Source organism: Pieris napi, chromosome 19 (assembly GCF_905475465.1).
Source record: "Pieris napi chromosome 19, ilPieNapi1.2, whole genome shotgun sequence".
NCBI classification, from domain to species: Eukaryota; Metazoa; Arthropoda; class Insecta; order Lepidoptera; family Pieridae; genus Pieris; species Pieris napi.
The window spans coordinates 4905598-5193955 of NC_062252.1; the positions used below are offsets into that span (position 1 = coordinate 4905598).

Here is a 288358-nt window from a genome sequence, read left to right on the forward strand (position 1 = left end):
TAAATAATTGTAAATTTATAATAATATATAACTTTAATCCAGTTAAAAAGATTTTTCGTTAGCATAGTAAGTCCTTCAGATTCTCACGACTGTGTACATTTTTCTTTGTGTTTTTTAAGGACAAGTAGGTGATCAGCTCAGTGCCTGACACACGCCGTTGATTTTTGCGTATTGGTGGCGATGTTTTCCGTATAAGCAAGAATTAACTGCGCAGAAAGAGAAATTCATTGCAGCGCTATGCTTTGAACCTCAGTTCAAGAGCAAAAGCCTAGTAGGCTAACATTGATCTTTATCAGTAGTTAAATGTTGTTATAGTCGTAAGCTTCTAATATCCTCAACGTAGGAGGTGGTTGATGAAGCCCCAGCGTCTTCGGACCACTAGCAGTAGACGTTTGGACGCGGTGGTATATACACGTCGGTAACCGCATGTAACCATCGTGCGTAAACTTTAGTGAAAAAGTGGCTTAGTGAAAATTAAAATCGTTATTTAGGAAGTAGGTTAATTCATATAATGTGATATATTTTTCTATACGTAATATTTTTTACAATTTCTGACAATAATAATAAAAAATTAAGAGCGTTTTCAAGTTTGGTATTCAAATTCCAATGTCGACCTAATTTTTTTTTGTGAAATCAAAAATTGTTGACAAATGGTTTTAGTAAAAATTACTAAAACCATTTGTCAACAATTTTTTGTTAAAAATGTCAATTCAATCAATCGTTCTGAGCTAGTTCGCTAACTTCGCTATTAAAAAATCGGTCTTCTTGTATAATATGATTTATATTTAAATTTAGATTAAGACTTATAGGCTTCAACGGTATCTAACGCAATCTCGGAAATAACTGGGTTAATATAATTGGCGTTTCGACATTTCAACTTCATGGGCTAACCGTTACACTTTTGAATATAACACCTATTGTTAAGGCATTGTCACAGATTAACATAAGTGCACACGCTTTGTGTATTGAAATAACTTTATTATTCTCAGAACGAATTGACACAAATTTCTTCCTATTACATATCGTTATTTAATATCTACATAGCCACCTTTTTACATAGTGAATACATACAATTTATTTGTTCGTTATTTTACGTAATAATTTTAAACATCTGCCATTAATATGATCTTAAAAATAAAAAGCTTGTTCTTTCAAAATTAAATTAGTTTAATTACCTATTAAAACAAATTCATATAAGGAAGTGAGTAAAGCGGAACGTGATTTGCCGGCATGTAATTAAAGAGTGTTTATTGTTTATGACTAGACAAATCAACTATCTTTTTTTTTAAATTAGCTCTACAAAGACTACAATAAACTATTTATCAAATATGAAATAATTTGAAATTGGAACGGCATTTTTCGAACGACGAATGTCCGCTAATATTTATGATGTGAATGAAATTTGAAAACTGACACTTTAAAATGGAGAGCTGGATTAAGGAGGGAATTTTTTTCGTGTTGGTGGTATTTTGTAAAGCCGCAGTTTTACCACCACCATGGGCAGATGTTCAAAGTAACCCTTGTGCTGCACATCCTCGGGGCTGGTTGATGTTATATTGGCCTAGTGACGGAAAATGCTATACGATTTATAAGGTAAGCCAAAGCTTTAATTATTTACACCAGATACACTTACAATTATATTTATAAAGTATAGTTTTAAAAAGTATAATAAGAATGTAATATAGACCAGATTCAGATTTAATCTTAATTAGTTATCAATTATCAGAATTGCTCTTTGTAAGATAAAATCTATATGAAGAGGATAACTAGTATAAAAAGGCGCATAATTGACTTACTCCATTTAGTCAAAACAAATGAGGAGACTATTCAACCACTATATTTGAGTGCTTTGTTTAATGTAAGTAAAACGGCGGTAGTTTTATATTGAAAAGAAATAACTTTAAGGTTCATATTCGAATTCGTGTCACAAGTCGCAAATTGGATTGACAGCTCATGAAACTAGATTTAAGTTTGGTTGATGTTCTGGATGGGCCTAAAACTTTCCGTTTGTAAACTCAAATCAATACGCAGTCGTTTAAAACGAGGCCAGGTCAGATTTGTAATTTAAATATTAATGTTGTCTACAAAATTAGTAGGATTCAATAGAAAACGATAAGCCCCAAGACCGGTTCAATTCGTTTATGAAAGACCGTGACCGTTCTGTTATGACATACGTTGACCCACTGCACTTAAGTTTAACACCATTGTGATAACTGACAGCTTGACGTGTTACAATGTTGATTTTTCCTATTGTCAATTGTCTTTTTGGAAATGCTGTTGCTTCATAAACGTACTAGGGTTGTTCAATAAAAAGTGATAATGAGTATTACCCAATTATCGTAGTCACCTTTCTCTTTTTGTATACCTAAAGCTAAAAAAAAATCAGTGGCACTACAACCTCTATAGGTCTGGGCCTCAGATTTCTGAATCTGTTTCATGATCATTTTTAAATCTAATAGGCAAGTAGGTGATCAGCCTCCAGTGCCTGACACATCGCCGCGATGAAGGATGACGATTCCTTCACCGTTCAAGCAAATGTTAAATGCGCACATATAAAGAAAGTCCATTGGTGCACAGCCGAGGATCGAACCTACGACCTCAGGTATGAGAGTCGCACGCTGAAGCCACTAGGCCAAGTCTGCTGTAAAGCCCTAAAGCTAAAATTCCCTTTAAAAAAATCTTCATGATGCCATAAAAATCGTCTACCGCGGCGACTACTTCTAATTTCTAGCTGAGATGTTCCTTTAACCGCGGAAAGCCATATTTCGACCACAGTTCGTTGTGGCATCAAGTGTTGTTAAAATAAATCCAGCTTCGCTCGTTTATTGTGCTCGTTTTTATGCGGGGTCCTCAATGGAAGTTCTTACTACCTTGAACTCATCATACACTTGCGCAACCATAGAATATGGACAAGCATGAACCCCTAAGTCTTGAGTTACCAGCTCCGTAGTAAACATTTTCAAGCAGAGATTTTATTATAGGGCGAACTTAAATTTCATCCATTTTCAAGAACACGGCACGACGCCAGAAAATGATTTAAAAAAAAAAGAGAATGGATTGCTTTTCTTATTATTATTTTATGTAATTTCTGGGCTATGCCGGCACGTATTTGTATTTTTCCCCAAGGAGAATGTATCTCGTTATCATTTTTCATTGAATCGAATTTCTATGCGTGATTCTTGACTTTTTGTCACAATTAGTAATTAAATAATTAGTTTTATTTATTTAACACTTCCTTCCATAAACACAAGTACAATCAGACATAAATGTTATTATGGCAACAGGCAGTTTAAAACTGGAATTAAAGAATTGACCAAACATTTAAGTGAAATATGTAATGTTTATTGTGCAAACAATTATTGACCATTAAAAGTAATTCGTGTGATGTCGTAAATGAAATGAAAAGTAGGTTTTATAATACAATACGATGTGCTTTTGTAGTTGCGGAAGTGGATGGTTACATGATAGGAGATCTAGGAATAATATCGCAGATAACTTACGACCTTCGAGGTACAAGGTGACTTCCTTAATAATTTTTAAAAACCTCGTATTACTTAAATTTTTCTATGAATCTATTAGCTTGCTTTAAATACGATAAATGAATGTTCTTCGTGCCATTAATCAAATTGATTTTAATACATCCAAGACGTACGACGACGACTAAAAATTAAAAATATATTCTAGACTTTATGTTGTGTGTGGGTAGTGTTGGCCTAGTGGTTTCAGCGTGTGACTCTGTGATCGTAGGTTCGATCTCCGGCTTTGCATAAATGGAGTTTCTATGTGACATTCAACATTCGCTCGTACGTTGAAGAAAAACATCGTCAACAGCCCAGACCCAGGCCCATCACAAAAGGCCCAGAAGGCTAATCACCTTATCTATTAAGAAAAATAAATGATCCCGATACAGATCCAAAAATCTAAAACCAAGAATAAAGCGCCACAGTTTTTTTTTATGGAGCTCGTAACGAAATATTTGAAATAACGAAACGATTTAAAATATTATCTATACTAGCAGGATTATTTTAACATTCACCTATATAGGACTTACAAGCTCCAGTGAAAGTTCTATTGAAATACATTCAGCGGTTTCCGCGTGACGTAATAATGATAAAACTAGACAGTACCAAGATATACAGGCTTCCTGGTGTAAGGTCATTTACAGGTCATTATGTTGTAACGACAACTGTCTCCGTAGCTCATAGGTTAATAAGAATTAGAATGTAGGGTTTGAGTATTCGCGAATCTAGTGACTACCAGTGACATAATAACTCAAAATTAGGATAAACTTAGGTAAGTAAGTGTGAAATTAATCAGAATAGTAGAATTTTATCAAATAACGAAAAATAAAAAACATGATTATAGGTATTTCATATAAAAGGTACCGGCAAACATCTTGAACAAATGTCCTTGCCTGCGCAGAAGCGATTTTTAGGTATCACTGGGAGGGGGCGCGGCGGCGGGTGTCGATCGCGTGATTACTCGTAGTAAATCAGTTGACGATTGTGTCCCGCGTTTGTGTACGATGCGCAAACTTTCCCCCACTCCCTTGTTTAATGCTCAAGAAGTTTGCCGGTATCTGTAGAAAATTTTGTTTACTCTTTAAGCAAATGCTAAATCAGTTGTTAATTAATCAGACATCGAGTTTAATGGACGAGTATGACTGTGTATCACAGGTTCCTTAACATTTGCTTCTGTTTATATTACGAACTAAAATTTTAACTTTCTGTTACCCTTTATTGATGTAGTAATGATGATGTAGTAAAAGGTATTCGTCACACGTAAAAGCAGGTTAACAGTACAAATAATATTTTTATGCATCACGCGCGCTCACGTTGATAAAATCTGGCCAAATCGCAGTCTTTATCTTCAAGTGTATAAGAGTTAAAATTGACAAGAAATTGTATTTTATTCAATTATGCTTGAGACATGGTTTCCGGGGCGTGATTTCGTTTTGTTTAAATTTTGACTTGAAAACCTTTAAATTGACATAATCCTTACGTCAGTGCTATGCATAGAAAGTGTATGAAACGCGAATTTACAATATACGTATATGTATTTACATCAGAATTCAGAAACAATTCAAAATCTCTTGTTATATGTAATTATTTGAAGCTAGCTTTTTTGGATTTTTATGCAGAGATTATGGTGGCACGTGGACTTTGGAAGGGGTTGCAGGAAGTCTTTTCCTACAAATTGTTATTTCATGGCAATTATATAAATTAAAATTAATTATAGCCTATAATAAATTTACCAGCTTTGAATAATATAAATCTTTATTCAAGTGTGTTCAAGTGGAGATTGTTTTAGATTTAGACTTAGATGATTTTTATTGAAAGTTTGAATTGTATTTAGATGTGTGTACAGGATAATATCTGCCGGGTCCGCGAGTTATACCTCAATACATATCTTGTGTCTTGAAAAATTGGAGGAGGCCTATTCCCTATCAACGGGTATCCCTATATTTAAAAACTAGAGTTAAGAATATATATTATTATAATTATTTCAAAAATTAAATAATAGAGGATAAAAGGCTTTATGTAGAAATAAAATAAAATTTTGTACCCGATTCTGCATCCAATGTACGCAAGAATAGTACAACAATTTATTTAGATTTATTTCAAATATTATTACTAAACTGATAATCTCTTTATGTTTCCAGAAAGGACACCCATGTCCCGACACTCAAGAACTAAGTCCAGGTAGACGTGGGGCAATGACAGTTGCCGAATGCAAGTGCCCCCCTGGCACTGCCCAATTGCCCCACTCTACAACTTGTCACAAGCTGTTTGAGAGGGGACCCTGTAGGACTGGCGAGTACTTTGCCCCAGTGGAGGAATCATTCAAAAAGAGAGGGTAGGTAAGCATCATCCTTCAATATACTACGTCAAGGGACTTGTTATCACCTACAGTCGTATAGGCCTTAAGTAGTTAAAGTTTTGTTTTTGTTTGTTTTAAGAGTATCATCTCTCCTAAACTGAGCTTAATAGTTTAATTTCCTGTCGGTGTTTTGTGAAATCTACGAGCAAAGTAACAAAAATATTCAAACTCAAGTACATAATTGATTTAAGCCATAAAAGGAATACAATTTCTACCTTGCTACTGCTGTTTCTGTTCTTAGAGAGCAATAAAAAATGCAAAATGCGGGTTTATGACAATGTTTAAAAATGGAACTATTTATGAAAAATGTTATATAAGAATTGTGTTATATAAAAAAGTGTTGTATCGTACATTGATGGCCGAATAAGGAAATTAGAGGATTTGTAATACTAATTTCCCCATTTCGTATTCCAGTGAACGTCAAGGCATCTGCGTAAGGCCGAAGCAATGCGCTGACGAGACCTTGGTCTACTGGCCACCGGATGACCACTGTTACTATAGGATGACTCAGGGGCCATGCTTTTTAGGCTCTATTCTACAAGTTGGGAAGGATGGCCTTGCGAACTGTACCGTGCGTGATTTTACTATTAACATTTGTATATTTACATTTATCATTTTATGTGTAATTTGTTAGCTAGTAGGTTCTGTATTCATCATTTTGGTTAACGCTTGCCAGTTGCTAGTTGGCAATAATCTCGCTGTCCCATGTACAGTAAAAAATAATGGCGCTACAACAACAAAAAACCAGTTTTTTGAAGTTATACTTTTTTTGGCGCGTTAGGGAAAAATGATGAGAGTAAATTTATACGATGTGCGCGCACACCGTCAAAAAACGAATTTAGTCTAATTACATATATTAAATATTCATATATTCTTTACCAAAAATTTGTATATAAAGTAAGTCTTTAGTTAAGTCTCTTTGAAACTCCATAAGTTTGGGAATTTAACTGGACAACATTCGCCTATCATTGATTATTTAATTCCGGAAAGTGTGGAATAATGATAATAAATATTGCATCCTAGGAAATCTTTCACTGTCTCTGGATGTTAATAAACAATTAATTATTGCTATGTAAGCTTTAAATTATATTTAAAAAAATTATCGTAATCAATTTTTTAAGCTATTGCATAGATTTTATCGCGGGCTTTGAGCGCGGCGACCAAATCAAGAAATTCCGTAACGAAAAAACCTAACACACTATGACGTTTTTATTTTCAGTGTACCAAAAACAGTTCTAATTACTGGGCCGCAGATGACAGCTGTTACGCGCACTACTCTCGCGGTCCATGCGAGACGGGACAGCTTTTTCTTCCTGGCTCGAAGTGTGGTTGCGCATCACATCTTCCACATTATCATAATGAGACTGAGGGATGTTATGAATTAGGTAAGTTAATCTTTATCTAATAATTTATCTGTTTCAATTTTCGTGTAGAGAAACGTCACTGAAACGATGTTACAAAAAATAATAATACTTAATTGTCTAAACAAAAGTTCATATAATTCACATCACAAATTATAAAATAATGTGAATTTTAATATTAAAGTTATTATCGAATTGAAAATAACTGAAGAATTTGACGCTTTAAAAATCAAAACAAAATAATCTAAAGTCTAGCGTTTTTACCAGTTTGGGCATATCTCACGCGCATTATGTAGTAACTGTAGCTGATTTATTTATATCAAATTCATTCTCAATACCTATGGTTGCTTCGTGATAACTTACTAAAATATTCCAAATTTTACTGTAAAAATAAATAAATGAATACATACATTTAGAACCCATGAAACTTTTCGTCGAACCAATTGTTGCTTAGGTACCTTCTGTTCTAATTCAATGTTTTTATTCAATATATAATTTTTTTTTTTTTTTTTTTTTATATTATGGCAACAGCTTCAACTTTATGCCAGTTTCAAGTAAAACAATATATAATTAAATATAGTCCAATACCATGTTAGTGATAATTAGTAATATTTATATTTTATTCAAACCTTTACTTTTTGTCTCAGACAATTCAGTAAAGGGAATTAATACTTAAAAGGTCGGCCTTCTAGCAACGGGCTTTTGCCCGTTTGCCCTCTAAAAATATATTAGAGCAAATATTAAATATTATTTCTTTTAAATCTTATTTTAGCGTATTTAGTACGTTCAGATGGTAACATCACATGACTTGACAAAATCTAATATTTATATACGTACTAGCAGACTGTATATTATTATACAATAATAATACACCCTATGTATATTATTTCTAGGAAACTTTTTTAGTTCAATAAAATCTATCTATATAATATTATAAAATAGGGCTTGATCGTAGACGGGTGAAAATTAGGGGTTGTATCTATTTTTGTATATCATAAAAAAATAAAACATGAAAAATAAAAAATAAATTCTAAACAATAAAAAATTTTTTTTTTGGCGTGGACACCCCTTATATAACACTTAGGGGGTTGAAAGATAGATAGTAGCCGATTCTCGGACCTACTGAATATGCATATAAAATTTGATAAAAATCGGTCAAGCCGTTGCGGAGGAGTATGGTAACTAACATTGTGACACGAGAATTTTATATATTAGATGTCTACTTTCACTTTTCAGATTCCACTGGACCATGTCCCAAAGGCCATACGTTTTCGATAACGGAAGTGTCCACTAAAGGCTCCCGTGCCGAGTGCAAATGCAAATCGTTTCATGCGCGTGCGTCGGACGGGGCCTGCTACAGGATGTACACGAGGGGACCGTGTGCTCAGGACGAGATGATTATGAGAGATGGACGCTGTACTAAGGTAAACAAGAAACTCTGATTTCCTTTAAGTTGTCTTTAAAGGTGGGAACTGACCAATGTTACGAGGTGTAATGTAACATGTAATGTAAAGGTGGGAACTGACCAACGTTACGAGGTGTAATGTAACATGTAATGTAATGTTACACAGCGAGCATTCGTGCAGTCAGTACGTCGTGTTACGTCGTGTTTCCCCGTAACACGACGTACTGACTGCACGAATGTTCGCTGTGTCACATTACATTACATGTTAAGGTGGGAACTGACCAACGTTACGAGGTGTAATGTAACATGTAATGTAATGTTACACAGCGAGCATTCGTGCAGTCAGTACGTTGTGTTACGTCGTGGTTCCCCGTAACACGACGTACTGACTGCACGAATGTTCGCTGTGTAACATTACATTACATGTTACATTACACCTCGTAACGTTGGTCAGTTCCCACCTTTACATTACATGTTACATTACACCTCGTAACGTTGGTCAGTTCCCACCTTAATGTTGTACAGCGAGCATTCGTGCAGTCAGTACGTCGTGTTACGTTGTTTTTCCCCGTAACACGACGTACTGACTGCACGAATGCTCGCTGTGTAACATTACATTACATGTTACATTACACCTCGTAACATTGGTCAGTTCCCACCTTTACATTACATGTTACATTACACCTCGTAACGTTGGTCAGTTCCCACCTTAATGCTAAAAAAATTGAATGCCTTTAAAAGTTTTCCTGATTGGTGAAGTTTTTCTATGGAAGCCCTAAGTTTGGAAAAACCACCGACGCGGTTTGAATGAGCATATTAAGCTGTCCGTCTTAAAAAAAAATAAAAAATAAATATGTTTATTATGGAACATAAGATACAGGTATCACTTATTTCATGTCATTCAATTTTAATCGGTAGACATCCCTACTCATCGGCAAAGAAGACAGAGGGTTTAGGCCGAGAGAAAAAGCCGGCGGAAAAAACTCTCGGTACTCTTTTAGAATAGCAAATCATCAAACAACACTTATTTTAAAACAAATATCGCAAATTAATTAGAGGTAGCCTGTCTAGCACTAGTCCCAGGCCCTTTCATCAACTACATAATCGTTGACTTTATAGTAAGCCTTTTTACACAGCTTTTCTTTAATACATTTCTTAAATTTATTAAAAGACAGAGTTAAAAGAGCCTCTGGGATTTTATTAAAGAAAAGTATCCCTTTTGCCAAAAAAAGAATTACTAACTTTAGATAGCGTTTCGCTTGTACGGAAATCATTTTGCAGAAATTGCCTTAGTTCTACTTTCACTATTCAAAGAAAATACCACGAAACGTGAAGCCAAAACTAAGGGTTGTAGCGCCACTGATGCAAACAGATGTTATTAAGGCTATTCAGATTATCCGTCTGTCAATCACACAAGTTACAATTTTCCAGGTGCCATGTGCCCGAGGTCGTCTTTATTCTCCAAAGCGCCGTCGCTGCTATCGGCCTGGGGCAACAGAACCGTGTCCGATAGGCGAAGTCCTGTCTTTCGACTTTGAGGCTCGACCAGCAGTAGATGGACTGAGTCATAACGGGGTCTGCGCTTGTGGACCTGGGAGTATGTGCCTTCGGAAGAAGGTGAGTTTAAACACCTGCCAGGAAAATAGGTCATGGCTTTGGTGATGTGTGTGGTAGAAAGTTGTATGAAAATTCCTTTTTTTTTCATAATTTGGCCAGTCTTTTTGTGCTTTTTCCTACTCTCAGTTTCGTCAAATTCAAAACATATAAAATTTAATTTTTACGTTAACCTTTTATAAAATCTTTTTAAGTTAATTTACATTTTATTTTAATATATTTTTTTATGATGATAAAAGTCTTGCTATAACGCTGCTAAGCTGATTAATAAATAAATAATTTAAGTTCACGTTGAGCGGGAAAACTTTATAAAATGGTTTATTTTTTTTGCTTCATGACTAAGTAGTTTTTTATCCATGTGTAGGTAAATTGGTACTGGCAACTTACCTTTGAATTTAAAAAAATAAAATAAAATGATTGCGTTCTTTTTTCATTAATTTTATTTTATTTCCTTCGTAGGTGTAATAAAAAGTATGTATCAGTCGAATGATCGTATGATTCCAAATTATCACTTTGATGACACAAATAAACTAAAAACACTTGTGTGTTTTATACATTTATATAAGCTAAGTGTAACACGCTATGCTGAATATTGCTAATATGGAATCTCAGCACCGGTACTCTGTAATTTCCAAAATTACACCTATTGTGTTCTTGTACCGCGCGAGACAAAGCTTGGAACATCATCATCAACAGCATAAATAACGTCAGAATCGCTTTCGATATCTTTATTGTAGTGCCCAAATCTTAACTTCATATATTTTTTGGAAAACAAATATCATAATATATTTTAGAATATCCCTTTTCAGGTGATAACGTGTTTATCGAAGCCCGGAGCAGCGATATTTGGAAACACTTGCCATATTTTACACACACAGGGTCCTTGTTCGGAGGGAGCTTGGCTCGTTAGAGATAACACTGGGAGTGTCAAATGTCAATGTCGCCCTGACACTTATTGCACGGAACTGTCCAGCTGACAGCAAATGCATGAAGGATTGATTTGAGTAACTGGTTATTCATATCTTCATAGTTAAATTTTAATACAGTTTTAACGAGTTGAAACGCATTCTTTATTTTACAACTGTATAAGAAAGACGGGCTTCATAATTTTCTACTTTAAATATTTTTGAAGTGAAAACTTCTTTAGCGGCGTTGTACACTTTTTTGGAATGGGTAAAAATTGTTAAACTCGCGTCAGGACACGTGACCTGATCGAAAATTCGTAAGACGGATGGAGAGTAGACAGCTGGCGCGGAGTATTTAATGTAATATAAATTGTCACGTTTGTGTACGATAGCGCAATAAGTAAAAATTGTATTCTACCACATAAATGATAGCACTTTTATACTGATAATTAAAGCAATTCGTGCAAAATTATTCCCTAACCATTCCAAAATATCAAAAATGCACAACATTAATATTCATGTTTTCACATCTGCCGGCACTCCCGGAGTGCAACCCGTCTTTTTTTTGTAAATGTAACTATTATACGCGTGATTTGTATTTATTGAAATTAGTGTGTCCGTTAATGTTTGCTTAGTTTTTTACTGCTCCGTAAGTGTAAATATATAACTGAGACAGAGGCTGATCTTACATAGTATGAGCAGAAACACAAATGTGTCCACCACTGATTTTATCTGTAGTAATGTATGAATAATATAATATTACTAAAAGTATTCCATTCCAATAGATTAAAGCTACAAAAACAATTGTGTTTAGGAGGTTATTAAACACACATATTTTTTTTTTAATTTCGCATATGTTTTACCACTCCATACAGGTTTATTGTATTTTAAATGTTGTATAAATTTCTAATTAATTTGTTTATCATTTTTTTTTAATAATGTAAATCGTATATTGAAGTCCGTTTGAACGTGTTAATTCTATTGGAATGTATGTAGTAAATAAGGTTTATAATATATTTATTGTGATCTCGATAAATTAAAAAAGTAAAATAAAGATTTTAGTTTTTTATTAACTTATAAATACTTATAATAATAATACAAAAAGTTAAAATAATAGCGTGATGTTTGGCTTAAGCTAAATATAACAATCAGTTCTTCTTATTTCACTTCTCCTTTATCTTTGTCTGTGAGTTTCCTGAAAAATAATACGAAAATTTTTATACAGCGATCTTTTTTAGTTACTCTATATTCTCGTTTATAGCAGTGATCTTATACCTCTTATATATAAAAAAGAAATTAACCTACAATTATATTTTAACTAAAGAACTCATTAGTTAAAAGACCGTTTCGTTCGGTTGAAATTTAAAGGAGACTTAGTTACGTAAACCGTAGAGTTACTATTTAGAACCTAAACATGGAATAATAATTTAATGGTTTAAAAGCCTAAACTCATATTATTTCCGGTCATCAAAGTCAGTTTAAAGAAACTTAATATTGTATATGCTTTCTTATATTAACGTCAGAAACACTCACCGAAGTATATCCTATACACTTGGTTAAAAGGCATTTCAATGGCGACGGTTGCCATTATAGATATCACCAGCACTACTGCCATCTCTGGGACCTGAATCTGTAAGAATACATAATTGTATTTATTATTATAATTTCTATAACCGATAATAAATAACATATTATACCAAAAACGCTGGTCATAGTAGAGCTGCTAATAGCAGAATAGAAAGCAAAATATTATATCGATGACGCCTAATGCAAATTGCAATTAGATTTAAAAAATATTAAATTTAACTAGTAATTTTAATACTACTAAAGGAACACATAAAACAGATTAAATTAATAATACACACAATTTGTTTGAAAAATAGAAGAAGATAATGGAATATAATCCCTACGTTTCGTGCTGTTTGCACTTCGCATTATTTTAAGCGCAATTAAAACATTAATGTGTTCTTAATTAAATTAATTTTCAAGTCTTGTTTTATGGCAAAACATTATATAAATTTAGGCTTCTTTTAATGACGCTTTTACTGATAAGTATTTTCTAAAAATAGTAATTAACTTACAAACTCTATACTGAATCAGAGAATACTAAACAATATACTGTTATATAATTTTAAAACTTAGCATAGCTTAAGACCCCGAATGATAAAAGTTTATTTTACTTTAACAGAGTGAATGGACATTCTTTTGTTTGATTCACCGGAATTTGGAAGTTTATTACGAACTTTTAATTGGGTTTACTTTTGGAAACTTGACCAGAAGAATTGAAAGAATTAAGAAAACATATTTCAAATTCTTTATTGTTGATCTTAAATTTGTGTTATTCGCGTTAGCAATATTATAATTTTAAAGCATTCGCGCGTCAATTAACTCAGAACTAGGCAATTTTATACAGTTTTCACAAACCCTATTATGAATCGTCCAGGAGAATATAGCAGTGATCTACTAGCCAATTACTAGGAATGGTATTTTTATAGATTTGTCAAGTTACTTAAATAATATAACGTTAGTAATAAAATGTGCGTTATACACAATATATTAGCTATAAAGATATAGATCAGTGTTTCCCAACCTTTAATATACCATGCGCCAACTTTGCATTTCTAGAAATCTTATGCAATATAACAAAATTTTTAATATAAAAGAATTGAATTATTCTCTTAAGAAATGTAGATTTCAGGAAGAAATCACTAGGAAATTGTTTACGAAACACAGTAACTAAATTTTCATAATTTATTTACTGTGTTTCAAATTTGTATTATCATTTGGATTGTAACAATCACATAACATATAATATAACATCACTCGTAATGTGGTGATTCCTTACCAGTAAGAAAGGAGAATAGTACTCAGCATGTCTTTGGACCCCAACATTGTAGAAGAATATGGGAAACTGAGTAAGGTAGACACTGTACGCGATCTTATTGAAGAACTTGAACACTGGCGACTCTACGAATGCTGTTCCGATACCTTGAAAAGAAAGATTTACTGAAACTATTTGTGCGTTAGTCTCCATCCTATTTTTGAATATATAAAAGTATAAATAGTTATATAGAAGTAATATACTAATCTTTCTCTATCACATCGTAAACATAATTTGAAAGAAAGAGACGAAATAATAGTCTAGTTAAAACAGACTAATTTAGATCTGACACCAATACCTTAAACGAAAATATTTAAAGTGAAAATCAACTTAGAACTCTGATTTAACTACCAATTAAATTAAATTACAATAAGTATTCTTCAAAGTTATTCGTATATGTTCTATGCAACGTCAACATTGTTTCAGTACTTTAGCCTGTCTCTTATAGTGTTATTATAATTGTACTATGTTTGTAACACTTAAAGAAATACATTAAAGAAGAGCGAGACGCATATATCGCATACACAAAAATAAAATACAGAAATGTTGTAATTACTTTAAAACTCTATCTCTCTGATATTTATAAAAAGTAAGTAGAGTACAAGTTGATAGCATACCTGCATAATCATTACAAATAGCCCAATGGGCAATACTCATAAAGAGGCCCCATAAAATCGGCGCAAACGCAGCGAACATAGCGGCCTGGAAGTGCTCATAGGTGTACCCTTCAAGACCCATTTTGTAAGGGCTGGCTATTGTGAAGGCCGCTACTGACCAGCAAACGAACCATACTAATCTGGATTGAGTCTAGAAAACAAAAACAAATCTTTAGAATCTAATATTACTGCCATGGCTCTAAGTCGGCCTTAACTGTGATGCATCACTAATTCATATCATGACATCGAATAAGTTTCCATGTGTCTTTGTCAATGAAAATTTGTTTGAAATTCATAAATTAATTTTAAAATTTGTAAATAATAATATTAACAATATACTTTAAAAAAGGAAGAAAAATATGATAGAACGGCCTTATCGCTACTAAGACATATCTTCCAGACAATGTACCATATTTAATGAAACTAAAGAGACAACAGTAAAAAAATGAAGTGAATGTTAAGAAGTGCAAAACCTATTTTATAATAAAAAATAATATGACAAATAAAATAATGAAATTTTAATATTAGAACAAAGACAGATACACCATGTTACACAGAGGAATACGATACTGATAGGAAATGCTTATATAAGACGATAGTGAAGAAGCCGAACGTACATAATCAGGAAGGGAAGTCCAAAGCTTTGGTTGGTTGGTATTGTGTTGTTATAAAACCAACACAATGATTGATTTGCCCACAAAGTTTGTGTTATGTCGGTCGGTACCTCAAGTATAGTATTTTTATGTTCTTAATCAAATAATAATGGAATTAGTAAGTTAATATAATTGTTCATTTAAAAATAACAAGTAATCAATTGCATGTAGTTAAATTTGTAAACTTACATCACTGAGATTGACGCGAGATTTTTTGGATTTGATGAAATACGCCATCAAGACGCCGATGAGGTAAATGGTGGCTCGGTGTGTTGGTAGAATGTAGGAATACCTCGCTGCGTCTAGTAACTTTGATACTCTGCCGAATATTAGGATAATATTAGTGATAATTAAGAGTAAATAACAGGGATAATTGGTTTTTGTTTAGAACTAAAACGAGAAATGTATTTTGATATACGTTAGTATTCCAAAGTAGAAGCATTTTTGGACATAAACTGCCTAAGACGATCTAAAAAATTAAAAAATACGTGTGGTACTCACTAAACTTATGCAATATAATTATTTATTTATTTTTTGCAGTATTTCTTTTCTTTGATATTAATTCAAGTTTTTTCTTTGATATTAATTCAATCTACCACTCTACCAGACTCAGACTAACACACCTATCCGATCACGCTAAACCGATGTGAGACGCAGTATGCGTTCTGTCCCGCTCTAACGCGTATTGGCCGCACCTATATTACGTCATCGTGTGTTACGTTTATTTCGTTACGGAATTTCTTGATTCGGTCGCCGCGCTCAAAGCCCGTGATAAAATCTATGCAATAGCTAAAAAATATTTTTTATAAACTATATTATTTGTATTAAACCAACAATATTTTATACCAGGTTTAAATAAAAGGCTATTTATAATATCATCTAATCGCGTCTCGGAATTTCGTTTTTAAGTTGATAAAAAGGGCTTGTACAAAAAAATATTACACTCTGCATATGTCTGTCTAATAGTCTAATATTGGAACACAAACTATGGTTAAACTACATTTTATATATTCTATACTTACGATATTCCATAGTAGACGAACATGCTGATGTCATACCAGTGTATGGCCAGATACCTCAGTGCCGTAGAACCTGCTGCAATGGCCACGATTAGCGCAAGACCAGTTCGTCGGAACCGCCACAGAATGAGCATCAGAGGGAACGTTGCCACGTACAATTGCATGTCAATGCCTATTTGATGGGTGTGAGTGAGACACTGAAATATTAACAAAAATCTTATAAACGGTTCTCAACTAAGAGTTATGTATATATATATATATATTCTACAACCTTGGTCTAGACCTGAGAGACAAAGAAAGCAGATTTCTGTCATGTTCATTAGTAATTCAAACAACCGCTAGATGGCGCTTAAATAAATGCTTTTAAAATGATTTGTAGACGGAGATATTTTGACCTTATTGACTTACAGTGTGTTCATAGGTTTATATATTACATATTGGTTGTTGTTTGCGAACAAGAAAACCAGATAGAGGCTCTTATTTTCGCATTTGTTTTAATAATATTTTTCGAGCTTTCTGTGCCTGACACTCGGTATCGATATTTGGTCTAAAACATGCCATTATTTATTTTACTGTACGAACAAGAGTTAATTGCTCATAAACAAAATTCATTAGTGCACAAGCGGAGTTCGATTACACGACTACAGAGTTAAGAATCGCGCGCTAACTAAAAAAGCTTAATACTGCTTTAACATGAGCTTTGTCTTGAAACTAATTAATAGGAAAACATTAAAAAAAAAAAAAAAAATTAACTCCAAAAAATATTTCCAAAGCCTGCTTTTAACTTTAATCACGACGAAGCAATTATCATGTTTTTTAAGAATTCGCAACCTTAGCCTATTGAAAGTTAATTTTGGCCGACCTTACTTGAAGGATAAAATTTAAAGTTGCAATTAGCCAGTAGACCATTTACACCGAAGGTCTTGTGTACATCTATTTTGTTAAAAACATCGTCGAATAAGGTCAAACATCACTAATGGTATTCAAACACTCATTACATTTGACTTAACAAAACATTTTTATTCAAATATCTTTTTCAAACGAATTTTGAATCAATCTTAGTTACCACCGTTTCCGAGCTACCGAGAGGAGCAAGGAACGTGGGAAAACGCATTGATATGCCCATATCATACGCCCTCCATGACCATCCATCATCAGGCCATCGCCATGGCGTGACTTCTCGGTGCTGTTGTTCATCACCCACTTCATGGAGTCAACGCCACCAACAAATTTGCCTGTTCTTAGAAAACCTTGTTCTTCAAGATGGACACGACAGTAACCGTATATAGTGTTGTGAGGGAAATGAGCAAGAATTTAAAAATGAAATAAGTGCAGCTACAAAAAAAAATTCTAGCACGTGCAATTAGCATCTGCAAGTAAGCAACAGATTTGGTTGGGTTTTATTAAATGTGGTGAGGAATGATGTGGCGACCTTTGATGACTCCCTGTCACCAGTCATACAACCGACTAGCTGGTTCAGGGTTAGACAAAGTGCTGCCTGTCCTTGTAATACAGCTAAAGAGACGGTGTTACATGTTCTGACCGACTGTACAATGTTTGGATACGACAGGTATAACACTGAACAAGCTATGGGAATAAAAGTAACAGAGACAAATTTAAAGGAAATAATTTTCAACATTAGGTTAAGAGGCATCTTTTTGGAATTAGCTGTAAAGATCCTACAAAAAGTTGTTAAAAGAAATTGGTAGTAGTGTTTAATCATCCGGGTTACCAATACCATTTACGAAGTTATTTAATACCTCCGACGACAACATAGTCGGGAATATATATAGAAAAGATTTAAAAAAATATCCGACTAGCTGGAAGGCCCCAGTGGCTAACGTTGAGAAGTTGTAAATATTCTTAGCGGTCGGAATAAGTTTATTAGAGCGTTACAGGGTTCCTCATCGTACTAGTTTGTATCCGATTTAGGTATCGCTACAGATGCTTGATGTTAGTCGCTGACTTAATAGTCAACAAATTTTATTAAGAAACGTTTAAAGAAGCTACGTTCATTAGCATTCTTGAAATTAAGAATTTTTTTTGCTAAAATGTAAATTTGTATGTTTTATGATACAGTGTTCAAATGAAATGTGTTAATCTTAATTAACACTTATCTTAAACCAGACTTGCAACTCTGTCTCAAATATTATTTAACGTAAAAACTAATTATTTGAATATTAGAAAAAAACACTACTAAAGGATTTTATAATAATAAATAATCAACAGTGTTTTCAATCGTGGATGGAAAAATTCTTGGTGAATGAATTTCTCATTGCAAATTTCAATTATCAGGCGTTATTAACAATGCTTTGCAATATGCACCAGTTCCCAGCCTCTTATATAAGTTATTGGTGTCACCCACTTATCTATTGCGAATCTTTGATCTCGATTCTGCATTGGTTTTTCATTAATTTTCCTATTTAATTTATAAAATATCTGTTAAAATTTTTATTTTTCCTGTTGCGGTAAATATAGTTTTTAGCGGTGCATAAAAACAATGTTAGCTAATTGGCTTTCCGTTTTTTAACAATGAAACGCTCTAACACTTCCTCTTGCTATTAATGTTTAAACACATTATTGTTCGTATTTAACACCGGGAACATCGTAAGGCTAAGCATGCTTTAGACCCAAATCGGAGCACGTCAGGCAGAGTACGCTGATCACCCTTCCCTATTAGAAAAATGGTCTCGAAATAGATACAAACAAAATACAAATACAAAAACATATTGTAGTAATCTGTCTAACAAAAAGCGAGGCTGATATGATCTTCTTTTCTTTTCTTTCTTGCTTGAGCAGTGTTGCCTAGTGGCTTCAGCGTGCGACTCTCATCCCTGAGGTCGTAGGTTCGAACCACGGCGAATGGACTGTTAATGTGCGAATTTAACACTCAAACGAAAAACAAATGATTACGAAAGATACAGAAATCTTTGAGCCCCTAACCTAAAAAGTTGTAGCGCCATTGTGTTTTCTATGTAAGAAGTAATAGTTACCATTTCCTCAAATCCAAAGTAGTTGTGTATGAAAAGGAAACTCTTCCACATATTCTTTTCGCAAACTCGGCCATGTTCTTCCACCACCAGGTTCCACTGGGGTCCGTTGTTGAGGTCAGGCAGGATGTAGGTGCAGAACAACATCAGACTCAAGAATAGTGGAAACAGTCTGAAAACAGGGGGTACTTATTAGTATTAATTATACAAGATTAGGTGGATTAAGAAATCGGTAAATCTGCCTATAACTTATTTACCGCTTATAATAAAGAAATAAAACCTTATTGTACATAATAAAAAGGATGTTTTGTTAAAAAGAAAGTGCACTAGCCCTCACACTAGGATTCCATGTGTCGTGGGCAGCTAGTCTCTTCCATTTGATATGTTAACGGTACTTGATATACGATAATAATTTCTACATAACACTTACATTTTATAATTAAACTTTTTGCAGAATAAGAATATTTTCCGTTTCAGCGGACAGGTTAAAAGATATTGTTTAAGATTGTTAGTGAATGTATACAGTTTTGAATCGTTAGTGAAAATTTTGTTTTTAAGAAAGTGGTTAAATATAAGTGCGTTTTGTGTGTATGATGTGGTGTTGTCGGTATTTGTTTCCATAAAAGTCTGCATATTGCTATTAAGTGTAGTTTAACCGGTAAAATATTTGTTTCATTGTACAATTTTGAAGTTGAGTAGTGAAAAGGTTTCATATCGGATCTTAAGAATGGCGCGTTGGGCATGTTTAATTTTCAGCAATCAAACGGAACTCAAAATCGTTACGTCTTTCCTTTCATTATATATATTTTCGCTTCCTCAGAGAAGCCAAACCTGAGTCATTAGTTTAAAAATAGAAAAGTTGAAATAAGACTCGACTTAGAAGGTGACTACTGAGGTCTTAGCATCAATTTCACGGTCGTTAAAATGCACACTCCACTGGCGCTGACATTGAGCTGGCATATGTTTGACCTGAACAAGCAGAACCTAGCCACTAAAATAGAATTCTACAATACATGTTTATTGTTTACTAGTAGACTCGGCCTAGCGTTGCTGTGGCTAAGATTTTTGTTATATTACCTAGTAGTAAACTATTCAAGAGAAACGGCAGGAGAACACCAATACACCATGCTTTTTTGGTGGTTATGCCATTAAATTGTAGCTTATGTGTGAAACGTTGGTATTTATTTTGATAAGGATATACCTATGTACGAATAAAGAGCCTTTTCTAGCGGTGGTATTTTAATAAAAATAATAATAATAAAAGGACGCTTATTGTGACGTAATTATAAAAGATAGAGACATGCTGTCGCGACATTTTTTATAGATAGTAATGTGTCCTGAAAAATTGAAATACATAATCGTTTTCGCACGATTGAAGGAACTTTTTTGTTTATTTTTTTACACCTTGGGTTAGATTATTATTCAAGTTATAGTAAGCATCCCTAACTTTTTTGAAAATGAAACATAGCCTATGTCATTCGGGAATAGTGTAGCTTGCCAACGGTGAAAGAATTTTTGAAATCGGTCCAGTAGTTTCGGAGCCTATTCATTTCAAACAAACAAAAAATCAAATCTTTCCTCTTTATAATATTAGTATAGATACTTACACTGTTTTATTTTGTTGCCAAAACGGGTTATTCAAAGTAAGAAATATTTTTTATTTTCTAGCCCGTCTAAATGGAGAAAAGCTTAAACGTTTATTTTCTAGACTTCATCTCAATCGTGTATAACATCTTTTAGGGTTAATGAAAATGCAATTGTTCTGTTAGTGTTACACAAGTGGCTAAGTGCAGTAAGCCGGAGATTTTAAATCTCGACCAATTTTTCTATATGCCAGATTAACACTAGGAACAAACGTATGTCGCAAAAGCCTAATCACCCATTTGCTTTTAGAGAATATGAAAAAAAGTTGCAAAATGTTTCTATCTATTGAATCTTCCGAGCAGATTATACGTAGATAAAATGTTGTTCGCTGTAATTGCAAAGTAATCCCATATTACTAATGTGTTAAAATCGGTTTATTGGATTTAACGCACACGTGTTAAATACTAATGACGTAACAAATTTAGTTTTGATCGGATTTCAATGTGTAAGCGAATTAATATTTCATAATTGTTAGTGCAACATTGGATTTGATGTTTAATAAGCAAAATAACTCTGAAATCTTATTAATTAAAACCTCATTAAATGTGCTGTTTTGTTATCTGCAACTTATAACATTTTATAAAAAAAATGTTTTTTTTTTATAATGTACTAGATGCTCCCTTGAGCAGTGTTGGCCTAGTGGCTTTAGTGTACGACTCTCATCCCTGAGGTCGTAGGTTCGATCTCCAGCTGTGCACCAATGGACTTTCTTTCAATGTGTGCACTTAACATTCGCTCGTACGGTGAAGGAAAACATCGTGAGGAAACCCATATATCTTAGACCCAAAAAGTCAACGGTGTGTGTCAAGTGAAGCTGATCACCTATTTGCCTATTAGATTTAAAAATGATCATGAAACATATTCAGAAATCTGTGGCCCAGACCTAAAGAGTTACAACCTGTGCCACAGATTTTTTTTACTAGATGCTCCCGCGAACTTCGTTTCGCCTTAATTTTACTTTTCACTTAGCCTACCTTTTAAGTACACACCACTATATTATGGGACATTTCTATGCTATCCCATAGAGACTGTTTGCTTTTACGGAAAAAACCTGAGCACTTAATAAAACTATATTTATCAATTTTTTCTCTCCATAAAAACCTTCATTAGAGTTCAAGGAATACATAAATATATAAAGCACTTAGGTAAGGATACGTAGTTTGTATTATGAAATGAATAGATATATATCGATTCTAGTATATAGCCCAACAAATATGTGGAAATGAGAAATTAACTCGTTGAGCTACAGGTTTTTTTCCACAAAAGTTCCACAGATTTTTTCTTCATAATATTCTTATAAGTATCTGTGTGTGTATGCAATATTCTAATAATCCATACCTGAACCATCTAGATAGGAGCCTGCTCTTAAAGTCAATAGTTCCTCTTTTCTCTAGATCTTGCAATAGGTTGTGGGCATTCAAAAACCCGCTGAGGTAGAGAAAACTGTCGGTGTACACGATCGCCGATCTACCAATCACAGCCCAAGGCATTCCGAATACCTGAAAAAATGTGTTACTTTATTGAAGAGTATTTAGTTATAGATATTCTATAGTTTATGTATATAGTTACGTATACTACAAGTTATACAAGCACGCATAACTGGCCATCAGTGTAATCACCTTGTGAAGTACCAATTCGGCTTCAATATTTGGTTTTTCCCAATTTCGATGTGGTCCTTTAAATATCATTAATGCACAAAGCATAATATTGAAGTTGGCATCGATTTAGGGAGTTACAGAGTACCAGTTTTAGACACGTGATCTACGAAGATGGTGCTATTACGCAGTCTTATTAAAAATGATGACTAATATAAACGTTTCCTTCAGAACGCCCTTGCTGGCGTTAAAGATGCAATTAAAACAAATCAATGATTCAGGGTGATGATTGAAGGGTATTCACGTGTCTTGACACACCTATTTATGACACAGCAATTTTTCCGCGTTATGTTCTTAATTGAAGTACGAAATAGGTGTAATTAATTAGTGATTTTTGACGTGATAACGTCTTTAAAATCGTTTTAGTCGGGTGACATGTTCAGATACTTGTGTCATACCAAAACCTCACGAGCGCGATCGCAGGTATAACGAGATAGAGACGGACCGATCTCCCGTCTCATCTCGAGCGCTGCCAGTCATTCCGTGAATGTATGAAGAAAAATGTATATCATAGTCGAATAAGTAAACTTGTCATTTTACACCCGAAATTTATCATCAAAAGTGTGAATAAAACGATAGGTGTAATTTAAAATTTGAAAAAATTGTTATCTTCATTAATTCCTTACTTCCCAAAAACTTATATCACCATAAGACGTTATCACGTAAACATCTCGATCGTAAACCTACTTTACAAACAACCAATATTTTAATTAAATACGAACTTTAAGTTTATAAATTTTAAGACAATTTAAAAAAAAGTGTAGTTATTATGATTTGATATACAGATATTGTATCTCAACGCCCTTTTTAATGAAATTTTTTTTATTGATTATATTTAGTAATATTTGACACGTGGTGGTAGACATAAAAACCATTTTTTTTTTAAATTCATGTCTTATATTATGCCTCCTTAATTTAAAATATAATATATGTAGCTGGGTCTAATGCTGTTGATGGTAATTGTTCCGGGTTAAAAGGCACAGATCACTTGATTATGAATAAATAAACGGAGCATAGTTACGCAATCATGGCTGCTGCATGGTTTAGGGAGATTACAAACTTTATTGGAGATTTAATAAGAAGTAATTAAATTTTCTAAATTTTTTCGAAGTATAAAAATTATCTCTAATAAACTATTAAAATTTTACTAAGTGTTTTTCCTTACTTATAAAGTTATTTCTAAAATATTGAAAATTATTTTCTGAGATATAGATTTCTTTTTATTGACATAAAAATCATTTCAAGGGTTCTGTTTCAAACCATTATGAAATGGTTTTTCCGTAAAAAGTAACCTCAGTAAGGACGATTTGTACTTGAAGGAAATCAATGTTAAAACCTTAGATCACGCAACATTTAGCTAAGTTATGCGGCATATTGTGTCATTGTTATTATTACAGTCAGATCGCAAAAAAACTATAACTTTTTCATAAGCGCCCTTTAACGGTATTCAATAAAACATGTTTTATAATCAATGTTGTCAAAAATATATTTAGCTAATAAAGTATATTCAGATATACACATTTCTCTTAAATCAAAGTCAGTCCCTAATATTTTATTATTTTATTTTTACATACTGTTGTTTACTAAAGATTCTCTTTGTTACGACAATTCGTCGTATATATGGTGTTATTCCTTTACATTTTTAATGTTAAAATTATAAATAAAACCTTTTTTAAACAACTTATATCAATGAACAAAAATCATGATTTAATTTCTTTATGTAATTACTATTCATAGGATGGAAGAAGACTGTTCACCAAAATTACTGACAGTCCCCAAATATATCAATATAATTTTACTAAATATATCATAAAAATACAAAGAATCCTACCTCTGCATAACTAGCTTTGTTGACATAAGGGCTATGCGCCATTGCCATAGACTTATGAGCAACGAGTAGCGCAAATGCGTTCATGCCTCTAAATACATCCACCCCCTTGACTCGTGTAGGTGAATCCGAAAGATCGAAGACCTTGCGAAGGTTGCGTTTCAAAGAAAACGCGTTTAGTAACTTTTCAAAATTCGTTGCACCCTCCTTGCCATCGTCGAAAATAGTTCCCAAGGTAAGGAGAAGTAGGACTCCGAGGAAAAATGCTCTGTAATATTGAGAATAACGTTTAATATGGGGATGATATTTCTGTTAATGTTCTGGTGATGTTTAAAATCAACGATAAATGTTTGAGTCAACGATGAATGAGATTTTTGGCTATATTTTGATGGTAGTTACTACAAACAGTTATCATAAAATTAAAAAAAAAACAAAAAATAATCTTTGCAAATATTTGCTAAACCTTAAATGTTATATAAATAGAACAGCTATTATTTCTAAAATCAATTTTAGTTATATTATTTACTTTATGCAATTCATTTATGATTAATGCCCATAGCGTACAAACAGCCCTTAGGGACCTTTAAGAAAAGAGCGTATCAATTCTTAAACGTGAGCCTCTTGTCCCTATGCCCTTTGTTATATAAAAAAAAACATCACGGGTTTGGAAAGGATAAAAACAATACTTCGGGCTGGATAGATAAAGATTTGCATTATTAAATTACTTTGATAGACACATGGGTATGTCTATCTCGTGCCCACTTAAGGGAACAATATACCCAAATACAGTATCAAAGCTTTATTAGGCAAACAGATAACGAAATTTTTAATACTGTCATGGTCAGCTGTTATATAGAAAATCATTTTGTATTTCATATCTCTAACAATAGCTGTAACAAGCGATCCTAAGGCGAACACCGGGCGGGTCCTATAGCCTCTTAACAATCACAGATTTTGTAACAGAAACAACTACATAACGCAAGAGGAAAAAACCGAACAAATTTCGTAATTTTTGTTATTAATGCAAGTATTTATTGTAAATTAATTGCAAATGGTTTATAATGTTTCGACGTGTTAATGCATAGGCACCAAGGTTAGATATTAAGTTGTTTTTTAGAACTATAAGAAAAGGCCTGTAGAATTCATAAGTGTACCGTTTTCCTTTGTTTTAAATTTTGATTTAGCGTTTACTTGAGTAAAAACAGTGATTTATAATATTAGTAATTTAGGATTACCGGACAATAATATTTTTTCTATTCGTATGGACAGGGCTAATATGCAGCAGGGCTATTCTACCGTCGTATCTGGTAATACAGATTTCCAATGATTAACTAATTTGGCCCAATTTTAATAAAGTTTTTGGAATACCCGTATCAAGGGCGGATCCAGCTTTAGCGCCAGGAGGGGGTCACATAGTCGTGGTCAAGTCAAGAACTTATAATTTAATTTTGATAACAATAGATAGAAGTAAAAAGTAGGTATTTTATTAATGTACGTAAGTATTGCACTTATATTTATTCTTTATTGTACACTTGAAAAACTTAACACATAATATTGTGTACATACAGGTTGGTCCAACTAGTGACGTCAATAATTTTTTTTAGATTCCTCACACCTAGGGGCATACGAAAATACCCCAAGTAGGTTCCGCGATTTTTTGTAGTTTTCGAGTTATAATTTTTTTTTGTGTTTTTTTTAAGTTTTCTCCCAGAGGTTTCAAAAATTCCTATCTTTTTTTTATTGTAGATATTTTGCAGTTTTTTTTCTGTGAAATATTTGTCTTAAATGTTGTTCAAATAAAAAAATCTCAGCTTCCTACAATTAGTTAAAGCTAGGTACTCAAAAAAGGTTTTAAAGTTAGAAGTTTAGTTTTTAGATGGATTTGTCCAAACATTCGACTTCAATTTAAAAATACAAAAAGAAGTTTCCATAGGTTCTGGCTAAATTTAGAAACTCCGCAGGGCTTGGGGATTTTTGAAAGAGCTGGTTTACCCGAAGGAAAGCTACTTTTTTTTACGGGTATTAAAATCACATTATAAAGTTTAATTTACCATAAGAATAATAAAAGTAGAAAAAAACAATTTTTAGCCTATCCACCAAAAAAAAAATCCACCGATTACAACAAAAAAAGACCAATTAAGTACCATTTTTTTTCTATGATTTTGGTAGCTTAGAACCCTGTGGATTTTTTAAACTTAGCCAGAAGCTATGGAAACTTCTTTTTGTATTTTTAAATTGAAGTCGAATGTTTGGGCGAATCCAGCTAAAAACTAAACTTCTAACTTTAAACCCTTTTTTGAGTAGCTTTAACTAATTTGAAGAAGCTGGGATTTTTTTTATTTGAACAACATTTAAGACAATCATTTAACTGAAAAAAAACTGCAAAATACCTACAACAAAAAAAGATATGAAGTTTTGAAACCTCGCTGGCAGAAAACATTAAAAAAACACAAAAAAATGTATAACTCGAAAACTACAAAAAATTGCGGAACATACAATATGGGGTATTTTCGTATGCCCCTAGGTGTGAGGAATCTAAAAATTTTTTATTGCTGTCACTAGTTAGACGTCAACGGGTACGTTTTTATGAACGTGGAGAAGTGCCAGTCCGGTTAGGCGATCTTCAACCATTGAAGATCTTAGCCACGATTTAATTCTGCGCAACGTAGAGAAAGACCTTTCTGCTGTCGCTTCGCTGACAGGGTAGTGAATCCAATTTTCCTATATTAGGATACATATTGATGTCACAATTTAAAAAAAGACTATGTTATGATATGTTGAAGTTAAGTCGTTCCGATTCTGATTGAGGTAAGGTCTAGCTAGACGTTTCATAGTCGACAAGCGCGCGCAAGTGTGGCGCGGAAAATTCATTTTTCGATGCGTTCGTTCCCAAACGTTTGCCATCATACAAATTTATTATATTATATTAAATTAATTAAATATTGAAGGTATGTAGTTACATATAATCTGTATGGTGACAAATGTATATATAAAATCATTATGTTCAATTAGTGGTCCAGCTAAGTCCTGCTCAGGGGGGGGTCATGACCCCCATGACCCCCCCCCTGGATCCGCCGTTGACCCGTATGATGTCGTAAACGTATGAAATCGAAATCACTTTTACAGGGTAAGCCTGCTAGACTTATGTCAATAAACATGTCTTATAGTTAGATAGAGAGTTGTATAACTTACATTGCTAGAGATTTTCCAAAGGAGTACGGCCGCTTAAAGTGTTTAACAGTACACATAGTGTTTTGTACTTTGGCAGTCACTCCAAGATGTGACAGTTTGTGTGAAAGCTCCTCTTCCAAGTCGAAGCTACTGCAAGAACTTGGTATACAGACACCCCATAGCAGACTGGAGTATCTGGGTACTCGGTGACCCATCTGAAATCAAGAACATTTACGGAATTTAAGAACAACATAATTGCACAAAACTTTGGAATATTTTGCTATTGGAATTTACGAAGTACCGGCGCTGATTAAGAATTTGACAAACAACAACGACTGAAGCTCAAAGTTGATTGACAATGTTTGATGGGTAGTAATAAATAAAGATAGTAATAAAAAATATTACTATACAAAAACTAGACCACTAAAAAATAAATCTAACTTAAATTTTTAAAACTCATACTAACTTAACTAATACTAATATTAAGGAATGTAAACTAACCAATTGTTGTATGGATTAATAAAGCTTTAATAATAATAATAACAAGGATGTTGATAGTAAGGACTAGTTAATTCGTAACATACACATGAAATCAAAGCTCAATAAAAACAATATATTAGATCAATATATGTGAAATGTAAATATAGTAATTTGTAAATAGTAAATAGTAGATAGTTATATAATCCCGTGTGTCACCACCATAGGATAATTATATTTTATATAAACAAAAACCATTGCAACATAGTAGTACAAAGATCCTTTATATTTCAATAGCCGAAGTGCTGTTACATGATTTACGAACCACTCTTACATGATTTACGAACCACTCTTAGTTTTTACTAAGTAACGTTTCCTTGTAGAGCGTGAGAACAATGTGTCAGCACAACGGTCACGTAGGCCTTTAAGAATAGGATATAAATATAATAGAATACTTGTAATATTTAGTACTAAACGGACCTCAAATCGGACCGGTTGTATTCATTTTAACTTTAAGTTTTTAAAAACCCTTTTTCGCGGACACACTACTTGACTGGCGCTGAGGACAGGATAGTCGCTCTAGCTGCACGTACTTCTCAATTATCGGTTCGAGCATCAAATTCTGCTTACCTAAAAAGGGGAAACTACGTCGCGATTGCTAAAAACGGCTATTCAAAAGAACAAATAAATTTGTCAAGAACGCAAATCCAAAAGCGTTAAGGGTATTTTGTGCGAGTGTTGAGGCAGCGATGTACTGGTAAGTCACCTTTTCACCTTTCAAATCCAGCCCTCTCCACTTTTCTTTTGTTATTTTGAGATCGACATCTCTCATCTTAACGATAGTTTTAAGACTTTGTTAGAGTTAAATTGATATAAACGTAAATTGTAATAAGTTAATTAAAGAAACATAGAAGTAAGTAGGTTAGTGCATGAAATTCTGCAACCCCTAAAGTAAGTGTACCTAATTATAAGTTTAGATTCACATCAAATTCTGTGAACCATAATTATTGGGTAATTGTGTAATTGTTTAAAAAAAAAAATGACGGAAATTAAGATACTGCCACGTGAATTCTCATGTGTTATCCCGCTCTTTAATGGAGACGGAAAATTACTTAACACCTTTATCGACAAATGTGAATATGTTATTACCGTTTACAATAGCGTTAACAACCCGGAGCAGGAATTATACCTGTATCATTTATTAACTAGCAAGTTAGTAGGCAAGGCTGCAGTGTTAGTTAGTGAGAGACGGGACATTAAAACATGGCTAGAATTAAAATCATTATTGATTCAACATTTTGGCGATCCTCGCTCGGAGGAATGCATTGCTATTGAATTGGAAACTATGAGATTACAAAACAATGAAGACTACATCGATTTCTGTAATCGAATTCAACATGTTAAAAGTTCGTTAATTGCGAAAGTAAACTTACTTACAGACCAACATTTAAAAGCAAGTAAAATCACAATCTACTCAAACCTTGCGAAGAATGTATTCTTATACAATCTTCCCGAGGACTTAATTAGAATCGTACGATTAAAAGGATGTGATAGCCTTGAAGCTGCCCTCTCCATCGTATTAGAAGAGGTCAACTTCAAATACCAGTACCAAGCCCATAGCACTATGTTAAGGTCTAATATACAAAAACCATCCATATTGATGTCATCCCCAGAGCAATTAAATAACCAACATCTACGAAATAATTCATTTGTGAATCCATCCCAATTTAAACCGCAGATGCAACAAGCCCCACAAAGTAATTTTAAGTTTGGCATTCCCCAAAATACAGCATTAAAATCTAACTTTCAGCCCACTGGTTATAGACCACCATTTCAACCCTCAGGATACAAGCCAAATTTTCAACCTATAGGATATAAACCCAACTTTCAGCCCACAGGTTGGCATAGGCCACAATTTCAACCGACTGGATATAGGCCTAATTTCCAACAGAATCAATTCAATTATGGAATCCCCAACCAAAACTTTCAGCGATTTCAAAATCCACCAAATCAATTTAAATTTGGCATTCAACCAACACAACAACCATATAGACTAAATAGTGCGTTAAAAACTGATGTTTCTATGAGGACAGCTCCTCCTCAAAGACCCACTAATATGAATCAACTATTTTATAATCAACTGCAGGACGATTATGTAAACTTCCCCGAATCAGAATACTACCCTGAAAACTACGATGATACCGAGTACCCTGAATATTACCCCGAGGTCGAATATATACCCACAGAGGAAACCCCTGATACTTCACAGGAAACTGAAACCGAAAATTTTCAGACAGAAGCCTCGTCCATAAACCCGACATAGTTCAAATTAATACGGAAAAGGTAAATAAATTACCACATATTTATATCCCCGAAATTGACGCAAAATTTATGATAGATACTGGCTCTACTAGATCATTTATGAGCCCTGATATGGCAAACTTTTATTTTTCTGATTTTAAGTACGAAGAACCGTTCGAGGTGATAAGCACTCACTCACGAAGTAAACATAATGAAGTCATACACATTCCCTTACTGAAAACGTTTCAGAGTCCGCTCAAACATAAATTTTATTTATATTCTATTGATAAAAATTATGACGGCTTAATTGGTTCCGACTTACTGACAGAATTACAGGCAAGTGTAGACATGAAAAATCAATTGTTAATAACACCTAACACAGTAATACCTATTATTTATAGCCCCTCTCGTCAAATCGTACTTGAACCACGTTCAGAAACCCGTGTTAAAATTCCAACTAATTTACAAAACGGTGAAGCCCTAATTGAATATACAGAATTCGGTGAAGGCATCCGCATGCCTTCAGCTCTTGTGAAAGTCATAGATCATCAAGCTTCCACAGTTATTCAAAATCTAACTGACCAAACTGTCACAATTACATTTCAAAAACCATTTAATGTCCAGCCCTTTCAACAAAACGATATCATGTGTTACTCCAACACAGTTACAGACGACATTCAGGTTGACGAAATCCTAAAAGAAAATCTTAATAAAGTCCGCCTTGATCATATGAATGATGAAGAGCGAAAAGCCATATCACATTTATGTTACGAGTTTCGAGACATATTTTATACTGAAAAATTACCGTTGTCATTTACAAACCAAGTTAAACACGAGATACGTACGACAAATGAAGATCCGATATATGTAAAACCCTATAGATTACCCCCGATTTTAAACGACGAAATTAATCGACAAGTAGAAAAATTACTGCAGGATAACATAATACAGGAATCACACTCTCCCTGGAGTGCACCAGTTCACCTGGTTCCCAAGAAGTTAGATGCCTCTGGTGAGAGAAAGTATCGCATGGTAATCGACTATCGCCGCCTAAACGAGATCACTATCGATGACAAATTCCCCCTGCCAAACATAACAGATTTATTAGACAAACTAGGAAAAGCTATATATTTCAGTACAATTGATTTAGCTTCAGGTTACCATCAAATAGAAGTTTTAGAAAGAGACAGAAAGAAAACCGCGTTCAGTACACAGAGCGGCCATTACGAATTTACGCGTATGCCGTTTGGTTTAAAAACTGCGCCTGCAACTTTTCAGCGCGCAATGAACAACGTTCTCAGAGGTCTCCACAACATTCATTGTATGGTGTATCTTGATGACGTCATCATATTTTCAGCCAGTTTACAGGAACACATACATAAATTAAGAACAGTTTTTCAGCGACTTAGAGACTCAAACTTAAAAGTACAATTGGACAAAACCGAATTTTTATGTAAAGAAGTTCTCTACCTTGGCCACAAGATTACAGAAAATGGCTTGCAACCAAATGATGATAAAATTCAAGCAGTCCTGAAATATCCTTTACCGAAAACCACAACTGAAATCAAGAGTTTTCTTGGCCTTATCGGTTATTATCGCCGATTCATAAAAGACTTCGCTAAAATCACAAAGCCGCTGACAAATTGCTTAAAAAAACGTAATAAAATTGTAATAGATCAACAATATATTGACGCCTTTCAAAAGTGTAAGGAACTATTAACAAATGCACCTCTTCTACAATACCCAGATACAGAAAAAACCTTTATCCTAACGACCGATGCTTCACAAATAGCCTTAGGTGCTGTACTTTCTCAAGGCATAGTAGGCAACGACTTACCCGTTGCTTACGCGAGCAGAACCCTCACTGAAACTGAATCTAAATATAGCACGATTGAACGTGAGCTTTTAGCCATTGTGTGGGCTATCAAACATTTCCGCCCCTATCTTTATGGGAAGAAGTTCATTATTTACACAGATCACCGCCCTTTAGCGTGGCTGCATTCTCTTAAGGAACCCAGTAGTAAACTCACCCGTTGGCGGTTAAATCTCCTGGACTACGACTTCGAAGTAGTCTACAAAAAAGGGAAACAAAACTGTAATGCTGATGCTTTATCTCGTATTAAAATTAACGCATTATCCGATAAAGAATCCATGAAAGTAAACTGTGATAATAAGGAGATACAAAAACGATTGCGTCGCGATTCACAAGACTCAAGAACAATTTCAATTACTGACTCTGAACATACAATCACTATTTCAGACATAGATTCGCAAAAATCCAATGAATCTTTCGAAAAAGTTACAAACCCGATTCCATCTCTTTCGAGTAAATCTGAAACTATACATTCAGCACAAGACCTTGAGTCACACGGTATTCCTATTTTAAACGAAGCAATTGATTCGAAGCCTAACCAAATATTAGTTTTCCAATGGTATAAAAACAGCATTCAAGTTCGTGACGTGTCCCGTGAAAAACAAAGAATCTTAGAAGTTTTTCTACCCATAGATAACGAAAATTTAATCAAACAATTCCTGAAAGAATACATAAAACCCAAAAAGAAATATTTTATATATTTCGAAAATACGGAACATCGCAAACAATTCAGCAACATGGTAATTAGGCTTTTTAAAGGTGGATCAATTCAATTTTATGAGTGTACGGAAAGAATCGTTTTTATTGACGATGAAAATGAACAGAAAGCCGTTATTCTGAAATTTCATCTCGGAAAAACCTGTCACAGAGGTATTCAAGAAACTTTTACACACATCAGGCGACACTTCTTTTGGAATAACATGAAAGAAACTATATCAGCAGTAATTAATTCTTGTGAAGCCTGTAAACAAATGAAATATGACCGAAAGCCTTTGAAACCATATTTACAGTTAACTCAAACGCAAGATGCCCCATTCCAGGAATTATTTATAGATATATTTAGTATCGAAGGAAAAACATACCTCACCTTAGTTGACGCTTTTAGCAAACTAGGACAGGCGATTGAAATTCCTAGTAAAGGCACACCTGACGTTATCCGCGCACTAATAAAATACTTTTCATTTTACGGTATACCTAAGAAAATAAGCTGCGACCCTGGTACTGAATTCAACAACGATCTATTGAAAGAAATGATGTCACTCTATAAAATCCAAATACATATCGGCACGCCTAGGAACCCTAATTCAATGGGAATAGTTGAACGTTTTCATTCCACCTTAATCGAAATTTACAGACTGGCAAAATACGAACAACAATGTACCGACGCCGCATCTATTATGACCTACTCTATCATGGCATATAATAATGCGATTCATACTGTAACAACTTTAACACCGTTTGAAGTAGTGTTTGGCCATGTAGATTCTGAAAACCCATTCAATATAGACTTCGAGAAACAATACTTGCAAAAATTAATTAAAGACCACGCCAAAAGAATAAAAGTTTTATACAAATACATATCTGATAAAATGTTAACGTTTAAGGAAAACTCTAGAGAAAAACGCGGTGGCGAATCCGACGTCCCGTTACCAGAAGGGAAAACCATTTTCACAAAATTAATAAACACTCGCAGAAGTAAGGACAAACCTTGTTTTGAAAAGGCCAAAGTTACAGGAAAACCTGAAAGAAACACCATCCCTATTACAATTAGAGGTAAACACAAAAAGGTACCAATTAAAAACATAAAACGACCTTCAAAGGTGGTGCTTAGTGATCATGATGACACTCACGAGCCCCAGTTTGGGCCTTCAACTTCAAAAGGTTGAAAACAATTCAGGGATCCGTAAGACAGGGAACAGCCTTCATCCAACAGGATAACTGGCTTATTTTTAAGGTATTAGATTTAAATGGCCTACTGATGGAATTAGGATATAACAATAGGAAATATAGTAATTTTAGTAAGATAGTAAGTGATGATAAGCCTTAGTTTAAAGAATTTTTAGGAATTAGGGAACAAGTAGAGTATTTGCAAAGAATAACTACTGAAAAGATTAGGCAAATAATCCCTTCACACCGAGTACGAAGAGGAATATTGAACCCTCTAGGCTCTATTATTAAAATGATAACTGGAAACTTAGATCAGGAAGATGCTCAACGATATGAACAGTTAATAAATCAATTAGGAAATCAACAAAATTTCCACAAACAAGCGTTTAACAGTTGTTTTCAAAATGTTAGATGGACTCATTAATTCATCAGAAATATTACACAATAACTCAAAAAAATTATGGACGAAAAACTAAAACGTGTAAAAAAAAAATGTTAATAGACATAAGTACTAAAGAAAATAATGCAGTATACTCTACATATGTTTTAAGTTTATATAATCTTTTTGTAAGTAATTTTAGAACGCTTTATATAAAAATAAGCGAATTAGAAAGATACGATTAATATTAAATCATACATATTATTAGATAGACAGGAAAATAACTTTGTATTAGAGGTAGCTTTAATAGCCAATTCAACTTATAGTTATAATAGAATGTATCCCTTACCTATCTTTCATGACCCTAAAAACCTAACCTTAATAATCATTCCTAAATATCCCTATATCCTGGTGAAAGGTGTAACATACTTACCGCTTATACAGCCTTGCAAACAAGCCTCTGAGGAAAATTATCTCTGCACACAAGAAAACAGGGGCACCGTATCCTGAAACGACAACCATTGAGGAGTTGATGACCTTCAAGGAAAACCCATCCAACTGTTACCAGAATATAGTAATTATAGAAGAGGTAAAGGTACAAAAAAATATCAACTAATAGATGAATATTATACACCCGTAATCAAATCATTATTCAAAAGAATTGCAAAAATGAGATAAGCCGAAACTCTATAAAGGGAACATATATAATTACTATAGATTAACCCTGCGATCTCAACATCAATTACATCAACAGTGTTCATACAGAAAATATGTCATCAGAACGTATCCCATCCATTAAGCTGCTGGAGTTACAGCCACCAGTGAACTCTAAGGAAAATCAGAATCCAGTAAACTTACAAGGAATGGACCTTAGTGACCTGCAACACATGTCTTACATGCTGAAACAACTTAACATAGATAGTGATAGTGAAATGGGCAATTCAGTGAAAGTGAAAAGCATTAGTTAAGGCACTCTTTTATTGTATTTTGCTAATTGTTGTGTTTTTTATAAAAAATAAGATTATTAATATGTTGCAGTGGCGAAATAATCAGAATTTGCATGTGCAATCCCCTGATAATTTCGCTCTTAAGGAGGGAGGAGTTATATAATCCCGTGTGTCACCACCATAGGATAATTATATTTTATATAAACAAAAACCATTGCAACATAGTAGTACAAAGATCCTTTATATTTCAATAGCCGAAGTGCTGTTACATGATTTACGAACCACTCTTACATGATTTACGAACCACTCTTAGTTTTTACTAAGTAACGTTTCCTTGTAGAGCGTGAGAACAATGTGTCAGCACAACGGTCACGTAGGCCTTTAAGAATAGGATATAAATATAATAGAATACTTGTAATATTTAGTACTAAACGGACCTCAAATCGGACCGGTTGTATTCATTTTAACTTTAAGTTTTTAAAAACCCTTTTTCGCGGACACACTACTTGACTAGATACATCTTAAAAATAAATATATCGTATATATAGCATAAAGCTCTTTTTACATATATTAGACATGAAAAGATATAAACGCATCGTTCAAGGAACATTTAAAATTCTAATACAATGAACATTTAAAATTTGTTTACAGTTGCATTGTTTAATTGTTGTGTCTTGATTTTGTATTAGTCAAGGAATTGTATTGCTCAACACAATAGAGACCAAATTAGTTGACAATGTGTCTGATAGCTTGTCGGAATATTAAAGATGGGCCTTGGTATTTGCGTGATCGCGATACACGTACGATATGAGAATTAAATCAATAAATTATTACACCTTTAAGATACTTCTAGAACATTTTGGCTGTCTTTTGTAAAGAAATATAGTAATACAAATCGCCTCCGTGGAGTAAATGCATGTAAAGCCACCTTACGTTTGGGGTCGGATACCCCCCCCGGCAGCACTTATTTATTAAACACTTGGTACAGAATTCTGTGTTTGCCCATACTGCAATTCTAAGAATATCCATCGCTGTGAATAGAATACTAAATGGTGTCAATGGAAGTGTATAGGATTTTTGTTTCATTATTTTTTTCTTAACTCTTTTGTATGTAAGTAAAGGAAGTTTTACTGTGGTGTAGCCCTTCAGGCACCAAAGTGCTTTTGAACTCTTAGTTTATTAATCATGCTTAAGCAATAATATTGAAAAAAAAAGGTAAAAAAAATTATGATTTTGAATCGACATAAATAGATATAGAAATATAGTATAAAATCGTTATGAGTAAGCAATGAACTGGTTTCATTTGAAATTTGAGCTCGTAATGGGCATATTTTAAGGTATTTGCAGAGTTTTAGTTTTAATTAGTAATAATAAAACGTTTTCTATGTATTTGACTCGACAAATATTTGTTATAGCTAAGGTTCTATATATTTAATTACGTAATTATACATAGAAAAGGCCCAAGAACAAAAGGCATAAAAAGATGATGGTATAAGGTCGTAGCATAATATGCAGCATTGAATGAAGCTAAAAGAAGACAAAGAACGGATATGTCAAAAAAATTAAAATTACCCAAAAGTGATATAAACTATATATGAAAAACAGGTGTTTATTTAATAAAGTAATACTAAAATGTCTGAATGTTTTATTATAAGAACAAAACGGAACATTAATTATGCTTTATCCTGTTATTTATGACAAGCATTTAGGTTCTAAAAAAGTTATAAATAATACAAAGTTTAAGTTATAAGTTCAATCTATATATAAACAATTATTTGACTTATAATATTATTTTCTCACGTGTGAGATAAAAAAATCCACTCATGATAATTGAGCGAATATGATTTGCATAAATCACGCGAATGTTGAGATAAATAAATATCGGTACCCAGTCAGTCGGTCAGAGGGTTGTCTTGAATAATAACTATATTTCATGTGCATATAACAAAGGAATATATGAATTCTGGTTGTATTTAACGCTACATACAGTGTTGTCAACTGCTGCTTAAGATATCCTGAATCCGATATCGTAGCACAGCTTACAAAACTTAGAAAACCCCTAATGGGCTGAATGTTCTGAATCGAGACTTAGCGGTATGTCGTATGTTACCTCTATGTTAAATTGCAAGGTAAATAATGCGTCATTTGAGTAAGACCCTTTGACTTATGATTTTTTTCAATATTTAAAACTGTGTTCCTGTTTTTTAAAATCTATCCAAAAATTCATTAGTCTTATTAGCGTTTGGTAACTTGATTTGACATTAATGTTAGCAGTATTGTTATTTGGTCCACACATTAACACTGGAAACAGGTGTAAATACGGAAGGTCCGTGAAGGATAAAACATTATTATTATGTCAACTTTGTCTAATACATTAAAATTTCTGTGATGCCTACAAGAAGAAAAAAACAACGACAAAGAACCCAAGGGCCCGATGCGCTAGTGTGGTCCACCTTTAATGATTGTAATACATTTTCTGTAGAACTCTTGATCTGTCTTGGTTAGTCCGAAAGACCGAGTGTAGATTTGATTCTCGGTGAAATAATAATTTTCTCGCAGTAGATCTGATATTGTTAACTATTTTACCATGTCTTAATAATTTTCGAACTATTCGAAATTTTCAAAAAAAAATAATTCAAAATTTATAACACAGTAGTGAGACTGAATTCAGTATCTACAGTCACGTAGTTAAATCAAGATAGTTAATATGTTCTTAGGTTTGTTTGTTAAGGAGTGGCTCAGAGCGGCAAATTGTCTTGCACGTCAGATGCTCTGTCAAGGTTAGTGTAGTCCTTTGTGACTTCCTTAGAAGAAATAAGCGAGATTAATCGTGTAATACGTTCAGATTTTTATCCGAAAATTCTTTCGATATAATATGTTTATTGGTGACCTGTGGGACCCTTGGTCTTGGCCTCAGATTTGTGTGTTTGTTTCGTGATTATTTTCCTTCTAATAGACAAACAGTCACTCTTTTATGCCTCACACACGACGTCGACTTTTTGGGTCTAACGCAAACCGGTTTCCTTCACCGTACGAGCAAGTGTTACGTGCGAATGAAAAGCCCACGGGTGCACAACCGGGTTTTAAACCTACGGCCAAAGATGAGGGTCGCACCTTCAAGCCACTACACAACACTGCTCTGTATTAATTGAATTGAGTATGAAATCCTCTTCTAGAGAATTTGTAGTGTTGTATTTACTACGAGTCTCTCCGACTGCGGCTTTGAAAGCTAGTACATATGATTAAATTATTGTTTGATTTTCATTTCCAGGGAAATAATTGTATAAAATATCGAATAAAAAGCAGTTAAGCATTTTCCTCTAAATACCCGACCGCAGCATGTAGGCATGTCAAACGTCAGTGTCCTGCCAATTTGCCATTTTGGCCCATTTAAATTCCACTCACGTAACGATCGCATCTCTAGTGACTCGATTCCACTCCAAGAATTGCCAGTTCTGCTAATAAAGCACGTAGGGATGTAAAAAACTATCTTCAAATATAATACGCAATAAAGAAACTCTTTTTAAATTAATTAACTAAGTTTGTTAAATACAATGTGAGGTAGACCATATCAAAAATTCTAAATTAAATCAACGCTTTCGCAACGAGTGACAGACTAACATTTGTTTCTCAAAGCCACTTTTAATTTAATTTGTGTAATAGCAGACAAATATACCCACAAAAGCCACATTTTAATTTAAAATAACGCTATGATATTGGGAGATATTTGAACAAGTTCATAATGTTCATACATTTTTAGATCTTGGTAGGATCAAACTATGTATATAGAAACAAAGACGTCGCAATTTTATATAAAACGGCAAGATTATATAAAATGTTGCTTTTTATGTACCTAGATACCAATACAAATACAAAACCATAAATATTAAGTTATTTAGAAGAAACAGTCCTTAAGCCTAATGTTATTCACGATAATCAACATGCGTCGATCTTTTTTATTAAAAACCCTCAACATTTTATAATATAAATCAATAATTATAGACCATCTAAAGACACCACAGATCGTCACAATGTAAATTTGTTAGTGTTATAGATATGCAATTAAGTTTATTGCATAAAGCTTAAACTACTTATTTAAAAGTGGAGTCAACTTTTAAACAACAATACAAGTGACCAACATTGAATCGTCGTCATTTTATCATGTACAATTGTTTATGATGTCTAAACTATTATTCTAATTTATGACGCGCTTAAGATTTAAAAGTGAAGTCATGACATTGAAGTGTCTGAATGACATATGTCAACACCAAATCGGATATCTTTGATGTTATCCTTATGTAATATGTTGAAATGCAAATATTTCCTCTATAAAAAGGTTGATAACCTCAGAGCAAATCTGCATAAATATTTTAATAATATTCTTTTACATTATTTGTGTGACCGATTTTCGTGTTCAAAAATAATTTGAATGATTTTCGGTACTGTGACTACGAAGTCTACTTTTTTGATGTACCTTGCGTTGGTTTATTAATCTTTTTAATGCTAGGTTTTCGACAGAGTACAAACCTAGGATCTTACTTACTTTTCGCCTCATGTCCTAAATTAACATAAATTAAAATACTATTTTTTGTAATTTATGTTAATAATAATAATGTGTTTAAGTCCACTTAATTATTAAATTATTAAATAATAAATTCATAAACTTCTAACTGTTCACGATTTAGTGATTATATTTTGTATATCAAAATTAATCGAAATCGATTCAACGAATTAAATTCTCACTATACTACCTAAAACATTCATGTTGCATTACTCTATATTCTTTATTTCAGCAAAATATAATTTATTTATGCCCTGTTATGCATAAATTATCGAAATATGATAATTTTACAAAAACATTAACAAGGAGAGAGTTCATACATCAATTATTATATAATTTGTATTCGCGTCAACTGTTTAATAAAAACATTATTCATGAACACGGCAAGTGTCAAATATGGCTGTGTTAATAAAAACCTACATTTTTAAATTTGTATTTAATGATGAACCGTTTATTTCCCGTGCCTTCTTTAAATATGCCTAGTCATTATTAGTACTAATTGGATGTTAGATTCATATACTTCAAAATTTGATGTGAAAATGCATTTTGGTAATGTGCAATAATTAACTGCTTTGTGTTGAACATATGATGCGGTGAGTATTATGTAAGTAATGGCGTCTTTGCGTCGGGTTGTCTCAGCTGCTTACAACCATTAAAAAAAAACTTTTGCGATTTAAAAGAGTGACGAAGAGTATAATTATTCTACGCCCTTGATTTGAGAACTGACAGTAAATGTAAATTTAGAAGTTTTAAATTATAATTTGATTTTAAATAGATATTATTCTTTATAAAGATATTTCATTCCTATTTATGTTCCTTTTATTTTAAACATGGACGAAATATCTGTAATTGGTCACCCACAAAACACCATAGTTTGGGGACTAGCGTTAGATTAATTTTGTTACAACCATATTCATAACAATATGAATAAAGTTTATTTTTTATTTTTATATGTGTATGACTTTCTTTGCTAAACTTGTTAGCTTCTTTGCTACAAAATGCACTATTTTGGTTAAATAAACAAATCTCTAAATTATCGCGCTTTCGCCTTAGCTTACAGAAGCTTAAACTTGTTTACCGTTCCATACGATGAGCGTGCTATGAACGTGTTGGGAACGATAATGAGCACAAACCCGCGAGAATATTTCAGCATTGTGTTACGCCATTCGTTTTATTTTTACGTATTACAAACGGGCTGGAGGCTTACCGGATGTTAAGTGATACCGCCACCCATGGACACTTACATTGCCAGAAAGCTCGCAAGTGCGTTCCCGGCCTTTCAAGAATTGGTACGCTCTTTTCTGGATGGACCCTAAGTCGAATTAGGGTAACAGCCACCACGGCAACATGTATTGACAATATCTATAGTAATATAGTTCCTCTCAACGCCTGTATTATCAACAAACTTACATCTGACCACTCTGGTCAATTGTTTGAATTTGAAATACTAAAATGTAAAGATCAAAAAAAGAAAATATGTACAATTCCTATAACAGAGGATCGGTTAGATAGATTTAGGAAAAATTTGATATTTAAAATGCCATTTTTGCGTAGTAACCAATGCCCTAATAATTTATATAGCACATTCTTTGATTCATTTATTGGTGAATTCAAAAATGTGTTCACTCCAAAGACTTTTTTGGTCTCGGAGAAACCTACCTTTTGTGACTGGGCAACTCCGGAGCTACACAAAAAAAGGCTAAAATTGTATGAGTTGTATGATGAAAAACAGTATAATGACAGTGAAGAATTTAAAACTTATGTTAGGATATTCTCAAAAAGTTTTAGGCAAGAGTGTAGAATCGCTAAGGCGAAACACTTAAGTCTTAGGATAAACAACAGCTCTGATAAGATAAAGGCTACTTGGAAAATTATAAACGAGGAGACTGGAAGAACCTCCAGAAAGGATACTGAATTCAAAGTGAACATAAACGGCAAAGTAATTAGTTCCGACCTCGAAGTAGCCTCTGCATTTGAAGAGTTTTTTACTAACATTCCTTTAAATACAACCAGCGTTTTAAATTCTTCACCATCAGCCGCCCTTTTATTATTGAAAAAGAATGTTCCTGTATGCAATCATAAGTTTGTATTTAGCCGCATTAGCTACAATGACATTATAAAAACATTTAAACAGCTAAAAATAAAAAAAACTAAAGATCTTTGGGGTGTATCTGTTTTCATTTTACAATCAGTAATCAATACTATCAGTTCAGAGTTGGCTATAATATTTAATGAATGTATAGATTGTGGAGTCTTTCCAGACCAGATGAAGATAAGTAAAATCACACCGTTATTCAAAACGGGCAGCACTTCGGACCCCACAAATTTTAGACCCATATCTGTGCTGCCGGCTTTGAGTAAAATCTTTGAAAAAATCATTCTTGAACAATTATTGACACATTTTAATAATAATAAAATTATGCATAGCCAGCAGTTTGGTTTTACAAGAGGTCGCTCCACAGCAGATGCTGGCATTCAATTAATTTCCGAGATTTTAAATGCTTGGGAAAATTCTCATGATGCCATTGGAGTTTTTTTGCGACTTATCAAAGGCTTTTGACTGTGTCCATCACGAAATCCTAATCAAGAAACTTCAACACTATGGCATTGGCGAAAGGGCGCTAAATCTTGTGGAATCATACCTGAGCGATAGAATTCAAAAGGTAAATGTAAATGGAGCTATATCACAGGGATCCTCTGTTACTATGGGAGTACCGCAGGGCTCCATACTTGGTCCCTTCTTATTCCTTGTCTATATAAATGACCTGCCATTTCTTGTAAAGGAGCTTCACGAGATAGTACTGTTTGCTGATGACACTTCGCTTTTATTTAAAGTGAAACGACAAAATCCATCACTTGATAACGTAAACAGTGCCATCTCCAGTGTAGTTCACTGGTTTAATACAAATAATCTTAAGTTAAACGAAAAGAAGACAAAATGTGTTAAATTTGTAACTACAAATGTAAAAAGTAGTCATTCTCAAATAATAATTAAAGACGAGGAAATAGACTTTGTTGATAATGCGGTGTTCTTGGGAATTACTTTAGATAGTAAACTCCAGTGGGGCCGACACATAGAAGGTCTTTCGAATAGGCTAAGTTCCGCAGCGTTCGCAGTTAAAAAGATACGCGATCTTACGGATGAGAACACAGCAAAGCTTGTTTATTTCAGCTATTTTCGTAGTATAATGTCATATGGTGTTATTTTGTGGGGTAATGCAGCTGACATTAAATCGATATTTGTAGTGCAAAAGCGGGCTATAAGAGCGATCTGTGGGTTGTCCCCACGGGAGTCGGTCCGAAGCAAATTTAAGGAATTACATATTTTGACTCTGGCAAGTCAATACATTTATGAGAATATTTTGTATGTGCGGAAAAATATAGATATCTTTAAAAAGAATAGTAGCTTCCATAATTATAGTACTCGTAATAAAGACAAAATTTGCGCACCAACCAGAAGGCTGCATAAAACGAGTAATTCTTTCCAAGGCAATTGTATACGTTTTTTCAACAAAATCCCTAGTGAGATACAAGCGTTGTCAATAAATAAATTTAAATCGTACATTAAAGTAAAACTGCTTACTAAGGCTTATTATAATATAAATGAATATTTAAACGATCCTAGTGCTTGGATATGAGTTGCTCCAGTATATATTATAGGTAACACGACTGAATCTCTCGGCTGCATTTCCAGACTCTGGGGCGATCGTCAACATCCACGACTGTTTTAATGTAAAGTGGGAACAAACCGTGATCCATGTGGTATCCAATTATTTCAGTATTATTATTATTTTCTTATGTAGCCAAGTCCACATTTCAAGGATCGTCATGCTCGCTTAAATGTCATTGCTTGTGGCGGCGTCCATGCGTCGGGTTGTCTCTCTCCCTAAAATATGGCGAGGGGGCCGATGGCTGGCCATGCGTCATACTCGTGAACGGGTGCTGCTTGTGGTGACTGGTCGTACTTGAATTCGTGTATGCGGTGATGTTAATTATTTCGACTATGTGTTTGCGTGTTGTTCCCACGAGAATGTAAGTGCGTGCTCCTATTTCACTATGCCTCCTGCTGATAGGGGACAAGTCTTTGTTTTTATTTATGTTCTTATTATTAATTACTTAAAATGTCATGTGGAACATGGTGTAATGGTTGCAGCTCCTTACAACCGTTGTGTAAAAAAAAAAAAAACATGGCGATTAAAAAGAGTGGCGGAGAGTTTATTGCCAGTTCTTCTCTTCCGTTCTACGCCCTTGATTTGAGAACTGGCAGTAAATGTAAAATTAGAAGCATTAATATTTATATCTTTAATGACGAATCACAAGTGTACATTGTGTTACCTACGTGAATAAATGATTTTTGAATTTGAATTTGAATTTGAATTTGAATTGGTATCATCTTTATATCTTCCACATGTCAACTCAGTCTAGATTATCTTTTGATAGAGAAGTAGGAGATTCGCTTAAAACGTTCATCGTTCTGCATGGCACGCGTCGGTGTTAGGTGGTGCGGGACTGTTCTAGAACATTATTTTATTTACGCCTTTTTCCTGAAGTGGTTAGCAGAGATCACGGATCTCCGCTTGCTACGGTCCTGACATACCTCTCTCTTCTTCATTCACTTTCATAACATTCATGCATGCTCGTGAGTTATGGGAACTAGAAAATTATATCTGTTAGTTTTTTAGGTCAGGCAGTCCTAGCAGTGAACTGTAGTAAACACAATGTAGGGCAGGTGTACGTAGATTTTAAATATTTTAAACTACGGTCTCTACTGCCGTGCGATTCTGTAACTCACTTTTCGAACTCACACAGCGCTATTCGCAGCGGCGGTCGCGCTGAAATCAGTCGTGAAGCAGTCATTTTTTTAGTTTAATTTAATTGATATGATATATGTATATTGATGATTCACTGTTATGTGAAGGAGCTTCATAAATATAGGTTGGACGTGAAATTGCCAGGAATGCAGATAAGCCATTATTAGTATGGAGCATCGATCTTAATTTAAGTGCAGGGAGATAGTGTCGACACACGTTTTGCAATGCAAATGTAATTTGTTAAGAGGCTGCATAGATCATGGAATATTTAGATTATGGTATGCTGTATGATTAAGACAGTTTTCAAACAACGAAAATTTGGTTTATATGGCTATTTACTATGAGAAACTGTATGATAAAATCTATATGTAAAATATATGTATCTTTAATTAGAGTTACTGTAATTTTTTTCACATTTAGACACAACTCGCTAAGCAATTCATTGCTATGGATAAATTAAACATTTAATAATATAGTTATTGACGTAAAATTATATTATGTATGAATATTGGCGTCCATGCATGGGGTTGTGTCTACAATATGGCGAGGGGGCCGATGGCTGGCCATGCGTCGTACTCGTGAACGGGTGCTACTTTTGTGACTGGTTGGACTTGGATCTGTGTATATGTCATGTGGGGCATGATGTTATGTTTGTAGGTGTTTACGAATATTTAGTAAAAAAGCCTTGGCGATTACGGAGATTGACGGAGCGTTTATTGCCAGTTCTTCTTGTCCGTTATATACCCTTGAGAACAGCAGTAAATGTAAATTTAGAAGCATTCATTTTCTGACGTTCATAAGTGTATACATAATTTGATTTATCCTTGTAAGATTAGAATTTTATCTATATAAAAATCTAAATAGGTACTTGAAAAAATTATATTTGATTTTATATTTAATATCAAAACTACACTAAGACTCTTCAACACACTTCCTAGTGTGGGCATTAGCGATACATGAATTTTGTCACAACCGTATTTCTATCACGAATAAATTTTTTTAAGTTTTAGAATTTTGTTTTTTTTAAATATTATTATAACTCTGTCTATAGTTATAATTTCCATGCATAGCAGCGTTAGTTAATAATTTACATATTTTGTACACGTTATATGTATCAATATATCGTAGTAGTCACTTCAAAAACAATTAGTGTGACAAAGTATTAGAAGTTAACGAAAATATCACTATTTCATCCGTGCAAATATATAACACTACTTTTACTTTATTACCGATAAATAATACACATACCATGTAATATTGTGTCATGTAGCCGTGAACCTACACCCTTGGGTCGCGTGGCCCGGATTTTATTGTTGTCGATTGTCTTTACGACTCCGTAATGAATGTGATTTCATAACAATCGTGCTTGTATGTAATTTTGATGCATTTATTGAATTAATAAAACATGTTGCTTTAGGGTCAGACGGATTCAATATGAAACGATGGTTTCTCCGAAACGAGCAATAAATAAAAATACTACGTAGGTTATTTCGGAGTTTATTGGTAAATATTCGTTCAGGCGGAAGTATTCTTATGAAAATAGATTTAGACTGTTTGTAATCCTACTCTACGGTTTTTAAGGTCACAAAATTACAACTTTACTAGTATTAAGACACGATTATTATCACAAAATTGCCGCCAAAACAACGATTAATTTTCGATTGTAATAAGACATGCCAGTAGCATCTTTTCATAATGAAATCATTCAATATTCGCAACGCGGTGTTGGCTTGTGGGTTCGTCTCTCAAACCAGCGTGTTCGAATTATTGCTGTGCACCAATGCACTTTACTATGTGTGCATTTAACACAGGAATCATACAGAAGGCTGATCACCTACTTGGCTTTCAAAAATGATCACGAAAGAGCTACAGAAATCTAAGACCAAGAAGGTTTTTATTCAATGTTCGCGAAGAGGTTTTTACCCACTTAAATCATAGAAATCTCATAAAAAAAGTAAAAAGAAAAAAAATATACTCACATCAGTAATATTACTCCTAATGTAATGGCCACTGTGCACCAAATAGTCCAACTTCCTATGACCAATGTCCGCTAAGTTAACTTGCAGCGAAGCCAGGCAGTACTTTCCACGTACTGCGCTATCAATGCTAAGGCATTCGTCGAAGTCGCCATATTGGTTCCCATTTCCACTTAGGATGCCTGATGGAAGCTTGGCTGTTGCGTCCAGCACTGAAAGAAACATTCAAGAATATATTGTTTTTCCAAAGCTGAAGGGCAGTTGGCATGGTGGTTTAGGCGTGAGACTTTCAACCCCAGATGCGTTCTAATCACAGCTGTTTTTGAATCGTCTGTGAAAGAAAAATGATAAAAGATGCGGACGCAATCTGCAGCCAACGCAGAGTTGTAGCGCCACTTGATTATTATTGTTTTTCTAAAGTTTCGTTAAAGATTCGTAAATAATAGTTTGAAGTCTTTTATTTTGAATAATTATGTACCACGGTATGGCTCGGCGGTGATCGTGGGGATTTCTTTAAATAAAATATTGGAAAAACGTCTTCAACATTCGTTACTTTTTTACCGATATGCATTATAAATATAATCATAAGAAGGGTCATTTCGTCGTTTGACTTGACATGAACGCATCTTAATTTGTATGAAAATATAGAAACTAAGATTCAGAAACGAGACTTAAAATAAAATAAATCAGTGGCGCTACAACCTCTTTAGGTCTTGGCCTCAGATTTCTGAATCTATTTCATGATCATTTTAAAATCTAATAGGCAAGTAGGCGATCAGCCTCCAGTGCCTGACACACGCCGTCGACTTTTTGGGTCTAAGACATGTCGTTTTCCTTCACCGTTCGAGCAAATGTTAAATGCGCACATAGAAAGAAATTCCATTGGTGCACAGCCGGGGATCGAACCTACGACCTCAGGTATGAGTGTCGCACGTTGAAGCCTCTAGACCAACACTGCTCACGAAACAAGACTTAGCAAAGTTTAATTTCCCTCTCTCTTATAGGCTATAGCTAATTAGTTGAAGAGAACGAAAGAAGAACAGAAGTACAGAAGAAGTAGAAAATCAAACTGTTCTTTGATTTTCATTTGATTTTAACATAATATTCAAATTGGAACGTAAATTGCTTGATTGATTTTATTTGGAGGTGAACAAAATATTTATAAATTATTAAAGATTATTGGCCCGTGTTGAACTTACAAAAATATTACTTTGCGGGCACGTATGACTTATATGAAAAGGATCTCGTAAAGATCACGAAAGATGTCATCCTCGCTATATCTAATCTTTCTTGGTATAATTTAAGGTATATATCATATATATTGGATTTTAGACTTTATAGAAATATTTACGTATTGTAAATATTGTTTTATAGATATAATGACATCAAAAATAAACTTTTCATAAATATCTTGTCTATTATGGAAACTACTTGCTACACCGCTCAATTTTTTTCGCATAGCCGACACAATCGACAGGAAGCCACTCTGCAGATTTACTAAGTACCGACTATTTAAGCTAAATAAATACGTATTACATACAATGAATTTAAATAGACGTCAACGTTTAATATTTTATATAAAGCATTGGTGCTATTTGATTATACGAATAGATTCCGAATTCCGTGCTTCGCCAAACGTCGGTTTTGCAAACTTTGGGTCAACTTTACTCCAATGTTCCGCTTCAACAAAGCGCTTTTAGCTGATTATAGGTCAACTTTGTTTGCAGCTTTGCCACGGTTAGGTCTCGAAAACATTAGACGCTAATGTCTTGGAAAATTACATGTGAAACTTTACGCGGTGAAATTTTGTTCATTCTGTATATGCTCAACATTAATAATTGTTTTGAATAGGTTAAAAGGGCATCAAAGAGACTTGTAAGAATGAGAATTTAAGGACATAATAATATTTCTTATAAGGACACGGCAGCTTATCTTTTGAGGCTGGTGTTCTACGCTTGAGGAGCAGTGTTAGCCTAGTGGCTTCAGCGTGCGACTCTCATACCTGAGGTTGTAGGTTCGATCCCCGGCTGTGCACCAATGGACTTTCTTTCTATGTGCGCATTTAACATTTACTCGAACGGCGAAGGAAAACATCGTGAGAAAACCGACATGACTTAGACGTAAAAAGTCGACGGCGTGTGTCAGGCACTGGAGGCTGATGACTATTTGCCTATTAGATTTAAAAAAATGACAGTTTCAGAAATCTGAGAACAAGACTTAAAGAGGTTGTAACGCCACTGATTTATTTTTATTTTCTACGCTTGAACATAGGTATGTGCGCGAACACGGGTGCCTTCTAGTCCACAACTCTCATAGATGGAGACTTATCCCCCCTTTCGAGATCAGGCGTAGGGCCTGTAGGCGTATCAAAAATTCAAATTACGGTATTCAATCATCTTTTCAAATACAATGAAACATGGCATATGTTTCCCTCTACCGGGGTTGAAGCCTGAAATTTCATAATAAGGTTTTTTTTAATAAAAATTGGTTAAACCTTAGGTTAAGTAATTTGCGGCCTATTTGATAACACGCGTGTCGACGAAGTATCTCTCAATCTAATCACTAAACTAATGAGGTAGTTAAGTTAAATAGCCATTTGACATTGTGGATGTAGCTAGGCGAGCCTTCTGTGCCTTTGCTCATACAAAATGTCTGCTATTTTATTACTTTGTTTGTCTATTAAAAGATAGTTCAAATAAAACTCACTTGCTTAGTTGTACATGTCTAAAATTATAAGCTCTTTCGAGGTAAAATTTATCAGCGACAAAGTCAAGCATTAATGGGACTTTTTTGAAAATCGAATACAAACAGCAAAACCTAATCAATCAAAAATATGGAGTACATGAGGGTCATGTTATGTCATACAGAGCCACTACGAATCATTGAACTGTCGTCAATGACAGTGCACGCTGACATTGGCGTGAGTTGAATTTAGAACCAGTGTGAATTCGATAAGAGCTTCGTTAGGCTCATTATTTAATCAGCATCCAGAATTGCCGCACAATGACGTATTTTAGATTTATTGCCTGATGCTCTCTCATTTCGCGATTTATGTGTGGAAGCCAGATAATATGGTTTCAACTAGGTTAATTTTACTGTTAAGTTGACTCATTTTGTAAGTTTCTTTAGTTAGCATGGAGATATTTGGATACCATATCCCTTTTGCATGATTGTTATTTCGTTTCAACAGTATCTTAGTGTTATATACATACTAGCTGACCCGGCAAACGTTTGTTTTGATAATAAAAATAATTATCTACAATAATAAAAAATAGGGGGTTGATCGTAGAGGGGTGAAAATTATGGGTTGTATGTATTTTTGTATGCTGTATCAAAGTTTTGTCAAAAAAATAAAAATTTAGGATAGAGACTACCCTTAACATTTAGGGGGATGAAAAATAGATGTTATCCGATTCTCAGACTTATATGCATAAAAAAATTAATAAGAATCGATCGAGCCGTTTCGGAGGAGTATGGGAACGAACATTGTGACACGAGAATTTTATATATTACATTATAATAACTATTAAAGTAAAATCAAGAAAATTGCTTTAATACAAAGATAGCTAGCTAAGACTGAATCATCCTATTTATTGATATTACTTTAAACACTTGTCTTCGGCTGCTTTAAAGTTATTCTATTACTCACTGTAAAACCCGTGTATTTGGATAATGTGATAAGAATAGCCAAATGATGGACGTAGACGTATTTTAGAATGTAGCCTTGATGTTAAATTTGTATGCAAAAACCTCAAGCGAGTTGCGATACTAACTACCTAACAGTGAGTGGACTAACATTAAATTAATCAAAATTAGCATCTAGATTTGTGGTAAGCACTGGTAATCTACAACTACGCAAATAATAATTATTTAGCTAATCAAAAAAAGTAACTAGGTGATTCTCGATTATATATCAAAGTATGTTTGTGTCTAACCGTCCCGTTTTGGCTAATTTAATTATTTTTTAAATGCATACTTTTTAATTTTTTAACCCCGAAAAAGTAGGTCAAAGACAACACAGGTTTACAATTTGACGTGAATTGTTAATGTATGCTAACGCATTCTCATTTCATTGGTAGACAGAAAGTCTCGTTATCGCATCAGCTAGTTGGTATTTATTTATCTTTTAATTATATATTTAAAGAATTTACACATTTATTGTTGGTTCTGACTCATTGCGTGGCCTGTGTTATTAAATAAAAATATAAATAAAATCTAATAAATATAATTATTCTAGCATTTAATTTATTTTTAATATAAGAACTTCCTTATCTTATGCACGATTAATGTTATTTATTTATGTAAATCAGTTATTCGTTACAACTGACTTAGGCAATTGCAGGATTGTCAGATTTTGAATAAAATTTTCCTGTATTATATCATACTGTACTTTATATTATTACTTAATACAATTACCAGTTACCGGAAGAAAATAATAATAATAAGATTACATTATGATTATAATCGATAATCGACTTTCGCAACCAACCTTGATGAGCTATAACGGCACGGAGAAATATTGAATATCGTTCTCACAACTTCTCACACAAAGATAGTATAAACTTAAGACGCAACTACCGAATCTGATGTTAAGTTAGATGCGGTACTATTCAGCAAATTTTTTTGTTTTTGTTTTTTGGCCATAAATTATAAATATTTGCAATTTCTGGACATATATTTATTCACGTAAGTGATCGTTTATAAAACATGTATTATCGGACGAGTATATTTTATATAATTTTACTATTACATAAATGTGCTGATTAGCCAACTGTCAACGTTTAGTCTAGTCGACAAGTTGAAAATGGAACAAAATAGAGATACTACTCCTAAAATTATGTGCGATAGCTCATTGGATCCGGAATGACGTCTAGAAAAATGTGCTAAAAGCGTGTATTAGCACATAAAAAATTGCAAAAGTTATAGACCATTAAAGATAAAAAATTATGGCATTTAGTTTTTTGCCAATATTTAATAAACTATTAATATTTAAGAAATTTCAAATAAAGATACTGAAAGAGGAGGAAATTTCCAACAAAAAACTCCTGACTCCCGGAACTCTATCTCCATTATTTATAATGTTAATTTAACGCTAAAAATAGGTCTGCGGGTGACATTTTTAGGATTCGCGCGTGGCGTCAAAAGCAACTACGGCACATTAATTAATTTATTTAAGGTATTGAATATTTTTAATACTTTGCAATTTTTTATGTGCTAATACACGCTTTTAGCACATTTTTCTAGACGTCATTCCGGATCCAATGAGCTATCGCACATAATTTTAGGAGTAGTATCTCTATTTTGTTCCATTTTCAACTTGTCGACTAGACTAGTTGTCTTGAAGGAAAAATAAATTTATCCTTAAATTTTTAAATAATTACTATTGAATTAAAATTATCATGTCCTTCACTAATCAGAAACATTTATTTCATAGACAAATAGATCAGCCATCAGTCTGACACATGTCTTTGATTTTTATATTTTAGACATGCTGGTTTCCTCACTATGTTTTCCTTCACCGTACGAGCTACGTGTGTAGTACTACAATATGCGCTTTTATGTGCATAATAAATAAGAAAAGTCTATTTTGACTCTGAAGCGCAGATCAAACTGGTTTTAGCGCCACGGATTCTTTTCTGTGCGTGCTTAACATTATAATGGGACCTTAAACATATTAAGGAATAGATGTTGTGTTCAGATGAGAATTTTTTTAAATTGTATTTTGGTATGTCAAGACCATAGCAAGTGGATATCCGTGGTCTCTGCCCCTCCGGAAAAAAGGGGTTGGTGTATTTACTCCAAAACTTTACTATAATAATCTGACAAACATTCAATCAATGTCTATCAGGTCTCTATAAATTACGCGAATTTAATATACATTAAATAATTTACTATTCTAGATAACCACAAATAAATCAAAGATATCAAAGTTTAAAATAAGTTGTCTTAAAGTTGACCTAGGACTAGACAGATAACACTACTTCCTTTTAAGTTGCAAATATGCAATGTCAGCTTAGGGCCTTCATATACGAACTACCCAGCGTCTAATACGAGTTAGAACTGCCAAAACAAGTTGTCTATGAATGACTATCGTATGTAAAAAACGTATTACATTTTAAAAGCCTAAGTCTCGACCATGAATACCTAGTGTTGACATCTCTAATTATCATCTGTGAAAAAACCTTAATATGTTTATCTTTTGATTAGCGCACATCAAGAGAGTTACCAGATAACCTCACCGAGATAAAAGTACTATTTATTTGGAAAATAATTTGGGACCACGAAGCATCCACTCCTCTAAATCCGTCATTGTGGGTGGTCAATCTTTACCTGTTTTTTTCTTTGTCTCTCTTTATTACCTTTATTCATCTTTCACAAAAGTCAAAGAATTATGAATATATATTACTACGTTGATTACTGCCACTGTAAATAGTATATATGTCACCGTAAAATTGTAAAAACCGTTAGATTGTAATCTATCTCGCGAGATTGTAAACTGTCGAAAGATTGTGAACCTCAACGAACTGCTTACAAATTAACGTATTATTATTCGGTAGTTATATGAAATTGTTGGGAAGTAAAATTTATCTGTAATTGACCAAAGAAGTTTGAATGATAACTAAGTTAGTGTAGTACAATCTACCGAATACCGATAACCGATAACCGATAGATTACAATCTAACGGTGTTTACAATTTTACGTTAACATATACATGTAGTTGGAGACATGTCTAGAACTTGAGTAACCATGAGTTTTGCCTTCGGTGCGGGTCTTAAGTTAAATAAATCCTAATCTTAACTATCGATTGTGACCTTGCAAAGCTTCGGGTAAGAGTAAAACCAAACACTGTAATAACATTGGCATCAAATTAGCCATGACATATGCAAGTATGAATCAGTAACGAGGTTATAATATCTACTTTCTAGGTATCGAAAATTATAGTCATAAAGCTAATTAAAACATTTAAATCACTTTGCAGTTTAGTAATGATGGGTAATACATCTAAATCCCAAGATTTGTTAATGAGCTACCGGAAATGTTCCAAACAGGTGTATTTTAATGAGTAGGACATAAGGAAGCAAATCTTGTGGCTCAATAAATGGTTTTGGAATTAAAGGAATAAATAGTGGCGCATTAAACACTTCGAAATGCACTCTTGAATTTTTGGCCAGAAATCACTTGACGAATTTTGAGAACGGTTACTAGGTTAAGGTTCTTTTAATGTATTTAAGTAGGTATCAGTTTTTAAACAGGCTTTGCTTTTGCAATAAGAAGTTAATATTAAACATATTCTGTTACAATTATAATTATATGAGTACCGATCTTTAAAAAATATTAGATGTTTAAAAGATGCGAAATTTGGTCAAAACAAACCAAAAGGTCACAGGACAGAGAAAGCTTAAGAAATATGTCACAAGGTCGCTACCATGTCTCACATAAACAACGTTTTAATTATCTTTTGATCACTCGGGAAAAACGGGCTAGTAAGAAATAACAATAAATATTTTAATATTAAAAGGTATTAAAGAGTTCTAAGGGGATGGGCGGCTGTAATCATTTAGATATTGAGAAATTTAGATGTTTTATATTATCTATATTAGGGCATTTATTTAATGGTAAAAGATGGTAGTAACATAAAGAATTAAGCTGTACATTAAATTATAATAAAAATAAATCTATAATTAATAAAATATATATAGATTTTATTTAGTTGTGAGTAACTTAAAGCGATATAAAAAAGGATAGCTTCCTTTAAATATATATTTTTCAGTAAGCAATATATTTCATATAAATCGTTGTGGATAATAATAAATCTGTAGCTGTTCTGAATATTCTTATAAGTTTACAAGTTCAAACATCGTCTATAGTAATAGATGTTATTTTTTTAATTATAAATCTAAATTATATATATAAGTCTCTTGAGATATCGTCCATACAGTTAATACTGGCTGGAAAAAGTATATGAATTTAGTTTTTTTTATCAATACGTAAATTTGTCTCGTTTCTAGTATCTACAATATTTAAATTTAAAAGTTATTTTAATATTATTATGATTGCCGTCATAACGTATATACATCTATATAATAGATGTTTTCGAATATCCAATGAAGGTATAGTACCTAATTCACAAAGCTGTGAATGTTTGCGACTCTGTTATAATTTTATTAAAGGTATATCCATTTACTTATCAAACTAAAAAAACATTCTATCGCCAATGTCCACATATAAAATTAATAACTTCAAATTTCCTTTAAATTTAAATGTAATTTCATACGCCAGTGCTGCACATAATATTCAATTGAGCTGCGTAGTGTAATTTTAATAAATACCATTTTTAGTTGACGTTACAATATAATGCCCTATATAAAATATCTAGTCGTACACTGGTACACAATTTGGTTCGGAGTAATTCAAGTTTTCACTCGACAGACATAATACGAATTGGTCAAAATTAGACAATTCTGTGCCCGACACACTTTTGTCTCTTCATCGCCTTATGATTACTCTACTGCTGGGATCGTAACCGAGAATGGCTAAGTTTATACCGACGGATCTGGGGTCAGTTCACGGCGAACCAACCGCAAATGGCAGGTACACCTACTTAAGTAAAAAAAAAGTTAAAAAATCATTTAATCATATAGGTAACATAATGTACACTTATGACTTGTCAGTAAAGAAATTCATATTAATGCTTCTAATTTTACATTTACTGCCAATTCTCAAATCAAGGGCGTAGAACGGGAGAGAAGAACTGGCAATAAACTCTCCACCACTCTTTTTAATCGCCATTTTGTTTTGTTTTACAAAATGTTTGTAAGGAGCTGCAACCATTACACCATGTCCCATGTGACATTTTAAGTAATTAATAATAATAACATAAATTAAAAACAAAGATTTGTCCTCTATTAGCAGGAGGCATGGTGAAATAGGAGCACTCACTTACATTCTCGTGGGAAAAACACGCAAACACATAGTTACAATGTGTGGCAAAAATTTTAAGAGGTTAAAAGAAAAAAATCTAGTCTTCTTTCTAATTAAATCGATATTTTAAAGATGTCGAAATAAATTAACTAATATGGAAAATGTTTCGAAAGGAAATATCTATATTCGAAATCTGTTGTTTTATAATTTGTTGTTATATTGTTTTAAAGTCGAAGTACGAAAATTTCCCATAAACTTTTGAAGGCTGCCATATTTATCCTTCAGGCTGTTTTCAAGTACAGTACCTTAAATAAGCTAGCTTTTTCATTTACGATATGGAAAGCAGTTTTAAAACTTTAATCAAAAAGATTCAGAAATAACAAAAAACAGTGGTGCTACAACCTTTTAGGTCTGCGCCTCAGATATTCTGTATCCGTTTCATGATCATTCATGTTTTCGAATAAGTAAGCAGGTAATCAGCTAGTTTTCTCACGATGTTTTCCTTTTACGTACTAGTGAATACTAAATACGCACATAGACAGAAAGTCCATTGGTGCACAGCCGGGGATCGAACCTCAAGGATAAAACCACTAGGCCATCTAGTACTGAAGACAATAATTTTAATTGAGTTTAGTTTTTAATTTATCTATTTGTTTTCCCTGATTAGGTTTGTACCATAAATTGATATTGAACTGCTTTTTCAATTGATTTCAAATATACAACAAATATTATTATAGTATTTTAAAAAATACTTGAAATATTTTTACGCTTTTGCGTTAAATAAATAACATTTGTAAATTAGGTTAAAATCGCGAAAGAGGCTTTCTAGCAAACACACTTAAAAGTATTATTATTAAATAAACGAATATGTTTAATTCGATTAAATTTTATAAAAAATACCACGCTATTGTTACTCTGATTATAATTTTTTTCTGTAATCTAAATCAACAAGTAAATATGATTTTAATCTAAATAACAATTTACCACAATTGTTTATGGAAAATATTGATTTATAACAACGTGGGAAAAAAATCATATTAGGTAAAAATTGACAACACTAAAATAGAAATCAATCAAAAATATTCTACGCTAGCTATGCTAGCTATTTACCATTTCACGAGAATTATTTAGAATTTTTTTGGAGCAGTAGAATGTTTATATAAAGATTTTTTTATCAAATTTATAATTAAAGTTCTTTTAGCATGAAAATAATAAAAAATATTTACTTTTTAGAGCCCAGAGTTCCAGGCGATCAAGGCTGTGTAGAAAAAGTTGTCCATCTCGCCTACATTGCTCGCTTGTTCCATTCAAAGGCACCACAATTTTCGGGAACCTCTCCCACAGACCCAGAATGTCCACCTCAACACTGTTGTCAACTGATTCATTTTTCGCGGCTACTTTTAATATGGTCCCGTTAAAAAGGCTGTCGGAAAGGTGTTTGTCAGAGAGGGTGAGTTCGATACAGTCCCGTGCGCGAGCGCAGGTTGCGCAGAGCAAAAGTAGCACGCCGGCGCGCGCGAGCATGTTGCCAGTCACAATGATTCGAGGCTCGTTAGCGGGCTAGACTACTATAGCCCTTTGACAATGACATCTATAAGATGGACAATAGGCTTGAGTAATTTTTTACGATACTGAGATGTTCATTGTTCTAAGTACTCATTTGAATATTCAATGTTTTGTTACATACCGTATGGATCTATTAAATTTTTGGTGTAGACCTTATGTTTTCGCAGCTTTTTTAAGATAATACGGATAATGTTAATGAATACAAAAGTTTTGTATCTACGAAGATATTCATAAATTATACATTTAATTTAACTGAAAAATATACAATAAAGTTTTTTTAAACGGTTCATAACGAGGTTCTATTTTATATGACATACCACTACAAACTTAAAATCTTGTGTTTTGATATGAACAAAGTCAACTGTTTTTGAAACTGCGTAAATAATTAGATTATTTTTATAAATGAGTTGGTGCAGGTCTTCTATGACCAGCCTGGGCAAACCCGGCTAGGTGCATCATTAATGCACGGCATTGCTGGTGAAAGTTTATATACAATACTGGTATATTTAAAATGCACATAATACAATATTGCAAATTTCCTTGAAAAAAAAATTATAAGAATACAACTGTAATAAATATTACTTGTATAACTTATAGGTGTATTAATAAGGCTTATGAGATTTGAGGCGCATGTCATTTGCGCAGATAACAAGTTTTTTAATACATTGTAACTTTGTCCCACAGATTCAACTGGAGATTTGGGCTATTGGGACATATGCACTTTCAATCAAATAATATAATTTTTCAGCTTTACTAATGAATATATAAATAAATATATACAAAAACTTGAATTTATAAGTGATATATAAGCCTTTTATTACTGGCAACTAACAAATAAGAAATTTGTAAAGGGACTTCTCAAACGAATGGGGCAAATTTTTTCATTTTTCTTCCATAGTCCATTTTTATGCAAAAATATTTTTAATTACTACGGTTAAAGCTATATGGGAAATATCATAAAACGTCACTCACATCAAGTAATTATTTAGTTCAATTCAAAAGTCATTTATTCATCTAGGCACAATTTGTACACTTATGCATGTCCATTTTTGCCATCTCGCTATCTTATAGCGGCATAAGTGCCCACACATATCATCTATGTATTCTTGAACTGTGTAATATCGTTTTTCTATTAGGGTTTCCTTGATGTAAAGTTTAAACTTATGTAGCGGGAAATTATCTGGAGTTTTCTCGTATCTGTATACATTTCCCCAAAAATGAGTGAACAGTTTTATGAAGTCTACGTTAAGTAAAATAGTAGGTTTTGAGCTGTAAATAAATGGATTTTTCTTTCAAAGTGCGAAATCAATACTTGCTGCAAAATAAACTAGTCCCAAAAATATCGCCGCGGGAAACCTTGCCTATAAGGAATCAATTAAAATGAAAAATGTGTCACATACATGAAGTCTTTATGGGAAGCCGTATATTTCACATCCTATTCATTATCCACGAGTTAGTAAAATTAATTAAAATGCAGTTATATCTGACTAATCAGTTAATTGAAAAATTAACCACCTCGAGCAATTATTGAATTTGGGTCGTCTTATAAGAAAACCAATTAATAGGATGCGTACGTGATGCCATTACTCAGTGTTAATAGGGGTAATTAATTAATACGATATTATATGAAATAAGATACTATACTATACTCCTACATTATCTCTGATCTCATTCTGACAGCTAAATATCATAAAGCATTTGTTAAAGCAGTTACAGGTTGCGCGGCAATGTCAAAAATTGTACGCATATTATTTGTATTTGTTGTTTTTTTATAGTAATTTGCATCTAAATGTACAATTATAATAAGTTTTTATCAAAATAAATACATTTGATGCAAGTGACGTAACACTAGTGAATTTTAATGAATTAAGTATATATAAAGTTTGTATACACAATTTCGTAATATTATTATCTAAGTTTTTGGATAGTAATATTCTTAGCATTTACAGTAATTAAATTGAAAACATCAAAACAGTGCTTGTTCAGCTCTGTTAAGTTTATCACATTTCACCAGTTGAGGAGCATTTTATTAAGGATTAGTGATCCACCCCGGCTCTGCACTACCCGTAAACCTTCCTCTACTGGGGTCTGTACCCAAACTCAAACTCAAAATATCTTTATTCATGTAGGTAAACAAGTAAACTTATGAATTGTCAGAAAGAAGTTAAATTATATTAATAAACCATCAGTCACGAAAGTGAGCGATATGGCGGTTTTTGGCATGCAAACCTCTAATACCAACGAAATAAAACATTTCTGTATTTGCAAAAAAAGTTGTATTACTGTACATAACATGTATTATTAATTTAACTTAATGAATTCCTAAATTAAGTTTAACTAAAGTTAACACGATATTATTAGACTGTTAGGTGGAATGAAGTTCGCCAGGTCATCATTAATATTTATTGAAATCCGTTGCAATGTGTGGAATAAACTTGGTAAATATGAGACGACACCTCAAGCCACAAATTCTGAATTGTGATGAGATTGATGAAGGCGATTTGATTAAACGTAATATAATCCGATTACGTAAACCTACCTAAATAAAGCGCTGAAAATACGAGACACAACAAAATATTATTATAAGTTTATTGTTTAAAATATAAATATTTGAATTTGGAAAACTTGCTAGAGACAATGTAGACAATATTTACGTATATGTATAAAACTTAAACAACTACTACAGACTAGATATAATGGTATAAACATTATTTGAATTTAGAATACCTGTATTTAAATAAGCAATTTGTTTGAGCCACTATTAAATAGGGTCATTTCTTCATAGATAAGGATAAAAATATTGTCGGTAATATTGATAGGTTTGGGTAATAAACTCATGATCACTGTTTGGTTAATATTTCGCACCTAATTATAAGTTGGTCTCAGGACTTGTCACGAATTATGTTTAACTACAATTTTGTATCAATATTTATTGTTACATTAGTATGTTCGAACTTTTTGAGTTTTCGTTAGTTTTGTGGAATATTTTGAAACATTCGTATGGTATGTACCTAAAGTTATTTCTATCAAAAACCTTTGTTTCCTATTCAGAATAATATATAACACGGTACATAATATTAACGTCTCTACATATAATACAATTTAATCTGAAGTATTGGCAATCGATTTGTTAGTTAAAATAGCAATAATAAATCGTTATAGTTAAACTACTTGCTAATTATATAAACCATATCTATTTACATTACATTTTAAAATGTGTCTCCTGGAACCGAGACCAGAATCCAGTCAACTCTGGAGTCTCCTTCGTCCAAACACACATTTAAAAACAAATAAATGACCAGCTTTACTGGACTAATAGTATAAAATCGTACATGACAGCCTTTTTATGGTAGATTGTAATCATATGCAAATATTTGAGATTTATCCAAACACGTTAATGTTATAATTGTAAATAGATACCTCAAATATTAATAATTTATGTTCAAACATATGATGTCACCTGTAATTTTTTGAGAACCAAAATACCTAAAACAGTATCATTACCAACTGATTCACATCGGTGCTGCCATCTATGTCTGCTATATGACATACTATGCTAATGAATGCAATCTAATCTCTATGTGATAAATAGTTCGCGAATATTGTTTCTAAATAAATATGCATATTTGAAAATAATAATCAAAAATTTAAAGACGTTTCGTTTATTATTTTCATACACAAACTATTTTGTTTCCACACTTCTCGTTCTCTATTTTTTAATTACACCGTTGACCGCAGCCTTCAATGTATGTTTTTCTATGAAAACAATTTAAAACAAATAATTACTTTACATTTATTGTTGACTTCCAGACACAGTTTTAATTAAACTTTATGTAAGTGCTACGAGGCGTCCGCCAATTAGTCTTTACGAATAAATTTATTGTAATTATATTTGTTACCGCTACTTAAATGTCGCATTAAACTTTTATGCACATTTACAATTAACAGACTTTTTAAAGGACTAATAAAAAATCTTACGTAATGAAGTACAACAATGAACAAAGTTGCCGCCAAAATATAGCACCACACAGCGCATGCGCTAAAGCGGACGCTGTCATAGATAAAACATAGAACAGTAAGTTTACATAAGATTGTTAATCATAGAGATGGCGCGCCACGCAGTTGGGTTTAATTTTGGTTCCACAAAAAATTCAATTGAGCAGTTTTAATACAATATACCTATTAAAAAATATTTTAAAGAAAGGCGTATAATATTTACGTTTAGATACAATATAAAGTTTATATTTGGAATTTATAGAACTATTTATTGTAAAATCTTCGTATTAACAATTTATGCGGAATACATTTTTTGTTCACTTTCGTTATGAATCATTTTTCTTCAAATTGAGATTAATCGAATTGTGTAAGTTCGCGGTTATAATATTGTGTAACAAGTTCCCTTGAATATTTTTTGTTTATGTACAATATTTAGGTGAAGGATTTGTGGAGTCAGCAAAATTTTTTTTAAAGAACTACCATTTTGTGGCTGTGTTCTGTGGATTCAAGAATCACGTTTTAAAATTCAAATTCTTTTAAAGATATCTTGGTGTAATAATATTGAATCTGAACGAAGTGCGAAATTCGTAGAAACATCACAGTCAACAACTCAGGATAAATATTATGATAACTTAAAATTTGATACCTACTAACATACGTACCTACTTACTTTAATAACGAATATCATCTTTTAGAAAATATTAGTATGGAATCAAATTATCGTATTTTATTCTTCATGGCGTCTTTCCAGCGAATTCTTCCGGTCGGTATTCCAAGATACGCTTTTTAACGGCCAAGGGTCTCTTTGCGTTACTGCACCAGCAAAGTAAGTTGTATTTTATTAAGATTAGATCATAAAATACGCATTTAAAAATATTAAATAAAAAACAAACATTTGTTATATTTTAAAACTATATAAGAAGGTAGGTGTTAAAGATCTTTTAGCAGGAGGAAACCTACAAACAACCATCAGATACTAGCCACTAGTAAATTGATACGAGAAACAAATAATCATAGAAAAAATGCGAAACTTATAAGATTTATACAATAATATATGTTCAGGTAGGTTGTTTGACGTTCCGTAAAGTAAATGGGGTATGGGGCGTAATGTTCTGCGTCTGTTTATTTTATTTTAAGCTGGTGCCTTTTTGCCCACCGACCAAAATCAAAATAATCATAAATCCAGAAAGTATACGCGACTTACGATAGTGCGGATTGTAAGCAAAAAACGCTTTATATCAATTAACCTAAATACAACTTGCGACATGAAACATCATATCTATTATTTTTACGCACCTTATGTAATGATATAGTTTGTTATATAATAAAATGACAGATTTGATGAGTTCTAGAGTGTTGGTTTTTACAAGATTTATGTTATTACTTTACGATTGGAATTGCTATTTTTCCCAACATATTAAAGATATTGTAAGTATACAGTAGTTGTTTATTTTTAATGAAATAAATTCCAACTGAGTTAATTGTTATTTATAGTCACTAGAAAAAAAAAGGGTGCGTGTACTTATGTACGCGCGTAAGAAGTTATACTTCTTTGGCATTATTAAAAATAGTTTTTGATTGCATGCAAATAATTAATTACAATTAAATAATCAAAGACTGGAAAAGGAGTCATTATAGTCAATAAAGTTCAGTTTACATTTGAAAAATTAAATAAATAAATATTTATTATTATTCTCTTACATTAAGTGTGACATAAATTCTATTATTATTCGAATGTTGTTTTTAAATTATGTCCAATGCCGTAGCATCTTCCGTGGGCAACTTCATTCTGTTAATTTTGTGTCACGGTGCGCGCGCATCGTAAAATTTCACTCTCATCAATTTTTCATAACGCGCATAATTTAAGAAGTATAACTGCAAAAAAGAATGAAAGAAAAATCTTTATTACACATAATAAAAAAGGATACTTAGTTAACTAGAAATTAATATTAAGGAGAACTACAGTAAGATTCCATGTGTCGTGGGCAGCTAGTCTCTTCCATTTGATATGTTAACAGTACTTGACATACGATAATAATTTCTACAAAACACATTTTATAATTAAATTATTCTTGCATAATAAGAATACTTTCCGTTTCAGCAAGATCTTGATTAAGATTGTTAGTGAATGTATAAAGTTTTGAATTGTTAGATAAATTTTTTAAAAGAAATAGGTGTAAGATGAAACGGCCTCTGAAGAAGAAAAAGTGTTGGACGAAGAAAGTGCGTTTTTTGGGAAGCGTATATTGGATAGAATTTAATAATGAGATTTTTTATCATTTAATTTTCTTACCATTGAGATTACATTGACACGCCATGATACTGAAGTTTTAGCAGAATATCGTTTATATTCAAAACCGAATCGAAATAAATGCCATGTCGGTGACATATCATTAGTAATTAATCAAATATTGGCATATATCGAAACAAACCGCGCGTTAAAAAAGTATTATGAACAGACGTTCTTTTCTATATTTTCGTTTAAAGTTCGTTCTGTATCTTAAGCAAAAACAATAAAACTTGTAAATTTTTATGTGATTTTTTAAATCTATTAAAATACAGAGGGCTAACGGGTAGGAGGCTCACCTGATGTTAAGTGATACAGCCGCTATGAACAGTCTCAATGCCAGAGGGGTCGAGAATGCGTTGTCTTTTAAGAATTGGTACGCGCTTTCTTGAAGGACCCTCAGTCGAATTGGTTTGGAAATACTTTAGTGGGCAGCTGGTTCCACATATTGGTGGTGCGCGGCAAAAACTGCCTTAAAACGCTGAGTTGTGTGTGTGTTAAGTAGTAGGTAAATTTATTCTGTTAGAGCTCTTTTACTAGCAATAAGGCTCCTGGTTACTACTTTTTTCTTTTTTTTTGTCTTATTTTGTTTCTTGCAATATTGATTATAATCTGTACATTGCTTTAAAACAAATTCCTAAAATAGATTATTTAAATTATCAAATACAATGGCATAGTATTGAGCAATTAAATAATTAATTAGACTTCAATGCACGAGATAATAAATGTCACAGGTAAAAGGTCACACAACATGTGTTTATTTTGTGAAATTTTGACCTTACATTAAACCTTGACCGAGCATATATCATTAAAATTATATATAGTAAGTTCTTAATTAACTTAAGTAAGTGTAGAATTTACTAAGATCAAAGCCAACGTTAACAACTTTTATTGCTCTTATACATTTTGAAAGTGACACGAATTGGACGAATCAAAACCATTTAATTAATTTATCGGGCTAGACATATAAGCGCAGCAGTATGTTCCTATGTATTGGAAAGGCAACAAAAAGCAGATAATAAGAAATGACTACCTTAGTATGCGTACATTTCGCGCGTAATTGTGTTTACTATGTTTAGTTTAACCATAAAAAAGCCTTAAAGTTCGCGCAATAAGCTTTGTTCATTCGTATAGATTGAAACCAGTGGAAAAATAGTAACAATATAATATAACAAACCAACACAGCACAACATATAAATAAAAAAGGGTGCGTGTACTTATGTAAGCGCGTAAGAAGTTATACTTCTTTGGCATTATTAAAAATAGTTTTTGATTGCATGCAAATAATTAATTACAATTAAATAATCAAAGACTGGAAAAGGAGTCATTATAGTCAATAAAGTTTACATTTCAGTTTACATTTGAAAAATTTAATAAATAAATATTTATTAATATTATATTTATATTTATTATTATTTTCTAATATTAATTAGTATTGATTTAAATATTCAATTTAAATCACTTCTGATTATAATTCAGACGCACATATAAAATTCGCACTTGTATAATGAAAACACGTGTTTTAAATGTAGAAACTCAAAGCATGTGGATAAATATTATAAATATAAATACACAGTGAACAGAGGCGGCGTGCCAACATGCGCGACTAACTTCATTATATTAATTTTGTGTCACGGTGCGCGCGCATCGTAAAATATCTCTCTCATCAATTTTTCGTAACGCGCCTAAAGAAGTATAACTTCAAAAATAAAAAGCCTTTTGTTTCTTACAGCTTATAAAACAAGAAGTAAGATTAGATTAAGTCAGTTTACTTACATACAATTATTAGTTTTGTTAGGCTTGGACAACATACCATAACATAATATAATATAGTAGGAATACTGCAGGGGTTTGTTTGTATAACTGGGCTCCAATATCTCTATTGCCATATCTTAAGGTGTAGGTACACTTGGAAAATGTGACGAATATGGTAAACAATTGTCATAAATCAGAAGGGGCACGTATGATTTGCGTAACAATACTATTAAAATGTAAATTTTTGTAACATTACACCTGATTACAGATAATAAATATTGATCTCGCTTCAACATATTTTATATGACATACATCTGTTATGCATAAGGATGAGCAGCGCCGATTTATTGAGACGAGAATGATTAAATCCTTTAGTTGATCGTAATATTAAAATTTTATGAACATAAAGAATCTATTTTATATATAGCTTTTCCGCCGTTCTCTTAAATAACTAGCGCTTTGAAATATAGTGATGAAAATAACAGCTACTACAGTATTTTATTTTTTACACAATGTTTTAAGTTTCAAATATAATGGAGTGGGTAAACAGTTAACACTAATATTGTCACGTTTAATCCCGGACTAAAAAAAAATCACTCGTTCACTACTCTTGTTCATTTGGTGTTACGAGTACTAAGTCCTACTTAAATTTGTAACAAGTTAGATAAATAAGCTTATTCACTACCATAAGCTCTAGTCTCTGGAGGAAGCAATGTTTGGCTGCATTTCTGTGATTTAAAAAAAAGTACTGTCCATAACTTGATTTCGCTTTATTTATACCCGACGTTATAAATAATACAAATTTAAAATTATTTTGGTGGTAAAAAGCCAGACCTGTTTGACTTTAAACGGTAAAGACTTTATTACCCAGCCTTGACCTTAGGCGCCATTTTTTTCAGTTTTATTGTACGTCAGAAAACGGCGCGAAATATGCGAAATGGACCAACATCTCCATTGCTTCCGTAAATTTGTCTTTTTAGGAGTTATTGACAAGTTTACAACTCGAGATCGTGTTTTATCTTTTCGATAAAGGATGTTATCTTCGGAATTGCGTCTAAAAACAGGTAGTAAATGTTTTATGTTGATATTTTACCATTGCCGTATAAATAACGCTTATTTGCGTTGTTTGCATCGGTTTGAAAGTATTTTTTTTAATTGAAATGTTCACACCATTAGCGTATTTATGTATGGTATAAGACGCCCATTTGGTCCGTTATGTCTAAAGTCCTGGCTAAATAGCCTCCTTACAGAAGCTCAGAAGTTTCCTGTGCACTTCGCAACCTTCACGGAGGGATCTCACTGCTCGACGATATCTGTTCCTTGGGAAGCCACGTATGCCAGGACCACGTGGGTGACTGATTCTTCTGCGCTGACTCAGCCTCTGCACAAGGAACTTTCTGTCAAACCAAGGATAAAGAGATGTTTATTTACCTTGGCCTTGTCACTAAAGTATGTATTTTTGCACTTTTTTTACCTTATGTAATTTAATATTTTTTTTTTCTTTTCTCACAGTGGTTGCCTGGAAGACATCGCTCGAAAGCGATAAGGCCGCCAGTTGCCTTTCCTTTACTTTATATCATAAAGCAACAAAGTGTAAATAAATAAATAAAGTCTAAAGTCGCTTTGTCACTAGCAAGTTTACTGCTGGCAGTGCCATTTTGTCAGCAGTCCGCGTTGTGACCATGTTGATGTTAGAGTTCTGTGGATCTTTGGCGAATCCAGGTTCGCACTTGCGAGAAGGGCAAGGGAAGGAGTGGGTATGGGCCATCCGGCATCATTCTGGATCCTCTCACCATTAGCGTATGTTTTATTAATAAATAGATAAAACTCTAGATAAAATTATGGTTAAATTAACTCATATACTATGTATATCTCTTCTCTCTAGAATACCTATAGTAAAATATGAATAAAACACAACTTAAAAATGTAAGTATACCAAAATATAATAAACCACAACGTTTGTCAAAACATTTTGTATGCAATATTCTTTCACTTGTATATGTATAACCAAAACACTGTTAGGTAAGTCTTAACTGTTTTGCTATCCAGACTTATAAAATAAAAAATAGCGCATCTGGCGTAAGCAAAAAAAGCTTGACCTTACAGACATTAATAAAATGCAGATACATTAAAAAGTCCCATAATAATAATTATATTTCGAGGTTCGTATATCGTCACGTACCGTATAAACGCAATTGATTGTTATAGTTAAAAACAAAAGAATCGCCTGTTCATCTTCCTTATATTGAATCGTAATGGAGATTCCATGGAATAAATCAGAAATATTTTACCTTTGCGATCGTTAAAATGTATTGATACAGTGACCTTAACACAGGTTAAATTGTAGTGATAAATTGACTCCGCTAAATCCTCTTAAATATTATATTCTGTGCAAAAAGAATCGAGCAGTGACGATTTGTTTATGGTCACAAAACAACAAACTCATTTTTTTTTAATTTTTTGTAGTTAGATTGACAACTATTTTCCACTTTGGCGCGAAGTTTGAGTTCTGTAATTTAGATTAAAAACAGTAGTTGTTTTTAGATATCTGGTGTGTATTGCAAATGCCAATAAAACATCGAATTTGTCTTAATTTTGAATCCCAATGGATTTTCGTGTTCAGTGTCCCTAAAAATGTAACAAACGCCTTACGCTGCATTGTCTTTATCAAAAACACATGCTTATGAGTAATACAAAGCGTTCAAAAGTAGTCACTGACAGAAAGTTCAGCATTTTAAATAATCACTTGGGTTTGAAACATGTTGCATGAAATACCAATAAATAAATACAATTTACTTCTTAAAGGCATATCAATAAGGACATACCAAAACGAGTCAATTCCAAATCAACGTTAATGAAGTTGGTGACGAGATGTGGTTGTACGAGTTTGACATGCAAACTAGTCAAAAGGCTTTGGATTGTTCAAACTAAACCGACACCGAAAAAACAACGCCAAAGTCGATCAAAAGTCTCTTTTCCTTTGACTATCATGGTATACCAGCAATTCTTCTTGCCGGAATGTCAAACAGTAAATAATGTATATAATAACTGTTTCGCTTTCGTAGACAGAGAAGGCTGATCAGCTATTTGTCTTAAAATTATTTGTTGTGGTTGAAAATGTAGTATTTCGTTAAATATGTCATACTTTTATAAAGCGATTTTTTATTTATTTATGATACAATTATGCACTAAAAATCTTTTTTGTTCCACACATAAAACATATTGAGGCGTACCAATATGAATCCTTGTTAAAGGCAGACAGACACAGGCAAGTCAGTGTTTTTGTCCTTCTCAATGATACAAAATATTTTTGGTTGACGTTTTTGTAGATATTAATGTCTTCTATGAAACTGTAAACCATCACTTTGCTCAATTGCCAATAGTTTTCGCAGCGTACCCGAAATATTGATGTTTTTGGTTTTTTACACTTTGGGTTACTTTATTAAAGTTTTCATACGAAATCCTAAAATATTGGAAATATCCTATGTTCGGGGATACTGTAGGATTCAAATAGTGAAATAATTTTCAGTCGGTGCAGTAACTTTGGAATCATAATAATAATAAATCGTTTATTTCCAAGGAAAGTGTAAAAGTGTAAAAAACCGCACAATCATCCATACGAAAATAGGCATGCAAATGTCGTATTAATTATGATAATGTCATAAAAATTTAGAGTTAAGTTATTTATAATTGTTGTCAAAACTTATGGTCTAAATACTCTCTCACGCTATAAAGGTAGCATTTAAATATAAAAAGAAAAAAAAGAAGCAATAAAATCTTTCCTCTTTATAATATTAGTGTAGGTGAGAAAGTAACACAGTGATATAGTTATAAATATAGTGATTAAAATGTTGCATAGAAATCGGATATCATCAAAGTTTATAGGTGTTTAATTCACCTTTAAAAATAGTAACGAGTGTTAACTAAGATACTTATTTCGAAATAAATTTATTTTAAACCTGAAAACACAACTACATAATTATGAGTCATTATTTAAACTTTCGTGCCAAATAATATTAACTTTTCTTTATAATCAAGACAATGAGGACATTTCTCGTATTTTCTACTATAACAATTCTACTTTTCAACGTCAGTCAATCAAACTATGTAAATGCTATCAATCCGACCGTCATTAATTCGGTTTGCGCACCGGACAATCGCCTTTGCAATACTATTTTTACTCTAATCTTGGACGCATGCCATAACCGTGCCCTCGTATCAGTACACTCGAATTAACCTCAGCCGGGAAACGTAACATACAAAACTGAATAACTTTTAAAAAGTAGTTAAATTTTTGTCTCCCAAGTACTTTTTACGTTATCAATGAAGCATCCGCGCTTGTTCGTTGTAAATTATTGGAGATGAAAATAGACGTCGCGGCTCGTACGCGCGGTATATTTCAGTTTCGTATATGATGGCGCCGTGAGCGTCTCACGCTCCGGCCATGGTACGCCTCAGATGGACGTTAGCTTTGATTTTTATCGGTGTGCCCATCCTTGTTACGGTTAGCGCATTTCGTGTACGACTAGCCCATGAACGTTCTGATTCTCAAAAACATTGTGCCTCGTGTGATGTGAATGAACTTAACCTTGACCAAAAACAAAGCAAATTGAGTAATAGACATCTGTATGAGGGCCTTAAAAAAGTAGTTCACGAAAAACTGAAGAGTGATGGAAAATTGAGTGCTGATGACTTATCGTACTTACATGGACTTTCAGATGACAAAAAGTTAAGTTCAAATATACAAGTAAAGACAACGAAACCAGATGCAAGCGATGGCGAGCACATTGATAAGCTCAAAGAAAATTCAAAAACATTACATAGTGATGGATTAAAGGTTATAAAGTCAACATTTAAGTCAGATAATTATATTGATCAAGACGACAATGATAACATTGTTACGCCTGCTAAAGTTAAAACGCAAATACTAAATGAAGCACTTGATACAAATGACGATGAGATAGATATCGACGATGAGGACGATAGCGATAGTGATGGAGATGTTGATAATGAAAACGACGATGAAAAAATCATCGAAAATGACGAAAGTGATGAAGATGATGATGAAATAGTTATACAAATAACAAAAGTACCTCCGAAAGTGAAATACGATCCCATACCTCCTATAAAGCATCCTTTACCAAAATCGGAACAATCTATAGATGTAAAAGATCGCAAAAAAGAAAGTGTTTTACATTCTAAGATAGAAAATCTATCGAAAGAGACCTTGGAATCCAAATTGAAAGATAAAAAGTCTATAGTGGAAATAAAAAATGAACTCCCAAAGAAAACTACAAAAGAAGCCGAAATAAAAGAAAGCATTGCTAGGAAAATCAAAGATCAGAAAACCAAGAAAGAAACAGATACTGTTTCCAAAGAAAGTACGAGTGATGAACTCGAAAAAATTAAAGTTAAATCACACCTTGAGGCTGGTAAGCTACAAAGTCATATCATTTCTAAAGCGGAAGCCGTGCTGGATATAAAAAAAGTCGATAAAGTAGTCGAAAAAAGGAGCTCTGAACCATTACAACGAGTTACTAAAGATGTTAAGGTGAAAAATAAAATAAAAACTGATCAAATAAAACCATTAACCGATGCATCACACAGAAAAATTTTACTACAAAGCGAATTTGAGGATTTTTATGGATTTTTTCCAACGTTTGCACCGAATTTTTCACGCGTTCATAATCCGGAGTGTCGACGACATGGACAAATATTACTGCGACAGTTACGTGGTACCAAACTCTGGGCTTTAAATAGTAAGTACTATGAACTATTTTTGTTTACAATTACCATAGCGTAAGCGTAAGGAATATTACAGGTTTTTAATTATTAGATTTTATTAAACCACTTTTTGAAGTTCTTCTTCAACCCCTTAATCAAAATTTTCAGCACTTATGTGGTGATTACTTTACTAGTATATTGATAACAATAAAAGTGATACTATTTTGTACTTTCACTAAACCAAACTGCTCACGTTTTAGTTCACTTGTAAACACATTAAAAATTCGTCACGCAATTGTAGTTTCGTGTTTGTAACTTAAGGGTTACGTGTGTATTTCAGTGTTGGATTCTTCAGCAAAAATTCCCTCGGGACTCCTGCAAGGCAACGGTATACAGCTTGGTGACTTTGACCAGTGTTTATCAACTCGTGCTCGAGTTCAGTTAGAAACTGGTAGTATTGTGAAGGTTCAAGGCAAATACTGTTTAGCCACAATGGATGTCAGGGCGGAGCATCAAGATTTGGAAGTGGCTATAGATCTTCTTCAAGGACGAAACCTAATTAAGGGCAGGGTTAGTGATGTGAGTATTAATTTTATTGTTTATTTTGTGATTGTACAATATCCTGTTTTAGGGGTCAAATTTCACAGGGTTTTAGGTTTCAAATCTGATGTGGGTCAGTCTAAAGTCAAAATCATTTATTCATATAGGTAACACAATGTTCACTTATGAACGTCAAAAAATAAATATATATTAAATTCTTCTAATTTTACATTTACTACCCGTTTTCAAACCAAGGGCGTAGAACGGAAGAGAAGAACTGGCAATAAACACTCCGCTACTCATTATAATCGCCAAGTTTTTTGTTTATACTTTACACAACGTTTGTAAGGAGCTGCAACCATTTCACCATGTTCCACATGACATCTTAAGCAATTAATAATAATAAAATAAATTAAAAACAAAGATTTATCCTCTAGGAGGCATGGTGAAATAGGAGCAGGCACTTACATTCTCGTAGGAATAATATCCACTTACATTCTCGTGCGAACAACGCGCAAATACTTTGTCGAAGTAACTAACATCACCGCATACACGAATTCTAGTCCGACCAGTCACCACAAGTAGCACCCGAGTATGAGTTGTTCTGCATCAAAGCCAATCGCCGCCCATGGCCATCTCCAGCAAGAGACATTTTTATAATTGTTTACGGATTTTCATAATTTTTACATAAAGCACAACCAAGAAACACTGTAATCAGTCTTGCTTTGATAGGCTTTACATGTTGCGTGGATCCACAACTGCCCCTTGCCATACCAGGGGGCCGGACTTCATACACATTGGTAATTCGTTTAATTTATTGTTCAGCCAGGTCACTTCGTACCACGATTCTCAACGTTGAGCTGGGGTGTTTGTGTACCATCGCCATGTCACCCAGATGACGTGGAAGCAATGATCAAGGACTCGACTATACGTTATGAAAAACTGGGTATCTCCTTCAATATTGAAGTAGATGAGGTAGATTGTCATATCCAGAGCAAAGGCAACTGGTGGGATGAGTGGATGGAATTACCTACTCTTTTAACTCTGTAAGTAAACTGTGTGTTAAAGTTTTTTTCTAGATTAGGTACTAGCGTTAATACCGCCGACTTCCTAACTCGCGAATAAAGCTGTAACGTAAAGAGTAATATTATGGTGATTGACGTTCGCATAAGCGTGTCTGCTTTACATTCCAACACAAAAATATAATCAGAATATATTTAAAATTATGAATCATGTTATATAATTAATAAATACTAGCATCCAGTCTCAGTATTGCCTACGTTTATTTAGTTCATTTTGGTATAATTTTGTGTGACTCCTTCCAGAATTATCGTTATATTTAGGTAAATTAACGTAAAACCTTAATAATACAGTTATTAAGTAATACAGATAATAACTCAATAAATACAGCTAGTTATTGAGTTTATTGCGTGTATACAGACACACAGACGCGGCTCAGAGGGTTCCTAAGAAAGGGCAGTCCAGTTCCTCAGGGTGTGATTGTTACCTTAGGAGGCGCCCGCCGCACCGTTACTATTTGTGCCCTCAGCTAATCCAATTTTTTTGAATAGCTAATTTTTTACACAATGCATTAAAATACTCAACGAACTGATTCATATACGAGTATTAACGGAGCTTTTTAATTGCCCTTTGAGTGAACTGACAAAAGGTTTGCTTTATGTCCGTTCCTATATCAGTAGAAAAACTTACGTATTTTGTAAATATATTAATCTTTTATTGATAAATGTCCTACTTTTTGTATTTTTTCTGAATGTAGGTGTATATTGTCATATATGTAATATGAGCGTAAATACTTGCCGTATTAGGGGGACCAGTACTGGCAACTTATTTGCTGAAATAAATAAACCATTTCTTATGAATATTTTCCAAATAAAATGTTAATAAAAATGTAATCTCAACCGGATGTTAAACTTCATTATTTGCAACTTTGTTCCATTATTAATATAAACACATAGTGTTTACAATGTTCGGATATTAAAAGCACTCAGATACATAATGAGGACAAAAACATATTTTATTCTTATTTTTTATTAAATGAAAAATGTGCACTCAGATAAGTACTAATTTGGGTAGAAACAAAAGCAAATTTGAATGTGGAATATGCTTTATTTGAATTTCAAATTGAATTTGAAAAAAAAAAATTGTTATGAAAGCACAAACGCCCGGGGTGATAAAGCCAGGTATAGTTAATAGTGAGTTTAGCCATTATGATTGCATATATTGCATATATACTAACATATATGTATATGTAAAAAAAACAAAGTAAAAGCTGCGTCGTTAACATTATTGTGTCTCAATGAATTTTACTTGCACACTGTGATGAACTGGTAAAGACCAGGCCAAGACGCTACAAAATTAATAGATTTAAGGTTGCCAGAGATCTAAAATGGTTTATTAAGTAGTATGTAAGGGGTTTATAGAATATTGGTTTATTGGTATATAGTCGATATTATCTGCTAATCTTTCTAACTATTTATTGATTTAAGACATTGTATTTGTATTGTTTTATCATCTAAAGCTTTAGTTTTAAGTACGTATTTAAATATGTACTTTGGTGTGCATTTTTTATGTAATAATTAAAAAAATGTTTTTACAGATGTTTCTATGGTGTTGTCTTATGTGTGGTAGTAATTGCTACATGCCAAGATTTACTGAGTGAAAAGAGTAATGGAGACGATACAGATGAGAATAAAGAGGATAATGTCGGTGACAAGACGAATAAACAAGGTAAATTATGTTTTAGTTGGCTTAATATAAAGCATTTAGCGTCTATGGTATAACTCGGATGTGACGTAAGCGCAGGTCGCGATTAACCTAACTTCTTATTTTTAGTATACTCCTATGCAAGAGGCCCACTTCATGTTAAGTGATACCGAAGCCCATGCGCACTCACACTGCCAGAAGGCTCGCTAGGGCGCTGCCGGCCTATTGAGCATTTTACTTTAAGAAAAGACTACCAATCTACAAAGGGTCCAATTTCCATAAAAATGGTTGTTAAGTATAAATACTCACCTTGTCTTTTAAAAATAAATCATATTCAAAAAGAAATGTCGTAAGGTTTCTTGTTCTGGCTATATTTTACGACCTTGTTGGCAAATTTGCTAACTTCACCGACAACAGCCATTATTCGACTTCAGAGTAATTCACGAATACGAGCTGCGGGATTGACATTTGTGACCGATTACAATTTAAAAGATCACCTTAACCTACTTGTATGTAACGAGAGTTCAAATCAATTGTTATTTCGTATAGATTAACTAATTAACATAATTTATACTATGTCAAGTGTACATGGACAGTCGATTCAATGTTTTGTCTGGATTGAAATCTTCACAAGATATTTTCGGAAGGTCACGCATTAAAAATTCAGTATTAGAAAGTTTTATTACTAAATCATACGTTACTAAGTTAATGTCAGATGGGACATGGTGTAATGGTTGCAGCTCCTTACAAACATTTTGTAAAACAACAAAATGGCGATTAAAAAGAGTGGCGGAGAGTTTATTGCCAGTTCTTCTCTCCCGTTCTACGCCCTTGATTTGAGAACTTAGTTAATGTAAAATTAGAAGAATTAATATGTATTTCTTTACTGACAAGTCATAAGTGTACATTATGTTACCTATATGATTAAATTATTTTTTACTTTTTTTTTTTAATAATAATAATCCAGTAGCGCTACCAACCTATATGACCTCAGATTGAATGAATTTATTTTTCTTTTATAGACAAGTAGATGGTCAGAACTCTGTACCTGACACATGTCAATTAAGCTTTCTTATGATATCGACACACGAGCCCGAGGTCATGTCTGAGAATTTTGAGTTGGTTGCTTAAACCACTACGGCCAACATAACAACCGTATGAGTTCGATTCCAAGCATAACAACGTTTTTTGTGTGGATTTAAAACTTAGATCGCTATTTGTCTTGAAAATATCTGTGATGCTGATTATTCTATAAGGATCCAATTGGGAAGTTGCGGGATATTAAACATTTATGTAGCCATCACAAAATATATTATTAAAAAGGTTAAAGTCATTTAAAATGCTGTTTAATAAATTTAAACTATCCTCCATGATTGTATTCTTATCATAAAATTATAAGATTTTTCGTTAACAAAAGATTTTTTCGTTAATTTTTATTATAAACGCCTTTGATTTTATACTTAGCATTCAATAGGATTTATCGTAAATATTCTTGTTTCTCCACATAATACAATTTATAAATAAATTCATTTATTATTTATTTTAAAACAGTTTATAGTTTATTATATTAGTTTTTTTATAGCACCCGTTACCAAGTTCGGTAATACGGCGTGGAGGAGATATTAGTGCGGCTGTCTAATTGATGTAATTTTCTTTATAGTAGGATCTTTTGCTTGACACACTTTGCTTATTTGGGTTCAAATTATACCGGCTTCTTTACGTTTCTTTTGCTGATCTTGCACATTTAGCGGATAGAAAATATCAATCTTCACTGATTACTTTGCATATATACAATCCATGGCTCAGTGGTTAACACCATGACGTATAAGCCGGATACCTCGGAAACAAAGGCAGAAATGCGTGTGCCCCATATTGCATCAGGTTACTGCAAACCATTGTCTTTATAATTAAACGTTGGCATTCAATTATTGAAAATATTTAATGAAAAAATCTTTATTTCGGTAAAGTAGAATTCAGAATGATTTACGATTTCATCGTAATTACGCTCAACTAAATGACATTACGATTGTATTTATTGCACGGTAAAGTATAATAACAGCTGAAATGCGATTTATTGATTAAAATTTCATTTTTGATATAATTTTCGTAGCGTTAATGCTGCAGTGGGCGGATTCGATTATAATTTCACACATGTCGCAGTGCAAATATTCATTAAATTTACTGAAAATTATAGTATTACTAATGAAAGAACATCTGGTACCACAGATGCTCTTTCATTAGCGTGGAAAGTTATCTTTGTTTTTTTTACAAGTTTCCCCGTCAAAGCGTTCAAATCTTTCCCTTAGGACATTATCATTATCATTAAACTGAACAGATAGAGATAAACATGTTATGAAATTTGCTGATAATTATATTACATTGTCTATAATAAAAAAGGAGAATTGATAGATACTAAATATAAAGACACGCTAGTATTTTTGTTTAAATTGTAAAGAGATTTTTTTTAAATTACTTATATAATAAACTTACTGTTGAAAAAAGAAAATTGTGGCGCTACAATCTTTTAGGTCTTGTACTCAGATCTTGTATCTGTTTCGCGATCATTTGTTTCTAATAGTAGGTGATTACTTTCCATGCCGTCGACTTTTTGGGTCTAGGGCATGCCGGTTTGCTTTTCGGTGCATAGACAGAAAGTCCATTGATGCAGCCGGGATTCGAATATATGACCTCAGGCGACATTGTTTTCGACTTACTTTTGATGTGTTTTGTATTATTTACGTAATATAGAGACGGCTGTAACTGGCTTTCAATTGAACTCTATTTTTTGCTTAGCCACCTCCATTATTTTTACACTATTCTTGTCCGCATCCCTTCTATATAATATATATAGCGTCTATATAAAAATACTATAAAAAAAATTCACTTATTCTAACGCTAGTCTAGTTGTAGGCTAGTTGTAGGTTGTGTCAATATATTATATATATCTCAAGACAATTTAGCCTTGTGCATTGACAAAATAGTTTAATAATACGGTGTTCGTTGTAAGATTACAATTTTACTGTATGGCCAAATGTTTGGTTTCAAAAACTTTAATGGTTTTCATTTAGTTACCTGAAAAGCGTAGTTCATGATACATTAAATACATATTGGTAAACAAACTTATTATAAGAATCTGTGCTTACAAATCACTACGATGACGTCATACCCTGAACCCGGCTAACGAAGTTATTCTGGCCGCTAAGGATACGATTTCTCGACATTAGCCACTGGGGCCTTCGGGCCGGCTAGTCCGTGATTAGACTAGTCGACCTCCCTTTAAGTTGGAGGAACTGAGTACCATCCTTCCTCCACAAGATTAATCTAATACATATACACAATTCTGGTGACACAATGTTCGTTCCCATACTGCTCCGAAACGGCTCGACCGATTCTTATGAATTCTTATCTTTTATTTTTTTAGAAAATTGTTTTGGTTCTTATTTTTTATGATACATATAAAAATACATACAACCCTTAATTTTCACTAATCTACAATAAACCCCTATTTTTTATTTGTATATTAAAAACTATTGACTTAAACTCTGAGGTTTATATGTAGAGAAAAATTCACTGAACAACCTAAAAAAATTCATTCCGGAAAACCGAACAGTCTCTGGGGTAGCAAAGCAAAATGTTCCATGTTGGTATGTACTAAAAAGGTAGGCTAAGTAGAATCAAATTAAGGAAAAACGATGTTCGCGGGGGCAGCTAGTAGTAACTAAAAATTTAATAACAAAAGCAATTTACAAATATTAAGGAATATCTATGTATTTCAGATGGGTTCATCAGTGCCTTCTCACTTACCCGCACTGTGAAGAAATTGATAGCGCCGGTTGGATCTGAGGAAATATCAAGTATCCACGGTCTTCGAGCAATTGCGACAATAGCACTTATTATCGCTCATAAATTCCTACCAATCGCCCATACTCCTTACGCAAATAGGGTAAAAGTTGCTGAGGTAAGAAATTTAAAAAAATTATTAATGTTTGTTTAATAATTTATTTATTGGCACTTTGTTATTCGAATAAGAATAATGTAAGTGTTATATAATTTGTTATTAGAGGTATTGATAGAGATATAAAATATATATATATATATGTATAAAATGGTTCGCAAACGGATGTGACCGTTTGTATTGATATTGTCGATAAATATACGAAATAATTAAATAGTTTGAGTAATTAAGGGCTCCTGTCTTAACAAAATTACTTTTACTTGAGATTGAGCTTAGAGGGCGAATCGACCTAGAGAAAGTTCTAGTACTTCCTCTAACTATTCCCATATATATTAATATATTTGCTGAAGCGAGAGTTAATATAATCGAACCAGACATAGTCTAGGTGACTGATGATTTCTGGACATATATTGGCATAGTTCCAAGTAAGTCAGTTGAGTGATTTGGCAACTACCGTGACATATCGAAAGTTATCGGAAATATTTGTTTACTTCGCTTATAAAATTAATCAGCGTGATGAAGCTGCTTCTAGGTAAACAGCCTATTTTCTTTGCAAGTTCTATATTCTGCAATATTCTGTAACTTTTAATTATTAATATAAGCCAGACTAAGCTATACTATACATATACTAAGCTAATTATAATAAGAGATGTAGGTACAGGCCCTTTGTTACAGGAAGACAACTACCAATAAAATCGTCTAATACCCTGAACTTGCAAACTCAAACGTAGCGTTTTTCCCGACATCGGCAATCCTTTTGTCATCGCGGATCTTTTGTTAGTTTTAAGTTTTTTAAGGAATCTAATTTATATAGTTCATTCTGGTTAAGCTATTAACTTCTATTTCACCGAAAGATATTTTATGGATAGTAAGGACAGCAATGTTGCTATAATATTTTCACCAGGCGTTCGAACTTCGACTGAATGATGATTAATAATGACTTTATGTTTACTGACACCAGAAATTTTAAACGGCGTATTAATTTGTTAAGAGTGTGATTAAGATGTTTTAGATAAAAAAAAACATAAATAATTGGGCACGGGAAATTTCTGAGTGTGATAATTATTATTAAAGAATATGCTGTTTTCTTTATTTCGTTTTATAATATGTTATTAAAAAGGTATTTTTTACAGGTTGTGTCATCAGCTGCATGGTCCTGGTGTAGAGTAGGCTGGGTGTTCACTGATTGTTTTCTATTGCTGAGTGGAGCTTTGACTGCATACCGCACATCGGAGAAGACTAGTGCCTTTAACAAACTAGGTTCTAAATATTTAAGGTCCGCAATATTAATACTATTCTTGTAAATGTTTTAGTTGTTCAATAATGTTTGCATAAAGCTCTTGTCGGTATTCATTTTGGACAATAATTAGCAAAATTGTTTGAATTGAATATTTATACAGAAGAAATAAATATAACTGAATATAATTATTAAATGATATAGCCAACTAAATGTTTGCTTATTACACATAACACTTCTATTTTTGTTTGTATGTTACTTTATTATTATGACATTTTGTTTCAATATGTCAAGTGAAGCATGGTGTAATTAAAGATGGTCTAAGATCCCGATATACAACGACCTTCACCGAGATGCTTATTTAATGAAACGTATTTTATATTTAATTTAATATGTCAATAAATATAATCCATATGGGTTGCCTAGCAAATTTCAGTCCAGAGTATTTTAATTGATATTAAAAAAAAAATTTTTTTTAAACATTTCGCCGGTATGATTATTAGATAAATTCTATACCAATCGAAAGTATGAAGCCCATAGAATATGCAAACATTAGGTTGTTTTTAATCAATTAATTATTTACGTGTATATTTTTTATGTGACACTAAAGTATATATACATCTTTAGTAAAAAAGAAATTTATAGCGATACATATATAATATGTACTACACTGATTAAAAATATTGATTCAAAAAAATTTAAAAAATTTACTACATCCAAATTATAAAAAAAAATTTTTTTTTAAATATTAATTAAACATACTCTGGACTGAAATTTTCTAGGCAACCCATATGGATTGTATTTATTGACATATTAAATTAAATATAAAATACGTTTTATTAAATAAGCATCTCAGTGAAGGTCGTTGTATATCGGGATCTTATACTAAGATAATGCATAAAATTGATAAGTGTACTTTTGATAAAAAAGATACAAAATATCTAAGGCTTTATTTAAGCTATTCCAAAATCATGAATTATTGCTTTTGATTCTCGTAAGCTGAAATGAAAACTTTATTAATTTTTAATGAAGTGTATGTGTAGAGTTTCAGTGTTTATCTAGTGGCTTCAGCGTGCATTGGTTATCCCAGAGGGTGTAGGTTCGATTCCTCCAATGGACTTTCTGTCTATGTGCGCATCTAACACTCACTCGTACGTTGAAGTAAATCTTCGTGAGGAAACTATCATGTTTCTTATCCCATGTTCAGACAGAAGGCTGATTACCTACTTGTCTATGAAACATGATCAAAAGAAATGGTCGCAATTTGGGACCAAGACCCATATAGCGTTGTAGCGCCACTTAATTATTATTCCAATTATTAATAAAGTGTATTTCATAATAGACAAACGTTATGATGAGAGTTGTAATGTGCTGATTTGATGGTCACCTTTCCAGATTAACACCGGCAATGCTAGCTGTAATTTGGTTTTACGCTTTCATCTGGGATCATGTCACCGTGGGGCCTATGTGGGGCGGACTGGTAACGAAAAATGCTGACATTTGCCGAGAAAGGTGGTGGTGGAACTTGTTCTATTTGCAGAATTACTTTGGATTAGAGAGTATGGTAAGTTGGGTAATTGTCAAAATAAATACGTAATGAATAAAAGTATTGTATAACGACAAATTGTTGGTGGTAAAGTTTATAACTTAAGAGTCTTGAATTGTCGCTAACGACAGGGGTTTGAGGAATTTTAAAATGGGCACTTTAAGCCCCGCCCCATTTTAGTATCACGGCGGTCGTCAGACTACTTAATAGCTAGTGTCTACTGTTAAATCAAGCGACATTCTTTGCCAGTGTTCTGCAGTTGGCGTTCTAAAATTCTATTCTAGGAGAATTGAATAAAACCTTTTATTTCAGTGTGCACCTCAAACACATCAGCTAGCGCTGGACATGCAACTTTCCATTATCGGAAGTTTCATAGTATGGGCGATCCACTCAAATATGGTCGGTTCGGCGCTGTTTATGCCAATCATACATCTATTTGCTGCCTATTCCCGATATACAATGTTTAGAGACCATCGCCTTACAATGATTGCTTATCATGGAGTTAGGTACGTGTTCTATGTATAAATTTAGCACCTTATTAACTAAAGAAGGTTTGAATACAATATGTAAAAATGTATGTGCAGTCGGGCTGTCTTAAGTATAAACTCTCACTGACGCATTCAAACGTCGACTTTTGTAAATTTAATTACGCATTTAGTATAAAATGACAGTCAGTAATCAGAAGTCTTAAGACATTTTTAACCGACATTAAAAACCTGAAGTATCTGGATGATCGAGGTGTATGAGTCAGAAATTGTTGTGTTATTAGCTTCTTAAATTCACGATGTTAACACTTTTTGGTGTAGATTGGAGATGTTATGTTTTTCGTTAAAAAGACATATTTTTAAAATCTTTAATAATATTTCTTATACCTCTCGTTTCTTGTTCTAGGCAAAATTAAACCTTCGTTAATATTCTCTACAGTACGATACACTGTATTATAATATAATTGTGGTGCGTTTTATGATTTAAAACAAAGATAGGTTTTCAATCTATTTAAAGTTGTACGACAAGAAACATATATGCTAATTATGTTTTATTTTAGCAATTTAATTAGCATTGTGGTTGGAAAATGTAATATTCCTATTAACGTTTAGTTACATTTTATATTACTTATATATTGAACTATACATTGTATTATTTAAAATAACAATACATCATAAAATACGTTAATATTATAGGATAATTACTAAAAAGTGACGTAATGACGCACAATGTTTGAAATTGTGGAGGAATGTCTGTGGAAGGACGTTCAAGAGTTCCTCCGACCAAAAGGGAGATTCCTCGACCAGTCTCCAGATCTGGATCCTGACCATGGACTGGCCCAAAGGCGCCAGTAGCCTAGCTCGCGAAGTCGTATATTTGTGTAGCGGAATAACATCGTTAGCACGTTTCAGGGTGTGACATTTTCGCAGTGATTTTTCATTGACGATTATAGGTGTCGCTACAAACCGAACCGACCGTTTTACAAACATTTAATTACGTAGGAGTTGAGACGGTTGCTAAATGAATTATTTACTAAAATAAATACTTAGTACATAACATTCATGAGTTAAAATCTCGATCACAACATAGAAGAAATGTCTCCTAATAGATTTTTCCTGAATTGATTTTAAAAGTTCTAGATTTTAAAATATTTGGTTCCAACACATTTATACCACAACACAGAGATCTCTGTTCTTTTACAAATTCGATAAAACGCTATGAAAATACCAATAACTAATTTAAACTATAGGTACAATTTATATGGAAAATAGATAAATTGACAGAAACTTACATAGTATTGAACCTCATTAGAATTATTCTAATGACATTGAATTTTCGTTTTTATTATTGCGAATACATTGAAAAAATATCTTTAAAAAATTACGAAGGCTAATTATATTTTGTTATCCTAAGTTGCATCAGTAAGTAAAATTAAGAATGCGGTAGTTCACCCAGCAAAACTAACAAATCTTTTAATTATATTCATTCAGTATACTTTTGTTTTACATAATATTGAGCAATCTTTATCTTTACTTACTTATGAATTTGTTTACCTGAACAATTAAAAAAGTGGTTTTACTCTTAACACTGAACACGGAATACAAAACTTCTAAAATAATAATAGTTATTTATTTCAGACCAATGTTAAGTAAAATGTCTAATCAAGTGTTCGTTGTTATATTGGTATTGGTATTGGTATCAGTACCTATGGTACCTACTCTGTGGGGCATAGACAGCGTCCCAACGCCAAACATAAATCATTCGCGCCAATTTATTAAACGCAACAACTGCAATACACTCCAATCATTTGCAGTCTGTTAATATTTCGTTAAAACTGAATATTTTGATACAGTGTAAACCTGAGTGTAAACTATGCAGATTAAAATTAAAGCATATCTCGCATGTACCGACGGTCCGAGCGTTTCCCTTACGGAAATTGAACCCCGACTCTCTGTTAGACAATCGTTTGGCAACACAGGTGGGAGAAAACAGTTAGACAATTTTAAAGATTTATATTATTATATAGTCGTGTAACAAATCTATAGAGGCCTATACAAATCATTTTAATATTAAATCTGATACTACACTATCTGTGTTTACTACTTTTAATAACATTAGTGTTGTCATTTATGGAATTATTTCCTAGTGGTATTTTTTTCTTTTTTAACTTTACTTTAAGAACTTTACTTTAAAATGTAATGTGATAGTGGTTTTTTGCTAAATATATAATACTAGTTTTTTGGTAACAGTTATTAGAGGACATTCTTAATTTATAAAGTAAGAATTTATAAATTTGACTCTTTACATTTATATACGCTAAATTCGCAATTTATTTTATAATGTAACTAAATTAATCATCTGATTAATTAAAAGGCAAGCCTTTGAGATTAAAAATAAGCTACTGTTATTTTACATTTTTGGAATCTAAAACTAAAGATGGGGCCTTCTTGTTGGAAGGTCGTGGTGCTGTCCACATATAATTGTGTATGATGCACTGTGTTTGAATTTGGATTATTTTTCTTTTATTTTTCGATGTGCGGTGTCATTTTTATTATAATGTATTCAAGAATTATTTGCATTTTAATTAATTGCTATAGCCACTAGTCCACACTATCACTTCTATGGTTTTAATATTTATATGTTATATTAATCTCACATAAATTTTATCTGTTTTTGAAGTCAGACTTCCATTAAACATAAGAGCACAGGGTCATGCTTACTGAACTTCTAAATTTGTTTAGGCAAATGTTAAGTTAAAATTCTCACAATTTCGTTTTTCAAACCGACATTATTCGTATTTTTTGGCTAGCCTTTTCAACTCAGCTGTGTAAAGTTTGGTTTAATTTTCCAGTGTAAGTCAGCTGTACCGTACAGGCCGGATGAGCTATACCTCCATTTTGCACCGCAGTACCTCCTATCTGATCGGCATCAGTTTGGGATTAGCACTACGGACCCCAGCTCAGCATAGTAAGGTAAACTGATAAATACTAGCATTTTCTGCGTTTATTACTTTATTATAAACAATATTGGAGAAACACATATAATTTGGTTGGAATATATTTAAGAAAAATCATAACACAGAAATGAGTGTCGCTAGTTACCCACGGTCCATAGGAGCAACTATTTTTCTTCCGTTTCCTTGTTTTTTTACATCATCTTATTATATTTTCGTGTCAATTGCTAAAAAAGCTCACTCATGCAATATGTAATTTATATATCAAATTATATCTATAATTTCAATACAGACAGTATTAGTACATATCAAATGTCAACTTCGAAGTTGCTAAGTTTCGTGAGATAGTTCGAGTCTATTTCTCGGTATTTTCCTTTGTCAAATGATCGATATTATTGGTTCAGTGATACGACCAAAACAGTTCCTATTTCCGCAAACGTATGCGGTATGAACAATGGCTCGAGATTTACATGACAATGTGGAGTGCATGCGAGATGACATCTGTATGTATTGATCGAATGGCTAATAGTTTGTATTAAGGATATTGTGTAATAAACTTTGATAGGATTGGAAGATAGAGATAAATTTCTATGAAATTATATTTGTGTTCTTTTGAAGGATTAGGTATTTTTGTATTTAAGTAGATACAACCACTTGATTGATTGGAATGTTCTATTTAGGTTTAAAGACATTTATTTATTCTCATAACAGACAATAGTCACTTACATGAGAACTTATATACTAAAGATACAATTTATCACGTCGTGCTTAAGCTTCAAGGATCAATTTTCGAAGTATAACTTGGGTGGACTTTCATTTACGCAGGTAACTGGGATCACTCAGGAGATGGTCTTTTAGTCTAAATTTAAATATTGCCAGGCTGTCTGCACTTTTTATATTTTGTGGAAGTCTATTATACCGCAGCACTCCCCCAACGCTCAATGTTTTTTTACCGTTATTGGTTCTAAACTTCGGTACAATAAGATTGTGAGGGCGTCGTGAAGTGCGCTTCTGAATTTGGCTTATTTTAGTGAAAGTAATGTTAGTGTGTATATGGTCATTTAGAATTTTGTAGATTAATAAGCTGGTATTGTATTGAAATAATAAATAAATCTATTTGGATTTATTAAAAAAACGATAAGGAGATAGCTGCACAATTGTATAAATGTATTAATATTTTTATAGTTTGTTATATTCATCGGATGGGTCGTTAGCACTGGTCTCTGGGGAGTAGTGTTGTGGGCGGGTTTCGACAGCGGTTACTTCAACTACCAGTATAACGTGACCTTTGCTGCTCAGTATGCGGCACTGGCTCCTATTGCAATTGGTTTAGCCTTCGCCTGGCTGCTGTACGCGGCCCATAATGGTTATAGCGGTGAGGAACAATCAATTATAAAGTCTTATAGAATTTTTAATTTTTTACGCAAGGAAACAAAATTTATAATCCCGTAGTATATATGTCTCAAAATTATTTAGTTATAAGCAAGTAGGTGATCTATCAAGGATTAGTCTGTGTCCTATACATCGTCGATTTAACACCTCGAAGACATGCAGGTTTCCTCATATTACGCAAAACACCAACGAGGACAAGCCCGATGTTTAGATCTTAAATTTGTATCCGCATTGAAATAATTTACATATGCTTTACCAGATTTGAAGTATAATTCTAGCAAAAAATGTACTTGAAACTGTTATTTATTCGTTTGATATAAGTAATTTTAACATGATGTCACGGAATATTGATTTTCTTAATATTAACTTATGTTTCCAGAAACTCTGTCAAGCCTACTTTCCAGTCGCCCCATGCTACTAATAAGTAGACTGTCATATGCTCTATATTTAACACAGTTTATTATCTTCCTCACAAATGCAGCTACGATACGAACATCCACTGAATTCACATTATTATCTGTGGTAAGTTACATTAGCTAACATTTATACGGACCAAAAATCATGGTCCTGAATTGATGAGATAAAGAATTTATTCTAACAGATACGAATAATTTGTGAGAACTGCGCTCCAAATTGGCTGAATTTAATTGCAATAGGATGTAGTTTCTTATAATAATAATAATAATTTATTGCATGAATATGGTACATAAATGTTAAGGTGGTACAGTCGTTAATCGTTCGCATATTCTACCACAGACAATGGCGCGCAAATTTGTCTTAGGTAATTTTACATTTTACATTATTAGTATAAGCGTACGGTGTCGATCTGAACCACCGCCGCTATTCTCGAAATGAAACTCGTGGAGTTATAAATGTTATGTTTATTGGCCGAACGTTAGTGATGGTGATACAATTATAATACAGCGAAGTAAGCTTACGACTAACGTCCGTCCGGCACGGCTGCTTAAATCTATCTGGTTATACAAATAATAGCTTAAAACTAATTCTAAACTATCACGCTGGTCAAAGGGACCGACCGACCCTTCCGCTACCTGCGCACCCGCCGACCGTTTCCAAGAATAACATCTGGCTTGCAGGTTCGTTCGTCGGCTTTCTAAACTGTATTGTTCGTTGTCCGTAACAGTCTCCCCTCAGCGAAACCTTCCTATGACGTGTAGCTTTCCGTAGGTAGGACAACGAAAATTCATCTGCTAATGCTTGCGCCGTCTTCGACGTTCTTTTGATAACGTGCTTCAACGCAACTATCTCAATATTATGTACATCTCTAGTACTTAGGCACGTAAAAATCGCGCCCCATGGCTTTTCATTACGGCGTTCTTTTCTGAGCGTATGACGCCCATCCAATAGAATGGGATTTCTTGTCACCTCTGTTATCTGTGTTTTTAATCGCACACGTACACGCGGTAACCGATATTGATCTATAATCGGGTCATATTTAGCCAAACGACTTTTCATGTTTGTTTCATCTTGGAAGCTTTGACCCTGCACTTCGCGTAACCATGTCTGTTCCGATTCTTTTAAATCGCTTACGCTTAATCGGCCACTGCAATCTTTACGCTTTTGTATAAATAGTTGTACGTAAGCTGTGGCTCTAATCAGCCGTATATACTGCACGAATCTTTCTATGTGTGGTAGATCGTTTCTGTTGGCTCTCTTTTCGATTACGGTCATAGTTAGCACTTGTGGCTCGCAGCTTTCTTTTGGCCATGTTTCTTCAGGCCCGTAAAGGAACGCTGGTCCCACAAACCACCGGTCATTGTCGGTTTTATGGTCCAACGTTATTCTTGTAGCAACATCCGCTACATTTTCCCTGGTTGGAACCCGACGCCATTGCCTAGCATCCGTCGTTCCGGTGATTTCAGTTAATCTATCTGCTACGAATGGTGGATGCCTCGCTTTGTCATTTCTGATCCACTGTAATACCGTCGTTGAATCCGTCCATAGCACGATCTTGTTTGGTTCCGTTCTGTGATCTTCTCTAATGGCCACAGCTAATCTCGCTCCGATAAGGGCTGCCTGTAGCTCTAGCCGCGGTGTACTCTGTGACTTAATAGGTGCCACTCGTGCTTTTGCTGTGATGAGTCCGACGTTAATTACATCGGTTCTAATTCGCCAATATGCCACGCTCGCATGTGCTTGTTTAGATGCGTCACAGAACACATGCAATTGTATCTCTCCTCCCCTCGTGTAAATATACCATCTAGGTACCACTGAAGACAGTGTTTGTACATTTTCTAACTGAGTCATCGACTTTTTAAACTCATTCGACTGATCCATTTTCCGTTCAATGCTTTTAAGCCGCTTAAATGCCATATTATAGCTTTCTGGGAATTTCGTGTTATCAGTCTTCCACGGCAATCCCAGGTAGTAACGCCTTTCCCGTTTCTCTATTGTTGTATTGAACAATTGAACTGCACGTGCGTCGGCACTTGTTAACCTTTTTTTATTATTTATACCCAAGGCATCTATTGCAAAACCTTGTTTTAATATCGCCTCTATACGCTTATCTGTTTCTTTGTAAACGTCGCTTTCTGCCGCCTTTTTTTGCAGTGCAAAACACGTTCGTTGTCTTCCATTAAACTTCGTATAGGTGCATGTAAAATCCAGCCTAATCGTGTTAAAGATGCAGCCGGTTCATTTTTCTTCCCACTGTATACTTTTATTACAAACTGGTCAAATTTAACCGCTGTATATCCCGGTCTGGGTAATCGCTTAATTTCATCTAGCGCTTTTTCAATTTTAATCTCCGGTCGGCCATAACACTGATCTAGTGCATTCATAATAAGCTCGGGATCGCAAGCAGTACTCAATAATACGGCGACTGTTTCTTTAGCGGATCCCGTAAGACATGTGCGTAATCTTGCCATGTTTTCCGCTTTAGAGTATTTGTAGACCTTCGTGGAGTCTTCATAAGCAACTTTAAAGTAAAGCCAGTCGCAGACATTCCCGTTAAACTGCGGCAGATCTTGAGCATGTAGTACAGGGGGTCTGTTTGTAGCTATTTTTTCACAGGCTCCGATGAGCCGTTCCATCCCTCGATCTTGGGATCGCGTTCTCGGCACGGAGGCCTCTTCGATAGGTGATATGGGCCGTTCTATTTCACAAGACACATTCTGTGTGCATGGCTTCACGCGTTCTGCGAGCACTGTGTCTTCTTCCCTATCACCCTGAGATAGATTATTCTCGCCGCCATGCTTTCTTAGCCGTTTATCTACCATAACAGTGGAATTGCTTCCTTTCCGCTGTTCTGGCAAGCATTTGACGATCTTCTTTTCACCGTCTGCTCTGGCTAAGTCAACGGCGATTCGCTTCTTTAACAATTTCATTTCAAGCTCCATCTCTTGTTCCATCTCCTGATATTTTAATTCGAACTTTTTTCTTAAATGTTCTTTTTCTAATGCGACCAAGCGTTTTTGGACTTCGTATTCAGCTTGCCTTACACGGGATGCTTTCGACCTCATTGTATTTCTTGAGGTCTGTGATGCTGAACCCACAGGTAACAACTTTGAATCAACGGCTTCATTCTTCCGTATTGATTCAACTGACTCGCTGTCGTGTGTAATATCGGCTAGTCTTCCTAGTAGGACTTTCGATGGTGATTCTAACGGCATGTATTCTGTCCGTACATCTTCATCGATTTCTTCTGCCCTCCTAGCTTGTCGGCTTCTTGTGTTCATTTTGAAGTCGATTGTATTCTTCGCTTCAATGAACTGGTGGATAATGCTTTCCGTCGGCGACTCACAGCAGCAATACGTCGATGCGGCGAGTCACTTTGTACAGGCGATGAAGTCTACCCTCTGCACGTACTCCTGGGATCGCAGGTAGTACTGCCGATGAAAATCTTCCTGGGATCGCAGGTAAAATCTTCCTTCTTCTCGGCGTCGATGCGTAGAGTATTATTCTTCTGGTTATCCGGCTCGAAGGACCAAACTATAAGCGTACGGTGTCGATCTGAACCACCGCCGCTATTCTCGAAATGAAACTCGTGGAGTTATAAATGTTATGTTTATTGGCCGAACGTTAGTGATGGTGATACAATTATAATACAGCGAAGTAAGCTTACGACTAACGTCCGTCCGGCACGGTTGCTTAAATCTATCTGGTTATACAAATAATAGCTTAAAACTAATTCTAAACTATCACGCTGGTCAAAGGGACCGACCGACCCTTCCGCTACCTGCGCACCCGCCGACCGTTTCCAAGAATAACATCTGGCTTGCAGGTTCGTTCGTCGGCTTTCTAAACTGTATTGTTCGTTGTCCGTAACAATTAGTCAAAGTCATTTCTTATATTATCTGTATAGTACATATCATACTTTATTAAATTTATATCTATTACAGTGTCTCACGCAAATAATCATTAATTGAATAGTACATTTTGTACAAAAGTAATATACTAAGTCGCTTTTTAAAGACTCTAGTCGGAAGATCCATTAATTCTTTTGGTATAGATAAATGAATTTAGCGGTAGACAAAAATGAATTTTTATTCTGTTATCTATGGGGACGTTCAAAATACCTACAAAAGTTTATATATTTGAACTAATGAATTTTGTTATTACAGGTCGATTTCCAAGAAATTGCTGCAATATTTTTATCGGCTGTTTTGTTAACTTTAACTCTTGTTATTCCTATGCAATCGCTTCCGAATGTACTCTTTGGGAGAAAGAAAAATAATGAAGAGAAGGAATTACATAACGGTACAAGCGATATAAATAAAGAAGAAAATGAATCGGACCTTCAAGAAAAACCGTCAATACGAAAGCCTTTGCTGGCTCATCGGGAATTACTAGAAGAGATACCAGAGGCGGAAGTCGAATACGAAACTCAGAGGGAGACTCAAAGCCTAGAAGAAATTTTGGAAGAAGACGATAACATGGACGAAGAAAGGGAAGACGAAGACTTAGAGATCATAGAAGAAGAAGAAGAACCAGAGGGTGGAGAGGAAAATTTCTGGGCTCACCAAGAAAATGGTCGTGATCGAGATCTTGATGAGTGGGAGTGGACGAATGGAAATCGCGGCGGTGCTCAACATTATCGATACAGTAGATAAAGAAATTAAATATTATCATTAATTAATTGGTTTCATTTATACTCTATCGTATTTACATTGCTGAGTCTGTAAATGCAAATATGACATTTTTGTACATTGTTAATACATTTACGCTTACAACGTTACATTTAATTATGATGTAATATTTCTGGGTGGTTTAAGGTGTTTACATATATAAGTATTATTACATTAAAATTAAATGTATTTATTAATTAATAAATATATATACACTTGCTGTTCCCTGCCACGCTAAGCTGTGATTGCATGGTTAATAAATGAGAAGCAACACAAAGAAAACATTACATATAAGTTTTTTTCATTATTTCCTTTTTAAAAAAAAGGAACAGAAATGATAAAAAAATATAGAAAAAACAATCCTTGATGCTGATTTTATATCATGCTAAAATTTCGGTGCAGAGTTTTGAGTTGTTGAAGCGTACACAAATCAACATAACATTTTATAGATCGAACAAGTTTGAAGATTAGACATAAATTATCAAAAGTGGTTGTATCTGAGTCATATTTGCAACCTTTAACCTTTTTTTCAAATACGTGATCCGCCTTTGTATCTATCAACACGGAGGAGATATTATTTAGCCAAGAATCGAATTGCCATTGAATCATCTTCCTTAACCACTAAGCCACGGAGGTGCCTTATATTTGAGGCATGTATCGTGGGGACAAATATAGTTTTTAAATTACAATATAAAATGATATTATGTAGTAATGTAAAATAATTTTTACTCCATGCAAGATTTTGTGAAAGAATGTTTAAAAAGGAAAGCATCTAACATTATTCAGAACAACGTTGACTTATTTTTCAGGAATAATACAGTTATATAGAAAATAGGAACTGGACCTCGGACGACGCAAAAGGCCATTGTTGCTTTGACCACAGTCTATGATGTAACCAATATTACTAGGTAACTAGTTTGAGAAAGTGGAGTACGGGAAATGATCTCTAAGATTATTTGACGTACTAAAGTTAAATAATATAATTTTATACAGTATATCAAAAGATGACTTCATTTAAATCTCAAGCAAATATTAATCTCGATACGTTTTTTTTTATTTTATGGTATTTTTTTATTGTATTACACAATTGACAACTTCTTTCTCGCAAAGATTCTTTGGTTTCCTAGGCTGTTACCTTTATAATAAATTAAAAAAAAATTAACATCTACCCACTATCCAAATATGAATGTAAAAAAATTGTTACTAATTGACTGAAGACGTTGAGAAACAGAAGATTTAATAACTGTTACTCTGTAACACACCCACTCCCCCACACACACTCACACACACATACGAACGCACACACACACCCAGAGAGAGAGAGACACACACACACCAAATTAATTTTTACGACTCCGTTTGCAATGTTTTATTTTAGCACTTACTTATTAGGTCTCCTGTTACAGATACCAGTCTCTCCTAATGTTATCATCTTAGTTTAATATATTTAATAACCTTGTACCTATGTATATGTGAGAGAACAATTAAAGATTATTATTATTTTTCAAAATAGTCTTTTACGAGGTTTTTATGAGGTTTACATCAAAATCAGTGCAGCTTAAGTGTAACGTGATGCAAACGAATACAAATATTTCCAATTCGTATATAATAATAAAGATTATAGGCAATTTTAAGTCATTAATTAGTAGCTGACATAAGTATTATGTCGCCCGGAATCAAACCCCATATGTAGTGTGGTAAGTACAAAGTAATTAACATGTGAAAATACTGAATCATTACTTGGTAGATTTTTACGTTTCGTATTAAATGTTACTGGAATATAAATAAAGAATGGCACGTTTTAATGGAAATCACACATATTAAATAATAATACTATTTAGAATTTTAATTAAATGATGAACATTAAATTGCCTATCAAAACTGGTTTCCTCTAGTAGTTGTGATCACTGTTTTATTGTGTGATATGTTTGTGTACCTATCTCTGTTTCAAAGGGCTGTTATATTAAAGCATGTTTAACAATATAACTTAAAAGCCACAGACGACTAATTTATATTATTAAATAATTTACGTTACTCAACATTTATTGATACATACGAGAAACCATAAACAATTAAAAGACATTACCTTAAATAATTGTTTATTAGAGAATAAAGGATAAAATTTTCTAGAATACAAAGTATTAATGAAATAATCTTCGCAATAGGCAAGGTATCTTACCTAAAACACCCGTTTATAAAACAGTTATAGTAGCACTAACTTTTTAAACTTATGTTAATAATAATAAAACAAATAAATACCCTGGCGTTGGTTCATACACCGAGAACGCTGTCTGGTAAGGTTGATCACAATTATTACAACATATACATAATACATTCTCCTTACTAACTCGACCAGACATTTAAACAATGAAACTGTATTAGGATAATGAGCGAGTCATTTCATTGATCGATCCTTGGTTGTATTCAGTACGTATCGAGACGCGCGCGCGCACGCCAGCACAATGCTTATAACCGTTTTGGTTTTGTCGTTAGCATGCGCGATCGTCGCTGAAAACGACACAAATATTGATGACAAGGTCCTTAAAAGCTTAGCCGATTTGATAGATGAGAATAAAAGCTTGGATGCCAGTGATATTTCTCGATTATACAGGGCTGCGCAAGCGCTGGGTTTAGATAGAGAATTGGTGAATAAGTTATCACAGGGGTTGAATGGATCTGAGAGAGTTATACATAAAGACGCTGGGTATAACATATATGCTGATTCGGAAAAGGGTCCTTTGGGTGAATCTCCGGATTATGCATCGTCAGTAGTTTTGGCGAGTGATCTGCTTGCTTTGACAAGTGCAGTTGGTAATGTTGGCGATAAGCTGTGTAGAGAGCAAGGATATAGGTTCCTGGATGGCTTGCTTTCCAACAAGCGATGGGCTTTGAAAAGTAAGTACTTATTTCTAACTATAGGTTTTAATATAGTTAACGGAACATCTAGATGTGTAGATTTTAGAGTATAGATTAGGTTACGTTAGGTATAAATAGTAATATCAAGGATAGAGGAAATATAAGAGCAAACTTTCGTAGAAATTTGCTAAATATTTGAAGCATGAATATAGCCAGTTAATAATGTATAGGACCGGTTTTTACTGGCGGTTTAACTGTAAATAAATTTATAACAATTAATTATTAAACACGATTACTTAGAAAGACACGAAACTGTCACGTTTATTGTCTTTTATTGAAAATTAAACAAATTTAATCATGCAAACTTGCGGGCAAAGATTTAACCGATAAGGTCTATAAACTATTGGCGTCTTCCTATCTCTCTATTTATATTATTATAAAATATTGTAATATAAAAACTTATCCGAAGAACTGGCAGCTACCTCGGACAAAGAATTAGTCTAGCTATTGAAAGGGGGAACGCTGCCAGTATCTTCGGAACCTTGCCTAAAGGGACTCCTTTTAAAAATATATTTTAAGGTTAGTCATTGATTTTAGTGAAGAAAACTGTTAAAAATAACGTTCAAGATTGTAATTTAAATAAATATTTGTAATTAAAAAAAACTCATCTTGTTTGAATTCGTCTAATACTTGTTTCACTTTATGTATATTTATTCCCGGTTGTAGTAGCAGAATTGACTTTCGTGGGGAACCCAAAATTTTGAAAATTATATAAGGTAAACTCGTTAATACTCCACTCCAGCTTGCGTGTGAGGGACAATTGTAGACCGATATTGCTGATGTGAATTACGAATTTGATAGAGCGTGGTTCGCGATTATGATCCAGTTTCGAGTGATACTAAACATGATAAGATTTGTAAATCCAAGGTATATCAACAGGTGACGGCGATACGAAATGGAATATGTCACGTCCACTATATTTTGATATATGGATAACATTTATAACGCTACTGGGGTCCTCAGCATTAGGGACGACACAATTAATTTTGTATTATACTTCTTCACCAATGTTGGGAGTCAATGCAGCAACTAGGCTCTATATATACCACGTTATGACCAACAGTGATATATTTTTTTGATATGAGCGCTACGGATAATAAGACTACATCCGAGTGAGTGTCGCACTTAGACGCAGGCGACTTTAATTTGAGGCAATAATAAAAATTGGTATTTTGGGTTCAGTAACTCATACAATTAAAGTCTTAATGCAAAAAGCTATCAATATATATTTAACTTCTTATTAACCGATTATGGCCCATTCCCTAGATGTCAAAATACGTAAATTGCTTTTTTGGAATATAAAAAGTATTGCTAAAAAAGGAAGATTGCATAATTGCATAATTAAAATGACCATACTTATGCAAAACGTGATTTTAACGTGTTCAAGATCATATTCAAGGATAATAAAAGATGACAATATCGTGTTAGATAATTTACCGGAAGTGAAATAACCTTTGCAGGAAATCGTGAACAAGGCTCCAATAGCCTTATTTTTACTGGGAAAATGTATTTTTAATTATCTTTAAAAGGTCTTTAGAAATCTCGCTTTTTCCATATTTCTATGGAAATTTGGATTCAAATTTATCGCATCTCACAATCAAATCCGGTGTTAAAATCTCATATAATTAACAACTCAACCTTTTTTGCCTTTGTTAATTAGATCTTCTTATATGTAAAGTTAATTTGATCGTTGCAAACTTCACAAATGTTATTGATCTTATCTTACTCTAATAAATATGAATGTTATGAATATGAAGGATATTGTTCTTTTATTTTATTGAGGCATATGTGTTTTTGTGGCATTTATGAAATAATGCGTGAAATAAAATCTATGGAACGATCTAAATTACCAATAAAAGTGTAAAAAAAGCACACAACTTTTTAGAACGATACACAGACTATGCTTTTATCATTTCATATTTTAATTATATAAAAACATATGAGGTTTTTACAATTGAATAAGAGATTAAGAGAACTAGTAATAACTGAGCAGCCTTGCGATTCTGTAACTCACTTTTCGAACTCACACAGCGGTTTTCACAACGGCGGTCGCGCTCAAATCAGTCGTGAAGCAGTCATTTTATGTTTTGGCATTGTGATAAGGAGGGAGCTTGTAGTTTATTGTTTATCAGAACGCCAATTCGTAAAATGACTGCTTCACTGCGAAAAGTGAGTTACAGAATCGCAAGGCTGAACGACAAAAAAAAAAAGAAAATAAACAGCCAAAAATTGTTGAATAATTTCACAAAACAGCTTATTTATGCTTTTGGGAAATACCGAATTATAAAGTGATCGAAAAATGGCATGAGGCGTACTGCGAATTCAAATTGTTGACGTCTGATGTGCGCATACGTCGTTGCAAAAGGAAACGTGACATAAACATAAACTAAACTCAGAAGCCTTGATGCATGTGTTTTGTTAAATAAAATTGATTTAATTTAAAATATTTGTTCTTACCTACAAGAAAGACGGTTTACGGTGGTTTATTATTATATTGCACACTTAATTCGGATTCGACTTAGACCTAGGTCTCTGGCAATTCTTTCCTTCAAGAAAAGAGCGTACCAATTCTTGAAAGGCCGGCAACGCACTTGCGAGCCTTCTGGCAGTGTGAGTGTCCATGAGCGGTGGTATCATTTAACATCAGGTGGCTCACCTGAACGTTTGCCTCCTATTATCTTATAAAAAAATTTATAAAGTCAGGTAGGAAAGAAAAATATTGATTTAGCTATTATTTAAGGTAGGACGATTTGTATTTTTTAAATAAAAAGCTACGTAATGTTAAAAAGTGTGGTGACCAAGGGAAACTGTCTTTATGGTTATTCCGTAGGCACGTTTGCCCAATCTTATAAAAAAGCGCTAAGCTATTGTTGATGCCTTGTTAAGGACATTTAAGGGGCATCTTATACAATAGCTTATCCTATACAAACCGAAAATATTGAATTGTATCGTACATACTTGATAAAACGTATAAATATTTAGACAATACTTATACCATACTCTGCGCCGCGTAGCGCAAACATGAACTGTTAAGCATTTTTTAGTTTTTTATGTATTACGTATCTTCACGTGGACTTTGTTAGTACTATATTTTAAAATTATTTTTTATCATATTAAATAAGGGCTCATAAGGTTGTGTTTTACTAATAAACGTAGTATAGCTTAAGCGTAATGTTACTGGTACTGGACTTACTCCAAACTCTCTGGTAATCTCTGTCCGGTGGACATAGACCCTAAGATTCTGAGTCAAGACTGTGTTAGTGTGAGCCCTGTATATCAAGAACGTATTGGATTTGACTTACTGGAGTCATAGTTCTTAAGTCTTAGCCTACATCTTGCGTGTTTTACATTTGAAGCCCAGCCTTGCGATTCTGTAACTCACTTTTCGACTCGCACAGCGGTTTTCGCAGCGGCGGTCGCGCTCAAATCAGTCGTGAAGCAGTCATTTTACGATTTGGCATTCTGATAAGGAAGCTTGTAGTTTATTGTTTATCAGAATGCTTAATCGTAAAATGACTGCTTCACTGCGAAATGTGTGTTACAGAATCGCAAGGCTGGAGGCCGTATCAAGAGGCGTGGATTAATTGATTACCGAATAATACAGTTAGGGTACATGTACATACATTATTACGTAAATATATTTAAAAAATACCGAACATATTAAATTAAGTTGCGTATGTCGAAAAAAAAGTGTGTTACGCTATGGTAACCGATCCGGCAATGGCAGTCGTAATAAAACTAATTTGGACACACAAGAAGAAACACCTAAAAATCTTAGAACAAAAGGTTAAGTTAACAATCTTCAAGTATTACGTTCGAATCCCGACCCGATTTTTAATGTGTATGATCAACCTTTGGGTATGATTCGAAGTCAAAACTTTGATGGAAAGAGTTTAGTTACTAATTTAAACAGAATGATATATATTAAATTTTGTTTGCATATGTGTGATCTTACTTATAATATAAACAACTTTGCAGCATTATGCTTCGTCTTCTGTTCTTCCACCATCAGGTTTGGCCAAGCACGCTCCGGCAAAGCAAGAGCAGTTCTTCAAGCTCTAAATATGACTTCTGTATGTCAAAAACCTACAGATATTTTTGAAGTTATACTTCTTTAGGCGCGTTATGAAAAATTGATGAGTGAAATTTTACGATGCGCGCGCACCGTGACACAAAATTAACAGAATGAAGTTGCCCACGGAAGATGCTACGGCATTGGACATAATTTAAAAACAACATTCGAAAAGTAATAGAATTTATGTTACACTTAATGTAAGAGAATAATAATAAATATTTATTTATTTAATTTTTTAAATGTAAACTGAACTTTATTGACTATAATGACTCGTCTTCCAGTCTTTGATTATTTAATTGAAATTAATTATTTTTAATAATGCCAAAGAAGTATAACTTCTTACGCGCGTACATAAGTACACGCACCCTTTTTTTTGGCATAAGACCGATTACGTACTTGCCTATAATGAAAGAGGGTCAATAAAATACAGAAATCTGTAATAAAGGTCAAAGACCTTGAAGCGCTTCTTTAAACTCTTTTATAGTAATGACTAGTGCCTGGGTGAATATTAAATAATTGTTTCCTTGCTTACAGAGCATAAAAAATCGTATACCAAAAATGAATTCGTTTTTGTCAGTGTTACCTTGCGCAATATTGGTCATATTTCGTCTTCAATATCAAGGCTATCAGCTTTATAATTATGTATAGATCGATTTAAGTCATTATATTTTATTACAATAGTCCCAGAATCAAGTTTTTAACATTCGTAACAGTATTAGAATGTATGTTCCTCCGTAGTAACTAAATAGATAATACTGATACAATAGTTAAAATCTATACTCACGTGTTTAGGGAGCTCAGTAGGTCAGTAGTACGGCTAATGAATGATTTAAACCTTAAAAATATCATATAAATCAGGAATCAGTAAAATCAGGAGTATTCTTTCTATATATACATATCATTAGTATAAAAAATAAATAGATATAAGGTCCTTAGGATTTGCTTTCCAACATGGACCCCATGCGACTTTGCTTACGCAATAGGGGAAGTCACTTCAAGCGAGAACTTTTATTAGGCTAAATTATTATTAATTTAATAATATAAGTGGAAAAAAAAATTGAAATAATATTGTTTCTCGTTTCGCATTTTTAAATGTGGACGAATAATACTTGTTTTAATAAATAACCGGTATTTCAATTTTTAAATATCAAAGTAGATTCAAATTGAAACATGTAATAAAATTATATATTAAATAAATAATATTTTTTTTTATGTGGGATTTCCGCCTTATTTTAAAAAATGCTAAAAAGTCTCAAAAATGCTTCTCTTTTGCATTATTCATATAGAGGTTAAAATTTACGGAAATAGACCCTATGGTGATAGGGGATATGGTATGGATATAGTCCTAAGGGGAATACCAATAACCCTGTATATATATTTCCTACATAGATTATACTTTTTGTTAAAAAGGTACTTAACGGTACTAAAGTTTTATTCTTATAGCAATGGAATAACTAAACTAGATATCAAAGGTCATTGGACTGATGGAGCAATACTGGTTGTAGGCTAAATTTACTAATCTAGCTTGGAAATTATAGTTACATAACAATAGTACCTTTACTTGCTTTGAATACGTATATATACTTTGCGTCCTCTTTGTTAAAGAGGATAGGTATATTAATTATATATTTAAAAATGAAAACTGTATGGTAGATTATCACTATATTGGCTTTAAATGGGTTGTCTATACTCTCCCGAACCGGCCTTTTTCGCCGGCAATCAGGCTATGCGCGAAAAAATCTGAGGCTTGAGTTGGCGATAATCTACGATCATTGAGTCAACGTTACACATATAGAAGTCAATAGTCTTGTTTGTCTCAGTATATTATTCTATGTAATTATCATTAATTACTCAAGTACCAATAGAACATACATAAAATAATAATATTTATTTGTACTATATAAAATCTAATTGACTACATCAACACCACTATTAACGTACAAACTTTAAATGGCTCTTGGAGTAATTTGATTTTATCACTCTTCTAATTGATCAAATTAACAAAAAATACGTTATTCAAAGAGTTAAAAACTGGAAGAGGATGTTTTTAATTAGTACTTTTGTGTGTTACTTATGTATGTAGCTATAAATTTTTAAATCCAATATATAAAATTCTCGTGTCGCGGTGTTTGTAGTTAAACTCCTCCTAAACGGCTTGACCGAGTCTCATGAAATGTTGAGTGCATATTGGGTATGTATAAGAATCGGACAACATCTATTTTGATGGCAAAACGACGTTTGCCGGATCAGCTAGTATATTATATAATATGAAATTTTAAAAAGATCTTTACAAAAACTTATTTTAAGTTGTTCACATCCGCATAGAAGTTATCTCTCAACCTGTTTAAAAAAACTGTTCTTAACAAATACTTTTTATGAATTCTCTTAAGGGTGATGAATACCTATTTACATACGACCGATCACCACGTTAAATTTCATTAATTTTTCCTGCTCTTAGTTAATTTCCATATTTGCCTATGTTATTTATTAATTACGACTTCAAAATTATATAATTTAGTGAGAGTTTTGTGCGTGCTTCTATTTGTGTTTATACTGAAATGCAGGGTTTATATAGTTAAACCTTTATCAGTTCCTGTATTAATTGTTATATACCCCACGACTGATAATGGCACGCCTTTTTAGTCATTAAGTCAAGAATATATCGAGGTATGAGACTCGCACTGCAAAAATGAGAAAAGACTGGAGAGCTTTAGAGGAGGCCTTTGTCGGAAGACAAGTTGTAACCAAACTACCATTTGCCGATAATCAATAGATATTAAAATTGTTAGTAATATATTAGTTAAACTCTAGTTTATAGTCAAAATGTGTTTTTTAGTCATAAGTAAATTAATTTTAGGCACACGAAACTACTCTGTGTAAAACTTGTTAACAACAATAAAGGCTTGTTTATTTTATTTTTTTTATCGAGGTATGTAGAGGGTTTAATATTTATTGTTAATAAAAATTGTGTATAAGCCAGTTCTTTATGATACAAAGATATATTTTATAAAAGCCATAAATAATTAAATAACGAAGAAAATACTTTATTAGAATTATTAACCTGTTATAGGACCAAACAACGCCTACGCATTTAAAGCAGTCAGTAAATGCAAATATTTGTCTTTGTATGCATTGGAACATCTTGTATTGTAAAATTGTATCTGATTTATAGAAATATGTGAGAAAAATATGTATTCACTAGAGAGATTAAAAAAATCTATTGTTGTGTTTTAAGTAAGAGTGGTATAAGCCTGAAAGTTAGTTTGAAACAATAAAAATAAATACATATTTATTAATATTATATTTATTATTATTTTCAAATATTAATTAGTATTGATTTAAATATTCAATTTAAATCACTTCTGATTATAATTTAGACGCACATACAAAATTCGCACTTGTATAATGAAAACAAAATGAAAACACGTGTTTTAAATGTAGAAACTCAAAGCATGTGGATAAATATTATAAATATAAATACACAGTGAACAGAGGCGGCGTGCGTGATAACATGCGCCACTTCATTCTCAACTTCATTCTGTTAATTTTGTGTCACGGTGCGCGCGCATCGTAAAATTTCGCTCTCAGCAATTATTCATAATGCGCCTAAAGAAGCATAACTTCAAAAATGTACGGTAGTAAGATGCATTAAATAAGGGAAGTAACATGATATACAATTTTTACATAAATTGATATCGAAATATTTTTATATGAATTTTGATTAAAATCTGCACAGCAATATATCCGGAGAACCGCCCGTCTTAAGACCCTCAAGAAACAATGCATTCATGTCCCCCTTCTAATTTCGAATTTCTTCTGTTTTGTTTTCTGTCGTGGAGGATTGATTTAGATATCAAAAAGATTCAAAAAGGGATACAATTAGATGTTTTTTTTATTTCTTTGTTTAATATTTAAATGAAACTCGTGACACATCCAACAATTCAACATATTACTGCAATTTTATGTATTCAGTATCTCCATTATCATATTTTTGGTTTCTCCAGAATTATATCACTTCCTGTCTAACCAATACGATTTGACTAATTGAAGTAGGTGGTTTGTTTAAAAAACATAAATTTAAGCCGACCTTGTAAACACAAATCAAATGGAATGACAAATAATTATTGTTGCGTTCAAAAACGAATATAAATGCTAATTAATATGATCGAATCGTGCATAGTTATTTAAATTTTTATACCTTTGGGTTTAATGAACGTAGATTATGCAACATTAATAACAGATCAAAAGATTTATAACAGAACAGGATATATTAAATTTTATACAAGTTCTAAAGTAACAATATTTTTTCATGTTTCGTATTCTTTAAGAGCGGGCTATATATATATAGTAGCAAGAATGTAAAATACGTAAATTTTTTAATATAAAAAGAAGATTTCATGAAATATAACATTAAACCGCGTATAACACTAAACAGGAAAATGACCAATACCTATACGCTTCATTTTGCGTGATACCTAAAAAAAAATATTTGCCGCTGTTGTGTCAATAAAAAGATAAAACAAATGAACGAATAATAACAATGGTTAACAAAAGACTAAAACACGTCGTTCTTATATAAAATAACACACCATCATTATCGAAGTAATTTATAGAATCGGTTTATTAGTAATAGAGATTACTTTTACAAATAAGCTAAAAAAGTTTTTATAATATTAATTAGTATAGACTATGTTGGGCTCTGATAATTACAAATAAATACACTTAAAGGGATTTCTAAAGAATAACGGAGCATAGTTCCTTTATTCTAATAAGTTGAATTTGACACGTCTTAGATATCATACAATTTTGGCTTTGAAAAGAAACGCGAATCAGCAGTGCCCCTTACTTATGTATACGTATTTGATTCATTTACATATTTTACTCTTAGTATATTTCTATCCATTTATCCTCATTGGCCTCAAAAATTAACCGAGTGAAACCAAACTAACACTACTAACAATCTTTTATATTTTTTGTTTTATCTTTCTAGAATAGGTATCTGCGTTACTTTAAAGTTTTGTTAATTAAAATTAATGCCTATAGTAATCTAGCGGCTCTTCAAACCTTTGCCTTGCCCTCGCATTATTCGATATTTATTTAGAGGTAAGTTGGTTATCAGCATGCTATACACGTTGACGACTAAAACTTGTCCGTTTCCTTACGTTTTCCTTCATCACACAGTGTTAATTGCGTCCTCAGTAAAAGGAGCAGCCGAGTTCAAACGCACAATCTCAGGATTAAAACCACATGTTTATTTTGGCTTACTTTGCAATATTAATAAACCTTATTAAAATAGTTATATCAATGAGATTGCATTTTTCGTTCAAAATGCGTTGACGCAATATTAAAAGTTGTACAAGATTCCATATAGTAATTTAACACGTCACATTCTAGAACATTCAGTGAACAATGACAACAGTGTACGCGTTTTGCATATAAACACGGCTGTACATATAAAATATGTAATTTGATATGGAATCTTACAGCATACGACACGACTATAATTAATGTGAACCACGGCATAGATAAAGATGACAAGCAATGTGGCACCGCAAGCGTGCAGCAAGTATGAAGCTACTTTAATAAAATCTTGAATTTGAAGACTGACTTGTACAAAACTATAAGAATACCAGCCATAAACATTTCTATTTTAAAATAACAAACGCATTAATCGCATTAAATTACGTTCCAAATATAATATTTATTTTTGTTCATTTAATTTAAAATACAACTTCATCAATATTTAAATAAAAACAGTTTTGGTGATTGTGATAAAGTAATTTTGGTGAAAATGATGGTTTTAGTGATTTTGTCTCAAGCCTTAGAAAAACGTACTAAACTAAAGCAAGTCATAGGAATTATTGGTATATATGATTACATAAAATTATATAACATTCATTTAATGATTTAAATACACATGATCAATAGTCTAATTATTTATAAATGTCTGTTATTAGGTAACTTGGTCAATCATATAGTATTTCTGTCGTATTCATAAATGGAATGTAATCTTCAAAAGGGTTTTGATTTTTAAAGCAAAAACATTCATAATACCCGCCAAAACGTTTCTCGATGCAAAATGGCGTCGCACCCTTCCGATGATACTCGTAAACAACTTTTTAGAGTTATGTAATTGATCCTTCTGTGTGCACTGTGCAGTGCCAAAATTTTCAAATAAATTTATAGATGTATACCCCGGAAAAACTATTTGTATGCCAAACGATGTCAAAGTGTTTCGAAAGTAAATACATAATTTGTATACTGTATACAAATTATTTACTTTACTTATCATATTTCTCAGCTTAAGAGCATATGAATCGAATTTTTAAAACAAAACTCGTTTTTTTTTTGCCCCGAACATAATTGCGCCATTTGTGTGAAATATACAAATACGATTAACAATTGTTTACGACGAAATCAATCTTCAAAACAGTATTAAGCATTAAGATTATAGAGGCGAAGACATACTATTTACCATGCTACGTCATCGTCGATTCGACTACCGCTGTCAGTTTGTCACGTGAAGGCATTTGATGAAACAAACAACGTTAACGTCAAATGTCAGTGACAATATGGTCTGTGGTGACAGTTTGAAAATTGAAAGAAAAGGACCGTAGTCCACAACAGAGTTTCATTATGATTATTAATATCAACCTTTACTCTTTAGTAGTCTTTTGAACAATAAGACTAAGATTTTATAAAACAACAATATGGATACCACGAATTTCCTACAAGAGAGAACTTGTACAAAACATTTTACCATATTATGCGCCAGCGACGTCTCAATAGTTATAGCATTGCAAGAAAGTGAAGTGAGGTTTGTTTCACCAATTCTACTGATTGCTTTGACTGAATAGGAATATAAATTACCATATTACTTTTTAGAGGAACAAGGCTGTCCATGAAGTATAATAATAAATGAATGTTAGATACTTTCGTATGTTATATCGCGTTACATCGTGTCATATATCGTCGCGTCTAAATGCATTCTTTGATTACCTAATAATGAGATAATGCAATTCAGCTAAATTAGTCGAACATTCAACTAATTAATATAACGTCTAAGTGGCAAATCAAATTATCGATTAAGCTGAATCTTATAAGTCCAAGATGAAAATAGATCATTGCTCTTTTTAAGACGTATATGATACAATAATGCAATTTTTGAAAACTCTAGTAGGAAAATCAAATTTAATGAAAAATGTAATGTTTTGATGTTTACTCACAATGTGCTACTATCAATTGAATTTGTATTCTTGTATTGGAAAACGCATAGTGTAATTACAATGAGAGCATGGCGTAAAATAGTAGGTATATTAATTAAAACAGTGGTGTAACCACACTGATCATTAATTAGGGAGTAAATATTATAATTTAGTTCACGACAAATGAAATATTTTTTCGTACTAATTACGATAATTCGGTAACCGCTACGGCTTGCATAATGCTTGTGCTTTGTTACAGCGGGTGGGAGCTGCCTTGCGATTCTGTAACTTACTTTTCCAACTCACACAGCGGTTTTCGCATCGGCGGTCGCTCTCAAATCAGTCGTGAAGCAGTCATTTAATGATTTGGCATTGTGATAAACAATAAACTACAAGCTCCCACCTTTTCAGAATGCCAAATCATAAAGTGACTGCTTCACGACTGATTTGAGAGCAACCGCGCGCCGATGCGAAATCCACTGTGTGAGTTATAAAAGTGAGTTACAGAATCGCAGGGCTGCTCTTCCTCCGCGCCTATGGATTTAAAATAACACTCTAGTGGTAGAACAGACTAGCAACAATTACCTCGATTGTAAAATACAGCCAAGTTTCCAAAAAATCTAAATACATAAAATAAACGCACATGCACGTAAACTTGAAAGTAACGGATTGAATCTGTAAGTGTAATTTCTGTCAAAATCTACATTCATAGTAGCAGTTTGCGTTTCGTTTCACATGTTTTGAAATACACGCTGCTTGAAATATTACAATAATTAAGAGAAAACTATAAAATATACGTTTCATTTAACGAATTTCAATACAATACGCAAAATTATTTTTTTTATACTTAGACGCAACTCCGGCAGCCAAAATTACTTGGAAGGGGACTCTAATCAAGTTCCCCCGAGATACCTACATAATCAGTATCATCAAGTTGAGGCGACGTATTTCTAAACCCAACCCGATAATTCCTTCTAATTTTTTATATTCTCTTTTTAAGTCGGTGACAAATGAACTGTGATATATATAAAAAAATAATAATTTAGTGTCATTTCTCAATTTTCGATGACCACTAAACGTTTATCTAATTTATTACCTTGTTAAAATTATATTAATACATATTTAATAAAATATTCGATGTTTGTTTCTTAACTTTTAAATTTACGTTTTTGTACAAATTTCTTTTACCACGTCGCAGCAAAAAGTTTGTTAATATTTATCTTATATCGGAGGTAATTAATGAGTGAGATAAAATATAATTTATTCATTTTTAAGATTATCTTATTAACATGGAAATGCATGATTAATAAAAAATATAAGATTTGAATTTAAAGAGCAGTTTGAGCAGTAGTGAATCACGTGGCTTTACTTTACTTTAAGATCGTGCATATAGAGTGCGAATGTTTTTCTAATTTACTCCTCAATCCATGTTTTTTTTTTATTTGGGGGACGCCAAAGGTTGTTCATAAAAAGTAACTACCTTTATATATGGACAACGATTTAGTCAGTAGATACGTTTGCCGTTCATTAAGCTGTCTATATGCGCAACACTTGCAGCCAGATACTAGACCTCAAAAATAGACCGCTTGTTCAGCACCGATGTCCCAGCAACTGTGTGTACGACGAACATAATTAAGGACATTTAATATAAATAGATAGATACAGAAATTTAAGAACAAGACACCGCCGCTAGTTTTTTTTTAATTCTGAGGTAGGTAGACTTATATTTATTCATTTCAGGCTTCAAAAATGTTGCTTTCGAGCCTACTCGTTTGAAACTAAATGATTGTGTATTGTAATGGCGTCTATTGCGCCGTGTTATATAGATGAATTTTGGTAGTAACTATGTATCAGTCGGCCTTTTGCTCAAGATTAACATAACGGACTCTGTCTTCATCTATCGTTGAGTTGATATTATTAAGCAAAAGATGATTATTAAGGTTATAGTTATTTCGACAAGAGTTGAACCTAACGCGGGTTGTATAACATCCTTGCTAATTACTAAGCCACAAAGATGTCGCAGCTTTTTTGACGAATCTAAGGAACTGTATTTTGTAAACCCGTATTCTAAATCAATTGGTTTCCTTAGCAGTCCATAACAGATTTCACTCTGAATTGTTTCACAGTTTGTTTATGTGGAAATGTTTTAATACTTTTGCATTTTACATAGTTAAACATGTATTTTATACGCGTACTATGTTACTACATAGCCAGTGTAGTTTATTTTATTCAAATAATTGTTTTCATTTATATTATTTTCTATTATAAATATTATTATTATTATATAAATAAAGAGGTTTAGCATTTATATAAGTCCGTTTAAATAAAATAATTTTAATGTGTTCCGGAGACAGTTCCTTTAACTAAAGGTAAGAAAGTCTTAACTTAATTTTAATCAAAGTTTGTTTAATGAAATCCGTTATATGGCTTTTTATCAAGCTATGGACGAGTTGAAGGCAAAATAAGAGCTGTACTGTAGTTGAAGGGTATGTCCTTTATGTTGCTTAAGCCTCTTATTCGTAAGAGGTAATAAGCCCGAAAAGGAAATTGTTGATGGGCAATTACTACTGATATAAAAATCAATGTTTTCATGTATTTTAACGTAAAAACAGCAAAACTTCATCCTCGCCGCGATATGAAAAGTGTAATACCAAAGCTCTCCGTCCTAACCGACAAGCGGATAACAATACAAAGTGTATATCTCCAACCGGGAATAGAACTACAGGCGACTCGGTGTAAGTAACCACAGATACGTACTTAATAATTCAAATATTTCTTTAACATTAGAATACGTCCATGAGTCGTCATATAGTGTTCCAAAAAATCTACTTAGATATTCGCGGTGTGCCAAGGTCACACGTACAGGGACTGCTAATCGGCATTGTGTCATCTCTGGAGACTTGAATAATCAGTTTGAAATCTGAATACTCACTTTCTCATATGGCGGTATAATGTAAAGACATTTTTTAAAATTAATCGTTTTAATTAAAAAAACTGTCCAGTATTTTTCTGTATTTTAAGGTCTGTTTATTGAAGAATAACTTATACGTTAGTTATTGTATATACGAGTAGTTTGATAATAAATATGGAGGAAAAACTTCCGTAGACAATTAGAATTTTTTTTTACATTTAAAAAATTGTTACACACGGCAGTAAAACACGAGTGACGTAACTGATGTCGTAATTGAGAATTTTCGCGCTCAATTTCCGATCTTCGTAGAACAATTAAATAATTTGGGATGACCTTTATAAATACAACTGCAAATGTCTAAAAATGCTTCATATTTGAATAGTTCTTCTATTCACAGTTCTCATTAATGAATTTATTGAAACATCGAATTGTAAACCGCCTCCTATCGATTTTAATTCGGTTAAAAGTATATTTTCTTTGCAAAGTAATAATTTCAAGTGTTTATCTTGTAGTATGTGCTTTTGTCTGACTTTTTTTATGCTAAAGGGCCGCCTCGGATATCTAATGTCAATGAACTTTGAATATAATTTTGAGTCCTGAACGAATATTTAATTAAGGAATATTTTACAAATTAACATAAACTCATTGTTATTTTATAAGTTATTATGACGAGGAAGGGTTAAGTATTCTTAATAAAGTTTCTTAAATGAAGTTTATGAACGGAAGTAAATATTTATTTATTCCATTGGGTGATTAAATTATGCAATTACTGTATAATATATAGGGTAAAATAAGGTGTATTTAATAAAGTACACCACATCATTTATAATGCATTTTATGCAGTATAAGTTATAATATATCTATTGACGATTACGAAGTAGGCTGGACATTAATTTTACAAAAATTAATAACAATATTAAAAACTTCCAACTACAAGTCTTAGTTTTTACTAGTCACTTCCTATTTAAAAATACTTATTTGCTTAACAATGCGGATTAGGTACCCGATAGGCGCTTAAGAACTTGATCAGCCCACTACCGAATATATCAAGCTGAATAAGTAGCGTTTATTCAATTAGAAAAAAGGTTTAACTTCTCGCGAGACCTCTTTGGGTTGAATTGTCTTTGGTACTATTAGCGATGTAGGCGTAATCAATTGTATTCAAGATACGGACCCTTTGCGCCTCACGAGCATATCAAATCGCTAATAATCAAAGTAATTACTTATATTAATTAATCATAAAATATAATACGATGTTATGCCTAAACTTTTTAAATGACACCGTAAATATCGTGATCTATAAAAATCGATTTGATCTATTAAGAACAGCTAAGGGAGCGTTCAAGTATTACGTCACGCAATTTTTGGACATTATTGACACCCCCCCCCCGTGTAACGAACCGTAACGTTTTTCTGTTACGTAACCAAGTATAGTAAAACGTTTCGTGACGACCTGGTTCATGGTTGGTGACTCTTGTGTAAAGTACTTGAAAGTCGATAATAATATTAACAATAACGCGTAATTTAATCCCCGCATCGTAACGTTTTACAAAAGGAACCCCCCCCCCCCCCCTCCCTCCAAAATTCGTTACGTACTACTTGAACGCTCCCTTACCGCTTTTAATTTCCTAAATATTCCTATTCCTGAACATATACTTATAAACGGGATCTATACATACTAATAACATTTTGAATAAAACAGTAAAAACGTATTTTCATTCTATATAACGCACGAATTGTGATTAATTAACGATATTATTTCAGTGTTCGACGCATCAGCGAAGTCCCCACAAGGCCTGCTTTTTGGTTCATCCTACCATTTGGGTAACTTTGACGAGTGTATGGATATAAATGAACCAGGTGATGGGTTGACTGTTGAGGGACAATACTGCCTTGCGACTATTAAATGGCGGGAAGGAGAGGAAACCAAAAAGGTATATCTCACAAACAACTTCATTTTTAATATTATAGTTAATATAATTTTAGTAGTTCAAGAGTTTTAGCTCAGTTATGATTTAACTCTTGTAAATGTCTGGCGGATTCTGTTTTCTTAATTATTACATATATTTAAACGTGACTCGGGTTTTTGACCCTATTGTTCATTTATTTATTTATTGACATGACGGACACTTCACAAATATAAGGTCTGTATAAATATATGTATATAGTAATAATTATTGTACTTGTATTGGTCTTACGTTTCACAGATAAGATTTTTTTATAAAAGTATGAGTAACACATCTAAATAAAAAAACAAAAATAGGCACGAAAATGTAAACACAGCAATATATATATTTTAATTTTTTGAAACTCAACATCTATACTAGGTAAGTTTAGAGATGGGAAAGCTGAGAAAATTGGATTAAATAAATAATCGGTCCATATTAACTTGGACATTATGTCGCGGACGGAAAGTTATTTTATTTCTTAAGATAAAGCATTGTACTTCATTTCAAGAGGTAAACTAACATAAGTTTATGAATATTATTTTAAAATGTTGCAAATGAATAAATAAATCTTATGTATGAACAAGAGGTGCAAGTTACATATTAAGGGGTCCTGTGTATTGACACTAAATGTTTGAATAGCATTGTAGATTTATATTTACGTAATTTTAACATAAATACATGTGTATATACTTGTATGTTTCGCTTTTTGTAACAATAATCATTAAAACAAGCGACTTCATTTGGTTGAATATTTATTTAGAATAACAAAATGATCGTTTAGTTATTTATAACGTTTTTGAAGTTATACTTCTTTTGGCGCGTTAGGGAAAAATGATAATAGTAAATTTTTACGAGGCGCGCTATAGTCAACATTTTCGTTTTTTTCTATTGTTAGTGTCGTTTTTTCTACAAATGTAGAATAAAATTTTTTTTAAGATTTTTATCTTGTTACGCCAAAGAATTATAACTTCTAACGCGTATACATAAGTACGCACACGTTTTAATTGGGATCGTCCATATTACTGACATAATATCTGTACGTAGCATTGTCGACAGAAACTAAGTTTTTGCCATACTATTTTCAATGATGATGTCTACATAATCGTTACACGTTCTCGTATTGTTACATAAAACCCATATTAGTATACCAGAAGATATAAAACAGTTGACAGCTGACGATGGATGCGGCTTTGTAACCTCGGAAATAAAATCTTTTGTTTATAAACTAATTCCAACGTGACCGATGTTCCTCCTATTAGGAGGAAATTATTTGTAAAACCATTGAAGATATAGATGTGCCTTTGTTTCGATAGATATTAAAGCTGTGCTATGTTTTGTTAAAAAAAAAAATTAAAGCTCCTCCTACACAAACACTGCATTTATAATTCAATATTGTGTAGATATTCTTAATTTAAAATTCTGTAAAAATACGCTTACAGTTTGAATTAGGAATTTGTAGTTGAATTTAGAATATCATGGTTTGAAATTGCAAAGTGGTTTAAAACCTCATCTATAACATGGACCCACTCGACAAGTAGGTCACGCATTCCCTCATAAAAGCCGTCAAAGCCTTTGTAGCCAACCTGTGCGGTAATAGGTTAATGATGAGTGCTGTAAACCCAAGTTTTTAATTGGATGCCTGTTTTGTGTTTCAAGTAATTATAAATGGTTACATATCAACAAATTGCTTGATATCATTGATTATATATATTGTAGTGGAGTCAATTTTATAGATTTTCCTTATAGATCGCTAAACTTAACAATTTATCGGCCAGTCTGTTCAATTATAAGTTTTCCATTGGCGTATTTTATACATAATATAATTTATAAAAGGAGACCGTCATAGTAGATGTAATTTACTGTTTGTTGTATTTTTTAAATTTTAGATAGTTTTTTTTATTTCGTCCAGACTGTTTTATTTCACAAATATCACTGAAAGCGGCGATTATTTGTTTGTGTTGATGACTAGGATAGTAAGGAGTGCACAAAAAAACCAATTGTACACTTTTAACGAGCAAACACATGCTGTATTAAATGTTTTATACTTAATAATTATTGGTAACTTACATACAATTCATTAAATTGTTACAAACTAAAATATATTGTGTAAAAGCAAGAGATGAAGTGCGACTTAAAAAGAGTGAAATGATAAGTTATTGCAAATATTTGGAAAAGATATCTCTGCGAAACTGAGTAAGAGTTGGCGGAACGGATGAAATTTCAGGGGAAAATTTATTATGCCTTTAAACTTTGAATATGTATTACAATATGGAACTATCAACACTATTTAATTAGCAATGAATACATTTTGGAAAGCACAATAAATATATAGTACAATAATATTTCAGATCCGCACTGGTCGTGGTGAGAGTCTACGTTGGGCAGTCTGTGTACCAAGTGTATGCGATGCGCGATCAGTCGAGCGATTTGTTGGCGGTGTTCTGAAACATTCCGTTGGAAATACAACTAGAGTCGAAGTCATTGATAAGGATTGCTATACACGAAGACCGTTGAGTGTTAATAAGCTCGATATTACATTTATGTAAGTTTTTTGGTTGTTCGTATTGAATACGTTGAACTCAGACCTCCAAGATGAACTCAAAAGGGACCCTTGTGCGTCATACCTTTAAAGGGTATAATTGTTCGATTATTTTTGTTTAGAGGTGATTGACCGTCTGTGCGAACGGAAAGTTTTGTACCAAAATATCTTGTTACAAACATTGTGTATTCAAAATAATTACCCCATGACGCAATTCATTCTTGATCCAAAAAGGTATTTTTATACTTATAACCGATGATTATGGCCAATTACAAATAAAAAAGCAATGGCGCTACAACCTTTTAGGTTTGGCCCTCAGATTTCCGTATCTGTTTCGTTGTATTTTTTTTTATTAATAGGCGATCAGGCTTAGGTAATTATTAAGCAAAAAAGATTGATATAGAACAGTTGAGATAGTTAAAAACTTCTAATTATTAAGTTATACTATCGTCTTTTATTTCATATTTTTTAATCTAATTAAGATTGTCTTGGCATTTCGCACGTCCATGCTTCCTTTTGCAAAATATCCTATAAAAACTGCTTGCATTTCGTGAGTTCTTTGTGTTTAATGTGTACCTATTTATTTTATGTTAATAAATAAATATGAATGGAGTTATTTAGCAGCCATTTAGTTTTGAGCTTAATCACTAATTATGTATGTTTAAAGAGTAACTTCTATGCCCTTTTGAAGTTAACCCTTTCGCACGTTCAAGAAAATTCCGACAAAAACGTGACGCATATATTTACATATATATTAATTGATTATGTCAACGACCTCATTAAAAAATCCTATATATCTAGTTTAACCCGTTTTACTTTAGTTGGTCATCATTTATTTCCTAATATATTGAAAAGATTATATATGACACTAAATTACTTATCTATCAATTTGTTTTAAAACATTAAAAGTATTAAATTTTTTGTCCAATTAACAAAATTTAATAAAACATAGTGTTAAGTCAAAGGTCGTTTGTATTTAAATATGTATGAAATTTAAAATCTTTGCGGTTCTCAACCCGTTGACATCACGGTTGTGTGACAAATGTTTTTTAATGCACAAAATATATCGTGAGAAATCCAGTACTTCAACAAAAAATGTATGACATGAGTCAAACAGAACGTGCCTATAAATTAACATTGTAAATAGTGCAGATAGAAGTCTGAGGGTTGTAGCATAATTTTTGGACGTATTTATAGATAGTGAAACCGAATGTTATTAATTATTACAGAAATTGTTTCCATTGATTGTTAATTAGTTGTCGGGAAGCTCATCCATTACTCTTGAAGCATTGAGATCGATCTATCGAAAGAATTTTACTCTAGTGAACTAAGTATACAACGAATAAGGAAAATTTTAATAATAACGTTATTTTTGTTATATATGAAAAGTTCCTAAAATGTTTTAAAAGGGGAGTCATCGTGAGATTTTATCTTATTACGTGGTTTTAACCATTATTTGTGTAGATGCAATATTTGAAAAGTTAACGGAAAATCTGAGAAGTTTTGACTAATTTCATAAAATAATTTATTATTAATTTTTAAATCTAAATTACAAAAAGTTATATTACCAAAAATCTAATACTTAATTATGACATGTACTTTTCGTAGATTTATGTTTTTACGGGATTAAGAGTCAAAACACGTTTTTTGCTGGTCTAATTTTTTTTATTTTTTTCAGTGTTATCATTATTTTTTTTGGCGTTGTACTAACGTTCACCACTATATATGAGATATATGCTATACGACACAACAAAAAGGGAGGTACGGCTCATGATCTCATTGTGTCCTTTTCACTTATTAATAATATGAAAAAAATACTTTCGACAAAGCAGAATAATAGCCTGGGATTGGAATGCGTCACTGGAATGAGGGCATTGGCAATGTTTTTTATAGTAGCAGGTCACGCCTGTCTATTTATAGGGAGTGGCCCAGTCATGGACGCCAAAGCTTGGGATAGGGTGAGTTATTTTTTTAAACTATAAGGTATTAATAACCTCCAAAAATTTATCAGTTTGATCTGTATGTATGTGATACTGTTGGTATTGATGATGTATTTGATGTTGGTCTATTTGGAAGCCTTACTTCCAACTTCCGTAAATCTATGTTTGTCCCCAAATTTCTCAGAAACTAAAAGTCATACCGAGATGGTTGTTCGACTTAAACCTAGCGTGATCAACATGAGAACAGTCGAAGTTTTATCAAAATCAGATCAATAGTTTTTGAGGTATCCACGTATTTCTTATAATTAGGATCAGGTTTTAAGTCCAGTTAATAAACAAAAGTAATTAAAAATCAAACTTTATATCGTTATTTAAAAAACAATTCGCATATCATTGTATTAAAGAAGTCATTTTTTATTTAAAGTACATATTTACAATATTCTTAATCTACATAGTAATAATAATAATGAAAAATGGATCAATAGAAAAGTTGAGTCCCTTTAGTAGTGTACCTTTAATGCTGGCAGCATATCAACAAATTCATGTTTTGTTCTGGCCCTCTAAACTCAAACATTTAGGATAGTGGTATTTGGGTCTTATAAATTTTACGAGCATTTAAAACTAATAACCACTTATATTAACATTATACGATAATTTACACAATATACACGTTTGGATAAAGATACATTCGAGGCCATTTGCAAAGCCAGTCATCGAATACTTCAAATCTATAAGGAAATAACAATTTATTAGATTAATATATCTAACTTAATCACTCAGTCGGAACCACTACGCAAAAAACATTGATTAAAGATTAAAAATTCGCCAAAAGCAAATATTTAATTTAACAGAAAATTAAAATACATTTTTTAGAAATACTTTCGACACTTGAAAATTTCAATAATTTTATTATTAATGTAGATATGTTATTTAAATTACATTTTAAAAGGTGAAATCATTTGGTTTTCAGTTAATCCAGGATCCATTAAACTCGTTTATGTTGAATAATGCGCTGTTAGTGGACACTTTCCTCTTCCTTAGTGCTTTTCTCTTTAGCCGTTTATTACTGATTGAGTTGGACAAATGCAGAGGCAGGCTAAATTTTATACCAATATTGATCTTCCGATATATAAGGTAAGACAAAGATAAGTAGAGTTCTATCTTAAGTTAATAAAATCCTAAGAAAGCTCTCGAAAGGAGATATTTTTGTAACACTCAGCCGAAAGAAAAAAAATCTAAAATCTGAATTTCGATTCTTACAAAACTGTCAAAGAATTAATAGCAAAGAAATATGATTGGTACTAAAGGTACTTATCATACTTTTTTGATTTACACGAGTATCATATAGCAAAGAAAACAGTTTTTTATAATTTCTTGCGCCTGCGTCTACCCGTCATAATGCAGACTTAAAAGACTGTACACTTAAGATCGGCAATATATGTATAATACAACTTTTTGTTTCTCCAGAATTACACCAGCGTACTTCGTCGTCATTCTGTTCTACATGACATGGCTACCGAAAATTGGCGAGGGTCCTCTCTGGGGTAACAGAATACAATTAGAGCAAGAGCGGTGCATGGATACTTGGTGGGCCAATATATTGTATATCAGTAATTACGTCATGACAGATCGTATGGTAAGCATATTCAATTTATTAATATTTAATTTTTAATTAATAATTAATTTTAATTAATAACTAATTTTAATTAATAACTAATTTTAATTAATAATTAATTTTTAATTTTTAATTAATAATAAATTTTTAATAAATAATAAATTTTTAATTAATAATTAATTTTTAATTAATAATTATTTTTTAAATTTATGACCCGAATACTCGTAGTTATGATTATTTGTAAGTCCAAATACTTGATTACTAAAGTACTCATTAGTCTCTTTCTGTCTTACTTTGGTCATCGTCACCGCCACGAACCAGATAACATGGACTGGCTGGTTGACGTCAGTAAGGTGACGTGGAGAGATATTAGTCACGCTACCTTCAGCAATGAAAAATACAACTGAGATGTCATAGTGTTATACTGTAATGGAATGGGACAGATTACTGATTTAATTAAAACAGTGTCATTCGATTTGTTATAACGGGAACAGTGTTTATTTAATGCTGATAAATAAATGTCGATAACGAAAATCTACGTGGGTAACACTGAAAATGTTTAGAACTGGCGAGTTAGAAGCATTGCTAATAAAAACTTTTTTGAATTTCAATTTTAGAACTCTTTGGTAACCTAATGTAGTATATTGCATTCATTTGTCATTGGTTGTTGTGAATTGGCGGCAAATCTAAAACTCTTGTTACACGTGAAAATAAACCTAACGCTAGAAAATTTTCGGTCAATGATTCATTATGACTGATTTATTTATTTCGTTGTGGGCTTACTCAACAACAAAGCTATGATAGGCTGCGATTAGCATTTCTTAATGAAGCCCCATCTCGTCCCACTATTTAAAATTGGTTTAACGAGTTAAAGCGTGGACGTAGCAATCTCAATGATGATCCGCGTGAGGGACGTCCTTTAACAGCGACTACTGAAGATTACACCAGTGCTGTGCGACGCATGATAGAGGAAGATAAGATATCTATCAGCAGATACGGGCAAAAATATTACACGAAAATTTAGGCGTGAGGAAGCTTTGTACCAGATGGTTTCCCCATACTTTAACCGACGACCAGAAACACCTTCGCATGGACTGGTGTCGCCAAATGTTAGATAAGTTCAACGGTCGTGACTCAAATGCTGTATTTGACATGGTCACAGGTGACGAAAGCTGGATATATTGCTACGAACCCGAAACCAAAAGATAATCAGCTCAGTGGGTGTTTCCTTTCGAGGATTGGCCAACTAAAGTAAAGAAAGGAAGAAGTCAAGGGAAAAAGATGATTGCATCATTCTTTGGTCGGAAAGGTCATTTCGCGACAGTTGTGCTTAAAGATGAAAGGACAGTTACTGCAGACTGGTATGTCAATCGCTGTTTGCCTGTTGTCTTGGAAAAAATTTGACAGCAGCGCCCTCTAAGCAGGAGCAGGATTTTCCTTCACCACGACAATGCTTCAGCGCACTCCGCAAAACGGACTGTTGAATATTTGAATATAGCAGGTGTCGAGATCATAAGTCAATTGATAAAAATGCAATACAGTCCTGACCTGGCGCCCTGCGACTTTCATTTATTCCCAAGAATTAAAGAAAAAAATCAAGGTATTCGCTTTACGAGCCCTGATTATGCGGTGAAAGCGAACGAAAATGCCATAGAAGAGACATCTCAGTGGTTCCATCGAATGCGACGATGTATAGAGAGGAACGGAGATTACTTCGAAAAACAATAAAAGTATTGGCAACTTTCTACATTAAGTCGTTTTTTCATTTTCAGTGTTACCTAGGTATTTCTGAAATTTGCAGCGTAGTCAAACCTTTAAAATAGAGTAGACAGTGAAACTTAACTTAATTTTCTGCCCCATGTGAGCCTTTCTCGTCATCTTATCCTGACACTATTAAAAGAATTTTATTATTATGTTGATTTCAGTGTATGTTCCAGTCCTGGTACTTATCAGTTGACACTCAAATGTTCTTCGTGGCGCCTATATTCATTTACAGTATGTGGCACTGGAGAAGATTTGGATCTGCCTTAATTGCGATGGCAATTATAGTATCTCTCGTTATACCATCAGCAATCACATACAAAGACCATTTGGATCCAACAATTTTGTTTTATGCGAAGTAAGTATCTATTTTAACTTTATGTTCTGATTAATGTTACTGGGCAGATCTTTTAAATAATAATCATGGTGACAATCCTGGGGTGAACTAAAGGTAATTATTTTGTTTTTAGAGAATTTACGGACTTCGACACAAACTTCTACTTTGTTGAAGCATATATCAGAACACATATGAAGATGACCCCTTACTTGATGGGACTGCTCACTGGATATATTCTCCACAGAATTCAATCAGAAAAGTAAGTTCTTCGGTTTGTAATGTAAATCTGGAGGTTACATTATTCTGCAAAGACGAAACGGTGGCATGTTTTTATTCGTAATTTCTAATACATACATTCTACTTTAGTCCAAAGACGGACTAGAGCTGAATCTGAAAAAAGGAAACTGCGCCATTGTTTTTTTTTCTCTTTTGTTTGAAAATCTTACGGATTTTTCCTACAAAGACTGCACTAATATTAACTAATCTTAATACTTAAACGGCTAAGCTAGACTTATAACAGTTGACATTTTTAGTTCTCAAAAGATATTGCAAAATAAAAAATTACCGCTTTCGTGGGTAAGTGTGAAAATAATCATGCAAACAGACGTAGAAAATGTATCTACCGTACGCCCAAATGCCGTAAAAATGCCCAAAAAACTGTGGAAACAGTTTTGACCACAAAAGAATGTAGTAAGCTAACATAAAATTCAACGTTTCAGTTATCAATTCTCAAACCTCCTCAAGACTTTCGGCTGGAGTACCAGCGTAATTTTGGGCACCGTGACCACCTTCTCCGTGAGCCTGTTCTATCAGGACTGGTACGAGTACAGCACAATAGAAGCTGCGGCATACATATCTTTACACAAATTTGCATGGAGCATCGCTAATGGCTGGCTTATTATTGCTTGCGCTACCGGAAATGGAGGTAATTTAAGGATTAATAAAGTTTCTATATTATACCAAAATTCATCAAAAGAGATATAGGGGTTTAGTTATTTTAGGATGTAAGGATTCTTTAATTATTTATAAAGGGAGTAATATTGGCCAATCAGTATCGAAGGAGACTGACCAAGATTTGAAGATGAAGTCAAAAAAAAAAGAGTGGCAGTTTATTGCCAGTTCTTCTCTTCCGTTCTACGCCGATTTGAGAACTGGTAGTAAATGTAAAATTAGAAGCATTTCATATATCTATATATATAAAAGAAAGTCGTGTTTGTTACAACACTTATAACTCGAGAACGGCTGGACCGATTGCCAGGGTTTTTGATTTGTTGGATTTGTTTCCGTCCCGAATAGCAGAATAAGCAATAAAATATCGGATAAGTTTTCGAATAACAATAAATAAATAAATTAATTTTACGAATGCAAAAACCATATGGTGCCATCTGTTGACATCATACGCATCATTTTACGTCGAATTCGTGTCAGTTCAAGAAATTCCGATCTTGAGGTGAATGAGGAGATGTTGGATATCAGAAAGTGCTTAACATGCAGTATCGCCATATTGACGCTAGAGAGAAGATGCCTAATGTGTAAAACTGCCATTCTTCTTTCGCAATGGCAAGCAATAAAACATTTCTGTATTTGCAAAAAAGTTGTATTAATGTAATACTTAACATTAATGAAATCCTAAAATAAGTTAAATTAAAGTAACAACGATATTATAAGGTTGTAGGGCGGAACGAAGTTAGCCAGGTCAGCTAGTATATATATATAAATAATCTGCCACTCTTTTTTTTGACTTCATCTTCAAATATAATTTTTTGACGTTCATAAGTGTACGTTGTGTTACCTTTATTAATGATTTTGACTATTGAGTCAAAGAACAAATATAATAAAAATATAGTCAAAGTTTATCAATATTAAAAGTAATAGATATTTTTCGTATATTTTCGCCTCTCAAAGTAAAATCAGTAAACTCGTCAGATAACAATAATGTTTTTATTCCAGGCGTTTTAGGAAAGCTTTTAGCGTGGAGATTTTTAGTGCCAATATCAAAGTTAACATTTTGCGCTTACCTAGTCAATGGCGTCGTGGAGTTGTACTACGTGGGACAGTTGCGACATCCTCTGCATATAACCTTCTTTACAATAGTAAGTACCTCAGAAATTATTATTTTCTAAATATAACTATTAAGTAGTATGAAACAAAAGTTGTTTATACTTCCTCTTCCTATCCGGTGCACTCTTGACAGAGCGGTCGTGATCGCTAGAAAGTAGTTGTAATATTAGGGCCAGATGTGATGCGCTTCACGCTGTTTATACGTAATCATATATTTCAATAGTCACTTTATAATATTTAATTTATGAAAGAAGCGCGCTGCTGTCCAGTCTACAGACTGATTAGGTCCGAAAGACCGGTGGCTAAGGACAAGAAGTTAAATATATTCTTAGCAGTAGGAATAATTTTGCTACCGCGATTCAGAGTTGAACTCACATAGTCGTTAGAAAACTATTTATCTCATTTTTTATTTCATCCACATCACGTTGGTGGCCGAAGTCTTCTTCGGTCCGTGTATACTCCCTTAAAAGCCGGCAACGCATCCACTAAAATAGCGGTCCATAGGCTGGCCATGACTGTTAATTTTGGGCGTCGCGTAGGATCCATTGTCCTCGATTCTATATAAATAAATATATAGTCAAAATTGTTATTTTTTTAAGCATTATTATTTTTTTTATAATACGTAACTTATAAATTGAGAAGCAACTAAGCCGATTTAGTTAAAACATTACCAACCAAACTAAAATTAAAACATAACAATTTAATAATCCTCCAGTTAAAAAAATATAAACATTAATTATTGTGGTATTAATTTTAATAATTTTATCATTATTTTCAGGCGGCGAATGCAATCTCTCATTTGGTATTAACATTTTTCCTTGCCCTGATTCTGTGTATAATGTTTGAGTCACCATTACACGGCATCGAGAAAATACTGTTGCGGAGATTTTGTAAGTTATAATTTCACTCCAGAATTTAACGTTAACCTATATGTGTATCGCTTGTTTACAAACTATCAAATCGCTGATTGTATCGGTTTCACAGCTAAAGCTCTTCCAAGTTTTAGATAGACCCGTGTTTAAACAAAGTAAAATCCTATAAAACAACATTTCTGATTTCGTGGCCCATATAAGGTTGACTTTTGATTGTTTAGTGAAAAATACAACAAATTGATTCAACAACTTGACTGTCGGAACAAGTTTCAATGACGGCACGTGTACTGAAAAACTATTTTTAATACAGTTGCGAAAAAATGAAGTAATTTAATGAAACTAATTTTCTCTTCTCTCCACATAATAAATTTGCCGTATCTAGATATGTAGCGACATTTTTACTTTTCCGGGAAAATGTTCTACGAAGCATTTTGTTCAATTGTACCTACTGAGTTCCGGTGGTGCTAATTAATCAAATAAATTATAATAAATAAAATATCGTCGAAATTACTCATTCCAACAAACAACTAAACTCGCAAAGAACATTTTTGGAAAATGGCGCCAACCGAAAAATAATATAAGCAGGGGTTTTTTTTCTTCACCCATTCTGGGTAGGCAAAGGGAACTATGCCCATACAGCCAAGTCTTCAGTAGAATTTTTTTATTGATATGAATTAAAAATGAAATTTAATGAGATGAAATGAAATGAAACCTAACCTAACTCATTAAATCTGATATTGAAACAAAGTAGCTGCTTTTTAGAAATATTTGCATGAATCATAAAAACTTAAATTTTATTTAGTAAAAACTTCGTGTTTGGTTTTTTCTTTTTAATAGACATTATTTTGGCAGTTGGAAAAGGTAAAGAAAAAGCACGACTATGTAATAGCCCACATCGCGAACGCTATACGTCCCTGCAATACGCCACTTTTTGAGCTACTGTATTAAAAATATCAATTGCTTTTAACATTTTGGTAGGCGTATTATTGTTTATTGCGATTTAAATGACAAGAACAACTCTTGCTTTTGATCACAGAAACATGGATCATCGTTAAGAATGAATTAATTGAACGGTTGAATGGTTTTAAAATTTTGTGCTTTTATTATTTCAGCTCGTCCAGTCCTTAGTGACAACGCAACGAGGAAGACTGAAGACGAATTCTCACGTAATACTAGTCAGAGTAGGTTAGACACGTAGCACTAATTGTATTGTTATAAGTACTTGAGTAAAAGACAAAAGAAGGGGAAAGAATATATATTCTAAGGAAAAAGTCATGATAGAATGTTGTCTGTCAAAAAAACCTTTTAATTGCAATGAAGAACTGGCCCGAACTTTTCAAAACTACATATATTTTACTTACTTTCCCAGCAAAGCTTTAGATTTTACTTTAATATAAAAGCTGGTCTTTCCATTAGTACGAGTAGCTTTTTCAAATTATCTCATGGTAGCTGACGATGTTTAGAAATAATAAAGTGTTTATAAAACGACGGTGGTAGTAGTGGTTAGTAGCTAGGATTTTTAGGAAATTATTTGTAAATTATAAACAGGATAGTAGAATAAGAATGTAATGGGAATACAATAATAGCATCAAACAGCATAATTCTTAGCATAAGTAGTTTTAATAAGTCTGACAAAAATGTTGTTATATGTGATATCGAATAGTTTCTCAGAATAATTTTGAGATAAGCATAAAGTCGAGGTATTTTACATAAATTAATTTTATGACGTAAAATAAAGTAATTGTTAATACAAAATTAAACCTCATTTATAAATGCAATGTAATCCTCAAACTTGGAATGTTTTAACTCTTATGTAAAACAATCAATTTAGGTTTAAAGTATGGTAAATAGCAGTTCACAATAGCATTCGAGATTAGTCTTACTTGGTGTATACTCTGAAATCTCTAAATATTATGAAGTATGTCATTCGTAAAATATAAGAGAATATGAGAAAGCGTGTTATTTCACCGTTATTTAAACGCTTAGAGTATTGTTAGGCATATAACGTTGTAAATATTGCTCAATTTTATACCAATTAAATATTTTTATTTTTATAACAATCTATTTTATTTTGCTTTTTATATCCTTTTATGTATATTAATTATAATTAATTAATAAATACACAAGTAATAAATACATATTATGCAGTTGTATGTATGGCCTATCTACCCATCCCTCCCAATTATTTAGACAGTCCTCGATCGACATCGAAACAATGTTTTGTAAGAGGGCACCGAAAGAAAAATAATGCAAATACCAAACCACTAATGAATAAACCAAAAGCTATGTTGGCTCCAATATGAGTTTTCTATCAGCGTAAAGATACTTACTCTACATTATAAAACAAAAAAATTAATATGCCTAAACAAAAGGAGTAAAAGTAAACAGTAAATAAAGATAAAAAGCCTTGTGGTTTCAGGTGAGATACTTGGCTCGATAAAGAAAAGTTAGACATAAGTTAATATTAATATAATTCCTATTTTAATGTAAACATATTTGAACCGTAACCTTATTACGACGGGCTAGATAAAATATGAACTAGTGAGAAGTAATGTTTTAGTTTGAAATAGGTATCAGTTTTGTGTAGCACTTCAAAACATCCGATCCCTAAAAAGGCCTCCCTCTGATCAAAATATCGCCCATAACCTCGATCGGGTGTGGTATAAAACCCTCGTCGATGACAACCCTAATGCTCCGGTCGGCCAGAAAGCTGGAGATCCTATATATCGTTGTATAATTTATCGGGAAGCCCATAGGCTTGAAGCTTCAATTCTCGAAGCATTCCGACCTTAAACCTGTGAACGAACAATAATCTCACAACTTTGTGGCCGAACCTGTTTCTTTAGCATATCAATAATGTGGTGCAACTTAGCAACAGCGGAAGGGAGCGCGGTCGGGAGCTCCCCAGTACCAGCTCCTTCCACTTAATCATATTCAACGATGAGCGGTTCGAATCGTCGAGGACCAGCCCCTTTCCGAGGGGCTTGATCCCTTGGCGTAGAGATGTGGGGCCACTCTCACATGCCGTATTTACAACGGAGAGTGTTCAGAGGAGTTGTTCGGATTTTTATCTGCAGCTGTTTCATTATCGGACGTCAAGGCAGGGTCCGAAATCTCACCCGTATCACCTCGACGTCCGTCGTTCACGAGCGTTTTTTGAACTTATTCTTCTTTGGGCGCGTTTAGCGCGCGCACCGTGACACAAAATTAACAGAATGAAGTTGCCCACGGAAGATGCTACCGCATTGGACATAATTTAAAAACAACATTCGAATAATAATAGAATTTATGTTACACTTAATGTAAGAGAACAATAATAAATATTTATTTATTTAATTTTTCAAATGTAAACTGATTATAATCAAAAACTATTTTTAATAATGCCAAAGAAGTATAACTTCTTACGCGCGTACATAAGTACACGCACCCTTTTTTTTAAGCAGTTTTTATCGCGCACCACCACTATGTGGAACCAGCTGCCTACTGCACGATCGAAATACTGCTTATGTCGGGAGGTGCTCAGTAAATGGAGAGACACAAAACGCCGGTTGAGTGCGTTCTATGTGAATGTGATATTTGAATTATCAACACATTTCTAATTTTGATCCGATTCGCCCTGTGATCCGATTCGCCTCGGTCTACTATATTTCGAAACCGATTAGACTTACGGTCCCTAATAATAGCATTGAGAGTATCCATGGTTTATAAGTATCACTTAACATAAGCCTGCTGCTTGTTTGTGCCCTGTTTTATAAAAAAAAAAACACACGATACTTCAAGATATTTCATGTCAAATGCAATAGGTCAGCATTCCTAAACTACTTATCATAGAACTTTTTTTAATAAATAGCAAGTTTCGTCGTTCACGATAAAATATTTTTGTTACTATATTATATAATATGTTAAAACTTGTTTCCTAATAACTTCGAGGACACCAAGATTCAATATAAATATAAGCGTTGCAACAGCATTCAGGATTCATTTGTTGAAGTGATTTAAGTAAATCGAAAAATGAAGGTGTTTCTTTTGTTTTTGTTGCTTGTGACCCTTCTTGCTGTCACCAGTGCAGACCGTAAGTATTTAAACTTTTGTGTATTGTGCTAATTTTTTATGATTTTTATCTAAAGAGCAGTAAAACTTTAAAATATTGGCTTGTTGCCTCAACAATTTGTAAAGCAAATAAAAGATTTGATAATAATGTATGAGACTATAAAAATCTTTTTTATTTTGTATTTGATACGGCTTTCATAAGGTCCTGCATATGCATTTTTATTTTGCGACCATCATAAAGTCTTAAAAATATCAAATGCAGATATTCAATTATTGATATATTTTCAAAGCGACGAACTTTGGGTCTAAAACATTCCACGTCATTTACCTTCAAGAGCAGTTTTTTTTAAGTTTATGTTTAACTTGATTTATAGAACGAAAAAAATACAGCGAAGGTTTGAATGTACGACTTCAATGTTGAGAGTTGCACGATCATTTCATTCAGTCAGTGTAAAACCAATAAATATTTTTTAAAATTAATATAACCTGTTAAGAGAGCAGTGTTGGCCTAGGCTTCAGCGTGCGATTCTCATCCCTGAGGTCGTAGGTTCGATCCCCAGATGTGGACCAATGGACTATCTTTCCATGTACGTATTTAACATTCGCACGGTGAAGGAAAACATCGTGAGGAAACCGACATGTCTTAGACCCAAAAAGTCGACGGCGTGTGTCAGGCACTGGAGGATGATTACCTACTTGCCTATTAGATTGAAAAATGATCATGAAACAGATTTAGAAATCTGAGGCCCAGACATAAAGATATATTAAAGATATAACTGATTTATTTTTATAATCTGTAAAGACTTTATCGTGTAATTGTAATTGGTCAAGCCTCTCAGTCACACAAACATGCAATACTAATGTGCTTTTCTTTACTTTGGCTTACCTTACGACCGGAGAATCAATATTTACAGATGGGACTGCAATAATCATTTATTTATTTAAACAATATAATCATATTAAGGGTCTGTTTCACAATCTATGGATAAAGTGCCAAATAGCTATGCAACACATAAATAATTTGGAAGATAAATTGTGCTATTTGACACTTCATCGGACTCATAACTTTTTATGGACCTTATGTGACGAATAGCGCTATCTGATAGTCGTGAAACGCAACAATAGTGTTTATCCTACCAATAAGTAATAAATAGCTAATTTGGAACTTATCCGTACATTGTGAAACAGACCCTAAGTGTTTTTTTTTGGTTTTTAGGTTCATATAAACCAGCTGTGATGGTCTCAAAAATCAAAGAGAAGCATGACGGACCCAGTGAGTTTATAAGTGTCGTTTATAATTTATATTTGTCACCGTAAAATTATAAACACCGTTAGATTGTAATCTATCTCGCGAGATTATAAACTGTCGAAAGATTGTGAACCTCAGCTTACTGCTTACAATTTAACGTATTAAGTATTATTCGGTAGATTGTACTACACTAACTTAGTTATCATTCAAACTTCTTTGGCAATTACAGATTAATTTTACTTTCCAACAATTTCATATAACTACCGAATAATAATACGTTAAATTGCAACCAGTTCGTTGAGGTTCACAATCTTTCGACAGTTTATAATCTCGCGAGATAGATTACAATCTAACGGTGTTTACAATTTTACGTTAACATATTCAGAAATGTAGACTAGTGGTAGATATCATCGTACGACTTTCTGTCTATGTTCGCATTTAACACTCGTTCGTACGGTGAAGGAGGATATCGTGAGGACACCGGCATGGCTTAGAAACAAATATTTGATGTCGTGTATTAGTCACAGGCTTGTCTATAATAAAAAAAGATGAAGATGAAGATCAGAATAAAGAGTAATATTATCTTAATATATATAATTTTGTTTTACTATACCATACCATAACCACCAAAAAAGCATGGTGGTCCCCATGACTGTTTCTCCTACCGTTTCCCTTGAATAGTTTGCTACTATGTAATATAACAAAAACCTTAGCAACAGCAACGCTTGGCCGGTCTGCTAGTAGCTATATAAAGCTCATTGAATATCATTTACAAAACTGGTATTTCAAGAATATAAACCAACTAAGTATTTATTTGTAAAAAAGCTTTGAAAATTAAAATACCAAGGGTTTTTTTTAATTAAAATATTTCCTTTTTAGTCTGTACTAAATTTTAATATTACGCTTTTACAGCCACTCCCTCTACTTCATCTTCTGGGCTTTCGAGTGTGCAACGTAAGTTTTTTTTTATCACCAACATTAACAATAAACTCAATTTCTAGGGAATGTGAGGTTTTTTATAAGCGCAAGATTAACATTATATACCTAATACAGTTATCTTCTAATAATTGAACTAAACTGTATGACAACTGGCATTAACAATGACCAATGACATCCTTATCGTTCTGGGGACTTCATAAAACATATAGTGAATCAGTTACCAACATACATTTCAACAACATACAAATTCATTCGACGGTTTAATTTTTTTTTAAATCGGGTGCAAAAAACGCTCTATTTTGCATTTCGAAAAAATATTTTCCTTATGCATCTGTGGCTACTGGGTTTATTTAATCCAGAAGAGTCATTAATTTTAAAAGAGTGTCTGAAATTTAAAAACGAATAGATTTATTCACGTCTCTACAAAAGTTTAACTAAAATATAGAAATTCTTTGTCCTGCATAGTATTTATCTGTAGGATGTATTGAACTTTACTGTAAGATTCACATAGTTTATGTATTTTCAGGTATCCCATCTGAAATTTTATTTGCGTCAACATTCGGTCGGCGATAAGGGCATGATGATGAGCGAGGTTATATACAACAAATATAGAAAACTACAACAATAAGTACAAAGTGTTTGAATGGATGTTTTTGTTTAAATATCTAGATTAAGTTGTAATAAATTCTCGCTAATATACACAAAATAGGTTTTATTTACAAAAAAGCTATAATTAAGTCTCCTTACAGCTTCCTTGAAGATCAATCAGCTATGTGATGTTTTTGTATAATCCAAACAGTTGCATTTTTTAACCTTAGGATTTAAATTCAGAATTTCGGCTCTAAATACATTGGCCAATTTGACTAAGCATTTTTTAACTGATATCAACAAGTATACCTGGCTATACAAATATATTTGTTTTTGCGCGGCAACAAAATGGTTGATGACGCATGCGCGAAAACGTTGATAGCTTGTCCGGGCAAAGACAATGTAACTTTGCGCACAGCTGTTGAAGATGCGCAACCGATCGAAATTGCGTCACTGCGCATCGTTACCAATGACATTAAGATAGGCACAGATCATATAGTATAATTATTTTGCAACGATAGTAGTAAATTGGTATTTAAAACTATGTATTTTCATAATGACCTCCACATCTGTGATGCTAATATTTGATATCCCTTCTTTGAAAACTTATAAAAATAACCTGGAACCTTTATCGGTGTCATAAATAATTTTAAATCAAACAAACATATTGATGTTTTAATACTTAGCTTTATTACTTGGTGTCACATTATTTTTATCACGACTGGGAAGACCCTAATTTAGTACTTTTTATTCAGAAAAGCAAAGCATATATAAAGCCGAGTAAAATAATTATTGCTTCACTCTCAACTTGTTTCAACATCAAGACTTATCATAATGAAATTGTTTATATTTGTTGTCACTATCTTCTTGGCCCTCTTTGCCGTTACCAACGCTGGACCAGGTAAGTTATTAAATTATTAATAAATATGAACTACATCTTTCGGAATAGAGTAACCTGGGTTCTATTTTTCTTTGTGCAACTCGCTTGAGTTAAATTAAATACGAAAATAAGAGAATTTCACGTGTGTCGCAGGATAATGTAATGTTGTATCAAAGACAATTAAAGTACTTTAAGTGATAGTATGTATACAGAACGCTCCAGGCTTGGGTGTCCACATTGGACATTTAAACAAGATAATGTTCTGAACTGCTTAGATAAAATATTAGGGTGTATTTAACTACAGTTTACTACTTTAAAAACGTTTAGAAGGATAAAAGCGCTCTTCATCGAGACAATAATGTTAAATTATAAAAGTTCATCTTTTTTAATATTAAACCTTTTCACAGTCAAGCGGACAGACAAATAATTGAACGCGCTGTTTTCCATTATTATTAATTTTAATTAGTTCTAACTAATATCCTTTAAGGTCTCTGCATTTAGGCAATGTAATTCACTTCCCGTCCCTATTCGCTTAGCTCCTTCTCTATATTCCTTCAAATTTCTTCTATACAACTGAAGTAAGACTGATCTGAAATTATCGTGATTCATGTTCTTTTATTTTTCATGTATCCTTATTATTGAGAGCGTAATTTTCGCTGTAACGATTAGGCCGTTTAAAAAAGAATACAAGTTTAATCATATCTTTAAAATACTTTGGATTATCCAAACAGTTGCATTTTTTAACCTTAGGATTTAAATTCAGAATTTCGGCTCTAAATACATTGGCCAATTTGACTAAGCATTTTTTAACTGATATCAACAAGTATACCTGGCTATACAAATATATTTGTTTTTGCGCGGCAACAAAATGGTTGATGACGCATGCGCGAAAACGTTGATAGCTTGTCCGGGCAAAGACAATGTAACTTTGCGCACAGCTGTTGAAGATGCGCAACCGATCGAAATTGCGTCACTGCGCATCGTTACCAATGACATTAAGATAGGCACAGATCATATAGTATAATTATTTTGCAACGATAGTAGTAAATTGGTATTTAAAACTATGTATTTTCATAATGACCTCCACATCTGTGATGCTAATATTTTATATCCCTTCTTTGGAAACTTATAAAAATAACCTGGAACCTTTATCGGTGTCATAAATAATTTAAAATCAAACAAACATATTGATGTTTTAATACTTATGTTTATTACTTGGTGTCACATTGTTTTTATCACGACGAGAAAGACCCTAAGTTTAGTACTTTTTATTGAGAAAAGCAAAGCATGTATAAAGCCCAGTAAAATAATTATTGCTTCACTCACAACTTGTTTATCAACAAGACTACTCGAGTAAGATCATAATGAAATTGTTTATATATGTTGTCACTATCTCCTTGGCCCTCTTTGCCGTCATCAATGCTGGACCAGGTAAGTTATAAAATAAATATGAACTACATCTTTCGGAATAGAGTAACCTTAGTTTTTTTTTCTTTGTGCAACTCGCTTGAGTTAAATTAAATACGAAAATAAGAGAATTTCACGTGTGTCGCCTGATAGTATCAAAGACAATTAAAGTACTTTATGATAGTATACAGAACGCTCCAGGCTTGGGTGTCCACATTGGACATTTAAACAAGATAATGTGCTGCTTAGGTGTATTTAACCAAAGTATACTATGTTAAAAAGGTTTAGAAGCATAAAAGCGCTCTTCATCGAGACAATAATGTTACATTATAAAAGTTCATCTTTTTTAATATTAAACCTTTTCACAGTCAAGCGGATAGACAAATAATTGAACGCGCTGTTTTCCATTTTTATTAATTTTAATTAATTCTAACTAATATCCTTTACGGTCTCTGCAGTTAGGCTATAGAATTCACTTCCCGTCCCTATTCACTTAGGTCCTTCTCTATATTCCTTTAAATTTCATCTATACAACTGAAATAAGACATCTGAAATTATCGTGATTCATGTTCTTTTATTTTTCATGTATCCTTTTTAGGTTTAGTTTTGTCTTATTACATATAGACGTAATATGTATTTTTGCACTTCTTGCCTATCTTAAGTAATTTAAAAAAATCTTACAGTGGTGGCCTGGAAGAGATCGCTCGAAAGTGATAAGGCTGCCAGTTGCCCTCTTTTTCATTTAATTATGTTCAATTACATATTATAATGCAACGAAGTGTTAATAAATAAATATAAAAAATAGGAATATTAAATCGCGTTGATTTGGAAATTGAAAGCGTAATTTTCGTTGTTAATCGTTACAACGCCATTTAAAAATTTAAAAAAGATTACATGTTTAATCATATCTTTAAAATTATTAAAAAAAATATTAAAATGTTCAACCTCAAACGCGTCTGTATATTATTATTTAAGATTAATGTTTTTGCAACGCGTAGATAGTTTATCTGGGATATATATCTGTTAAACAATAGTAAAAATATTTTATTTTTTTATAACAGTTACAGAACTGGATCAGATGAATGGCCGACTGCGCGTGCGCAGCGAGGATTGTAATCTGAGGGAGTGTAACGAGCTCCATCAAGCCGGAACCCGCTTTATAAAAAACTTGATTTTTCTAAATTTACTTTTATCTACAAACGATGCTAGTAAATGTAGTAAACTTTATTTTTTTGTAGTATCATTAATTGCGCCGAAAAAATAATTAATACCGCGCAAAGCAGGAAATATTACAAATAATTCAATAAAAAACTTTGAAACGGGTGCTAAATTGTTTGTAGTTTATTGTAGTGACAAAAAAAAATGTTTTTTACCCCACTTTATTGAAAACTACGGAATAAATGCTAAAATAACGGAACTATGCAAAAAAAAAGACACCGACTCAAAAACTATAAACGATGCTCATAAATGTAGTATACTTTATTTTTTTGTAGTATCATTAATTGCGCCGAAAAAATAATTAATACCGCGCAAAGCAGGAAATATTACAAATAATTCGATAAAAAACTTCGAAACAGGTGCTAAATTGATTGTAGTTTATTGTAGTGACCAAAAAAATTTTTTTTACCCCACTTTATTAAAAACTACGGAATAAATGCTAAAATAACGGAACTATGCAAAAAAAAAGACACCGACTCAAAAGCTATAAACGATGCTCATAAATGTAGTATACTTTATTTTTTTGTAGTATCATTAATTGCGCCGAAAAAATAATTAATACCGCGCAAAGCAGGAAATATTACAAATAATTCGATAAAAAACTTCGAAACAGGTGCTAAATTGATTGCAGTTTATTGTAGTGACAAAAAAAAATTTTTTTTACCCCACTTTATTAAAAACTACGGAATAAATGCTAAAATAACGGAACTATGCAAAAAAAAAGACACCGACTCAAAAACTATAAACGATGCTCATAAATGTAGTATACTTTATTTTTTTGTAGTATCATTAATTGCGCCGAAAAAATAATTAATACCGCGCAAAGCAGGAAATATTACAAATAATTCAATAAAAAACTTTGAAACGGGTGCTAAATTGTTTGTAGTTTATTGTAGTGACCAAAAAAAAATTTTTTTACTCCACTTTATTTAAGGACTACGGGATAAATTCTAAAATAACAGAGTTATGAAAAAAAAAAAAAAAAAAACTAACTCAGAAACTATAAAGGATGTAGATGCTTGTAGCAGTATTCGTATGCTTGTGAAGTAAAACTCTTGAGTCAAGAAGAAAAATTCTTAAATCAAGAAAATTTTCTTGAACCAAGAATTATATTTTGACTCAAGAAATTCTTTTTCTTCAAAGTGGTGTTCTTGGTTCAAGATTCGTGATCTTAAGTCAAGTTAAATTTTTTATCAGTGTATATATATATATATAATCTGAAGCATCAACTGTTGAAAATGTATCACTTTATCTAACAATTCATCTCTGTGCAGTTATAAGAAGCGTTTAACAGACTTCACAAGCATACGAATACTGCTACAAGCATCCACATCCTTTATAGTTTCTAAGTTAGTTTTTTTTTTTTTTTTCATAACTCTGTTATTTTAGAATTTATCCCGTAGTCCTTAAATAAAGTGGAGTAAAAAACATTTTTTTTGGTCACTACAATAAACTACAATCAATTTAGCACCTGTTTCGAAGTTTTTTATCGAATTATTTGTAATATTTCCTGCTTTGCGCGGTATTAATTATTTTTTCGGCGCAATTAATGATACTACAAAAAAATAAAGTATACTAAATTTATGAGCATCGTTTATAGTTTTTGAGTCGGTGTCTTTTTTTTGCATAGTTCCGTTATTTTAGCATTTATTCCGTAGTTTTTAATAAAGTGGGGTAAAAAAATTTTTTTTTGTCACTACAATAAACTACAAACAATTTAGCACCCGTTTCAAAGTTTTTTATTGAATTATTTGTAATATTTCCTGCTTTGCACGGTATTAATTATTTTTTCGGCGCAATTAATGATACTACAAAAAAATAAAGTTTACTACATTTACTAGCATCGTTTGTAGATAAAAGTAAATTTAGAAAAATCAAGTTTTTTCTAAAGCGGGTTCCGGCTTGATGGAGCTAGTGTAACGACTCATGTAAGCGCATCTTCCGGCCTGGAGGCGTCTGTGTTAGAAACAAATGCAAATGTGATATTTTGTAATTAATAAATAATGTTAATCGTATACTTTTATTGCATCCAGAATATTTTTGCAACATTCTTAAAACTTTTCTCCTAAGTTTCCAAAACATTTTTTTTGTCACTACAATAAACTACAAACAATTTAGCACCCGTTTCAAAGTTTTTTATTGAATTATTTGTAATATTTCCTGCTTTGCGCGGTATTAATTATTTTTTCGGCGCAATTAATGATACTACAAAAAAATAAAGTATACTAAATTTATGAGCATCGTTTATAGTTTTTGAGTCGGTGTCTTTTTTTTGCATAGTTCCGTTATTTTAGCATTTATTCCGTAGTTTTTAATAAAGTGGGGTAAAAAAATTTTTTTTGTCACTACAATAAACTACAAACAATTTAAAACCCGTTTCAAAGTTTTTTATTGAATTATTTGTAATATTTCCTGCTTTGCGCGGTATTAATTATTTTTTCGGCGCAATTAATGATACTACAAAAAAATAAAGTTTACTACATTTACTAGCATCGTTTGTAGATAAAAGTAAATTTAGAAAAATCAAGTTTTTTCTAAAGCGGGTTCCGGCTTGATGGAGCTAGTGTAACGACTCATGTAAGCGCATCTTCCGGCCTGGAGGCGTCTGTGTTAGAAACAAATGCAAATGTGATATTTTGTAATTAATAAATAATGTTAATCGTATACTTTTATTGCATCCAGAATATTTTTGCAACATTCTTAAAACTTTTCTCCTAAGTTTCCAAAACAGAAAAAATCCTTGTATTGTGAGACCCCTTGTAATTTTATACTCTTAGATTTCTATTTTAATGTTATTTGAGCCTTTTTTTTTGGTATTGGATCAAATTATTATTAATGGAATCTGCTGTGTAAAATAAAATTACAACTTAGAAAGAAACACACACTATGCTATTTTTAATAATAATTGATGTTCCTTATAACTAGCTGATGTTTGGTACATTTTATATACGCCTACCTGTTCCTTCCAGCCATCAGTTAGGAGGGTACCAAAATCGTGTAACGCAGGGCTATTATCGTATTTATGATATTTTTGAGCATTTAAGTGCAAAACAACTCGTGAAATTAACATGTCCAAAAAATATTTCATTATATTTTAAATAAACACAAAAGGCCCAATTCTTGTTTTAAGGATATAATTTTGCAGGAAATTATAATTATTGTATTATAAAACAAGACTTTCTTTGAATCAGAACTGTGAAGTGTTAAACGCAGCACCTAATTGTGATTTAATTACTAGATTAGGTGAGGTTTATTTTCTCTAATCTAAACGAGTTATCTGCCTCGACCCCTTATTATGTTTACGTGAGATAAAAACAAATACGAAGACTGATACAAAGGTAGTAATTTAAAATAAGGCGATTTAATTTGTTTGGAAAATGTTTTCCCTAATTTAATCATGCAATCCAAAAGCTGCGATAAACTACTTTCTCTAATATTCAAGCGTCTAGTATAGTTTACATCGTGATCTTCTTAGTCCTAAGATTTATTTAATGTAGAAGAAACATTTTTCGTATGAATTCCTACTAATAAATGTAAAACTAAGTTAGAATTATTGGATTTATTTAACTCGACATTAATGTTTAACAGTCGCAATTTATTGTCAACTGTCACATGAAGTTGACAGTTAACAATTAATTGATGTAAATGATTTGTCTCTGAAAATGTTATCTTACTATCTAATTTTCACTTAAATAATTGACTTTAAATTGTTAAGTTCCCACTATTAGGTCAGAAAGTAGTTAGCAGGTTAGAACTAAAACTTTTACTTTTTAATTCCCTCTTATTGTCGAAGTTTGAAGGCAAATTGAATATTTGCATTGTTCCCAAGTAGAAGTTGGACAGTTTTCAATTACTCTCGGCAAGTAAGCGGTGAATGCAACTATTTCACAACTATAATCTTTGTTGTCTGTAACCTATGCCTTTAGCTTTAGTATTAGTAATTAAATTAATTAGATTGAAACTCTTAATGGTTATGGTTTGTGGACTTGTATTCCGCACTTAGACGCTCACTAGGCTAACTAAGCCAGCCTAACTCCTTTCAAAAGCACAGAAGCTTCCTGGGCACTTCGCAGGCTTCACGGAGTGACCTCACTGTTCCGAGGATTTCCTTTTTTGATTTGGCATTCTGAAAAGGTGGGATTGTAGTTTATTGTTTATCAGAATGCCAAATCATAAAATGACTGCTTCACGACTGATTTCAGAGCGACCGCCGATGGGAAAACCGCTGTGTGAGTTCGAAAAGTGAGTTACAGAATCGCAGGGCTGTACGTTGTTTAGCCACAGCCTCGCATTCCAGGACTACGTGGGTGAATCCTCTGCGTTGAAACAGCCTCTGCACATGGGGCTGTCTGTCGCGCCTAGGACATAAAGGTGTTTATTAAGGAGACATTCGCCCGTAATTGTCCCTATCATTGTTTTGAGGTTAGTTCTGTTTAGGTTTAAAAGTTGCTTTGTCATTCTTGGGTTAGCCACTGGCAGAACCATTTTGGATTGAAACTCTTTAATATTGTCGTTGTTTATAACTTCCTCATAAATGATAAAACACTTCTTATTTTCTTACGTCATTACTAGTAATTCATGGCTGAAACCCACGTTCACGACCCTTATTAAATTACATCAACATCACTTAAAATATCCTAAGATCTGATATTTTGTTAGGAATAATATTCAGTATTAACAGCTTGGTTTACTAAAAACCCGTAACCTTACAATATGATTCTACTTATACCTAGATTGAATAGATGACCCCGTATAATGAATAATCGTCAACGACCTGTCACTTTCCGAGCGGCTTGATCCCTTGGCGTTGCGTAGAGATGTGGGGTGTCTGCATCTTCTAAGGCGTTTACCGATTTCAGAGTTGTTCAGAACAATACCTTCAGAGTTCAGCTTTGTCACGATTTGCATCTTCACTATACGAGCTGCAAAGCCAGAATTAAACTCATGAACTCGGGGTTGACAATTGCACGGTTAAGTCTAACATTGCTGAGCTGATGTGGTTTTATTAACTATACAACATTTCATTTCAAACATCAGGGAGAGAAGATAGAATATTTCAAATTTAAATTATTATTTGCTTTATCTAAACTGAGGATTAGGCTGTTGGACAAGATTTTAAAAACACAAATTAGTGACACACAAATTGCAATGATTTATTTTGTTAATTTAAAAATTCAAATTACCATTTATAAGTTAAACAAAATGGCGTCGCACCAGTCCCTGTCACGTGCCATACTAGTAAACAAACATTTGTGTATAGTACACAATTCGATCAAAAACCGACCAAATTAAACTACAGGACTATATTAGGATTGGAAAAGCGAATACATTAAAAGCATGTTTCGTCATCGTCGTCGACATTCGATTAATCCTTTTCTGCCACGTGACTGATAAAATAAATCATTTGATAAATTAATGTTTTATACGAGTTTTCTTCATAACGCTTATTAAAGCTATATTTTATAAATATTACTCTCACTGTATCTCCATTCAATACTTTATTTTTCATACCGTCAAATAGCCTATTACACATCTAATTCTATGAGTCGGGATTAATTATGTCTATAGTCACACTTTCTTATCGCTTTCCCACGATCTCTGATACACACGAAATCCTATGTCGTACTAAGTTAATCCAAATAGCAGCCTACACAAACAAGTATTAGTTTACCAACGTTTATTCTTGTCGTGTGGGGTCAAAGAAAATAGTTGGAACAAAGGGTCAGATCATAATCACAGATTAATGTCACCAGTAATACGAGTACTATATTAATTTATAAAGTGAAGCTACGGTGGACATACGACTTTGGTTGTTATTGTACAACACAATAGATGTTAAACGATTTTATTTGAATTATTGAAATTTTCTACTATATTAATTATTAGTATCTATTTATCTATCTGTCGGCTCCCGGTGGAGGTCTTCCCTGGAAAATAGTAAAAAATTAATAAAATAAAATAAAAATGTCCTTTATTCGAGTACTACACTACACTATAACTACACGAAGTCCATATCATTTATGTTTTACACTAGTATTCGACCGCCGAAGGAGTGAAGGCCTTCTCCAAATTCTTCCACTTGTCCCTATTCCTTTCGACAAGTTCCAATTTTGCCCCCCTATCCCTTTTATTTCATCTTCCCAAGTTTTTGGTGGGCATCAAAAAATACTCTAACTCTAACTTTAAGAAGTTGAAGTTCTTTAAGCATAAGTGCTAAAAGATATCAGTCTAATTGTAACGTTTTAACGAAAATTCTTATCTGTCTGTTTTCGTTACAGCCAGATAACAATAATTTGACAGAAAGAGATAAAAGATGCATTTGATAAAAGAGTACAATTGAAGTGATTTACTTTTTATAAATATAATTATTAAAGTTAAAATATTTTTAGTTAAGACAACACTGTTTTGTTATTATTATTCATTCTGTTACCAAATATGTGCATGTGCCACATTTTCAATTTAGATTTTTGTCTATTAATTAATTAAGCATTATAAATGATCTAAAGTAAAAGAAATAAGAGAAAAAGAAGAATAAACTACAAGAAACACAGATTTAACAAACAGGGAAAAGTAATTATTAAAACATATTAACAATAGTGTCACCCTATATTCCCAACTGTTTATAATATTCTGTGTTCTAACTACGCTAGAACAAACAGTGGTAGGTAGGGGTAAACAAGAGGGGATGAATAATATATCCTTCGCGTAATATCACTGCGACTAGATGTTCCTAAATTCTTTCGTAGGAATATTTGTTTGATACTGACTATTTTAGAGAATATTATGACACAATTATAAATGACGAGGCTATATTTTATATAACTTAATAATTTTCCCTTTTCACACAAATAAACTCAAAACATTTAGACGATTTTCTAAGTAATTTTCGTACTTTAAAGTTAACTACTTCCGTGGTATCTATGCATTCATATAATGCAGAACACGTCGATTCCCTGGAAATAAAAATATTTCGGGTAGGCATAGAAGGCTCTTCCTGAAGGGTATTAAAGGAATAATAGTATTTATTTACTTATACTTTTTTACCTTATAGAAAAACATACATATAAAAAAAAATTAAAATAAAAAGCAGATTACATAAGTTATAAGCAACGGGCGGCCTTATCGCTTACAAGCGATTTCTTCCAGGCAACCCTGTGTGAAACAATAAAAAAGAAAAACACTAACAGAGGGTAAAGTACAAGAAGCGCATACATAACTAGCAAAAAAACTCGATACATATAACACGTAAATATAACTAAAATATAAAGAAAACATAATAATAAATAAAAATATAAATTTAAACAAAAAAATTAAATGCCAATTAAAAGGTTAACTGAGTGACAATAATTAATATTTATTATTAGTAGTAGCTAATTACGAGGCAGAAAAAAATAATCAAAAAGAAGCTTTTTAATTATTTGAAGAGAGATGTTAAATACATAAGTGTCATTATACTAAGAGAGCAGTGTTCAATACTCTAGTGGCGTTATTAGTACGGTAATGGAACATTTCGTAAGGAAACCGGCATGTCTAAGACTAGAATTCGTCATGCACAGGTAGGCGTTGATCAATAGGTAGGCCTATTGATCAAAGTAAACGACCAAAAAAAGGATACAGAAATCTGAATTTAAGAAGAGTTGTAGCGACACTGGGACATTAAATTAGTTATTGAGGAACGTATACACAAATTAATTAATATTTTTTATATATCCAAATTTATATAGGCAAATAGGCTTATCTGATTTTCAGCGACATCATCACCCACGAACACTTACAATGCCAGAAGGTTCGCAAGTGCCTGGCCTTTTGAGAACTGGTACGCCCTGTTCTTGAAGAAATCTAAATAGGTTTGAAAATACTTCAGTGGATCGTTGGTTCCTGGCGGAAGTCATGAAGGCCGTATGAGCGGAATTTTGTATTCCGCTGCAGGTAATACGAACAACTTCCAGATGACGCAGAGACACCCCCCAAATAATTCACTGACCATTTTGATTTAATACATATACAATTACATGGTTTAACTGAAATATCAACATGGTACTGCGTCAGAAATAAAATTACCTGCGCTCTCCGTCGGTTACGCTTACGCACAATTATCCGGTTATAAAGAAACTTCTAGACCGACAGATAATTATATAATATACAACATACAATTATAAAATTTTATACAATTTTTCATAATGCAAATTTTCTTTTAAGGCTACAGCCTTTTGTAACGTCGTTGACCTGAGGTATTTACAGTAAGTTACTGCGGTTAGCGCTCACGTTAACCAAAGACTTAAGCCCAAAGGAGGCCTACTCTTAAAAAAAAGTTATGTATATCGGACTTATAAACAACCTCTTTGATAAGACATAAAAACTATTAATGTACCTACGTGATTATAATTTGTCAATTTGCTAAAAAAGCGTTACGAGGAATCCCACAGCATTCTCCGGGTATCAGAGTCTTAATGTGTGTTGATTGCTATTATCAAACTATAACATTTTAACATATTTTGCCAAAATTTCCAAACACAAAAAGCTCCCGTCAACTACGCTTGGGTCGTTCTATTAAATGTTAAAGCCGGTTAGTTCGAAACTAAAATAATGTTATAGTAAACTTCAGGGCTTATTACGAGTTGTCCCCTACCTCCGAGTGAAGTACACAGGAAACAACTTTTAACTAATATTTAGCGGACGTATTTTTAGTTTGGGTAAAAATGTGGAATTCGTTTGCCATTTTCATAATAACTTCGTGGAGGGTCTTGGCCGCAGATCGCGATTGTTTTTTTAATAATTTCAGAAAGAAAAATTGGTGCACGTTATTACTTAATTAAAAGTTATTAGTAAAAAGAGGTTAGAAATGGAATAATATAAGTGGATCCCATGGAAAATTTAAATAAATTCGTTTTTGAATAATACTTAAGCACCTTGTATTCAAGGCAAGGCTTTATGTATAAACTAACATATAAGTATGATTTAGGCTCTATTACAATTAAAATACATCACGCTACACCATATTAAATTTAATTATTATCAACTATACAACTATCTTAACAGTTATTACGGCGGTGTGTATCACAACAATTATTAAATAAAAATAGAATCGTTACGCATTAACTTAATTTACATAAGATACTGTTAAACAAAATAGTTAAATTGTGACACAAAATTAAAAATAATCATATTAACATTCGCACTTACGGGAAGTAAAATATTGAGAGGAAACCGACAGTTCTTCTCTTCCGTTCTACGCCCTTGATTTGAGAACTGGCAGTAAATGTAAAATTAGAAGCAGTAATATTTATTTCTTTAATGACGAATCACAAGTGTACATTGTGTTACCTACGTGAATAATGATATTTTTATATAATTCCGTGGGACAAATGCGAGTTGAGAATTTTTTCACTATACAGTATTTATTATTATTATTTTTTATGGCTCTGGCACGATTTGTGCATTAGCCAGCGTCAAGTATAGGATTTTTTATAATTCGTGCTTGTCTTTAGAAATTCCACCGTGTCCTCTATGTACGGTTTAGGCACTCGCCCGGTACCGCACAACCCTCCCAAAGGCCGAGAACAAATTTAAATTAATTTAAAACTTGCCCTCGAACCGGGAATCGAACCCGGTACCCCTCACCTAGCTGCCACTTAATAAGACCGCTAGGCTATGAGGCCTCTACTATACAGTAATTATCTTCCATCTGTTGTCTACGCGTTACAGAAACTTGTTAGTTATGGCTTTGTGTAGAACACTAAACTTGAGATGATCAATAATTAAATCCAGTGAAAGTTACGCTTCTCGAAGTGTAATGTGAACACTTTTATTCACTTAAACGACAGGCCATGATAGTTCACTTAAAACTTTCCCAGCTTATTTTATGACGTCACTCTTACCATTAATCAAATTTTGGGATAATGTGTCGAGAAGAACTCTCAAGGCCGTGCTTGAGTTTACAAGCGAAATGACTGACTCTGATATATTTACTATCTTTTTTATTTTTCCTTTATTTACATAGCACTACAATTAATATACATAATAATACCCTTGAAATATTTCTTGAATACTTCGAGAAGCATAACTGTTATTCTGTAACACACCCACTCGGAACACATATACACACACCCACGCACGCACACACACACTTAGAGAGAGAGACACATACACACACACAAAACACACACCAAATTTATTTTTAAGACTCCGTTTGCAATGTTTTCTTTTAGCACTTAATACTTATTTTCTTCTATTGTATCTTATGACAATGACATGATTGTACGTGTTCCGGTCCGGTGGTGGAGAGGCTGGCTATCTATAACTCAGGTCTCCTGTTACAGAGACCAGTCTCTCACATACACTTCCTAATGTTATCGTCTTAGTTTAATCATAAAAACCTTGTATGTATATGTGAGAGAAGAAAATAAAGATTATTATTATTATTATTTATTTAATTTTTTAAACCTTTATCCATTAATTACCCAACCGTTTCATCAAACCTACACTAGTGTTGTGATTTGCCAGATTTTTTGCATCTCGATATTGCGTTCCAACAAAAATACCATTCCGCTGCAGGCATTCGACTCTTCCCTTAATATTGCGGCATACCGGGAGTGTTTGGTAAACTTTATTATAAACATAGAACACATTTCACTCCCACTGCCAGGTATTTGGGGAATGCAATAATTTCACTTGGGACAAAGTATATAACGGAGACTTTCATTGCAGATACGTACATACCTCGATCTTATGGAGCAAATATTGTAGCGATCTATTTAACTCATTGTAATGGAGAACAATCGTGTTGTTGAAATTTGAACTCCTCTACAAGGTATTGGATTAAGAGTACGATGATACACAAAAAAAAAATATTACAATAAATACATAATTTTGTGTAATGTACTGAAATATGTAAACAAACCATAAATTTTCTACTTTTCTATTGGTTTGTAGGGATTTTGTGGTTCTATCTAGCATGCATTTGGCCTTGTCGATGGCGACAAAAAGAAATTTTGGAATGTCTTGTTTTTGGGAAGCTAAATTTTTGTTGTTCCTCGCTGAGTACACAATCCGATTTCTTTAATAGTATTATTAATGTAAGAACATTTAACAATAGTAAGAGGTATAGTACAAAGAAGTGATGAATAATATTATATCCTACAATATAATACTTTCTACGTCCTTGCCTGTCCAAAATTGAAATTGGTCACCTTGAAAGTCCGACAAACTCTTCAAAGTCTGGGAAGTTCTTATGGTCATTATTGTTAGTATAGGACTTGTAGCATATTGAAATTGTAGCGATATCAATTGTAAATTTCGTTTAGTAATGTATGTTGTAGTTTTAGACTTGCACGATTCTACAAATAGTAACAATCATTTATGACCAATATCTTGACTATCTCTAACCAATTAAATTTAGCATTTTCAAGTCGTTTGTAAAATAGGTCGCCTTGTAGTAATTTCTTCTGTTATTATTTGAATAATCGTTCAAATAGTTATCAAAATAATTAAGGTATTTATTGAGCCATTGAAAAGTAAAGTTTTCTGAATACTTTAGAGAATAAGTAACTCTTATAATTTGTCGAGTTATCATAGTACATACCTAGAAAAGGCTTAGCGGTTGCTAGTAAAAAACCTCATGAAAGTAATATCTTTATACATATCTATGATTTTTTAAATAATTCATTTTTAGGGTCAGTATCACAGTTCTATAAATAACACTCAGTTGAATAGATCTAATATCTATAGACTTAGGAGCATTTAATGACTCTACTTACTTATGACTTACTTATAAAGGGCGAGTCTAATCCTCGGCTCTTTATTGTAGCCCACAAATGATGAAAAGCTTAGGGCTGTGAATAGAATATTATGTATTTTACATTGATTATAATCGTGCCATTATAGAACAAACGCGTTACCATTATTCCTAGTAGAATGCTGTTTTTATTAGTAAGAAAGGTGGACCTAGATTAGAAATATGTGGATGGCCTATCTGGGGACAACTACATGCAAGGGCTATATGCTTATAAGCTTAGGGCTGTGAATAGAATATTATATACTTTACATTGATTATATTCGAGGCATAATAGAACAAACGCATTACGATTATTCCTAGTAGAATGCCGTTTTTATTAGTAAGAAAGAAGGTGGACCTCGATTAGAAATATGCGGATAGCCTATCTGGGGACAACTACATGCAAGGGCTATATCTGATTTCGCAGCAGTACTGGCCTAGTGGCTTCAGCGTGCGACTCTCATACTTGAGGTCGTAGGTTTAATCCCCGGCTGTGCACCAATGGACTTACTTTCTATGTGCGCATTTAACATTTGCTCGAACGGTGAAGGAAAACATTGTGAGGAAACGGACATGTCTTAGACCCAAAAAGTCGACGGCGTGTGTCAGGCACTGGAGGCTGATCACTTGCTTGCCTATCAGATTTAAAAATGATCATGAAACAGATTCAGAAACCTGAGGCCAAGACCTAAAGAGGTTGTAGTGCCACTGATTCATATCTGATTTCGCATTTTCTGCCACACAATGGCGTGCAAATTTGCCTTACATAATCTGGAAGAACTTTGAATTACGTATTACATAATTAATTATTTTTATTATTTTATAAGTACATTCAACTACATTATCAAAATAATATAAAACAACGTTTCACTCAATTAATGAATAAAAAATTATAAGTTTTTTTCCAAAAGTATTAGATTTTTAAGTATACCCAATTAATTAATAAATCAGGCCTTTTGTATGAGAGTATTTGAGTCTTTAAGAACCAAGTGCACAATCGACTATTATACGAAGCTTTAACAATCGTATTCATCATATGATAACAATCCGATAAGCTACTAAAGCTGTGTAATGTTAATATGAAAAAGACTGCATCTGATATTTCTATTAATAAAATAACCTGAGCGCGTAACTATCATGGACTGAGATTTTTCATATTATTTGACAGTACAGTCGTATTTTTCGTAAGCATCGAATACTTTGTCATACTTATACCAGCGCTGGTGCTATGTAACTTCCAAAAGCGAAATCAATCCCGACGTTTTTGAATGCAATTTCGATGTAGTTCTCGCAATATCCTGATCGCTGGTTTCGAAACATTGGGATCGTGAGGAAAAAATACCCTTTTGAGTTGAGATCACTATTAGGAGTTACAAAATATTATCGCAAAAGTTTGAAAGTATAAAATGCTAACGTCTGCTACAAATATCTGTATGAAAAAGGGTTTGATACACACATACTACAAAAAATATACTACGGTAAACATCTACGAGCTTAGTCCAGACTTATCTTTGAAGCGATCCCCTAATACTTACATAAATATTAATATATATAAATTACGTGTCACGTTGTTTCTCCGCTATGGACTCTAAAGTACCGAACCGATATCAATCAAATTTGCACACCGTGTGTAGTTTGATCCAACTTAAAAGATAGGATAGCTTACATCTCAATATTATTTTATTGCAAAATATTTGTTCATTATTTGATAGTCACAATTCTAACAGATAGCGCTGTGTTGAAAGTACCAACGTTTCACATAAGCTACAATTTAATGGCATATCCACCAAAAAAGCATGGTGGTCCCCAAGACTGGTGATCTCCTACCGTTTCCCTTGAATAGTTTGCTACTACATAATATAACAAAAACCTTAGCCACAGCAACGCTTGGCCGGTCTGCTAGTAAACATATAAATTGCGTATTTTAAGAGAGTTTTTTCCGCGCACCGCTATGTGGAACCAGCTGCCCCCTTATCCTTCAAGATAAGTGCGTCTCAATTCTAAAAAGGCCAGCAACGCACTCGCGATCCCATCTGGCATTGAGACTGTCCATATGCATGCATCAATTAACATCATGCATCCTGAATTAATATGATGATTTAAACAAAAAAATATACTAAGTACGGCCATATTTATCCCTTGCGCAAGTTGCGGACTTCACTTTTCAATGTTTTGAATCCAATATTAAAGCCGTATATGTGACGTGTAGGAATTTAGTGGCGCTAACTTTAAACTGGCTCGACGGAGTCAAACTTATAAGACTGAAGTAGTATCGCAAAAATGTTAGAAACATTTGGATACTACGATCGAGATGTACTTTGAATTTTCTTATTGTTTATCGGATGAAATGTGACGTAATTGTGTATACTAATAGTGTTATATTTGTTGAATAAACCAATTTTAAAAGTCATATTACCAAGAGTACTAATTGCTATTTTTAAACGAACAACATTTCTATTTATATTAGAAAAAGGTTGATTAAGGGAGACTCTCAGGATAAGAGGATATCACATCACCAATGCTATTTTTATAGTATAAGATTCTGGAGACATAATGGCTCGAAATTTCTCAAAAATAAAGAAGTGCTTAAGTGGATCAAATCATTAAGCTGGCAGACTATAACGCGTAGCCGTCATTTGAAAAGCGCCTCAGACATAAAATATTCGCTTATGTATATTATCTCGGGATATGTATAATTTTATGAACAGTGTTGGTCTAGTGGCTTCAGCGTGCAACTCTCATCCCTGAGGTCGTAAGTACGATCCCTGGCCAATGGACTTTCTTTCTATGTGCGCATTTAACATTGGTTCGAACGGTGAAGGAAAACATCGTGAGGAAACCAGCTTGCCTTAGACCCAAAAAGTCGACGGCGTGTGTTGGAGGAGGCTGATCACCTACTTGCCTATTAGATTGAAAAATGATAATGAAATAGATTCAGAAATCTGAGACCCAGACCTAAAGAGGTTGTAGCGCCACTGATATTTATAATTTACAATATGAATCAAAATACATTAAATAGTTTAAACGGGAACAAAGTTTTAAAACAAGATATCCCAGTCATTTGGATTTCAGCCTGTCACGTCTGAGTTGGAAACCACAGTGAAATGCAATGCATAGTGTTAAAATATTAAAATATCCAGTAATAGTGAATGGCGGGCGCGACGCCAACTACTTTCAACCCTATTCACCAATCTAAAACCTTGCCATAGATTTAAACTCTACAGATACGATGACAAACTATTTTAGTCAATTGTCATATGTCGCTTTTTTATTCTGTGCAATTTATTCATATATAATATAAATTCATTATTCAGAAATAATAAAGTAGTCTTATAACACTCTGGAATTAGTATTTAAACAGTTCCTACTTTAGTTTAAAGTGAAATTAGATTTAGATTTTATTCGAATAGGGGCTAATATCTCGTTCTAGATCGTCCTCGTTCTAATTTTGAATATTTTTTACAGGTCTATGTGCGTCTGATTGTTAAGACGTATTAGATTATCATCACATAAATATACTGACTAATCTCATTGAACAAAAAAGTATTTATATCTCCTTGAAATAGTCTAAGATCTTAAAAAAATTTGCATGTTTGCCAAATGTATAAATAAATTAAATAAAAGTATGGTAAAGTTTAGAATAAACTGAAATAATCCATTGCTTAGTGCACATGTATTCATTTCAATGAAATCTGAGTACAACACACAATAATTAAATATAAAACTGTTGCTAATTTCATTAATTAACCTGAATTCCTTGATTAATTCAGCTCGCTTTGCAAAATTTTTATTCTAATAGAAATAAAGCACCTACGTGAGATGGATAATTCTTTCTGTGAGAAAAGAGTAATATATACGTTTTAATCTTTGTCAGGTCGTCCGTTTTTAATTTCAGCGTATAATGTGGGTTCACATTAATTTAGCTAAGTGCAGTACTGATATGACTTCTAGGTCTAATTTCACTAACGTTACTACTAATTTATTATGCTTTTCATTAGTTAGAATGGTTGGTTTTTTAGGAATTCGTTGAAATAATTTGATTTTATTAGTTCTTGTGACGGCCAAACCGAATTTGTTACTGACGTTATAAATGGGTACATACGGGTTAACTGTCTGGACATGTTTGCAAATATAAATGGAAACTTTAAAAAAGGGTTTTTGCCATCCGTTAGAAGAGACTTTAAACGATAAACATGCAAAATTGTTCGGCAACAAAGTACCGTATAAACTACAATAATGTGCCCAAACGTACATTGGTATTTTGAAAAGGGCATAAAGAGTAGAGTTTTATACCTATTAAGATGTTGGTGACTCGCTAATAAGTCGTTGCCCTACGGGTGTGAAGGACGTAAAGCTTTCATGTGCTGGCATAAAATGACCAAACATGCCCGAAAATTATGATGTTATAACAAAAGAACGATCCTTAACAAAGATTAATATTGTCTAGACACAGAGACATTCCAGATACAGGTTTGGTTTTTACGTAGCCACAGATTAAATCTAGGAAAGAAAATTAAAACGTTCGAAAAAAGATAGTAGCATTTACATATGTTACCATTGAATTATTATTGATTTGTGTTTAATTCAAGTATACTAGCAAATTGGATAGCATAATAGGCTTTGCATAGCTGGACCTTTTGATATTTTGGCAATAATTATTGATAATGAAGCATATTAATGGCGAAAGAAATTGATAGTCAGTTTCAAATTTGAAATCAGTCTAGTAAAGAGAACACTTTTTTTACCGGATTGAAGTTATGTATTATTATAAATTTACAATTATTTTACATAATTTTACACCTTTTGTATTCAGTCACCGTGACCACGCACAAACATTTAAAATTATGTAAATTAATTGTAAATTCATAATAATACATAACTTCATTCCGGTAAAAAAAGTGTTCTCTTTACTAGACTGATTTCAAGTTTCTGAGTTATGTCTATCAAAGACAATACTATCAGTCTAGTAGATTTTTTCCTTATAAACATACAAAACCTCTTTATAATATTAGTAGCTACTTGCAAAAAAAAAGCAATGCTTTGAAAAGTCCGTAACATACATTTGACTTTGTGTAATTAACTAACTATATAAAAAGAGGTAATTTATTCAACTAGCTTAGTTGTCAAAATTTAGAATATAAAATATGAATTGCATTTTATACGAGAGCTTACAGATGTAAACACGAACTAATATATAAGTATAAGTAAACTAAAATCTTACAAATAAGGTTCTTTAAGTTATAATTGGACCTTAAAATTACATTTAACTCTTACACATACGAAGTATTAACTATAATTAGAAAGCGATTGAAATATATTCATTTTAAAAAGTAATAAATGAAAAACGTTTTTCGAATTACTGTTCATCATTAATCTGTATCACCTTTATTGGTCTTCGCTACATATTAATTATTTTAGAGTGTGCGAAAGCGTTGAATTTTCCTTTGGAAGTATCATAATGTCGGTTATATTTTAGTCTGAGCACAATATTAATATGTTTGTTTGACAAATTAGAAAGAGTGGCGGAGAGTTAATGCCAGTTCTTCTCGTCCGCTTCACGCCCTTGATTTGTGATCTGGTCTGGTCTTGACACAGCGTAAGGTTTTCTGCTCACCGAAAAATGTTTTGAGTTTGCACATTATACTGGTTTATGTATACATTATACTAATTTTTTAATTGAGCTAAACCAACAGAAACAAATGTTGTTTTAACCACAAAGTTGAGACTCTTGACAACAAGAGTTGTTTTTTTTTGTAACTACACGTAGCAGGGTTTTGACTTCAGACATAAGTTTGTTCCGGTACTCATCGACAACTGCCCGAGTAATACCTGCCCAGCCAGTGTAAAAAGTATCCCCAGTGCTGTCGTCCGCATAACAATGAATGTTGATAAGTTGCAAATTATCACAGATAGGTCTAGAAAGTTAGAAATATAAAAAATAATTTAGTATTACTAGACTGTCTTATGAGTCAATGCTTTTTCTATTAGAAGGTTAACAAAATTTGACAAATGATGAAACTTTTTTTATGTAATGTGCATAGAGCACTATTCAAGTCAAGTATTGATTACACACTAATTATTGATGAAAACTATTCATCAATAATGGTAAAATGTAGTAATAAAGCCTCCATTTAAAGTACCTAACAGAGATAATGCAAGTTCTTTGAAAATTCACGGCGTCGAAACTTCCCACTGGCCATTACCAAATTGGATGGCTCTTGGCACTGAATAGAAAACGACAAAAAGGGTCACTCCGTTGATCACGATATGAATAGGCTTCGATATTGCTGCAAAAACTAATACGGCCGGCTTCTTTGTGAAACGGCAAGTCATTTATATAAATGGATTTATTGTTTCTAATTTTTTTTTTTAATTTTAAAAATAGAATTTGCTTGTCGTTATGGTGTTTGATGTCCTGTGTCACGAAGAGTGATGGAGAGTACTTGTAGTTAACGTCATTATTTTAAAACAGCCAGAAAATGTAAATTTGTAGTCATTTCATATTTTTCGTTTTTTCGTTCATTACTTAACCGTATATGCGGTTTTTTTTCTTTAAAAGGTTGGCTGGAAGAGGTCGCTCGAAACCTATAAGGCCCTGCTTGTTATTAAGACATTATAGTGTGTACTGATTTTTGCAATGAAACGTCAAACCAAATAAATATATTAAATTTAATCATCAAATAAATATCAAGAGGTAACAAATAAATGACTGCGAATGTTTTATTGAAAATTTCACGACACACGACCTCATTTTTTGCGTTAAAGCTGTGAAAATAATTTAGATGTAAGGGAGTAAATATATATTTGTAAAACACTATCTCAATTATGCATGCAAGTATAATTAAGTATTGAATTTCGTTAGTGTGAGGTTAATTTAATATATAATGAAAATTGATATGCAACTCAGGTTCAGCGCACTCGCCTGGCTAATTTATTACGTAACGAGGACAGGAATTCAGATAATTATGGAATAATTTATAAGTATCGATGAGAATTAATACTGAAAGACTTGGTGAGTAAATTTATATACCTAAAAAAGATGCCTTAAAGGATATTTTAAGTCGTATAATACATTTTTGAATTAGACTTAAAATATTGGAGTTTTGTAAGCCTATAACTATATATATAGCAATAGCGTTACTAGTAATAGTAATTCTTAGTCGTTATTATTAATAAAAGTAATTTGTTAGCACCTTTACCATTTATCAGATTAGAATAATTATTTTATTATAACTAGTTTAAAAATAACTACATATTGAAAGTAATGCGCTTGTGCGCTTTCTGGCTATATTAGTGTTCAGGGGTGGCGGGCGGTATCACTTAAGTGAGCCTCTGCCCTGTTATAAAAAAAAATTACAATAAAATCAAAATTCAAATGCAATAATGTTTCACATACACTCAGGATACTTCGATTCAAAGATACTTTATTTCTCAAAGAATTAGTTATGTATGTAGGTTAGTTATGTACATTGTGTTATGTAAAATAAAAATATTAGTTTCTAACAATATGTACCATATTTGTTTCAAAAGTGCAGGTAGGTAGCATCGATGTTACAACAGGCGTTATGTGACAATGAATAGTAATAATTTCCTAGACGCTCGTTCGCAGACAAGTAAATTCTAGAATAGCCTTTTTGATGTTTTGTAAATACATTAATTATTCCATTAATTCATATTAAACTTTTTCGATCGTTACAGACACAGATATAGAATATGATTGTTTTTATTTTTGTTATTTTATAGGTATGTTGTTAATTATATGTACTTTTAAAAGTTTCTTAAATTTGTAAAAAGGTTTTATTTCTTTTAATCTGGGTGGCAATGTACTAAGGTGTACAAGAACACTAAGAAGAAGCCAATACAGTTATTTTATTTGAACAGTAATTAATATTGTTAAGCATAGTTGTCACCGTAAAGGAAACTCGCTTAAAATATAATTTAGGTCGGGTTCATTAGGGTCGTTATAAATCACAGATATTGTGTCGTTACCCTCCGGTTTCAAAACAGTTAACAACAATATTACACTCTCAGATTTTGATGATACATTTAATTACAATATTTTAATCTGTTGTGTTGTGTTATTTAACGTTTATTTTGCAATGTAATCGCTGTATTATATACGAGTAAATAAATATAGGTATTAAATGCTCAAGCTTGTGTATGTTATGTGCGCTTTAAGTTTTACATTATGATTGTATTTAAATGTTAGGTATAATTGTTTGAAATGAAATAATCTTTGTTACAATGTGAGATCCATTGTAATGAATGACATTAGTGTAACCGAACCAAAACATCATGTATTTTACTTCGTGAAGAGCAATAATTTATATATGTCACCGTAAAATTGTAAACACCGTTATATTGTAATCTATCTCGCGAGATTATGAACTGTCGAAAAATTGTGAACCTCAACGTACTGCTTACAATTTAACGTATTATTATTCGGTAGATTGTAAACTATCGAAGTGAACCGTCAAATTGTGAAACGTCTGTGCGATGACGTCATACTCTGAAACGCGCTTTCAAAATTATTCTTCTTTTAAAATTCTTAAAAAATATTAAAAAACACAGATACGAAGCGTCCTATATTACGTTACGCTATTATAACTTTTCATCTTGATATTTAATACTCATTACCGAACATTCAAGCCTATTAATAAAGCTTTTAATACCTAAGAATTTCTTGCAGTACCTATAGTCAATTGGAAATTAATCAAGACAGATTTATTGAGTACCCAGAACCAGGAAATGTGGAAAGTTCTTAAGAAGATTGTGTCAATAAATTGGAAGTTCAAATTTGTCTCAATAACAGGGTTTCAGAGTTTGTGTAATGTCGGCTGGTCGATACCAAGAAGTTTACTAAGTACCACATGTGGGACCATACGTTTGACAGTATAAAGATATCTTGAGTTCGATTAATATTATTTATTGTTGAGGAAGTATTGTTTTCCAAAATGCACGGCGTAGTTGGCGCTAGACAATCCTATCCTTTATTGGTGCATTCGATTATTTGCAAAGTCTTGCTATTCAGAGCCACGCTATACTGGACGTGTTTATAGGTATTACTTATATATGTAGGGTAAGAAATTGTGTATTTTCCAATCCTCTTTTTCATATATTATTCTTAAATTTTGCTTACCGACCAAGGTATGTGTTTTAAAGTATATAAAACAGATACTTCAAAACATGCGTTATATAGTGCTTTCTTATCGAAATGAAGTAAATTATTCATAATTTATATAAGAATTTAATCTAAGAATGAGATTATCTGAATGTCGAGGGGTCTAAAAGTACGATTGAAGCAGCAAGATATATGCTGTCTTGTAACGATAATATTAACCAAAATGCATATTCATGAAAAGCCCTTTAGGATATTTTGTATGAAAAATAGTGAGCAGCGTAAACATGATAACAAATTTTATGGAATAAAATAACTATTGATGTTATATTCCATATAATACTCTCTGGGATGCTAACTCATATCTGAGTATGGTGGTCAACGGTATAGTAAGATCTGCCGGGAATGATTTCCTCCGCCAATTTCAACCTTCACTTCTTTTAAAACGGTATATAATTTTGAGGTTGACGAGCCTTTGACTTGATTAGTCGAGGTCGAACTCCACACGATCTTTTACCTTTACCAATCACGATGAGCTTCTTTTTCTCTACGTTCTCGTCTCCCCTAGGTACGAAATAGGTAATATAGTCTAATAAATAATATGAAATAGTTTTTTTCATATGTATTATATTATTTCTTTACTGACAAGTCATAAGTGTACAATTTGTTACCTACATGATTAAATGATTTTTGAATTTAACTTTGTCATTTAGACTTTTACTCTAATTTCGTGGCAGTGACCTATTAACATAACAAATGACTGTCACCCTAACACGAAGTTTGTCAACGTATGAAACTTATAGTTGACTGTATACGTAAATGTCATTAGTCTGTTACAATACGCTCTAACTTGTGGCAATGCTTAGCTCCAATGGTTCTCTTGCTGTTTGTCACTTCGAGACTAAATTGTTAGAAGTTTTGATTAGGATTGACATTTATATATTACTGAGAACAACACAATAATCATATCCAATAGAATATAAATGAATGTCTAAATAATTATATCATTTTCTATTTATTAATTTTTAATTATTGTTATTATTATTACTATGAATGTTAAGAATATTTTAATACTGCCTTGCGGCATTCTGATAAACAATAAACTACAAGTTCCCTCCCTCCTTATCAGAATGCCAAATCATAAAATGACTGCTTCACGACTGATTTGAGCGCGACCGCCGCTGCGAAAACCGCTGTGTGAGTTCGAAAAGTGAGTGACAGAATCGCAAGGGTGTACTTAAAATATTGTCCTGTAAAAAACGTAATAATTATTAATAGAGTTAGTATAGCAGGCTTAAATTAATCTCTTATTAATAAAATATGTCTCTTCATCACAGCATAAACACAATTTAACAGAAAGAGACCACAGATTACTAACTTATTGACGTGATAACGTCTTTAAAATCGTTTTAGTCGGGTGACATGTTCAGAAACTTGTGTCACACCAAAACCTCACGAGCGCGATCGCAGGTATAACGAGAGAGAGACGGACCGATCTCCCGTCTCATCTCGAGCGCTGCCAGTCATTCCGTGAATGTATGAAGAAAAATGTATATCATAGTCGAATAAGTAAACTTGTCATTTTACACCCGAAATTTATCATCAAAAGTGTGAATAAAACAATAGATGTAATTTAAAATTTGAAAAAATTGTTATCTTCATTAATTCCTTACTTCCCAAAAACTTATATCACCAATAAGACGTTATCACGTAAACATCTCGATCGTAAACCTACTTTACAAACAACCAATATTTTTTTATTTTATTTTTGCTCTCAAACATCACGTGTGAAAATGTCATTAGAACTTAAAAAGTCGCAGCGAAAACCAGAACCATGCAACTTCCTCACAATCGACACATTATCGCAGCACACAATAAATTAGTTATAACAACGGGCTCAGTTTTTTCTATCTATATACAGTTAAATCTAGCATGACATGAAATTATGTAGTCTATATAACAAAAAGATATTAAATGACGTTTATCGGATGTTTATGTCTCTGTCCAGATCGAGAATCGAATCCGTTTACGAGTTTCAAGTTGTAAACGATGTCTTCAATAACAATAAAACCTTAACGTAATGTTTTATCTCAGTCCAAACATTTCGCTTTACATATTTTAGTAAAGATTCTGTCTTTGAATAATTGTGTATTTTGACAGCTTTTGTGGAGACTTCAGTATGAATGTCAAAAATAATAGTTAAAAAAAACTAGAACACACGCTTTTAAAGCACATCAAACTAAAAACTGAAAAATAATTCCTAATTTAGGCTAAAAATTAAAAAGCGTGGGTTGCTCGATAGACGAAAAATATGGCACAGAGCGCCCCACGCTTTTTCACAATAATACCAGTATTTTTTGTTCATTACCATTTTTAGCCTAAATTAGGAATTATTTTTCACTTTTTAGTTTGATGTGCTTTAAAAGCGTGTGTTCTAATTTTTTTAAACTATTATTTATTTTTTAGTTAATTTTTTTTTATTTATTTAATTTTTTTTTCGGATTATTGCATTGTCATCGATCTTTGACAGGTGCGCAAAGTTTGAATTAAATCTGTCCGATAAAAGTGGGTCAAAATCGAGTCCGAAGAAGTCGGTTACATAGATACATACATACAGGTGAAGCTAATATAAAGCGTGTAAAAATGGATTGGATCGACTCTGATGCTTAGCCTTGGTGGCTCCGTCCGTCTTAACGATAAATATGTTATTTAGTTGTCAATTTGAAATTACAATTCCTCTTTTAAGGAAATACCAAAAAGGTTAGTCGACATCACAGGAGACCGAAGAGCTGGCAGCTACCTCGGACAAAGAATTAGTCTAGCTATTCAAAGGGGGAACGCTGCCAGTATCTTCGGAACCTTGCCTAAAGGGACTTCTTTTAATAATATATTTTAGTTTAAGGTTAGTTATTGTTTTTATTGTACTTCTTTTTTGTGCATTTGTGTGTTGGAAATAAAGAAATATGCTTAAATTGGTGATGGTGGTGAATTTCATATTCAGGACCTTAAAAGAGACAATACTTATAAGTTGATATTTTACAGTTATTGTTTCGATATTTTTTAAATAAACATCCAGCCTCCTTTTATTAAAATATACATGTTTTTAACTTTTCTGTAATAGAAACATTCAATGATTTTTTTAGTGGCTTTTAGCCTAAAACGTTTCGGTTTCAACAAAAACCTTGTCATTCATTATAATAAACATTGTAATGAATATAAATATGTTGCTGACATGTCTGAAAGAGAGTACCTTTCTAACAGACGAAAGATGAAACTTATTTCAAGTTTCAAAAACAAATTTGTACTTGCTACTTTGTTGTGTAAAACACTTATGTAATTTCTTAAGTGTTTCTCCTCGATGGTTAAATGGTATCTTTATGTAAAATAACTAATATATTACCTATTCCATCCAGTACTATGCTACTATGCTTATTTATGGTTGTTGGTAAATGTGTGAAACGCATTTTTGAAGTGAAACTTCTTTATCGACGTATAGGAGAAATTTTGTAGCAAATCGTCACGTTTTTCGGTTACGCGCCATGTTGCTTTTTGAAGTCAAACTTCTTTATCGGCGTTGAAAAAAAATTTACCGTCACATTTTTCTGTTACGCGCCATCTTTTTCTTGTCCCTACCACGGTTGATCCGAAGAGATTCGAAGCCATTAATAACAAATTAATGGTAATATGGTAAATGGTAATTATATAATAATGATAACAATGATAGTAATAATTCTATTACAATTAATGAAATTCTGTAATAATCTTAGTAGTAATAAGGTAAAATGTAATAATTGTATTTGTATTCATGTCTATGATAATTAAAAGCCTTTTGTTGAACTTTAACTTTATTTAAACAATTTCTGTAAAGTTGCATATAGTAGATCATTTTTCGAAAAACAAGGTCATTAAGAAGTTTCACTTCTTACGTGTGTACACCTAGTACAGGCACACATTTTTTTTTACAACCGTTGCATTTAATATAAATAAAAAGTAATCAATATTTAACAATCATTACGTTTGAGAGCCGTTAAACTGTATAAAATTTAAGCATATTATCAATTAGGATTGCCAATCAACCTCTGATACCGAAGTTGAAATTAAATTTCAACAGAAACTTTGGGCACATCAATAATTAGCTCGAATGGAAGCCTCGTTAATGACCGTCTAAATTAGTGAAAATTGTGATGTAAGCGGAAATTTCACTACGACGCCAGCGAATTCGGTTGTGATTTATTGTGATAGATGAATAAGCTGTGTAACTGTGAACTCAAGTGTGTATTGCTGTAACTTGTGTATAGTCCCACCAACTTATCTGTGAACTGAGTGGTAGCGCCACCGTCGCTTTAGTGTTGCAAATTAATAAAAGTTACCCATGATTAGTAACATATAAACATAATTTTATTATTTTAAACAATACCTAACATTGTTTTATAATAATAAGTGAAAGTGAAAATAATATAATAATATTTTCAATTACGTTAAAAAGTAATCAATGAAAAAATATCGGGAAATTTAGAAAAAGAAAGTTGACAACACTAACCTGTAGCTGCCGAAATTCAACATGGCAGCCGTAGTTCCCATTTTCTCCATTTCACAGATAAGTTGGTGGGTCTGTATATCTGCCTACTTTATTGCGCTGATTCGTATTAAAAAAAATACACTTGGTTATGGTTGTTTAGTGGTTCTCGAAATTGAAAGAAAAGCTACAACCCTTGCTTGGCCTCAGATTTCTGTAGGTTTATGAAAAAAAAAGTCGATTTCACAATCATTTATATTCTTAATAGGAATGTGAGTGCTCAGCCTGAAACATACGACGATTTAGATTTGGTTTGGGCCTTAACTGTACGAGCGAGTGAACCTCTCTATAACGTAAAAATAGTTACATTTGTTTGGTTTAACACAAAACTCATACATTAATTCATTCTTTAAAACACAACAGCCATACTCTATAACGAAGTAATATTTTCATATTTAGACATCAACAACATACTAAACGCACCACCGTCACCTATCGTGTATTATCAGTCGTAAACAAACTTTGAAAATGTCAAGATGGCCAGTAAATAAAAGCGTTATGTGTTTAGAATAATTTACCTATTAATAGTAATAAAATTATAAATAATTGAAATTGGTTAATATTGGGTTTTTTCTATTCTCTCCCTATAACGACATCTCTCTATAACGAACAAAAATGCTCGGTCCCTTGAAATTCGTTATAAAGACTACACTGTATTGGTTAATTCAGTTGCAAAGGCATTGTTGTCAACTTTATGCTCCGAATACACAGTCTCATAACTATATACGTATGTATAGTTACTATTTAATTTGATTTATATTTTAAATTATGTTATAATTATTCATGTGGAAATCTGAAAAGATTTGCAAGATTTTTACAAGTTTCTTTATTTTACACGTGTCTTGTATTATAATGTAATTATTAAATGTACAGATTTTAATTTAAAAACATTTTTAGTGTAAAACAGTAAAGCCACAGGGGTTAAATCTTTTTATGTAAATAATTTCACTAACAATGATCGTCGCTTTACATCATGCCCGCATTTGTTCCCAACTGCATAATACAACGCATTTTAATAAATAAATATTTATGACTTTCTATGTTGGTCCTTTTGTGTACCTGGATTTTTCCAAAGTAATTACTTAATTTAAGGTAAAACTGTGATAGCACGGTGAGTAAGTTTGTTTATTATGAATCTTCGTAAAGATATAATAATAATATACAAACCACCTGCTTGGCGGCTACGCAGTATAATACCATACACGGAGGTGGATGTTAGAAGTTAGGTGAAATCGTGGCAGACTGACTCCACTTCTTGGCATCACGGCGAGCAGGGCCTAAGCAATTGCAAGGCGCATATTCCTATAAGGTTAATGTACTCATCTATAAAGCCAATCAGATCACAAATTGATTTGTTAATTTGCGTTTTTTGCACCTTCATTTAAAGTACAGATACCGGAAAACTTCTTGAGTATTAAACAAGAGAGTGGGGGAAAGTTTGCACATCGCGGGACACAGACGTCAACTGATTTACCAATCACGCGATCGATCGTCACTCTCCCGCAGCCGCGCACAAAAGCCCAAGCAGTGATACCTAAAAATCGCTTCTGCGCAGGCCAGGACATTTGTTCAAGATGTTTGCCGGTATCTGTATAATTATTTTACTTACTTTTTATGGGACAGGAGGCAAATGAGCCAGCCACTTTGTGCCACACAATAAAGTGATAACCGACGCCGGGTGCTAGCGGGTGTGTTGCCAACCTTTCAGGGAGTGGTACGCTCTGTTTTTGAAGGCCCCTAAGTATACATAGACTTAGTTAATAAAAATTAGATTTGTTCACAAACGATTATGCAAGCCTTATTTCTTAATAGATGTATATTAGTACATACGTTTAGGTGTATAGATATCTGATGCGCAATAGAGCATTTACGTGATATCGAATGAACTCGGACCTGACCTACATTACTTCCCAAAACCAGTGCCACGTGAAGGGGAGTGTTATTGCATTTCCTGTGTCCCTCGTAATTTGATATAGACTTCATTGTCAATATATGGAAAGATAACCACATAACGTTAGTAATGTTGTATTGATTATTATTATTTGGTGTTAGCGTAAGTCTTTTTATACAATCAAATATTCACTGCCATGTCAATAAAAAGCCTGTCTTTTTATTTTGGCTTATATCGCTAAAGCTTGAACTGTTGTTTTAAAGTTATTTTATAATTTTAAAAGCCAATGAAAAGGGTTTTTATATGTAATTTTATTTAAGACCAAAGCGGTTACGCGTACAAAATAATAAATTTCACGATCCCTACAATACACAAATCACGAAACCACATTATGGTGTTGTGTGGCGTAATCGGCTAAATTCAGTCGCGCTTATGAATTAATTGCTTGTATATTGTGATGAATGAGAGATGACTGATTGCCTAATAGTAAATCATTTATGAAGTGGGTTATTTCAAAAAGGTGTATAATACATGTTTCTAGGACGAGCGCAGAATCTTTGTTGGAAAACTTGAACTTAATCGATGAATTTTATGGAATTGTCAAAAAGTCAAAAGTCAAAACTCATTTATTCATATAGGTACCATAATGTACACTTATGAACGTCAAAACAGAAATATACATAAAATGCTTCTAATTTTACATTTACTGCCAGTTCTCAAATCAAGGGCGTAGAACGGAAGAGAAGAACTGGGACAAGCAATAAACTCTCCGCCACTCTTTTTAATCGCCAAGTTTTTTGGTTTACACAACGTTTGTATGTCATGTCAACGTGTCATGTTCCACATGACATCTTAAGTAATAGATAATAATAAAATAAATTAAAAACAAAGATTTGTTCTCTATCAGCAGGAGGCATGGTGAAATAGGAGCACGCACTTACATTCTCGTAGGAACAATACGCAAATACATAGTACATATAAATAACTAACATCACCGCATACACGAATTCAAGTACGACCAGTCGCCACAAGTAACGCCCGTTCACGAATAATAACTCAACTAAGCAAGGTTTTTAAAGATAACTCAAATAAGAGTACATACAGAACTAATATCATCTGGCGTGCTCCAACCAGTTCCTCTAATCGTCTATGATATCCCATACCGTCGAACAAACATCGACAGAGTCTTAATAGTTACTGTCGCCTCCATAATGATAAACAGAATTTTGACGTATTTTATGGTCTCTTGCCTAGGCTTAACTAAGACAGTACACAGATAACTCTTGATTCAATTAATTGAATTCTGAACAAATATACATAATAAAATATATTATATATATATAACAAAAATACATATGTATATGTTTTGGTCTGTAATTTAAATATTTTCTATTTTTTATTCACTTTTGTTTTTGATAACCCTTTTTTTCTATTATTGGTTTCACTTGTCGTGTCCACATATAGGGTTGGCTCCATTTTAATATTTTTATATATATTTATATTTATTGTTATAACTTATAACATATGTTTATTAATAAAAATATAACATTTGCTCTTTAAAAAAAAAAAAAATTTCAGAGACATCCCATGCATACATCGGATAAAATTCATATCAATTTACAACACAGATTCAATAGAGCATAAATAAAATACCAAAAACACAGACTTCATTTGAACACAACAGCGGATTTTTAAATTCAGTTTACAAACGGAGATATTTCGGCCATTGAATTTTTTACATTCTTTGGCCTAAATATAAATAAAGTTTAGGAAGAAGATTGCAAGAAGTAGATAAAATGACAATAAGATTCGATCTTCTTCGATCTCGATTTTAATTCATCAAATGTTTTTTTTAGAATATTGTCAGTTGTGGTAATAACAATGATATTGTTGAAATACTATACTCGGCTGTGTACTCGAGATATACAGCATTAGTCATGAATATTCTTTAGCTAATATACCTACATAGCTAAAAGGCTTTATCTTAATCTACAGATCAATGATGCTGTACTATATTGGTGGATCACGGATTACTACATCTTTTTCGTAAGTATTTTAGTCACGAATTAGCCTCTTGTTTCTAGCATAAATTGAATCTTTACAAGTAACCGGGGGCATATAAAATTAGGCGTATAAATATGGCACAGCACTATTTTAATATAATTTAGTAGATAAAACTTTTTAATAATTTGTCTTACTACAGTCCTGACAGCTTCAAGACAAGAAAGCGCCCGGAACAAATTAAAATGTCTTCCTGTTGGAAGGCTTAGATTTAGGCAGTTAGGAATGTAACCCTGTCTACAGCATAGATATTGCAAACCTGTGCAATAAAGTAGCGACTCAAAGCGGCGACGCTCACTCTGACGCATCCCTGCAAGCATTGTACCCGGCCTTTATAAAACAGGGTGAATTGGCCGATGTGAAAGGCCCTTGCTGTTCCAAGGTCCATTCCACATCATTCGTGGCCGTAGAGGACCGTGATATTAACGGCTGATCGCGTGGCTGGATGCGGACAAGGCTACGCTGTTACTGTGTCCTGCCTCGGGCGATTGCTGGTGTCGCCGTAGGGTTTTAGTGGGTATGCACAACAGCGAGTCCCACATAACCCTTCTCCACCAGGTCAACTGTGCCGCGGGACGCGTAAGAGCTGATTTATACAGGGTCAGTAACTGACTACAAATTCGAGGCAAGTCAGTGCTGACCCGAAAAAAACCCTGTGTAAACTGATTTGAAGTCAGTACAGTGGCTTGAAGTCAGCGCTGACTTGAATATTCGGACACGAGTCAGTTGGCGCCCCCCGCGCCAGCCAAATAAACCCCGTGTAAACAGACAAGTCAGTGCGTGGTAAGTCACTGCCGCTGCGTTGTAGAGTGACCATGTTTTTTTCGCTGGCGATAAAAATGAAGCTTAGCGAAGACGAAACCTTAAAATTAGAAATGGTAGAAAATGCAGCATTGATAAATTTTTCAACAAATAATTAAATCTCGTTTCAGTTGTTTTCGCGAATTCATTTTTCCCACTGACTTTACACACGTGTGCTCATCGTGAGAAACGCACCACTACTACTTACTTCATGTAAACAGTTAAAGTCAGTCGCGGCGCCGACATTTTGCAACTGACTTGTCTACTGACCCTGTGTAAATCAGCCTTAACGCATTTCCCCACGAAAAAAAATAAAAAAAGGCGACGCTCACTACTATAAAATAGCAAACCTCTTCCAACTCCTTCCTCTCCTTTTATTTATGTACTCCGTGAGTTTTATATTTTTACAACGTAATAGTAAATTGTAATTATGAACTGACGGGAAATGTCTTCAAAAGAATTTTTAAATTCCTGAATATATTTCCCAGCTTCAAAGGGTTGTGGAATTAATTTTTCTCGGGAATCGACATATTTTGTCCCATATTTTCTAGTAAGTTGTAGTTTAGAATTGCAAACTATTTGATGTTAAATTTTGCGAAAGCATTGTTATTTTTCACTTCTTACAAAATGTTTTTTCTTATATATTGTGAGAATATTTATCAATATTTGGTTTAAATATAACCTAAGAACCAACCCCTCCTGCGCATTATATTATAATTAGGGGAATAGTCGGCAATACAATCGATCTCTCGGACATACATAGTACCTAAGGTAAAGAAATATATGTAGCTTATACAGTGAAATGCGAACTACTACTATTAAGCGATTTTATCCAATTACAAACATGAAATGGGAAGGGTTTTTAATAAAAACCTTAAAATAAAACATATATAAATATGAATTTTTTACAACTCGTGTGAAGCAAGATGTTATCTAAATAATTGCTGTAAAAATTTACTTTATACTAGTGCATTGATTTTCGGTTTCCTTAAGCTCTGAAAAAATTTTGAATTTCATAAGGAAAAATAATTTGATTGTTCTTTCTACTACATGTGGCGAACTCACATTTTACGTTCTTGTGTATGAAATAAAAATACTTCTGATAAGACTTAAAGAATGTTCTTTAGTCGTAATTATTTCATTTTTTTAATTACATAAATTGAACCAATATAGGAGATTTAGATAAGCACCTGGCACCTCCATATATGAAATATTCATGAGGAGAGTCAAGTTGCGTCCGGTGGCTAGCAGCATACCTACGTGACTTGGAGTTTCTGTTTAGATATGTTTCTATAAACGTCGTTATAGTAGTCACATTGAGTGACTCCTAGTCAATAGACAAAGTTTAACATTCAGAAACGAGATTTAGCGCTATGCATGAGATTCCGAGACTTTATTGTAAGACGTCCTAGGCCGAGTCGCGACCAAGAAAAGTTTTCAAAATCTTATTCAGAAATATCGTTCTTTGGTAGACGTAGTCTGGTTTCTATAGTTTTTGGTATGATTACAAAGAAAACATTTAAGTAATCTGTGAAGCCATATAAAAATGTAATCATTGCAAAATCATATCTATACATATTGTTACGAGCTAGGGGATCGGATAGAAACGCCGCAGATTTCTTCAAGGGTTTATTTTCTAATTAAATTAACGAGGAATTTGTTAACACTAAAAAAACGACAATTACGCACAAAAATTCACTCAATACACACACAAAGTACTGACACTAATTTCTCTAATAACACGCACTTCACACAGTACTTGTATTCACTTTTCTTCGCTATATTCGCACTTTGTCACTCCGGTGTTTATCGCTTGGTATCGCATTCAAAACTGAACTAATCGGTCGCGTTTCGGCTCGCTTATATATCCCTGGGAGAGATGTTCGAGAACTCTCTAGGCGGCGGCGCAACTGAGTAGCGATCGCACAATTCTAGAACGTGCGTACTAGCTATCTCTTTCGCACATTGCTCCGTCCTTGTCGTACGGCGTTCTAGAGTGCTCGGTCTAGCTTCGAGAAGGTTCCGATCTTCCCTCTCTCTCGCGTATCGTTCCGTCCTTATCCCACACCTAGAAAATTCGTTCTAGAACATTCCTACATCAAAGGGGTATAACCAGGCCTGAAAACGCCTGAAAACGGGTTTCCTGAAAAGTGTACCAATCGACTACACGTGTTCTGAAACGGCCTGAAAAAATGTTTCAGGCTCCTGAAAACTAGGGTAACATTATGTAAATCACGATTTTCTAATATGTGATTGACCCTCTCCTGAAACGGTCAGAAATCACATTTCAGCCTGCTGAAAAGTTCTCTAAGTAGTGGAAAAATCTAAAAACATTTCAGTCGACCCGTCTTCGTAACACTACCCCCTCCTTAGACATGCTCGTCCCGAGCATCATCACTTTCTTTTACCGTTATCCTTTCCCATGGAGACCGAGTCTGCGAATCCTTAATAGCTGCACAAGCTTTATATTTCTTGATCCAGTCTTCAACATCTTCACGATACTGTATCCAATAAAATATTTCTTTAATCTTCATCAGAGTCCTCTTTACTCCTAAATGTCCACTAGACAAGTCAGTATGAAACATTTCCAATATGTCGCGAACCTTGGATCTTGGCACAACTAACTGCAAATGATCACCTTGACCATTTTTCAGTTTGCGACATAACACTCCATTATGTAGAACTAAACTATCCCATTGAGCCCAGTAACTCTTAGTAGTGGTACTTGTAGATTCGACTTTACTCCATTGCGGCTTGACAACTGAAGATTTCATCCAACCCAAAATTGGTTTAATGTCACAATCTTCTTGCTGTGCTATCTGCATCAATTTTCCACCCCAATCTGAACGAATGGTGTCTGTTCTAAGAATTTGCACCTGGCCAATCTCCTTTCCGTCCTGTTTGTTGACCTTTTCACATAGTCGCTGAGAATCATCTGATCTTCGTCTAAGCTCTTTTTCATGGGCAGATATCATGTCCGAAAATTTCTTGAATTGTTCCTCTGCTTTTGATAGGTGTCTTGACAGGGCTTTCTCAAAGGTCTCAGTAACTTTACGAACTGCGTTCCACTCATGTTCATTACTGGCCTGTCCATCCACATTGATAACTCTACAGACGTCATAACCACTATTTGTAGAGTGTCCTTTTAAGCAAACTTCCTGTTCTCCACACTTAAAGATTCCTTTTTCCAGATCTATTTTACAATTGTATAGCTTCATAAAGTCTAACCCGATTATGCAGTCATCTACTATGTCGGCAAGAACAACCTTGTGTCTGTAAAAACGTCCACCAATCTTAAAGGTTGCGATTCCTTCTCCCCGACCGGTTATGCGCTGACCCGTAGCTGTAACAAGCTGTACAATTCCTCGAGAAGGGCTTCCATAAAATGACTTCAAAAGATCGTATTTGATTACAGTTCGTGAAGCTCCAGTATCTAGTGTTAGGTCACACTTAGTTCCATTGACTTCACCGTTGATGACTAATGTATTCCCACGTTTAACCTTCACATCACCTCGGAAGTCTTTCTTAGGGCACGAAAACCTCATGTGCCCTACTTCCCCACAGATGTAACAGGTTGGCCCACGTTGAACATTAGCTTTTTCCGTGATAGCCCTAATGCGGTAAGGTCGAGGATCTTTCTGAATCGCCTCTACCTCCAACGCATGGGCTAGAGCATCCTTCAGGTTCTTGTGGTGACCAAGGTTTACACTCAACCTGACTTCACGATCTCTTATTCCATCAATAAAGGTTTGCACTAATATCTTATCTGCTACATCTGGTAAGGATGCGTAGGCTTTCCTTACCAGCTTCTCTATTTCCAGACCCCATTCTTGTAAGCTCTCGCTTGGTCGCTGCGCTCTCTCCCGTAATTGAGTCCTATAGACTGGCTCCAAATGTGAGTCCCCATAACGTGACTCCAGAGCATCCAGCAGTCGCGTCAGTGTCACTTCACCTGTCATGACTTCTAACACGTCCAGGGCTTCGCCTCGCAGTCCCAACATAAGGGCAGCCACAGCCTGTTTATTTTTCCAACCGTTTATCTTGCACAGAGCCTCAAACTGTACCTTGTAGGCGCCCCACGAAGAAGTACCATTAAAGGTAGGTGCTTCTAGAGTTCCAGATGATTCCACAAATCCTGACACCTTAAGGCACTGAATCTCTTTTTCTAACTCAAACAAGCGTTTCTCCTGTTTAGATAACCTACTTTCCAGGTTTTCAAACTTGGATGTTATCGTCTCAGTCTTCTTTGTTTGCACTCCCTCCGCAGCTGGAGACTCTGCCACAAACTCCTCTTGTTTCTCCCTTGGAGTAATTGGCATTTTTCTATCCCACTTCTGACACCAAAATGTTACGAGCTAGGGGATCGGATAGAAACGCCGCAGATTTCTTCAAGGGTTTATTTTCTAATTAAATTAACGAGGAATTTGTTAACACTAAAAAAACGACAATTACGCACAAAAATTCACTCAATACACACACAAAGTACTGACACTAATTTCTCTAATAACACGCACTTCACACAGTACTTGTATTCACTTTTCTTCGCTATATTCGCACTTTGTCACTCCGGTGTTTATCGCTTGGTATCGCATTCAAAACTGAACTAATCGGTCGCGTTTCGGCTCGCTTATATATCCCTGGGAGCGATGTTCGAGAACTCTCTAGGCGGCGGCGCAACTGAGTAGCGATCGCACAATTCTAGAACGTGCGTACTAGCTATCTCTTTCGCACATTGCTCCGTCCTTGTCGTACGGCGTTCTAGAGTGCTCGGTCTAGCTTCGAGAAGGTTCCGATCTTCCCTCTCTCTCGCGTATCGTTCCGTCCTTATCCCACACCTAGAAAATTCGTTCTAGAACATTCCTACATCAAAGGGGTATAACCAGGCCTGAAAACGCCTGAAAACGGGTTTCCTGAAAAGTGTACCAATCGACTACACGTGTTCTGAAACGGCCTGAAAAAATGTTTCAGGCCCCTGAAAACTAGGGTAACATTATGTAAATCACGATTTTCTAATATGTGATTGACCCTCTCCTGAAACGGTCAGAAATCACATTTCAGCCTGCTGAAAAGTTCTCTAAGTAGTGGAAAAATCTAAAAACATTTCAGTCGACCCGTCTTCGTAACAATATTAATATCATCTGAACTTGCAAGAAACCTCCATTTTAGAGTGTAAGAGTAAGGAGAACATAATTTCAAGTTCAAAAGCGTTATAAAGTATTTTAAATTTAATTATTATCTGTGGTTTCAATTACATGTTTGTCCGTTTGGTGGCGCTACATTCGCAGCTTAGTCTTGCACAAGTTGCCGATATCCATCACTTGGAGTAAACGAAGACCAACTTTGAGTGTTTCTGAATAGAAAGGTGAGCGTTACAAGTGATGGATTTTGACATACGAGAGTCAGAGTTCGTGCTAAGTCCCGGTTCTAAATCTCACCCTAAGGGTGAGATCTATAGTGCGCACTTGGACTTTGCTCAGACTTTACTTACGAAAAACACTAAGGTTAAACTATGATTTAGTATATTTATAGACATTTTAACGGTGAGATTAAGCTAAGCTCAAGCTAAGACAGAAATTGATGTTTCATTTCATGCAATACCTTCTTTATTATCCTTTAAAAAAGTAAAGAATGGTTGTAGTTAAGTCTGAGCAAAGTCTAAGTGCGCTCTATAGATCTCACCCTAAGTGTTGACTCAGAATCTGAGAACGAATCTCACTGTAAGACTCAAGAGTTATAATCGAACCATATATTAAACAAATCGTTTGGGTGATTTGACAAGAAGATGTTCTGTTTCATAATTGTTCTAATCTATATATATATATAAAAATGAAACCCGTTTTCCGTTGTCACGACATAACATGAAAACGGCTTGACCTATTTGTCTGATTTTTTTTTTGTTGTGCTTGTAATTGTCAAGATTCTTATAAAAGAAAAAAAGAAAAAATTGCCCGGAAAATTAGAAAATTTAAGAATACTTAACCACCATGCAATTCGAACTTTTTGATGTAACCTTATGGCGTTTGACATAACATTGACAGAATGCGTGCAAATATCGTCAAAAAGGATGTAAGAAAAATGAATATAGTTTAAAATAAATGCTTCGATCGGAGTTATTATATTGATAATATAATAATATGCGAGCCAGACAAACAAACAAAGACTGTTGTATAATATAAAACATTAGAATAATAAACACTTTGTTTCTGAAATATTTTTTAATTAATTATACCAATTTGAAATCAATATTCATAATTAAAACAGGACAACGTCTGTCGGGTCCGCTAGCTACATAAAAATACCTCCAACGTTTAGATTTAAGTGCTTCATGGTTTGGGTAATGGTAATCATTACTTGTCACGGGAAAATACCAGTCTTTAGTTACTATTAAATTAATATTTTTAAAATAAAATATGTTAACTTATAAATCGTTACAACTAAAGATCAAGTAATTAGGAAGTCCTCATACACTTTTCACTCATCATGAGCCGTGTTCTCTATGTCAAAATGCCATTAATTGTATGATTGATCGTATTTTGCAAACGGACATATATATGCATTTCACCGCACAGATGTCACGATCATAATTTAACGAGTCGTTTGAGTTCGAAGAGTTACCAACATCCTCCCTAGAGTCCAATGCAAACGTGTTTTGCAGGTGTGAGAGTTAAATTGTATGGAAATAGTATCACTAAATAGATGTATGTAGTATAGACAATGTTTATATTAGCAGGTGCATTTCTTATATATTTATTATTGTACGAACGTCACAAGGGCTAGTAGTCATACAAATGTTTATTGCGCAAGTTTAACATGCCATTGTCTTTATTAAATGTACAATTATCTGTGATGAAATGCCCGACGCGGTTAAAGTGGAGGTAAAAGACGATCGCGCGCGAAGCGGGCTTACGCGACTTATATTAATTATACTGTAGGCCTCCTTCTCGATATTAATCTAATATATAAAATTCTCGTGTCGCGGTGTTTGTGGATAAACTCCTCCGAAAGGGCTCGACCGATTCTCATGAAATTTTGTGTGCATATTGGGTATGTCTGAGAATCGGCCAACATCTATTTTTCATCCCCCTAAATGTTAGGGGTAGTCCAACCCCAAAATTTTATTTTTTATTTTTTAGACAAAATTTTTAATTTATATTTTTTTATGATACAACATTAAAAAATACATACAACCCCTAACTTTCACCCCTCTACGATCAACCCCTATTTTTTTATTATAAATGATATACATGGCAAAACGACGTTTGCTCGGCCAGCTAGTAACTTATAAGATTCGTTTCTCAGTAATTTGTGTATAGTGTTATTAAGGCAATCATAAGTTTCACTAATTAACGAGGAAATGCTGCCAGGGTTAAAGGTACACTGCCACAGGGACCAAACTTTTCAAATTAGTTTTAGTTTATATCTATCAATGTTTTATTATTTATTCATACATATGCAAAGAATATTGTACATACTGTATATTTGTGTGTTGGAAATAAATATTTATGTAATTAGCTAATACGTCCTTTATGTATGTGTTACACGGCTCTTTTAAAATTCTATTGATATCAAGATTTACATTTACAATAGAAGAACTTACTACTATATTTTTTCTACATTGTTATACATCCTTACATATATGTACAACAAAATATAATTCCGTCACGATGTATATGAAAACTCTGCGTCGAAGTATTTTTAATAACGTAAATCACTGAAAGAAATATTTAAATTAAATAAAGCTAAGCAACAAAGACGAAACAAAATTAAATTTTATTAAAACAAATCTATTAGAGCATCCGATCCAGTCGAGATATTAAAAGTAAAAGGAAGTCTTGTATTAAATTAAATTTCGGACATCTGTCGTACTCAGCATAACTCGAGGTTTGGTATTAATGAATATTTGAATTTTTAATTTGTCTTTTAATTAAATGAAAGCCCTTTTCAAGGGTAAGATAATGCTGACTAATTAAAAAACTTAGAAATTGGTTTTTATAGAAACAAATATTAAAGAGTTTATCTTTTCTTTTATTTTATTTATAATGTGACAAAAGTAACGGTCTATTGCTTTAGATTTCGATCATATATAGGTATATAGTAATGATTCATATTTTTTTGACTAACGGCCTGTACCTGACCATTTATTTTATAAATATTTTGGAAATAATATATATCCTAATACTGAAGGATATATATTATCCTTACGCTAATTCTCGATTTACCCTTAGTGCATAAACATAAAAACTAAGTTAACCCAGAGTCACTATACAAACATTTATGTAAATTAACCAACGATTAATCGTCAATTTATCACCAACGTGACTTAACCACCGCTTAACTTCTCATGACAAGGAAGTGCGGTTACGTCCCTATATCCTACATAATACGTTGGGATATAAGAGAACTAACACGTACTATAATAATACCAACAAAACTGGTTAATATAGAAAAATAACCTACGTTTTGACCGTGGAAAACTACTCACAAAAGCGAAATGACAGATGCATTTTGGTTTTATAAGTCTTATTTTAGTTACTTATCTGGTAAATATTAACAGTAATAAATTCAAATTATGATTTTAATATATATATATATACAGGTAATACAGCGCCATCTTCTGATATGTGATATCATATCACATACACACACATTTTCAGTTCACATATCATAACTTATAAGAGACTAGTTCCAGTTGACAACTGAGCGTTTTTAAGGCAGTTTTTGCCGCGCAGCACTCTGTGGAACCAGCTACCGACTGAACTATTATCGAAACAATTGCACTTAGGGTACTTCAAGAAAGGAGTACCCTAAGTGCAAAAGAAAAACCATTAATTGAAATTAGCATATTTAATCCTCATTCATGTTGGTCGTTAAAAAGCTTATCGTTAATGAGATAAATCCAAACTCAATTTAAACTGAACGTGATCAAAAGAACCGGTTCAAACAAAGATAATAAACGACTATTTCAAAGTGTCCATTGTTGATGTGCCGATTTCCTCCATCCTTCTACAGTAATGATCCTGCTCGCTTGACACTTAATTTCCACCAGGGGATGGACTATGAATAAATTCAATGTTTTTCACACTGAGAGTTTTATATGGCCTGTATAATATTATTTTGCCCTTGATTTGTAAGTTATGTATAAGTCATCGCGGTATATGCTAAAAAGGAGTATTAGGAATATCCATAGCACTAAATAACTTGCATCATGAGTACACCCCACATACACCATCACACACATAGCCGAATTTGGTATTACATTTACAACTAAGTATTGATTATTTTCCTTTCGTATGTTTGAACCTTTTTGTATAATATGCATTTCATCTTTGGCTTATACCTTTGATATAATTATTTAGTTTTAATTGTAAACATTTAGCGATATATCAATTGACGTTTGACCAGGTCAAGGTTCAAAACGTACTGAAGAATCAGACATTTTGATGTTAATTGTCATCTTGAACACTTTGTTTAATTTGTTATTTTATTTGTTTCTGTGACGTTTATAAAACGTTAGTTATAGTCGGGTAAAAATTTAGTTAAATCGGATTAAATATCGCCGGCGCCTCTACCATGAATAAAGGAACTATTTTACAATTATATCACTAATCATTCGGCACATGAAATGGTCATACTTGATGTGGGAAACTAATTCATTTTAATATAATTCTTTCGACGGACGAACACCGTACTTATGCTTATGCAGTTCCTTTTTTTGTCATTCCTTCACTCTGGGAATAGTGCTGTTTACACATAAAGTACGAAAAATGAGTGCATACCCAAAGTACGAACATACGACGCGCTTAATCTATCACTATTATGTAAAACAAACTTGTGACTTTATCGAAAATCAATGACAAAAGTTTATGAAAATCATTTCTCTGAGCAGGAGTAGCAAATAGTGTATTCGGGTAGTATTTTTGTAACGGTATGCTGATCACGCGTCGCGATTTATTCCTGAGCACGTTCCTGACTTATCAGTTGGCGGGCGAATCGCCCTGTCCGGGGACTCTTCATATCTATACACAATTGAACGTAGATATAAAATAAATATATTACTTTGCTTGCAATACGGTGATACTTTCACTGTCATGTTAAAGACTAAAGAGACTAGTAAAACTAAGTTATGTTCTGGTTCGAACTTAGAACAAAGAATTTAGAAATCTTTGGTTACATTAGCTTGAATTTGAGTCACGCCTAATGTACATACAGACAAAGTACAATTAGTAGGTGTATGTGACATTAACACACCTCCCCATACATCTCCCCACACAACCCCCCACACACCCAATTGCTCACCAACATACGCATGCCAACATACGCACACCACATACCCTAGCACACCCCAAAAAAATGTGTTTACTTAGATAGAGCGAGGTTTCCAAGATATGTATTCGTTGATTACGTTCTGGGAAGCCGTGACAATTGATCTGTAAAGATTTTGTGTTTTTAAAATATTTTTTTTGTAAACACTTTGTAACGCCATTAAAAAAAGATACACAAGATACGAATACATGTATCAAACCCCTGTCTACTCTTGTAATGATATGAAAAATTGGATATACGAAGCCGTTAACTTGGATGAATCTTTACCCGTGTATATATCAAATTGTGTCAAGCAGTTCAGAATGAAATATTACCCAAGTTTAAATATGTATATTATTAAACTGAGCAGTGTTGGCGAAGTGGCTTCAGCGTGTGACTCTCATCCCAGAGATGGTAGGTTTGATATTCGGCTGTGCACCAATGGACTTTCTTTCTATGTGCGCATTTAACATTCACTCGAATGGTAAACGCCAACATCGTGAGGACACCGGCTTGCCTTTGACCCAAACTCAAGATCACCTACTCGCTGATTAGATTAACAAATGATCATGAAACAAATACAGAAATCTGAGGCCCAGACCTAAAAGAAGGTTGTAGTGCCACTGATTTATTTTTTATTTTACTAAAATTTAACAAATATTATTGTTACTCTATTTTTTAGTTTACAAATAAACTTGAAAGCAATAATAATATAAATTCATCGGCGATATGTCGACAATAAGAAATTCTTTCATTGGAGTATTTGCCCCGATCTCGATTCCACATACATCCTCTATTATTGAATGAAGCCAACCGAGATGACAAATATTGACGGGGTACAAATATACAGTACATTTATATAGGACTTCCTATACAATTTGTGTCACAAACTCATATCTAAAATTGGTGATAGTTCGATATAAAGGTCTCACATTTCATTGAGGCCCAAAAATTTGAAGAGGTTCAAGGCATGAACAAAATCTTTCTGACGACTTTAAGATCTAAGACTTTATTTTCCATATGATTTCTGATGACTTTCATCAAGTTAAGTCTAAGATAAAGTGAAAAATTGATGCGTAGGAAATGCAAGCGATAAATATTTTCAGTTTTTTTAAATACGTGAAATCCCGTAAAATATTAAGTATTCTTTTTTATAAGCAAAAACAACTTCGACTTTACAAATTATTATTATTGATCGAACCTGCGAACAAAAGTGAAAATAAAGTTTTATATAATCTAGACTTTATTCAATCTATAATAATCTGTATAATAAAGCTAAAAAATATTAAATTGTAATATAATTAAGAGTAAATAAAGTCCCGTGAAAAGTTCTTCTCGAAATACGTCATTTAAATTTGAATGAAATACGAGCAATTATTCTCTAAGTCAGGTAATTAAGTTGCAAGCGATGTATACTGTCCATCATAATTAGTACTGACCATACACAATAGACATTTATTTATGTATTACATATAAGGTTTTGAAACAAATATTCGAGCAAACGTTGTGTTTCAGCATTTAAACATTATCTATCAGATTTTTAACCTCATCATAAATTATTTATACATAAACTCCGTAAAAATGTATTTAATTTTAATCTACGCTTGTAAAAATTACGAATCAAAAAACATATTTGTTTAACTTTTAAATTTGGAATGCTAGAAGCATTTCGAATACAAATTCACTTTATTTTAATCTATGAATTTTCCAATTTAAATTCGACAATAAGAAGTAACAGATATCGTTAAAATATGTGCATTCGAGTTTAATCTCAAAGATATTCTCGATTCACAAGTCCTTTAGAGGTTAAACAGATCTTTCCCTCCGAGACAGTGTCGAAATGCGACTTTTACGACAGCCGATATCTTTGTCTCTTGTGAATACAGAGTGCACTGAATTTCGTTTAATTCTAGATAGCATCTACAAAGCGATTAATTCTATCCTATCCTATTTTCTGTATCAGAAAGATGATTATGTGGTTACATAAACAGACTATTTTAGTAAGACGCTTTTAATTATTGTTCCCAAATCAACATCAATAATTGTAAGTAGTTTCGCTCGGATTTTATTTTGAAAGTACCAGCTACAACTCCTACACCTATTTCTTCTAGAGGTCAAAAGGGCACGAGGCTCTCCTGCCCTGCGATTCTGTAACTCACTTTTCGAACTCACACAGCGGTTTTCGCATCGGCGGTCGCTCTCAAATCAGTCGTGAAGCAGTCATTTTATGATTTGGCATTCTGATAAACAATAAACTACAAGCTCCCACCTTTTCAGAATTCAAAATCATAAAATGACTGCTTCACGACTGATTTGAGAGCGACCGCCGATGCGAAAACCGCTGTATGAGTTCGAAAAGTGAGTTACAGGATCGCAGGGCTGGCGTTAAATAATATGCCACCCATGGACACTCACACTGGCGAAAGGCTCGCAAGTGCGTTGCTAACCTTTCTACTTTAACTAGAAGTTGAATTGAATTTGTTTAGAATTCTTACATCTTACAAAAGTGCTACAGTATAAAGACGTGCTTAGAATCTTGGGGTTAATAATATAAATTTTGTTAAAACTGTAGTTAAAACATACTTTCCTAAACCTCATTTAATTTAAATCTCGTATCCGAATATTTTAATGACAACTCTTCAACGTCATCCTTTCATCCAACCACAGCTCACAAGTTAGGCAGAAAATGTTGACCCAGTTTGGCAGACATCGATAAAAGCCTCTTTCAATTGAAAATAGGCAACCTTCATGCGACCGAGTCACTTTTGATACGGAAATTGAAACTAAGCTAGGCCTGATATAGGCAAGCTTTATTAAATATAGCTTGACAATGTGACAGTTATATTAAAATGCGGAGACTGTATATTTTCAAATCAATTTTATGTATTTGAGTTAGATAAAGAGTGTTTTTCGATTGTATGAATTGTAAGGTAACAGTTTTAATTATAATTTTAAATATTTTAGATAAAGTGATACCTGTCTTGTGATTCTGTAACTCACTTTTCGAACTCTCACAGCGGTTTTCGCATCGGCTGTCACGGTCAAATCAGTCGTGAAGCAGTCATTTTACGATTTGGCATTCTGATAAGGAGGGAGCTTGTAGTTTATTGTTTATCAGAATGCCAAATCGTAAAATGACGGGAGGGCATGGAATCCTTGAATCCGTCCTTTGGAACAGATTTCTTCTGTAAATGGTACCTAATATCGTCAAAGTACTTTAAATAAATTTTAATACTCAGCAAAGTTGGCAAATTAAAAAAATTTGACCAAAAAATCTTTACATATTCTGAAAATTATCTTACTATTATTTTTATTTCATCAAGTTGAATTAGTATAATTCTATTTATATTTGAAGAGATTCTTCGAAAACAATTTCATCTCGAGTTTATTTTTGTTACCTACCTTTCCTTAAGGTTAATTAAAAACAGATCTTAATCCCGGCTTACAATAAACCTGTGCAGATTTTCATAAAGTAACCAATTTAATCAGCGAGTTTACAGGCTATAGAACCACAGTCTTGTTACCGGGAACAGTGAAACCATACTATATAATTACATAAGCATAGCCAGATTAGTATGTATTTTGTTAGTACAATTTAGAATAAATTCGAAAAAATAATTTAATTCTACTATCGCAACCAACCAACACAAATGTCGTATATAAAAAAAATTAAAAATATTAGAAAGCTGTGGATCACACATGGTTTGCAAAGTTGTTTTAGACGAACAGATTATTGCCATATCTTAAATAACCTAACAACGACCCGTTCTAAAAATAATAAAAAACCTCAAAAATTTCTGACTGACACCATTCATATGACAAAATACAATAGTAAAAACCTATGGAAATCTGGTAAAAATATATGCAATTAAAACTTAACTTATTCCAACTCTAAAAAACTTTTTTAGCTACAGGAGTGAAAAGTCTCTTGATATTGTAAACGGTTATTTCAGTTCAGTGGGTAATAAATTGGCTTTCGATATACTTCAGACTGAACAAGACCTTTGCTATAAAGTATCAATTACAGCTAAACCTTAAAATAAATTTAAAAAAAAAACCTTTTCTGGACCAATTTCGTATTGAACAAGGTGAGTTACCTTGGATATAAGTAACTAATATCACACCCGTCCATAAAACAATAGTAAAATAGAAATTTCAAACTACCAACCCGTTTTTCTTCTTCAAACCCTCGAAAAGAACTTATACTTATAAACAAACAATTTGAGTTCAGACATAATAGATCCATAAAAGATGTGATGCGTAAAAGTGCTGGAGTAGTTGAGACTCTAAGTTCCAAATTAGATAAAGGGCACAGGTATATTGGTGATTTTCTTGATCTGACCAAAGCTTACAGCAGTGTTTCAAGGGTTTACTACTCGGAAAATTAGAAAGACTGGGAATTCATCAAACTCTTTTTCTTCGCTGATGAGACAGTTTCTATTGACATTCTAGGAAAAAAACCGTTCTGTCAGCCCAATTAGGTCTCAGACAAATGTCTCAATAACTTTCAAATAACCATCTTTCCTTCAATACGTCAAAGACCGAAGAACTTTCTTCTTTCTTCCAGACAACCAAACCTCATCCCACCATATTAAATTGCACTCCTGTTTCACTCCATTACACCAACTGCAACTTACCTGGAACCCACTAAAACTACCAAGTACCTGGGATTAATGACTGATTCGAGGCTTTGTTGAGGCCCTCAAATAAATTACCTTTGTTCTCGAGTTCGCAAACTTACAAATTTATTCAATTGCCTTAGAAAACCTTCCAAGCCCCATACAATCAAGATAGTGATACAGTCCCTATTATTTTGATATAGGAATTTTGGTATAGGGAGGGAGCGGCATGGTATTCAATGCTCAAAATTGAGCGTACCCAACGCGCTATCCAAATATTTTGCTACCCAACTTCAAAACTGTATGATGAAACATAACTTCTAACGGTTAGACAACTTTACTTAATGGAAATATGCTGACTTTTTAGTGACAAACATCGACCAAACCACATCATACACAACGCAAACCTGCATATAAGCGTCCCAAAAAACGCACTTTCTTCGCCCAACGCTTTTTCTCTGTCAGGCCCTTTCATCTTTAATCACTTTCCCAGAAACAAAATTTTCACTTTCAATTTATAACTTCATACATATAAGAATCTTTAGCAAAATCTTAACCTGTCTTATGCTCAAACCGAAACTATATTTCTTATGTAACAGTAAAATTATACCTACTAAGTGTTATGTGAAACACTTATATCATAACTATGTCAATTACAAGAGCCTTGCTGCCCACGATACATTTTACATTGTACATAAATTTTTTTAAATGTGTAATAATGGTTTACTTTATAGAGCACAAATCGTATCTGGAAAAACTCTGTAACAGAATTGTCAAAGAAGAAGTAAACCTTGGAACCGCGTTCCTGACGGCTGATCGAGCTCTATCTCAATAATATTTGAAAAAATTTTCTGCCAAAACTGTCAATATGTTAGTAAATACATTATTTACCTGTTTTGTGACACAGCTCTTCACTCAATTATCTATGGACTGTGTCAAAATGGCGTTAAGCTTTTAATACGTTTCGTACCGTACAAACCGGTGTTGTTTACATTTTCACCCGACTGCCCAGAATAAAGCAGGATTGTGGGCTTCAGGTACGTTTGCAATGGTTTACCTAAACTGTACCTCAGTTGCTGTAGAATGTGCTTAAAAAGGCAACGGATTCTGTTACATGTAGTAATGCATATACTGTTTGCATGTGACCTCCTTGGTGATCACAATAATCGGATATTTTTCTTTAGTACGGGTTACTTCGTCACCTCCAATTGCAATAGCGTTACCGAACCCGGTGTTTTATATATTACCCAATATTCGTAGCAGTGATTACGTAACCTTCGTCTAAAAGTCGGTGGTTTAAAAACTCATTATTAAAGATCAGGACCGTTGGACGTTACGGCGTCCGGGCTAGGGTACACACATACATTTGACAGAAACGCAAGCTGTATATTAAGAAACAGGGAGTTGTAATGAAATTCATCATTCAATTTCATCAAAGCATGATTAGGTAGTTAGTATAGTGACTACTTATTGGTCTAGTGGTAGTGGTAGTACCCCTGACTGCGAATCCATGGGTCCCGGGTTCGATCCCCAGCTGAGACGAACATCGATGTGATGAGGATTTGGTGTTGTGCTTAGGTCTTGGGTGTTTAAATATGTATTTTTATGTCTATCTATCTATAATATGTATGTATATCCGTTGCCTAGTACCCATAACACAAGCTTCACAAGCTTAGCATGGGACTAGGAAAATTGGTGTGAATTGTCTTTAAAAAAAAGTACCAATTCTAGCAAATTTGACTATATAAAGCCAGGTAAAACAAAAATAAAGTAAATATAATCATGACGTTGCTTATACTAATTATCGTCTATTTTCCGTAAAACATTTTTTGATTGTTCAATGAGTTCTCAAAGTTGATTAGTCACCGAGGACACTCAGCGCTTTTTAATTGGCAATATCTCTAACGAACTGCAATAAGTGCTATAAGCTGCTAACTGGATTGTTTATTTTATCTAGACGACATATTAAATGTGCGGCCTTAGTAGAGGAATATTTGGTTTAATTAAAGGTTTTAAGGTGCCTAGAGTGTTGACAAAAAATGATTACATATTTGATGATTTTATATAGCTAATATAGCTAATTAGCTAAGAAATTAATATAGCTAATTTACGCAACATTCACTCATATTACAACCGTACTATTAGCATTTTATAACGCGATTAATATATATTTCACGTATAGAGCAGTGTTGGCCTAGTGGCTTCGGTGTGCGACTCTCAACCCTGAGGTCGTAGGTTCGATCCCCGGCTGTGCACCAATGGAATTTCTTTCTATGTGCGCATTTAACATTCGCCCGAACGGTGAAGGAAAACATCGTGAGGAAACTGAAATGTCTTAGACCCAAAATGTCGACGGCGTGTGTCAGGCACTGGAGGCTGATCGCCTATTAGATTTAAAAATGATCATGAAACAGATTCAGAAATCTGAGGCCCATACTTAAAGAGGTTGTAACGCCACTGATTTATTTTATTTATTTACGTATATAGCAAACATTATTTTACTTTTAAAAAGTTACATAGTCCCTGAGTATTGCTAGAATACTAAAAACAAATAAAGTTCCAGCCGTGCAGAGAACAGGCCGATTATATGGATAACTATCACTAATCACTATAGGCTGATCTTTAACTTAATAAACAAAATTATTGTGATAAAAACGTTTTAATTCGATAAAATTTCTATAGTAGATGAATATAGAAAAATTGCTAAAACGAGAAACACCAAGATATATTTAAAGTTATTAATATATATAAAGGCGGAAACATACTACCAAAACGCGACGCTACACCACGCCATCCGACGCATGTCAGTACTTATCAATCCCATATATTTAATATGGTCAGATGCACATAGACAACACGCCATGTGATCACACGCGGTAACATCCAATCGATTTGGATCGGCGTGTTGTGGATGTTGTGATGATGACGTCATGCGTCAGTCTTTCGAGTTTTTGACACGAATGTCAAATTATATACTTAGATATTTTTGGATTTATTTGGCGAAATAAACGACGACGAACAATTAATTGAGTTGGTGAAACAATATTCTGTTTTATATGACATGAGATTACCTCAATACAAGGACAAAAACAGGGAGTTAGGATGTTGTTAGTTTATTACAAATAACCTGCTAATTAATTCAGTTTATTAAAAAATATAATAAAAAAACTAAATACAATACACATACAATTTTTTATTTCAATTAAAATAGACATCTGGGAAATTTATTTCTTAAAAATAACATCATCCAGGTGTGCACCATTGCGCTGCAAACATTCCTCGAATCTGAACCTCAAATTGGTAAAAACTTGCTGGCACATTGCGCGGGGAATAAATCAGCTAAATGACTTCTGAATTCGCAAGCGTGTCGTGGTGTCGCGTGTTGGTAATGTGCACGATGGACATCGGGTGTCGACACGACACGTCGCGTCGCGTTTCAGTAGTATGTTTCCGCCTTAAGTGTACTACAAAACCTTACCAGCTTTTATCTAAACGAATGCCATAAAATACTGTATATCCGAAAATTCTAAGAGCACTTGTTTTTATCGAGCCTTCATTCAAGTTCGCAACTCGTATATAAAGTTTGTCTATATCCGATGTACGAAATCATTGATTGGACTGCCCATTCAGGCGGAAAATAAAGCTCAAGGAAATGTTATCATAGACTAGAGGAGTTGCTTGTGTGAGGTACCTAAAACATTGGAAGAGCAAAAAATTCGTGTTTTCAATAAGTAAGTAGGAATAATATGAAAAAGTAATTTGTTAACCCAATCATAAAAGACTCTAAATCTTATTTTATTTGTTTGTTACCTTTATTTTATGATTCCAAATGGTTTTAATATGAACCACTGGACTGCTGGTCGCTTTATGCCTCACTTATATATATGTCGGGGCAATGACGTTGTCAGCTGCCATTGTCATTTACGTCACAGATCTTATGAGAGGAACAACGGAACAACGTCAAAGTCAAATCAATTCAAAACCGTTTATACTAGTGGTTTGTTTGGTTTTCCAGTATCTATCCATCTATTAATTGACGTATATGTATATACGATTTATGACTGCGGTTTGACTCTGTAGTCAGTCCGGACCCTGAACGAATGCACAAAGTGTGATAAAACTTGTTTGTCACAAATTCGGAATGCTATAAATCTTAATATATATATAAATTACGCGTCACGTTGTTTGTCCGCTATGGACTCCTAAACTACTTAACAGATTTCAATCAAATTAGCACACCGTGTGCAGTTTGATCTAACTTAAAAGATAGGATAGCTTACATCTTAATTTATACCCGCAATATTATTTTATTACAAATTATTTGTTTATTATTTGACAACAATTCTAACAACAATTCTAACATATGGCGCTGTGTTGAAAGTACCAACGTTTCACATAAGCTATAATTTAATGGCATATCCACCAAAAAAGCATGGTGGTCCCCGTGACTGGTGTTCTCCTACCGTTACCCTTCAATAGTTTCCTACTTTGTAATATAACAAAAAACTTAGCCACGAACTTAGCCTTAACTTAGAACGCTTGGCCGAGTCTGCTAGTAAAAATATAAATATAGGCATTAGTTGGTATGGTCTTTATCTGCTTTTGAGGCGATTTGCACCCTACGACGGCCCAAGCCGAGGTCCAAGTCACGCAGGACACACCATAGTGCTAGTCGTAGGAGAAGAAGAAGACTGTCAGCAATACTGACGTCACCGTATTTTATAATGCAGGTCCTGTGTTTGTTAATATACAGGTCGTACTTTCTCGTTTTATTCTCTTTGTTTGTTTTACCTTTTTCCATCAATAGTCTTGTCGTTCCTTTTGTTTGAGCTCCGTCATGTATTTTTTGAACTCTCCTTTAGATAAGTGTTTACATAAACGATAGTTTTTTTTAAGAAAACTTCATCAGCGCTCCGTGAGTGAATTAGGAACTAAAGTACAAAATTTGAATAGGTATCTTGAATTCTAAACATAATCTATGGGACATATCCCATTTTCTCACATTTTTCGAACTGTCAAAAACAGCATCTTATTGACATAAACTTGACAAAATTATACCACTACTACCAAACTGGTATAATTTTACTACTATACACCGTATGTTGAGACATATTAGCGCAAAAACTCAATTCTGAATTCCTTTAGAACCCAGAAAAAACAATGTTTTTTACCTTTATATAAAATTGTAATAGCAAAATTGCTTCAACGTTGATCTTCTGAGAATGGCGAAGCAAAGTGATTGAACAAGCTTTCTAAGAAATCGTTGAAACGTTATGAAGTATTTCTGCCTACGCGCTAAGCAATACGGGAAGCTGTACACAGTATGTAGGAGAATTTATAGTTATATTCTATGTTCACATCTTTTCATAAAATATATGTATTATTTATGAAGTATTACTATGTTAGCTTAAGACAATTGTAAATACTGTATTTTTGATTGTTACGTTTAGGTTTTAATTATTTATGAATTATTTAATACACATATTGTTTAATATATAACCGTCTTAAATTCGAAATATTAGCGTGATTAATAAATCTAAAAGAGCATTAAATACATATCAGATTGAGCCAGGATTACTAAAATTGGTAAGGCTGGCCGATGCAGATGGCGTGCATTTCGTTCGTATTATTAAGTTTCTCATGTGAAAAAAAAAACAAAAATGATCGAACGGATTCTATAGGCCAAGGCTCATATGCTTTGGACTCATATGGATTATTATTCGTATTGTTTTCGGTTCGGGTGATTTACATTAAAATGAAATTAAATTCGTTTAAGATAATTATTTTTTAATATATGTTTTAAATATTTATCAGCAGGGACACTTTTTTAATAAAGTATGTGTTTTTTCTTTTTTGCGTTATAGAACAGGCAAACGGGCAGGAGGCTCATCTGATGTTAAGTGACCCATGGACACTCTCAATGCCAGAAGGCTCGCGAGTGCGTGGCCGGTTTTGGTACTATTGGTTCGTTTCATTTATTTCTTCAGTCGTCAGTCGTCAATCTACAATTATTTTATCGCATCTAGCATCTTAAAAAGGACGAAATAATTGAAAGTATTTGAGCAACTGAGCATTTCGAGCTTCAAGAAATGAATGCTATAAATGCAAATTCAAATGAAAGGATGCATAAAGCTCTGCATTGAATCAAGTAACTCTATTCGATCAAATGGAATCGTGGTTTCGATTTTTTAAAATAAGATAATTTCCTTTGAATTGCGTTCTAGAATATGAAAGGGAAATTGAATTTGTCTAGATTATATATTTAAAAAAGTGTAAATACTGCTTAGTTAGTCTTCAATTTTATTGGATTGAAGAACTGTTCTCAGCAGTAAGAGTATTCACATCTGGCTACATATTATCATCATTTTTTGGGATTAATATTTGGAATGTAAATATTTTTAAACCATTATTACTAAAACAAAAGCGTAAAAAATATAAAATGTTTTAACGCATTATATGAAATAATACTTTTTTTAATGCAATCACAATCTTGTATTGATTTATTTAAATGAAAACATTATTACCCTTATTAAGTTAAGTTCTATGAAACTAAATTTATATGTAAATTTTAAGGTTAAGTAATTTAAATGAAATTGAGAAACACACCATTAAGAAGGATGCCGAACCATTTTCCCATAACATTATTACGCTGCGCATTGCTACAAGCTTTTTGGAACTTAATTATTCGGCTTAAACATATTCAAAGCAAGTGTATAATAAAAGCTTAAAACAATATCCACTGAACACGTAAAAGACGTTTACAATATTGCTAAAACGTATAGTTTAATGTTGAATAAAGGGTCAGTACGCCGCGTGGCACGCATTAAACACACCCGTTCATTTTGATACTCATATAGCCGAATAAAACTATAAAATATAATGTTGAAGAGTGCTATTAAATTTAATTTTCATGTGTCCCGACTGCAGCGACGTTGAGACGTCTATAGTAGATCACACTCTGAAATAATTTATCCAAATTTAAATTATAGCGCGGCTTTGCATTGTGTGAAATCATTCAAGTATTTATGATAGTTGATGCACAAAAAATCTTACAAATACTTGGCACCTATGTAATTCACGTTCACGTACGTGTTCAAGCTTTCGGTAGATTTTATTTGTTTTTGAATAATATAATGCAGGCAGGGCAAATGCTTTCTTTTTTTTGTGCGCCGATGTATTCAACAGCAGCAGAGCTGTTCACTATTTAAGTGGTAAACACTTGATAACTACTGATGTTGTGTACCTTATTATCCGTTATTTATGGCTACTTATAAACAAAGAGCTTACCTATACTAAATAATTCTTAAATCATGAAGTTTTACCGAAGTTTATTGTAACAATAAAATAATGTGAGAATTGGAAAACTTAAATTTTAAATGTTTGAACCAATTCAAAAGTTTACAACCAATTTCGTCCATGGACTGAGTCCAAATTCGGGAACTTTATTGTTAAGTAACTTTACTAGATTGCACTAAAATCGAACATAAATTGGTACCGGTGGAATTAAGTGAAGATATATAGATCGCCCTTTTGTGGCTTAGTTGATATACTTATATGTAAAGGTGTATCTGTTAGGTCCGTTTCGCTTAAATAAAATATATTGTGTTTTGATATATATAATAATTTAATATGCAAGAAATAAACATCTCAAATGCTTTCTTTGCTATAACTAATTAAATGATTTATACATGTTTGAATTATTTAAAGCACCTTAAATCATTATCTGTGTTTCCCTTTTTGGCCATAGTTTATAAGTAATAAAATATCGGGTAACATTGTATGCTTATAAAATATGGCAAATACTTTTATTTAGCGTACAATGCTTTACGTAATAATGTCGTTGATTGAATATTCAAGAGTGATAAAAATAAATCACACAAACAAATAAATTCATATGAAGGACACCAATTTGTGCATTAAATAAAGCTTATTTAACGGATATAAACCTAAATATGTCGAACATATATTCTATGCAATACTACATTGTAACGAATGAAGAGAAACTAAAAATTGGCACACGTTTAAGACACTTCTTACGTAACAACTACGTCTTATATCAAAAAATACGAAATAATCAGGCAACGCTATGTGGAAGACCAGGCTACTGACTAGACGCAGGTCTTGGTTGAATCACCTATGGAATTTTATTTCTATGTGCGCAATTAGCATGGTGAAGGCTTACATCCTGAGGAAACCGGCTTGCCTCAAAATCAAATATGACATGTGTCAGACACAGTAGACTGATTCTGATCTGTAAAATAAAAATGGATCGAGAAACGGATACAATCGGAGACTAAGACCCGAGTAGGGTTAAAGTCAAAGTCAAAAATCATTTATTCATGTAGGTAACACAATGTACACTTGTGAACTTCAAAAAAAAATACATTAAATGCTTTTAATTTTACATTTACTGCCAGTGCTCATGTGCGTAGAATGGAACTCTCCGCCACTCTTTTTAATCGCTAAGTTTTTTGTTTTACACAACGTTTATAAGCTGCAACCATTACACCATGGTCCACATGACATCTTGAGTAATAAAGGTAGTAGCGCCATTAGATTATTATTATAATATTTTTAGAAATATATAAATATAATAATAATCAAAGACAATATCATTCTATACTTTGTAAAGCTAACATAGAAATAAAAAATGTGCGCAAAACTAATATTTCCAATTTACTTGTCGGATACAAATAAAACCACAATACATCGGACACAAATCAATTGGTTTTCCCGTAGGCCGGCTGAAAGGTAAACTAAACGCGATGTTTGTTCACTATTTGCTTCTTTGTTTGTGGAGTTGTCAAAGTTTACAAAGACTGAGTGATGGATTCCGAAATTCACTAGAATACAGATTTTTGCATATATGGTTTTCATGATATTAATAGGCATTGATCAATTCATTTTATACATAACTTTATGTACCTAGTATTACGTTGGTCTTACCTTACTTTATGCATCTAGTAAAAAATCAAATTCGAACATCTATGTTATGCTTGGTTGACTGATCGCGTTTATTATGTCTACCCACATTTTTGCTGCTGTTTTGTTTTGTTATTTTATATACGTACATCTGTGCGCTCTAATTATTAATCTTAGTTTTACATATTGTTTCTCAGTAAGTGAATTATGTAAGAAATAAGTTATTCTTAAACCTATGTACTGTCGACTTTGGGTCTCAGACATCACCGTACAATTAATTATGCACATAATATAATCCATGGATGCAGTTGTGATTCGAACACTCGCCTTCAGAATTGGCTGGCAGAGTTCGCTCTGGGACAACACGGTATTATATGGTCATATAGTTGTATTGTTGATTGGTCAATAATATATATAATAAGTACGTAGGTAGTTGTTGTATGTTATGTGATGTGCTGAATTAATGATTTTATTCCAATACTAGCTGCGCCCGCGAACTTCGTTTCGCCTTAATATGATTTTTTACTTAGCCTACCTTTTTAGTAGCTACGTACCAACATATGTAACATTTTGCTATGCTATCCCATAGATAATGTTCGCTTTTTAGGAGTTAACATCTCAGTACCAAATTAAACTATTTTTTTTATATTTTTCCAATTTTTCTCTCCATAAAAACATTCCTCAGATTTTAAAGAACAAATAAAATAAAATAAACACTTTAATTTGTGAAGCCGTCTTTGAGCTTAGCAACACATTTTGCGATTCGTTTTTATTTATATAGATAAGCAGTAAGCAGTAGCTATAAGTATGATATTTCAGTAATGGATTGCAACATTGGAGAAAAATATAGAATGAATTTTGTTATGATAAACAATGTTTTAGTTACGTGTTATTTTGAGTTTTTTTTTTTGTTAATTATTTATGTAGTTCTTGTACCCTCTGTAGGTGTTTCTTTTTCATTGTTCCACATTAGGGTTGCCAGGAAGAAATCGCTTGTTAGCGATAAGGCCGCCCGTTGTCTTATAACTTTTCTGACTGATTTTGAATAGGGTAAAAAAGTATAAATAAATAAATAAATGTGGGTTACATTATCACATAACGTATAACGTAAACGTTTTGTCTGTGTTTGATTCCCGACCAAATCTATCGATCTGGAAATAGAGAGCATTAATTAATTACCTTATAACATCAATGGATCATATATGCTTCTTGCCACGCATTTTCAGAATCACAGCCCGACGGCGTGGGGTAATATTAAAAAAGTAACAAGATGTTGCCGTTTTAGATACGCTGTCAGCCTGCTTTTTATGCATAATTCACGACAAAAACAAGGATAACTCTTTCTAATTCATATGCAATATCACGTATTCTTCATAAGGAAGGGAAAAATAAACTATTTTTCACACGCTCCTACAAATATCTATATTTACCTATAGGCTAGTGTCTTGACAAAAGTTGAAGTATTTTACAAGGAGAACTTAGAAACGCGTGAAATCATCGACTATTTGTGTGTTATTTAGCAAGTATCATTACGGAAGACGGAAAACTGAAATTCATTTTCATTTATCTTTATGTATTATGTTTTTTCTTATATAGATCTAATTTAGTTAATCAACGGTCTTTATATAAAAAAGCCTTTTCAGATATTCTGGTTATTACATAATGGGAAAGTAAAATATAAGCTTTTTAAAATATATAAGTTTTTTAGTTATTTATTTATTCACACTTCGTTACATGCATACAAATGGCATAATACATAAAAGTTATAAGGGATGCATCGGGCGGCCTTATCGCTAATGAGCGATCTCTTCCAGGCAACCCTAGTAAAGGGAAAATACAAAAAAATAAATATGATGGGTTAAGTGAATAACCAAATCTTATAAAAACAAATTATAGAACCTTAATCTAAAATAATAAAATATCAATAAAACAAACTAAAAAGCTAATCTCACGGATTCATGAGTCAAGTAGCTACCCAAACTGTCTGCGGAATTAAGACACATGGTCATATTTCCTAAGGCCAAATATAAAACGCATGCAGAAATTCTGCAGGCGTTTGATCGTGTTTCTTTTTGCTTAGAAAATCTTTATTCCAAGGCTATATCAGGCACTTCTAGGAAAGTAAGAATCTTATAAACACTAACGACGTTCATTAAAGTGTTACTGTAAACACAATAACGTTGATGTAGATCACCTTTGTGCAGCTAATATGCCGTTACTCTTGATACAGTCAAAACAGTTTGACTATAAAAACGCGAATGAAATTAATCGGCTCGATTAATAATAAAAAATCATGTCTGAATTAAATGACTTTATATCACAATTTAATTTTTTAAGTCTGTTTAACAACATACACACACAATACATGTATACACCATACAAGTGTAGTAATCGTCAACGGCTAGTCACTATCTGAGCGGCTTGTACCCATGACATTGCGTAATGATGTGGGATCTCTCTGCACCTTCTACCGTATTTACTATGAGTGTTCGGGGGAGTTGTTCGGATTAATACCTGCAGGTATGTAGAGGTTGAGCTTTATCGTCGGACATCTATGCAGAATACGAAATTCTACCAGCATCACCTCGACGCTCGTCGTTCCATAAGCGTTCCATGAGCGTTGTTAAGGTAGTGCTGCCCATTTTAGTATTTTCGAAAAATAATGCTACCACATATAACATAGTAAAAAACGTATGCTCATGTGGACGGAGATTTCACTGGATAATACAAAAAAGCTCATACATAGCTAAGTTTTAAGCAATAATAGTTTTAATGCAACTGTTTCATTTATTCTATGGTCCCATGAAGCTAATATATGGACGTAATATCATGTAAATGTTGAAGGAGCTACAGCACACCGCGAGACGTGTCGCAGAATAAATTTTTATAATGGCGCACTATATTGATGCTTTGTTAATTACGCTAAAAATATTGGTATATGTAGAACAGGCTCCCTCTCAAAGAGTTGCTTTAGGTTGTAATAAACATTTGTTTTAATCATTATATTTCTATTTTGAAAATATGCAGTTTATATTGAATAAGATTATAAGACTAAGAATAACATATATAAATATTTTTTGTTAAAACATTTAGTTACGAATAGAATTTAGAAACTCGAATGCAGATATGTACATAGATTCTAAGACTCGTAGAAATTAGGGCTGGTAACTTCAGATAACCGATTGATAAATTGGTTTGCGTGTAAGTCTTTCCAGTAAAGAGGAATTCCCGTAAAACGAGGACTTATAAAGAGTCCAGCCATTATGAGAATTGGGTCTATTTTAGACATAAGTATGAAAAGGAGATTATTTCCCTTGTTCTTCATTGAGAACATGATTTTAAATTTACCTTTCCATTCCTTCTATCTTATAAAATAATTATATAAATATTATCATTAACATTGATACCAAGAGAACTTTAAACAAAAACAAGGTTACTACAAGATTCTTAAAGTTTCAAAATTATTATTGTAATTAATTTTCCCTCAGAGCATCGAAATTATGGAAGAGAGTTTTAAGCTCGCTTAGGAATTTAAAATGAAAATTTTCAGGTTCATGAGACGAAATTTCTACGACACAACATTTTAATGTAATACAAACTTTAAGAATCTATTAAAACCACGCGTAGTTTGTTTAGTTGTGTATTTCAACTCGACCGGGCTATGTTCCAGACTTTAGCGACTTATACTAACGACCTCACTTGTCTATGGTTTAATATGTTTGAGACCAGATCATGGATTCAAGTCCTGAGTCACTTTGACCTTATGTCCATGCAGAAGCAGCAGAAGGGCGTCCATAGCGAGACAATCGCGTTCAGTCTTTTTCGGTTTCTTGAATCATTGTTGATTTTCAGTCAAGCAGGGTTTACTCACATACACTTCCTAATGTTGTCATCTTAGTTTAATCATAATACCCTTGTATGTATATTGTATATGTGAGAGAAGAAATAAAGATTATTATTATTATTATATTATTTGTGACCTAGTACGGTAATGGGGCTGCCACTTGAGAGCTCCCAGACAAGGTCGGTTTTATTAAGCTATTTCATAGCTTCTATCGCGGGCCTTGAGCGTGGAGACCGAATCCAGAAATTCCGTAAAGAAAATAACCTTACACACGATGACGTAACGTGACGTCTCACATCGGGTGCAGCCGGTACGCGTTAGAGTGAGACAGACTATATAGGCGTGATAGTCTGAGTAAAGTGGTAGATTATGGAATTAATATCAAAGAAAAAACTTGAATTAATATCAAAGAATAAAAATACTGCATAAATAAAAAATTAATAAACAATTATAATTACATACGTTGATAAAAAATTCTATGCAATAGCTTTACCGCGGCAGTCCTCGAGTGCCACACATTTTTTTTTATTATATATTTCCTCCGTAGTGACTGGAGTCTGTTTTAAGGCGCAGAATATTCCCTGTATCCTCAGCTGCAGCTGCAGGTAGTGAGCACGCGAAACCGTGGCTGCCGTCTAAGACGTGAATGACTCGGACTGGCCAGGGTTCTGCTTACACTTCCATAACACAGTGCAGATGGTTACTTGGATTTTTCTAGGCAATGCTGACCATCAGCGACTCCCACCAAAACCACATCACTGACCACCCTTCAATTCCCGGTTGAAACAAGTCATCGCGCAGTTTGTATGAAACTTTAAACAATTTTATTGCTTTCGATAAAATTACACATGAAAATAATTCATGCATAATCACGCCATGAGCGAAGAGTCGTTTATAAAATATTTTTGACAATAAAAAGGTTTCATTTGCATTTTTCATTCTTACTTCATTAAAAATTTACAAATATTTTATTCAAATAAACCACTTCAATAAATTACCACTATCCGTTAAGCCAAGGTGTCGTTTCAAATATAAATCTAGGCTTGTCAAATTAAGCCGAAAGGGATAAATCTCTGAGGGACTCGAACAGGTTTATTTACATACAACTTTTGTTCTAAACACCGTAGAAATACGATAAATTATCGTTTAAGGTATAGAGTTTTCAATTTAAAGTATCAATACTAATAAATTATTAATAGTCGATTCTAAGCTGAACCTGAATAACTCCAGACTATTATTCAACAACTAGATGGTGCCCGTGACTTCGTCTGCGCAGGATTAGTATTTCGAGTAGCTTATATTAGCGTGGCGATGAAATAAACTACTAAAGATTTTGACTATTTAAGATGAACATTTCCATCATACATTACATATGTGTAACTTTATCGGTTTTGGTAGCGCATGCCAGAATAGCTCGCAGATGGTAGATTTTTTCCTACTTACTTGATATTTTGGACAATTCAAACAATATCTTTATAGATTGTAGCCTATGTGTTATTATGAAGCTATATTATTGTAAAGTTACATCAAAATCTATTCAGTAGTTTTTACGTGAAATAGTCTCCTAGCCATCCATACTCACAAACTTTCGCGTTTATAATATTAGTGGCATAGTCGAGTACGAATATTGTCAATGATTTTTAAATCTATTGCAGTGAAGTTATTACTTGCAATATTTTCCTTTAATACCATCTTCGTTGCAATTGATGCCGTTATTATATCCATAATCTACATCACCAATATTAAATTATTATCGGTCCAATAGATATGGCTGTGTTTTACGTTGATTACGTGTGCTAAAAAAAAATCACTAGAAACGTCGTGATAAATTAGCCCTTTTTGTATTCATTAAGAAATATAAGAAATTTGCTTAAAACTTTATATCAGCTGACTTCACGTCGTCGATAGTCAAGTTACGTCATCTGTTAAACTACAAGCTCCCTCCGCTTGTCAAGACGTAATGTGAAATTTCTTAACAGAATACCATGAGATTCCAAAAATGACGTGAGTGACAAAGGGAGCGTTGTTAGTGCGAGGTGAACTCACGGATTAACAGAATCGCACGGCAGTATTGTTACTTGGACGAAGAAAATAAAAAATAACTCTTTACCGGGAAGTAATAATTATACTTTACGAGCGTCTTAGTATACGACACAAAAACAAATGCCTATAAAAATAAACACGCAAATTATTCTATGGCGTCATAGAATTTTTATCAAGCACCAATTCACAAGATCTCGGAACGTAGTAAAAATTTACGCGAACAGCAATTTTGCTATACGACAATTTTATTTAGCACAGTGACTCGCCGCGGCTTTCCAACAGTGTTGCACGCAATATAAAATAACTTTGATTCCAGACTGAATTTAAAATGCAATTTCCATTATATTTATATCGCCTTCTGTGAAATAAAACTAACAGTCTCCAAAAACAACATTTAAAACAGTTAATTTTATATCCGCAATAGTAATATTTAGGTACATGAATATCAGACATTAAACAAACACCCATTTAAATAATAATAAATAATAGTTGAAAAAAACTAAAAAACACGCCTTTAAAGCACATCAAACTAAAAAGTAAAAGCGCTCTGTTTTTTTTAGTTAAATTTTTTAAAAATTTTTTTTCGGATTATTGCATTGTCATCGATCTTTGACAGGTGCGCAAAGTTTGAATTAAATCTGTCCGTTAAAAGTGAGTCAAAATCGAGTCCGAAGGAGTCGGTTACATACATACATACATACATACAGGTGAAGCTAATATAAAGCGTGTAAAAAAGTAATTTAATACCTTCTGTGACGACGCGGCGAAAAGCGAAAAATTATAGAAATCAATCACACCTTTTATCCCACCAAAAGTTTTTCTTTTATATCTTTAACGTACAAACACAAGCCCGTTACAATTTTATTGAATGTAGAATTTTATATGACGCCGATGTAGTCATAAACCGTGAAATTCAAGCCTTTACTGTGATCGTACGGATAATGAGCTGCTTGTAAACTGTAATACCTTCGCTTGTTTTATATAAGGAAATCCTTGGTTTTCGCAAAAATATGTAGTGAGATTGCAATTTTTTTTAATGGCTCTGGCACGGTTTGTGCATTAGCCAGCGTCAAGTATAAGATTTTTATAATTCGTGCTTTTTGCCTTAGAAATTCGACCATGTCCTCCATGTGCAGTTTAGGCACTCGCCCGATACCGCACAACCCTCCCAAAGGCCAAGAACAAATTTAAACGAAATTAAAACTTGCCCTCGAACCGGGAATCGAACCCGGTACCCCTCACCTACCTGCCACTTTATAAGACCGCTAGGCTATGAGGCCCCCATTTTTATTTTTTAAATGTCATTTTAGTAATTAATTGAAGAGATACAAATGTAAAACATTATTTAGTGCTCCTTGTTTAGCTGCGTTGCAATTAAATTTTTGAATTTCTTATGGTGATTACCAGGTGGCGAAATCAATTGAGTTACAATTCAATTATATTCAATAAACAAGGAGCACTAAATAATGTTTTACATTTGTATCTCTTCAATTAATTACTAAAATGACATTTAAAAAATAAAAATGGGGGCCTCATAGCCTAGCGGTCTTATAAAGTGGCAGGTAGGTGAGGGGTACCGGGTTCGATTCCCGGTTCGAGGGCAAGTTTTAATTTCGTTTAAATTTGTTCTTGGCCTTATCACTTCAAATGTGTATATGTTGACAATATAATCAAAAAAACATCCGTCTTACAAATTTTCAATCAGATCCAGTGTCCTGACGCGAGTTAAACATTTTTTACCCATTCCAAAAAAAGTGTACAACGCCGCTAAAGAAGTTTTCACTTTTCACTGATTTAAGCGCGGCCGCCACTGTGAAAATCGCCGTGAGAGTTCGAAAAGTGAGTTACAGAATCGCAAGGTAGGTATGCATATTCTGCAACATATTCTAACTTATTGTCACACCATTTGCTTTATTGTTATAGGTTCGACATTATTTTTGTCTTTCCGGACTCTCATTGATCGCGCTAGATTATGCAAGTTTTTGTAGCATTTATTCTAGTTATATTGGGCTTCCTGAAAATATAACCAGGACATCTGCAAAGTAGAAGAAGAACTGCCCTGCGATTCTGTCTGCAGTCATTTTATGATTTGGCATTCTGATAAACAATAAAGTACAAGCTCCCACCTTTTCAGAATGCCAAATCATAAAATGACTGCTTCACGACTGATTTGAGAGCGACCGCCGATGCGAAAACCGCGCGTGAGTTCGAAAAGTGAGTTACAGAATCGCAGGGCTGGCAAGAAACTCTTCGTTGCTCCATAAAATCGCCAGTATTTTGTTTTATCAGACGAAAGCTATAAATGCAATTCAGGTCAAAAACCGATTTAAAATTTCGGTAGTAATCATTAAAGGTAAAATTTGGACAGAATTGTTTTGAAAAAAGCACACAATTCACGATTTTATACGTTTATTTCTCTAGTGACTAGTGAAACAAACGTATGCCTGACGTTTGCGTGAAATGAGACGTTACAGTGATTCGCGGCACAAAAATTACGTAAACGCCAAATGCTTTTTATTTAAATAAGTCGTAAACAATACAATATTTCATAAAATCACTTGTAAAAGCTCTCATCGAAACTAATGCGCTATAAACCAATTATTTTTGCCATAATACTAGCTATAATTGAATATACTTAAATGAAATTAGGCAAAAGTTACAGGTGATTTTGTGTTTTTTTTTACCCAGAAATTTGTATTGCATTGTGTGTTTTAATTAGAGTCAACCATTGAAATTATAGTGCAGAATCAATATTTTATAGTTTTTAATTCAAGCATCACATATTTCGATAAAATCAAATCTACGTATGAGTGTTTTGGTTATTGCCCGCTCTTAAACTATGAGGCTTCAATGCTTTTGCAAGACACGCCTTGAGCTTGGATCGCTTTACACAAATCTAAATACCAAAAGTAAGCAAAACGTCTTTGTTCATATCAAAATCTTCGTTTAAACATTATTTCACGATATTAACTTGACTTCAAGTGAGTATAAAAATGTATGCTCGGAATAAAGAATTTTTATCTAGTACATTGAAAATTTTTCCCTGCACAGGAAAATATTATTTTTGCTCATAATCTGAGCGTCTAAATCTAAGCTTAGTGCGATATGCCAGCTGGCTTATATTGTTTATGGGCAACGATAGCACGGCAATGTGCTCTACAATATTTCGACCTTACGATATATGGTTTAGATAAAAAGTAATTAATATATCTCATATTAAATAATGAAGTTTATTATTCTTTATTTGTCAATTACTAAAACATTTTGATACTTTTATATACACATTTAAAAGCTTAAAAAAGTTTGAATGTATATTTTTAAAATTTTTGTTTTATTCATTCGATTTAAATAAATATTTGAAAAAGTATAGATATTTTAGTTTATTGAGGCATCCTTTGAACACATCACTGACTGTTAAATATTTAACATCGAATCTATATTTAAAAGCTTATTTTTCTAAACAGAGTCTGTTAGAATAAAGCGGTAAACGCGAACAAAAATTAAATTTGTTATATTGAACTGTGTTGAAATTGTATTGAAATAGATTTGTCTAGACTAAAAGCAGTGACTACTACTCTTGCTTTACTTGATAGTGATCTTAGGGTCTCCAGGCCATCCAGCATGTCATATGCTTGAGCATAATTGAGCCATAAAAGTGACTTAATAGTCTCACTGCTTCAACTATAAAAATCAGTCAAATTACACTGTTTTTATTAAATAAAGTTCAAAATCTTTTAATCACAAACAAAACAAATAGAGAAACGAGCATACCACTTAAAATAGTAGATAAATATTTAGTTATTTCTAGATTGTAGATAGAAATAGCAAGTTATCAATTTGACGGAAAACATCTCAAGTCGCAATTTTATAAAAGCTACCAAGCAATACTATGAAAGCAAATGGTCCATTCACCTGTAAGATCGACTGTGCCCTAACCGGATAGTCACTTACATTGGCAAGCCAGTTTCAAAGACCCCATTTTCAAAGTGTACCGAGGCTTATACGTTAGTGAAAAGATAAATGTGACCCACCTTTTAGCAATAGATACGGAGGTGCGCGAGACACTTCTATTGCAATGCAGATAGACACCTAGATTGCAGTTTAGCTTGCGAAATGCATTTTTGAATTTTAGAGTTTCCATTTTATAAGACGTATTCTAAATGGATTGCGTTCTTATCCACCTTTAGAATCTCATAACCTTTCTTTATACTTATTTTTTCTTTCTTTAACTTTATACTTATTAAAATAAGTGAGTTATCATGTTATTTCACATACATTTTACACACGTAACAAATAATATAATACTTTATTGAAAACAAAGTTTTTCTGCCTCTTCACAACTTTCCACAAATGAGATATTTCGGATGCCTAAGGGATTAAATATATTATTTCCCTCTCAATGATTTTCATCAGCTACATAGTAAATTCGTTAAAAAGTTTTGTAAAAATGTATGGTAAACCAACGACTTGATATGTTATAAACAATAATATTTACAGATAAAATAATAATTCATGAAACTTCGCTGTTTTGAAGCGAACTATCTTCAAAACAGCGGAGGATATCTATCGTGTTGTGTACAATAACTCAAACTCAAAAATATCTTTATTCCTATAGGTAAACAAGTACACTTATGAATCGTCCGAAAGAAGTTAAATTAATTGTAAATTTACAATAACTATCAGTTCGCAAATCAAGGGCGTAGAGCGGGTAAGAAGAACTGGCAAGAAACTTTCCGCCACTCTTTTTAAACGCCAAGTATTGAGTTATACAAATTGTTTGAACTGGAGCAAATCAATCCCAAGGATTAGGATCATTTAAGTATTCCTCAACTTTATAAAAAGCTTTATTGATGAATTTTCGTTTAACGAGGGCTCTGAATTTATTTAGTGATAATTCTCTAATTTCGCTTGGGAGTTTGTTGTAAAAACGAATACAATTTCCATATAAGGAGTGGTTTATCTTTTGGAGCCTGGTTAGTCGTACACTCAAATTAGTTCTATTTCGCGTATTATACTGGTGAAAGTCGCCATTTGTTTTAAAATCGTTTATATTTTTTTGGACATACAACAAGGCTTCAAGAATATATTGACCAGATAGTGTCATAATATTTAATTCCTTAAACTTATTCCGTACCGACTCAACCGAGCAACACAACAAATACCCCAAACAGCCCGCTTCTGCAGCACAAATATGGATTGATGAAATTGCATTCTGAGCTAGGCCCTGCAAGTGAATCAGAAGCAAGCCATAAATTTCTGGCTGACCCAGCCAAATGTAACGTAGCCCCACGAAGTCAAACCAGTACCAGGTACTGTGTGTTACATACACATTACACAGCCTCGGAGAAGATATGTTATTTACCAACAGGAACTATTCATACGTTTAATATGTTTTACAGTGTGTAAAAAAGCTACTTAATTGAGTAAATATGTTGGTTATATGAAAAGAATTCTGTTGTGTAAAATTTTAAATTAAAATTACGATTAGCTCTCTGACCCGTGATATTGCAACACGCCGTCTAAAAAATACAAAAACTGTTAAGTCAATGACCGTTCACCCTGAAACCTTTAAGCTTTATGCGAAAATATCAGATTTAAATCACCAAAAAAAATATTGAACGTTACATAAAAGGATCTTAGTTAATGCGTAACAGTTTAAAAGTTAAGGTTAACATTAATAATTAAAATACCTAAATATCTCTTTCTTTTTGAAAAAAAAATATAATTTATTAATTACTAACCTTATAATACGTATTTACAATTTTCTTAACCTACAAAGTAATAATAAAAATAATTAAAAATAAAATGAAAATCAACACAAATTTATTTTTTTTTATTTTTGAATGATTATCTAAAAGGAAGGTGATCGTAGAAAATATTCCGTGTTCACACCTCAACAAGTGAGAACGTGGCGTCGATTCATGACGACTCATTGGTCTAGTGGTTAGTACTCCTGACTGCGAATCCATGGGTCCCGGGTTCGATCCCCGGCTGAGACGAACATCGATGTAATGAGCATTTGGTGTTGTGCTTAGGGCTTGGGTGTTTAAATATGTATTTATATATCTATCTATCTATAATATGTATGTATATCCGTTGCCTAGTACCCATAACACAAGCTTCACCATCTTAGCATGGGACTAGGTCAATCGGTGTGAATTGTCTTTAAAAAAAAAAAGATTCTTATACGACGGCGATTGTCCAATCATTGAACTCAACATTACGTCTTGCGAGTTTCGTTAAATTCTCACCCCTGCGCTCTTTGCTCTACGCCTAGTCCGTAAACATTGTTTATCTGGAAATTGAATCTAATATCTCCTGGTTACATTAAGGGTGTACAACCACCTTCCACCACCTTCCACCACTTCCACCATCCTTCCACCATTAGGTACGTTTAATTTAGTTCCATACGTAATTTCAAGGTATCGATAATATCGAAACTAAATGCTTTTTGTAGCGTAATAATATAATTTAATAAGATAATAAATTAATTTAATAAGCATTGCGAAGAACAGCGACAAGTTTTCAATTTGAAAGCGAAGAGATCGGTGAAGTGTGACATTTTAATTAATACGGGACACATTCATTCTATCGTATTTCTTATCGTGTTATGAACCAATATTTATATTTTCATTTCTAAGATTTTATTATTTTAAAATATTATGTATTTATGCGTGTACTAAAAAAAATAAATCAATGGCCTTACAACCTTTTTAAGTCAGGGCCTCAGATTTCTGAATCTGTTTTATGATAATTCGTTTATCTAATAGGCAAGTTGGTGATCAGCCTACTGTGCTTGACGCACGACCTCGACTTTTTTGGGTCTAATGCAGGCTGGTTTGCTCACGATGTTTTCCTTCACCGTTAGAGCGAATGTTAAATGCGCACATAGAAAGTCCATTGGTGCACAGCCGGGGATCGAACCTATGACCTCAGGGATGAGAGTCGCACGCTGAAGCCACCAGACCCTTGCTCCATGCGTGTACTACAAGCTTGAATAAAACTTTTTAATGCTAAATCGCTTGCTAACCACGACTGGCGTTTAGGCCTCGAGTTACGTAAATTATATATGTGGGCTCATTTCTGTTAAATAATTATTGTATAATTAATTTATAGCGACCAAAAGACATATATATATTTGACATTTATGACTTACGATGAAAAATTAATATTGCTCTGAGTTAAGTTTTATCTATTGGTGAAAACCGTTCAGTACTTCGATTAGCTAACATATAGTATGTCCGGGTGAGCACACCAACATTTATATACAGAAATGCAAGTTTAAAATAAAAATATTAAGTTTTATCCTTTTCAGATCGCCCTTCTAAACATAGCGCAACATTTTAAATGTTAACAGTTTCTACGAATTTATCTTAATATATATAAATTACGTGTCACGTTGTTTGTCCGCTATGGACTCCTAAACTACCGAACCGATATCAATCAAATTTGCACACCGTGTGTAGTTTGATCCAACTTGAAAGATAGGATAGCTTACATCTCAATTTATACCCGCAATGTAATTTTATTGCAAATTATTTGTTTATTATTTGACACAATTCTAACAGATGGCGCTGTGTTGAAAGTACCAACGTTTCACATAAGCTACAATTTAATGGCATAGCCACCACAGAAGCATGGTGATCCGCATGGCTGTTGTTTTCCTGCTGTTTCCTTTGAATAGTTTACTACTATGTAATACATATAACAAAAACCTTAGCCACAGCAACGCTTGGCCGAGCCTGCTAGTCATATTATAAATTATTATTCCAAAGAGAAACAATTCGCCATAAATCAAATTACTACTATTCCTGCCACTAGATATTTAAGACAAATTGCGTACTACGTAGGTATTTCATATTAACACAACACAGTATAGCTTGTCATTCAATTCAATCGACTTTAAGACTTGCAACAGAGACGGGTAAACAGTACAGAGGAGTAATGTATAAATCAAACATACTCGTAGCAACCGGGCAAACTTCCTCCTTGTTTGTGACAAGCGTGGTTTGCAAGTTTTGAAGGAATTTATCTACATTGTATACACAAACGCCTTTTTGGAGTTGCCCTAAATATTTTGTTGTAAAGATAAGATTTGGTTATTTGAAGTTTCTTTAGATGTTCTAAGACTGTAGCGATACTCTCACTTCGAATAGTGAAAACAATTGTGATTGTAACAGCAACGGCGCTATTAAAAAAATTCTGTGGCGCTACAACCTTTTGAGGTCTGGGCCTCAGATTTCTGTATCTGTTACATGATCATTTGTCAATCTAATAAGCAAGTAGGTGATCAGCCTTCTATGCCTGACACACGCTGTCTGTTCGTCCAAGGCAAGCGGGTTTCCTCACGATGTTTTCCTTCTCCCTTCGAGCGAATGTTAATTGCGTACATAGAAAGAAACTCCATTGGTGCACAGCCGGGGTTCGAACCTACGACCTCAGTTATGAGAGTGGCCTGCTGAAGCTGCTAGGCCAACACTGCTCAACGGCGCTATTATACATATATTAGCGGGGTACGGACAAAGCTATCGTGTCATCGTGTTCCGATTCGGGCATTTGTTGGTGGCGTCGTGGCGTGTTTTTGGATATGCACAGTAGTCGCACCGTAGGGTAACCTAACGCATTTCACCATGAAAAAAACCTAACCTACAAATAATAATATAAGCGATTTAGAAATAACTGTGTCGGAATTGCGTACAATTCGGGATTCAAATAGCGTTCGTTATCACTTTTGGAAGTTACAAGGTACCGGCGCTTATTATAAGTACGTAATTATTGATAGATAGATAAATATATTATGAATCATTTGTTTTTGTTTTAACTTTAATAGTTAGATCTTCCGCAATCCTACGTATATTTAATCTAATTTAATCTTTCATTATATTACTTTTGAATTCGCATTTTAACAATATTTTTATTTATAATTAAAATATTTTTGTTGTTTATTTAGGAAAATGGATGGGTTTTATTTGTAGGATCATATTAGGACGACAAAAATTGTACAACGGTAGTACTAAAAACTATTTTCAACTGGAAAAGCTAACATCAAAAGGCAAGGTCAACTGTTGGTCGCTAAATGAATTGCGGGGAGACCTCGAATACAAGTATGCTCAATGCTCTTTCTATGTTAATCTTTGTTAAATTATACTGGAATATTTTCTTAGTATTACTAGATTTAATATCTTTAGCTAATTGTAGTTTATCACGATTTCATCGCATTTTTGTAACATTAGGTCAAACGTGAAGTAACGCCGCGCTGGTTCCTTTAAAATGATTTATTCATATTATTTCATTTTTCATTATAATGAATTATATACGCAGTCAAATGCCTTAGTTAGTTTTATTTGTGAATGATAATTACTTTAAGACTCTATGACTCTCTCTGTTTAGACTTTATGGTATTGTGCCTGAAATGAAGGTGAGACAGAAGGCTTCCAGCGTAGAAAACCAGACTGATCAGACTTGGGCAGCTCTTTTAACTTCACTCCAGGTTTTTCCTTCGCCTCTACAATGCTGCTTCGTTGTCTGGTCTGCTATGATTATCCCGAGGATTTGACGAAGGTTCACGAAGACCTGGAGTTGTTGTTGAGTCTGAATTGAATTGAAATAATAATATCTTTTACTTCTAAATAATGATGATAATTTTTTACTGATTATTTTTCCGACCCAAATATCGGCCAATAGAATTGCACCATTCGACGTCACGTGGTACAACCTACATGGTATTATACTGATAATTTTTTGTGAAAATTTTCTCTGGTCGTTGCTTCAAGAAAAGTATTAAGTAGTTGTTTTATTCATTATGAAATTCTTATTTGTTAACTGTACATTTCGTCTCATGGTGCAATTCTATTGGCCGACATTTGGGTCGGAAAAATAATCCCCCGAATACCACACGAGCTTATATTTTAAGTGAATATTCATGTTTTCTCCCATTATTAAACTTCAAAATTATTAATAGGCGAATATGAAGGCATATAAGTTTTGTAAATTTGTTGTAATATGTAAAACTATTGGTATGTTATTGAAAATCAAATAGAAAAATATACTTTGACGTCACCAGAAGCGTCGACAAAGCTCTGAAACCGTTGATACTATGACAGACGTAAGTTATTGAAACAATTCAAACGTATGAAATATTGGAAATGGCCTATCGAAAGATTCAATAAAATATCAGTAAATCATTCCTACGAGTTTTAATAAAAGACAGTGAGGATGAGTAATGTTTTAGAAATATGATAAATCATCTTTAACAATTCATTGTTTATTAGCCAAGCACTAAATTATAAAAAATTAAACTTTTTACTTTTACGTTGTCTTATGCTTCTTGGAATATAAGCTGGCGGTGTGGGAGTAATGGTTAAACTCCCTCTGACAAGGGGTAAAAGGCAGACTGCGTGTGTTTTATATTATGTTTTGTTACCAAGTGAATTAATATGGTAATCGTAAGTAGTAATTATTTAGGTAGACTTTTGTCTGATTAATACATGATGTATCACGCTATAATTATCAATTTAAAGTTGTAAAGTTCGGAAATTATATAAACGTATTTTTTATAATGTATTTGTCACCGTAAAATTGTAAACACCGTTATATTGTAATCTATCTGGCGAGATTATGAACTGTCGAAAGATTGTGAACCTAAACGAACTGCTTACAATTTAACGTATTATATATATATAACGGTAGATTGTAATCTATCGAAGTGAAACCGTTAAATTACAATCTTAAAATGTCAACTGTCCGAAGGTTGTCCCTGATTGGTCGGCTTTATAGTAGACCGTTATTTGTCCATTGTCCATAGAGTCTACCGAATAATAATACGTTAAATTGTAAGCAGTACGCTGAGGTTCACAATCTTTCGACAGTTTGTAATCTCGCGAGATAGATTACAATCTAACGGTATTTACAATTTTACGTTAACATTTATAAAAAGAAAGATAGTAAGAAAAAACTTTCTTTTACACAATAAGAGGATATTTAGTTAAAAAAAGTGCACTAGCCCCCACACTTGATTTGAGAACTGGCAGTAAATGTAAAAACATTTATTATGTATTTTTATTTTGACGTTCAGAAGTGTACATTGTGTTACCTATATGAATTAATGATTTTGACATTGACACTAGGATTCCCCGTGTTGTGGGAAGCCAGCCTCTTCCTTTTAACATGTTAAGTGTTCTTTACTTTATGATTTCTACATAACACAAATTTATAATTAAACTATTTTTGCACAATAAGAATTCATAGACTTAGACCTAGAATTGTCACGTCTCGTTCACATACTAAACGTCGAAAATGGAACGTAAATCTTTTATAAAACGCGAACAAATTATCCGACAATCACACGAGTAATTTAAAACACAATCGAGTTGAAATGAAAGCAATAAATAAAACAGTATTCTACGGGGAGCGGTGCAAAATAAATATTTTGTTCTCTCTCAATGCATCCGCCCACACCGACGCGGACAAAGGGTTGAGTCTCTCGCTAACGCCCTTTATAATTCACATTTCGCTTGTAATCTGATATTTAAATGAACTTAGTCTGTTTATGTGAGGACAGTGTTGACTCCTTCAGCCACTCTCATCCCTGAGGTCTTGGTTCGATCCCCGGCTGTGCATCTGACTATGTGCGCATTTAACACTCGCTGGAACGGTAAAGGAAAACATCGTGAGTAAACAGGCACGATTTAAACCCAAAACGGCGTGTGTCACGTACAGATACCGGCAAACTTCTTGAGCATTAAACAAGGGAGTGGGGGAAAGTTTGCGCTTTGTACACATACGAGCGGGACACAAACGTCAACTGATTTACCTATCACGCGATCGTCACGTCACTATCCCACCGCCGCCCCCCCTCCCAGTCATACCTAAAAATCGCTTCTGCCCAGGCAAGGACATTTGTTCAAGATATTTGCCGGTATCTGTAGAGAAGGTTGATCACCTACTTGCTTATTAGAAAAAAAAAATAGCACTCCGGGAGTGCCGGCAGAAGTGAAAACTTCAATATTAGCGTTGTGTTTAATTATAAGTATAAAAGTACTATCATTTATGAGGTAGAATACAATGTTTATTTATTGCGCTATCGTACACAAATATGACAATTTAATACCTCAATAATTAAACTCAATTGAAGATCTGTCTATCAAGCATTAATATAACATGCGGACAATCTTAATCTTAATGTTAAACATTTTTTTACCACCTAATGTTAATTCATTAAATTCAACCTTTATATAATGTAAATGTAAAATAATTAAAACCGCCTAAACAGAGCAGCACACTCAGGCACGGTAGAAAGAGTGGGAGATACTAGTTCCTCTCCCTTCCCCTCGATCTTACGCTTTTTCGATCAGCATCACGTGACCCTGACGCAAGTTTGAAAGTTTTTACCCATACAAAAAGTGCTCAGCGCCGCTAAAGAAGTTTTCACTTCAAAAATGATCACTAAACAGATACATAAATCAGGGGCCCTAAAAGTTTGTGGGCCACTGGATTTTTTACGTACCTATAGTCTAAAGTGCCGGTATAGTTATATGATGACCAGGATATTCGGTCATCGTGGGCATTTAACCGTTCTAACCCCGATCTATGTTTGTTAATATGGATAAAAAAATCAGAAAATAGTAATATGGTAGAGAGCAGTGTAAAGCCTAGCCTAGCCTCTCCAATTCGTTTAAGCCTCGGTATAGCTCCAAAAGATTTATTTTTCCATCAGCACCAAAACTGTTGCACGTATTATGACGGAATATATCGTGAGGAAACTAGATTGACTTATATAATAATTGGATGTGTCTAGGCATGATGTGTTGATACCATTATTTAAAACAAAAAACAAATAAGATATGAATTATTTTTACTCGTGACGTATTTAATGTGCGAATTATAACTTATAAATCAATAAAATAATTACTTTAAAACGATATGTTTGAGTAAATATGTAGATGACTGTTTAACACTTTAATTCACAACTTTTACGCCTAGAATACAATAGAATATAAAATAGAACTTAAAATTAAGTCACGCAAAGAAAGTTCTTCAGCGTAACTAGTTACACCCCGCAGATTCCCACGCTATTATAATAGTAGTAAAGATAAGTTATCTTAGATAACCTTACATAAATACTTCTACTAAATAGATACAACCACGCCTTCATAAACTGTGGCTAAATTCACACAGAAGCTATTCTTCCTACGAACACAAACATTCGATATTTAAAAGTAGCTGCATTCTAAATACTGGCCACAATAAATTCCTGTTGTCTTCACTCGACAATGCATCGGTTTCGCCGTATCCCGGGCAATTGCATGTAGATAACCTGTACTCAGGTGCAAGCTGACAACTAACCATTTATATTCAAAGACAATGTGCTTCGAGATCAATGGACCCGTATATCTTTGGAATTGGTTCTTCTATGGTTACAGTATCGATTTAAATGGGCTTCGTGGAACAGGCATTCAGTTTGAACTACGTACAATTATTGTTTTGTGAACATACTATGTGCGTGTAATAATAACAGTTGTAACTGACCGAGAACAATTGATAATTAAGATATTATAAACCTTGAACTTTATAACTGGGAAGATTTAAAATTTTGAACTTCTTAAACAAAGGTACGCAACTATCAAGAAAGTTTGCTCCACAAATTGCTCTAATACATTTTTTTAAAATCACATAACAAATATTTAAAGTCCAACTCAGCTAAGATTAATTTGATAGTATGTACTACATCCATCATATAAAAAACTATTTAATTTAAAATTTTCCTTCCCTACATAGTAATGATAACTAAAAAGGGGTAAATAATATTAAGAAGCCTTGGGAAATAATAAAACATTTTAATCTTATTTTAATTTTCTCAATCTAAATTGAGTACAAATATTAATCTCTTTAATTAATTAATATCAAACAATTCTTCAAAAGAAGTTGAATTATAAAATAAAGAGATTTCCTTGTATCTCGTTTCGTAGTAGTCAATATCGTTCAAAACATCTGTTACTCGATCCGGGCAGCCTTTAATTAATATTTGACTGGAAATACGACCAAAACGAGGCCTCCAAATTTTAAGTATTTATTTTCCTTTGAAAGTCGAAAATTAAAATGTTTATTATTTTAATTTGAATAGTTTTTGCTTTGAATCTTGTTATTTTAAATCTACTTAATAAATTGAGTACGAATTTTGTTAGCTTTTGACAGACGTATTTGAATAGCTATTTGATTTATTTAATGCGAATTTATTATTGACTTGACATTTTAAATGCTTTGCAGAGACAACGTTTTCTAAATCTATACCAAAGATAATATTAATAGCGTTATGTAGTTACTACTGTAGTGACTAGACTCCTGGAACTGTAGTGCTCCTAGCCACTAGGTCAATATAAAATAACCACGTTTTTGTTTGTTACAAAAGTCCGGTGATATATACAAAAAACAGTATCAAGTTTTATTTAAGGTTATAGCGCTACTAGCTTTCTATATTATATCAAATTCGCTCTTAATCATAAAAATACTGAATCAGTCCAATTATGTAATAATGTATAAACTGCTTCTTTTTGGAAGAAACTTGTGGTTTTATTTAGTATTTGTTTTGTGATCTAAAGAAAGTATAACGTAATATAAGAGTAGAGCAGTATTGGTCTATTGGCGTTAGCGTGCGACTATCTATCCCGAGGTCGTAGGTTCACCCCCGGCTGTCCAATGAAGTTTATATGTGTGCATATACTAATACAAAGTATCACATTACACACGATCTTCTCAAGTCTTTTTTATATTGAAATATATAATAATACTAGCCGATCCGGCAAACGTCGTTTTGCCATGTTTATCATTTAAAATAAAAAATAGGGGTTGATTGTAGAGGGGTGAAAATTAGGGGTTGTATGTATTTTTTAATGCTGTATCATAAAAAAATAAAAATTTTGTCTAAAAAATAAAAAATAAAATTTAGGGGTGGACTACCCCTAACATTTAGGGGGATGAAAAATAGATGTTGGCCGATTCTCATAGATACCGGATAAGCACAAAAAATTTCATCAAGCCGTTTCGAAGGAGTATGGCAACGAAAACTGTGACACGAGAATTTTATATATTAGATTTAGTCCAATATTCAACCTAAGTGGAGTGTCCACAAGGCGAGTAATAGCGCCTTGAGCAAAGTTTCAGTCACATTTTAATGAGAGAATTTGAAAGGCGAGGTGGGTTCTTTGTTGTAGTTTGCTAATTAATGCCTCATAATAAATATATAGATATTGTTACTCGGCGATATTTACGAAGTATTTTTTACTGTTATTTTTAATCTATGACAATGTATTTTGATATTTTCTATATAAAATTGTTTATTACGGTTTTGTCGTGAAAGATTCGATCGTCATGGTCGTGGCATTGTTAATGATAATATTGGCACGATAAGGTAATAGAAACTCAAAATAAACACATCAACTTCAAAACTTCTAATTGACAAATTTACAATAATATTTAACCATAGATAACATTACGTTTAGCCAGTTTTGTGTATGAACCCGTCTCCTGGTTCTAAGCCCCCTTCAATTTTCAGCCAAATCGTATTGTATGTTCTGAATGAATTCGTTCTGTAGTCATTTCTTAAAAAATCCTATGAACGCGTCTTTGTTCAAAAATCACATAAAGTCTAGTGTTAGCAAGAACTTCGTAAGACCTAAACCGTTAGCAAGTACCAACTTCGTATTAATGTCTACCGCCCCAGCTTATCTCTTATAATCTATGCTAATTACGAACTTGTACAAAAGTTTTGTGCCTCAGGTAATTCCAACTTCGTTACTATCTAGACAAGATCCCGTCAGTTAACTTAAGTCAGTGACCTTTCCTTCAAAACAATGCGATACATACGTATTTTATGGTTCAGACGTCTAAATGTAAGCAAAACAACGCTTGTTTACTGTTAATTTAGTTTTGGCTTTAAGCTATATTGTGTTCAGTACACGAATTTATCACATATGCATTAATAGGGAAAATAAAGTGTAAATACTTGTTACTTAATGTTTGACCATTTTATGCGATGATTCTGTTACACACGTTCGGACACAGAGATTGGACCACATGATATGGGTAATGGGTATATGAAATCCAGTAATGAAGGGTGGTGGGATAGGAGGATGGCTCCTTACAAACGTTGTGTAAAAACAAACATGGTGATTAAAAGAAGTGGCGGAGAGTTTATTGCCAGTTCTTCTCCTCCGTTCTACGCTCTTGATTTGAGAACTGGCACTAAATATAAAGCTAGAAGTATTTCAAAGCTAGGTACATTGTGTTACCTATATGATTAAATTTTTTTTGAATTTTTTTACAACTATATTTAAATTAGATTGTTTTCAAAGAATGGAAAGCCTAGTTATCTATTTCTTGTAAGTCAGTGTTAGGGATCTGCTTAGGTTTTTAATAAAAATTTCGAAGTATATTTTTAATGGTACCTTGCTGTACTAAAGGTTAAGCGAGAAAAAAATTCAGTTTTGTCTTATAAAACTTTTTGCTATTAAAGTTTGGATAGAGCAGTCTTAAAAGAATTGTTTTATAAAATAACATTCATTGGAACAACTTTGATCCTTCAATAAAATTAACTGCAACGACGTCATCTCTGCGATAAATCTTGCGTAGCATCCGTAGCATGATCTGTAGCACTATATCTCGTAGCACTAACCAAAATCAATGCTTACTCAGTAATGAAGGCTATTTAACTGTTGATGACACATGATTTAGTCGTACTAATTATACCTCTACCCCGAGATGTGCACAGATTAGATACAGATCGATAAACCACATTCAAAATGACCTCTGACCGAGCAAACAGATTGGTATAGACGTGCGCGGTTGACGTATCTCTGATACTGATAATTATTTTTTAAGATTCACCATAGGTTGCAATTAGCTTAATTAGTATTTAACAAAATTTAGTTTATTAGTTGGTACGATTTTATATAGAAAAACACTTTTTTAACGGATTTGAAGTTATGTTTTATTATAAATTTAATTTAATTGTCAAACACCTGGGATCCAATAATATCCAAATTAAAATCTCAAGGTAAACAATCCGCGAAAATAGAGGACACCGTGAGCCATTTCTGCCAAAACCCTCCATCTTTTAGTCGATACCGGGGAAATAAATACAGATAACACAACTTTTTCTACAGCTGTGATACTTTTTGACATTGAACATCTTTTGTCTTCAGTCACCGTGACCACGCACGCTGTAAGGCACGCGAAACGTCGGTTTAATTTAAAATCATGTAAAATAATTGTAAATTTATGATAAAATATAACTTCAAATCCGTTATTAAAGTAGTTTTCTACGTCTAAACTTATGTCAATAAAAGACAATACTACGATTTTATATTCTTACCACCTATTATTTCATAACAGATATTAAAATGTTATACATCGTACAATAATTTAAAAGCAGAACTTTATACGTTAATTATGTTAGTAATCTTTAAAAAAAGCCTTCTAATTCTAGCGAATATATGTATTCCTGGGGCACGAACCAAGGACCTTTGACCTAATTTTATGGAATAAACTAGTTTATTTCGTTAGCATTTAGTTTTAAAAGCTGTGAAAATAATACGAATTATTTCTTCCAAACAACCTTTCAAAGTTCAAAATGTCTGGAAATCATTTCCTTGTTTAGTTAAGATTTGTATAAGAATTTCTACTTAAAAGTCATTAAGAACGTTTTGAGAGACATTTCCAAAGAATACATGAATTTTAATTTATCTCAACGGTCTTCCTTTTATCTATGTTTATCGTGGTTTTCTTTGACTGAATTAAAATCCGAATAATTTAATTTCTTTAGGGTCAAACATTTCCTGAAACGTAATTTAGAATTTAAAAAATATTGACTTTATGATTCGTTTGATTGATATTCAAGCATTGAAGTTAATACAGTTGCATCTTGACATAGTGTAGTTTTTTATGATAAATGCAATATCTACCAGAATATTGTTTCAATTCAAAGCTACCACTTTAGACTACTCTTAATGCACGTTTGACCAAGCGAATAAATCTCCATAATATAAACAAAATAAAAGTAGGTATACATTTAATTTGTCTGATTTAATTGTTTGTAGATAAATTTTATAAAAAAAAATGTTTTATCTATAACCAAAGTAGCAAGTAATAAATTAAAAAAAAACACTCCATAAGTAACGTGATCATGAATAAAAATCTTTCCATTAAAACGGAGTAAACAAAATCTGTCGAATCCGTGTCCTTTATTGAATGCCATTAATCAAAACACCTATGGGAAAAACGATAAAAATATATTGGCAAACAAACTTTCATAGGCATATTGTTTATTACAAAATTGTAATTTATTTGTTATCGGTATTGTTAACTTATATTGCTTTTGCGTCAAATAATCGTTCTGTTTATCTTTTTTAAATTTATAAATAACTAGCAGACCGACCAAGCGTTGCTGTGGCTAAGGTTTTTGTTATTACATAGTAGCAAACTATTCAAGGGAAACGGTTGGAGAACACCAGTCATGGGGACCACCATGCTTTTTTGGTGGTTATGCCATTACATTGTAGCTTATGTGAAACGTTGGTACTTTCAACACAGCGCCATCTGTTAGAATTGTGATTATCAAATAATAAACAAATATTTTGAAATAAAACAATATTGCGGGTATAAATTGAGATGTAAGCTATCCTATCTTTTAAGTTGGATCAAACTACACACGGTGTGCAAATCTAATTGATATCGGATCGGTAGTTTAGGAGTCCATAGCGGACAAACAACGTGACATGTAATTTATATATATTAAGATATTGGAATATAATTAATAATACAGAGATGCTAAAAGTTTATAAGCTTCCAACAGATTGGGAATGATTGTGGATGTGAATTTGATTGGGTAGTCTATATGGGCACAATCAACGCATGCCCTAGAAAAGCATCGTTATGAATTCGGCCTGTCTTAAACTTTTTAGACCTAAAATATCGGAACTTGGATCCACAGAACACTGATGACCTACTTGCCTATAAAATAATCGTGAACGAAGCAGACGAAGCAATTTGTTTGCCCCGTGTATCTCTCGATACATTGATCGTGCTTAATTTAAATCATTTTCATTACTCCAAATTAATTCAAACGGCAAACTCTACACATATTAATTCTAATTATGTTATATAATGTAAGTACACTAATTCTGATAGAAATTTAGTTTGACATAGTGTTAGTTGTCGTAATTTGCATACCAATTGACAAATACAAGAGTTAGTAATAATTTAATGTGCTATTATGATATCGGAGTTATTTATAATGTTAGTATGACAATTCATAGAATTCAAATGGATTTCAGTTGTAAAAAAAAGGATGCGTGTACTTATGTATGCGCTTAAGAAGTTATACTTCTTTGGCATTATTAAAAATAGTTTTTGATTGCATGCAAATAATTAATTACAATTAAATAATCAACAACTGGAAAAGGAGTTATTATAGTCAATAAAGTTCAGTTTACATTTGAAAAATTAAATAAATAAATATTTATTATTATTCTCTTACATTAAGTGTAACATAAATTCTATTATTATTCTAATGTTGTTTTTAAATTATGTCCAATGCCGTAGCATCTTCCGTGGGCAACTTCATTCTGTTAATTTTGTGTGCGCGAATCGTAAAATTTCACTCTCATCAATTTTTCATAACGCGCCTAAAGAAGTATAACTTCAAAAATCATCAATTAATGCCTGTTTAGATTCAATGATAACACAGCACTGGTGCATAACGCAGACACATTACAGCATCACCTTAAGAAGCAGTTTCAGCATCATGAAGATTTTTATCTCATACTTTTTATCTGACAATTTCCCCTCGATAATGTTCGGTTGTTAATATTTAAAAAAGTAAAATGGTAAAACCTAGGCACTCTAAGCCATAAATATTTTAATTGTCGCCGTTATTAACTTAGCAATAAACAATGCTTTTCTAAAAGCTTTGTTATAAAATTTATCACCACAAATAAAAAAAGCGTTAATTTTTATGATTGCGTGAGAGCCATAAATCATGACATTATACTCACCTTTAATTTAATAATAAACGTTCTCTGCATTCCACTTGAGTATACGTAAGATACGTTAAAATTCGCTTGGGTACACAGGCTGGGGTAGAGCCACAAGTGCCTGCCCATAAGTTGTAATATGAGTATGGTCTTTGTATAAAAATTGCAAATTTGTTCGCTAATAAATCCACAGATCATCAATTTCGCATCGATTAGGCATGTTGTACATAATCAACAACTATATCATATGTGTCATACGCACAGAATTCCAATTTGCATAGTAATAGCTGTTATGGACCTTAATAATGTCAAACTGGGAGCCTCGGAACTAGTCAATGAATGTTCATGAATATTAAAAATGACGCTTGTCTATCTTTAGATTTCAAGCCTATAATTACTTTATTTATTTATTCAATATTTTTAGTCTTAAACAAAAAAGAAAAAACAGAATTTAATTAGTTAAAATAAAAATAAAATATGTTTATTATGGAACATAAGATACATGTATCACTTATTCCACGTCATTAAATTTGAATTTGTAGGCATCCCTATTCATCGGCAAAGAAGACAGAGGGTGTAGGCCGAGAGAAAAAGCCGGCGTAAAAAACTCTCGGTAGGCCGGGTTCCCACTACGCCGGACCGGCAGATCTGCCGAAAACCGGACACCGGACAGAGTGTTCACATTACATCGGATCCCGGAAGAAATTCAGACAGTCCTCAGTTGAATTTGGACCTGCGCGCACAATGGACGACGAAATTGTTGTGTTGTGGTGGTATCTTAATAGAAGGCAAAATAAAAGAAAACATTGGGTACACCCTATTTTACGGGAAAGATTTTCACTTGGAACATTTGAAACATTAATGGGTGAACTTAGAAGAGACGAATCAAAGTTCTTCAATTATTTTCGAATGACAGCAACCACTTTTGACGATTTACTGGGACGACTAGACATAAGAGTACGAGATACAAGTTTCAGAGAATGTATTTGCCCAGAACAAAGATTAGCCATATGTCTAAGGTAAGATTATTTTATGCACTAGATTGCGTAATAATAGTTTTGACGTAGGTACCTACTTAAGACTGTATGAATGAATGAATGTTTGCTATGTATGTTTGTTTCATGAATGTGAATATATATAATGTGTGTGTGTGGGAGGGTGTATGTATTTGATAATCATTATGAATTAAAAATGCAAACAATTATTTAAGTATTTATTTGTACTCAAACTTAAATCCCTTCAAAATCTAAGTAATCTGAGTCTTGGGAATGTATGGAACGATTACTAGATGCTGATGGCGAAGCTGGAATCGGATTCGATGTCTGAGATGAAGTTGATGGTATAGATGTTGTTGCCTGTTGATTGCTACTATTATATTGCGTAGAGTATCCAGGGTAGTGTTGATCTTGCGTAGGTATTGGCTGTTGATTGACGCTATTATGTGTGTAGTATCCAGAATACTGATCTGGTCCGGTTATCTGATTATATGAATCACGCCAATGTCCGTAATTTGGTCTCTCATAATTCCTACTTTTAATTTTTTGCAACATTGTCATGACGCTAGCTTGAAATTCTAAAGTCTCTTCGATAGTTAAAGTGTTCAAGATTGGTATAATGCCTTTGAAGAAAGATAGATGATGGTTTTCCTTTTCTGGGTTTATTCTGGAGTCCAAAAACTTTACCATCCTGTCATTTACCTCTTTATTATCAATTTTTTTTTTATCTTTAATTAAAGGTGAACGAAAATCTGATTCCATGCCTACTTCAGTCTCGGTTCTTGCTTTTTTTGAAACTGACTCATGTGGTGGTCGAGGTTCGGAGACTTTTTTCAAAAACATTAATTGCTCGTGATATAAATAATTTCGTGTCTTTTTGGTCGAAGATCCAGATTTAGACTCATCTTTTTGTTTCTTTACTGTCTTAAGCCACGAATCTCGTATATTATTCCATTTAGTTGAAACCTGTTTTCCTGAAATCAATAAAAAAATATCATAAAACAATACAATTTGTTTCTTGGTGACGTATAAAGTAATAATGTATTAACAAAAAATACTTTTTTTTCAGATATTTAGCTTCAGGATGTTCATTCAAAGAAATACATTACTCATACAGAGTAGGCGTTTCGACAATAAGTAAACTAATAAAAGAAATGACCCACGTCATTTGGGAAAACCTAAAGACAGATTTCCTTAAGCTGCCTGATACTGAGAGAGAATGGGAGGACATCGCTTCAGGATTCGAAAGAAAAGCCAACTTTCCTCACTGTCTTGGAGCAGTAGATGGCAAACATATCAGAATTTTGAAACCAGCCAAGAGTGGTTCTATGTTCTTTAATTACAAGGAGTATTATTCTTTTGTATTAATGGCAGTTGTCGATTCAGAGTACCGATTTATTTTTATTAGTGTGGGCTCATTTGGCAAGGAATGCGATTCTAGTATATTAAAGGATAGTACATTTTGGCAAAAGATCAATGATGGTACTTTAAATGTACCAAAGCCTAGACCGCTTCATGAAAACTTGCACGAAGAATTACCGTTTATACTTGTTGGCGATGAAGGCTTTGCTTTAACACCTAATCTCCTACGTCCATATGGAGGTACACATTTGAATACTGATAAAAAGATTTTTAACTATAGACTAAGTCGAGCAAGAAGGTATGTTGAGTGCGCTTTTGGTATTCTGGCAAATAAGTGGCGAATAATCCATCGAGCTATAGATCTCAACGTAGACACAGCAATTCAAGTAATTAAAGCTTGTGCAGTCTTACATAATTTTGTAAGAGAAAAAGATGGTATAAATTTTGAAAGTTACCAAAATATAGAACATAGACAAGAACAAGAAACTACACCCATGAATCGAAATGTGTCGAGTCGAGGTGGCCCTAATGCCAACGCTATACGGACATCATTTACTAATTATTTTGTTTCAGATATTGGTTCCGTTCCGTGGCAGGCAGCAGCTATAAAATAAAATTTATCAATGCATTTACATTTTATCAATAAAACATTAAAAACTCACCGTACTGTTTTCTTTCTTTTTCATCCAGTTCATCGAAGTTTGGTTTCAGTATTAAACATACTTCACGCCATGCTGCTAACTTTAAGTTTTTGTCTTTATAAACGTCTTCGGTCTTATCCCACAGAACAGGTCTCTCTTGGACAAGCGTAATTAAAGTTTCTGCTTGAATATCCATGCTAAACGTCTACTTTTACCAGAACATGCGAGCCGAATGACGTGAGTGGAACACGGGCGGGGCGAGGGGAGCACGAGCAGGGCGAGCGGGGGACAGATACCGGCACAAACTCGTTCACATTACTCCGGGCCCGGTCGTTCTACCGGCAATTCGTAGTGACAAAACGTTCGGTAGAAATGCCGGGCTCGGCAAAAATGCCGGACCCGGGATAATGTGAATAGCTTCATATAAATTGTACAGCCACTAGCTCTTCCGGCAGATTTACCGGCGCGGCAGATCTGCCGGTCCGGCGTAGTGGGAACCCGGCCGTACTCTTTTAAAATATCAAATCATCAAACAACACTTATTTTAAAACAAATATCGCAAATTAATTAGAGGTAGCCTGTCTAGCACTAGTCCCAGGCCCTTTTATCAACTAGATAATCGTTGACTTTATAGTAAGCCTTTTTACACAGCTTTCTTTAATACATTACATACATACAGTTGACAATGAAAGGTTATTAATGCACTTCATTCGTCATGGTTGAAATAATTGTGGGTCAAAGCTATCCTTGCTGTCACACTCTCAGCGAACATATTAATGTCAATCGTTAAGTCATTAAATTTGTTCGCCGCTCTAACCATAAAGTTGCTCCCCCTATAATTTGTGTTTACTTAACCTATAAATGGATGGAATAAAGAAATATTTACCATATTTAAAAAAAATATGACAAAGTACTTTAACAGACAACCTTACTCTTACCATGTCTTCTCAATATTTTCTTTCCTTTCTGAAATTTTTTGTCTCTTATCTATCTTACAATCTATAAAATATGATAAGTCAGTGCTCACCTTCTTGTTTATAATAATAACATTAGACTAACGCTTCATTCTGTATTACCCACTGGTGGCTGGGTGGGTTTCAAGGCAGTTTTTGCCGCGCACCACCACTTTGTGGAACCAGCTGCCCACTGAAGTATTTCCGAACCAATTCGACTTAGGGTCCTCAAGAAAAGAGCGTACCAATTCTTAAAAGGCCGGCAGCGCACTCGCGAGCCCTCTGGCATTGAGACGCCCATGGGCGGCGGTATCACTTAACATCAGGTGAGCCTTCTGCCCGTTTGTCCCTTGTTCTATAAAAAAAGGGTATTTTCTAGATCGTCTTCATCAAGTAAAGAACGTTATTATAAATTCATTGTTTATCCCATCAACTTGCGACATCAATTATAATAATTACATACTATATATAAGTAGTAAAATTTTCAATTAAATGCTGTGAATAATGATATTATTTTAATGTTAAAATATTGCAAGCTTGCGTAATGTCACATATCAGTTATTAATTATATCTGCTTTAATTATCATAAAGTTCGAAACATTTCATTCCTGCATATTGTATCTGATAATTGGTGTTGCAAGTTAAACATACTCAATTCATAATATTTAGATTAGGAAATCTCTAAAGAAGACTTTGTATAAAAGCTGCAATGTAAACAAAATACAAAAAGGTATAAGATAGAGTTATACGAATCGGAAATTGTATATAAGCCAAAAGGCTTAATATAAAAGTATTATATGGTTTTTGATTATATAATATATATATTCCTTAACTCACATAAAAGCGAGTATAAGTCTCCTACACACTTTCAGAAAACCACTCAAATCTTGATAGCTATTTAACATATTCGGGTTTGCTTTTGAAAAATAATTATATTTTTATAAACCTGGCAATAAGCAAATATTGTCATTTTCAAATATAATATTAGAAAAATACATGCACTACCATTTAAAAAAATAGTGGTTCCAAAAAACTATACGAAATTATACCAAAAATATATACATAAAGTTAGTTAGGAGTTATAAAAGATTATATCAAAATATTCCTTCAGTAATTCTTAAGTTCAAAGAACTTTTACATTAATACGTTCTGATATTTTAAGATTATAGCTCTCAACTGAGTAAATTTTAGAACATTGGAAATGCATTGTTTATTTCAAGTGCAGATAGCATTTCGAAACTTTGCTAACATCTCCCGTACCGTTGGAGCTAAAGTTATATTTGGTGTCATATTGATTTTCCTTTTGTGAAGCGCTGAATGTTATAAACCTTGTTATATCAAGCGTACATTCAAATTATGTATTTCAATTGTGATATTCATATATAGCGTGGTAATCTAATAAAATTTCATTATTAGGCGTCGTTACGTCTATTATGCGATCGTCATTTTTTGCGATCGTAAGTAGACCAGCTCTGCGATTCTGTAACTCACTTTTCGAACTCACACAGCGGTTCTCGCATCGGCGGTCGCTCTCAAATCAGTCGTGAAGCAGTCATTTTATGATTTGGCATTCTAAAAAGGTGGGAGCTTGTAGATTATTGTTTATCAGAATGCCAAATCATAAAATGATTGCTTCACGACTGATTTGAGAGCGACCGCCGATGCGAAAACCGCTGTGTGAGTTCGAAAAGTGAGTTACAGAATCGCAGGGCAGCAGTTTCACTCAAGTGTTAACCGACGCCCATGGCCTATGGAAGCTTGGAAGACCGTTGTCTCTAAGAAAGTAATAACCGCACACTAGCGCAAATTCACTGTTATAGTAAAATGTAAAAAATGTATGAGTTAAGGGAATGAAAGCCTGTGAGATGGTTGGTCATGTAACTATGATATAAATTGGACACCATGTACGCTTGCAACTAATAGTCTCTAGGAAATGCTATAGTATCTAAACCACACCGGGCAAAAACCACATGACTTGGTAAAACAGTTATTTCAATAGGGATTTATTTCCCTTATATGACGACAACTTTTACAAGATACTTTTCTTTTCATACTTGCGGTATTTGTCAAAGTTATTTATTGTCTTAAATTCCCTATAATAATTGTATTGACATAAAAATCTTCATTATCGTCACGTTTTCAATATCTCAACATGTTATTCGCTTCATAAATTCCATGTCCTGAGTAATACAGTCTACGCGTCAGGTTTGTTGACAGCATACATTATGATATACGAACATACAGCTTTGTTAGTGAAAGGAGACGTCCTTATTACATTGTAATAGAGATTATATTTGAGTGGATATAGGATGCACGTAATGTCATAAATCTTTGATTAGTCTACTCTGCCATAGATATCTTAGATAAATATCATTGACACTATACATTAACTAAATGTTTTATAGATTCATTGGTAATTAAACCTAATAAATAAATAATAATAAATCCTTTATGTGCAAAGAAAGTGTTACACAATGGGCCAAGACAAATAAACATGTCGAAATAAAATTAAAATCAGTTGAAATTGATTGAAGTCAGAATATTTAATGTATGTCATAGTTATCATGTTAGAATCATGACTACATTTGAAACTCGTTTTTAAAAAGATAAATATATTACCATTATTACTTGTACAAAAAATATTGTTTACTTAAACAACATCTTTTATTTCACTTGAAGATTATACCGTTTTAAATAATGAGAACATTATGGACCTGAATTTGAAATGTCATACTTAATTTTATTAAGTTAGTACAACAATTTATTGTATGTACGTCTTACGTATGTACGTATTTTTGTTGATATTAGTTCACGAAAGATCTCCGGGAAAATTTATTTTAAGCATGACAAAACACACCAGTTTTTCGCTTTCGTATCAAATCTAATTACAGTGTCCCGGTGTCCTGTTTTATTTTTGCATCGATGTGCGAAACTCAATTCCACTAACCTTGTTCCAATGTCTATTGTCCGATCGGTAACAGCTCCATACAAAGTGTGTCAACCCAATGAAAATTTTTACCGAAATTGACGGGTTTTTTTGACTGTGCATTAATTTAAATACCTAACGTTTTCTTTGTACCCTATACTACTACCAAGTAATTTATTTATCTAGTAATAATATTTAAAAAAATTGAAATGAAAATATTTCCAAATCCGTAGGTAATCCTAAGTAAAAAACAAACAGTATTGTTTTTTTTTAATTTTGGACAGAATTTAGAAATTTAAAAGAAACAAGTTGAATCGTAAAACAGATAGGTACACAAAAACTACTAGCGACACTCATAACACGTTCAACAATTCAAATGTATAAAACCACAAATGTCTAAGAAAATCTACAATACCTTAACAATCGTACATAATTCTAAAATGGCTTAAGTTTATTACCGAATTGGGCTGGAATGAAGATAAGTAATCCCATACTAGGCCCGGGGTTATCCAGCGTATTCCCTCAAATCCCGTCAAATTTTCCGCAGCAATAATGATTCCTTTGTTGAATTCAACAACGTTAATTTAACTTGCTTATAATATTCTAGTTAATGATAGACATTTAATATTAAACAAATTTAACTTAATAATAAATACAATAACAAAAAACTATCATAATAAACGGATTGTATTTATAGACAATTTCGAGTTAAAATTTTGTTCATTGTTATTTCTGAAAGCAGGGTTTAAATTGTGTTTATGTTATATGCTATTAGAAAATAAATTCAACATAAAATAATAACGATTTTATCAATAGTTTCTAGAATCACCTTCCACCCACAGATGTTTTTCACCCCTACTGTTTTGCAGGATTGCAGCATTAAAGGTAAACTTCATCTGCCCATATTTTTCAATCTCTTTTAGTTCTATATTTAATTATGATTAATTTGTCGGTTAAGAATATTGTAAATACCATAAAAATATATATCCCGTATTTAATTTCAGGCATATAGGTTAGGTAAATATAACAATAGCTTGTGATTGTCACTTTAAAAGTTTACAGAGCAGAATGGGCCTTGATGTTGATTTTGATACTAACGTAAAACACGTAACGTGACGACTAATTTTTATTATAAAGAAAAAGAAAAAAAAAGGATTTTTGATATTGACAGTTTAGTTTACACACTCGATGTGTCTATATACTATTTTGATATCATTCTTTGCAACTGATACATTGTTAATCTATTTTCGAATAATTTTAATTTACAGCGATTTAGAAAAAATCTAAATGCTATTTCGTTTGCAATTAGTGTTATTCAGATTTCTATATCTGTTTCTTTAATGATTCTTACATTACACTTGATACCGAAGTGCCTAATACACATTTACGATGGTTCGCCTACAGCGTAATAGCAAGTTTTAATTGCACATGCGGAAAGAAATCCGTTTTAAACATGACATCTGGGTTGAGAGTCAATTAACCACTCAAATTCATCTTTTCACCTATGTTAATTAGCTAAACCACACTTTTCTATCCACTATATTAACAATGGCTAGTTCAGACCGCATTGTGACACTTTGGCGTTTAAAATATTACGTGGTCGCCATTATCGGTTGACCTGGAGTAAGCCACGATTGTTATAACACATTATTAAATTTTACTGGCTCTTGCGAAGGCTTTTTGGGTTTTCACGTGTCCCGATTCCTGGTTAATTGAAAACTCGAGTATTGATAAATAAAATTCAGAAAACGGTTTTGTTCTCTCTATTAATGAATAAACTATAAATAAACTAAAAATAAATAATAAAGTTCATTAGACATACATTTTACGTAAGTTGTCCATTGGACATATATAAAGGACTGATCTTATTATCACCAAGGCGCATAGGTAGGTTCTATCCTATCTGATTTGCATTCCGTGGATTCATACAAGCCGTTTCGCTTCTTCTTTCACGTTTCTTATTCGTTCTGCTAAAGAATGGGGACCCGGCCTCACTTTTTGCAGATAATTATAACATGGAGAAGAGCAAATGGGAAAATTTTAAGCAGATGTGACTTAACTGTATCTTACCTTCTATCCAGTCAACTGCAAGTACCCGTCTTGCTAGATTAAATTACTATTCAAAATTTTCGTAAAATTCAGAATAGTCCCCCTTATTCATAAATGCACATTAGCCTCAAAAATGACAAAAGATTATAAATGTTTTGTCAAGTATTTTCATAAAATTTTATTAAAATACTTTGGAATTGTATTAAATAGTGAAGAGTGCACTACGTCAAATATTATTGCATGCCTTGTTCAAAAAGGAACATGTCTAAAAAGCCACATTGTAAAAAAACGGATTAGAAAGTTTCGCAACCTCAATCGCAATTTCGTCCAACGTTAAAAAAAGAAGCTTCGCTCGGAGCTGCAGTAATTAGATTCTACACTTTGTTCGAATAAAAGTCGCAGCTCACTCAGTTAAACTGTCTCTTGTCAACGTATGAATAAAAACGGTTACACAAACATTGCGTAATAAAATATAGTTTTACATTAAATAAAAAAACATGGTGTTTTTTTAGGGTTTTAATTTTATAACTTTAATCATAAATCTGGTTTTGTAAAGTGTTAACATAACATATGTTTTATTAAGAATTACTCCCTTGATAACGCACTTTATTTACACTTTAATATTGATGATATTCGTGAGTTCTAGTTGAAAAAAATTTGAGCCGTCACGGCACGCCTGGCAGATGTGAAACATCGACCTTATTTTGTTAAAGTAATATGAAAAGCAGAAAAGAACAGATTGTGATAGGAACTAAATATGTCATAATGATAAAATAAAATATTACGATTTTTTTACAATGACTATTTATTGAATAAACATTTATTTTCATTAAACACAAAAATTTACGAATTTATTTCAAATCGTGACTACTTAATTCGTTTAATCAGTGACTTCGAAATACACACACCGTACACACTACTGCATATAACGTAGACTATACCATCATGTAGCGTGGCCGACGCGTCGCCACGGCATGCGTCGCCACGCCAGAAATCGGTTTTACGTGCGGCTATAGATGTTTCACATCAAAAATTATATTATTTGCAGAACTTAAGTAATGGCTTGCGATTCAAGTTCGATTTGTCACATCATTGGAAACATTTTTCATTGCAAAATTTATATATAAAATACTTAAATACTTAGACGGAGTGAGTAACCGTTGTCCCAACGACCCGTGAGCCTTGGCCTCCCAGACAAGACTTTCAACGATCTTGCTGCTTCACAATCGGCCCTGCTGCAATCACTATTACATTGCGTACTCCCCTCTTTACGACATCTTTCCAGCGATATCTGGCCCGGTCGACGGGCCGGTTGTTTTGGAGTTGGATGTTGGCGTGGAGTACCATCTCTTCCTCAATCCTTTAATTCTGGCCCTTGGACCTCCGTCTTACTATTTCATTGGGCCAATAAATTTTCTCAGTATTAAGGTGCGTACAGACTATATAACATAACATGTTATACAACATTGCTATACAACATGTTTCTGATAATGTGGACACTGAATGTTATAAACATGTTATTGATATGTATGCTAGGACGAACCCAGCATCTACGTTTTTTTGTTTTTCTTTTGTTATTTAAAATGGTTATATAACATTGTTATATTGCATTGTTATTCTAATGTGTACAGTATTGTTTTATGTTATAATGTTGAATAACAAGGTTACATAATGTGGACGTGTTATAAAACACAAGTTAAATATTATGTTATATAGTCAGTACGCACCCTTATAAAATAAAGAGTATTTATATTTTTTTGTATTTGTAGGCAAAATTAATACATTAAAAAAGTTTTGTCTTTAAGTAAAGAATTAGTTTTAAAAGGTTGTTTTAAAACTGAACGAATTGAGATTTGTGTATTTATAAAGGTTTTATAAACAACGCACATAAACATCAATATGCAAAGTCCGTTCGTAGGAAACGAGATTAACATTGATTTATCGGCGATAGGAAAGGTAGTCGCTTTTGTTTTCACGCTCAAGTAAATACAAATTACTTTTCACTCCTGGTAGTAAGATTATGAAAATTATTCAAGTGCTGTCCCAGTTTTACGCGGATTGATATACATTTTGTAAATGTTAAACTACGCCTAATAAATATATAAACAATTCACACAAAGATATTACTGAATTAGTAAAAAACTAAAATACCCTATTTATCAATGTAAATTGGTAATTAGAATATTTTTCTTTATCTTACAGAGCCATCGGAAGACGTTGCAAAATAAATGTACATTTTGCGTGTATAATACGTTGGTAAGGCGGTCTTGTTAACCTCATTAAAATATCTATTTTTCTGTTCTTTTCTTCGGAAATTGTTCAACTTCTATATGGAAATTGGTACAAAAATAATACATTTTCCTAAATGAAAAAAAAATAATGCACGTTGTTTGTCGAGCGTTGAAGCGGCGCAACGATATTTGTATGCTTGTTACAGTAGCAGTACGATACAATATTATGTAATAATTATATACCACCTACTTAGCTAAAGTAAATCAATAAAAACTATATACCAGTGAGTTAAAAGTTCACGCATTTTACATTACGTTCGCGATCTCTGTCCATTTTGCAGCTTTCCAATGGTACTCTACTTCATATAAACTTGCAATTTACTTGATTTAAAATTAAATTAATAAATAGACAATTCATTGATCAATCGTTTAATAACCAATGCTTAAAAAATATACTGTGTATTATTTAATACTCGTATGTATCATATTCCAATGTGCAAAGCCGTGGTCGAAAAAAATGGTTTCAAATATGCTTCCAGAAAACCACACAAAAATAAGCTAAATGGATCACCCCATAACAATAAATGGATGGAAAAATTAAAATCACAAATTCTGTCACAAAAATCCTGAGGATCTTATGAAAATTGGCTTCACGAGAGGCACATTCATAATTGGCATGAAAAATTATCCCTCCCACTTAATGCACTGTCGGGAGAATCGTGAATGATTGCACTGTTTCCGCTCAAGTACCCAACTAATTAGTTCTATCTTTAATGTGAAACGTTTTGAATTTAATGGAGCAGGGTATTCGAAATTTAAAAATATAATTTCAAACATTGCAAAAAGTCATCGTAGTATGATAATCTCGTATGTCAAAAAGCCATTTATTTTTTATTCTTAAGGTGCGTATAGACTATATAACATAACATGTTATACAACATTGCTATACAACATGTTTCAGATAATGTGGACGCTGAATGTTATAAAACATGTTATAATAACATGTTATTGATATGTATGCTAAGACGAACCCAGCATCTACGTTTTTTTGTTTTTCTTTTGTTATTTAAATGGTTATATGACATTGTTATATTGCATATCTATGACTATTTATGTTATTAATAAATAAGTCTTTTTTACCTAAAACTATGGACAAAAACACATAATAATATTATAACGAAAATTGACGAAATGAAACATTCTTCGTTTCGTGTAATGTTTGGTTCTCTAGACATACGAGTTATCATTCTACAGCGACGATAAGTTGCTGTGTTGTGTGTTGATAAGTTGTGTGTGGAGTCATTTATTTTACCATTAATGTTAGTGTTTACTTTCGTTAGGTATTGTTATTATTTGTGATAGTAAAGCGAGAAAAGGTAATATATATTTTGACAATTACATAAAGATCTTTTTACAAACTGTTATAAGCTTCATCTCAACACAATAATTTTAGTAGGATAAAAAAAATTACTTCAAAAATTTTTTACTGTAAGTATAAAAAGATTAGTAAAAAAAACTACAATAGAATATATTCATACGAATTTTCCATTACCAGTCTCCGAGGGATGTCCTAATACCTCCAATCGTCTCGTCTCGTTACACAACCACTATAATATTCATTATCTATTAAATTCTCTTATAAATCCTTAAGGGGATTATTATGGTTATAATAATTAAATATATGTTCCTTTGAGATTAGGTACATAATATAATACCCTCTCTCTATATAAAGAAAGATAGACAGTTTGAGAAGGATGAGATTTTTGTGTTTAAATACAAATTAGGTTTGTTGTTCGGCCAAATAGCAATAATGTTTAAGCATTTGTTCGGTTTCTCAAGTTGTTTTTAATTAATGTTATTATTCCTACTTGTATTGTTTTCATTCCATTTTTGACTCAAATAGTCAAGTAGTTATAATAAATTAAATAATTGAATTTACGTACAATACTAGTGTGTTGTATTAACTGATACGACCAAGAATCCGGGGGATTGTGATTGGTTAAAATTATTATCTTAAACACAACACATGTTGACACGTGACATGTAATGATATTACGTCCACCACAGAATCAAATGAACGGTTTCGTTTTTCGTGTGTCGTTTTTGATTATTACTCTAAAATCTATTTGACCTCTACAGACTAAAAGAAATAAAATTATGAAAAAATATATCAAAGTATACTTAATTGAGATTAGAGCAGTGTTGGCCTAGTGGCTTCAGCGTGCGACTCTCATACCCGAGGTCGTAAGTTCGATCACCGGCTGTGCACCAATGGACTTTCTTTCTATGTGCGCATTTAAAATTTTCCCGAACGGTGAAGGAAAACATCGTGAGGAAACCGACATGTCTTAGACCCAAAAAGTCAGCGGCGTGTGTCAGGCATTAAAGGCTGATCACCTACTTGCCCATTAGATTTAAGAATGATCATGAAACAGATTCAGAAATCTGAGGCCAACACCTAAAAAAATATATTTACCGAAAAGCAAGAAAAATTTGATGATGAATATATTATAAACGCGTATTTTAGTTATACGCAATAATATAAAGCTTTAAAATAATTTAAAGCTTTAGTGAAAGTAATATATTGTGAAATGAGAACAACATTCAATTTTAATACAGCCCACAAAGTATAAGAAAAATATCACAAGAATATTGCCGACAAAATAATTCTAGTAATAGATCATAAACACCGTTCAACAAAGTAATCTCGATTCGACTTTTCTATATTTCAATTTACGCAATGTTCCAATGTCGTAAAACAACCCGTTGTTAGATAGAGAAGTTCTCCGCAAACTGATAACAATCCTAATTTATACCTTTGGCCAAAACTCTGGTACTGCGGCGAGTGATTTTTTCAAAGTTTCGTTATCTCTCAACCTAATGTCGAGATCCTTAGTTTTTATGTTTGTGGTTTTCCCGTTTCGTCTTCTATTTGTATTATGTAGAGTTTAATTCTTATCTGAAGGTTTTATTAGACGATTAACCTTTGACTACTGACCTGTACCTATGACGTAACTTGACTACAGTTTGAAAAATACGAAAGGGAACTTAAATAAATGTCTAAAGTAACGGAGATAAAACGTAATGCAAAAATGTTATTGAAATCAAACAATTTTTTTTATTTAGGGTACCTTTATATATAATACATGGGTAGGAAGAAATATAGCACGATTACATAATTATCCTTACGATTACTGTATCAGTTCTCTTCTTTAATTTCTTTAATCCTTTTAGTACCGAAAATAATGTTTGTAAAAGAGATACAAGAACTAAGTTGAAGTTGATACTATGTACTTTGTCTCTCAATTGGAAATCTTAGCAGTTTCTATATTAGCATTTAATTTTAGAAATAATTACTTTGATTTCTGAAACATAAAGAAATTTTCTTAAGTAAAAACTTTTGTTTCTCCCGTTCCGCTCTCATATCAGCGTCGTGGTCAGCAATATAACATCTAGAGAGGACTGTCTGCTTTACTGTAAAAGACTTGAAAAAAAGAGGTGTAAAACTAGAGACACCACAGGTACACCATATTTTTCCTTGTTCGTTAAAATTTTCCAAGTTAAAAATAGAATTTGTGTGTGTGTGAATCCCAATAGAAATTGGGATTTAATTTTATGTACAATTTCAATTACCATATTTAAAACAAAGATAGAGTATAAGTAGACAACTAATTAATATTACCCGCGTTATTATATCAAATAAAATTGATATAATAACGCGGGTAATATGCGTAATATCTGCTAATATCTTGAATGGCGACGAGTGGCAATGACGTGACAAATGATATAGCTATCGGATAATTCATACCTCGAATAATCGCTAAATACATTATATACTAGCTTTATTAATGACTTGGCTACATGTAAGGTGTTAGGAAAGAACTTCTTCGTCATTAGTGCTTTTTGCTGTGTTTATACAGGTGCTCAAAAAAAATCTACTAGTAGGCATAGCACAGAAATTAATAATAATAAATTAAAATAACAAACATGTCCACAGTGATGGTTGCCATTCTATGACTGATGGAACAATCTCAATCTCCGGACTTAGTAATATCTACCAATTTCCACGGTTAAAGGAACATCTCATACATTTGAAGATTACGCAGTAATAGCTGCGGTATACGATTGTATGTAATTACGCTGTAATGTAAATGTAATAAGATGATTTAGTTGGTAAGATTAAGAGGATTAATCAAAGGCTTAAATTTTGAGAAGATTTCTTACCATATGTCGGGGCGATGGCGTTACTGTCAGCTGCCATTGACATTGTATGTTACAAGGTATAAAGGAACAACCTCAATATCACAACGTCAAAGTCGATAATACTAGTGGTTTATGAATTAGCGACTATTTAATTTGTTTACAAAGTTGAAATTAAACGGCTGATGTAAACAAACTAATTTATGACATTAGCAATGCTGACGTCATCAACTATCTGTCTTGCCATTCAGGAGGGGTCTCCTTCTCCTTTTTGTGTCTCTTTTGAATTCTTTTGTCAATTGTCTTTATCCTTCCTTCTGTCTAACGTACTTCTTAGTCATATACAAAGAAGCACAATATATTCTTATTTATTTGAAGCAATTAACAATGAACTTAATGAATCATATCTTTATTTTTTTACGTTTTCCAGATAATTCCCCGACTATGTATTAGTCGTCGGAGGTGTTAAAAAGCTTACAAAAATGGTATTGGTTACCCGATTGTTTACTTTCTATTACTATATTACTATTTCTACTACTACCTATTTCTTTTGACAACCCCCTGCATGACCCTCACAGCAAATCCCAAAAATGAATCATATCTTACGATGTACAAAATATAAATATATGTGTTATAATATTTGTCTCAATTATCAAACGATGGGCCTAGAAAAGGAATGGTTCTTATATTTTATAGAAAAATTCTTTATATCCTCTCAATGAATAAAAATATTTATTTGAATTTATCGCATATTTCTGTCGACTCTTTTAAGAGAATAATATTTTAGCTGGCGTAACAGCTGTTTCTCTATTATAGCTTCTAACAACGTACTATGGACTTTTCAAGCTTGTAACTTTTAAGAGTATAAAAGTATTTCATACACGTTGGCCTTGAATTGAAGTACTTTTTGCTAGCATTTATTCTATCACAAATTTACTACTGATTGGCTACTGGCTATCAGATTGGTTGAAAGAAATTGATTGTGAGTGATTGGTGTAGGTTATAAATATATAAAGTAATAAATAATAATATTATTACTTTTTTATCTGCACAATTAATTAAGATTAATAGTAGATCGTGTTAATATAAAAATACAGTACGGCACGAGATGTTTTATTAATTAACAAATCGCTGATTATATATTTATTTTTAAATACTTTATAATGGTAGGGGAGCCCAAGAGGGGATTTCGGGATTTACTAAAGCGCTGCAGATTAATATATAGGGGGATACCTTGTACCCGGTTAAGTACCTCCACAAAATATGAGGCCCATATATAAGGCCGCCCGTGAAGGAGACAGGATCAGATTAGTAAAAAAAAATTGACCATCAGAAATTCCCGAGCGCGTCAGATTAAGGTAGGGTGAGTTAATTACATCCTAAAAAGTGTATATTCCACTAATCTGACAATTTGAGAGTGACGGAAAAAAAGGGGAGGGCAACAAAGTTGTAAAAAAAAACGTCATCTCGAGCGTAGCTAATTTTTTTTTATTTTGAAGGAAATAATTCAAGAATAATGAAAAATATATAATCTGACGATTTCCGCAAGCCGAAATAACAAAAATTCGTCGATAAAGTTAAATGCGTGCAGCTGCGTGATGCCTACATTTCCTTAAACCGATCGGAATCTACTAAACGGCGTTCTAAATATTTCCCTCAAAATTACATTTCCTGTGAATTTGAACCGATTCGGACCGATAGATTTTGAGAAATTTTGAAAAACCTTAAAAAAATAAAAAATATTTTTTTTTAAAGTGGTTTCTTTATCGATCAACTTCAAAAACTAATCCGCCTTTGAGCTTGAAAAACCACGTCGATCGCCACCAAGCTGGTCAAAAGCGGTTGATTAGTTCGAGAGATATCGTGAACGAAAGAAACCCGAAAAAGTGTTTTTTCGGGATTACTCCGAAATTTGTGGTTCGATCAATTAAAATTGCAAAATTACTTATGAGGATGATAAAACTGCGTCGAATGCCGCCAACCGCGTGAAAACTGCTTGATCCATTCAAAAGTTATTGCGGTTTGAAAATTCCAAAAATGAATGAATGTTTCTATGAAACTTCTATCAGACTTTCGAGCTGGGAGAGCTCAAATGCATAGAAATGTTATTTCTTTGAACTCAGCGAGCGGAATTAGCGGGAAGTTGCCGGGATGGCCCTTTAGGTGAACCGTTTTTCTAAATTTTTTTTGTCAGATCAGGCGAATCCCTCTAGATAATCGTCAGATTATGAGACAGTACATTTAGAACATAAAGATGAACCACATATATCTTAATCTGACGCGCTTGAGTATTTCAAAATTGCGATTTTTTTTGCAAATTATGAAAATGGCCGTGGGTTTCGTCCCATCGAAATCGTCAGATTAGTGAATGAGAGCTTTTGTTGGTGCACTTAACACTCCCTTAGAAAATCTGACGCGCTCGATAATTTTTATTTTTTTTTCATTTTCAACCCTTAAATACAACCACCCGCATCATGCAAACGATCAGATTAACATACGTACATTATTAAAAATACGTAGGGCATTGATGCTATCAATATCTGACGCGCTCGAGGATGTCCATGCAACATATTTTTTTTACATATTTAACAATCTATAGCCGCTTCCCCCACCGATGAAAAGGTATATATCATATAACATTTTTTTCTTCTTATTATCTAAGCTTTGCATCCCAATAGGTCTCTACGACGCTCGAGTAAATCCCCATTTAGCATCGTGGGCTCCCCTACCATAATATATGTCTCTAATATCTAAATATTTAGGTTTATTTTAAATTAAAATTATAGTTAAATCACTAAAACGGTGAAATACGAGTATGATTGCAACACGTACAAGAAATAAAAAAACTGACACTGAAAATTATGCTACATTTTATCTTAACCAAGTGAAGACACAAGTTATATTTACCAAAATTGTTTTCAGTAACATTAGTTTTCCGGGCTTTCTTAGCTTATCCCGAATTTCTTGGATGCAAATAAGTTCCCGAAAATTGAATCGTATTGTTTAACATAACATTTTCATTCTCAAAATGGGAATAACAGGTTATTTCGCTTTGTATAAAGCTTGTCCCCTAATCGCTTACTTAGGGTAAGTAATATTTATGTTTATAACTTTTTATGTGTGAAAGTAGGATATATTTTGAAGCCACTTTTTACTTTCAATGATCTTAACTTTTATTGATGATTCATTTTAATTAGTATCTTGACCCAAGGTTTGACTCAATACATTTGTTTGATTTCTTTAAAATTGGCTAGACGTAGATGAGATTATATAAATAATACGTCATGGGGTTTTTATAATACGTCTTTGACCTTTGAGTGAAGTGATATTTTTTTTAACAGTGAAAGTTTTTGTGGATATGTCCAATGTGTTTATTTTATGTTTTACTTTTTTTTTTACTGTATAGAGATGTATCTATTTGGTTTCCTTAATAAATAAATAAATACTCACATAATCAAAACCCTGTGAAGGCCTACTCCAGAACAATTGTCACATATGAGTATAATATAGAAACACACAACTCACCAGGCACTCATGCATGTTAGGTTCTTGCACCCAAAGTGGTGTAAATATAAATAGTTTACTTAATTTAGTATGGAAATATTCTGTATACTTTGTGTATACAAAGTATACTATATATATTTAACACTATGCACACATATCCACAAATAAACTTTAACGTCGATTAAGATATTAATAGCTAGCCTAGAAAGTGGTACACGAAAAGGTTCTCTGATCATCACTAAAATGTAGTTTGCAATATTCGTCGAAAAGATTGTAGCTAGCTGGGAGGCCATTTTTAAGCTCCAATTTTATTCGAGTCTAGATCTAGAATCTCTCAAGTAGTAAATGCGATTCAAATTGATGTAAGCGTGCATTTTATACAAATACTTTTCTTTATAACAGAAATATCAAAATACATGGGTACACAGATTTTGCTATATTAATTTGTTTTTAATTTTTCACCATAATATGTAGTTCGCGTTTAAACAGTAAACTTAGTTGAAAAGATCGCACACGGGTGGCGGGAAGGAATTTAATTTTGTACTTATGTAGATATTTTTTTTTTATAGAACAGGGGCAAACGGGCAGGAGGCTCACCTGATGTTAAGTGATACCGCCGCCCATGGACACTCTCAATGCCAGAGGGCTCGGGAGTGTGTTGCCGGCCTTTTAAGAATTGGTACGCTCTTTTCTTGATGGACCCTAAGTCGAATCGGTTCGGAAATACGTCAGTGGGCAGCTGTAGCAACTCTTCCTACATAACTCCTATTGAAGTCATTCTATTGATGAACTATATTAATACATTGCGTACATTATGTTAAAACATTTCAGACTACACTCTAATGTTATTATAGGAAAGACAAATATTTCTTTTATTTTTCATCTACTTCTATGAGCTTTATATCTTGTAAAACAATACAAAATGTTTTATTAAAAATACGCAATGCCGACGTAACTGTAAAACAACTGAATTTTAAAATTGATAATACCAAAACCATGTTCAATACTACGTTCAAACAAAGACTTATATAAATTTAAAACCTCCATCCATATGTCAGAAAGAACGATGAGAATAAATGGTGTACATAGTCACGTCTACGATTTCCAATTCTGTGGAACGCTGATGTATCGTGCAAAACTATTTCAATACGTCCTTATGTAAAGATGAAGCAGGCATAACGTCTTATTTCCATGTATTTGAAGATATTGAGAATGAAAGAACAAAGGAAAGACAACTTTCTCATGATTCACAAATATACTGGTGTAATGTTAGGGGAATTGTTTCCATCAATCCACGTTTAAGGAATTGTTTTAAAAGCGTATTTTATCGATAGTACGAGTGGGTGTACGAATTGACACTTGTTAAGTGGTATTATATGTTTGAAATAGGATGGTGCGATGTGGGTATCATAGCTATAATGTTAAATTTTAACGGTATATCTTGTAATGGTGTGTTTAAATGGATGTAAATTTAATCTTTGAGCTGTGATTGAAGCAATTATCTAATGTTCGTCCAAGGAAATTATTACAAAAAGAGACAGAAAAAAATATAAACAAACCAAATCAATCAGCCCATTATCAACATTACCAAAATAAATAAATATAATTCATTGTAAAGATTAGACTGATAAGAATCCTAAAAATAAACTCATAGTACAAGAAATACTAGAAAGTATACGTGGGTAACACTGAAAATGTTTAGAATTGGCCAGTTAGAAACATTGCTAATGAAAACTTTTTTGAACATCAATTTCAGAACTCTTTGGTAACCTAATGTATATTGCATTCATTTGTCATTTGTTTTTGCGAATTGGCGGCAAATCTAAAACTCCTCTTACATGTGAAAATGAACCTACTGAACCTAATGAACCACTGCTTTTCTCAGTGGTTCCATCGAATGCGAAGATGTGTTGAGAAGAACAGAGATTACTTAGAAAAACAATAAAAGTATTGGCAACTTTAAATTCTACATTAAACCGTTTTTCATTTTCTAAACATTTTCAGTGTTACCTAGTTACTAATTATTCTCGAAAAATGCCAATTTGTCATAGTTAACACTGTGCGTTAGACGCTCAATCCTGGTACAATGAATTTAAACTTATATGATTAATTCATATCAATGAGCGCTAGTAACACTTAATACAATGAAGTAAAACGTCATGTGGCAACTGGGATGACACATTTACATTGCCATGCTAGTCTTGTATGGTGGGTTTGTATGAATAAGGGTATATTTCCCTAGTTGCCTTGATTGGAAGACTATACACTACGAGTGAGATCATTCTAAAGGTTGCATATTAATATTGCTTATGGCATCTTTGCTACTAAACCAAAATTAATTTAAATATACATTCAATGCACTATGCCGAATATTTTGTTTTCTTTAATAGTTGTTAAGTAATTTAAATATAAACTCTGTTAAATTAAAGGAAGGTGTTGACCATAACACTGTATATATGTACTAGTATATGCGTCAAGTTTGTTGAATCGTTCTCGTGATCCGTCAATCCTTTTCATGAATGTTTCAGGAATCGAGCAACTAAAACTGACTACATTAAGTTACTGTCAGTGATCAAAGAATATAACAGTTAAATTTCAGTTTCATGAAATGATCAGACATTAGAAGATCAAATAATAAAAATGTTCCTTTCACTATATATAGAAGTACTGGTACGATTTCCTGTTTTAAAGAAACTATTATACACTCAGGTTTATTTTTTATAATGTATACAAATTGACATATACGGATGATAAACTAGAGAGAAAAAATTAATTAAATTAGAAAAAGATCATCAGTCATTTTTATCTACGTACGCATTGTGCGTACTATATTTGTATAATGTTTTGTTTTATCGCAGAAATTATCCGAAGAAAATTTTACAAAAATATAATATTACTTATTTTTTCCCCTTAGATATGCTGTTGACACCTTGTCACAATAAAGTCACACCCAGATATATCATGCTATGTTCTATATTTTATTTTATACAAATAATCCGCCAAAGTTACCAAATATATCTTAAGATCAGCGTGAAATCGTTAATGCGTAGGAAGACCATTTTTCCAGAATAGCAATGTCCCAAAGTCCCCATAATATAAATCCTTGATCCGAATAATGTCTCCGATACTCAATCACTGCGGCGGGCATTATTCACTGAAGATAAGTCTGACATACCTGTAAGTCGACACCCTAACCTTCGTTTGCTATCTCAATATACAAGAAAATATCTGAAGAGTAAAAATATTTTGATTTATATCACTATTGAGTTTTTGCCTACATATTTCACGAAACTAAAAGTCCATTTAGTCTACAAGGGAATTTAATGACCTTATACTGGTAATGGTCAAATTTAGTTCAGTAGTTAAGATATGGATATATTTCTGTTTGGCGTTAGAACTATAAAGTTAAATTAAAAAAAATAATTAAATTATTATAATTACTTCTTTATGTATATATTTTTAACTAATATAGATTAATAACATGAACTAACACTAAAAATAAATTGTAAGAAGTGTAAACTTATATAATACTGGAAATAAAAGGCTTTTTTATTTTTTATTTTATTTTATTTATTAATTACTTCTTTAATCATCAACAAGACTCTCGCCACGACTGTTTTGAAAATGTTTTGTTATAATGTGTAAATAAATAAATGTAATATAATCAGTGCGTGTCCGGCAGCAAAAAATATAATGTTAACAATGTAGAGAGTTTGTTTCTTTTTTACCCCTATATTGACTTCATTGCATTGAGTTTTGGTATAGATATAGATGACATTGCTATGGGAAGGCTTTTTTTCAGCGAAAACTTAGACGGTGCGTTCTGAATGTAAGTTTATTTTATTGTTTCCCGTGGGATGATTCACTCGGTGACACTTATATACATTTTAATGCGTAACTCATATTTACTTTTATGATAAAAATATATTGTAGTTAATCGCACGAGCCTATAAAATGTACCATACCAACGCGAATAATCGAAACGAAAGGAGATTTCTTGGAATTTATATTACACAGTTACAATAATTTAGCCATCGTTGTTATATCGGTTGTGACAGAAACATTAAGCTTTATGTGCAATAACATAAATAAGAAATAATAGTGCTAATTTTGACGAAATATATGAATTTTGAAATGATTTTGATGTTAATTTCATTACAAATGAAGATTCAATACAAGTTCTCCTCCTATGATCTAAAGAAACTTCGTTAATCTAAACACTGGTCGGCCCTAAATGCCCTAAAATATCGAGACGTTGTATATGTCACCGTAAAATTGTAAATACCGTTACATTGTAATCTATTGTAAACTGTCGAAAAATTGACTGATTGATTATTTGACTGATAACCGTGTTTCATTCCTAACTCTATGGACATCGAATGGTCTACTATAAAGCCGACCAATCAGGGACAGCCTTCGGACAGTTGACAATTTTAAGATTGTAATTCGACGGTTTCACTTCGATAGATTACAATCTACCGAATAATAGTACGTTAAATTGTAAGCAGTACGTTGAGGTTCACAATATTCGTGAGATAGATTATAATCTAACGGTATTTACAATTTTACGGGGATATATATAAACTTCTCGCATTGTTTCTAACCGCAGAGTGTAGATGTCGCCACAATATTTAATACCTCTTACATGAAGTACTTATCCATCTCCTTTCATAACAGTATAAACGCTATTTGGCAGAGAGAAATTACTTTTTCTATGTAAAATTATCCGAGTAGTAGGCAACACAACTATAATTTTATTTTAAGGCCAATTTAGTTTATACGAGTAGTCTTCCTTGTCATTCGCTCCTTCTTCTGGAATCACGGAAGAAATCTTATTTTCTTCTATTACACACTAAGATGCATAGCATCTATGGCTATGACAAAAGAAAGGGTGCATCACTAAGATGCAAATTATTCATGCCTATTGGTTAAAAGCGAAAATAAATCTTACTATATAACTCTTCGAGGCTCTACTATATGAATCTATGACCCCAACCAACAGAAGGAGTGGAATTCTGAGAGAAAAAATTCAGATTATTCACGACTGTTCGTTAGCTAAACAATAAGATTCTTCCATCGTCAGCAGAAAAAACACAGTTTTGCATTCTAAACAAAATGCGTTGGATTATAACGCGAACTAACAATGGGGTCTGATTTGTATGGCTAGCCGCAAACCGTCATATATAACCGCAAATACTGGCATTGTGAAGTCAGAAATTATAGAGGTTAGTCCATTATCAGTGCCAATGGGTAACAATACGTGATTGTAGCTTCGCTCTGCTTTTTATTAGAGTTCATATGAGGGATTGAGATTGAATCAATTCATGTAGAAATTTAAAATTGTATTCACTTTGTTTAATATCAAACACTATTTAGGTTAAATTTTATTGGAGTCACTTCCTGATTGTTTAAAATGGAAGTGTCATCATAACTGTTATTAGTTCATTTTGTTGGTTGATATCCCTACGCATCTCAATGTATATACATTTTGCTTTTGTTTCATTGTTGTGTAAAAAGGTGTTCGACGTTTCATGCCTACATTCCCAAAAAACTACTCTCTTAACAGACCACCTAGAACTTAGTTTTAGCGAGAATTAAGAGTAGGGTAATGTTACAGAATGTGAATATTAAAGTTCCAAATCCTAACGATTTACGAACCATTGATTTGTATGGGTGGATCCGGAGCATCATTGGGGGTCATAACACCCTCATATGATCTGGACAGGTTCTTGCTGTATCACAAAATCGGCCCGTTAACTAGTAAATTATAAACACAAGAATTTGCGTACACGGTCTTTATCATAAAACTTTAAACAATTAAGATCCATTCTTGTTTGTTATTCGTTATAAAAATTAAACTTCTTTGTGATTTCTGTTTCTTAAATAAGTTAATTTCTTATTAATTATTTAATAGGAAAGCAAGTAACATAAAAAGATCGTTGGTGAAACTTAAAATTAAATTGTACCTGAATTTTCGGTTGCACTCATTGTTTGTATAATCCATTCACTGACCGTTTAATGCTTAGATTTACATAAAATACTTGTTAATATTGTGTGTCACTATAACAAAGGCTTGCTATTGTAATAAATACGGTTAAATAAAAAATATTCAAATTCAGCAGTTATTTTCAAAAGTAATAAATTAAATTCTCCTGCAGGTAATTTGATGGCACTTTAAGATTTCAATTTCACCTATCTAAAACTATCTATACAATATACAAAGATTAAGCTTGCCGTCTCTATAAATGTAAGGTGTTGGGATTGACCCTGGCTGTCCACTTATGTACAATCTTGACTTCCACGGCGAAAAAAAACATAGAAAACGTATTGTATTTGACATGAGAGACTTAAGCGGGCTATAGACGGACCGCATGTTGCAGTCAAGACCGACTGCAATATGCGGTTTGCTCAGGAACTGCTCGAGCGGTCCGTGTATTGCGGATATGAATTTAGTATTCAAACTGCAGATCGTCGTGCGGCGATCGCATATTGCAGTCGGTCTTGACTGCAACATGCGGTCCGTCTATGGCCTACTTTAGCTCCCAGTCGAATCTTACTAGTAGACCTACAAATCCACCTTTTAAATTTCCAATTAAACGGTAGTAAAAAAATTAAATAGTGTTTTCCCCATGACAATAACGCGTAGCGTCCTCACATCAAGAAACTAATACTACTATAACTTTATGTAGACAGCTTTGCAACCACATTATTCTATTAGTGAGTTGTCTGCCTGATTCTCATATAAATCTCCATTCAAATTTATAACGATTTATTATGACATCATTATGAGTCCTAATGAATTGCTGCGTGTTTTAGTAACGAGCTAAAAAAATTGAGTTGTAATCTATCAAAACCTTTTTAAAAATAACAAGCGGTTGTCTCAGCTTCGCTGGGTGGGATTTTTAAATATTTAAGATATAAAGCTTATATTCCTCAGGGAAACTGGTATTCTAATGGTGAAATAATTCGTTCGGAATATAAGTAGTTTTATGTATGGTTTGCTGGAGCCCACGAACAAAAGCAAAACCGTCAAGTCGAAATCGTTTATTCATATAGGTAACACAATGTGCACTTATGAACGTCAAAAAACAAATACATATTAAATGCTTCTAATTTTTATTTACTGCCACTTCTCAAATTAAGGGCGTAGAACGGAAGAGAAGAATAAACTCTCCGCCACTCTTTTTAACCGCCAAGTTTTTTGTTTTACACAATGTTTGTAAGGATCTGCAACCATTATACCATGTTCCACATGACTTCTTTAGTAATTAATAGTTAATTAATAATAAAATAAATTAAAAACAAATATTTGTTCTCTATCAGCAGGAGGCATGGTGAAATAGGAACACGCACTTACATTCTTGTGGGAACAACACACAAATACATAGTTGAAATAACTAACATCACCGCATACACGAATTCAAGTCCGACCAGTCACCACAAGTAGCACCCGTTCACGAGTATGACGCATGGTCAGCCCTCGGCCGTCACGTGAATGTCGAGGCTATTCAACTACACGAGGGAGAAGTGAGAAGATTGAACAAGGACAAAACCATTTGAATTAGTCAGTTAGTGATAGTGCACGTTAGCATACTTTACTCGTAGCAGTTCAGGCCATATTCGCCCCCCTATCACTTTATTTTGGATAAAATTAGAAGTCTGAAGTCTAAAATCACACTAAACAATCTAATTTAATATAATATGCAATACTTGTGAGGTACGGTGTGTTTCCATGCAATGGCCAAGTCAATGTATTTATTGGAAGCATAAAAGATTTGTATTACTGATTTGGTCAGTATAAGATGTTGTTAGGTTAGATAATAACGTAATAACTAAAGACAGAATGTCCCTTAAGTAGGAACTTAAGGAATTAAGACCAGAGTAGCGAGTGCGACGTGCGACTTGTGTTTTTTAAATGTTATGTTTTTGATGGCATAGATATTACATAATGTCATAGTTTGGGGTATTTCTCCAGAAAGGTTATATCACCTAAATGGGAATGTTATCCACATAGGCTCAGTAGCCCGGACAATGTTATCGCGACTATCTACCTGCTATCGGTCGTTTGGGGGAGGGAAGGGTAGATTTCCTGTGTTTAGTAAGCCTGCGGTCAGAGGAAACCGCACTCAAAATTTTTCTTCAATAGATAAGTAAGTATCAGGTAATGCGTGGTGACGCACTTTGAGTATAATCTGGAAGTTCTATATAAGATCTAGCTACAAAAAATATTATGAAAGAAGTCAAAAAGTGGCGTGTAAAGTTGTTTGTTAAAACAGAACAGAAATAACTGCAGAATACGATCTAAGCACTAATATAGTTTGCTTTTGTAACAATATATACTTTATTGTTGCAACAAAGTATATATTGTTGCAAAAGCAAAAACTATATTGTATATAAGGTACAAACAAAACCAAACTTTGTTTACTGTAAAATACATGACGTCATGTTCGTTATATATATTTAAGTAAAATTAAACGAAAATGAAATTTTCTTCATTAGTCTTAGGTTACATAGTTAAATCTAAATCTGTTTTAATAAAGATATTGCTGTATTTGTGACAGTGAGTTGAATGTAAAAATGGTAACCATAGCAAAAAAATATATATATTTATGTTTATTATGGAAAAGGCCTTACAATAATATGTTGTTTGTATTATAGCGTGCCGGGTGCTACGGTTCATTATGGCATAATATTTTGTGAGTTGCGTCATAGAAGCTTATGCACATAGCCACTAAAGATACTCAAATTTTATGTAAACATTTACTGTCATATCAAACACCTGCTTTTAGACTTGAACAAAATTTATATACGTTTATTATATAAGAATAAATAATAATCTCTCCTCTGCCTGGCACATCATCGTTCAACCGGCAGAAACGTTTAACGCCTGGTCTTAAAAAAATCTTTCTCTCTCTCACCGGATGTTAAGTGATATTGCCGCAGCCGTTACAATGCCAAAAGCCTCTCGAGGCGTTTGCGGCCTTTTAGAATTGGTACGCATTTCGCCCCGAAGTACAGTTGTTTCGCAAATACCTCTACGGACAGCTGATTCCACACAGTAGTGGCACGAGGCAGAAATTGCGTTAAAAACGCTTGGTAAGACGGATATTGAGGTGATTAAGGTGGAATGCAGACTAAAACTAGTAAAAGTACTTAAATTAAAAATAAAAGTTTCGAACCAACTGAAAGCCTTTAAAAAACGAAATAGTAGCATGCTATTTCTGTATCAAAAACATTCAGTAAGTCACTTAGACTAATTAAAAGAAAATTCTAGAAACTTGAATATTTATTTACGCTGACAAAATCGGATCGCCGTAAATGAATTAATTAAATAGAAGTGTCAATAAATTTAACGAAATAAAATAAAAATGTTTCAAAAATTTTTGGACACGTGTATTGTTGCCTCGAAAGTAAATTGATTGAATTTAAAACGATTGTAAGCCTTTGTTTTTATAGTTCATATATTTTGTTGCAATTCGAGTAAATTGGAATGCGACATATGAATAACAAAATATTAAAAATACAGTTTAATTCATATTGAAACATAACTAATAACTATATAGCAACTAATAAAAGTCAAATTTTACGCTTTTTTAACTCTTGTAACCTTCAAAAAGAAGAAAAAAGGCAAGAGAACTAAAAAAAGTGAAATTGGGACGGACACATTGCCCGCGTTTGTAATGACAAATGGGTTAAAAGATCCTTACTTAAAATGATCCTGTGGAAAGAAAAAGGAGAGAATGCCATAAGAAACCAGGGAAGATGAGATAAAAGAGATAGCGGTGAAAGATTGAAAAATAGTATTGAAGAAGAGAGACAAGTAAAAGAATTTGAAGTAGGACTTCACTACGTCGGAGGTCGTGTACTAATAATAAAAACAAAAATAACATAAACATAATAAACCCTATTAGAGTACCCGAATATAGGCTAATTTTATTCTATAACCTCAGACAGGTTGTGAAACACATTTCTGTGTCCATATTTTGATGGGTTTCTGTAGCGTTGTTTTGTGCCTACGTCAACTATTGCTGATTTGTGTTTAGCCGCGGTTCGAAAGCTGGACCACAGGATTCAGAACTGTACGCTTTAGTTTGTAGTTAGCTGAGAGTGGTTACTTTGAGGCGGTGCCTTACCACTAGACGAGGAATACCACGGTAATTAACCCAAATATACAGATTATGAATCATACTTTAATTAAAACATGAATTTTCACACAATACTCGTGCTAAATTAATATTATAATACGGTTATCGCTCACGCTTAAACCGCTGATCCGATTATGACCAATTTTAATACCAAGCGGACAATGTAAAAGTAAAGCAATGTTTAATTCAAAATGCAGAGCAATTTTTTTTATTAACTATAATTTTCCTTCACGTATTAGTACTAGGACAACTGCGTTAAGAACATTGAATTTAACCATGATAAACAAAATAGACGTAAGTATTAATTGAGGTTATTCTTAGTTATTTTATAAAATAATTATTATAAGAAATTGACAGAAAAATAATAATTAATCTAGACATAGACATAACATAACACAGAGAAACACACAAAATAACGATAATCAAAAAAACATAAAAAAGAATGAAAGATTTTTTTTTCTATTAGTCGTGTAAGATACGTTTTAATTGTGTAATGCGTGTGTGCTGTGGTTGTAATTGGCCCTGGCTCAGCATTATGATGAGGAGCAGACTGTTCAACAGTGCTGGTCATTCTGCCAGAGACCAGCAGCTAGTTTGCCCCGTCGCAAAAAAACAAAAAGAATGTAATAATAATAATACTTAGTAGAAAAAAATAAAATCTGTAAAAGTTAGCAGTGTAAGTAATGAAGTCTTGTGTAAATGTATATAGTAAATAAAATAAAAGTATAAATAAGAATAATTGTTAAGAAATAGATAAACAAATATTTTTAGGTGGATTAAAAACTAGATTACGTGGGATTTGATTACATGCACACAATATAGAAATATTATGCACATAATAAAGCTATTCGGTTTATATAATGCATTTGCTTCGGGGAATTTGGGTTTTATTCTGATCGTAAAGTCTAGCCTTGATTAAAATTTTTAGTACTTTATGCCTTATTAATTCGTGTCATGAAACTTAATTTACTTTAAACTATTATAGATAAAGGTAAAAAGTCCAATGGCTAATTGACTTTGCATGAGAAAATATGATGTAAAATACAAGTTTAAACCATAATTCTTTCTTAGCGCAACGCTACACTTACTGCCATTATATTTGAAAGATTGTCTTGGCATTATGCCCTGACAAAACCTGGAAAATATCACATTCCTAACTTTATTTTGAATTTGAATACGAACTTTGTTTCTTATAAAATTATTCGACGCGTACAGATATTATTAAAATTTGGAATGTCTTAGTAATAGTCAAAACAAAACATTTAATAAGGTAATACTTTCATTAAGGTGAGTCACGTAGATAATATGCATTATTATGGAAAAACTAAATTTTATCACACAATTTTCTAACTAATAATGATTAAAAATACCTCTTCAAATGCCGTCATTGAAGATAGTGTCGTTTTTTTTGGACAGAGAAATGTCAAATACCATTCGCGTTTGTTCTTTATAAGAACGCTGTAATACTACTACACATTATAACAACAGCTGTTTCAAATTAAATGGGAAATTGCTTTTGCAAACCTAATTATGTATTATTCAACTAAAAACCAGATCTTGTTCTGTTCAGATCTTGTGCCAGATCCAAAGAATTCTTTTTAAGGAAAAAAGTGTATTAAAAGTTAAATACATTTTAAAATATCATAGTCATAAATAGAAAATGGTTCAAAGCTTGTTAAGACGACAAAATAGGCTTACTAATTTCATATCGTGCTAATTCAATAATGAGTCGAAAGATGGCCGCAACAGTCCTTCAGAGAGTTATCGGTCGTTGACTGGCTAATGACACTTTATTGCTAAAACTTTTATTTAAAACATTTTTCTAGCAAATTTCTAATAATAGGTTTTCTACTTGACTTTCTAAGCAGCCTACAAATCAGATATTCGATAACCTCAATGTTTAACACACGACCACTTGAAGAGACTTATCGCTAAGCGTGACTTCCGTATGTCGACACCGTATTGGCTTGGACATATACGGACATATCTATATGAACTTAGTTTTTGTTATTAGTCTCGGTATTAAATCTTACTTTGAACGCGCCTAGCCAATAGGCTACCACTCATCATTTAATTTAATATATATAAAAATGATACCCGTTTTCCGTTGTCAGGACATAACATGAAAACGGCTTGACCGATTTGTCTCATTTTTTTTGCTGTGTTTGTAATTGTCAGGAGAAGGTTCTTATAAAAGAAAAAAAAATTGCGCGGAAAATTAGAAAATTTAAAAATACTTAACCACGTACGTACGTTTGACATAACATTGACAGAATGCGTGCTGCAAATATCGTCAAAGAGGATGTAAGAAAAAATAAAAACGTTTAAAATAAATGCTTCGATCGGAATATAATAATATGCGAGGCAGAAAAACAAACAAAGAATGTTGTATAACATAAAGCATTAGAATAATAAACACTTTGTTTCTGAAATATTTTTTAATTAATTATACCAATTTGAAATCAATATTTATAGTTAAGATGTCGGGTCCGCTAGTTTAAAATAACTTTTATAGAAATAACAAAAGTTTACAGACGCACTTGTCAAATATCGCTTTTTGTAAGCAACGAGGTAGGTAGGGTAGGTTTTATAAGATACTTAAAGGATTGAAGACGAGACTATTAAAAGCTGCCCTTATTAGCATTACTTTAATTTAATTCAGAGCAGTGTTGGCCTAGTGGCTTCAGCGTCCGACTCTCATACCAGAGGTCGTACGTTCGATCCCCGGCTGTGCAGCAATGGACTTTCTTTCTTTGTGCGCATTTATTATTTGCTCGAACGGTGAAGAAAACATCGTGAGGAAACCGACATGTTTTAGACCCAAAAAGTCAAAACTGTGTAAGGGACTGGAGGCTGATCACCTACTTGCCTATTAGATTTAAAAATTGTCATGAAACTGATACAGAAATCTGAGGCCTAAAGAGGTTGTAGCGCCACAGTTTTTTTTTAAATTTCATTTATTTCCAAAGACAAATTATTGCCGCCGTTGTATCGGCTTGATAAATGTAACGAATAGTCGAGTTAATCGATGTGTAGGTAAAAGGAACATCAATCAATCAAGAGGACAAATCCTTGTCACGTTACATCAGTCGCGATAGGATCGTAATTGCCTTATAATATACGGCCTTTGTGGGACAATTTAGTGGGTAACTATCAGTAACCGTTAGTAATTGTCAGTAATTTATACAAAATAGACATGTGAGTGATCAATAATATTTTCATTATAATATTAAGGCTTAAGGCCCTATCCCAGCACGAATTGCTGTGTCAGTGTCTCGGGGTGGGCTGCGGGGCGCAGTGGAGCACTGAGGCTCGCCGGCCCGTAATAACAATTAGTTATGTAAAACATTAAATTAATGTAATTTTATCAATATTTGTCTGAAATGGATTACTTGGCTTGCGATAAAACATATCGTGTAAATTTCAAAATCATGTTCTATATACATTTTCATCATATAATGAAGTCAAAGTGTCAATAATTGGCTATGTTTCGATTTTTCTATCGAGCGAAGTTATTTAAATCGTGTATCGATATTTCATAATGGATATATCTATAAACTACTCAACAAGAAACGATGACGAAAAATGGAAAGAAACAATGTACTTTTTTGGAGTTTGGCGACCAAATAGGACCTCAAAACCCATTTTAATTCTTCCTCGGAAATCCATGTTTGAAAACGTATGAAATATAGATGGATATATCATGGTTTTATCCAAATGTTGATGAAACTTTAGCGGTGGTGTACTTGTATAAGTAACCTACTTAAAATATGATAACGTGTAGGATGGTTCTATTACCGTCTAATATTCTGTAAATATTAATAAAAAGTTGTAGATTTCAATGCTCACTCTTGCATTTTATTCGCAACATGCACTATTTACGTTAATATATATATCGGCTGTGCTATGCGCTAATTTTTTTTTATGATATTGCTATCACAATGCTTAAGGGTTCAACCAAAACCCACTGAACAAGATGAAGCTTAAGTAAACACGTTTCCTTCTTCTGTTGTATTTTAATATTAGTGTAATAAAACCGCAGAAGTTTTCTATGGAATATACGTATATGTCGGAGCAACGGCGCTGGTGACATCTGCGATTGTCGTTACAGTGGCAGCTGTCAGCAGCGCCGGTTGGTTCGGCGCTCAGTTCGATTGAGCGAACCAAGCAGAAGCCTTTATTAAGTAGACTCTAATGTCGAAATTAAACGGCTGAATTCAATAAACCAATTTTTGACGTCAGCAATGCAACATGTTTTTTGGTTAAATTCAGGTCGTACTTTTTCGATATTGTGCCGAGTTCTCCTTCCCCGCCCACGTTGTCTGTTTTACCATCTTTTGCCGTCAATTCACCTCATTTCGTCAGGTATATTCGTCCTTCGCCCTGTATAAGTTATTCATAAAATGATATATCAAAAAAATCGTTAAGAGTAACAATTAATTTCAAGAGTTTTGAGTTACTTTTCCAAACGATAAGGAAATATGATTGTAATCTATACGTACAACAGATGCATTACATTGCATACACAATACACATACATATTATAAAAGCATTGCTTATTGTTCAAATATTTTGATAGGGGTATATTACCTTATATAACAATACTGAAGAGAAAAAATATATCTATTAAAATACACTTCTTTTAAATACATCTAATTTGTTACTGAAATAGTGCCTGAGAATTTTCCTAAGTAGAAATTGCTACACGAATATGTATATTAGCAACCTGCACAGAAATTTCCTATTTCTCAAGACCAACTTAAAGCAATTAGGAAGACTTCAGCTTTAGTGAATAGATGTCAATGCAAGTGAGATGTATGACACAAATTATAATTTATTAGTTTAAAATTGGAATATATAATATTTCTTGTTAGTTTGGACATTTTTTCGTTATTTATTTAAATCATTAGGCAAAGAAGGTGGATTAAAGAAAAATTCATGAAGTATGTTATATAAAGTAGTCAAAACATTTGTCATTATTATCGAGCACTGAGCAGTGTTACATTTAGTTTAATACTAAGGACTAAGCCGAGCATTTTAAAGGTTTCTGGAAATTATTACACAGAATATTTACGAATTATCTGTATTTATTGCTATCATGAGTTTGCGAAATAAACCATGGTAGAATATTTGTATAACATTATAAATTTTCCGCCTAACCTATAGACTTTCGACTATTTCGGCATATTTTGTCTGCGTATCCTATGTCAGCAAACATGATTACAAAGCGATCCAATACACCGAAACGCGAATTCAAAACGACGCTAAGCAGCACTGCGCACTTTATTCCAGCGCGTTTAGTCCCAAAACCAAAACCAAACTACACCGTATTCGATTTAGGTGAAAATTTCACTCAAATAGATTTCCTTTCTAACCGTACTGCGTCACCTCCGCATGTATTTTGTCACGTTTCCTCTTCTGTTTTAGTTTTTAATAGTATAAAGTATTGATTTTAAATTTTGTTTGCATCACGCCGGGCGGCATCGCTTTGCATTTGCGGACCGATTTAGCATTGAATGTTTTGCAAACTACTGGCCACTTTATATACAACAAAATGGATTTTATCGATTCAATTTCCACAAACATGTATGTATCAGCTACTGCTTATTATAAGGTATGTTTAATTTTACCTTACAAAAATATGCATATACTACATACTTTATTATGCGTTATGTACCTTAGTAGTAGTACAGCTAAGTGTAACTAAGTCCTGGATATTAAGACCAGCTCAGCGAGTGCACCCGATGCATGTCACACACTTAAATTATTGCATCGGGATTAGACCATCGCTCTAAGTCTAGATAATATTACTATGTAATGCATATAAGGGAGAGTGTACATAAGGTGTTGTGTGTAAAAATTAATGTTACTAAAGTTTTTTAATTAAGTAAAATTAACACATCACAAAACTTTATCTAAAATACAATCTCGAGAAAAGGTTTAGTCTTGTTTACGATTCATAAGTCTTATTATGTATTCCTTTTAGGTCATTTGTTTATAGTCCTGTTCCAAACCGCGTAATATGTAAATCCCAAGGAGACAAAGTTGCACCTACAACAATTCGTCGATGACCTTCCTTCGGCCAACCGCAGAGCTAGGTGAGCTCAAATCAAATTTTGTTCGAATTCTCTCAAAATCGCTCTCGAATTTCAAGCAGATTTAATCTTATTAGACTTCATAAAATTACAACAAAATTTTTCATGAAACATAATCTAAACATAGATGTAACTGTCAGTATGTACTTCTGTGATACTTAATTATGCATATATTTTTTTAGGAATTAAATAACCAATTATATTTGTGTAAAAGCGCTAGCTTATAAATGTATAGTGAATAACCACCTTTATATTGGATTAGGATGGAATTAGTAAACCTCAAGTGGTCGATGAAGATGTATTGCTGGGATCGACAGGTGGCGCCTTTGAGACATGATTGATGTTACTTGGACCAAGTGACAGACTGGGCAACTATGTAGCAACTATTCAGGGCAATATTAGGAGAACGACTTTTGTATACTAATAATTATAATGTATCTAGCGTAAACTATGGCGTTTGTATCTTGTGTTTTTATTGTGCTTCGAAAAAATTCAAGTGTATATGTCACCGTAAAATTATAAATACCGTTAGATTGTAATCTAACGATATTTACAATCGTAGATTACAATACACACACGCACACGCACTCACACTGACCCGTACACTCACACACACACACACACACACTCACAAATGCTATTGTTTGCATGAATGCTTCTATTTTTTTTTTTTTATATATATATTTTTTTTAAATATATTTTTATAAATTATTTATGTTCGTTCATTTAAAAAAAAAAACTTGTATTAGCGATATTTTTTGCCACTATGTTCAAGAGGGACTGGTGACTTGTAATAACAGGTTTTCCCAACCTTTTTCAAGCACCAGTCTCTCAGTATAATACATAGCTTTAAGCTTATTGTCAAGTTTATAATTATTATTAATTAAACAAATAATAATTATTATTATTATTAATATCCTTATAATTGTAGATTATAATCTACCGAATAATAATACGTTAAATTGTAAGCAGTACGTTGAGGCTCACATTAGTTCGACAGTTCACAATCTCGCGAGATAGATTACAGTCTAATGGTATTTACAATTTTACGGTGACATTTATAAATATTATAGTATTGTCTCGAACCAATACGACTTTAGGTCCTTTAAGAAAAGGAGCTTCGTAAATTGGCATTTGCGAACCTTCGTTCATGGGCGGCGATATCACTAAACATCAGGTAAGCGTCTCGCCCGTTTTCCCTGGTCTATATAAATAAGTTAAAATTTAACTTACTAAAGATATTGTCTTATAGTCAGAGTCCCTAATCAAGATCATACGCTCAAGGGCCTTATGTACTAATTTATTTATGCTTTATATAATAGATAAACATACATACGAGTAATTAGGGTTACTGGACTCTATAATACTGCTGCTGCCGAGATGCGGAACAAAAACAAAATGTTGCGTGAGATGGTACCGAGATAAAACAACGATGTGGACCAATAAACGACTTGGACCACTTGGATCAGAGTACACAATTAGGAAGAAGAAGGAATAAAAGAGAGGAATTAGGATTATTTGAAAGATTAATTATAAGTTTAAGATTCCTATAGCGAACTAAGTCAACTTAGAATCGGAATTCTTCTGGGAAACATGCTGGTCCTGCTCCATAGGACAATCATAGAGCCTGGACGAAATCAAATTATTGGTTGCTGATTTTTTGCTTTAACATATTTTTGTTATTGTTATTATTTTTATTTTTTTAAATTTATAATGCTACAAATGTAATTTTTTATTGTATCTCACACACTGTTTTGTGTTTTTTTAATATTTTTATTACTCTTTAATGTTAATATTCTACGGTTTCGATATTTGTAAATATCTGAGGAACATGTATAGTGTATACTAACTTTTTTAGTATAGTAGTTTATTCTAAGAGTACATTGTCTTCACATATAATTATTTAACAAATGTAACAAAATATTGTAAACCTATTTTAAAAGAGTAAGTGTGGAGTTTCTTGCCCATTCTTCTCCACACGAAACTACCTTTAGGAAAGGGCAACTAGAATCTTCTTTATATATTTTTTTTGACGTTCAAAAGTGCCAGTTTAGATGGTCTAATTGAAATAAATGATTTGACTCTGACTTTGACTTTACTCAAAAATTTAGCATGTTAATCCAATAGTATAAACTAAGATAATTTGAACAACTCAATAACTACCAATTAGTGAAGCATCTATTTATCTAACAATAGTATACAACTATTTGCGGGTACATATCAATAACAATGTCCATTGTGTAGTTAATCCGCAATTGGTAGCAGGCGATATCATGTTAACAAGCACAATCACTCTACAAATAAACATAGATATGCTATTATTATTATAGTACTTTAGCAAGCATTTATTTTGCATATTAGTAGAACACAGAAAAACGTAGTCAGTTGTGGACTCTTCAAAGAAAACAAACTGCAAACGGTAATTAGTGGCATGTATGGTCAGTCTCCACAAAAGACTGCACGGTAAGTTTTATTTTTCGATTATAAAGTTAGACGTACTTCCCTTGTCTAATAAAGCACGCACAGTTGTTTACCAGTACTGTTGGCAACGTTAATAAGTACTGTAGATAACAGAACTTTTATGTGCGGATAACAAATGTTATTTTGTAAACATTACAAAATAACATTTGCTATATTAGTGTAAATAGCTAAAAAATAACTAAACATACATTACTGTAAATTTATCTAATTAGACTGAGGAACAAAAGTGTTTTACGACTATTTCACTGTTTAAACATAATTACGGACGACACAATATTCCGCACATTACGACGGCACATTTTGACGAATGTCTAGAACGTAATATTATTACCACTCTTTATTAAACTGTCGCATAAACTTTTATGATTACTTGTTAGAATTACCATCTAATCTAAAACTATCTTTATGGTTGTTGCGATCTATTTTCAAAGTAAAATTAGGTATTATTACTAACATTCTGCCCATAATTTCCAAAAAAATAAGATATCCTCGTGGTTTTTTATAATAAAAAAAATAAATATAAAAAAATTAATGAAAAGAATACAGTTATAGTCCATCACCTAAGGAAGTCAAAAATGAGAAAACACTAAAACAGTCGTAATAGTGCTTTATGACAAGGTCCCCGGGGCAAGCTATATCCAAATTTTGTATATTTCTGTTAGCAAAGATCGAACATTTTTGTTAACTATATCAATAAGCTTGCGTAGGGCAATACTAATTCTTTAGTTCTAGGTTCTATGTCGAATATGGCTTGAATATGATTCGTTATAAGCCTTATCATGGTGGTAACGTTCACACAATAACTTCCAAGCAATTTCGTAATTGTTGCTGGGCAAATCTAGCGAGCTAGCTTGTGCCACAGTGTCCCAAGGGACGAACGTAGGTAAAACAATTTGTTTATTTTAGCTCACCTGTCATACTTATAGTGCCAGATACTGAGGAAGCAGAGGACTGCTCCCCTAGAAAACCTAGCTCTGCGCTCTGTTTTGAATTTCGAAATTCTCGCGATACTAGTACTAGTAATTTCTATTAAACTTTTTGTTTTCTTGTTTGTCGCTTATGCCGTCTAAAAAGTGATGCATTATCTTTGCTTTGTATAAGCTACGCTTTCTGCGTAAGACAAGTAACGTAATATTTATAAGCATTGTAGGTTGTATAAATCAAACATGACAAACAAAATGTATAATAAATATTGAGCAGCAAGACAATTTTGTGTTGTCTTAACAATATATATCAATCTGTGACAATATGTTGTTGTTAAAAAACAGAGTATAATGAGTAGATACATAAAGCTATACTTATGTGAATTGCGGAACAGGCAAGAAAGCAGTGCAAAGAAGAAACATGGCAACAGCGCGCAAGACAATATGGCTAGGTGGTAAGTAGATAAGACATCTACATCGCTGCGTCACACTCGCTCCCGAGCTGGGATATAATTCAATAGTTAATTAATAAACTATGTATTAATGGATGATTCATAGCATGCATAATATTGCATAAATAATGCGTAATGAGAATGAACAAATCGTAGAGTTACAGGATATCGTAAAGGTGCCGCCTTTATCTATATATATAAAAGAAAGTCGTGTTTGTTACAACACTTATAACTCGAGAACGGCTGGACCGATTGCCATGGTTTTTGATTTGTTGGATTTGTTTCCGTCCCGAATAGCAGAATAAGCAATAAAATATCGGATAAGTTATCGAATAACAATAAATAAATTAATTAATTTTACGAATGCAAAAACCATATGGTCACCATGGTAACCATCTGTTGACAAAACTACGCATCATTTTACGTCGAATTCGTGTCAGTTCAAGAAATTCCGATCTTGAGTTGAATGAGGAGATGCATAACCATGCTTTGATCCTGATCAAAAGATGCTGGATATCAGAAAGTGCTTAACATGCAGTATCGTATATTGACGCTAGAGAGAAGATGCCTAATGTGTAAAACTGCCATTCTTCTTTCGCAATGGCAAGCAATAAAACATTTCTGTATTTGCAAAAAAGTTGTATTAATGTAATACTTAACATTAATGAAATCCTAAAATAAGTTAAATTAAAGTAACAACGATATTATAAGGTTGTAGGGCGGAACGAAGTTAGCCAGGTCAGCTAGTTTTAAATAAAGAATAAGGGATGCATTAAGTACACTGCTATGGATAAAGATGGATATACAATGAACGCGTACCTAGTATGGTAAATTAGGGTACAAATGTTAAATTATTATTTACGAGATGACGAAGGGGTGACGAAAAGGATTCTATAATGAAGGAAATAAAATGGAACGAACTCACAATGTACTTAATGCCCGTGTTTGCCTTTGTTCCGATCCTTTACACAATTCAAATTTCGATTAATTCTTAGCGTGGGTAGGCCTGGCAAATGATGGTCTTGTGGAATGTTTTTGCTTATTTGTCCTAATGACGTTGCGCCATGCAAAATTGTCCACTTGCAATGCTTCTCATGCGTTCCCAATTATACTGCTTGCAATTATCTCGATTAAAGAACTAAAACGTCAAGCTTGAATGAATATTATTAACGCGTGTTGTCGCTCTGCAGCCCGCAGTCGAGTGAGCGATCGGCCTGGAAGTCGCCCTCGCATGTGTATGGCGTTAGCGATTGTATGAACATTACTGAACGGATTATTTCATTAAAACAGATTAAGTTTAGCTTAATATTAAATAATTAATAAAAAAGGTAAGATTATTTATTTCTCTTGACGGGTGCGAAATAAAAAGTTAGTGCAGCTATATCGCATTAACTAAAGTGAGTATGCATCAAAGATATCAAAGTTTGAGTAGCCTAAATAAAAGTTAAACAAGTTTTTTAGTCAAATAAATAATTGTAAAATTAACAATCCTTTGTGATAGTTAATCGCGATTGACTTCATTGCGAATATTGTAAATTCTCATTAAAACACAACGACACAATTTCTTAATTTGCGTAACTGTTTGAAGATCTCGCTTTAAAAGTACATTATAAGTAAGATTATTTTATATGTATGTATCCTTATACATAGTATGATTATTTTATATGTATAAGGATTTATTTGACTAAAAAACTTGTTGACGAATTACAAATAAACGGGATGATTTTGTCCAGTGTTTTAAATTTCCATCCCCTTGACTCGACGCTTACACGTGTTGAATTCTTCTGAACCGTGACAATAAAATCTGAAATTTTGAATTTTCGTTTAAATAATACTCGTAATAAATACAACATTATATATTTATATTATCACTAAAGGACTTGTTCTTAGGTTTAGCTTGTCCGTTCTCCGACCAATTCTCACAAGACTGTCAACTATCATTTACAAACGGATGCTTAGTTACTTAGGCCATATTGCCGGGAGTATAGTCTCGACAAACTACTACGACTATAGGGAGGAGGGATGGAAAGAGTTCGGGTCGATCGCCTAGACGTTGGTCTGAATTAAGACAAATATGGGTCTCAGTATACCCAATGCCCTGAGAGAAGCGTAGGATAGAGCAGTGTGGAAGCAGCAAATCGACGTATCGGTTAGGGGTTTTTAAAGCAGGCGACCTTTCGTATTGCACACTACGTAGAATAACTTTATTTGTTACAATATAACTTAACTATTTTGCTATCAGACATTTTCTTTATTTTTAGAGCGGTTTGAGTAAATTCTATCTAAATAAACGTCCTGAAATAATGTATAAAATGCTTAATTTAATGCACATTGCAGACAAAATAACAAGTATTAGGTATGCATGGAATCGCTTTTGAATAATTCTAAATCATACACTAGTGCATATTTATGTTTATTGAATTTAATGAGTTAGCAGTTTGAGTATGAATACATTTAGAATTCTGAAATACCGTTTAGTTGATTTAATAGCTTTGTTACATAAAAATGTGAGCCGTCACGGGACGCCTGGCAGATGTGAAACATCGACATTATTTTGTAAAAGTAATATGCAGAAAAGAACAGATTGTGATAGGAACTAAATATGTATGTCATAATGATAAAATAAAATATTACGATTTTTTTTCCAGATAACGATGACTATTTATTGAATTAACATTTATTTTCATTAAATACAAATTTTACGAATTTATTTCAAATCGTGACTACTTAATTCGTTTAATCAGTGACTTCGAAATACATACACCGTACACACTACTGCATATAGACTGTATATATTATATACCATCATATAGCGTGGCGACGCGTCGCCACGCCAGAAATCGGTTTTACGTGCGGATATAGACGTTTCACATCAATCTCTAGTATAGAGATCCAGTCAATTCAGAGGTTGTGGACACGAAGCTACACTGCACCAGTCGATTTTATTAATATGAATTCAATGTCTCGCTGTCCACGACTTCTCCTATTCACATCTCGTAAAGGACACAAAATTTAGTTGTATTCACTTCCCTTCCTAGTACATAAGCTTTGTCTATCCATTTCTGTATCTAAATTATTAAACTGAATGGATGTTTTGCTACTTTTTATAATATAAGGGAAGATACGAGCTCGGACTGAATACTGAATATTTTATATTCAGATGTAAAGTTCGTCGTTGATGTACAGCTGGAACGCGAGAGAAAGGTACTACTGAGAATAATTTAGTAATATTGGCACTTTTTCACACGTACTAGGGCTATGAATAGTGTTGTAGTGGCGTTTGTTGAATTTGAAAATAGGAAAGGATAACGCCATTGGTATTCTGTAACTCACTGCAATCACAAAACAAGCATTGTAGGCTTGATCTTAGAAATAAATGTTAGCTGTGGTTCAATCAGATCAATCTAAGATGTAGTTTCGATGTCCAACTATTGTTTTATCGCTCAAATTAGCTTTAAATCTTTTCTATTGCATAAAACATAATATTACACACTAAAGGTCCAAGATTTAGTTCCAGGCGAAGTAATAATTGTTTGAGCTTGGTAGGTATGATCATTGATCGCGTATATTAGAAAAAATATTAATTTAACGCAGAAATGTGTTTACTTATTATAAAATAAAAAAAGGGTGCGTGTACTTATGTACGCGCGTAAGAAGTTATATTTCTTTGGCGTTATTAAAAATAGCTTGATTGCATGCAAATAATTAATTACAATTAAATAATCAAAGACTGGGAAAGGAGTCATTATAGTCAATAAAGTTCAGTTTACATTTGAAAAATTGAATAAATAAAAATATTTATTATTACTCTTACATTAAGTGTAACATAAATTATATTATTCGAATGTGGTTTTTAAATTATATCCAATGCCGTAGCATCTTCCGTGGGCAACTTCATTCTGTTAATTTTGTGTAACGGTGCGCGCGCATCGTAAAATTTCACTCTCATCAATTTTTCATAACGCGCCTAAAGAAGTATAACTTCAAAAATAAAAATAAAATAGGTATTGTGGAATATAAGATATAGGTATCACTTATACCACGTCATTAAATTAGGGGAAGTTAATATAGTATACTCGTATATCTATACAATAATTATTATGATTAAGATATGTATAATGTATATTGTGGTATGAAATTTAGGACACTTCTATGCATCGTACCTAAAAAGGCATTGCAATTTAGCCAGAATTTCAGCTTAAAGGACGTGGACTGTCTCCCAGATTTATATGTGAGATGCGATGCGAAAACTAAACTAGTTAGTGCCATGTGTTACGTTACAGTACTAGTTTTGGATGTGTCTTATTTACAATAATCCATGCCTAGAGAGTGTATAGGTAGTAGTTGTGTATGTACAACACAGTCAAAAATAAAAATACTTTAAATTTATTAACGTATCATGTTAATAGGCTCCTTAAAAACATCCATCGTTGTATGATAATATTGTAGTATAGTATTTTTTATTATTACCAGGTACGACTTTTAACGCGATTTACAAAGGATTCTAGCGCCCAACAGCACTCTCGAAAAACAACTGTATTCTCAGCGTTTCCAAGACAGATAGTGTGTAGAGTGTAGGTATACGTACGTTGTTTAATGATAAAAGAGTAAAAACCCCACATAGCCGCCTTAGGGTTTCAGTGAATCAGTGAAATCAGGAGTAAATTCAAAAAGTATGTATTGGATCGGAGGGACTTGGAAATATTGAACCGATTAATATGTATACAGATACTTCTAGTTAATACTGTAAATATAATAAGCTATATGTTGTTTGTTTCGCGAAATAAAATCTTCAACAGTATTAATTCTATTTATTCAGTATTAAACATTCGTCAACCTATTCAAAGTAATTCATGCTACATTTTGAACGTTTGATTATCCCAATTTTACCGGTAATCCGCTGAGTATCGAGAAATGGAATAAATAAAGATATTAAATTATGTTACTCCTCCCTTTGAATTGGAATAAATCTTAATATGCTAGCATTGTATTCAACCATTCGAGTTTTTCCAAGGTATTATGTTACATTGATTCATTGTCAAGATTGTATTATTCTTAATGTTATCTTCTACTTAACGAATAAATGGAAAAAGTAAAGAAAAACAACATTTCTATATAACGTTTACTGCAATACTAAAAATTAAAATCAATATCAGACCAGAGAATCTTAATATAGTAATAATAAAACAGTGGCGCTATAAACCTATATGGCTTCATATTGCATACGTTTCTTTGGCAATTTTTATTTAGACAAGTAGGTGATCAGTCACGTGTAGTCAATGAGGTTTTTCTTCACTGTACGAGAAAATGAATGTGCAGATAGAGAGTCCATTAGTAGACAGCCAGGGATCGAACTTATGACCTCAGGGATGAGAGTCGAACGCTAAAGCCAACACTGCATCTTACCTATTAAATATTATAGTAACGCTTTAAAGCTAAGAACGAGGAATGGAGCTAAAAGGTAGAATTTTTCGGAACTATTTTGCTGATTATCGTTGCTTAATTCTTAGGCCGACAGAACTTAATCACTGTCAGAAAAGCGACCCTTTGACCTTCAATAAAAAAGCCCTCAGCGCACGGGTGTCGGCCGATCATCCAATTAATTATTATACTGCGGTCTGACTCAGCAAACTGCTCTCATTACTCGCACGTGTTTCATGTGAATTGTGGTTAGGGTGTTGAGCGGAGCGATTTTCTGAGCGAGCACAATATAATGTATTCGTTGTAAAAGCTGACTTGCAAGGTTATGCGGGCAGCGATCAGTCATGTCTGCTTTCTGAAAATAGTGTTTAATATATCACCGTTCAGTTACTTAAGCTCAGAAATACTACAACTTCATTGTAACGCAAACGTGCTTCTGGTTTTGTTTTAAACAATATGTTTTCATTGGGAATTTTATAACAAAGAACATTTAAAAAAAGGCCGTTAAAACATACCGTAAAGTGTGATCTTGTTTGACCCTACGTACGTTTTGAATTTCCGTAAAGGTAAAAGGAAATAATTATAGATGTATTATTTGTTAAGAATAAAAAATAGGTTAATGATAAGTTTTATAATTTATTCTATAAAAACCATATATATGACGTAATTATTCCAAAAAACAAAAGAAACACTATTTTCACTAATGGAGTGTCTAATGTCTATTGTCATTTCAATGTAAACAAAAAATATTAAAATACGGTAAAGGAACCTTATCTATATATGTATGTATATTGTTATGATACTTTTGTTACGTTTTATTCTCTTACTAAAAACACCGTACTTTATTATTATTTCACTAGGTCATAAGAGAATCAACACAGCCTCAACATGATCTACTCTCGTTTGCTTAAAATAGAATCCTTAGGTTTTTACTTTTTAGGAAAACAAAAGAAATGGTTCGACGTCAATAATTTTTGATTATTTTATCAGGGCTATTTTGAAACCGCTTCATCTTATCGCTACTACTAAAGACAATACCTTATAGTATAAGATCCCGCTATACAACGACCTTCACCGAGGTGCTTATTTAATGAAACGTGTTTTATATTTAATTTAATATGTCAATAAATATAATCCATATGGGTTGTCTAGCAAATTTCAGTCCAGAGTATGTTTCATTAATAATTTAAAAAAAATATTTTTTGAAACATTTCACCGGTATGATTATTAGATAAATTCTATACCAATCGAAAGTATGAAGCCCATAGAATATGCAAACTTTATGCTGCCCATTCTTTTCCGGTCACAACTATCGGGTTGCCAGGTATAAACAGGTAAATCTGTACTAGCATTTGCAACGGTCTGTTTATTGAATGAAATTTAAATGAAATTAAAGATTATTTTATTCTGAACACGGTGGTATAGGGTTGGCTGCGAAAAATCAGTCCAGAATTGCGGTTGTCGAATTTTAAAAAGTAAAATATTGCTCCAAGTGAATGTGTGCGACTGAGAGGTCCCAACCGACCATCCCATGCGATAGAAGAAAACACAGCATAGCAGCTGTTTAAAGTCCGCCCACTTAAAGAAAGAGAGTGCGCATGCTATTTGGGCTTGGAAAAGAAAAGGATAGCGATGGACTCGTATATACTATGCATCATTTTGGAGTAGTTTATTATTTAAATAGAGAAATAGTTATTTAATTTTTTTTTAATAAATTAATTATTTATGTGTATATTTTTTGTGACACTAAAGTATATATATGTCACCGAAAAATTGTAAACACCGTTAGATTGTAATCTATCTCGCGAGATTGTAAACTGTCGAAATATTGTGAACCTCAACGAACTGCTTACAATTTAACGTATTATTATTCGGTAGATTGTAATCTATCGAAGTGAAACCGTCAAATTGTGAAACGGTTCGCATTTCGCGCGCTGATTAATAGAACAGAATATGCCCCGCGCCACCATATTTGTTTGTTTGTTGTCGAATGTAAATTGATTGTTTTGATGAATGTAAATTGATGTCGTGTTGTAAGTAACTCACAGCTTTAGAATTAGTTATATGAAATTATTGGGAAGTAAAATTAATCTGTGATTGACCAAAGAAGTTTGAATGATAACTAAGTTAGTGTTGGAAATGAAATGAAAGAAAATTGAACTAATTTTTCAATTTTAATTTGTGTTTGAAGAGAAAATATTGTTACGTTTCTGATTTTTTTATTTTGATATATTTTTTTTTATCATGTGATGTCAGAATTATTGATTACCTACTAAGTAATAAATACTAATTTTTGAAGTGCATTCATTTTATTTGACCGATACCCTTGTTTCATTCCTAACTCTATGGACATATAACGGTCTACTATAAAGCCGACCAATCAGCGCTCGAGGTGCGTACCGTTTCACAATTTGACGGCTTCACTTCGATAGATTACAATCTACCGAATAATAATACGTTAAATTGTAAGCAGTACGCTGAGGTTCACAATCTTTCGACAGTTTATAATCTCGCGAGATAGATTACAATCTAACGGTATTTACAATTTTACGTTAACATATACATCTTTAGTAAAAAAGAAGGTTATAGTGATTCATATATAATACTAGCCTGATTAAAAATATTGATTGAAAGAAATTAAAAAATTTACTACATGCAAATTATAAATCTATAAATGTAAACAGAGAAATTGAAGTAAATTAAACTAAAACTATTGGAAAAAATTCAAAACCCATAAAAGTGAATTTTTTTAATCAGGGTAACCTTGCAAATTTTATTTTTATTATAAGAAGACAAAATAAAAAATAACAATTAAAAAATTACTTCTATTTATTGTAAAAAATTAAAAATACAATTTTTTTTTAAATTATTCAGAATCCGAGTCATCGGACATAAAACTACGATCTTCAACTTCTGAATCTTCTTCGTCTTCTTCTCTGTTTCACTTTTTTCGACAATCTCTTCTATCTTTAAAGGTGTATGATCCCCAATGAATCCTACTGGTTTTAAATATTCATCTAAGAACCATCCGCAGTTCTCAGGCTCAAGTTTCACATATATTTATAGATTTATAATTTGCATGTAGTAATTTTTTTAATTTTTTTCAATCAATATTTTTAATCAGGCTAGTATTATATATGAATCACTATAACCTTCTTTTTTACTAAAGATGTAAATATACTTTAGTGTCACATAAAAAATATACAAATAAATAATTAATTGATAAAAAAAAATTAAATAACTATTTCTCTATTTAAACAATAAACTACTCCAAAATGATGCATAGTATATACGAGTCCATCGCTATCCTTTTCTTTTCCAAGCCCAAATAGCATGCGCACTCTCTTTCTTTAAGTGGGCGGACTTTAAACAGCTGCTATGCTGTGTTTTCTTCTATCGCATGGGATGGTCGGTTGGGACCTCTCAGTCGCACACATTCACTTGGAGCAATATTTTACTTTTTAAAATTCGACAACCGCAATTCTGGACTGATTTTTCGCAGCCAACCCTATACCACCGTGTTCAGAATAAAATAATCTTTAATTTCATTTAAATTTCATTCAATAAACAGACCGTTGCAAATGCTAGTACAGATTTACCTGTTTATACCTGGCAACCCGATAGTTGTGACCGGAAAAGAATGGGCAGCATAAAGTTTGCATATTCTATGGGCTTCATACTTTCGATTGGTATAGAATTTATCTAATAATCATACCGGTGAAATGTTTCAAAAAATATTTTTTTTAAATTATTAATGAAACATACTCTGGACTGAAATTTGCTAGACAACCCATATGGATTATATTTATTGACATATTAAATTAAATATAAAATACGTTTCATTAAATAAGCATCTCGGTGAAGGTCGTTGTATAGCGGGATCTTAGACCATTAGCAAAGTACATAATCCACAGTTGATCAACGCGACAGAGACGTGATGTCATGATTCCGGTGCGTGATTACACAAAGCTAATACTAACTTTACGCTGGCTTCAGACAAGCTAGAATACATAACATAGTGTAAAATTGGAATTTGCTTAAGTTTAGAAATAAAGACATCGATTATAAAATATAGTACAGAAATATTTTATACAAAAGGAAGCTTTATTAATAATGACAACTATTTATTGACTGTCTTTATAATTAAAAACTAAAAACTCCACAACCGTGTTAAAAAGTTCTTTCTCCTATGTAAAACTACACTATTTTCAAAAATGTATGTTCTCACAAAACAAGCGATTTGTGTTTTACATATTTATTATATATACAAGAGAATTTATTTGTGTAGTCCATATATAATATATTTTACAAACATATCATTATTCATTATAAAATCAGTCTAGAGTAGGTAGATACTCTTTATTCTGTTTCAATCAAATTGTCGCTGTGATGAACAGAAAGAAATCAAATATGAAGACAGGAGATTTTTAATCATACATTTCATGAAATTAAACAATATTAAAAGTTAGTATGATAAGTTCTTGCCAAATTTATATGTATTGCACTGAAGATTATTGTCAAACGGTGAATTCGGTTTTGACCCCACATTAAACAACGTATAATCAACGTACATTATACTATTTAATAAATTACAACTACGGTACCTTGAAAGTAAAGGTCGGTCAAACTGTAACCTTTTAACCTTGAACAAACATTGTGTGAAACATGGTTAGGCTTTTTAGGAAAGCTAGGAAACCTTGTATTATACAAATGCTGACTCTTGATATTAGAACCTTTTTACACAACATATCTCACTTTAGTCCCTAATACAAGCGAAATACAAATCCTTAGACATACACGGGCACGCATCACCAACATTTTGTTAATTTATCGCTCATTCTACGAGTTACGCAAGATAGATGCTATAAGGGGAAAATTAAATATATTAATCACCAACAAAGAAACACTGGTAGTATTTATTTGTTTGTATTGTATTTACATAATAAAAGTTACGATTGGATAACACAAATTTATAAATGGTTGTTTAAATGTCCGTTATGTAAGTGAAAGCTTTTGAATGAGGCTTTGTTTAGATTTATTTTAAAGCGAACGAATATAGCTTAATCAAGTATAAGAGTCGATTTTGTTAATATAATTGAGATTCTTCTATATTAAAAAAAACACCTGTTTCTTTTGAAGTTCTTAGAATATTTTGATTTTGAAAAGATCACTTGCATTTTGTATTCTAGGTACGTAGATGATGTCACGACGTAAAGTTACCGAGGTACAAATCATTAGTAATCACAACGCGACAAAAACTTACTAAAAGGTCCTTTGAAAAACCCGAATACAAGAAACATTTTAAGCCATAAATGACTCAATAACATAATTCTAGCAAACTAAAGCAATTAAAAGTAAGATTTAGCGCTATAATTACGAGCGGACCCGCACATAAAACTCTTGCTTTTAGTTCTGAAGGAAAAATTCTCTAGCAATAATTTATATGTATGAACGTGAGTGTAGCACTTTTATGTATTTTTATCTAAATACAATTTCCTTTAATGTGGTGTTAAATAAGAAGTAAGGGCATTTTTCGTATAACCACAGTTAAATTATATATTTTATTGAGCAGTGTTGGCCTAGTGGCTTGAGCGTGCGACTTTCATACCAGAGGTAGTAGGTTCGATCCCCGGCTGTGCACCAATGGACTTTCTTTCTATGTGCGCATTTAACATTTGCTCGAACGGTGAAGGAAAACATCGAGTGGAAACCGGCTTGCCATAGACCCAAAAAGTCGAGGGTGTGCGTCAGGCACAGAAGGCTGATCACTTACTTGCCTTTAAGATCAGCATATGATAATGAAACAGATACAGAAATCTGAGGCCCAGACCTAAAAAGGTTGTAGCGCCATTGATTTTTTTAAATTATATATATGGACATCGTCATTAACGGGCTTAGTGGGCGTCATGTGGGTAAAGTGTGGGCACAAAAGAAGAATATATATCGTACAGTATTTAATTTAGATTGATTCCTTTTAACATTACAAATAAGAATTTTAGCTTAATTAACTAGCAGCGGGTTCAAAGCACCGATCTCACTTTTAATCACAATCTACTCAACCACAAATCACATAGACCAAACTCGGTCCAACGTCTCATCATCACAATGTTCCACTGAATCCTCAATCAGAACTACCCTGCGTTCTGTTCACTATCCAAAGTCAAGATGGCGCCCCGACCCCACTCGAGGCATTTGCTCGGCTTTGATTGGGCGTAGCAATATTCGTACCTTAATTCGTTAAGTAATGATTCTAAATTATGAAACAATTAAATAATAGCAAATCAAATCAAATTAAATTATGATTGTATAACGAAATAGAAGGAATCTCAATGCCAACCAAAGCAACAATTATAATGTCAATTAACTAGATGACAATATTTCCTGATAATGGGAGCATTCCCTGACACATATAAAAGTTTATTATGGTATATTTGTCAATTTTTATTTGCAGTGAAGAATATGAAAAATATCAGCTATTTAAGTATTTTAGTGAGTAAAAGAGGATGATTTTTTTAAGAAACTTCAGCAAAGCTGCCATAAATAAATAGTTGTCAGCTACAGTTGTCGCATGAAAAAAATGAAAAAGAAAGCATTTACCCTCATCACAGGGTTGTGAAGTCCAAACTCAATCACATAGTCTGCGCTGTAGCGGGTGACAGTTGCTTAATTTTTCGTTTCAGCTGTACCACATTTGTAATATAATAATGATTAATAACTGTAGTAACTTAAATTTAACCCAGCCAGAATGTTCTAGTCTACAAATAAAATCAAATTGAAAGAAATTAAGCAACAGTCACCCGCACATTGCTACAGCGCACATAGTATAGTAGCCACACTATTTAAAAACGTAAGTACATTCCTTGAATAAGAAAATAACTTAGAAACCGTGCAAAAGTCGATACAGTAACCATTTACCGACACGGTAGCAAATTAGTAGGTACAAGCTATTCAGCGATGGCTTGCGATAGGACCATTATTTACCTGACCGAACTGAACTCCAATGGAACCCGTATTTCGTTTCCGATGTATCCAATATTGAAACGAGATTCGACATTCAATTTTATATTTTACCTGCAAATATTTAGTCTCAATAAATACTATTTTATGATCTGTACGTAGAAAAATTTAGAAAAATGTTAAAATAAAAAAGTTTTGAAAATCTGTCTGTTTTGATTGCATTTTAGCATTTTTCAATGAGTATGATTGACGCACATTGCGTTCACTCTGAGGTTCAATCCTAGCAAACGCAAATTGATTCTGTATGTTGAAGGCTGGATAATAATATATTGCCTTGGCAATTGAACCTACACTGCGAGAACCGATGATTTAAATGATGCTAGTCCAAAGAGGCATCAAGGAGGAGCTCAAAGGAGCAGTCAAGTTTGAGTTTATCTTTTATATATAGACTAGTTTTAGGATATTAAAGTATGAAAGTACCGACTGCAGCGCCACCTGCCGGGCTGATTTGTGAATCTAAACCATTCCCAGATCCCCTTGAACACACACAAAAAATTTCATCAAAATCGGTCCAGTCATTTGAGAGAAGTTCAGTGACATACACACTCACAGAAGAATTATATATATATAAAGATTTAAATTAGGTAAGTCGTAAATTCAGTAAGTTGCAAGCGATTATCAATGATATTTTAGATATCGAACCAATGCTAATAATTAACAAAAGTCAATTATTTGGTAAAACTAATATTATATTACCAATGCCATAATTTGAATATTCATCTTATACTTGTCAATCAAATTTAATGCGGATTCGTAAAAAAAAACTTAACTAACTAAGCAAATATAAATAGAAATATGCCTTAATATAATTTAAAATATCGATTGACGAGTTCAACCAAAATTCGTTTAATTATTTAAGCCTCTTTCGAATCCAATCCCTATTTGTTGATTGAAACGAGATTGATTGACAGAATTTAATTACTATAGCTTTTAAATATTTGAAATAATAATAGAGGTACTTGAAGTATAAGGGGTGATAAGTCCCTTGGGGTATCGTTTAATTATTAATCTTTCAAAAACCTATAATTGTTTTACATATGACCGGCCGTAGGTGCGTAGTGAATCGCAAATAAATAGTATTTAATTTCGTTAAAAAGATTCATTATCATTATCATTAAAAAGATGCCTTTAATTGAATTTAAAATTGTTCTCGGCCTTTGGGAGGGTTGTGCGGTACCGGGCGAGTGCTTAAACCGTACATGGAGGACACGGTCGAATTTCTAAAGACAAGCAGGAGTTATAAAAAATCCTATACATGACGCTGGCTAATGCACAAATCGTGCCAGAGCCATTAAAATAAAAAATAATAAGATGCCTTCTGTATCTGAAATATTATGTCAATTAGTTTTTGTCTAGACAATATATCGGTTTCCTCACGACGTTTACTTTCATCATACGACCAAGTGTTAATTGCGAATTGGTGCAGATCCTTTGCACGGACAACCTCACGTTACATATTATACACTTAACCAGCCAACTCTATTGTCGATAAATATATTGATTTAGGCTAGGGTTCGGATTTCAAAATTATTCATCTCATATTCATGAAAATATCATTTTGAAAAAATTACTGTGGTATTTTATTTATTTATTTTATTTATTTTCACTTCGTTGCAAAAAACAATAAATGAAACACAATACAAAAAAATTATAAGGGATGCAACGGGCGGCCTTATCGCTAATAAGCGATCTCTTCCAGGCAACCCTAGTTAAAGAGAAAAACTAAAAAAAAGAAACATGATTCGTGCGAGAAGTGCAGAAACAAATGTTATATAAAAAAAAATATATATATATATATATAGTACCTTAATCTAAAGTAATACAAAAAAAAAAAATATTAACAACAGACTAAAAACTTAAAAGCTAATCTTACAAATACATGGACAGCAAATAGTGATGTAAAAGGAAACATAAGATTTATACAAGTCACGATTGATCAGGATAGGATAAGGTTAAGAAATGATTATACAGAAGAGTTTTAAAAGATGACAGAGAGGTAGCCAATCGTACGGAGTCGGGCAGCGTATTCCACAACTTAATGGCGGAGATCGTGAATGAATTGCCTAAGAAGGATGAAGTGTGAGATGGAATTTCCAATAAACATCTATTAGAAGAGCGTAACATATAGTTAGAAGGACCTAAGAATTTAAAGTGATTTTTGAGATAAGAAGGGGTTTTTGGATTGAAAAGAATTGAGTATAGAAGTTGAAGAAGATGAGCGTGACGTCTGAATCGAATAGGTAGCCACCCCAGCTGCCTGCGGAATTTAGACACATGGTCATATTTCCTAAGACCAAATATGAACCGTATGCAGAAATTCTGCAGGCGTTCGATCTTGTCAAGTAGCTCTTCGTTCAAATCAGAGGAGCATGAGTCCGCATAATCGAGAATAGGAAGCAGAAGAGACTGCGCTAACATAGTTTTATTGCGGATAGGAAGGAAATTAGAAAGACGTTTCAGAGTAAAAGAAGCGGCGTAAAGTTTACGGCTGATCTCCTTTACGTGATGACCCCAGGAAAACGTTTGGTCGAAGAAGACCCCAAGGTTTTTAACAGTCTTATTGAGAGCCAAGGCCACACCGTCAAGGTAAACACCAGGGAGCTGAGCCCATTTGACTCTTGAAATAAAGAAGGGGCTTCCGATGATGATGACTTGACTCTTGGCAGGATTAATTTGAAGACCAAAGTCTTTACTCCAGTTGGCTATGTTTTCAAGATCATCATTCATCGCCTGTATTGCAAGAGGAAGCTCATCCAGTGTAGACTGAACGTAGATTTGGAGGTCATCAGCGTAAAGGTGATAACTAGCGGATAGATGTGCAGTCAGGGTGTTGATAAAGATAGAAAAAAGAAGAGGTTTTACCATGGCATAGTTAAATATACTTTTATTGAAACTATAAAAGTTTGATAGAATGCGTTTATTACAGAAACTATTTGTTCGGCTAGTTCTTTTTAATCTTCTTTACTGTCAATTTATTGATAAACCAAATACAATTTTCAATAAGTATATTTTTTGGAGTTCTACATGAATTTTTCTATCTTCATAAAGAATATTTAAAGACACAATAAACTTAGCCAATATCATTATATCGAAGAAATCCTTGTCGATCTGGAGATCATTATAAAAATCGTGGAATACCACTGAACGATAATTTGCAAAGGTTTTTCCGAAACTCACAATTATTATTTGTATTTTTTGTCATGGTTTGGTTGAAATTTTAGGTGGAGTTTCATTCGTCTTTTGTGTACCCAGATAGACTCATAACTTTGTTTAACTTTAAAATACATAGTACATTTTGTTTTCTGAATTAATAGTATTAGTAGAGAAACCTCAGAATATAAATAAAATTTAGTTTTCTACCTTTTTTTACACGCTTTATATTAGCTTCACCTGTATGTATGTATGTATGTATGTATGTAACCGACTCCTTCGGACTCGATTTTGACCCACTTTTAACAGACAGATTTAATTCAAACTTTGCGCACCTGTCAAAGATCGATGACAATGCAATAATCCGAAAAAAAAATGAAAAAAATAAAAAAAATGTAATTAAAAAATAAAAAATAAATATAGTTTACTAATTAAAAAATAAATAAAAATACTGGTATTATTGTGAAAAAGCGTGGGGCGCTCTGTGCCATATTTTTCGTCTATCGAGCAACCCACGCTTTTTCACAATAATACCAGTATTTTTTGTTCATTACCATTTTCAGCCTAAATTAGGAATTATTTTTCACTTTTTAGTTTGATGTGCTTTAAAAGCGTGGTTTTTTAGTTTTTTTAAACTATATTTATTAATGTCTTCTCTCACTAGACTTTTGATAACTTCGTAACGATTTTTTACTTTAATGTTAGAGTAATATTAATTCACATATTATTTTAATTAATAAAGTAAAAATGCTTTAAACTCTTAATTCGTTGTTCGTTCATTCTTCACTTTACCTTTAAAGTTTTATAATTTCATATTATATTATATAAGACCCAAAATATGCATTTGTATTTATAAAAAAACATGTGAATTCTAAATAACCACTTACAGCGTTTATGATATCACAACAAACACACATCTACATTAATTAAATTATAAAACTTTCCTGGTATGAGGGGAAATTTAACTTTAACATACCGTCAGATAAACTTTATGTTCATTGAATTAGAAATTCAAAGCAATTTTGACCATACTAACAATGTTGAGAGCAGATACTCTTGTCTATGACTACCCATACCCTATTAAGGGCATTTTGCATATACGAGATTTCTACAGTTATATTCGCATGAAAATTAAAGGCGGGAACATCGTAACGTATTTGCACCATTTAGCAGAAACTGTGTTGCCATTTGCGAATTGTCTACGATATCTCATATAACAATTTAATTTTATGATTAATTATGTTATATCTTCTTCGCGTAGTTATCCCGTAGCTTAATTAATATTATATATTAAATGTATACACATTATTACAAGCTTAATGGTATTTCGGATCCGTAATAAAAATAGTAAGTATAGCATGATAATATATAATTGTTGTTGTCATGCTTCAAGACATATTCTGTATCTGTTTTATTGATAATTTTTAAGTGGTACCTATTAACCTAACCTACACGGAACTAAATAACACACGCTTATTAAATTTGAAAAAAAAAAACTATAAAAAATGCACGTCGTTTATGTATGTTTAAATATCTGTAAACACTTTTAGTACGTTCGTACGTTAGCAGAAATAATATACATTTTTTACTTCTAAGATAGGTAATTTTAATTTTAGCTATGGCAACACCGCCGCATAGGTATTTGTGCGTCGGCCGTTTTGCGAACAATTTACCGGCATTCAACAACGAATTTACTATTCATGTATATGCGACTCTATTTGCGCCGTAACAATACTGATGTTTTCGTTGGGTATATCGTTTGCATATCGCAATAAAAATATATAGATATCAAATCGATATTCATTCCAGGATATCGGGATGTCATGTTCAGAATAAGAATGTCCTCCACAATAACGTAGGCTTATTCCTAGGTAACACTGAAAATGTTTAGAAAATGAAAAACGGCTGAATGTAGTTCCTTTCTTTACCTTAGTTGGCGAAAGGTGACCACCCACTGAGCTGATTGTGTCATTTGGTTTCGGGTTCGTAGCATTCATTCATATATCCAGCTTTCATCACCTGTGACGACGTCAAATACAGCATTTGAGTCACCGCCATTGAACTTATCTAACATTTGGCGACACCAGTCCATGCGAAGGTGTTTCTGGTCGTGGTTAAAGTATGGGGAATCCATCTGGCACAAAGCTTCCTGACGCCTAAATGTTCGTGTAATATTTTTTGAACTTGACTCATACAAAGCCAAGCCTTGCCCATACCTGCCGATAGGTCACTCTCTTATCTTCCTCTATCATGTGTCGCACAGCACTGATGTTATCTTCAGTAGTGGCTGTTAAACGACGTCCCTCACGCGCATCATCATTAATATTGCTACGTCCACGCTGAAACTCGTTAAACCAATTGTAAATAGTGGAACGAGATGGGGCTTCATTAAGAAATGCTAATCGCAGCCTATCGTAGCTTTGTTGTTGAGTAAGCCCACAACAAAAGTCATAATAAATCATTGACCGAAAATTTTCTCGCGTTAGGTTCATTTTCACGTGTAACAAGAGTTTTAGTTTTGCCGCCAATTCACAAAAACAATAGAATGCTATATACTAGGTTACCAAAGAGTTCTAAAATTGGAATTCAAAAAAAGTTTTCATTTGCAATGTTTCTAACTGGCCAGTTCTAAATATTTTCAGTGTTACCCACGTACAATTCAGTTAGATCAGACACACAGACTTTGGTGCGCAAATAACGCGCTGAAGGTCTATTGAAATTTGCTGTCGCAATATAATAATATTATTAAGTAATATAATTGATGTTGCCACTCTCTAACCAAGAACTCCAATGACATAATCTAGAGTCGAAACTAATTTCGATGTAGTTCTTATAATAACCGTTGCAATAATATTTTTAATATGGAATAACGTCTTATGAACTCTCAATATGGGAAGACGTTTGGTTAATACGGCGACTCCTGCACATCACATCTAAAACGGCATTTTAATATGTAGAAGAGATATTTAAAAATAATCATCAAATAAATAAATTTATTTAAAGAAATTTTGGTCTACTACTAAATTTATATCAAATTATATTATTAAAACAAATTTTATTTTTAACTGAAAACCTGCATAGCGTTTGGAAATTTGAAAGTACAACGGAAAAAGTACTGTAACCACATTTAACATGTTGGGTACTCCAAAAGGTTAACTTTTAATTCTCACGACAGCAATACGAGAAACTTTGAACAAATACTAAATCTAAATTACCGAGACAAGCAGCGTTTGAGCTGAATAGCTTCGGGGCATATCTAAACATAGATAGTAACGTTTGGTTAGGTAGTTGAAATATTATTTAGAATAGGTTATATTGCTTCTATTATTACAGGCTAGGTAATTGACTCATAGACGCGTATCCACGAAAGATTCTAGGAAAATATTTTTACGCAATTTACAAATAACACAACCTTTTTAACAAGCAGAGATTTTAAGCCCACTAATTTAGCCTAATCATATGGTTCTATATTTATTTATAAAATAATAAATCAGTGGCGCTACAACCTCTTTAGGTCTTGGCCTCAGATTTCTGAATCTGTTTCATGATCATTTTTTAAAATCTAATGGCCAGTAGGTGATCAGCCTCCAGTGCCTGACACACGCCGTCGACTTTTTGGGTCTAAGGCAAGCCGGTTTCCTCACGATGTTTTCCTTCAGCGTTCGAGCAAATGTTAAATGCGCAAATAGAAAGAAATTCCATTGGTGCACAGCCGGGGATCGAACCTACGACCTCAGGTATGAGAGTCGCACGCTGAAACCACTAGGCCAACACTGCTATATTTATTTATTTAATAAAATGTTTATTAGACTCAAGATATTATTAAATGTAGTTGTTTTTAAAAAGAAATATTTTCTTATTTCAGTAAATTTACTGAAAAGAGTTAATTCTAAAATAACTTCGTAACATCCAGAGCCTAAGAATTCCTTTTTAAGAAAGTGACCTTTGCAATTCAATTAACTCCAGAAAAGGTCTACATTTTCAGTTTTTGTGGTGAGAGGCTCTTTACATTTTCGTATTTTGTTAAATATTGCTTTATCTTATCTACTATACTTTCCAGCGTTTATGTTACCACTATAGGTATAAGATTCAATGAATACTTCTATTTAAATTTAGATGTTATATGAGACAATCATGAGAGGAATTTTCAATGTAAAGATATAGATTATTTTATATTTGTAACTTTAGTATTATCATAATCGACGACTCATTGGTCTAGTGGTTAGTACCCCTGACTGCGAATCCATGGGTCCCGGGTTCGATCCCCGGCTGAGACAACATCGATGTGATGAGCATTTGGTGTTGTGCTTAGGTCTTGGGTGTTCAAATATGTATTTATATGTCTATCTATCTATAATATGTATGTATATCCGTTGCCTAGTACCCATAACACAAGCTTCACCAGCTTATCATGGGACTAGGTCAATTGATGTGAATTGTCTTTAAAAAAAAAGAAAATATTATAAATAAGGTTCAAATCTACTTAAACCGTCTACGTATCTCAGATTACACATAGCTTATTATAATATGCACTTAAATGCACTAGATTCAGAGGCTAAAAGACTAAAAAAACTGATGTCAAGATCCTTTTTTTAACAGACACAAAAGCAAATTTATTACATTACAAAGTTTCGAGTGGCCTACTCGGAACTGTATTCAATTTAAATTACGTTTTCATCCGTTATCAGTTTTATTTAAATGTGGCGAAACCACAGACAATATTATAGAATGTATTTTCATTCTAAGAACTTACAACACCATTCGCTTCTCAAATTATTATTATTTATAAACATGTATGTCTTCTGTCTTTTTTTTTATATTTTTAATTTTTTGTTTTTATTAACACAAATACAGTATTTACAATTTTTTTAACCTATAAAGTAATAATAAAAATAATTAAAAATAAATAAAATGAAAATCAAAACAAATTTAAAAAGTTTGGTCCCTGTGGCAGTGTAACGCTGGTAGCATTTCCTCGCTGTATTGCGAGACTTATTCTTTGAGCCAGGAAAGTGCCAGCTCTGCGGTCACAGGTACTATCTACCAGGCGCCAACTTAAATCTTTAATAAGCGCCTGTGCACTTGAACCCCACGGCCCAAGATTCTCTACTCCAAAGGGAACAAAATTGAAGTTGGAGGAAAGACTCTTATATTTGTGCCGTTTGTTATTTTCTGTCTTACTTTTAACATGTGTGATGTTTTAGAAAATTATAATAATAGCAATAGCACATTTCATTTCGAATACAATAACGCTTGTAAATCAAATGAATACAATTTTTTATGAATAGCTCTTCAGAGTTCTTATTGACGTGCGGATGGAAACTTCCCTTGTTAAACCTTCATTAGCAATACTTTCGATTTCGAGATCCCTTAATTATCGGCGCGATGTTGACTTTCATGGAACACGAAACTTTGAAGCCTTTGATAAAAGTTCATAAGGATTTTTGTACGAAAATTAACTTGTATTTTATTGGTTATTTTTTGATTGAGTATTAGAAGAATTCTGATATATAACTTATTGGGATTTTGGCAGTCACCAACACTGATGATAAGGTGAATGCTTGACATACCTTAAGTCGGAAACACGCTTACGTGTCGTGGCGTGTCGTGACGCGCCAGAAGCATATTGGTTTCATACATTTAATATGATTAGAAACATATTTTCATGTTGTGTCGTGTCGCAACACGTTCTGTCATATTAAAATATACTTCTGGCGCGTCACGACACGCCACGACACGTAAGTGTGTTTCCCACTTTAGTAAAGTTTTGTCTCATTTACACATTTTCAAAGTAAGACGAGAATTATAACGACAAAAGATTTCTAAGCTTTTTGGAGGAAAATTAGCTTTTCCCTTTTAAACTTCGACTTCTGCTTCAATTTGTTTAATTCACACATACCTATAATATTTCAATAATAGTAAAACATTAGAAGTAGTACAAGCGACCTATTCTGATTGGTACACCATCTAGTAGTTATATAAATAGGTATAGTTTCAGTTAAAACTGGTCGTTTAGTATAAATTGTATGAAAAAAAAAAATTAAGTAAAAAATGCCCTAGGTTCTGCCTACATTAAGGCTGATAACATATCTACAGTAAAATTTCCATCTTGTGTTATTCGACGGTTACTGGCCCCATCTGAATATTTGTTTAATAGGATAGATAAGAACCCACATTAGTCTAGTCAAACCCAATTTCCGTAAGTCAAATACACGAAATCAAAGCAATTACCTCGTTCAGTAATTAAATAAGCTCGCACAACTTCACACGAACTGTAAAGGGTCAAAATTTAACATCAAAGGGATATTTTTAATCAAGTTCCTACACGTTTTAGAGTTATCCTATTTCACTTTTAACTTTGAGCTTTAAACAAAAGCTCGAATTAAGGTCAGAGGTTCACACAGCCAAAAATACTTCTTTCGACAATAAAATCAATTTCGTTTCATACACACAATAATTGGTTGTAATGTATTTTTTAGGTGGGGTTATTTACGCTACGACTGAATTAGGTCGCAACAACGGAACACACTTATTATATAAATAGGAGTATTTTAGTAATATATTTAATGAAAAATCTCTTCTGGAAATGCATCTAAACCATTAAACTGTTTAACCATTAAACCATCTAAGCTTATAAACGTAGCAGCGTGAATGACGAGATATGCAATACAAGCATTCGTACCGGATTGGTAGGGAGCTATAAATTTTACGGCATAGACGGGTTTTATTGTTAGCAACAGCGCAAATCTGCAAAATTGGACGCGTCTACCAGCTTCAAGCTGGATTTTATCTCGAAATAATCTTACATTGTGTGGTGAAAATAAATTGAGCACAGTTATATCCATATAGCATATTATTTCACTATTTACGCAGGTTACCGCTTATTTCCTCTATAACGCTTCTTTTCTATTATAGCTGCAGAAAAAACATTAGGTACTTGTGGTGGTTTGAGGTTAGACAATCATCCATGCACACACGTGCATATACACCCATACATGGCATATGTATTAGCACACTCAAATTAGGTTTTATTGTACTGCATAGTGCATAATTCTAAGTACTAAGTTTTTGTTCTTTTGTATCTCGGAAAAGTCTGGTCACCCACAACAGACGAATGTCATGTGTCACTGTATTATAATGCCAAAGTAGAAGTAGGTATTATTAATAAAATTTTATTTATTTCCTTTATCATTTCTTCATCTCTAACATAAGTTTCAAAATTTATGGACGCGTCTTAGATCGAAACAAAAAGAATGATTTTTCAATCGCAAGTTTTATTAGTTTAAGCCCCTTGGCAGGTCCGGAAAAACAATGTTCCCGCGGTTTAATAACAAACAAAAGTGATTGACGTGTTTTAATAAAACCCCGAAACTGTCTTGTCGAGTTGTTGTTGTTTACGATCAACCGAGCGGTGCGGTCTGTTTAATGCCAATCTCAGTATTTTTTCAGACTTAATGAAACGTTTAATGGATTAATGGCTTTCCTTGTTAGCTTGGTTCTATACTTAAAGACAATTCAGTTATTGGTTATCTTGGCTTGTAATGCAAATTAAATATATTTTATTAAACGATATAATATTTTCGATTCCTTTTTTCAAACTTTAAAATGGGTATTATATGAGTAGTTGGTGAGATGGTCCTCTGATGAGAATTAGCTTATTGATTTAACTTAGTACTGTAATTTAGCCTATTTAAGTTTATAGAGGCTTATCATTAAATCTTTATTATTATTTTTTGTTACCTTAAAAGTCGCTACGTCACGGCTTAGTGAATCACCTAAAATAAAGGGACCTGCATCTGTACTCTGTGCCTCAATAGCGATAGCGATTCAGTATTGAGTACCGTGCTACTAAGGCTATAATTACTATAAAAACTATTTGGTACAAAATTGTCCGGACCTATTGCTATTAGAAGTATAGAGTAAGGGAACATGCCTTGGGATAAATCAGACAAGAACAATAAGGCACACAATATTGTGCCCTGGTTTAGAACAACAATAATTTCTTGAACGCGTAAATACTAATACTATTTACCCGTTTTAAAAATAAACATACATTTTCAAAGCAAATGAAATCAGAATGGTAGCAATTAATGCAACCATGAAAGCTTACTCGAAGTGGGAAATGAATCTAATTGGTTTTGCATTGCGTGTCGAGCTTACGAAGATCATTATCGTACTAGTAATTACTGCAGCTTTTATCTATATGTGTAATAAATTAAAAGTCTATTTGGTTTTATTAAGAAAATTATTAATATGATTATCTGATACGATATTTTATCTTATAATTTCTGGTCTTCCGGACTTTACTCGTGATCGGGTGCTACTTGTGGTGAGTGGTCGGACTTGAATTCGTATATGCGGTGATGTTAGTTATTTTGACTATGTAATGTATGTTGTTCCCACTAGAATGTAAGTGCGTGCTCCTATTTCACCATGCCTCCTGCTGATATAGGACAAATCTTTGTTTTTAATGTATTTTAATGTAAGATGTCATGTGGAACATTGTGTAATGGTTGTAGCTCCTTACAAACATTGTGTAAAACCAAAAACTTGGTGATTAAAAAGAGTGGCGGAGAGTTTATTGCCAGTTCTCCTCTTCCGTTCTACGCCCTTGATTTGAGAAATGGCAGTAAATGTAAAATTACCATTTAGCATTTAACATGTATTTCTTTTATGACGTTCATAAGTGTACCTATATGAATAAATGATTTTGATTTTATTAATGGACTTAAAAGTGAAATAGTTATAATAAATAAAGGAAATAAAATATATAATTTTGACTGACCATTTTGAACGATATTAAATTTATTCGAATTGTATATCTATATTTTAATTCATGGTTTTAATAACAAATACAAAATTTGTTAAAAAACTGCAAAATATCGATAGATTTTATAAGATATATAAATCGTTTTGCGGTAAGTGCTTGGTAAGTATTATTACCGGTGTCATTACCATTCAATTGAAATCCAATTTACTCTATAATGAGCATTCAACCCACACGACACGATACCGATTTTTCGAAACTTGACAGTGAATAACCGCAATTACCAAATGAGCATATGAAACCACTAGAATTAAATTAGTTACATTTGATATAGTTCTAATTATACAATTATAAATTAAATTTGAATACATACTAATGTCCTGTATTTTTTCATACATTTAGTTTTTTAATAAACTTGATAATATTTATACAATTTTATATAACAATTTTAGGAACGCTTGCTTAAATAAATTGTAAGTAATGTGTGTTGAATGTAACGAAAAGCATTATCTAAGTAGGAATCTACTATCTATTATTATGTTCAAATGTTTTAAATTCATAATACTGATAACTCAAAAAAAACTTATGCGACAATCGTATCGTTACAGTTAAGACTTCAAAATGACGGGAATTAATTAAAAACGCTCCTGGTAGGACTGCGAGAACCCTTAAGGAAATATTGAGCAAATATTTAATAAACGTCCGAGATAAAGTTTAAAGGTTAAAGTTTCTTGTTTCATGATACCTATACAACGTCTTTGATAGATTCTCTACAATGTAAACTTTATGTTTATTATTAGTTTCTTAATGATTCTGTCCAAAATGAACGCATATATTATGTGTTAAAAAAGGGTGCGTGTACTTATGTACGCGCGTAAGAAGTTATACTTCTTTGGCATTATTAAAAATAGTTTTTGATTGCATGCAAATAATTAATTACAATTAAATAATCAAAGAAAAGAGTCATTATAGTCAATAAAGTTCAGTTTACATTTGAAAATTAAATAAATAAATATTTATTATTATTCTCTTACAGTGTAACATAAATTCTATTATTATTCGAATGATGTTTTTTTAATTGCCATTGCCATGTCCAATGCCGTAGCATCTTCCGTGGGCAACTTGATTCTGTTAATTTCGTGTCACGGTGCGCGCGCATCGTAAAATTTCACTCTCATCAATTTTTCATAACGCGCCTAAAGAAGTATAACTTCAAAAACAAATGTAATTCTGTTAGCGCACTGCGCAACCTCTACGTAAGGATTTACCTGAGTCCGGAAAATGATGGACTAAATATTTGAAAGTATTGTTTTCCATTGCATAATTATTTTCTTCCTTTTGGTTATGTTTTCCCCTAGATTAAGATATTATATTCTTCTAATTCATAGGTTATTTGACACCTACTTGATACACTGCCATCTTGTGCTTTAGCGCAGTTAATTTGTATTAAGATTATAAGAGAAAAATAATATTTTTTGTTTTTGAACAGGCATCGTTTGAGTCTATATTGTCTTTGCCAATTTACTTATTATGTTTAATTTTTAAACGAACCAAGCCAGTTTTAATATTAGGATTTGAGATATTCTGTTTAAACTGATTTAATACTTAACGTAAGGGCGGACAAATAAAAGATTTTGCAAGCAGTTTTTGATTTTGCGTTTGGCACGAACGTTCTCTTGATTTATTATATCCAAAGTGTTTTCCTAAGCATTTCTTTTGTTGTAAAGGACAAAGGTTTTGAGTTATGTTTTTATAAGATGAAACGGAGATGTTAAACGGGAAATTGTGATGGATATCTAAATATTTTCTTTTCCGAAACGTCGCTAGGTAAGAATTTTACGTCATTTAAAATGCAGCGCCATTTTCTCTGTTTAATTGCTGCAAAAATACTGTTAGCATTTTACATAGAATTGTCTAGATAGTAATTCCATTTCAATTGCGCATAGACAAAGTATAGCTTTATAAATTATCTGTCATTATTCGTTAGTTCATGTACAAATATTTCGCCAATTTTCCTATATTGATTACGAGTATGATCTCTACATGTATGTCATGTTTGCATTTAAGTGCTAGTTACATTAAAAATTGTATTTTGTGTTTGTTATTACCCATGTATCAGTGTGCCGAGCGTTGGCAAGCTTTTTATCAATAAAAAAAGTAGTAGATATTTTCATCACACAAAAGTGCAGTAGTACAAAAATCAATTATCTTTAACCAAAGCAATACTTAAACAAAGAAGTCCAACTATTTCTTGAAACCACTATTTGACTAAGTTTATAAAAGAAAATTTCAAAGCTTTAGATTAATTATAGTTTTGCTATGGTCGCCATCATTGTTGGTTAGCAACAACAGCTATAGTGGAGTTTCCATTAGCTCTACGAGGTTAACTTCATTCTACATCATTTGATTAAATTAAGTGAGCTGAACTAGAGCAAAAAAATAATCTGACAGCTTTGTGGAATGAGGAAAATTATATTGACAATCTATGAATTATTTATATTAGAAAACCAGGAAATGTTTATTCTTGGCATAAGTTAACTAAAAGTAACTCTTTATCAGTCGTACTAAAAGTCATACAATAATGTCTAACGGAAGGTTAACTACACAAAATTATCTAAAGAATTTAAACACAACTTGTGTTGATGTTAGTTCGAATTGTCTGCAATCTCATGTTTTAAATGATATTGGACGTTGGTAGGACTGTAACACAATTACACTTAAGGAGCTTGCTACTGGAGAATGTCCAAAGATAACAGTCTAATCCTAGTTCCAATTAGGTTTAGTTGAATATGGCAACTCTGACCAGAATAACGTGGTTCATTAGGTTTGTATATAAATAAAAACTTGATTTTCATTTGGCTTATAATGTAACTTTTTACAGTTAATCCGTTATCCTATAATATTTCTGTATATTGCATTGAAATTATATTGTATGAACTGAAAAAAAAAATCGAACCCAAAGCGTTAAGCGAAGTCTAGGTGGCGATGGCCTTAAAAATAAATTAATTAACGAATTACGTTGAAATTTTCACATGATTATGATCAAATTCTTAACATTCATATACTCATACTTCAACTACTAATTCAAATATCAAGATGAAATCTCAGTTGTCAAAAGTTAATTTCTCGCAATTACCAACTCAATTCAGCCGACCAAGGACTATTCAGCCCTAAAGTAATCTTGAAGTGTTATATTAATGAAAATTAATACGTTATATCTTTTTGATAAATTGTCTCGGCGAAAATACATAATTTAACTTAACGATTTAGCCTAATTTAGTAAAAAGGATATATTATCTCATAAAAAAGTATCCAATAACACTACTTTCTGGGTCTACTAAGGGGGAGACACTCTGTTTTTGTATACTATTTAAAGGTATATACCGTTACATAATAATGTATTTTTATGCGTATACTAGAATCAGAAATAAGTAGTAACCGATTTCGTGAATTTATTACATCCAAGATATTTACTTACCACTACATTTTGCATTACATTATTTACTTAATTTATTTGTTGTGTGTACATGATGATGTTTGAATATTTATAAATATTGGGAGTCAATGGCGTCAAATATATATTAAAAGCATTTTGTTGTACTAGAGTAAGTACAACAAAATGCTTTTTTAATTATAGTTATCTATTCCGTGACCAATATAGATTGTATGTTTCAATTTATGTTAGATTTTACTTTTATTGCTTAGTTGCTTAACAAAGATCTTCTGTTCACATTCATTCGTACGCTTTTACCGACCGAAAATTTTAAAACTACAAAGAATACAACGTGGCTCAATACCTTATAGTACTCTAAAGTCAACAATAGGAAATCTCTTAAAACGATTACAAAGGAGAGTAGAAAAGCACTCAAACGTACGGTATCAGATAAGCCGGTATCTCACAGTAGAAACACGATACGTTGGCCATAAAAGTGAATAGAATCGCACGGTTCACGATTTGGATTCGATACAGCTTAAACCTGGACAAACGATGTGGATATAATTGAAAAATAACGACCAGCAATGGGTCATTTAAAAAAAATTGACGTAAAATAAATTACTTACATAAGTCTAGTATTTAAACACATTAAAGGCGGATACACAAATTATTAAAACGTCTTGCGACCCGATGAAACGCGACGCGTGTTGAGTCGAATCAAATTGTACTATTTTCTATGACTAGAATCACACTATGAACATTCGACGCGACCCCATGCGCGCACACGCCACCCGTCTTGACCCGACGCGAGCAGTATTTTTATTGACAACACCAGACGCCACGCGTCAGTCGTTGGAGTTTTTCGTACTAATGTCACATACGCACAATATGGACAAAATACAGAAGTAGAAGCTGAACAGTCGCAAAATTAAAAGTACAGTTTCAAAGCATTTTATGACAATTTTGATCACATATAGTATCAGATATGTACCCAAAGTTTTCATCAAATCTTATTCAGACTCGTTATTTATTAAATCCATAGCACACGACTATACACATTCACTATTGTCAGCTAAATGAATTCTGATTTTTGCAAGCGTGTCATGGTATCGTGTGTTGGTAATGTGCACAATGCACATCGGGTGTCGACAAGTTGCGTCACGTGGCGTTTTAATAATGTGTTTCCGCCTTTATCCACACACACAGCGTAAAAACACTCGAGTTTAAAAATCGAACACACGCTTGTCTTAAATAATCTCAGGCATCGAAAACGTAAAAATAAAATTCTATTAAAACAATTCGTTTTTTATTTGAATTGTGTCCCTATTCAAGCACTTTATAGAATAATCGGAATCCAGCGCTTTATTTAGATGGTTCTTTTAACGTCGAAGCGAGCTCGCCGGATCTCAGTAATTAGTAGAGTGTAATTGAAGGGATTTGTGGGCGTATCCTGTTATAGCCCGCACTCGCCATTCCTGTGTTTAATGGAATAAATACTATCCTTACTGTGTTAGTGCTACTTTATTTATTTTATAAAGCCTTCTGAAAAATCTGCTACTGTTATAATGGGTCACCAAAAAGGCTTGGAAACTTTTGGTTTTTGTCTCGCATACGTTTGATATGAAAAGCTGACTGGTTTTAATATCTGGTTTAAATCCTTAACTTCAAACTTATATTTAGTGGGTAACCTTATTAAATAGTTTCAGCATCGTACCGCATATAATATATGTGGGATTACTTAAGTTATCATAACTACACAGAGTTTGCCAAGTTGTAAATCGATTTCCAATGGTCTGTATTAGCAATTTTCAAACTATTGTTGTAAGTTTTCAGCAGTTAATTAAAGTTAAACGCAAGACACCGAGGTATCTAACAATTTTTGGTCCAAATTATAAGCTTTGTGTTCACGTACATAAGTTGTTCCATTTTCAACTTTGATATTGAAAGAACTAGATCAAAACTATGTATCACTGTTAGGTTATATCATAATGATTTTATTAATCATATCATAATGAGCCAATCATTGAAAATTGCTATCGTATAGATAGAGGGACCCTGTTGCTACGTCATTGGAAATGACTACAATAAAGGACTATTCGTAAATACTCGTCTCAAATAGCTATTTAAAGTCCTTATTACCTTAGTCACAAGACAAAACATTATATATCTTATTAGTATGTTTGAATGTAAATATGTCTAGAAATAGTGAAACAAAATATTAATCGCATTTTGATTTCACCAAAAATAAAAAAGCAACAATGCCCGCTGCATTAATATTAAAATTTATATCTATTTCAAAGCGTATACAACCTTTTAAATATAGGAAACATGTTTTGTTAATACATGCTTATGTTTTCCTGATATCATATATTACGTTAGATATTCTTATCTTTGATTCTCGAGATTAAGTTGACATTTTTAGTACACCAAACGGGAAGGATCGTTCGAGAACACTCAAAATACCAAGACTTCTTGAGGAAACTGCTTTTTATCTATATCGTCATTCTATCGTCTATTCTATTAGACGAATTGATACGCTCTTTACTTTTACATATGTTTATTGGTTCGAAAATACATTACGCATTTGACTCCATAATATGGTAGTGAGCGGGAATAAGCTTAAAAAAAGCTTAGTTGTCATATGATTGGATTTTCGCATCCTGCCTCGTGGACTGATGATTCTTCATTACACACATTCATTTAGATTGGTATAAAAATCTCAGTAACTACTACTATACCTCTTCTCTCAAGCAAGTAACTGTTAAATAAAAGATAATAATATCTACATATCACGCGGTTCACTCAGGTAGGTTGTGGTAGTGCAAAATGACGGTAATCTTTTAAATATTTATAAGCTGGACAAAAGTGGCCGAGGATTTGGGGCGGCGACCGCAATTTCCCATTGTTTTCGTCCACGCGTGTATTTTCATGATTAAATCCTCGCAAAGGTACAATTTTATTGTATCGTGTTAAACAAGCTGAAGTAAGGTGTAATTATATTCATTGGAGCTCATAACAATAATTTTTGCCTCCGATTCTTAAAGGTCACAGAATATTATGATTAAAAGTGAGACATAATAACTTTTTTACATGAAATTTGTAACACCGAAATGGCTTTTAATGATTCACTCAATAATGAGTTAATGATTGAAGTCGCTTGGAAATATGGAAATAAAACTGATTGAAATCGCATTGGTTATTGGAATTATCAGTTCTTCTTCACAGGATTATATTGTGATCCTGAACCCCGAAGTGATCTTTCAAATCCTTTTTTTTAAATGTTGGGAAATACATACCCAATAACATGTGTTCGCCGTGTTACCAGTAACCCTAGGCGTGACATGGCAACAGCGGAGCCTTGTCCACGCAAGCGTTCCATCCCTGGTAGGTTAATGAATGAATGAGAAAATAGGCATGTGTCAAAAATCTACGTATATGCCAGAAAGCAATAAAAACAGGCAGTGCCTGTTTACAGCGTTTGCTATGTTGCCCCTTACCACTTACGGGTTTAGGTTTAAAGACTTTATTTCTCAAAAAGACAAAAAAATTTCACTTACATGAGAATAATACTCTAGATTAACATAACATTGTAGTCGTTCTTAAAATAATCACAATAAAATATAGCCGTACATGCAATAAATTTAAAAATAAAAGTAAACAAAGAAATATGAATTAAAAGTAATTATAAGTAATGAATTTAAAAGTAATTTTGTTTAACATATTCACTTAGCTTCGATTTGAATGAATTGATAGAAGTAATATTTTTTATATCTGTGGGTAGTTTATTATACAGCTGTGCGCCTTCGTAGGTAAACATTTTTTTGCCGTAGTTCGTACGTACTTTAGGTAATGCAAGATAACTCGTTCGACGCATACTTCGTACACGTGGCGGTTTAGAGAAAGCTAAACTAGTGTGGAGAGAACTTGTTATAAATTTTTTTACAAGAATACATGTGTTATAAATATAAAGTTGTTTTAGATTCATTATGTTTGTGTCTCGATATATATTTATGGTAGGTGCAAGATAATTATACTGGAACAGTATTTTTATAATTTTGTTTTTAATTAAGAATATAGTCAAACGGACCAAAAGCAGCAAAGCCTAGAATACTATTAAAGCCTAGACTAGACTACAGTAATATTCTTACAATTTCGGCACTCGATTTACCTATTATCTAACATATATTATTATTCAACAATAGATGAGTGTACGACTTTTCAAACAGTGGATCACGCAGTATAAGGAAACATTCGTACTATATGTACGTTCGTTATAAATATCTATTACTTTCTACACATTTTAAACATTTCACCAAAATATCTATTCAAATGGGATTTAAAGGTTCCCAATAAAGGGGCCGTAAGTGAATAAGAGTTTATTCGGCCTTTCCAGTTGACTTCGGGTAAATTTCTATTTTGAAACATGAGTGAATTTGTAATAGATCCCGGGTCACCCAATCGATACGAACCGTATACTAATCGTAGAAAGGCTGGCAAAAATTAGTTTTCAGACTGTGTTACGATATTGAACTTTATGCCAAAAGTACTTAGTTGTAGTTCCGTACAAAATATAGGCATTTTTATTTAACTTCAATTAGAAAGTCGAACACAAATTAAAAGCAACCAAATAAAAAAAAATACATTTATGATTGTAATTCTTGCTCGTAGGATGAAGAAAAATATATTGAGAGGAAACCAGCACGTATTTTACGCAAAAAAATAATCAGGAAATCATAACAAAAATTATGTTTAACAAATGTGTCATAGAAGAATACTGTAAAATTTTACCTAATATATATAAAATTCACAAGCTGAGCCTTCTGCCATGAAGACCACGAAAAAGACAAACAAACATATGCCAAAACCCTTTGAATTAGAAAAATAACATAAATTGGAATCCATTTAAAACTACATTAAAAATTACCCAGTTTAATATTATACGCGAATAAAGTTAAAACAGATTATATCATTGTTGATTTGCGAATTTAATCATTAAATTCGTTGGCTGGGCAATCGAGCTTCAAAAGCTTACCGGGTTGAATGAATACATATAATTTGAATACAGGCGTTATGTGGCAATGAAATGAATAATCGGCTTATTAAGTCTGCACAGTCTATATGCGATACATCTTAAGTAACTGTGACACACACTTTTCTATGTTTTGTGTGAACACATATGTCACTTGTTTAGTTGTCACAAATTTACTTTTAGAGACATAAACTTAGTGACTTAATAAATCCTTATTCTCTGATCGAAAGTTAGAAAAAAGAACAGCCTTGCGATTCTGTGACTTACTTTTCGAACTCGCACAGCGGTTTTCGCAGCGGCAGTCGCGCTCAAATCAGTCGTGAAGCAGTCATTTTACGATTTGGCATTCTGATAAATAATTAACTACAAGCTCCCTCCTTATCCCAGTTACAAATAATTAAATATTATTTTATAGTCAGGTTGTCTACAAATTCCAGCTTTAAACTATTTTATTCTCTTCCTATGTTCAGTGATAGTCAATAATAAAAATGTATCAGTGTATAAAGTATAGTAGTATAATATATAAGTAATAAAAGTTACCGTGGAATAGGGAGCAGGTATATATGTATAACATACCAAATTTCTAACGAAACTTTTACCTTCCTACCTTATAACATATAATTTACAATTAAGCTTTCTCTGAACGTATAGCCCAGCATGATTGAGTTAAACGCATCCAAGAGTTTATAAAATATGAAAATGGTTATTCCTTCTAACTTGTGTGTTTTTATATTTTTAGTATACAGCAAAATATGAGCCTTCCAATTGATGTCCTTTGTTTCATAGAAAAAAAACTATAATAAATATAAAACCACATCTAGACAATTACCATTAACGATTGTTCACTCCACTGGGAATCAAACTTGCGAGGGTGGACTGTAAATGATTACACGAACGTTCGATTCAACGATTTTCTCTAAAAAAATATCACGGACTTTGCAGACGTTTGAGATTTTTTAAAGTAAAACTTCTTTAGGCGCATGAGAAACATTTTACATGTTTACGGATGAAACGCAATAATAATAATATTAGCGTCACGAAGATGTTTTTCGAAGAAAAGGGAGAGAGCGATTGAGACCCATTGATAGAGAGTGAGTGAGAAGCGAAATTCTATATACAAAATTAAAATTTCGTATTTATTTATGAAATACTAAAATTTATATTTTATGCAAAATAATTTATTGAAATCTCAAATGTCGAATTGTAAATTAAAATGCCACGTGTTTTTATTATCAAAGAAATACATTTAAAAAAAATATATTGTAATTTGTAATAATTTTCGACATTATTCATTCAATAAATTCCTAACATATCTTCCTTTTCACCTCCCTCTAAGTCTCGGAAATCTAAAGTTTTAGAATTGTATGGATATGAACAAGACTTAAAAAATTAGTTTGCCGAAGAAGTTTCACTTCTGACATGTGTACTTTGTACGCACGCACTTTTTATTTATTCCATATAGCAATTTATTAGATATTATAACTAGTAGACCGGACAAGCGTTGCTGTGGCTAAGGTTTTTGTTATATTACATAGTAGCAAACTATTCAAGGGAAACGGTAGGAGAACACCAGTCGTGGGGACCACCATGCTTTTTTGGTGGTTATGCCATTAAATTGTAGCTTATATGAAACGTTGGTACTTTCAACACAACGCCATCTGTTAGAAATGTGACTATCAAATAATAAACAAATATTTTGAAATCAAATAATATTGCGGGTATAAATTGAGATGTAAGCTATCCTATCTTTTAAGTTGGATCAAACTACACACGGTGTGTAAATTTGATTGATATCGGTTCGGTAGTTTAGGAGTTCATAGCGGACAAACAACGTGACACGTAATTTATATATAATAAGATTACCGAATTCTCAAAGCAACCATACAAAATAACCAAGCGCAGTTACCCTAGTCGTTATGCGTTGCTCGCTACTCATCATCTCTCAGGTCGTGCCGTCGAGCTCCGGCGGTAAGTTAATGTTTCTTTTTAAATGTTTTTCTTCGTGTGCAATTAACATTTGCTAGTGCGGTGAAAGCCCCAGGGTGTCCTTTGACTCACAGGGTCGACAGAGCTTCAGACCATTTTGCAAATGCGAATCCTTTTCTATAAATTCATCTTAATTTCAAAACACTGGCATTAGCAATCTTTAATTCTTAATTATTTACTTATATTAATATTATATATAACACAAAAATAGATTAAGAAATAATAAAGTCATATATGTGATATTTTAAGGTAATAAATAAAAAGTCATAATTATAATAGATTCAGAAATGTGAGTCAAATGTCCTATACAATAATTCATTTTTAAAACCAAAGATTGTATCCAACTGTTACGTTTAATAAAGGCAAAAAGCAAATATTACTATTTAATTTAAGCAAATAGTAATATTTGCTTTTTGCCTTTAATAGACTGGTTAACTATTCAATCCAAGTAATAAAAACTTTGGCTTCATATTCTTGCTTAAGAAAACGACTTTTCTATTATTTCCTTTATAACGTGAAACAATCATTTATTTCAAGAAACGTATAAATTCCTTTCAAATTGTTTCTTACTTTGAAAATAGCTTTTCTGTCTTAGACTATAAATGAATATTTACTATAATAACTTTTCCATGAAATAACTAAAAAATGCAGAGTGCATTAACTACTGGTTTGCGTGACTTGCTCGTATTTTTGTTGACAATAAAAGTTTATGATGGGAAAATAATCATTTGACTTATAAAATTATCTAAACTGTGACATATAGATGCAATCAGCTATCTTAATAAACATTTTTATGTCGCATCAATAAAAAAATTGGTATTGATAGATAATTCATACAAGGTCTGATTAAAACTTGTTATTTATCTAGTAATTAGATAAAAATAAAAAGTCCATTATTTTCAGTATTTGCAAAGTGGTTTCATAGTGCGAATCTCATCCCTGATGTCGTTAGTTCGACCCAGCTGTGCACCTTTCCTATAGGCGCAATTCTGCCTTGTACGGTGTAAGAAAACATCGTGAGGAAACCGGCGTGTCTTAGACCCAAAAGTCTACAGCGTGTGTCGGGCTGATCACCTACTGGTTTTACCTACTAACATACTAATTTACAGCTCCCAAAACGAAGAAGGAAATATACTATTATATTGTGAGTTATATAGGACCATAACTTTTTCTTAAAATCTACATAATTATACATTAATAGTATAGAAAAAGGAGGACACACAATAAATAATTAAAACCGTAGTTAGTTACATTAATATATTTACTAAAAATAACAGTATCGTTTTCTTCTTGTAGTGCCTCTCCACTGTTGGAGGTTGGCGGTCAGCTCGTCATAGTTCTTCTTATTCTTCGCCAAGCGCATCAGCTGCTCTACGCTGGCCACTCCAGTCCATTCTCTGATATAGCGGAGCCACGACTTCCTCCTTCTGCCAGCGTGTCTTTTCCCCTTGTCCATCATGATGACTTGAAGAAGTCAAAAAACTAAACGTATTAAAAATATTAAAACGAATCAACAATAATAATAAATAAACGAAGAAAATACGAGTAATGTAAAAGAATTAAATTTAATTCCCATTTATTTAACGCATCACTAAAATAAAGCAGTTTATAATATCTCTTTTTATTTAAATTCATATGCAAATACGATAACCATAAAGCTGGCTTGCAATAAAGCTGTTTTGTAATTTTTACCTAGCATTTTTAAATGCCAGTTTTATTTTACACGTGGAAACTTATAAATCTCATGTCAATAGCTCGAAATGCTTCTATACGTTACATTGCGAATATGAATCTGTTTTTGGATTGGAGTTACAAATACAACAAAATCATTGGATCGCATATTTGAAATTAAAACGAAGTTTACACTCGTAAACGTATATTCAAAATTTACATTTAGATTATCAATCGAGGGCATAGAACAGACGACATGAACTGGCAAGAAACTCTGTGCCAGTTTGGTGTCCAATAAACATTAGTTAAATATTCTACGATTACTTCACGAAGCAGAAACCCTTACGCCATTACAAACATCAAACAAGAAAGTGGAAATCGAATCGTTACGAAATTTTCATTGACCGAGGGTCACGCAAGCCGTCGCTTAGGATTTTTTCGTGTATCCCACACTGGATATTTTCACCTTTTTTTACCCCTGACATGGCATTCGAACATTATATTTTACACCGTAGCATTATATGCGGTGCTGCCGTGCTACGTGCGTAGCGATACTTCGTCGTAAAGGAAGTGATTAATTTTGATTTATGAATTTAAACTTTTATGTTTAAATTCAAATTCCGTTTTTAGATTTCCGATAGTTTGGATCTTTGGGTTGGATTGAGATATATGACAAACTGACAATTTTTATTATGACAAGATTGTTGGACAAAAATTGGTATGGTTTTTAAAGTAATAAAAATAAAATGGTGGGTCTATTGCCATTACAAGAGGATAACTTCAGCCCTAGAAAAAAATTGTCTCTATGAAAGAAAAGAATCTAAAAAAAAATAGGATTATCATAGTACCTATTTAAATTCTTTTTCAATCGCATTTTTAGGCCCAAAAATGCGAATGAATAAATTATACAAAATATGTAGGATGAATATCTTAATTAAATGACGCACTAATCAAATAGGTTGCGATGAAGCTTAACGTATTTGTTCGTATTCTGTTATTTTAATAAAGACTTCTATTTTAATAGTACCTATGCGTTTTGAAATAAACGTAGTTAGTATTAAGACTCGCGGGAAATTAAACGTATTTAGGATTTTAAGAGAATACTTAGTCTGATGTTTGACTCAAGAGCGCCAGCATTGCTATTGTATCACCGAGTATTATTTTATATGAGACTAGCTGATCCGGCAAACGTCGTTTTGCCATGTATATCATTTATACTAAAAAATAGGGGTTGATCGTAGAGGGTGAAAATTAGGGGTTGTATGTATTTTTCAATGCTGTATCATAAAAAAATAAAGAATATTTTTTTTATCTAAAATAAAAAATAAAAATTTAGGGGTGGACTACCCTTAACATTTAGGGGGATGAATATTAGATGTTGTCCGATTCTC

At 32.9% G+C, this 288358-nt stretch overlaps 6 protein-coding genes and 1 long non-coding RNA gene across 8 annotated transcripts; 5 read left to right on the plus strand and 2 right to left on the minus strand.

Moving 5' to 3' along the window:
* Positions 1–387: 387 nt before the first annotated feature.
* LOC125059432 lies at positions 388–11469 on the plus strand. Its single transcript, XM_047663857.1, has 8 exons — positions 388–513; positions 1295–1593; positions 5663–5856; positions 6295–6451; positions 7100–7265; positions 8478–8665; positions 10078–10263; positions 11070–11469. The coding sequence occupies exons 2-8, from the start codon at positions 1423–1425 to the stop codon at positions 11235–11237; spliced, it is 1230 nt and encodes a 409-aa protein (XP_047519813.1). The 5' UTR covers positions 388–513; positions 1295–1422; the 3' UTR covers positions 11238–11469.
* A 746-nt stretch (positions 11470–12215) lies between these two features.
* Positions 12216–57343, minus strand: LOC125059044 (nose resistant to fluoxetine protein 6). The gene is made up of 12 exons (XM_047663225.1): positions 57023–57343; positions 46878–47086; positions 27684–27877; positions 24495–24759; positions 22347–22507; positions 19368–19536; positions 16378–16571; positions 15545–15674; positions 14664–14853; positions 14011–14153; positions 12699–12795; positions 12216–12360 (listed from the first exon to the last, which is right to left on the minus strand). Exons 1-12 carry the CDS (start codon positions 57318–57320, stop codon positions 12329–12331), a joined length of 2082 nt encoding a protein of 693 aa, XP_047519181.1. The 5' UTR covers positions 57321–57343; the 3' UTR covers positions 12216–12328.
* Positions 57344–69621: 12278 nt separating this feature from the next.
* Positions 69622–91051, plus strand: LOC125059116 (O-acyltransferase like protein-like). The gene is made up of 12 exons (XM_047663334.1): positions 69622–71159; positions 71465–71703; positions 72490–72710; positions 74282–74412; positions 78165–78346; positions 79477–79619; positions 80976–81144; positions 81439–81632; positions 84464–84584; positions 85751–85940; positions 86337–86479; positions 90541–91051. Exons 1-12 carry the CDS (start codon positions 69845–69847, stop codon positions 91027–91029), a joined length of 3537 nt encoding a protein of 1178 aa, XP_047519290.1. The 5' UTR covers positions 69622–69844; the 3' UTR covers positions 91030–91051.
* A 2432-nt stretch (positions 91052–93483) lies between these two features.
* LOC125059117 (nose resistant to fluoxetine protein 6-like) lies at positions 93484–123282 on the plus strand. Its single transcript, XM_047663336.1, has 12 exons — positions 93484–93939; positions 109916–110085; positions 112449–112642; positions 114318–114597; positions 115550–115713; positions 116047–116215; positions 118120–118313; positions 118426–118551; positions 119012–119217; positions 120243–120385; positions 121132–121243; positions 122338–123282. The coding sequence occupies exons 1-12, from the start codon at positions 93507–93509 to the stop codon at positions 122421–122423; spliced, it is 2277 nt and encodes a 758-aa protein (XP_047519292.1). The 5' UTR covers positions 93484–93506; the 3' UTR covers positions 122424–123282.
* A 1883-nt stretch (positions 123283–125165) lies between these two features.
* On the plus strand, positions 125166–131468 carry LOC125059318. The gene is made up of 5 exons (XR_007118640.1): positions 125166–125297; positions 126492–126548; positions 127437–127478; positions 127990–128952; positions 131400–131468. It is a non-coding gene; the product is annotated as an uncharacterized LOC125059318 (long non-coding RNA).
* Positions 131469–212139: 80671 nt separating this feature from the next.
* LOC125059291 (protein ALP1-like) lies at positions 212140–214551 on the plus strand. Of its 2 annotated transcripts, XM_047663660.1 has the most exons (3): positions 212140–212552; positions 213598–214130; positions 214464–214551. In XM_047663660.1, exons 1-3 carry the CDS (start codon positions 212278–212280, stop codon positions 214502–214504), a joined length of 849 nt encoding a protein of 282 aa, XP_047519616.1. In that variant the 5' UTR covers positions 212140–212277; the 3' UTR covers positions 214505–214551. The 2 variants fall into 2 exon arrangements, with proteins under 2 accessions (XP_047519616.1, XP_047519615.1); XM_047663659.1 differs by having other exon boundaries at positions 213598–214551.
* LOC125059292 lies at positions 212734–215029 on the minus strand. Its single transcript, XM_047663661.1, has 2 exons — positions 214553–215029; positions 212734–213502 (listed from the first exon to the last, which is right to left on the minus strand). The coding sequence occupies exons 1-2, from the start codon at positions 214725–214727 to the stop codon at positions 212763–212765; spliced, it is 915 nt and encodes a 304-aa protein (XP_047519617.1). The 5' UTR covers positions 214728–215029; the 3' UTR covers positions 212734–212762.
* Positions 215030–288358: the final 73329 nt, after the last annotated feature.

Excerpts from the sequence above, each read along its gene's own strand:
- LOC125059292 (XM_047663661.1), bottom strand. The coding sequence starts at position 214,727 with ATGGATATTCAAGCAGAAACTTTAATTACGCTTGTCCAAGAGAGACCT. Across the intron at positions 213,503-214,552 it reads AAAAGAAAGAAAACAGTACG|GAAAACAGGTTTCAACTAAA; the intron begins GTGAGTTTTTAA and ends TATTGATTTCAG.
- LOC125059116 (XM_047663334.1), top strand. The coding sequence starts at position 69,845 with ATGGTACGCCTCAGATGGACGTTAGCTTTGATTTTTATCGGTGTGCCC. Across the intron at positions 78,347-79,476 it reads ATAGGGTAAAAGTTGCTGAG|GTTGTGTCATCAGCTGCATG; the intron begins GTAAGAAATTTA and ends TATTTTTTACAG. Across the intron at positions 85,941-86,336 it reads GGCCCATAATGGTTATAGCG|AAACTCTGTCAAGCCTACTT; the intron begins GTGAGGAACAAT and ends TTATGTTTCCAG.
- LOC125059432 (XM_047663857.1), top strand. The coding sequence starts at position 1,423 with ATGGAGAGCTGGATTAAGGAGGGAATTTTTTTCGTGTTGGTGGTATTT. Across the intron at positions 7,266-8,477 it reads TGAGGGATGTTATGAATTAG|ATTCCACTGGACCATGTCCC; the intron begins GTAAGTTAATCT and ends TTCACTTTTCAG. Across the intron at positions 8,666-10,077 it reads GAGATGGACGCTGTACTAAG|GTGCCATGTGCCCGAGGTCG; the intron begins GTAAACAAGAAA and ends ACAATTTTCCAG.
- LOC125059044 (XM_047663225.1), bottom strand. The coding sequence starts at position 57,320 with ATGCTCGCGCGCGCCGGCGTGCTACTTTTGCTCTGCGCAACCTGCGCT. Across the intron at positions 27,878-46,877 it reads TTAGGAGTAATATTACTGAT|ATGGGTCACCGAGTACCCAG; the intron begins GTGAGTATATTT and ends TCTTGATTTCAG. Across the intron at positions 12,796-14,010 it reads ACTATTCTCCTTTCTTACTG|ATTCAGGTCCCAGAGATGGC; the intron begins GTAAGGAATCAC and ends GTATTCTTACAG.
- LOC125059117 (XM_047663336.1), top strand. The coding sequence starts at position 93,507 with ATGCTTATAACCGTTTTGGTTTTGTCGTTAGCATGCGCGATCGTCGCT. Across the intron at positions 118,314-118,425 it reads ACAATTTTGTTTTATGCGAA|AGAATTTACGGACTTCGACA; the intron begins GTAAGTATCTAT and ends TTTTGTTTTTAG. Across the intron at positions 119,218-120,242 it reads TTGCGCTACCGGAAATGGAG|GCGTTTTAGGAAAGCTTTTA; the intron begins GTAATTTAAGGA and ends TTTTTATTCCAG.
- LOC125059291 (XM_047663659.1), top strand. The coding sequence starts at position 212,278 with ATGGACGACGAAATTGTTGTGTTGTGGTGGTATCTTAATAGAAGGCAA. Across the intron at positions 212,553-213,597 it reads AGATTAGCCATATGTCTAAG|ATATTTAGCTTCAGGATGTT; the intron begins GTAAGATTATTT and ends CTTTTTTTTCAG.